Source organism: Neofelis nebulosa, chromosome 2, assembly GCF_028018385.1.
Source record: "Neofelis nebulosa isolate mNeoNeb1 chromosome 2, mNeoNeb1.pri, whole genome shotgun sequence".
Lineage (NCBI taxonomy): Eukaryota > Metazoa > Chordata > Mammalia > Carnivora > Felidae > Neofelis > Neofelis nebulosa.
In genome coordinates this window covers 220,135,699-220,379,491 of record NC_080783.1, presented here as the reverse complement: position 1 = coordinate 220,379,491, position 243,793 = coordinate 220,135,699, and the positions used below count along the sequence as shown (strand labels likewise).

Below are 243,793 nucleotides of genomic sequence, written 5' to 3'. Positions count from 1 at the left end.
GGCCCACCCCACAGGGACAGGGCAGAGCACACTCAGCCCCGGCTGTGGTTGCCAGAGAAGAGGGGCTCCCCCAACCCCCGCGGGGACAGGGCCCAAAGAGGGCGTCACCGGCCCTGGGGTCAACAGAAGGCAGCAGCGTCTGTCCCACCCCACCTCAGCAGGCCAGAGGGGATAGAAGCACTTTGCTGCCCACATTTCCACATTCACTTAACACTCTGAGATCTCTGTGTTTTTTTTCCAGGGAGCCAAGTACCAAAACTACGCCGGTATTGACACAGTCGGAAGTTAGCTAGAGAGGAGCTGGGGTCAAGGTGGCAGTAGGAGTGATTTTGTGGTTTCCAACCTCCGGGGCGGGGGGAGGGGGGCTAGCCACCCACGAGGAACAGGTGATGAACGTGCGCCCTGATTCCCAGCCTCACCTAGCCCTTAGTCTCACTACAATATATTGACATTGCCGTCTGGACCTCTCCCCGCCCCCACTCACGCCTCAGGGGGGAGGACGGGCCTTGATGGTTCCAGCCAGGACCTAGTAGGGCCCCAAACTCCCCCTCCCAACCGACAAGAAACCACCTCAGTGGGAGACCACCCTGGCTGTGAGCCATGAAAGACAGCCCTGCACCTGGTACGGTTGCCCCCCTGGGCCCGCCCCCTCCCCCATCCTGAGAGTGCACCGTCCGGAACAAACCGCTTTGTGCTCACTACCTTCCCTCTGGCTGTCTGTACTCGAGGCAGAGTCCTCACATATGTCTTTTGCCGAGAATGCAAGCACCGAGCCCTCCGGTTCCCAAGAGGCAGGCTCTCCCGCCAGTAACAGTACCCGTGGAATCTGGTGCCAGCTTGGCGATGCTGACATTCAAGGGCAGCAGCCGGTGGTGCCGAGGGCCCGCTGTGTGCAGGGCTGCAGCGCCCTCCCTGGAGGGAGGTCCTGGGAGACAGGAGGTTGGGCCATCCTTGAATTGTGAATCTCGTACAAACCGAGAGGGCATCCGAGTCTGCACGGCCCCCGGAGGGGCTCAGCTCGTGGGCAGAGCTGTGCCAGCCTAGGGGATGTCCCCAGAACTCTCCGAACCTGCTCTTGCACCTGTGGTGTGTGGCCAGCCCTGGGCTCTGGTGAAATTTGAAGAACTGTGAAACTGGCTGTAAACCCCAAGGTGCAACCATATGCAAAGGGCTGGTTCCACTGAACTTTCCTAACTAATAAGGCACACACACAGAGGAAAAAGCGAAGAACAAAACAGTAATCGAGTCATGGTGAATGGCGACGTCTCCTAGGGAGGGTGGTCTTAGACCCAGTGTGGCAGGATGGACCCAGTAGGGGTGAGGCAAGGCTTTCGGGGTTGGGGGAGTGGGGAAGTAAGAGGGTGGCCTGAGTAGAAGCAGCGAAGTCCCAAGTGACCAACTGGGGGAGGATTTGGAAGGGGCTGCAAACTGTCACGGATGCACAGCCCTTGGGTGCAAAGAGGGTGGTGAGGAAGTCCTGGGGCCCGTGGGGTCAAAGACCGAAGCTGGGGCCCCTGACAGGGAGGGCAGATGCCTAGGGTGGCACCAGCCCTGGGCAAAGAGGTCACCCACAGGAGGAACAGATGTGGCTCTAGTGTCCAGAGGACAAGAGCTGGGACCTGGAATGGATCTTTGACGCGTGGCTGTGGTAAGTGACCCGGCTGTGTGCCTCAGTGTCCTTTTCTATGAAACAGGGATCAGAGGAGGGCAGCTTCCTAGGCTCAGTGAGGACTCTAGGCTGGTCACAGCGCTGGGCGCACTGCCCGGCCGCTCCATCTCGGGCAGCGAGCTGTGCTCAGGACAGAAGCGGGGCCCGCAGCTCCTCCAGGAAGCCCACGCCACCTCGGCCTTTTTGGACAGGGCCTCTAGAGCCCGCGGCCCTTCCCGGCATCCGGGCGCGTCCTGGGACGGTGAGACGGGGACCGCGAGGGAGGGTTGGGGGGCGTCCCGGGGGGAGGGTCGGTGACCGCGGGGGGCGGGGAGGGACACGGGTCGGGTGTGGAGGGGTGGGGGGGGGAGACCTCTCGGGGCGCGGGGGACGCGTGCGGGGAGAGGGGCGGTGACGTGAGATGGTGATGGAGGAGGTGGGGCGCGTCCGATGGGGAGAAGGGGCGGTGACCCGGTGGGGAGGGGGGGCGGTGACCGCGGGTGTTGCGGGGGCGGGGGAGACGGGTCCGGGGGTGGAGACCGCGGAGGGGGACACGTCGGGGCGGGAGAGTACGGAGATCGCGGAGGGGGAACGGGCCAGGGGCGGTGACGGCGGGCGGGGGACGCGTCCGGGGGTGGTTGGCAGTGAGCAAGGGCCGGGGTCGCGTCCGGGGGACGGTGAGGTGAGACGGTGATCGAGGGGGTGGGGCGCGTCCGGCAGGGGGAGGGGCGGTGGCCGCGGGGGCGGAGACCAGGGACTACGGGCGCGTCCAGGTTGGGGCGGTGACGAGGGGCTGGTCGCCCCCTTTACTGGGATCGGGCACACTCAACTCCTGACGCACCCTCTGCGTCTCCCTGGCAACCAGCCGCGGCCCCGCCCCTCCCCTCGCGTCGCGCACAGAGGAAATGGGCGTGCGCTTCCGGCTTGGCGAGGGGCGGGAGCGATTGTGAACGGGCGGCGCGTTGGGCCAATCGCGGAAGACGGCTGGGGAAGAGCCAATCGCCAGGGCCGGCGGGCGCGGGTAGGGGGCGGAGCCTCGGGCGGGGCTGGCGAGGCCGAGCCAATCGCACCGGCCCTAGGGGCGGTAGCTGCGGCGACCGAGACGGCGGCCTCGTCAGGCCTGGGTCCGGGGTCGGGGTCTGGGGCGGCGGCGGGCGCGGCCATGCTGCAGCTGCGGGACTCGGTGGACTCGGCCGGCACGAGCCCCACGGCGCTGCTGGCGGCCGGCGAGGAGGTCGGGGCGGGCGGCGCGGGCGGGGGGCGGCCGGGGGCGGGCACTCCGCTGCGCCAGACGCTGTGGCCGCTCAGCATCCACGACCCCACGCGCCGCGCCCGCGTCAAGGAGTACTTCGTCTTCCGGGTGAGGCGGCCGTGGGGCCGGGGCGGCCAGGGAGGGGGGGTGCTGGGACGGGAGGGGAGCGGGGCGGAGAGTGACACCTCCCCCCCCCATCCCCCGCCCTCTGCCCGCGCAGCCCGGCACCATCGAGCAGGCGGTGGAGGAGATCGGCGTGGTGGTGCGGCCGGTGGAGGACGGCGACATCCAGGGCGTGTGGCTGCTGACCGAGTGAGCGGGGCGCGCGGGGCGCGGGGACCGGCCGGGTGGCCTGTGCGCGGGGCGGCGCCCGGTGACTCGTGTCGTCTGCGGGCAGGGTTGACCACTGGAACAACGAGAAGGAGCGGCTGGTGCTCATCACAGACCAGGCACTGCTCATCTGCAAGTACGACTTCATCAGCCTTCAGTGCCAGCAGGTGGTCAGGGTCGCCTTAAACGCGGTGGACACCATCTCCTGCGGAGAGTTCCAGTTTCCCCCCAAATCGCTCAACAAGTAAGACTGTGGGACACAGAGCCTGAGTACCAGGGCCTGTAGCAGGTCCGTCCCAAATCGGCCCCCTGGTTGTCCTGGGTCTGCCATTCTGCGCCAACATAAAAGCGTCTGCTTCAAATTGATAGTTTCTTAGAATAGAAGCAAGTGGGCAGCAGGTGCATTAAAAGGAATTCTGGCACAGAAGACAGCTATCAGGCTGGTAGTAAGATGAACTTGAGGTCTGTTGAAGCAGAGCTGACGTGGTGCTCTTAAGATGAGAGCCACATCCGGTGTGTGTCACCTCTGTCACATCAAGCTCTGCTCGGGTTAAATTTTAACAGAAAAAAAAAGCATCGCTTTTATTTACTGATGTTACTAAAGGTAGAAGATAGTTACTGACCTGCTTTCAGAAGGGCGGATCTTGAAATACGAGAAGCCTGGACTTTAATACAAGGTAGAGCTTTGCTGCCGGGATGTGATCGGGGCTGTACCCAAGTCAAGACCGCTAACCGGCCATGGGGCCTCCTGGACAAAGGGCCTGAGGCTACAGGCATGTTGTTCTCGTGGTTAGCCTGCCTGCAGCGCCTTCCCGTTGCTGTTGAACTGCACTAATAGCATAAAGGGTGTTGGGCCCAAACCAAAACAACGGCATCGGTTTGTAGTATTCAAAGTGCTCGGTGCAGGTGACTGGAGACCCCCGGCTCTGAGTGACACAGGTCCTGTCCGCGGTCCCAGAGCAGCCTCCTAACGTCAGACCCCGTACCTGCCAGGCTGCCAGGGAGCGCTGTGGCCTGCTGGGTGACGTGAAAGCTTCTTTCTTTGTAGGCGAGAAGGTTTTGGGATCCGCATTCAGTGGGACAAACAGAGCCGCCCTTCCTTCATAAACAGATGGAACCCCTGGTCCACCAACATGCCCTATGCCACGTTCATAGAGCACCCCATGGCTGGTGCGGATGAGAAGACAGCGTCTCTGTGCCAAGTAAGACTGTGAGGGCAGCGCTGTCCAGCCGTGATGGCGACACTCTAGGCCTGTGTGGCTGTTGAGCACCTGGACTGTTCTGTGTCCTAGTAAAACTGAGAAAACAAACTTTTAAGTTTTAGACATTTTAGCTAACTTACGTTTAAATAGCCCCATGTGGCTAGTGGCTCTTGGTCAGGGTAGCTGTATGACATAGCCCCTTGTGGCCATGGTCACCTTGGAGAAGGGCCCGGAAGGGCTCTGGGCAGTCTGTGCTGGGCCAGCAGGCTGCGTGCTCGCCAGCAGAGGAGGCCCTGGGGCCACCGGTGAGGGGAGTTGGGCCTCCCTCGCCAGTCGCGCACTTGGCCTGCTCACTAGTCTGGCGGGTGGTGGTGAGGATTGAGTAGGTCCCGGACAACACAAGTGCTCTGTGAGGCCTGTCGTCTGTCCCAGTGAGCACAGAGCTAGGATCTGACGTTTCCAGAGACGCGCATCGAGGAGCCGAGGGGAGGGGCTGCCAGGGTGTGGCTGGAAAGGCACGTCCTCCGAGGGCAGGGATGGGGCTGGCACAGGAAGGGGTGGTCCGTTCCACGTGTAGACCACTGACTGGCAACATGATTTCTGTCTTTACAGCTGGAAAGTTTCAAAGCTCTGCTAATCCAAGCTGTCAAGAAAGCCCAGAAAGAGAATCCTTTGCCAGGACAAGCCAGTGGCGTGCTGGTCTTGGATCGTCCCCTCCTCATCGAGACCTACGTGGGACTCATGTCCTTCATTAACAACGAGGCTAAACTGGGCTATTCCATGACCAGAGGCAAAATAGGCTTCTAGATGGTGCCCAGAGGTAGACCTGGGGACGCGGGGCCTCAGACCCGGGCCAGCTCCGCTGCACCAGCAGAGTCGGGGCTGTTAACCTCTAGGGATCTGAGTGTGATTAGAATAGTCGAACGCATTCCCTGCTATCCCTAGCTTTTGGAAGTCTGGTAATAGGAGTCACAGACAAAAAAGCAAGGTGAATCCAGCGGTCCCACTCGTGGCTGGTGTTCCGTCTTCTAGAACTTGTTTCCGTGTTTCTCCCAGTGTCTCCATTCGGCTTCTCGTGGTCCTGCCCAGCCCTCCAGCATGTGAATAAACATGTGCCCCCACCAGAGCCTCCCCCCTAGCACTCCACCCGTGTGGATGGTTCCATCCAGGGAGGGCCCCAAACCCCAGTGCCTGGAGTGGCAAATAAGTTTATACTTAGTGTCAAGTTTTGTATTTGGAAATCTAATCCATTTTTTTAAAGCTAAGTGCAAAACAAGCCAGCAGACTGGTGAAGTAAACAGGGGACAGTCTGCCTTGTCGGCTCCCAGATGGACCGTTGCTTTTGTGCAAATACGTCTTTGACCTGAAGTCACGCTTTTTCTGAAGTTATATCGTGTTCGTATTTGTGGCATCTTTCCCAGGCCCTAAAGCTTGCAGGAAATCATTTTTAGACAATTCATTAATTTGAGTCACCTTGGTAGGTAGTTCTTTGACAGCTCTACGTGCTTTACGTTTGTACGGTCACGTTCGTATGTAAGATGGGGACTGCTCAGTTTGCTTTCGGAGAAATGCCCTTTTGAAAAAGGAACCGCGGTATTAGATTGTCACGAAGCCCCTAACGCCCGGCTTGGTTACCGCAGTGCCCATGCAAATGCGAGGCTTTATTGGTGTTGCCCTGAACGTGCCTGGGGCTTGGCGGCCCGCCGAGCACGTCCGTGTGGGAACCGTGGCCCCCCCGCCCGTGGCCCCCACACATCGTCGGCTTGCTGGCTTGACTGGAAGCTTTGTTGTCAACCCCAAGCGCTGGTGCAGGGCGTCCTCCCCATTTACAGCTCTGGTGTAGCTCTGACCGCGTGGATGTGACCCAGATCATAGCCTGTCCACGTCGAGAGGCCGCTGCCTCCATCCTGCCTGGGTCCTGAGCCTTTGCTTTTGGTCTCACAGTAAAGACGTTTACAACCGAATGGACATCGTTCTTTCTTTGAGATCATTATTCAAAGTAGGGGCGACAACCAAGAAAAGTCACCTCTGAAGTGTGTACGTTAAAGCTTTGTAAACCTGCCACCTTGCTGTGCACGTTCAGGAGGATGCTAGGGAAGTATGGTCCCCTGAGTTCACTCACAGAAAAACCCAGAGTGATGTGCCAACTGTCTAGCTTTTAGGAAGACGAGTCCAGGTTTGGAGCCCTGCTTCAGTCATCACAAGCACCTGAATGTAGAGGTGGGGGGACTCTGTGCGGAGCCGGCCTTGACCCAACGGCCCTGGGGCCGGCAGCTTCTGTCCCCGTGCTCCAGCACGCACCCCATGTGAAAACCGAGCCCGCTCTCCAGAAGGTTCAGTGACCAGGAACGGGGGCGCCAGAGCAGAGCAGGATGTCTCTCTGAGGGGGAAGTTGCTGCTTGGGGTCAGTGACTTTATGTAAGACCGTGAACCCAAAACCTGAAACAAACCAGAAAACCTTCCTATGACTTAAACCTGTCACGAAAACAAGCATCAGCCGTCTCATGAGTTAGTAAATGTTTATTTTAAATAAAAATTAGTCTCATACCATACATATTTACAGGAATGCTATACAAAAATAAAAGCCGGTCATTTCATCTGGGCCACTGTTGGGGAACGCCCCCCGCCCCCCAGAAGCCCCGCACCTTCCCCGTAGCTGCCACGTGCCACAGTGTTCTCTCGTCTCGGCTGGGCCTGGGCACTCACAGGTCCTACGTGTGGTCACCTGGCCGTCCAAAGGCCGTGCCAACCCTGTCCTCGGTTTCCAGGAAACACAGGCAGAAGTGGTCCTTACTGAGGAGGGCCAGTGAGTCCCCGTTTAAATGCCAGCACAGAGAAAGCACCTGAAAGTCACCTGGAGAAAGGCAGCCGGAGGGTGAAAGGGTGAGGCCAGGGTCCCAGGGTGAGCGCGGCCCCACATCCCCAGAGCTCAGCTCGGGTGGGCGTCTCTGTGTCCCGTGAGAGCTCGGAGCGGTGGACCCCCACCCGGTGTGTGATGCCGGGGACCGGCCCGAGGTCTCTCCCTGGATGTGCCGAGAGGGACCGACCGTACACCCGAGGCGGTCGCCCACACGAGCCCCGGTGCCCAGGTCGCCTGGGAGGGGCTCATCTGTTAGGGTTCTGCCTACAGCCGGTCACAAGCGCCACTGCGCTCACCTTCCCCAGGCACCTGCACGGACACGCAGCCCGCTGGCGCCCACAGGTACACCTTGCCGCCTCCCGTGCAGATGGCCAGCCGGGGCTGCTGCGGGTCCCACTGGAAGGAGCGCACGGGGCACAGCTGCTCCAGCACCGCGAAGAGCCTCAGCTTCTGAATGTCCCAGATCCAGACGGCGTTCGGGACACTGTCTGAGGAGGGAAGACGCGGACACCCTGCTTCAGTGTCCCCGCCTGCGATGCACGCTGGGGGGCGGGCCCCAAGCCCCGTGGACGTGGCCGCTCCGGTGTCTACGAGCCGGACGGTCCCCCCGCCCAGGCTTAGAGCCCACAAGGGCGGGTTTGGCGGTTCTCACAGCCCTCAAAACACGTGAGCTCCCTTCCCGCACGAAACGGGCCGTGGCTGTGGTGGCGCCCGGACCCTGCTCTTCGCCCGACAGCAAGCAGCAGGCGGAGGCGCCGAGACACCGCGCCTCCGGAAGCTTCCGTGGGCACAGCCTCCCGGCAGGAGGACGCAACATGCCGGAAGCCCGTCACCGGGGTTTCCGCTCACCCGGTCTTCATGCCTGGGCACCGGAGGAAACGGGGAGGGGCACGGCCCGCGAGCGCGGCCACTGACCGCTTCTCGTCGCCAGGAAGTAGCTGTCCGGGCTGAAGGCCAGCGCTCCGATGCCGATTTTCGGGTTCGCTCTGTCGGCAACAGGCTTCAGGGTCTGTAAGGAGACTGGCACGGAGGCGATCTCATCTAGAACACGGAAAGGGAGGGGACAGGAGCCGCTGGCCTCGTCCACTCAGTTCAGACAGAAGGAAAAGAGGACTTCACGTTAACCCACGGAGGAAGATTCTATGGAAACAGAGGCTTAAGGGGACCCGGCCATGGCGCTGGAGCCCCCGTGGGGGGTCTGTGTAGCGGAGAGGCCACGTGTGAGCGGGCAGGGGCGTGGCAACTCTGTGCCTTCCCCTCAGTTTTGCCATACACCTAAAATGCTCTAAAAAAGTCTTAAAAAAAACAAAAAGCCATTATAAAACTCATGGCAAAAGGTGGTAAGGTGACGATGGAAAGCCAGGTGAGCGGGTGTGCTGGCTGTGTCCCCCCCCCACCCCCCAACCCCCATCCGCTTACTGAGCGGGGCTGGGCCGCGGACACCACACGACCTGGGGGCTGCTCCCCCACCTCCTGTACCTTGTTAGCCCACCGTACCGATGCCGGGACTGAGGCACAGGCCACCTGCCCAGGACCCGCGGCCAGTTCCGCAGCCCCACCCCCTCTGGCTCCTCCAAGGGCATCTTACTGGTCCTTAAAGAACCACCTGCAGGGCGGTGCCTGCCACACTGGGACCACCAGCCCTCCCGACGCGACGGAAATCTCCCCCCCCCCCCCCGGCAGGCGAGTCTAGTGACCCGCAGGTGGGAGGACGCAAGCCGGGAGGTGTCTCGGTCAAAGGAGGGAGCAATCCCGCCCCCCCCCCCCCCCAGCTGCTCACACTTGGTCTCCGCAGGGGAGGCCACGCCGGCCGCTGCTCTGGGCGGGGGGAAGGCCAGGCGGCCCGGCGCCAGCCGCGGAGTCTTCTCGGCTTCCTTGTACACGACCTGGAAGACACGACAGTCCTGCCACCACCACCGCCCACACATGACACGCAGGAGCAGAGGCGGTGACGCACCGGGTAGTGGTGACGCTGGACCTGGACGCGAGGCGCTGCCGTTCCTGGTGACGGACACAGAGACGCCGGGCCACCGGCGCCCACTCCCCCGCGGGGGCGCCCGGCATGGGTCCCACTCCAAGCCCCACCCCGAGCCCGCCCCTCGGAGGAGTGGCCTGTGCTGGCTGCGGGTTCGTACGCGCCCAACCGACCGCTGGCCAGTGAGGACACAAGCATCTCAGTGGTGCCAAGTGACAGACACAGGTCCTGGGAACGAGGGGACATCTGTGTCCCGAAACCTGATGGGCCCATGAGGCCGAGGCGGTGAGGCAGCCCGGCTGCCCCCTGGCCTCAGAACAAGCTTGGGCTGCAGGCCGGGAGGGCCGAGCAAACCCTTCACGGCCCGTGTGGTTGGCCTGCTCGGCCTCGGCCTCCCACGACCATGGATGGCTTCACCCGCCTGCACCTCCAGCCAGGTCCCACCTCGGGACCTCCGCCCCAGCCTCGCCGCCCCAGCCTCGCCTCCCAGCTGTCCCCTCCCCCTCCCCTCCCCTCCCCTTCCACACGGCTACCTGCAGCCCTACTCCTGGTGGCCTCCCTCATATTTCCCACATGTGGGACAGCTCCCCAAGGTTGGTGTCTGTCTGTCCCCTGCTAAAAAGGACACACATGATCACCTCAGGCCCTCTGTACTTCATGTTCTTGCTGCCAGAACTGCTCCTCCCTCCAATGCCGTATCACTTCTTCCTGGCCCCTGACCCCGTGACCATCCCTGCCTGCCCCAGGGACACCTGCCCCCCACTTCTCAGGTCTGCTTCTCCAGCCCCAAACGCCCGGTGCTTGTGGGTGAGGGACCCTGGGTACTCTGCCGAGGGCAGGAACAGACCTGAGAGTGACCCGTCTGGGGAGTGGGGAGGGCAGGGCAAGGACACCACTTCGGATCCTTTGGGAATTGGTTGAGTCGAACATTTGAAATGTTACCGTAACAGAAGTTTCTGGTGATGTGAGTGGCGACATCACCATGAATAATGCAAAGTGAAAAAAGACTTTTTCTACCTCCCTTCTCCACATGTGGCTCAAATAGAAAGCTGCATTCCAGGGAGGGAGGAAAATGGCGGCGAAGGACGACGCTGGGCTCAGCGCGGCCTGCTGATCGCTTAGATTCCACCCACATCTGCCTGATTTACCCCGCTAACCACGAGAAGACTAGCGGAACGGACTCTCTGGAGCCGAGCGCAGACGAGAGGCCCACGGAAGAGGGTAGGAAGGGCGGAGAGGCGGTGCGCGCTCCACGGACCGGCGGGAGGGAGCTGGGGTGGTGGAGGGGCAGCCAGCCCGCCCGGCAAGGCAGAGCCCCCGAGTCTGGCTGGCAAAAGCGGAGGGGCCGGACGGAGTGTGTTCTGTCGGCCAGTGAGACTTAACATCCGGAAGGTTATAAGCTAACAGCTCTGCTCGGAGAACGGGAGGGCCGGAGGACAACGGGAGGGCCGGAGGACAACGGAGGGAGAGTTGTTGAGCCCCGGACGACAGAGCGCAGCTTGGCGGGGAGCAAAGGCACTGGGAAGCGCCTTCTCCCTCGCCCATCCCCCAGCCCAAATCCGAAAGGGAGCCGGTTCCCATCATGGAACTTGCTTGCACCACGCAAACACCCAACGCTGTGCTTCTGCGGATCCATCCCTCCGACGGGTCGGCCTCCCTCCCGGTGCCGCAGGGCTCCTCCTGAAGCGGATCACCGAAGGAAAAGCGAGCTGAGCCTGCTCCTCCCACCCCTGTGCACCTTGCCGATCCAGCCCGGCTAATAATACGCCAGATCCCATCAAAGCAGCACCACCAGCCGGGCAGTGTGCACACAGCCCAGACAGGGGCCACACCACTCCACAGTGAGACCTGCCCCTGGGAGAGGGGAAGATAAGGTACACACCAGTCTGACTGTGGCCCCAGAGGTGGGCTGGGGACAGACAGCGGCTCTGACCGCGGCCCCGCCCACCAACGCAAGTTACTCCAGACAGCACGGGGGAAGTGCCCTGCGGTTCCGCGCCACCCCAGGGACCATCCAAAATGACGAAACGGAGGAATTCTCCCCAAAAGAAACTCCAGGAAATAGCAACAGCTAACGAACTGATCAAAAACGATTTAAGCAATACAGCAGAAAATGAATTTAAAATAATAGTCATAAAATTAATCGCTGGGCTTGAAAACAGTATAGAGGACAGCAGAGAATCTATTGCTACAGAGATCAAGGGACTAAGGACCAGTCAGGAGGAGCTAAAAATGCTATAAATGAGCTGCAAAATAAAATGGAGGCGACCACAGCTCGGATTGAAGAGGCAGAGGAGAGAACAGGTGAATTGGAAGATAAAATCATGGAAAAAGAGGAAGCTGAGAAAAAGAGAGAGAAAAAAAATCCAGGAGTATGAGGGGAGACTTAGAGAACTAAGTGACACAATTAAATGTAATAACATATGCATAATTGGGATTCCAGAGGAGGAAGAGAGAGGGAAAGGTGCTGAAGACGTACTTGAAGAAATCATAGCTGAGAACTTCCCTGATCTGGGGAAGGAAAAAGGCATTGAAATCCAAGAGGCACAGAGAACTCCCTTCAGATGTCACTTGAATCGATCTTCTGCACGACATATCATAGTGAAACTGGCAAAATACAAGGATAAAGAGAGAATTCTGAAGGCAGCTAGGGACAAACGGGCCCTAACATACAAGCTAGACACATAAGGGTAGTAGCACACCGATCTACTGAAACTTGGCAGGCCAGACAGGAAGGGCAGGGAATCTTCAAGGTGATGAACAGGAAAAATATGCAGCCAAGAAGCCTTTACCCAGCAAGTCTGTCATTCAGAATAGAAGGAGAGATAAAGGTTTTCCCAAACAAACAAAAACTGAAGGAATTCATCATCACTAAACGAGCCCTACAGGAGATCCTAAGGGGGACTCTGTGAATGAAATGTTGCAAGGACCACAAAGGACCAGAGACACCACTACAAGCATGAAATCTATAGATAACATAATAACTCTAAACCCATATCTTTCAATAATAACACTGAATGTAAATGGACTAAATGCGCCAATCAAAAGACATAGGGTATCAGAATGGATAAAAAAAACAAGACCCATCTATTTGCTGTCTACAAGAGACTCATTTTAGACCTGAGGACACCTTCAGATTGAAAGTGAGGGGATGGAGAACTATCTATCATGCTACCGGAAGTCAAAAGAAAGCTGGAGTAGCCATACTTATATCAGACAAACTAGACTTCAAATTAAAGGCTGTAACAAGAGATGAAGAAGGGCATTATATAATCATTATAGGGTCTATCCATCAGGAAGAGCTAACAATTATAAATGTCTATGCACCGAATACGGGAGCCCCCAAATATATAAAACAATTAATCAAAAACATAAGCAACCTTATTGATAAGAATGTGGTAATTGCAGGGGACTTTAATACTCCATTTACAACACTGGACAGATCATCTAGACACAGGATCAATAAAAAAACAAGGGCCCTGAATGATACACTGGATCAGATGGAATTGATAGATATATTTAGAACTCTGCATCCCAAAGCAACAGAATATACTTTCTTCTCGAGTGCACATGGAACCTTCTCCAAGATAGATCACATACTGGGTCACAAAACAGCCTTTCATAAGTATACAAGAATTGAGATCATACCATACATGCTTTCAGACCACAATGCTCTGAAGCTTGAAATCAACAACACGAAAACGTCTGGAAGACCTCCAAAAGCATGGAGGTTAAAGAACACCCTACTAAAGAATGAATGGGTCAAGCAGGCAATTAGAGAAGAAATTAAAAAATATATGGAAACAAATGAAAATGAAAATACAACAATCCAAACGCTTTGGGATGCAGCAAAGGCAGTCCTGAGAGGAAAATACATTGCAATCCAGGCCTATCTCAAGAAACAAGAAAAATCCCAAATACAAAATCTAACAGCACACCTAAAGGAGATAGAAGCAGAACAGCAAAGACACCCCAAATCCAGCAGAAGAAGGGAAATAATAAAGATCAGAGCAGAAATAAACAACATAGAATCTAAAAAAACTATAGAGCAGATCAATGAAACCAAGAGTTGTTTTTTTGAAAAAATAAACAAAATTGATAAACCTCTAGCCAGGCTTCTCAAAAAGAAAAGGGAGATGACTCAAATACACAAAATCATGAATGAAAATGGAATTATTACAACCAATCCCTCAGAAATACAAGGAATTATCAGGGAATACTATGAAAAATTACATGCCAACAAACTGGACAACCTGGAAGAAATGGACAAATTCCTAAACACGCACACACTTCCAAAACTCAAACAGGAAGAAATAGAAAGCTTGAACAGACCCATAACCAGCGAAGAAATTGAATCAGTTATCCAAAATCTCCCAACAAATAACAGTCCAGGACCAGATGGCTTCCCAATGGCTTCCCAAGGGAATTCTACCAGACATTTAAAGCAGAGATAATACCTATCCTTCTCAAGCTATTCCAAAAAATAGAAAGGGAAGGAAAACTTCCAGACTCATTCTATGAAGCCAGCATTACTTTGATTCCTAAACCAGACAGAGACCCAGTAAAAAAAGAGAACTACAGGCCAATATCCCTGATGAATATGGATGCAAAATTCTCAATAAGATACCAGCAAATCGAATTCAAAAGCATATAAAAAGAATTATTCACCATGATCAAGTGGGATTCGTTCCTGGGCTGCAGGGCTGGTTCAACATTCGCAAATCAATCAATGTGATACATCACATTAATAAAAGAAAAGATAAGAACCATATGATCCTGTCAATCGATGCAGAAAAAGCATCTGACAAAATTCAGCATCCTTTCTTAATAAAAACCTTGAGAAAGTCGGGATAGAAGGAACATACCTTAAACAGCATAAAAGCCATTTATGAAAAGCCCACAGCTAACATCATCCTCAACAGGGAAAAACTGAGAGCTTTTTCCCTGAGATCAGGAACACGACAGGGATGTCCACTCTCACCGCTGTTGTTTAACATAGTGTGGGAAGTTCTAGCATCAGCAACCAGACAACAAAAGGAAATCAAAGGCATCAAAATTGGCAAAGATGAAGTCAAGCTTTCACTCTTTGCAGATGACATGATATTATACATGGAAAACCTGACAGACTCCACCAAAAGTCTGCTACAACTGATACATGAATTCAGCAAAGTCGCAGGATACAAAATCAATGTACAGAAATCAGTTGCATTCTTCTACGCTAATAATGAGGCAACAGAGAGACAAATAAAGAAACTGATCCCATTCACAAGTGTACCAAGAAGCATAAAATACCTAGGAATAAACCTAACCAAAGATGTAAAAGATCTGTATGCTGAAAATTACAGAAACCTTATGAGGGAAATTGAAGAAGTTACAAAGAAATGGAAAAACATTCCGTGCTCATGGATTGAAAGAATAAATATTGTTAAAATGTCAATACTACCCAAAGCCATCTACACATTCAATGCAATCCCAATCAAAATTGCACCAGCATTCTTCTTGAAGCTAGAACAAGCAATCCTAAAATTTGTATGGAACCACAAAAGACCCCGAATAGCCAAAGTAATACTGAAGAAGAAAATCAAAGCAGGAGGCATCACAATCCCAGACTTTAGCCTCTACTACAAAGCTGTAATCATCAGGACAGCATGGTATTGGCACAAAAACAGACACATAGGGGCGCCTGGGTGGCTCAGTTGGTTGGGCGTCCGACTTCGGCTCAGGTCATGATCTCGCGGTGCGTGAGTTCGAGCCCCGCATCGGGTTCTGGGCTGACAGCTCAGAGCCTGGAGCCTGTTTCGGATTCTGTGTCTCCCTCTCTCTCTGACCCTCCCCTGCTCATGCTCTGTCTCTCTCTGTCTCAAAAATAAATAAATGTTAAAAAACAAAAAACAAAAACAGACACATAGACCAATGGAATAGAACAGAAACCCCAGAACTAGACCCACAAAAATACGGCCAACTAATCTTTGACAAAGCAGGAAAGAATATCCAATGGAAAAAAGACAGTCTCTTTAGCAAATGGTGCTGGGAGAACTGGACAGCAACATGCAGAAGGTTGAAACTAGACCACTTTCTTACACCATTCACAAAAACAAACTCAAAATGGATGAAGGACCTGAATGTGAGACAGGAAACCATCAAAACCCTGGAGGAGAAAGCAGGAAAAAAACTCTCTGACCTCAGCCTCAGAAATTTCTTATTTAACACATCCCCAAAGGCAAGGGAATTAAAAGCAAAAATGAACTATTGGGACCTCATCAAGATAAAAAGCTTCTGCACTACAAAGGAAACAATCAACAAAACTAAAAGGCAGCCGATGGAATGGGAAAAGATATTTGCAAATGACATATCGGACGAAGGGTTAGTATCCAAAATCTATAAAGAACTCACCAAACTCCACACCCGAAAAACAAATAATCCAGTGAATAAATGGGCAGAAGACATGAATAGACACTTTTCCAAAGAAGACATCCAGATGGCCAACAGGCACATGAAAAGATGCTCAACGTCGCTCCTCATCAGGGAAGTAAAAATCAAAACCACACTGAGATACCACCTCACGCTGGTCAGAGTGGCTAAAATGAACAAATCAGGAGACTCTAGATGCTGGAGAGGATGTGGAGAAACGGGAACCCTCTTCCACTTTTTGTGGGAATGCAAACTGGTGCAGCCGCTCTGGAAAACAGTGTGGAGGTTCCTCAAATAATTAAAAATAGATCTACCCTATGACCCAGCAATAGCACTGCTAGGAATTTACCCAAGGGATACAGGAGTGCTGATGCAGAGGGGCACGTGTGCCCCAATGTTTATAGCAGCACTTTCACCAATAGCCAACTTATGGAAAGAGCCTAAATGTCCATCAACTGATAAATGGATAAAGAAGTTATGGTTTATATACACAATGGAATACTACGTGGCAATGAGAAAGAATGAAATCTGGCCCTTTGTAGCAACGTGGATGGAACTGGAGAGTGTGATGCTAAGTGAAATAAGCCATAGAAAGACAGATACCATATGGTTTCACTCTTATGTGGATCCTGAGAAACTTAACAGAAGACCAGGGGGGGAGGAGAAGGGGGAAAAATGGTTAGAGAGGGAGGGAGCCAAAACATAAGAGACTCCTAAAAGCTGAGAACAAACTGAGGGTTTATGGGGGGTGGGAGGGAGGGGAAAGTGGGTGATGGGCACTGAGGAGGGCACCTGTTGGGATGAGCACTGGGTGTTGTATGGAAAGCAAGTTGACAATAAATTTCATAAAGAAAGAAAGAGAGAGAGAGAGAGAGAGAGAAAGAGAGAAAGACAGAAAGAAAGAAAGAAACAAACAAACAAACATGCATTCCAGACTTACTATTTTGGGATTGCTAATGGTGGCTGGGTGCCCGAACTCTGTGATCATTTTCCAAGTCACGTGATTAAGGATGCGCACCTGAGGGGGGAGAGTGCGCGTGAGGGCCCCTGGCGGGCGCCGTGCCCGCAGCATCTCCATGTGTGCTACTCGGTCTCACCTTCCCGTCATAGCTTCCGATGGCCAGGAACTGACTGCTGGGGCTCCAGGCCACAGACTTGACGCCCAGGGACCACTCGTAGGCACAGTACGCGGACAAGAGCCGGCCGTCCAAGGAGTAGAGCAGGACCTTGTACTGCAGGAGACCGTGCAGATGTTGACACTCACCCTGACCGGAGCATGGCGGGGGGGGGGGGGGGGTGTGGGATTGGGACACAGCCAATGGCCAGCGGGAGGTCAGAAGGAAGACCAGTGGAGCAGTTCAGGACCTCCCGCACAGGGGACAGTGGGGACCTTGGCCGCAAACGTAAGGACTCGCTGGTCAAAGGGCTGGGCTTGGCCTCGGAGCCTGGTGAGCCGACCGAGCCTCCACATTCAGAAAGCGTCGGGTAAACACAGGTCAAAGCGCCCCAACACACAGGGTCTGCCTGGTCACCCTGCATACCTCCAGGCAGGTGTCCCACACTGCCAGCACACAGCCGTTTGGGGCCCACTCGATCCCTGCGAGGTCCTGGGTCTCTGTGTCAAAGTGCTTCCAAAGCAAGACAGAGAAACATTAAATTCGAAAGTGTTTTCTTGAACAAATACACATTTTATCACTGATGTTGGGAACACGTTTAGTATTTAATTTCCTTGTACAGAAGCGGACAATGTCTCCAGCCCTGTCCTTCTGTCGTTAAAATCCTGCCTGGGCACTCAGGAGGCCCCAGGCGGGCCCAGGTGGAGCCCACCGGGCAGGACAGTGCCCAGCACCACTGGCTGTGATGCAGCTCCCGCGGCCTGGCACCGCCCCCCACTCCCTCCCCCTTCCTGCCTGGCCCGGCCTCACTCCTGGAAGATCAGCTCCGGCGAGATCCCGCCAGGACACCCCGTGCCCGGGTCGATGGGGCCACCTCCGTGCTCTGGCAGGAGGGTCACTGCCAGTCCGAAGGCCTCTCCGCACCCACCCGGCCCGTGGAGCTGAGCCCGGCCAGGGGAGGAGGGCCCCGCGCCCCCGGCCGGGGCCCCTGGAGGCTGGCCCAGAGCAGACCCTCCCGGGGCAGCAGCCCCTGGGCGAACCGCACGGCCCTGACAAGAGGACAGCGGCTCACGCCAATGGCCTGTGGCCGCCCCGCTCACCGGCAGACCCCCCCCCCCCCCCGGGGCGTGCCCTCCGGTGACCCGCCCTCCACGAGACGGCGCTGCCGCGTCCCCTCCCAAAGGTGCCCAGGCCTCGGAGACGCCCCATGGCCGGCAGGGCACCCCCTACCCGCAGGAGCTGCCAGTCGCTGCAGACGAATACGCTCACGTGGTCCTGGCAGTCGCGCCGCTCCGCCAGCGCCATGTAGCGGCCGTCCCGGGTAAAGGAGACCCCTGGCGGGAGGAGAGGGACACCCCGCTGCAGCCCCAGGGAGCGGTGAGAAACCAGAGGCAGGGGTCACGGGGAGGGACGGGCGCCCGCAGCCAGACGGCGGGGCGGAGAGCGAGACCGCGGCCTTGGTGCTGCAGCCCAGGGACCAGGGACCCCCGACCCCCAACCCCCGACCGGCAAGGGATCTGACGGAAAACCGCAGGAACCGGGCCCCCGAAGAACCACAAAGTGTCACTGAAAATGCAGCTCCTGACGGATCGTCGTTTTTGGAGCACAAATCCTAGGGAGCTCAGCCAGCTTGTCAGCTTCTCATCACACCCAGTTTTACTTTTTTAAAAGAATATCTTATTTACTTTTGAGACCGAGAGGAAGCAACAGCTGGGGGGGGGGGGGCGGTGGCAGAGAGAGAGGGAGACGGGAACCGAAGCGGACTCCGCCCCGACAGCACAGAGCCCGACATGGGGCTTGAACCTGGGAGCGGAGAGATCGCGAGCTGAGCCCAAGGCGGACCCTCAGCCGGCCGACTGAGCCACACAGGCACCCCAACTTCCTACGTGTACTTTTGAATTACTCGGGAGAGGAAAAGATCGGAGTTTAGAAATAAGCTTTGGTTGAAAATGTGAAACCGTATTTTCCGTTCTGTGTTAGTCGCAAGGCCCCAGGCCACAGCTCACACTTCGTGAGCCACAAGAACACACAAGGCACTGCCGTCTGCACACATCGCGGCAACTTCACGATTCAGGGATGGGCACCCCACTCGCTCTCCGCGGTCCAACCGAGTCCCGCGGTGGCTGGCTGGGCGGGGCGGCTGCCCTCTCCCCGGCACAGAGACCACAGAGCTGGCCAACAGAAGTCTGGAGGCTTGAAGTGCAGAACTGGGGCGGGGGGGCGTGGGGAGAGGTCCTGGGACACACATCAACCGAAGGGACCTGATCCCCAGTCCTACGACAGGAAGGGAACCGCACGTAAAGCCTACTTCTCTGAGGTCCTTTAAACCACTGTGGTTCTATCTTGAAAGGGGAGCCCTTGTCCTCGGGAGACACACACGGAACTATTCACAGATGAAGCATCAGCAGGTCTGGGGCGTAGAGAAAGAAGCTGGCCACACACTGATAAGCCGCTGAGACTACTGTGCCCGTAAATTTTCTGTATTAAAAAAGTGTCCCTCTCCCCCCCACCCCGCCCCCGCCCCCGGGCCCTGAACAAAAACAACAAGGAAACGGCTTCCAAATCAGCTTCGGCCGACTCACCCTGCTGACAGGCTTTGGGGTATTTGATGTAAGACACGGACTTTGTGCACAAGGACCAGACAGTTATCCGCAGCTGTCGAGAAGAAGGGGAAAGAGAAACGGTGCAGGTTTAGCAGCCGGGAAGACGGCGGTTAAGTCACAGACAGGCATCAGTGACCCAGTAAGAGGTTTACTGCAGAATTAAGAACAGTAGCTGCTCCTGAGTGTCTCCCCCCGCCACCCCCCGTCTCCCGTCCTTTAATTTCATGCTCCTGGTGTTTGGTTTTCTTTTTGTAACAGTATTGCGTGAGCGACACAAAGTCGAATATCCGTGCATTTAGTTTAAAATTCCAAAGTAACTGCGGTTTTCCTCTCCTAACAAATGTGCAGACGCCGGCAGGCAAGCTGTCCAGGACGGTGGGTGTCCCGGGGACTGAGCGAGGTCAACCTGCTTGGTCCTCTGCCTCAGCAGACTCGTGAGCAGGAGGTGGGGGCAGAAGGGCCCGTACGGTGGCCTCTCTGCACGGCTGCTTCCCCACAGGGTTTCTGGGGGTGACCGCTCTGTCAGCCGGCCGTCCCCTCCTCTCCCGGCCCACGTGCCTGGCGGGGTGGTCACGGACACCCGTCCCCAGGAAAAGCCCACAGTATAGCTTTTAAGCGTTCAAACACCCGTCTACATTTACATCTAATATTGAGGTTCTATGACCCCCTAGATCTCATTAGAGTTTAAAAGGGAATAACCGGAATTTCTTAACCCCGATTCCTAGTTTTGTTTCTAAAAATGGTCTCCGTGCCCTTCCCGTTGGCTGACGTGGCAGTTCACTACTTGACGAGCGTCCAACAGCTGACTCTGAACAAGGACAACGCTGGAAAACACACTGACCTGGTTTCCAGATTTACTGTAAAGTACAATAATCAGAGAGTATGCTGTTCGCACAAAGCGAGGCTAATAGGTCAATGGAACAAGACAGAATCCGGAAACAGAGCTGCACACACACAGGCAACGGGTTTTCGACAGAAGTGCGAGTGGAAAAGATCTAAACTCAAAACAGGTCCTATGTCTACACTTAGGAGCCCAAACCAAAAACTTCTAGAAGAAAACAGAATAAAGTCTTTTCGGATCTTGGGTTGGGTGGGGATTTCTTTAGATGCACAAAACATAAAAAAAAAAAAAAAAAAAAAACCTGATCCGTTAGCCTCCATTAAAAGGAAACACTTCTGCTCTTTAAAAGAAGCTGCTAACTAACTGAGAGGGCAAGCTGTAGGAGAAAACACTTGCCAGGCGTGTGTCTAGGAAAGGACTCGCATCCAGAACATAGTAGAACAAACTTCACAGTTGAGTAACGTGACTAGCCACCCGGTAAAGAAACGAACAGACAAGTCCTACGATCACGGGCATGGGACAGAGGCCTAACGGCATTAGTCATGAGGACAATGCAAACTGGAACCACAGGCAGGGGCGTCTGGGAGGCTCAGGTGGCTGGGCGTCCGACTTCAGCTCAGGTCATGATCTCTGGGTTTGTGAGATCGAGCCCCATGTCGGACTGTGTGCCGACAGCTAGGAGCCTGCTTGGGATTCTCTCTCTCTCTCTCTCTCTCTCTCTCTCTCTCTCTCTCTCTCTCTCCCTCTCTCTCTCTCTCTCTGCCTCTTCCCCATTTGTGCTCTCTGTCTCTCTCTTTCTCAAAATAAATAAACTTAAAACAAAAACAAAAACAAAAAACCGGGGCGCCTGGGTGGCGCAGTCGGTTAAGCGTCCGACTTCAGCCAGGTCACGATCTCGCGGTCCGTGAGTTCGAGCCCCGCGTCAGGCTCTGGGCTGATGGCTCGGAGCCTGGAGCCTGTTTCCGATTCTGTGTGTCCCTCTCTCTCTGCCCCTCCCCCGTTCATGCTCTGTCTCTCTCTGTCCCAAAAATAAATAAAAAAACGTTGAAAAAAAAAAATTAAAAAAACAAAACAAAAAAAAAAAAAAAACAAAAAACCACAGGGAGACACCACAACACAAGACTGACTACAGTAGAAAACCACACTGATGCATGTCAAGGGTCGTGAGTGTGGACACCTGAGCTCTAACCCGGGGGGGGGGGCGGGGGGGGGGGCAGCCACGTTAGAGAGCAGTCGGCAGTTTCCTGAAGCTTTCGGCACGCGCCCCCCCGGCACCCCCTCCTAGGGATTTACCCGAGTCAAATGACGTGCGTCCCAGCAGCTCGTTCCGGACGGTGCCCAAGGGAAAGCGCCCACGGCCTGCCAGATGGTGGACGGAAAGCAGATGCCGCGTCCCCATGCCACGGAATGGCGCCCAGCCACGAGGGACCGCTGCTGACACCCTCAGTGACAGCACAGCGCTGGGTGACAGAGGCCAAACAGAGCCCCCCACGCCACGTGGCCCCACCGACAGAGAATGTGGACAGCAAGCAGGCAGTGGCTATCCGGGAGCAGCGGTGGGCGCAGACAGGGCTGTCCACGTTCTGGCTGAGCTGTGCGCCTCAAGGGGTGAATAGTGCTTGTCGGTGGTTTTAACTGGCTTTGTGGACACGTAAGAAAAAGGTTTTCAGCTTATTTTTTTTTTTTTTTTAATTTTTTTTTTTTTTTTTTTTTTAACGTTTATTTATTTTTGAGACAGAGAGAGACAGAGCATGAACGGGGGAGGGTCTGAGAGACAGGGAGACACAGAATCGGAAACAGGCTCCAGGCTCCGAGCCATCAGCCCAGAGCCTGACGCGGGGCTCGAACTCACGGACCGCGAGATCGTGACCTGGCTGAAGTCGGACGCTTAACCGACTGCGCCACCCAGGCGCCCCAGCTTATTTTTTTTTTTGAGGCAGCTACGGGCTGTTTACAACACAGACAGACACTGAAATTTAAGGACACGGGAAGGTGGAAAAGTAACAGGAGTGAAAAAGAAAAACCACGAGAGCCACAGGCTAGGCGAACAACTGACAAAACAGGTTTGTGAGGCAAAAAGATCCACGAGGGACAACGAACGATGAGTTACAATCAAGGTTCCACTGGCGTGAAGACATAACATCCTCAGTCCGAGCGCAGCTGGTAACAGCACCCCACAAGTACAGTAAACAAACCGACACCACAAGGGCAACGGGAGGGGGCAGCCCCACAGACACCGACACGCTACACACCCGGGGGCGTAAACAGTGCGGCCCAGCAAACCGGTGTGCCAACAGCGGAAGAGGAAGGAAAATCGGAAATTTTATGTAAACATAAAGAAATTCAGTTCTTGATAAACGTCGTTGGGAAAAAGATAGACGTGGATCCCTTCCTCACACCACACAGTCCACAGGAACCTGAAGCGCATATTAATCAAGTGTGCGAGAGTGTGCATGTGTGTAAAACAAGGTATGAAAGCACTCAACCTCACCAATAGTCAGGAAACGACAAGTGAAACCACAATGCACTTCCTCTGTAGCTCCACTGGCCTGGCACCTACCTACCTATCATCTATCTATCTATCTATCTATCTATCTATCTATCTATTCTTGAGAGAGACAGAGACAGAATGCGAGTGGGTTCGGGGCAGAGAGAGAGGGAGACACAGAATCCGAAGCAGGCTCCAGGCTCCGAGCTGTCAGCACAGAGCCCGGCGCAGGGCTCGAACTCACAGACCGTGAGATCACGACCCGAGCTGAGGTTGGACGCTCAACCGACAGAGCCACCCCCGTGACCCCGAAGTTGTTTTTTAAAATTAGATTCATGCTGGGGCACCTGGCTGGCTCAGTTGGGGAAGTATGTGACTCATGATCTCCGGGTTGTGAGTTCAAGCCCCATGTTGGATGTAGAGATTACTTAAATAAAAATAAAACTTTAAAAAATAATAATAGTAAATAAAATTAGACTCGTGTTGTCAGGAACTTGAATGAACTTAGAAGGAAATTAGAATTTCATTCATTTTTTTTTTTTTAATGTTTATTTAATTTTGGAAGAGACAGACTGCTAGCAGGGGAAGGGCAGAGAAAGAGTGGGGGGTGGGGAGGAGACTGAATCTGAAGCAGGCTCCAGGCTCTGAGCTGTCAGCACAAAGCCTGACTCAGGGCTCAAACTCACGAACTGTGAGGTTATGACCTGAGCCAAAGTCAGACGCTTAACAGACTGAGCTCCCCAGGCGCCCCAGGACTGGCAGTCAGTTTAAATCCTGATAAAAAGCTTTGGAAAGTCGAATGCCATCTACTATAAGCAGGCAGTCCCCCAGGCTACCCCCGACAGGGTGCCTCAATATAGGTCACGCACAATATACTCCCGGCACCGTGGCCCCTACCCCCTTGAACACCGGCAGCAGCAGAGGGCAGACGGGTGTACTGTGACTTCCCCTGCGAGGAACAGCAGAGTGAGCCACACCTTCCAGACGGACGAACACCGAGGGTGAAGAGAACCACCCCGGAGTACAGAGGACGAACTCGCATCAGCAAACGTGAAACAGATGCAAAGCAAGCAACAGTGTATACGCTCGTTGTGCATGCGCACACGTGTGCACGCACGCACACACGCACACACGCACGACCCAAAGGAAAGCAAGAACGGGTTAACACAGAACGCAGGGTCCGTCCCGCCTCTGTGGGGCATGCAGGCAGCCCTGCTCTGGGCCTCGGGGGTGGGTTGGGGCACACAGTGCTTTACCCTCGGGGACCCTGTGCAAAGGGCCTGTCACATTCGTGTACAGGAGGCAGGAAGGCCCTGGCACACGCCCATCTGGACACTGGATTCTGGCCCCAAGAATTCTAATCACGAAGACTGTCGGGTGAGGCCATATAAACAGTTCAGCACGTCTGAAAACTTCCAAGTTGCAAACGTCTTTAAAAGGCCAACGTGGGGGGCGCCTGGGTGGCGCCGTCGGTTAAGCGTCCGACTTCAGCCAGGTCACGATCTCGCGGTCCGTGAGTTCGAGCCCCGCGTCAGGCTCTGGGCTGATGGCTCGGAGCCTGGAGCCTGTTTCCGATTCTGTGTCTCCCTCTCTCTCTCTGCCCCTCCCCCGTTCATGCTCTGTCTCTCTCTGTCCCAAAAATAAATAAAAAACGTTGAAAAAAAAAAAAATTAAAAAAAAAAAAAAAAAAAAAGGCCAACGTGGGGGCGCCTGGGTGGCGCCGTTGGTTAAGCGTCCGACTTCAGCCAGGTCACGATCTCGCGGTCCGTGAGTTCGAGCCCCGCGTCAGGCTCTGGGCTGATGGCTCGGAGCCTGGAGCCTGTTTCCGATTCTGTGTCTCCCTCTCTCTCTCTGCCCCTCCCCCGTTCATGCTCTGTCTCTCTCTGTCCCAAAAATAAATAAAAAACGTTGAAAAAAAAAAAAATTTAAAAAAAAAAAAAAAAAAAAAGGCCAACGTGGGGGCGCCTGGGTGGCGCCGTCGGTTAAGTGTCCGACTTCAGCCAGGTCACGATCTCGCGGTCCGTGAGTTCGAGCCCCGCGTCAGGCTCTGGGCTGATGGCTCGGAGCCTGGAGCCTGTTTCCGATTCTGTGTCTCCCTCTCTCTCTGCCCCTCCCCCGTTCATGCTCTGTCTCTCTCTGTCCCAAAAATAAATTAAAAACGTTGAAAAAAAAAAAAAATTTAAAAGGCCAACGTGTGCAGCTCTGGGTCTCGGTCCACTCTCTGTCTGACTCCGGATTTCAGCTCAGGTCATGATCTCGCGTGAGATCGAGCCTCTCACTGGGCTCTGCACCGAGCATATGGAGCCTGCTCAAGATTCTCTCTCCCTCCCTCCGTCTCTCTCTGCCCCCCACCCCCACTCTCTCTCAAATTAAAAATGAATGAATGAATGAAAAGTCACCATGTGCACCGCAAGGAAACCAAGTGCCCTGTGTCCTGACAGCCTGTATGAGCAGACACCACATCAAAAGCGGGTCTGAAACCGAAACAGAAGGTACGTGAAGCCACACGGCCGTCTGAGGCAGCCGACTCAGCCGCCCCCTCATGGCTGGACAGAGACCTTCTCCCACATGATGCCAACTTGAAAAAGACCCGATGATGACATCCCACAGGGTCGCCCGGCACCCTCACGGCTGGGCACAGACACTCGCCCTCGCCACACGCACACACTGTCCCCTCTGCAGCCTGGGGCGGGGCTCCTGCAGGGCACTGGGCAGCCCAGGCCTGGGGGTTCGGGCCCACACAGCTGGGTCATGACGCCCCCTCAAAAGGCACATCGTTAACGGGATCTGCACATTTTTCTGTCTTTGAAAACAACACTGCTGACACCAAAGACCTTCTACCCCAACACCTTATATGTGCAAATTCCCTAACTTTGTTGGGGGGGGGGGGAGAGGGGAGGAGCCCCAGCGAGGCTCGGACAGGACGCAGCAGTGACTGCGGTCACAGGTCAGGCATCTTAAAGATGTAAAGTTGATCGTAGTGAATTCATCTTCTACCGCTGAAGTAAAGGAACTGTTTAATTCTTAAATCCTGTCATTTAAAACCCGCGTTACTTTTCCTTAAATTTGGGCAGAAAGATCATATAACAACCGTGTCGACCTAAGACACACATCTTTCTCCGTCTCTCCCTCTCTCCCCATATATGTATATCTGAAAGATACACATTGTTCTCCAAAATTCACCCGCCTGACCGCTACCCAGCAATTTCCGGAGAAAGGCGCGAGGAGTCACCCTCCTCTGCTCGACGACGTGTGCCCAGGGCCTTTGCACTTACGTGGAACTCGGTTGTGTTGAGGATGTGGCGGCCGTCCGGGCTCCAGCAGGAGGCCACCAGCCCGGCCGAGCCCTCGTCGATCCTGCAGTGCCACTCCGGCTGCTCCAGGGACCACACCTGGATTCGCAACGGACAGAAACGCAGACCCACAACATGAGCGCACGCGCGTCAAGCTGGAAAACAGCCGGTTCAACGGCACACGGTCAGGACACAGGGCGCGATTCCACATCCGCCACGAGGCAGGGCTGGAGCCGGACCGCGGCACAAAGCCACGCTCCCGGGGGACCTCACAGTGTTGGTTTTAAAGCCCTTCGCCAGCCCTCCAAGCTCCTTCGGGGAAACTTCAGATCTGCTAGAAACGCATCTTCGCACTTCCCCAAACCCGTGAGGCCCAAGCTTCTAGACAGCTGTCTGCGGACACTTCCTCTTACTGAATTCTACCTGATGACACGTTAAGGCTAGTTAAGTGTTTTCCTGTTTTCAAAGTACTTAAGGGGCGCCTGGGTGGCGCAGTCGGTTAAGCGTCCGACTTCAGCCAGGTCACGATCTCGCGGTCCGTGAGTTCGAGCCCCGCGTCGGGCTCTGGGCTGACGGCTCAGAGCCTGGAGCCTGCTTCCGATTCTGTGTCTCCCTCTCTCTCCGCCCCTCCCCTGTTCATGCTATGTCTCTCTCTGTCCCAAAAATAAATTTAAAAAGTTGAAAAAAAAAATTAAAAAAAAAAAAAACAAAAACAAAGTACTTAAGCTATTAGGGAACTGTTATAATTTTAAGAGGAAACCGGCTTGAGCTGCCTCGCCTTTCTTCTCAAACTACAAGGGCACAGAAGAGGCTCGCTCCTTCCCGGGGTCACCCTCAGGCAAGAGCCCCTGGCTCGGAGCCCCGTGGGCGGCGCACCTGAACCTGCCCCCGCTTGTACATGGCGCACAGGATGAAGAGGGAGTCCGCCGACCACTCGATGTGCTGGATCTGGTCCAGGCACGTGTACAGGTGAAGGATCTGGAGGGTGTGCACATCCCGGACCACTAAGCGGTACTGGACGCAAGAAGCCTAAAAACGGGGAAAAAAAGCCCTTGATGGTCTAACAGTCTCAGGGAAGGGAGCTCAGGAGTCGGTGCTCCCCTCCGTCCAGGAATTCTAGCTCCCTCTGTCCTTCCGGATGTATTTCCTGCCTGGACGGCCTCATGTTCACAGACTGTCACCCCCTCTAAGGATAAGGGTTCACGAGAAGACAAGGTTGAAATACACAGACTATGTGTTGACACTGCTCCAGGATAAGACATTCTGTTAAAACTCTCTACTAGGTCATTTTTTACTTTCTGACTCGCGTATTAAAAACTAAAGCAGGACACAGCGTGGGACCAGCTCTTCTGTGAACTAAGCCAGCACTCTGCTGCTTTAACCACCGGCAGACAAGGCACAGGGAGTGCGGACGGGGGCCTCAGGGTCCTTGGTGAGAAGGACCACGGAGACATAAGGACGAGGCAACAGAAAAATACGTATTTGTCCCTGCCCCCAGGCCCTGGCACAGGACTCCTCGAGTCCTTGAAACGTCCTGGGTGGTAGGAGCGTCTTTTGTTCTAACGAGGCAACTCTAGGTGGGCTCCTGGCCACCAGAAATACCAGCCATGATTAGAAGCTTGTAATGTTCAGTCCCACTCCCCCTTCTCCAGAGAGGGGAGGAGGGCTAGAAGCGGAGTTAATAATTCATCACGAGGAATCCTCTGTAAAATGCCAACAGGACAGTGTTCAGAGAGCTCCAGGCCGGTGAACACAGGCACACAGGGCAGGTGACGCACCCACCCCCACGGGGACAGCGGCTCCTGCACTCGGGACCCTCCTGGACCTTGTCTTCTGGATCTCTTCACCTGGCTGTTCACCTGGATCCTCTCTGGTCTCCTTTAGCACAAGTGTCTGGGTTCTGTGAGCCACTCTGGCAAATCAGCCGAACCCGAGGAGGGGGCCTGTGGGAGCCTCTGACTGGCGGCCCAGGCAGACGGAAGTTGTGGGGAGCTCGAGGACCCGCAGCTCTGGCTGGAATCTGAAGTGGGGGGCACAGGGGCGCGTGCGGGGGCACAGCTGGTGAAGCGCCCGCCTTCGGCTCACGTCACGATCTCACGCTTCAGGAGTTCCAGCCCCACATCGGGCTCACTGCTGTCAGCACGGAGCCCGCTGCAGATCCTGCCCCCCTCTCTGCCGCGCCCCTGCTCATGCTCTTTCTCTCTCTCTCTCAAACATGAAAAAAAAAAAAATAAATAAACAAGAAAATAAACATCAAAAAAAATGCAGTGGGTGGGCGGTCCACCTCGGGTCTCCAGGGGGACGGTGCCAGAATTGAGCTGTGTGGCACCTGCTGGTGTCCTGAGGGCTTGTGTGCTGTGACACACCCCCAGCTCCTGGCAAACGTGACGGGAAGTGTCAGCAGTGCGGCGAGCATAACAGCAGCCGCGGGACAGCAGAGGCGAAGAGCAGCAGCAGGCTGACGCTTTCCCGACACAGGAGGGGACGCAGGCAGGTTTCTCGTCCACTGCGGGGACTTATTCTGAGTACTGACCGTGAAGATGTTTAAGCGTTAATCCTGTTTTCTTGAAGAGGCAGTCTGTGTCCACGTTTGTTAATAATATCCATATCTAAGCAAATTATTTGGGTATACTTATCTGATTTTAGATTATATTATAGTTTAAAAATCAAGAACTGGTTTTTAAAAAAAATTTTTTTAATGTTTATTTATTTTTGAGAGAGGGAGAGAGGGAGAGCGAGCGAGCAGTGGAAGGGCAGAGAGAGAGAGGGAGATACAGAATCCGAAGCAGCTCCAGGCTCTGAGCTGTCAGCACAGAGCCCAATATTGGGCTCGAACTCATACACCCCGAGATCATGACCTGAGCCAAAGTCGGACGCTTAACTGACTGGGCCACCCAGGCACCCCAAGAACTGATTTTTAAATGTTAATTGCTTCGTTCTTATCAAGATCAAACTCAATTATTGGTTTGTGTTTTACAAACCTTTTCCTTTCCTTTTCCAAACCTTCCTTTTCCTTTTGAAAAAAACCTCGGGGCGCCTGGGGGGTTCCTTGTGATCTCGTGGTTTGTGAGGGAGTGTGAGTTCTGTGAGTTTTAGCCGTGGGCTCCATGACGCTGACGAGGAGCCTGCTTGGGATTCTCTCTCTCCCCCTCCCTCCCTCCCTCCCTCCCTCCCTCCCTCCCTCTCTCTCTCTCTCTCTCTCTCTGCCCCTCCCCCACTCGTACGCTCTCACTCTCAAAAATAAAGTTTAAAAAACACACCTCATGAGTTTTCCTTGTAAAAAGGAGAAGGGGAGGGTAACTTCAACTGAGAACATGTGTCACATTGTAGCTTTGTCATCAGTTACAATGAGCTCCTTAAGACAGGGAGTATGTGTCATGGCATGGAAAAACCATTATCAGATCTGTTGCAAGATATTAAAAATGGCAACACAGACCTACTTTCTTCAGGATTTAGGATAGAGCTTCGAAGAACAAGACTCCAGTAACACCATATTTCCACCAAGGCGGAGAAGCCAAAAAAAAAAAAAAAAAAAAAAAAGCACGAAAATGAAGCAAAGGAACATAGTCTTTCTCTTTATAATTCACTGGAATTTTCATAGACAATTTTTTTAAACAATGAATTTATGAGGAGCATTTCAAAAAATACGCCACGGTTTCTGGGGGTGAACTTTAAGCTGAAGACATTGTGTATCTCTTAGCAGAATGCTAATTTATGTATTTAGGATAATACCTCCACAAAGGAGTTCCAGTTTCAAAGAGCTGGACAAAGAACAGGAATGTTCAGGTTCAAACTGAAAAGTCATGAAGCGTCGGTGAGTTAACATACAGAACTAAACAGACACACTTTTTTTTTTTTTTTTTTAACAGACACACTTTCTATAAGGCTGATCTTTTCCTGAATGGACTTCCAGTGCCAATCATACCGCCAGGTCCCGAGGATACACACTGATGATGCTGGTGTGTTTCCTGCACAGACTGGCTCAGAGATTTCAGCAGCATTTGGTCGCCCCCCCCCCCCCCGCCCCTTCCGTGATGAACAGCTCTAATCCCAATCGTTGGAATAAACAGCAGTGCGGACGACTGGACTCATCCGGGCAGAGACTGCTGGTTATTTCAATCGCTTATTTGCCATATGGTGGGGGGCGGGGAGGGCTGGCAAAGACAAAGTCGCTGCACCAGGTTACAGCCAACAGAACTAGGTATGTCCCCCCATGTGTCAAAATAACAACAACGAGCTGATATCCTCTGTACCCTCAAATGTGTGACAACACTGCCATTACCTTCCTCTGACAGATGGAAACTGGGGTGTAGGGAGGCTGGCACCTGCCCATGCCCCATTCCCCCGGGGCCCCTGCTTGGGGCATCTGTCGAGTCCCCAGCCCCGGTGTCCGCCCGGGTCACGTGCCCTGGGTCCCCAGCCTCGGGTGTCAACCCGGGGCCCCTGCTTGAGGCCCGCACCCGCGGACCCCCAAGCTGCCCCCTCCTCCCGGGCCCCGCGGCCGCTCACCAGGTACTTGCCGTCCGGGGAGAACTTGCAGAGCAGGCCGGAGAGCTTGAACACCTCGGAGAAGTTCATGGCGGCCTCCGACCCCCGGCCCCGGGCGCTCCACTCCCGCCCGGCCTGCGGCAACCGCCAGCACCGCGACCGGAAGTGACGGAGGGCGGAAGCACCTCGCAGCCTATCAGGACCCCGGGTGACCGCGCAGCATTGTGGGGCTTGTAGTTCGCACGTTCCCGCGCCGCCGCGCTTCTTGCCACCAGGACGATCAGCCCCTCAGCGAGCGTTGACACCGAAAACGCGGGACGCGCGCTCAAGTTGAATTTCAGGCAAACAACGAATCATTTTTGTGGGAAAATGCTCTCAGATACTGTATGGGACAAACACCAAAAAAGTACCCGCTTATCTGAACTTCAAATGTAAACGGGCGTCCTGTGTGTCCGCTTACGTTTGAGTGTTTATACTTACACGTGAATACGCTTAGATGTAACTACGTTTACGGACACCTACGCGCTTCTATCTAAATACGTAATAGTGTATACACACACATTGTATGTTACACACGGTGAATAAGTACGTATTCGTTTTCTGGGTTTTTTTTCTTTTCTTTTTTCTTTCTTTTTGGCTGAATTGGGCAACCCTGCCTGCAGGGAGGCCCTCGCTTCCCCTCGGGCACTACGCAGATCTGGGGAGAATGCCTTTGGCGTTTGCACCCGCGCGGAGGAGAGGGAGAGCGCAGGGCGCGACCTGGGACCTGCCCACGCAGGACGGCGCGCGCCTATGTCAGCGCGGGTTTTGCGCACCTTGCTGGCTCCCCCGCGAGTGCCTTGTCCTCTCGCCCTCTGGGAACCCCTGGTCCTCTTCCCCCGAAGGAGGCTTGCCCCATGACCCGACCAGGCCCTGCCAGAGCCTCCGCAGTCTACCGGGGGGCCGGCGGACCCAGACACTCACTCTCGCCCCTCCCTTCTGAGAACCCAGACCCAGCCTGGGCCCTCCCCACACCTCTGTGCTCACAGCCCCCGGCCTGCAGCCTGCCGACGTCCCCCGCCACCCCGCTTTGGAACACACGGGCAGGGGATGCGTGCACGCGTCCAGCTAGGCGGTACCAGACTTTTCTGTGCCGGACCAGCTCCATCCGTCTTTGTGTCTCCAGCCCACGCGAATCTAAACCAGTGGGTGAGCAGTAAAGGTGGGTGGAAGTGAGCCAGGTCCGCCAGGTGAACGCGGACCCAGGCGGCCGGAGAACCCAGTTTGCACCAGCCCGGCTCGTACGCAGTTCCACAGGCGACACTGACACGAGGGTCACGCGGGCCTGGGGACGCCGGTTCGGAGGCCGATAACGGGTCCCGAGAGCACCGGAACGCAGTTCACGGCAGGTGCACGCCGCGAGAGCCTTTCCAAACGTGTCCTGCGGGTCGGGTTCTCTGGCCAAGGACCCGCCCAGAGTGGGTCCAGACCCGTGGAGCCGTGGGTGACACCGGTCCGAGGGAAGACTCGGCCCGAGGCCGGTGTCTGAGCGTAGAGAGCAATTCCGAGTGCACGATCCACGTGTCGCCGTGGACGCCCACGCGCACCTGCGCGAAGAAGGGAAACCAGCGCTGGGGGACGGCAGGCGGCGGCCAGGGGAGGGAGGGAGCAGGGTGCGCGCCGCGACCTGGGAGTGTTTGCGTCACCAGATCCTCCCCAGGGGCCAAGGGACACAACCTCCGCCCAGGATGAGTGTGGGCTGGGGCCAGACAGTCGTTCCCAGAGGGTCCCTGCGGATCCGTAATGCCGAGCGGAGCCGGGGAGCGGCCGTGACCTCGGCTCGGTGTCAGTATAGATGGCGCGCCCTCCTCAGAGTCTCACTGGAGCCCCACGGGCGCAAACGGCCCCACCCAATCCCCTCGCCCTGGGACCGCGCCCCTCACCCCTGCTCCCGGCAGCGAGGGCGGACACTCCGCGGACCAGGACGGCTCTTCCCCTGCTCCCGGGGGTCTGAGCGCCCCGCGCACGGAGGATCCCAGCGCCGGTGGGGGCGGGAGGGCCGCCCGGGGTGTCGGGAAAATGCGGCGTCTGGGGGGTGGGGTGGGGTGGGGCGGGGGGAGCAAGGCGTCGGGACGCGGAGCCTGCTTGGCTGCCCGCCCTCGCTCCCGCGCGCCCTCGCCCGCGGCCCCCAAGCTGGCCGAGGGTCGCGGTCCCCATCTCGCCTGCATCCGGCCCGGGGTAGGCGGCCCAGCGGGCTCCGCAGGGGCGACGCGCGCCAAAAGGCGGCGGGAAGGAGGCGGGGCAGAGCGCGCCCGGGACCCCGACTCGCACGCAGCCAGCTGGGGGGGCGGGGCGCCGGCGGCCACCTCGGCCTCGGCCCGGCCCCGCCGCCCGCGCTCCTCCCGCCGCGCTGAGCGGCCCGCGCTGCCTTCCCGCCCGGCCGGCGGCGCCAGGCGCTAACTTCCGCGGCCGCCCCTGCCCGCGGCGCCTCCCCTCCGCGCGCGCATATAACCCGCCCGGGCCGCCCGTGCCCGCCGTGCACCCACTGCCGGGCCGGCTCCGGCGTCGATGCCCCCGGGCTCCGACTGCACCAGGTAGGAAGCGCCGCGAGCCCGCGCGAGGGGGCCTGGGCGTGGCGCCGCGCGGCCTGCGGGGGCCGGAGCGCGGGGCTGGGGGGCACACGGGCTCAGAAGCTAGGGGTTGCGAGGAGGGGGCGAGCGTGCAGGAGCTGGGAGAGAGGATGACGTGGGGCACCCCTCCGGGGTCCGACCGGCCCCCGGGACGTCGCGCGGGTGGCAGGGAAGTGGCCGGAGTTCAGCCCGCGAGGAGATGGGGGGAGGGGGGGGGCCTGCCAGCAGTGGCTCTGGGGGGAGGAACAGCGTCGCTGGGATTCCCGGAGGGCCTACCTCCAGCTGACCCCTCTCCACCCCAGCGTCTGAGGGGAGGCTCCGAAGGTGACGGGGAAGAGGCCGGGGTCGGAGTGCAGGTGCCGATGGAAGTTGGTGAGCGTCCCTGTCGCTGACAAGCTCCTCCCCGCCGGTGCCCTCTCGCTCCGTCTGCACCCAAGAGGGCTGTAGAAATCCGGCCGCGTTACTCCCCACTTCCCCGAGGCTGAGACCCAGTGCTCCCCTGGACCCCCGCGCTGGGCGTGACCACCAAGCCACATCCATGGGGTCAGTCACTAAAGAGCCAGGGTTCCAGAGGGACATCTCCAGGTGGTTCCGAGCTGGCCAAGGGTGCCTGGTCTGTCTTCTGAGCCTGTTTCAGGAGGAGCAGAGTCAGGCCCCCGGCCCACCCTGGGGAAGCAGCTCCTCTGTCCTGGCTCCCTCACTCCCTACCCTCCTTCCCTCGCATCCACTGTCCTTTCAGCCTTTGGAGGGAGGGAGCTATCGTTACCTTCTTACTCAGCTTGCATTTTTGTCTGGTCCCTAACCGGATATGCAGAAAGTGTGCACATGGCTACATAAATAGACGGGTGACAGGTAGACCATTGTCAACCAGCAAGGGACCAGGGAGACAGTGCATGGTTAACTTCTGACCGGAGGTCAATCGGTCCCAACGATTGTTTATTAAATCACTGGACATTTGGGAACCGTTAGCACAATGGTTTGGTTCTGTTTGCTCTCCTTGGTGCTGTTTATTTGTATAGACTTCATAATCACCTTTGGAAGAAGACGAGTACAGAAATGTATCGCATTCCCGGGCTGGGGTCTCCTGTTAGGTCCAGCCACCCATCTTTTGATTTACCCATTAAAGATAAAAAGGCATTGCACTGAGAACAATTTGAGATTTGAGATTTTGCAACATGCGGATTCACGGATTGTGCGTGTGATTCGAAAAATAAGAGGCTGCGGGGCTGTGCCTGCTCAGCGGCCTGTCGGCCGGGGCTGCCGCAGGTGAGCTGGCCCGGCAGCTGGCACTTGGAGATTGTCCGCAGTGCTTATGCCCTACTCGCTGTCTTTCTAGTGAAGGCCATGGGGAACAGGGTCGTCTCTCCAATTTCTGAAGGGTAGCCCATGGGAAGGCCAGTCTGAGACAGAGATGAAGCAGGGGGATGTGGAAGTCAGAATGCTGGGGTTCGATGGGGCGCCTGGGTGGCGCAGTCGGTTAAGCGTCCGACTTCAGCCAGGTCACGATCTCGCGGTCCGTGAGTTCGAGCCCCGCGTCAGGCTCTGGGCTGATGGCTCGGAGCCTGGAGCCTGTTTCCGATTCTGTGTCTCCCTCTCTCTCTGCCCCTCCCCCGTTCATGCTCTGTCTCTCTCTGTCCCAAAAAAAAATAAATTAAAAAAAAAAAAAAAAAAAAAACGTTGAGAATGCTGGGGTTCGAATCCCCTCTCCCCAATTACAAGGCAATGCCTGCCTTTCACGAAGTGGCTCAAAAGTGATGGCGGATGGTTCCAGGTGCCGCTGCCCAGCTGGGAGAGCCAGGAGCTGGGGCGTGGGGGCAGCTCCGGGGTGGCCAGCAGGTGTCCCCTGGGAGGGAATGGAGTGGCTGGCATCCAGGCAGGAATCTGCCCAGGGCTTGGGCGGAGACTGATGGCCCCCAGTCAGGGGCACTGCCTCCAGGATGCCTCAGTTGGGGATTTATTTATAGAGTATGCCCCACCCACATCTGGGAGTGGATTTGTAACATTGAGCACATGCGAAGACACAGCTAGGGTGGAGGTGGAGAGCCTGAGGACATAGGGAGAGAGGCAGACCTTCACCCCCTGGGTTCTGATACCTGAAAGGGAACCAACTCATCTCATGGGTGGGAGGGTGGGTGGGGGCGACATGTTCATCCACGTGGGAGACAGTTTTGAGGGGAAGTTACCCTCTAGATACTTGTATGAAAGACGTCACTAACATGAAGTAAAATAAAATAAAATAAAATAAAATATAAAATAAAATAAAATATAAAATAAAATAACAATAAAATAAAACATAAAATGAAATATAAAGTATAAAATAAAAAATAAAATAAAATATAAAATATAATAAAAAATAAGATAAAATAAAACATAAAATAAAACATAAAATAAAATATAAAATATAAAATAAAACAGGGGCGCCTGGGTGGCTCAGTCGGTTAAGCGTCCGACTTCGGCTCAGGTCATGATCTCGCGGTTCGTGGGTTCGAGCCCCTCCTCGGGCTCTGTGCTGACAGCTCAGAGCCTGGAGCCTGTTTCGGATTCTGTGTCTCCCTCTCTCTCTGCCCCTCCCCCACTTGCACTCTGTCTCTGTCTCAAAAATAAATAAAAATTTAAAAAAATTTAAAAAATAAAAAAATAAAATAAAATAAAAATAAGATAAAATAAAATATAAAATAAAGCATAAAATAAAATATAAAATAAAATATAAAAACAAAATACAAAATAAAATATAAAATAAAACAAAATATAAAATAAAATATAAAATAAAATCAAACATAAAATAAAATATGAAATAAAATAGAATAAAATAAGGGGGAAAAAAGACGTCGCCCACACGGTGAACCTCCGGTTTGTTTGCCAGAAAGGCAGAAACATTTTCCAAGTGGGTTTCTTCCATCCGGCCCCCACGAAAGGGGAACGTATGCCTTTATTTCCCAGTTTGGGTATTTCTGTGGGAGTGGCGAGTCAATGTTTTTAAAATATGTCATGTTCCGATGTATTACCTTCATAGAGCAAGAAAGGGGAAAGGAGCACATGGCATCTCCCTCGCCACCCTAGGGGTCTTCTCTCCAGGTGGGACCGGCTTTCTTATGGACCGGTTCCCCCTCCCCCTCCCCGCCTACCCCTGCCGAGTGCGTCCAGGTCCTGCCCGGATTTCTTTCACAAACGCAGAGGACACATCAAAACACACAACCACGTCTCCTTGACAAGTTGCCTCTGAAGCAAGTTACGTGGGACACCTGGCAAGTCCTTTCCTTGTGCGTTAGGTAGAGGAAGGTGGATTCTGGTTTCTAGAAAAGTTCCCTCCGCTCACTGGGCTTCAGGTTAAAGACACGTCATAGCCAAGTGGGCTCCAAGAGAGAAGCACAAGTGGTTATAAACTTTCCATGTGTCCCCCCTGTCCGCCCAACCCCCCACCCCCCCCACCTCTGCCCACTCTGACCAGGATTCCTTAGCAGAGCAGACATTTGCTCATCAAAAGTGCTTTCTTTTCCGGGACACGCTGCCCTAAATCAGAGACCCAAAGAGAAAAAAAAAAAAAAAAAACAACTTCAGCCCAACAAGTTTTGGTTGAACACCTCTGATAATACCTAACATCGAGCGGTGGCTCAAGCTGGGACTGAGCTGAATGCTCGGTACATTCTTTCCCTGTAATCCTCACAGCCCGCAGAGTGGGTGCTCGCTTACAGAGGGGAGGTGGAGATGTCGGAGACTCGCGCACTTGCCCAAGGTTACAAACAGCAGGGTGCAGGAGTCGGGGCTCCAGGGCAGAGAGCTCAGCCGGGACTGGAGCCGCGGGGCTGCGACCTCAGGACACCGCCCCGACCCTGGTGCTGCGGGACCATCTAAACCGGAATGTAGGGATGCTGTGACCTGCGGTGGGGAAAGACGAAACCTTTCTTTGTATCATTTCTGCAGCATGAATTTCAGCATCCCGTCCGATTGTGGACGTGACAGCAAACCCCTATTTGAGTGGCGCCTGTGACTTTTTCTGTGAGAGGAATCACCGATGTTTTCACCGTGCATCACAGTGGCCGTAGAAATTAAAAAATTTCGTTTCTGCTTGTCACCAAGTTGAAATGAGGAGTTATGAGACCCGCGGTGGGACCTTGTCATTTCATGCGTACAGAAACACGTCCAGATTTAAGTCACAAATTTTCGTTTTCAGTACTTTGATAGCTGTGGTGGTTTTCTGGAGCACCGACCGTAACAGATTACAGAGACTGGGCGACTTAAACAACAGGAACTTACTCTCTCTGAGTCTGGGGGCCAGAAGTCTCAAATCAGGGTGTGGCTGTGACTGCTTGGCGGGGGAGGGGGGGGGGCAGAGCCAGAGCGGGCCGTCCTGATCGAGGGGAGTTCCCAGGGTGTTCACGTGTATGGGAGCTGTGGACCCGCCTGCCTCACCGTCTCCCTAGGGAGGCCCTCGCCTTTCCCTCCTGTGAGCTGCCCACGGGAACTCACCTGGGATCCCCGGAGGGCAGGATTCCCCAGGGAAGGCTGGTCCAGCCCCCTCCCGCCCTCACCAGGCAGGCACAGAACACCTGGGCACTGCCCGTCCGGCCGTTCCAGCAGCCACGGTGCGGGCCCGAGCGCGCAGGGCCAGGCTGGGAACCCGGTGCAGCCAGGGACATCTCTCCTTTGTGATCCTGCTCAGAGTGGCTGCATGCAGGAAGTTCCTGTCCCTGATGCCCGCCCAGCACCAGCTGGTGAATCGCTCCCTGTGGCCCTGGATGCCTGTGGGGAGGGGGCAGGGGCTGTAATTGCTCACCTGCTGCTCCAAGGTGCCAAGCCCTGGGGGAGGGGGCGGACATCTGGGGAAGCCTCTGGCTAATTGGGCAGGTGGCTTCTCCCTGGGGGGGGGGGGGGGTTGCACCGGTTCCTTTAAAATGGGCAGGGAGGATGTCCCCTCACCCCTCCTGTCCCGTTTCCTGGGATTTTAGAGGTGACTTCCTGGGTTCCGTTTCCTCCATTGGTCTGCACCACGGGAGCAAGGTGCAGAGGTGTCTCTTCTGAGGCTCACCTGGGCCGTGCACACTCTGGCGGGGCTGGGTGGGGACGGGCGGAGGTGGGGGGACGGGTCCTGGCGTGGGTCCTGCCCTCCCACCAAGCGATGCCGAGTAGAGGGGGCGTAAGGATTGTGGGCCACCTGCCACAGAGACAGGCGTCACTTTTGCAGAGGTGGCAGCCGTCACGAGGGAAAGCTCATAAGTGTGGGCGCACAGTTAAATAAACAGACCCGAACGGTGCTTCCCCAGACCGCGTGCTCTGGCATCTGCCCTATGCAAATGTGGGTCTGCGTTAGGGAGCGGAGTGAGGGCCGCTAGGCATTGGGGTGTAAACCGAGGCCCTCCGCGTTGAACCGCTGTGATCCGCACCTTCTCAACTGCCCGCTCCCTCTTCCTGGCCGTTTTCTGCTTCCCGCTGGCCCCGACCACCAGCAAAACCCTGTAATTAGGCATCTCTTGTCGGGTTTTTTTTTCTTTTGGAGGAAGGCAAGCCTCAACTTGCTTCTGGGTTCTTAATTTTTGATCAGGGATGCTCCTTGACTAATTATTTGGCAGTAATGAGGAAGGAGGCATCGAGTGGGGGACGTCTCCCTGAGCTTTCAGACCAAGCCGTAAATGTATGGATGAGGCATTTGGTAAACAGGACGCTAATTGGATTAATGCAAAACTAATGAATTCTAGTGAAAATAACAGAAAAGACGATTGTAAGATTGAGGTCAAGGTAATTCCAAGAACACTGTCCAAATCTCCCTCTGGTCCATTTGATCTTTGAAAATAGTTAGAATGAGACAAAGAGTCTACTCTCCACGGTGAAATGTGTAGGAGAGTAATTTCTGGACAGCATGTTTTAAAACAAGAAAGGCTCAAGGGGAGTGGCACGGGGGGAAGGGCTGGGAACCCTGGCCGGCTGCTTTTCCAGAGTTTCCGGGACTGTCTGGCCCCAGATCAGTGTGAGTGACCAGCAGAGCTTGAGTTACTGACTTTCTCCTTCTTCCAGTTACTGTAGTGAAAACCCCTCCGTTTGCTTTGTCTCTCCAACCCCCTTCTCTGGTGGCCAGGACAGCCCTGCCAAATCCAAGAGGCGGGGTGTGGACCAGTGCTTTGCCCTTTGTGGCCTTTCGAATTTCGTGCTATTCGAAGCCATTCCATTGACGAGAGTTCTTGATGGTAAAAGGTGACAAAATCATGGTGAGGGTGGCCCTACTTAGGAACCGGCTAGAAAGGGGCTCAAATTCACCCCAGATGTGCTACTTATTCATGTGATCTTGCAAAGCTTGGCTTTTGTAGGATGAGAGGAAGAAATGTCTTCCCAGAAACACTGTGGTCCCAGAGCGCCACCCACAGTCCCTCATCTGGGCCCCTCATCTGGGTGTCATACTGGGGGCCACTGGTGTTTCAGAATTCAGATTAAAAGAAGAATACTTTATTTTTTTTTCAACTTTTTTTTTTTTTTTTTTTTTTTTTGGGACAGAGAGAGACAGAGCATGAACGGGGGAGGGGCAGAGAGAGAGGGAGACACAGAATCGGAAACAGGCTCCAGGCTCCGAGCCATCAGCCCAGAGCCTGACGCGGGGCTCGAACTCACGGACCGCGAGATCGTGACCTGGCTGAAGTCGGACGCTCAACCGACGGCGCCACCCAGGCGCCCCAAAAGAAGAATACTTTAGAAGAGTAGCACAGTACCTGCATCTTGTATTAAAAAATTTTTTTGAATGTTAATTTATTTTTGAGAGAGAGAGAGACAGAGCGTGAGCAGGGGAGGGGCAGAGAGAGAGGGAAACACAGCATCCGAAGCAGCTCCAGACTCCGAGCTGTCAGCACAGAGCCCGACATGGGGCTCGAACTCACGGACCGTAAGATCATGACCTGAGCCGAAGTCAGACGCGTAACCGACTGAGCCCCCCCAGGCATCCCAATGTTTATTTATTTTTGAGAGAGAGACAGAGAGAGAGGGAGACACAGGATCTGAAGCAGCTCCAGGCTCCAAGCTGTGAGCACAGAGCCCAATGCGGGGCTCAAACCCACAGACCGTGAGATCATGACCTGAGCCGAAGTCAGACGCTCAACAGACTGAGCCACCCAGGCCCCCCCCCCCCCCGCCCATGAATCTTGTATTTTAGAAACACCACCAACGGGTCCGATGGAAACACCCCGCAGTCCAGCTCTCCCCCGTTCCTGCAGCAGAGTGCCAATGAACGTTTACACTGAGTGGGTTTAGAGTTTGCGTCTGCCCAGCGGAGTCTGCCCCAGACGGAGGGAAAGAACTCCCAGTTTTCTGAGCTCTCCGGATTCCCAAAAACGTACGGAAGTGAGGCTATGCTGTATTCCACTGAAGACTTAATTTGCGCATTCATTCATGGCTCGTGTGTGAGGGGGCGCCCACCCTCTCCCTGCAGGGTCTGAGCAGGCAGGTGGGGGCCACACCCAGGACCCACCGGACCTTGGCACCCTGCCGAGGGCCTGGGAGCGGGCTTTGTTAATGGGGGTGGGGGGTGTGGGGACAGGTCTTGATGGTGGGATGGGGTGGGGGGACAGCTGGGGGGCAAGAGAGCCCATCCCCACGGCTCCAGCAAGCCCCTTCCCTCGACATTTGGAAACCTGCACTCAGGAGGGCGGGTGGTCAGACACCTGATGCTCAGGAGACAGGAGCCCAGTGATGGCCTTGAACCGTGAAAAACAGAAACAGACACGGGAAGTACACGTGCCACCCGGGTGCGCCTGGAGGAGGCGGCTCGGTCACGTGACTTGTGCGGGGTTTATTTCCAGCCTCTAACGGCCCCACGTTGGAGAAGTCACACGACCTCCGCGCCTCCCTTTCCTGGGGTGTAAGATGGGGTTAGTAGTTTTTCTCGTGGGGCTGATGTGAGGGCCTGGGACTAGGGCCTGTAAGACACTCAACATGGTCCCCGTGCAGAGAAAGCTGGGTGTCAGGCTGGAGCAGAAGGCGTCCCGGCCTGTGCGCTGCCTTGCGGCCGCTGTTTCACTTTCGAGCACGTTTCCAGGGTCTCGTCCTTGTGAAGCAGGGGTGGCTGGTAAACGTGAGGGAGCAGGAGGCGCAGAGGAGAGGGAGGAAGGGCGGCTGAGCAAACAGCCACCAAGGTCCCCCCGCCCAACCGCAGAGAGGCGCGCCCTGTGTCTCCCCAGCAGAAGCGGGACCTTCCGCCTTGGGAATGAGTAAATGCCGACCCTGGGCCTTCTCCTGGAAGAGTGGGGGCCCCCCAGGCACCCATGTCCTAAGGCCCCAGACCTCTGGTCATGTTATTCACGCGGCCAAAGGGACAGTGACTCAGTCGGGGACCTGGAGGTGGTGATGACCCTGGAGCATCCAGCTAGGCCCATGGCATCACACAGGCCCCTGTAACATGGAGGCTGGAGGGTCAGGGACAGAGGGGGCCGTGGCCGTGGAAGCAGAGGCCGCAGGCATGGGCTCTGAATCTGCAGGAAGGGGCCTCGAGCCGAGGGACATGAGCACCCTGGCCACTGGAAGAGGCCGGAAGTAGGAGGAAGCAGCCCTGCCACCATCTTGATTTTAGGCCCACGAGACTCCCCACACTCCGGGCTCCGGGCCCCTGAGAGAGTGCGCGTGCGGCCACACAGACGGAGCCTCGGGTGGTGTCCTGCTCTCATCCTGCTCGAAAGACGCCCAGGCCCTGGGCCAAGGTTCACACCTGGACCTCGCGGATGAACATCGGGCCCCGGCCTAGGCAAGAGCGTCCCGGGAAGAGCTTTCCAAGAGGGTCTTGTGGTGGCAGGAAGTTGTGTAGGAATGCTTGTCCGGCTCCCCACTGGACACCCCAAGCTGGTGGCCATTCTCGCTGCCTCGACTGTGTCCAGAGGCCCGTCTGACACCATCACTCAGGGCCACCCACCCACCTTTGGTCTCAGACATGGACGTCGGGGGCTGTGGCAAGGTTCTGTGAGCCCTAAGTGTTCAGGGCTGTGTGTCCACCACCCAGCTCAGAAGGCAGGGCCCCAGCCTCCGAAGTCAGGCCGTCCTTCTCTCTACAGGGGATGGGCTGGGAAGGAGGGCGTGCCAGGAGGTCACCCCCACAGGAGCCCTGGTGATGAGATCTCAGGCCATGAGATCTCACGGGCCGGGGTTGGGGGGGACCCTCCCAGGGTCGCATGGCTTCAATGAGGGCCGCTTCCCAGACGTGCAGGTCACGGGACCTACCTGCTGTGGTCAACAGCCGGCCGTGGGCAGCCTGGCATTGCCCGCTGGCTGCTTTGCCTCTTTTCCAGCACCAGGGAACACCTCCCTCCTGCCACCGCCCACTGTCCCTGAGTGGCCACGATGCCTCACACCTGCAGGCGTGTGCACACGCACACAGGACTCCCGCAGCCCCATCCCATGCCTGATACACGGGCTGCACACGGACGCGGGCTATTCTGCAGAAATGTGTCCGTGTTCAGCAGGAGTCGGGGAGCCCACAGCTGCAGGCCGACGCTTCCCCAGGAACAGTCAGGGAGCAGAGCCCCTCGCCCTGGGTGGCCGGCCCCCCCCCACCCCGCCCTCCCAGGGACTGGCAGCGCCCCTCAGAAGTGTGTGCGTGCGTGTGTGCTGTGTCCCTGAAGGGCGAGGGCTTTGGCTCCCGGGTCGGCCTCATCTTCAGTTTCCATCCAGCCCAGAGACCTTACCCTGCAGGGTACCCTGCCCCCACGCTGAGGGTTTCTCCCCAGACTCCACGGGGCCGCGGGGTCTGCTCCAGGGGCTCCAGGAAACCACTGCAAACAACGTTCCCCCAACTTGTGTTACGTGAGACTGGATTGGTCTCCTGTTGCCGCTGTAACAAATTACCACAAATTTAGCGGCTTGGAGCCCCGTGGATTTGCTTTCCCACAGTTCCGGAGGTCAGAAGCCTGAAATCCATCTTTCTGGGCTAAAATCAAGGTGCAGGCGCAGGGTGCTCCTGGAGGTTCGAGGGGGAGAATGCATTGCTTGGCTTTTCCAGCTTCTAGAGGCACCTGCACTTCCTGCCTCGTGGTCCCTTCCTCCCTCTGCAAAGCCAGCAGGTCAGCACCTGTGCGCCCCCCTGACCTGCTGCCTCCCTCTAACCAGGACCCTGTGGTTATACTGGGTCCCCCCGCCCAGTACAAGATGCCTCCGCCCCTGGATATGTCCCTTAATCCTGTCTGCATGGTCCCTTCTCCCGTCAGGTGGCTTGAGGTTTCTGTGCTGCTGCCTGTGGTGGGGGAAGGAGGGGCAGTGAGTGGTGACACAGGTTAGGGTCCCAAATCTGGGCTTCCTCAGGGTCCTTCTGGCCAGTTGTTAAAAACATGTGCTTGGAGCGCTATCGACAATAGCCAGACTGTGGAAAGAGCCCAAATGTCCGTCGACTGATGAAGGGATAAAGAACATATGGTTTATGTGTACAGTGGAATATTACTCGCGACCAAAAAGAATGACTTCTTGCCATTTGCAACAACGTGGATGGACCTAGAGTATATAATGCTAAGTAAAATAAGTCATCCAGAGAAAGGCAGATACCATATGTTTTCACTCCTATGTGGAATTTAAGAAACAAAACATGATCATAGGAGAAGGGAAGGAAAAACAATATAAAAACAGATACAGAGGCAAACCATGAGACACTCCTAAATACAAAGAACAAACCGAGGGTTGCTGGCAGGGTGTTGTGGGGGGATGGGCTAGACGGGTGATGGGCATTAAGGAGGACACTTGCTGAGATGAGCACTGGGTGTCATATGTAAGTGGTGAGTCACTGAATTCTCCTGAAACCATTAATACCCTAGAGGTTAGCTAACCTGGATTTAAATTAAAAACAGATAAATAAATATACAACCCCCAAGATCTATGTGCTAAGAAAAAAGAAAGAAAGAAGAAACAAAAACCACATGCTTGGAAAATCAGAATCCGGTCTCGAGGCCGCGAATTACACTGAATTACCTGAATCTGCCGTGTGTGTGCGTGTACGTGTGCTCCCACACGTACTGGCAGCACAAAACAGTTGAATATCAACTTCCTGGTTGGACCTAACGTTGAAAAAGGTGGGTCCTTTTCCAATCACCCGCTGCTTAGAATCACCCACTGACACGTCGCGGGTGGAATGTCATGTGTGTGGAATTCGCTGTAGCTGGAGGGCAGCCTGCCGCGGAGGCCGGGGGTAGGTTCACGGGCTGGTTGCACTGTGCTCTCTGTTTCTGTGTGCGTGTGGAAATTTCTCTGATGAGGACTACAGGGGGACGTGCGGGTGTGGCTGACACAGCCCCACTCCGAGCCCGGCGTCCAGCTCTGCTTCCTGCGGCCAGGGGCCTGTCCCCAGGTCGCTGTGCGGAGGGCATGGTGCTGCCGGCCGGCCCCAGGGCTCCCAGCCACGCTCCGCCCCGGCGGCCCCAGGCTCCAGGCCGGCCACGCTGCTTCCTTGGTTCCAATGTCATTGCCTAGGCGACCGGGACGCTGCCTCCACCGCCTGCCTGCCCAGCCACGAGCTGCTTTGGGCCTCCCAGCCGCCGCCGCCTCCACACCGACCCCGACCCACCCTCGGGGCCCAGGCTCCGCCAAGGTAGGCTTGGGCTCAGCCTGGCTGCCTCTCTCAGGCCTGAGCGTGGGGTCCTGTCCTGGCCTCCCGGCCACACAGCAGCCACCTGCTGGGGGGGACAGAGCCCCCTCCCCGCTGCCTTCCACCTGGCACCCAGGAGTGGGGTGCCCTGGGGGCACAGAGGGCAGACAGGGAGGCCGTGTCCGTGGTTCCCCTGATGGGCAAGGAAGACCAGCCCCTTCTGGTGGCACTTTGCAGAGCCCTCTGCCCCTGGGGGGCCCTGAGTGACCCAAAGGGCCCCAGGTGGGGGGGGGGGGCAGAAGCAGCTTCCTTCCGGCTGCCTCCTCCCCTTGGCCTGCTGGGAACTCTCTCTCTCTCCACTTCCTGCCAAGGAGGCACGGCCTGCCCAGGCCAGGCATCACCCTCCTTAGCTTCTTGTGTGGCTCAGTCGTGGTCGATAGGTGTGGCCATCCCCGCTGCACAGGCCAGAAAACAGAGGCCCCACACGTGCAGGCTGAAGGCACTGAACCTGTAGCTGGTTGCAGTGTGTGAACCGGCGTGAACCGGCTTGGAAGGGGAGGCGGGACACATGTCCTCTCATCCCCCTGCCCCTCTGTCGGCACGGTCCGTTATGCCATGCGCTCCCAGCTCGTCTGGACCCCGCCAAGGCCTGCCTCACCGACCGCCTGCCTCTGGGCTCGCCGGGCCCACGTGTGCCTGCCAGGATGACCTTCTCCTCGAACGTCCCGCTGCGTCCCCGCTAGAGCTGGGCCCTGAATCTTGCTCCCCGTAGTCCACAGGCTCAGGGCCCTTTGTGTGGCCTCCAGAGGGCCCCGTCCCTTTTCCGGCCCACCCTGCTATTCCTGCTGTCCCTGACCTAAAGGCTGCCAGGGCCTGTCCTTGGCCGAGCTCCACCCTGTCAGTGCCCATTCTCCCCGGGCCCCCAAGTTCAGTGTCAGCTTGGGAGACCTGCAAATGACAACGGTCATCTGGGCCTTCGTGCACCCTTGTGCTGACGCTGGCCGTGATCCACACCCCTTCACGGCGCCCTTTACACTAGGGGGTAAAAGCTGGTTTATTTGTCTGTCCCCCAATAGAGGGGACCTCCTGGAGAGCAGGGCTGCCTGGTGGGGACGAGAGTGGGCTCGGACCCGGTCTGCGCTTCCCAGCTGTGTGGCCCAGGGCAGGTGACCTACCCTCTCTGTGCTTCTGTGAGAGCATCTGGAGAGTTAGGGGTGCAGCCTGCTTTCCTTGCTCCTGGGTGATTGAGGTCAATAAATACAGAACACCCAGGCTGGAGCTGGGACGGAGAAAGTACACAGTAGACACTGGGCATCGTCGTCAGAAAGATAACCCCCAGGCTGAGGGCGTAGGGGGCAGGGCGGAGCCCGTGGGGCAGAGACAGCTCTGTGGAACGCTGATGGATGTTTCTGGAGCGAGTGAGGGATGGCTGGCCGGCTTGGGGGAAGTCACGTGGGATGTGCGGGGGACCTCAGAGCAGGGAGGAACATACTGCGGGAGTCGGACTGAGTGTCGGCAAAGCAGCTGGTGTCAGTGACTTTGGTGGGGGGGAGCCCCAGGTAGTTAGTGCGTTTCCAGGCCCAGAGCAGGCGTCCAGAGCGCCGGAGGGTCTGCATGGGGGTTGGGGGACACACCTGAGGGGCATCTCCTTCTAGGAAAGTAGAGGTGTCTAGAGGAGGGTGGCCGGGAGGGATGATGGTTTGGGAACAACCATCCAGAGCACGGTTGAAGGAGCTCACGGGCTTGTCTGGGGAAGAGGAGATTCCAGAGGACAGAGCAGGCGCCTCCAATGATGCCACGCTGGCCTGTGGAAGTGTGACCCCTCGGGGTAGAAACAGGGCCTGGGAGGGGTGGGTTGGAGGAGACAGAGAGGTCAGGGGTGCCTGGCAGCCTCGTGGGTGAGAGGCAGTGTCTGGTCACTGGCACCGGGCTCCACGGCGACCCCCTCCTGGCGGTCCCCGAGGTGGAGGCTCTTCCAGAGAGCCAGGGACTGTGCCGGTCACCTGTGCAGACAGGGAGCAGCTGCCACCTCAGTGTGCCGAGCGAACGCTCCCGGGCTCTGGGGATGCAGCAGTGACCGAGCCCTGGGAGAGCTGACATCTAGAGGAGGAAGCAGGGGGCCCATCCAAGCCGCTGGGGCATTCCAAAGCTTCCTCCTGTGATGGGACACGGGTCTGTCTCAGCCTGCAGGCGCCTCGTTCCTGGAGAGACCAGGATGCGGGGCGGGGGTTCTGCTAACGAGTCGGGGACGGGCCAGTGACCGTTGCTACCCCTGGGCCAAGGCCTGGCTTGTGCCTCCACTGTCACCTGCTCTGAGCGACCCCTGGCCGACTGCAACTCGCAGCTGTTTCTCGAGCTCCCGGTGTGTCTGGATCACCCTGCAGGCTTCTTCCCACACACTGCAGGAAACAGCGGCTCAGAATGGGCAATACACCTGTCCAGGGTCACACAGCTGCCAAACAGCAGAGGTGGGCTGGCTAGGCGTGGACGGAGGGGGAGACGGAGCAGGGGTGTGGGGCAGTGCCGAGCTGCAGAGCAGGAAACGACGGGACAGGAGCCGTGTGCCTCCGTAGGGACCTGCAGGTGTTGGGGGGAAGGACTCCGGCAGATCTGCAGAGGGCAGGGGGGCCCTCGCCGCGGGTGGGGGCTTCGGGGTGGCGGGCAAAGAAAGGGCTGGGCAAGGGGCTTTCCAGGCAGGATGCTTGGTGTGCAGGTGGGGTTGCAGGCTGAGGAGGGTCGGGCCAGGTTGAGGGCAGAGGTCATGAGCAAGGTTGCTGGGGCTCTCATCCCCAACTAGCTGTGTGCCCTTGGACGGGTGCCCTCACCTCTCTGTGCGTGTTCCCACATTGATAGTAAAATGAGCCGCAGATCTGCTGGTCTCACAGCCCCCCCCCCCCCCCCCTCGGGGATGCCGTGCTGGTTCGCGAGGCTTGGGTGTTTCCGGTTTAGTTCCTGTTCCAGGAGCTGGTCTGCGACAGCCCTTTCCCACGGGGCTGCTGGGGCATCGCCGATCAGCCGAGCCCTTCTCCCAGCCGAGGCCTGAACTCAGCCCCAGGAAGCTTGTGTTACCATTGTTTCCTTCTAGAAGTGCACAAAGCCCACGTGGTCAGAGGGCCTGTCTTACGTGGGTGCAAAGCCAACCCTAGACTCAAAGCAAAACTCCTGGCCACCTGACTCACAGTTCTCCGGGCGGGCCCAGGTGCCAGGGGAAGGAGGCCGTGGGCCACGACGGAGGCCGGTGGCCGGGGTAAGAGGCTGGCAGATGAGAAGGGGCAGGGCCGGGCAGGGGGGGGCTCCTGGGGTGGCTCCAGAGTCTCCCCCCACCCCCTTCGAGTGGGCCCCAGCCCAGGAGGGAGAGAGGGCAGCTTAATCGGGTACCTCCAGCTGTTTTCATATTTCACAAGTGCACCCTGGCCCAGGGTGGGGAAGCTAAATTTGTCCCTCCTTCCCAGGGCTTGGTCTCCCCCCAGCGTGGGCAGAGGGGCGGCAGGGAGTGGTCTCCGGGGGACATGAGGCCCCTAGTCATGCCCCCCTCCCTGGGCCCCGCGGGACCCCGTCTCTCCGGGGTGAGGATCTGGCCGGCCCTGTCCTGACCCAGCCTATCCTACCCTGCGTGGCAAGGTCAGCCCAGCTCTCCTGTGGCCACGTGGCCCAGGCCACAGGCAGGGGAGGGGGGTGAAGGTGGCTGCTGCCACTGCCCCCGGCTCCCTGAGGAGGGAGGCACTCCAGCCGGGTCCTCCAGCCAGGCCACCCCCCACGAGGCCAGGGCCACCCCTGTTGCAGTGGGCGGCAGGAGCAACAGAGGCCTCTCGGCCCCAAGCGCCCTGAATGCCCCGAGCGTCCTGCTGGAATTCAGCGGGGCCGCCACCCAGGGAAGGGCGCCATTTCCCAGAGGGGTGGCCTGCCCGCTCCGTCCTCCCCTGACAGCTGCCTGAGCCCTCCACCCAGGTAGGGGGACTTCTGGGTGCCAGAACGTTCTCAGTGCCCTTGAATTGGGGCCACAGGGGTGACTAGAAGGGGTCCAGGCCAGGATGGCCCGGGTCCCCTCCTGCGATGGTCCGTCTGCTGCGTCAGTGTTTACTGGTGTGGGAAGGGGCCTCGTCACGGCCTTTGTGACAGAGAGGAGGAGACGAGTGTTTGTGAGTGGGGGTCAGGATGGAGCTCTTGGGCCTCGTTTCTTAGAACTGAAGGAAGTTGCCCCTCCTGGTGTGTGGGCACCCAGATGGCTGGGGGTGGGGGGTGCGGGCCCCGCGTCGGCCCTGTCTCGGGGCTCTATAGGCAGCTGGGACTGCCGTTCCCACGCGTGGGGTGCCTCTGTTTGCGGGGGCCTCGCAGGGGCCCCAGTTTTTCAGATGTGGCGTTGGAGCCCGGGGCAGGCAGCGGGGACAGGCAAGCAACCCTCCCTGGCTAGCAAGGCTGTCCTGTGGCCACACGGCCGAGGGGTGCTCCCCACCTGCCAGTGACGGGGCAGAATGAGGGGCATCCTGGCTGGGAGTCAGGAAGGACAGATGCTTCCTAAGGAGGCTGGGGTCTGGCCTGGCCTGGGAGGATACAGGTGGGGTGGGGGCCACGTGGGGACAGGATGGGGTCATAGATGGGCCACATGCAGATAGGGTGGGGACCATAGAGGGGATCCGTAGGGGACGGGGGGGGCCGTGGAGGAGACATGTGGGGATGGGGTGGGGGCCGTGGAGGGGACCCGTGGAGACGGGGTGGGGTCACAGAGGGGCCACATGGGGACGGGGTGGGGGCCGTGGAGGGGACATGTGGGGACAGAGTGAGGTATAGTGAGAGGACATGAGGGGACAAAGCACAGGGGCAAGGGGGCAGGGGACACAGGAACATGGCAGGGAGCAGGGGAGACATATGGGGACAGGGTGGGGGCAAGGAGGGGACATGTGGGGACAGGTAGGGACAGAGAGGGGACAGGGTAGAGGTCAGGGAGGGGACACAGGGGACAAGGCAGGGGGCATGGAAGGGACAGGTAGGGACAGAGAGGGGACAGGGTGCCAGGCAGGGAGGGGATGCGTGGGGACTGGGTGTGACAGGTGATGTGAATGCCCAGAGGCCCTGTCCAGGGCGTGGCCAGAAGCACCTAGAAGCAGTGGTGTGGCCGTGTCTCCCCTGCGCACTGACCTCCAGGCCTGTGGGTTCTCCGCTGGGAGGGGCTGCGTGTTCTGTACGGTGTTGGGGAGCACCCCTGCCCCCACTCCCAGAAGTGACTAAAAATGAGGGGCGCCTGGGTGGCGCAGTCGGTTAAGCGTCCGACTTCAGCCAGGTCACGATCTCGCGGTCCGGGAGTTCGAGCCCCGCGTCGGGCTCTGGGCTGATGGCTCAGAGCCTGGAGCCTGTTTCCGATTCTGTGTCTCCCTCTCTCTCTGCCCCTCCCCCGTTCATGCTCTGTCTCTCTCTGTCCCAAAAATAAAAAAAAATTAAAAAAAAAAAAAGTTGAAAAAAAAAAAAATGAAAATATCAGTAGATGCCAGGTCTCCCTGGTGAGAAAACCCGTGAGTCACATCGAGAGGCTGAAAGCGAGGAGGGTGGCGCCCCCGCTCGAGTGAGCTGGGGTCGAGGGCCCACCCTGCACGCCCTGCACCCAAAACCTGGATCCACCCGCGTGGCCCCTGGATCCTCGAGGGCGCGGGCATTTCCGTCCAGGGCGGCTGGCTCCGTGCGAGACGCTGCGTCGACACTTTACGACTCCGTTACTGCCCGAGAGCGTTTCTCACACCCCCCCGCACACATGTGGTTTTTAAGATGATTTGCAGCGTTTGCGAAAGCAATTTCCATTAGGTCCGAGAGCCACATTTCCGTGGTGAACGTGGTCCCAAATTTAAGGTGCGGGCCTTCGGGGGTCACCGGGGACCCTTTGCAGGGAGAGGTTTCAGAGTCGATTTCTTTCTCTCACCTCTGCTGTCCGTGGCCAAAATGCTGTCGTGGGGATAGGGAAGACCGTGCCCCTGCCCCTGTCCTGTGGAGAGAGGAGCGGGGCCCACGGGGTCCTGGGAAGACGCCCGGGGAGGGGCCTGCGTGTCTGCAGCCCCGATCCTCGCCCGACATCACCATATCCTCACACCCTGGCAGGCGCCCCGGCGCCGATAGAGACCGGTCTGCAGCTCCGTGGGCTCATGGTCCAGGGGGGGCCTGGGGTCAGGGCCACCAGCTCTGGGGAGTTTCCCAGGGAGACTGGAAATCGTGGAGCACCGTGGCTTCCTGGCTCCAGCCCCACGCGTCCGCTGAGCAGGGCAGGGCAGGCTTCCGGACCTTCCTTTTGCCGGTGAAACACCTGAGCAGAAGTCACCGGTGGCCGTCCTCGGGGCGGACACTGAAGGGCCTTCGGGACTGGGTGAGCGGGGCCTGGGGGATGCTCTCCCCGCGAGGGTCCGTCTCAGAGGCGTGGTGAACCCCGGGATGCAGGGTTCTGAGCCCCTCGGCGGGAGCCCCTTGGAAGAAGCTCAGTCTGTGCGTCTGTCTGCCATGGACACGCGGTGGGCGGAGTCCCACGACACGTGGTCCTTGGCGTCGGCCTCTCTCACTCAACACGACGTTCTCGTGGCTCGTGGCCGCTGCAGCGGGTGTCCACGCTTCCTTGTGCGGAGTAATACCCCGCTGTGTGGATGGACCGTGTCTATCCATTCATCTGTCCTGCACACTTGAGCCGCTGGCATCTTTTGGCTCCTGGGGTCCGTGCGGCCGTGAACGGGGGCCTGCAGGGTCTTCCTGACCGTTTGCTGGGTGCCGTCAGCCAAGTGGTTTCCATCTCTGGGCTTGGACGGTCCATCTGCAAAACGAACAGAGTGGGACCCACCAGAGTGGGTGAGTCGAGCCTCGCGTCGGCACATACTACCCACACCGAGAGGCCACTCCGGCTGGTCCCCGCTCCCCCGTGGGGAGTGGGTGAGGCGGGTTTCTGCCCAGCCTCGGCTGGGTGGCTGGCTCTGCAGCCAGGCAGCTGGCGCTGTTCTGCCTCCTACCAAACCCGCCCCATCCCAACCTCACCTCCGCTGGGCTTTGGACAGCTCAGCTCAGGGTGGGAGTGACCTCCCCAGGATAGGAGGCATGCAAGTCAGCACTCCCCAGCCTTGCTAAACCCCTTGTGGGGAGAGCGTGTGCCGGAGGCGTGCATGCCGTCGGGGGTGACTAACTTAATCTTGAACTCTGAGGGGACCACTCCGTCGTCCTTGTGCGTAGGGCTGTGCTGTATCACCTCAGCAGGTCACTGAATTTCTCTGAGCCCGTGGGAGAGTTGGTTTGGGGCCCGTGCTTTCTAAGCTGCCTGCCGCGGGCCATCCTGTTTGGCCGGCCTTCGCCCGGGGGCCTCCTTTCGCCAGGGCCCGGCCCCTGAGGTGGCCCCGCTGGCTCGTGCCACTGCTCCAGAGACCAGCAGCCCGGCACGTGGCGGCCCCGGGAGAGGGCCACAGACCTCCACCAGTGCCCGCCTACCTGGGGACATGGTGACAGATTGCGGGTGTGCCCTCCCTCCCCCAAAGGCTCTGGGCAGGTCTGGGCCTGCCCGCTTGGTCACTGCCAGGCAGACGGTGGCCAGGCTGATTCTCACGGCCCTCTGCCAAGGACCCGGAGGCAGGCCCGGGGAGGCACCACCTTGGCCCGGGTGGGGCAGCGGGCAGGGTGGGCTTTGGTGTCCCTGCCCCTCCCCGCAGGGGGACGGAGGACGGGGGCCCCAGCTGTGCTGGGCCTGGGCAAGGCCATGGCGGGGTGGGGGCTGGGTGTGGATGCTCTCAGGAGAGCAAGCTCTGGGGACAAAGGCCGGTGTGGCCGGGCATCTCCTGTGACAGGAGAGCACCATGCAGCGGTCCTGCCGCTGTGACAGCTTCACAGCCATGGCCTTGGGCTGCCTCGTGGGGTCCGAGGTGCTTTTGTGTCCAGGCGGTGGGGGGGGGGGGGGCGGGAGGACCCTGTCTCAGAGGCCGACGGCTGTGTCAACGTGCTGCAGCCTCGGGGCATAGCAGGACTCAAGCCCGGGGCTCTGCTCCAGCCTCTGGGCGTGCCCGGCACATGCCCTTCCCGAGAGGGGGTGGCCTGGGATCTGAGCCGTCCTTGTGTCCCGGGGCATCGGGATCCCCCAAACCCGGATTGAGCCCCGAAGGCCAAACCCGGAGACACAGCTCAGAGCAATGGTGACCACACCCGTTGGGGCCTTATTGCGGTCCAGGCACAGCCCACTGTATGCAGCACCTGTGTGTTCCCCAGCTCCCACGGGGCCCTGCGGCAGCCTCCCGAGAGGGTGCCGTGGTCACCCCCGCCCCGTAGGTGGCAGCTCTGAGAAGCCCCTGCCGTGCCAGGCACCGCCCGCCCCCCCCAACCTGGGTCTGGAGTCAGGCCCGCCCGTCTGCAAGGCCGGACCCGGGCCCGGAAAGCGGAGGACGGACGAAGCGGGGAGGGGGGGGGTGTGCGAAGGGGTGCCCTGCCTTCAGCGGCGTCTGCATCGGTGTCACGGGCCCTGCCCAGACCCCACGGATGCTGAAGGAGGGCGGGGGCCGGCCTTCCCAAGCACCCACTGTCCTTCTTCCCTCCTCGCAGAGCCAGCTGCCCTCCGGGCCGGGTGCGGGGAAGATGTCCCAGCCCACCGCCGCCGCCGATGAGGGGGCCACGTTCGAGCACCTGTGGAGATCCCTGTGAGTACCTCCTCCAGCCACCCAGGGCCGGACGCGGGCAGGGCGAGGCTCGGGGGGCTTTCTCCTGGGCGTGCGGCATCCAAAGTCTGGGCTCTTTCCTCCAGCCAGCACTCCTGGGCCAGGAGGGGTCCAGGGGACAGAGCTCACGTGTGGCCACGCACCCCGGGCACAGACACTAGCCCTGGCGAGGCCGGCAGAGGAGGGAGGGGGAGCAGAGGAGACAGGCGATGGGGTGAAGGGCTCCTGCGGGCAGGACAGGTGTAGGCCTAGCCCACGAGCTCAGGGCCTGGGTGCCCCGGGGCTGACGGCTCTGTTCCCCTCTTCCCAGGGAACCAGACAGCACCTACTTTGACCTTCCCCAGCCAAGCCAGGGAAATAACGTGGTGGTGAGCGGCTCAGGGGCCAGCATGGATGTCTTGCACTTGCAGGGCATGACCACGCCCGTCATGGTGAGTGGGGAGGCTGTCTGCGGGGGTCTCAGGACGGGGGCGGTAAGTGTGGACTGTTCTGTCTTGGGAGCTTGCAGAACCGGGACACTGGTGCTCAGGAGTACAGCTTCCTTGGTAGGCTTGTGAGGACATTTCAGTTTCAAAATAGAAAACGTATCAGCTCATGAGACTGTTAATCCACGGGCAGGAATGGATTCAGGCATGGCTGGATCCAGGAGTAGGAATGGCCGGATTTAGGTGTTGCAACAGCCTCTGCGTCTCCTGCCCTGCTCTCTCCATGATGGTGCCAGGCTCCAGCAGCACCTCCACCCCCTCTCTGCCACCGAGGCCCGGACACCCTGCTGCGGTGTCTCGGGTCCTACCGCTCTTGCGTTCCTCTTGGCAAGAAGGCAGGGCTGTGCTAACTGGGTGGTGGCCACGTCCCTGCTTCTTTCTCTGGCCACCCGCTGCAAGGCACTGGTGCGCCAGAAGGAGGTTGCAGAATGCAAGAAGGGGGTGTGAGGACCCCTGGCCCCCGGGGAGATCTAGTGACGCCTGCTGTCCCCACCACATGCCTGGTGGTTGCCAGCCCCCCCCAGGTTGCTACATACCCCCAGACGGCAGCGGCGCTGGTCCCTGGCCTCTCTGCGGCCAAGTGTCTGTCTCAGGGCACCAGCACCAGGCTGAGAAACTGGGCCCAGGAAGGAGGCGGTGCTGGGAGCTCTAGAGGCCAGGAGGGCCTGGCCCCCATGCCCTAAAGCCCCTGTCCAGAAGTTGGAGCCCCTCACCCCAACACACACCCGTCTGAGGCACCTTGAGCATCCGGCAGACAGCGAGGGCCGTGTGGGCTCCAGTGAGCATGTGAACGAGCCACAGCGAGGCTGGGGTGGGGACAGGGGGCAGGAGGGTCCCCTGTGTCCTCTGTCGTGTTCGTCGAAGCCACTGGGCTGGCCCACATGCGACTTGGGCCGTTGCAGCCGGGGGGTCGGGGAACGGCAGGCAGGGGGCCCCCGTGACATCCGTTCCCCTGAGGAATCTTTCACGCTGGATCTGAGAAAGCTGACTGTCCGGCCCGGCCTCCTGCTCGGGGATGCCATCACAGTGAAGGCAGCCCGCCTGCCTTCCACACCTGTTTGTTCCCATTTTACAGGCGGGGAAACCGAGGCAGGTGCTGGCAAAGGGTGGGCCTCGATGGGCTGGGGCAGAGTCATCCTGGACCAGGATGCAAAAGTGCAAGCTCTGTCCTGTCCCCCCAGAACCTTCCCTGTTCTACCAGCTGCTCCCCAGGGGCCAAGGGTCCTGACCCCTCGCCTCCCAGGACCCCCTCCTGGACCTCAGTGTCCTCCCCAGCATCTCAGTAGGGCTGCCGTCGGCTGGCTGCGTCTGGGGCACTCACCTGGGGGAGGCCCACAGGCATCTCCCCACCAGCCGGTGCTGCGGCTGGACCAGCCCTTCTTTGTTTGACAACAGCAGGACCCGTGTCATTGCTCTCAGGGCTGGAGGGTTCGAGGCAGGCCCGGGCCACGCAGGCAGGTGACAGGTAGAGAGAGAAAGAGACAGTGCAGACTGGAGATTCTGCCTTTATGGGGGTGCGGGTGCGGGCCTGGGTTTCATGGGCTCACTCTTTACTGGTGAATTTAAAATACAAAAGCAGATTTAAAGCTCAGGAAGGGGAAAGCAGGGTCACCCGATGGTCAGTTTCTAGATCACTCAGGGCTTTCTCAAAGGGGAGCTGCGTCGCAGGGGTGGCCTGGCCCTTCCTCGAGCTGGGCGGCTGGCCGCATGTTTATTCCAGGTGGCTGTCTGCTGAGTGGCCACCTCGAGATCAAAAGCAGAACGTCAGGCACTTCTGTCACAATAAAAAAAGCTGACTGCCGGCACTGGCTATGTCCACTGTGTGGAGGGGCAGGGGCTCTAGGGACAGAGGACCCTTGAAGAGTGTCCTAAGGGGTCTGTCTCCTGAGTTTGGGAAGCGGCCCAGCCTTGCCCTCGAGGGCAGAGGAGCCTGGAGACCCCAGCAGCATCAGGAGCGGGGGTAGGGGTGGGGTCTGCTCCCCAACGGGCAGAGGCAGCAGCTCTGGGTTCCTGAGGGGTGGGGTGTGCTCCCCCAGTCCCCCCGGGAGCATGCCAGGTGCTGAGCACGTCTGGGCTGGGAATGGAGGGCACATGCCTCCCACCAGCCGCGGGGGAGAGAGAGAGTGGCCTCCCAACCCTGCAAAGGGCAAGAGGCCTGAACCAGCCAGGGAGGGACACACCTCTTAGTAAAAGGCTGGGACTCCCTGACCACCTGGTCAGCCTCGGCCTCGTCCTGAGCCCTGCCTGGACCAGTGGGAACAGCGACTGGTCTGGGGCGGGCGCCATGCAGAGAGCTTGCCTTAGCCCCCCTTCACCCTCTCGTGGCCGACGCAGCCAGATGCACAGACGGAGGCAGCCCGGCAGCCAGGGCAGAGCCGGGTGCCTGGCCGCCTCGCCGAAGGGCCCCCCCCCCCCCGCTCCCCGCCCCGTGTGGCCGGGGCCCTGGAGCAGGTGCAGGAGGGAGCCCCCGGAGGACGCTCCACAGCGGCGGTGTTGAGTCCAGCCTGGGGACCGGGAGGGCGCGGCTCTCTCCCCACCCAGCCGCTCAGGGGGAGGCGGGGTAGCCCCAGCCTGGTGACCTTAGACAAGAGGCTTCCCAGGCCGGGCCTTGGAACCAGTGACCCCGGCTGGCCACCGCTGCAGTTGTGACTCAGCATGAGGCAGGTGTAAAGGCTCACGCTCACAGTGCCCCCCACCGCTCCTGGGCAGGCGGCCTCAGTCATGGGGCTGGTCCGGCAACAAGGCAGAGCCTAGATGGGTGCAGTCCTTGAGTGGGGGACATTGGTCCTCCAGGGTGGCGCTTTCCACCGTCCGGGGCCTTCTTCCCGCGGGACGGGCCGGTTCCTGAGCGGCATCCCCTCCACAGTCAGAAGAGAGGCCACTGCAGGCCCACAGGATGCCCTTACCCAGAGCTTCAGTGGCCAGTGCGGACAGGCAGAGTGGATGGGGGCCCGCCTGAAGAGCCACTGTGTCCCGGGTTCAAGTTCCCCATGACTCTGAGCCTCAGTGTCCCTGCCTGGACCCAGCAGGAGCTCCGCCCAGCTCTGCGGGAAGGACGGCTTCTTGTCCTTGGACCTCCCTCCCGCCACATGGGTCCGGCAGTCGAGAGGACAAGGCCCCAACAGGCGGGCCTTGGAGGAGTCCTGAGCACAGATTCTTGGAGGGGCAGTGAGCTCCCGAGGTCCCCACCACACCACATGCTGAGGTGACACAAAGGGAGGCCGCCATGGGCATGGGGAACTCTGGGACGCATCCCATCCCTATCCCTTTTCTGCCAGGGGACGCACACGGGGCCTCAGTTTCCTTGTCTGTACATCGAGCTGGGGCGGCAATGTCGAGGGTGGTGCGGGGCCTCAGGCGGCGTGTGACACAGCTAGGTGTGGGGTGGGGGCGGCAGGGGAAGGGCCCCGTGTCCAAGAGCGCTGTTCCCCCCCTCCCCCGGCCCAGGGAGGACCCGACGCCCCTTGCCCAGGGGTCCCTGCGGGGGGGAGCCCTTGCCCTGGGTGGTGGCCTCGGGTTCTGGCCACATCCGCCTGCCGCACATGGCTTGCTCCCTGCCACAAGGAGCTGTAAGCTAGGCCTCCCGCATCCTGCAAGGGGAGAACGGAGAAAAGCCTATTGGATCCCTGGCGTCCCAGGGGCTCAGGAGGGCGGTGGGCTGGCATGGTGAGGGGGGCGGCCTTGTGAGGTCTGTACTGGCCCTGGTCTAGGGGGGGCGCAGACAGGATGAAGTCCTTCATTGTGAGCACTCCGGGTGTCCCAGGCAGGCAGTGGGAATCCTGACTCCCGCTGGACAGTGCTGGGCCTGTGTGTCTCCTCTGAGTCTGTGTCCCTGGGGACAAAATGAAAGCCAGACTCTTGGGGGGGGGGGGAGGGGCAACTTCTCAGCTCCGATGATGCATGAAAGGGGGAGATGGCATGTGGCCAGCCTAGGCTGGAGGGCTCGCCTCCCTCCACCCCCTCCCAGCATCTCGCCCGGCAGAGTCCCCTCCCCCTGCACCCCTTCCCGCCTCTCCTGGCGCCTCTTCTCTGGTGACAGCTGTTGTGGGCAGGTGGGCCACAGGGGTAAGGTCTGTGGCTGGCAGGGGCGGCCGATCCATGCTGGGGCCCCACCCCCACCTGCTGCACAGCCAGGCAGATGCCCAGGGCTCGAGACCCCAGCAGTGACCCGGGGCAGGCCTTCCTGCCCAGGTGGGGAAGGGAGGGCACAGCCCAGCGTGTCCTCCCGGGAGGTGTTCCCAGGAAGCCGAGCTAGCCCACAGAAGGGGGCAGGTGCGCAGACGGAGGGGAAGAACGCCCCCTCCTCAAAGGGTCTGCAGCTCGAGGTCAGCTCCAGGACCCCCAGCCCGCCTGCCCTCTGTGGTGAGCCCCGAGCAGCCCTTCCTTCCACAGGCTGTGGTGGGGACTCCTCTGGGGTGCGTGGAGCTGAGTCCCAGCCAGCCGCCAGGTCAGGGAGCCAGCTCCGTGGCATCCTCTGTGGGGTAAGGAGAGCCATCCTCCCGTGGGTGCTCAGGAAGGAGTATGAGGAGTGTGGCCCTGAGCTGGCACGTCGCTGGTGCCCTTCCTGCGCCCGTGAGGGGGGGGAAGAAATATCCCACCCCCCTCTGCCGCCACGAGCCTGCGGAAGTGGTTGGTGGGGTGGAACCTCCAGTGAGTTAGAATCAGGACAGCAGGTGCCAAGGCCCAGTGGGGCTGCCCGGGAGGCCACCCGGAGGAAGCAACTGAGGACCAAGCGAGGAGGGGGCCCAGTTCTGAGGACAGAGTCCCCCAATGCCCTGTCCCTGCCCCCTGGGTGGCCAAGACTTAGGACACGTGTGCAGGAAGTGGGTGCTGCTCGGGAAAGACGCTGGAGTCAGGCACGTCTGCATATGGTGTCTTGCTCCTAGTCGCTCTAGGACCCCAGCCTGGCCCAGCTCACGGTGCAGGGGACAGTGCTGGTCCTCAGGCCCTGGGTGCCCAGAACCTCCTCTGTGCCGCCCCTGTGGCCTGGGTGGGGCACGGACCCTCTGCCTCTGCTTCCGTCAGGGGTCGAGAGAAGACGCCTTCCCGACCTGATGCCCTCCCTCTGGAGAGCATGCTGTCCAGGGCTTACGTGTGGCTGGCTTCCCCTGGGCCCAGCCTGTGTTCCCCGGCCATCCCAGTGGCCCGAGCGGCCCCACCCTCACCACACACTTGGTGGCCTAAAACAGCACTCGTGTGTTTCCTCATAGTGTCCGTGGCTCAGGAGTCCCGCGGGTCTCCCCTGGGTCCCCTGCTCAGGGTGTCAGCCAGGCGTGCAGTCTTGTCTGGCCCGGGGACCCCTTCCGCCCCCTGGCTGTTGGCAGAGTTCAGTCCCTGTGGCTGTCAGACTGGGGCCCCTGCCTCCTTGCTGGCTGTTCCGAGGGCCACTTTTCTCAGCTCCTGGGGGCTGCCTGCCATCTCCTGCCACGTGGTGCCTCCACAGCCTGGCGGTGTGCTCCTAAGGCCATTTCGAGGACGTCTCCCTGACCTCTTTGAAGGGCTCACCTGATTAGGCCTGGCCCACCTGTATACTCTCCCTTCTGATCAGCTCAGAGTTGACTGGGTTTGGAACCTAATCACAGGGGTTGTCATCACATCTACAGTGCCTCCCGAGGACAGGGGGCATTCAGGGCACAGACCTGGAGTGGGAATCTTGGGGCCACCTGAAGATTGAGTTCCCACACGTGGGTCCCCTGTGTGCCAACCTGTGCCCATTCCTGGGGTCTCTCACCTCAAATTCTTCTTTCCTCTCCTCTCCCCTTTGGGCTTTTACAAACCCAGCATGATTAAAAAGGCAGCTGACCTCCCCCAAGCCAGCTGCCCTGCATGGAGTCCCAGCTGGAGGTGTTGCCCTCAAGGGGGGGTCGCAGGGGACACCAGCTGTGAGAGGTTGGGGTTTGAACCCTCCTCTTCTTCCCCTACCTGGCTCTGTGTCCCTCCATTCCGTCCTCCTGCCCAGCCCACCAGGCGCCTTCACCTCCAGCCTCCCTCCCTGAAGAACGGGCCCCCCAAGGGCAGCGGGCTCCCCACCCCAGGCCTTCCCATCTTCCAGCCAGAGCTCCCAACCTGGGCCCCCTGCTTTCCTCCCTTGTCTCATTGTGAGCGCCGGGAGCTGACAGCCACGGGCCGCGGGAGTGAGTGAGTGAGTGAGTCCGGCCAGCCTGCAGAGCAGTGTCTCTGCTGCAGCCCCCAGGGCCCCCCCATGGGCTCTGCCTCCCCATCTGCCGGAGGAGCCTGGGGGCTGGGCTGGGCCTTGGGTGGAGTCTGCCTCTGCCCTGAGCCCCCCAGGAGGCTGGGAATGGCTGTGGACGCGACAAGAATGCGCTGGCAGACAAGGGTCTCGAGGATGTCTTTCCAGCACCTCAGTGGTCTTGGGGGGTGGGCGGGGCTTGGAAACTTGAGGGTGGCCTGTCCAATTTCACATGATTTATATGTAACTGTATAACTGATGTCCTGCCTGCTTCTAGGGAGGGCTCCGGCCTCTACCCCAAAGGCAACGTTGAGCCACAGATGGTTACATTGGGTTGGAGGTTCAGACTCCAGAAAGGGGGTAGTGGCGGCCCCCTCGGAGCCCCCGGCTAGGCGGGCCACCGTTATGCGGCGCCTGGAGGCCAGCACGCGATCCCCCTCCTGGGCCACATCCCTGTTTCCAGGGGCTCGGCACCGGTGGGGACAAGGCCAGCGTCAGCCCGGGCAGGGCTGGGGCATCGGGACTCTGGTCCTCCGGCTCGATCCGCTGCTTTGGACCGCGCCTAGGCTGCTCCCTCTCGTAGCAAGGCTCCCTGCGGGTACCGGGGGGAGCAGTCTCCTGGGGTGCCTCTCCTCTCTGTTCAGCCCTGCGGGGTGGCCCCGGTGGACCACACGCTCCCGAGGCAGGAGGATTTGCTCCGCCTAGGATGCCAGGGCTACAGCACCACGTCTTGGCTCTGGGGTGGCTTGGCCCCACCAATCTGGGTCTCAAGGGCCCGGGCTGGCCCCGTCGCGCTCAGGGGTGCAGGCCTGTGGCCCCCGAGCCTCCCGGGGGCAGTGTCCTTGGGGGAGCCGTCTGTGGCTTAATTGCGGAGCCGGCCGGTGGCCCGGCGTGCCGCCCCTCCCCGCGCGCCTCCATGGTGCGGTCCAGCACAGCAGTGGGCAAGCTGAGGCCTGCCTGGACTTTGATGAATAGGCATGAGGAATAAGGGGTGGGCCACCGGTTTTGTTGTTAGACGCAGCCGGTTGACAGAACTGGGAGATGAGGAGAAGGAAAATGCCCGCAGATAGCCCACATGTCCCGGGGCATCCTCCGCCCCCCTAGCCACGGCGTCCCTCCGCCTGGGCCCACCCCGCCGGGCGGCCACCACTCTCCGCCTCGCCCCCCGGCCACCCAGACCCATGCCTCGTCCCGCGGCACGCCAGCTCCCCGGCGTGTGCGGACCCCCGCGTGCCCACCATGCTGTATGTCAGTGACCCCGCGCAGCATTTTGCCACGGTAGGTGTGCCGCATCTCTCCGGAACCGTATCTCCATCCTCCTGGGGGAGCCTTGGTGGGGCTTTTGCCGTGATGGGGCTTAGGAAGTGCGTTCTCTCATCTGTGTCCTGCTCAGGCATCCGGTGCTGGCTGGGTGCCGCGATCCAGGGTAAGCTGAGGCAGGCAGGATGCACCGAGGGGCTGGGGCAGGTCCTGGGCAGAGAGGCAGATGCCTGCCCATCCTGGAGAAGTTTTGGGACCAGTGCCCACTGGCCGGACAGGACCAACAGCCAGGGAGAGGAGGGCGGGTCATGTCTGGTCGGGGCTAGGCGGTTGCCTTGAGTTGTGGGGCTTTCCGCTGCTTCCCAGCTTTGGGCTGGCGGCTCGGTCCTGCCCGCACCTGCTTTCAGGTCAACAGCATCCTCTCCTGGGAATCTGCTCGTTAGGCTGGCTTGGTGTGGTCTGAGATCGAGGTCAAGGACTTGTGGCAAACCGGCCTCAAGGTGTCCGTCTCATGGCAGGGTACCAGCCTGGCAGAGGGAGGGGAGGGGTGGCAGTGTTTGCTGGGCCCCTGCGGTCTGGGCCCTGGGGACCCGGGCTCATTTCCAGACTTGCCAGGTCCCCGGGGGCCAGGCAGGTACCAGGCTGCTAATTGAGCAGGTGGAGGCTGGGGCCGTCTTTCCTGCCAGGGATGCAGGTATAGTGGGGGCCGTTGGGACCTGTGGGAGACCCGGCGGCTGGCAGAGGCCAGGAGCCTGAGCCACAGAGACCTGGGGGTGCGGCAGCCTCTGGAGACGCGAAGGTTCTGGGCGGTGTGCGTGAGTGCACGGGTGTGCTTGTGTGCGAGAGAGCGTGTGTGTGCGTGTATTGTGTGCATTGTGAGTTTGGGATGAGCATGTGTGTGTGCCTGTGCACGTGTGTCCCCAGCAAGGTCGGGGGTGGGGGGAGTGACAGTGTGTGGCCCAGGAGGAGCTATCTGCCTGCCGCCGGGGCACCTGGTTGTCACGCGCACAACCCAAGGCAGAAGCCAGAAGCCCCCGGGGCCCCTGGAGGCCAGTGTCCCTGCGCAGCCAGCGGAGAAGCCTGGGCACGTGGGGACCTTTTCTCCCCAGTGAAGTGGCCCCCGCAGTGCAAATGTCGGGTGGGGCTGAGCGTGGCTGCTGCGTGGCACCTTCCCTGGGGCGCAGGGGTGAGGGGCGCAGGGTCCTCCTGTGGACGGTGGACGGAGCATCTACATTGCTGCTGCGGCCCACACCCTGCTCGGTTCTGTGTAGACGAGGACAAGTCTGTCCGCAAGGCTGGTGCGTTTGTGCCCCGGGGCAGGTGGAGTCGCCCTCCTCTTCCCCTGGGGAGGGTGAGGGGCTGGGTCACTGATTTGTAAATGTGTCTGTTTCCTGTTTCTGTCCCAGGAGACAGAAACTTCCTGCTGCTGCAAGCCTCAGGAAAGAGGAAGTGAGATTTGGCCCAAAGCACCTGAAACCCCAAAACCAATATACAGGGTTGTCCCGAGCTCACGTTGTCACGTCCCTTGTTGCTGGGAGCCCTTTGGGGCCGCAGGGTGCTGTGGCATGAGCAGCACGGGGTCTCCCGTGTGGCCCCGCCCTTGTCTGTGAGCAGGAAGCACCCTGATGCTCGGCTTCGGTCAGCCCTGCGCCCGGGTCTGCTCAGGGGCTGCTCGGGGTCTGGGGCATCCTTTCTCGCTGCTGGCTTGTACTCAGGGTTTGCCTCCGCACCGTCCCTCTCCATCGAAGGCTGAACGACCCCTTTCGTGGCTCCCACTTACTGGGGGCGTTGGGCCGACACCGGTGGGGGGGCTGCTTCTCCCACCGTGGCGGGCCACCTACCCCCAACCCAGGAGGGAGCTGAGGGCACGGACGGTCCCTTCTCACCTGAGACCACACTGGAGATCGTTCGGAGCAGACACCTGGGGCCGACTTTTCCATGTTGATCTCTGTGATCTCCCGTTCACTATCCTCTCGGGCTGTTTCACTATTTAGCAAAAACTTTAGAGCCTCAAGAGATAAGCAGGGTCAATATTAGACCCCGTGGCTCTTTTCAGGCCTGTCTGTTGACCAGGGCCCAGGACTGTCTGGGCTGCAGAGTTATCGTTTTCTTGTTGTTAAGCATACTTGAGAGACAGAGAGACAGAACGTGAGCAGGGGAGGGGCAGAGAGAGAGGGAGACAGAATCTGAAACGGGCTCCAGGCTCCGAGCTGTCAGCACAGAGCCCGACGGAGGCTTGAACCCACGAACTGTGAGATCATGACCTGAGCCGAAGTCGGACGCTCAACCGACTAGCCACCCAGGTGCCCCTGCAGGGTCATGTGGAGCTGGGTCATCAGCGTCTGGCCGGTTCCCGCTGTCCGCCGGTCTGGTGGGCACCGGCAGGTGTGTGTTGTGTGAACGCCCGTGCCCACGGTCCTGGCTCAGCACTTTCCACCCGCTGTCCAACAAGGATCCGGTCACTCTGTTCCTGCAGACAGTGCAGCCTCTGGGCGGGAAGGGCCCCAGGTAGGAAAAGCCAATCCGTGCATCAAGAACTATGTCCTAAGTGCCTCCTGTATCCCAGGCACACGGAGGGAGGGAGGGACGAGATCCCACAAGGCTTCTAGAAGGGGCCCTTGCTGCAGTGCTCAGAGGAGACCACAGGAGGGCAGGGCCGAGGCTGGGAGCCCGAAGCCGCTGGCGGATCCTGCGGAGGGATGGTACCTAGGGCCAGGCAGGAGCAGGGGAGGCGGTGAGCACCTGAGTCCTGGACGAGATTTGCTGGTGGGCTGGGGGGTGGGGACGGCGAGCACAACCCAGGTTGGACCCGGGAGGCTGGGTGAAGGGAGTCGCCCCGTTTATTCAGATGGGATACTGCAAGAGGGGGATTTGGGGTGAAAAGTGTGAACTCGGCTTTGCTTCGTGAGCCACTCATCAGCTGTGGGGGAGGGGGCGGCGGGCCAAGACACCCCCCCCCACCCCCCACAGCACAGCGCCTGCTGGAACACCTGGGGGCAGGTGTCGGGGAAAATGACAGTGAGGAGGGTCCTGGCATGGGAGGGGGCTGCACGGATGGAGAATGACCAGATCCGAGATAAGCAGAGACAGAGAGGGGCAGCCTGGGAGCCAGGAGGGGGGGCCATGGGGGACAGGAAGGGGTGGGGCCTCTGGGGACCTGGAACCGGCAGGAGGGGTTCCAGTGGCTGGGAGAGGACAGGGCTGGAGTGGCCAGGGGCCTGGGCTGCAGAATGGGGCAGCAGCCACAAGGTGTCCTTTCCGACCTGGTTCAGGGCCGCTGGGGTCCGGGCAGGCAGGGATTGACTGTTCCGGAAGGGGAATACAGGAGCCTGCCTCAGTGGAGGTGAGGGATGGCCCCATTCGCCAGGCTCGCTGAGCTGCCCCGCCGGTGGCCAGTCGGCCAGTCGGGTCTCTGCTGGTGGAAAATCCCTTCTTCCCTTGCTTGTGGCCAAAACACGGGAGCTGTTCTGCAACAGCCAACGTCCCGTTCATTCGGAGCCCCTGACGTGACCTCTGAGTGTGCCAGGCCCTTCACTAACCCACGACTGGTATCACGCCTTTGACTCGGGAGCCAGAGGGTCCCTGGGCTGAACTGCTCCCCCGCCTCCCATCAGCCCTTCCTCTGGCCGCAGGTGCTCTCCTCTTTGATCTCCAGCCTGGAAGTTTCCCTGCACCCTGCCCATCTTTCACTTCCGACAGGCTTCGCTAATCCTTCTCATGAGCAACCCCCCCCCCCCCCCCGCCGTGAACAACAGGCTGTGTGTTCAGCCTGTTGTGAAGTCCCGAGCCCCCTACACACTCAGCGGCTGGTTTACTGGCTGCCATGGCCGCACGTGAGCACCAGCTCCCGCAGGGCGTGGGCCGCCTCTGCGTGGTGCCGCCCTCCCCCAGCACCCGGGAGACCCTCACCCGCCAGGAAGCTTGTCAGGGCTCAGAGCCCGCAGGAGGGCCTGGGGTTGGCCTGTCTGTCCGCCCCGGAGCCGTGAACTGGGGAGGCGATGGCTGCTTCTCCATCCCCGGGTGCTGGCCGTCGAAGTGACCACCGCCCCTCCCCCCACCAGAGTCCCGCCTCCTTCACTGTGCTTGTTGCTGAGGAGACCAGGGGCCCGCTCGGTGAGGTGCTGTGCAGGCAGGGCCTGTTTAACGCCTGCGGATAGACAGACGGACAATGGAGACGTGGGCGAAGGAAGTCAGGGCAGACACCTGGGTCAGCGTCAGGCTCTGGGAAGGCTGACTGTCCCCCGTGGGGCTCAGGGGTGAGGGGTCCCCCACGAGCTGCACCCCACCTTTGCTCCAGGCCCCGGGCACCCTGGAAGGGGCTGTTTTCTGGGGGTCAGTAAAGTCTGTGCATCCGTGGGCCTCCGGCCTGTTCACCGGCGGCCCCGCAGACTCCGTCAGGGAGTCGCATGGGGACCCTGCGCGGCTCGGGCTCCAGGCCGCCGCCCAGGCTGTCTCAGCAGCGCTGTCTGCAGGCGGAGGCGAGCAGGGCCATCCTGCAGACACACGCCTCGGCAGCTGCAGGAACGGGCTTCTGGGGGCACGTTTCTCCAGCGCGAGGTGTGGAAAGTTCCACACGGCCCTGGCATAGGATTGGGCAAGGAGGGCGCGCGCATACTTCCAGGAGGGGAGGGCGCCTCCCCCAGCACGAGTACGGTCTTGTTGGCATTTCCACCCATTTACTCAGACTCCGGGAGATGCTGTGGGAAACACCGCGGGTGGAGGTCTTGCTCTGAGGGGGACGGGTTCTCTCCCCCTGAAGCCCGGACGGCATGCCAGCCACTCACCTCTGGGTGAGGCTGCACCCAAGCCCAGACATGCCTGCCAGAGAAGACCAGGGGGCTCGGAGTCTCATGCCCTATGAAACCTCTGGTATCAGTGTTCTGCGGAGAGCCGGGGGACGCTGGGGTCAGAGCAGAAGCCTGCTGGGGGTGGGAGGGAATCCCCCAAGGCAGAGCCCTCTGAGATCCGTGGGGTGCCTGCCTGCCCACCCCCGGAGCCCACAGCAGGGGCGAAGGGGCCGCAGAGCTGAGGCCCCGTCTCCCCAACTCCGCACACCCTGCCCCAACCGTGCGGGAGAGAATGATGCTCGCACCCCCGTGCCCCGGCTCAGGCGGTGCTGCGTCCCAGGAGTGGGGAGCGCCGAGCTGGCCTCACCCCAGGAGGTAACATCCAAGGGGGAGTCAGGGGAGCCTCCTGAGCGGAGGTCTGGGGAGGACATCCGGGCAGAGGGCCCGGTAAAGACCCTTGTATCCACCTCTCCAGTCAGATCCACTGTGGTCCCATGAGGAAGCCACGGCCGACACCGTTCACCCATTTTCCACAAAGACGGGGGCCATGCAGCCGGACGGTGACGTGGTTCCCACCCCGGGGTGCCAACCTGGGAAAGGATCCATTGCTGTGTCTTACTGTTGGGCTCAGCTCCAGCCCTAGCTCCTGGCTGGAGGGGCAGCCGGGCCAGGATGCTTCCTGGGGGAGGTGACTCTGAGGTTGGAGGCTGGAGGGCAGAACCTGGCCAACGGGATGGGGAAGGGGCCAGGGAAGCCAGGGCGGCTGTCTGCCAAAGGCCGACTATTCCTCCGGACTGTTCACCTGCGGCTGTGAAGGGAGACGTGTTTGCTGGGCCCTCGGGCAGCACGGGATGCACGCAGTGCCACAGGCGCGGGGAGCAGTGGACACGGCAGGCGGGGCGGGGCGTCGGGACCCAGCAAGGCATGCTGGGGAAGGCAGGAGGCAAGGAGGGAGGAGAGAGGAACCCGTGAAGCCTCAGGCCAGGTGCATCGCCGCCTTCCACGTCTGGGAAGGTCACGGGTGGACTTTGTGACGAGTTGCATTTGGACCTCTCGGCTTTCTTCGGAAGTGCTTGGGAAATGTCCTCACCCCCACGGTCAGGAGCCTCAGGGGGCAGATAGAGGACCCTGATAGGACCGGCTCTGCAGCCTCGCCTCCCCTTCTGGACACTCGGGGGTCCCCCGCGTGATACCCAGGAGGCCGGCCGGGGTCACAGAGCAGAGATACAGGCAGCTGACTTCACTTGCTGCTCTCGGTTCAGAGCAGCCTCGGCCCGAAATGCAGCGAGGGAAGTGGGCTTTAGTGTCCAGAAAGAACTTCCTGAGGGTCAAGGGTACACGATGCTGGACGAGCTTAGCCAGGTCAGCTGTGGAAGCTCTTTGCTGCAGGTTTTTCAAGAGGCATGAATAGACAGTCAGAGCTGAGCTTTGGATAGCATAGCTTGGAACAGCTCAGTCTTGTTGGCTGTGTTTTGTTTTTTACTAAATACAGCGCAATACTGAAATGTATTTCCTCTTCCTTATGATTGAAAAAAAAAAGCTTTTCAAGTTATCTATTTATTTTGACAGAGACAGAGACAGCGTGAGTGGGGAAGTTCCGGAGAGAGAGGGAGACAGAGAATCCCTATCAGGCTCTGTGCTGAACTCACTAGACCGTGAGATCCTGACCCGAGCTGAAATCAAGAGTCAGGTGCTTAACCGACTGAGCCACCCAGGCGCCCCTCCTTATGATTTTCTTAATAAAATTTTCTTTTCCCTGGCTTACTTCATAGTAAGGACATGGTATATGACCCATGTGGCTTATAAAATCTGTGTTACGTGACTTTATGGTATCGGTAAGGTTTCTGGTCAACAGTAGGTTAGTAGTAAAAAGTCAAACTTGCATTTTTGACTGCGTGGGGTATCGGTGCCCCTAAGCCCATGTTGGTCAAGTGTTTCGGGGTTAAGCTGTGTTTCGGGGTTAAAGCCAGAGGAAAATGGACACCCACGAGGTACGCACCCACAAGGGTGTGGGTCATGGTGTTTGTCACACTACCCAGAAAAGCGGGAGAAAAAGCCCCAGAACACAGAGGCAGGTGAAAAGATCCAGGGAAGCTCCTAAGAGGAGGTGAGCCTTGAAAGGCTTTTCAGGTGGCAAGGAGACAGACAGTGTTCCAGGAGGGGAACAGCAGGAGCAAAGGCCCTGTGGTACGGACAAGAGGTACAAAGGAGGCTGGGATGGGGGCTCCTTGGGGGACCCTTTATCAACGCCGCCCCCCCCCCCCCCCCCCCCCCGCCGCCAGAGGCCCAGGGGCTCTATCTTTTGAATCAGTGTTTGAGCCCAGTGTCTCCCGCTGCTCCTGCTTGGCCTGGTGCAGGGACGAGTCTGGAGGTCTCCTCTCTCCCTCAAGTCCCCTCTACTAGGTGAGTCAGCCTGGAACTGAGCCTCTGGGGACATAAGAAGAGTCGTCCGAAGTTTTACTGACAAGGTTTTCTGTTACGACTTTCACTAGAAAAATAAGGTTCACCCGGGGGATGCTGCGTGCGGCAGCTGCCCTTGGTCGCGGGCCGCGTGCTCACAGCCAGTCTGACTTTCCCTCCCGTCTTACTAGCCACGGGTGCCGGGAAGGCAGGGGAGGCCGAGGCAACCGGCACACAAACTTTAAGAGCAGTTTGCTTTCCATCTACATCCCCGAAACCCGCTTGAGATGGTTTACCGATTGTCAATAAACACATAAAATGAGAATCTTCTCCAGGTGCAAACCCGGCCGTGCGTTGTGGCCGCTCCCGGAGGCAGGACCTGCCTTTGACCCCAAAGAGCACCCAGGGCAAGAGCGGTGCTGTGGGCCCACGTGTGTGCTGAGTTCCAGGGTCCGTTTCCTTCAGCCCAGAGTTTTCTGAGCCTCCAGTCTGGGGCTGGGTGCGACGGGACGGTGGGATGTGGCCTCTCTGGGGCATGGGGCCCTCCCCGCTCACCCCCTCCCTGTGCCTGGCGCTCGGCCCTGAACTCTGAGTGGGGAGGGTCTGGGGGTGGCCCAGCTTGTTTCCCTGCAGCCCTTACCTTGTTGGGCCTTTGTGCGGAGGAGGTGGAGGGGAGAGGGGTGTGTCCAGCTCAGTCGGGTCCCTGGCTTTGGGGGGGCCTCCTGGGCAGGGGTCATTCCTCCTGATGTACAGTCACAGGTTATGGCCTTCCTGGACCCTCCTGATCCCCACAGCGGTCCTATGGATGGCTTCACCCCCACTTTGTAATAGAAAGCTGAGGCCGAGAGCTGTGGAGTCCCGGCTGGGTCACGTGGGGGGGTGGGGCCTCGGGCCCCAGGTCTGCGGACCTCGGAGCCCTGCTCTACCCTGCTGGACCTGAGGGGTCCCTCCTGTCCTTCTCCTCTTGCCCCAGGACACGGTCCTTGTGGGTGGCACTAATCCTGGACCTGGGCACATTAGAGAGTCCTGTTCTGGAGGGTGTTAGGTGGGCAGTGGGATGGCCAGGAGAGCCCTGCCTTCTGGGATCACCAGCCCAGGCACCACCACCTGACCACCTGTGGGGACCCCCGGCCCTGGGGGCTTGGGCGGCAAGGTCTAGCCTGTGGGGCAGGGGCTGGAGGGCTGGGCTGAGCTCAGGTTCCCGGGAGAGGAGGACCAGTGGGCAGGCCGGACCCTCTGCTGCCTGTGGGGGTGCCTGGGGCACTGGGGCCTGGCTCCCGGGGCCTCTGAACCCCCCCACCCAGCCCCCATTCTCCGCTACCCCTTGGGCAGGGGCAGGGGCTGAAACCTGAGACCCTGGCCGAAGTGAGTGTCCCCCCGTGTGAGGACAGTGCAGCCATCCCCAGCTTGATGCACCCCCCCTCCCGCCCCCAGCCCCGTGCTAAGCTCTGCTGCTGCTGCTCTGTGCTGTGACAGCCCCCCGCGGTCTGCAGAGCAGGGGAGGCCCCGAGGCTGGGGATGCAGGGCAGGGCGGGCTGGAAGCTGGGACACCTCCCACCCCAGGGCGGTTCCTTCTGTCCTCTCCCTACTGCTCCTGGGGCAGGACCCCCTTTCCCTGGGACTCCACTCGCTGTCCCTGCCAGAGACCAGCTCCTTTCCCAGAAGAGGGCCAGACACAGACACAGTTCAGGACCTCCACGCCGGGGGTGGGGCCTCCCATCGGGCAGCCTCCTCCCTCTGCTGGAGGCCGCAGCCTGAGGTCTAAGCCCCTTGCCCCTTCCCAGCGTGTGTTCTGGGCCCTGCGTGTGAGCACACTCGGGCATGTGGCCCCGAGGCCTATGTGTGCCCTTGCCTGTGTTTCTGGCCCCAGAGGTGCTGACCCTGGGAGCCAGCCTGGCCCCCTGCAGAGGCTGTGGGATGGATTCCCTGGTGCACTGGCCAGAACTGCCTGCACCCTGAAGGCACGTCCACCCTCTCTGCCCCTGCCCGCTGTCCCCTCCAAGTCGGCAGAGAGCACCAGAAAACATGTTTGTGGAGCAAATGGACAGAGACTGTTGGGGGGCCTGTCTGGCCCTGGTGGGAGGAGCCCCCAGGCCATCCGCCAGGGTCCAGTAGGGCTCACTGAGGATCTGGGGGGAGATGTACTCCCCCGGCCCCAGCCCCTCCCGGAGCCCGGGCCCGGTGCATCCTCCGCGGGACCTGGAGGGGAGGGGAAGCCGCCCGCCCGCCCGCAGCCCTGCTTGGGTCGGGCCCAGGAGCCCTGCACGCACATGTAGGCACATGCGGGCCGCCCCGGGCTGGGCATGTCCTAATCAGCCCGCTCTCTTGGGAGTTCTGCTTGAAAGCAAACAAACCAAAAAAGTCCTGGTTTTGCCCGAGGTTCCTCCCGCTGCCAGGGGCCTCCGGTCTGGACGAAGGGCACCCCAGGCTTCTCTGTGGCTGTGCTGGGCCCGGTTTGGACAGCGAGGTTGGGTGGGGCTGGTCCCCAGGGTGCAGTGCACCCCATCCGACTGGGAAGGAATGCAAAGGGAAGGAAGGAAGGACCTTTCGGGAGGCATGCAAAAGCCGCCCCACTTCCTAAGCAGCGGGGTTCCCTGTAGCAAAGCGGAAACGGCACAAAGCAAACGGGACAGAAACCTCTGCCCTCTGCCATTTCCTGGGGGTGTGGGCGCAGGTGTCCCTGGGGAAGCAGGACTCAGAGGAAGGGATGGCCCTGGCCATCAGTAGCAGGGATGGCCCTGGCCCCGCACAGGGGCCCGACGCTCTCCTAGGGAGGAGGGGCACTCCTCAGGAAGCTGGACCACAAAATGCCACGGAGTCAAGGGGGGGGGGAGGGTGCGCACAGGCCACTGGCTGGCTCGTGGGCAGACAGAGGGAGCCTGTCTGAGGCGCCCGCCCGGTGTGCAGAGCGCTCCCTTCCCGCTCACGAGGGCTCCCGCACGCGGGCCCTGCCCCTTGTGGCTGCTGGGTACATGATGCTATCAGCCTTGCTCTTTTGGTTCAGTGACTAATTCCCTGGCACCCGTCGCAGATCGGTAAAGAATGTGGACAAGTTAAAATCTGAACAACGTTGTTGTCGTCGTGGGGCTGTCTCTCATTTCTGGGAGGGGGGGGGCCGTGGGGGCCCTTTGCCCTGCTGGCCTGGGCCATCCCGTCGGGAGGGGGCGGGGAGGGGGACAGACCTGCACCCCGGGTTGTGCCGTGCTCCCCGAGGCTCCCACAGCCCTTCAGTCGCCCAGGGCGCAACTGGCACCCCAGTCGCCCAGGGCCATGGCTGGTCACCTGGGAGGGAAGAGAGAGGGCACGGAGCCTGGGGAGGAGGGTGCAGGCTGGGACCCCCGCCCTCCCCCCCGGACCCGGTGGGCTCTCAGCCTCCTTGAGTGGGAGGACCGGCTTCCCACCTGGCCTTCAATCCCGGGCATCGGTCCGGGGGAGGCCTCCTATTGCCTGGCACACCCACGCTCCGTCATTCATTCATTCATTCACTCACTCACTCACTCACTCGCCCGCTCGGCAGGCCTCTCGGGAAGCACTCTGTAATGAGAGCCCGTGGTACCCCGACAGGGGCCGGGCTGCTGATCGCAGCGGTTGTGATGCTGGGGAAGGTGGCAGCCTCCGGAATGCCGTGAGCCCCTGGCGGCCTGGGCTCTGGCCCGGCCCGGAGCAGATGGGTGTGAGCTGCACGTGTGATTTCCAGTAGCCACGTCGAAAAACAAACGGTGAAAAGAAACCCGTGGAAGTAACTTAACACTTTATCTCACTGATGGGAAACGGTGCCCGTTTCGGCGCGTGCTGAATGTGAAATCGTGGGGTGGATTCTGCCCTTTATGTTCTCGTGGCCAAGTGTGTGGAGTCGGGGCGCCCACGCCCACAGCAGCTGCCTCGGCTGTGAGGGCACGCCGGGGTCGCCGGCCCGGGCCCCACGTGGAGCGGGGAGGCTTGCTCTCCTCCCCGCACCCCCCCCCCGCCCCTGCCCCCCACCCCTGCTGGGCCAGGAGAGGGGAGGAGCCGGTCCCCAGTTGTTTTGTTTTAAACAGCTTGATTGACTTACATTTTACCTGACACACAATTCACCCATTTCAAGTGTGCAATTCAGTGGGTTTTCGTATATTCACAGCTGTGTGTACCCGCCCTGACGGTGAATTTTAGAACCTCTTCATCACCTCCAAAGGAAACCAGCTGCCCCTTAGCCTCTGCCCCCAGCCCCACCCAGGCCCTGGTGGCCAACTGCTCTGCCTCTGGCTGGACTCGGCCGGCCGTCAGCGGGGACCCCACGGCAGGCATACTCGTGTCTGTGGCTGGCTTTGTGCCCTCGCTGGTGGCACTCCCCGTAGGGCGTGTCTGACGCCGGAATGGTTGTGTCCCACTGCTCCCTCAGACGGACCCCACAGTTTGCTCATCTGGGTGCCGGGGCCTCCCAGGTTGACAGGTGAAGGCACAGAAGGCTGTGGGGAGCCAGAGCGGGGAAGGAGGCCTCTGCGGTTGCCCTGCAGGGGTCCCCTGTCCGCTGCCCCCCTGTCCCGCTGCCGGCCCTTCCCCAGGTTCACAGCGGGCCACGGCTCCAGAGGTCCAAACGGAAAAGGCCTGAGGCCCACCCGAGGGGTCCGTCCGATGGCAGTTTCAGCCGGGGGGGGGGGGCGGGGGGGGGCTCAGGTGGCTGTCCCCTGCGGGCTGGAGCATCCTGGGCTCCAGGAGCCACGAAGCCATGGCCACCTGTCACCTTCTTGTGCTCCATCAGCCCTTGTGGTAAGCTTCCTTCAGACTGGCAGTCTTCAGTAGAGGCTCCAAGGACCCTTGTCACCAGCAGGCCCGATGGGGGAACGTGTGCTTTCCAGATGGATGCTGAGCTGGAGGGGCTCTGGGTTATGCACACCTCTCTCCTGATGGAGGAGGCAGAGAGGGGCTGAACAGCCGGTCACCCTGGGGGATGCACCCCTGTGCTTTGCAATTTGGAGAAGGCAGGCTGGTGAGGCGGGGGCTGCAGGGCAAGCCCCCCACCCCACGCTTGCTGCTGGTCTGTCCCTGCCCCCCAGGGGGACCCCAGGCCCTCTGCCCGCAGTTCCCACCATCCCCACCCGTGTCCGGGGCTCTCGGGGCCACTGGCTCACCCCAGGCCGGTCACTCCCTCTACGTGCCTCAGTGTACCCGTCTGTGAAACGCGATAATGGCAGTGTCCACCTCGGGCTCCTAGAGAGGATTACAGTAAACCTCACCGCCATCCTGGCACAGAAAGCAGCTCACAGGTTTGCAGGTAGGAGCCCTTCTGGCCAATATCAGCTGCTCTTTGCTCTGTCAGCCCACCTGCCGCTCGAAGCCTCCAGATTGGGAAAGGCGTCTTCCTTGCCGGCCCTCCAGGAGGAGTCTGATCTGCCCTAGATTGGGCTGGTCCCCTTGCTGGGGCCTCCTCAAGCCCCAGGCAGGGGCTGGCCCATCTCGGGGTCCCGGGACCCCAAGGGGGTGAGCTGGGGGTGCACACACACAGTACAGCTTAGAGTCCCTGTTCCTCCTGTGTGGGGGTGGGGTGGGGAGGGGCTGGGCTCCCGGGTTAGGGTTAGGATGTGGACCAGTAGGAGGGGACTATGGGCCCCACACGCTGGGGCCACCCTCTGCCGGGCCCGCCTCTCCCACAGTTGGGCTCCCTGGGCCTGGGGTCTCCCCGCTTCTGGCTGGAACACAGGGTGGGAGGCGAGGGTGTCCGGCTGGATACCGCCCCCTGGAGAGTGCCGCTGAGTCTGCTGGCCTGTGAGAGGGTCCGGAGGGCCGGGAGCCACCCCCACCAGCAGCTCCCTCCAGGTGTGCTTGGTGGAGCCCCGGAAACCCTGGCACCGGGAGCCGATGGAGGGGGGAGGCGAGGTGAATATGTCAGTTTATCCCAACACAAGCAGTGACCTGTCGGGTGGGGGGGGGGGGGACGGGGAAATATTTGGGATGACTGAGCTGCTGGCCCTTTAAGTCTCCTGTAACAGGACACCTCTGGCCGCGCGTTTCCACTCTCCAGCCTGACTGTGTGTCCCCCTCCCTCCCCCTTCCCACGTTAGCCCCAGTTCAATCTGCTGAACAGCACCATGGACCAGATGAGCAGCCGAGCGGCCTCGGCCAGCCCCTACACCCCGGAGCACGCCGCCAGCGTGCCCACCCACTCGCCCTACGCACAGCCCAGCTCCACCTTCGACACCATGTCGCCCGCACCGGCCATCCCCTCCAACGCCGACTACCCCGGCCCCCACCACTTCGACGTTACCTTCCAGCAGTCGAGCACAGCCAAGTCGGCCACCTGGACGGTGAGTTGTGCGTCCGCTCCCAGGGGCGCCTGCGGGGTGCGGGCCGGGGAGGGGTGATCGCCCCGGGTGTCCGCGCGCGCGGGGTTCCCGGCCGCCTCCGGGAGGAGCGTCGGGCAGGAGGCGGGTCTGGGGCTGGGCAGTCTGGGCGTGCCCACCCCTCGGACAGACACGGCCAGAGCGGCCAGCCTCCGCGGGGCCCCAGAGGGGCAGACCATCCTCAGGGGGACCCGCCAGCATCCCCGCAGCCCGGTGGGGTTTGCGTCCTGTCCTGGGTGAGCAGGAGGCGCGTGGATCGCCCCCCCCCCCCGGGGTCTGCAGAGGCCACTTCCTGCAGGTGGTGCGGGGCGGCGGGGAGGTCCGGAGTCCGGCGGTTGGCGGGCTTGGGCTGTGCCCGCACAGTCTCTGGGTTGTTGTCTGTGAGCGTGGGTGTGAGACCGGGACGTCAGGGCTGGGTCGGCAGCTGTGCGGACTTGGGTCTCTGGCGCCGTGCTTGGGGGCATTCTGGCCCCTGGTGGGGACGTTGCCAGCTCGGATGGCATCCCGCACACCCACTGGTGCTTCGAGTTTACTCTAGAAACCACCCAGCAACGCGCGAGATAGAATCTGTTATCGTCCCATTTTACAGCCAAGGAAGGAGGCACCGGAGGGAAAACAGCTCACTCGGAGTTACGCCATTAGTAAGGGCCAGCTGGGAATCCCGTGGCCGGCTTCCCGGTCGTGGGGTCACTGGGGTTACGGTCCTAATCGCTGAACCGCGCTGCTGCGGCTGCGAGGGGAAGGGGCTGCCAGACATGCCCACGGGGGCAGGAACGCAGCAGAGACCGGGAGATCCCCAGGACGGACCACAGGCTTTCCTCTGAGGGTAGGGCACGCAGGGCATTGGCAGGTCACCTGCCACACACACCCCCCCCCCCACAGGACAAGGACAGTGAGCCTTGCCCAGTACCTACCCCGGACACATCTAGGGGGTCCTGGCCACGGGACAGCGTCACCTCCTGCAGGGGACAGCAGCTCCATGGTCTCCCCCAGTCCGTGGAAACAGGACCCTGGAACAGGGAAGTCTCCAGGCAGGGTGGCTGTGTCCCTTCAGGAGCACCAAGCGGGTGACCCGGGGGCTCTGCTGCTTTAAGGGGGGGGAGGGGTCCCACGATCCCCACCGCCCTGCTGGGCTGTTTCCCACACTTCTGCGGGTGGAGGTGGGGTGGAACCACAGGGAGCTGGTCAGGCTCTGCAGGGGCCAGTCTGGGTCTGGCTTCCAAGTTACAGCCCCCCCTGACGCCCCAGCTGCTGACCCATCTCTGGTCTGGGGCTCCCACCCTGTGGGCGCCCAGTTTTCCTCATTTGCGACTTTTTCCTGCAGTGTCCCTTGTCGCTGGTGGTAAGGCTTAAGGCTGTTGCCCACGCAGCACGGGCTGGCACAGTAGGAGCAGTGTGCCACCTTGGCGGCGGAGCTGGGGTTGGGGTGCCATAGGGCTGATCCTCCTGGGTGAGGCTCTGAGGCTGCAAGTGCTAGGGGGTTCTCTTACTGCCTGCGGGGTCCTGGTCCTCCCACCCCGATTTGAGGTTTGACTGGGTGACTGTAAGCCAGGTCAGGAGGCTCCTGAGGCATCCCCACACTGGCACACCTCTGGTGACAGGAGACTCACTACCACTCCTACTCCATGTTCCTACTGCTCCCCGAGCCCTTCCTCCGGCTTCTCAGGGGAGGGTCCCAGCCTCCTGCACCAATGCTGTCACCCAAGCCTGAGCTGCCGGACCCCTAGGAATTTTGGCAAGCACTGGAGGGGGGTCCCGGCTGTCTTCCTCTCCACTGTTTGAGGAGGCAGGAGGGGTCTCTGCAGTGTCCTGGGGGACTTGGAGTGCCTTGGATGGTCTGAGCTGGTCCTCAGGAAGGGACAGAAGCTGTGCCTCAGCTGGCTGTCCCCCCCCCCACCCCCCACCTGGGGCCTCTGTCCCCACCTCCCCTGGCAGGGGAGTGACATTAAGGGTGGAAAGCCCATGGCTGGGTCACAGTTGTCTGCTCCTAAGTGGCCCCATGGGGTGGCCTGCCCCGGCCAGCCACACCAGAGGGCAGGGGAGGGCTTACCTTTGCCCAGCGGCTCTGCCCACAAGCCCCGACCAACCCTGCCCCGCGTGCCCGAGCCCCGATCCCCACCTCCCTGTCTGGGCCCTCTGCTTTTGCGTGGCTGCTCTGAGAAGGAGGTGTTGTTGTTGGCGCACACGGTTCCCCCCCCCCACCCCCGCCAGACCTCGTCAGTGCAGGGGGTGGATGTGGGACAGACGTTGATAATGAGATTTTTGGCACCTTGGCTCTCTGGGAGAAGACCCCCCGTGGGCTCCTTTCCCTGCCCGGGATCACGGTGCAGGACGGGGACTGCCCGGCCGCCCGCCTGCTCGCAGCTCTGGGGGTCTGGCTGCGCGGGCGCTGCCCGGACTTGCTTCCCGGGCGCGCTGTCTGGGCTCCGCACCGCGCGGTGCGTGGCTCCCGCCGTGCCGGATGCCTGGTAACTGATAGATAATTCATATTTTTCTCAAGTACAATTCCAAATTGACTGTTGCCTTCACTCCTGTCCCCGCTCGGAAAAAACACCCTCACCAAGTCCCCAAGGGACCGCAGCTGTTAATGGGGTCTTTGGCCTGTGCCTGGCCGAGGCCCCCTGCGAGCACCCCCACATCTCACATCCATGCTCCTTGGGCACCGAGGGGAGCCCTCAGCTCACAGGCGTGCGTGCCACACGCGGATGCACATACGGAAACACCTTGCACACGCGTGAAGACGGGGACACGCAGACGTGCACAGGCATACACAAACACATGTGCACACGTGCGGCCTCTTCTGGTCCCGACCCAGGGTTCTGACACCCCCTCCCGCCCACAGGCCAGGACCGGCGGGTCAAGCATAACTGAGCAGACAAGGGATGTGTGTTCAGCCTCCAAGATTATAAACTGGGGGCCAGGGACGGGACGAGGTGGGAGAGTTTGGCTGGCAGGGTCCAGGTCTCAGGTCTGCTGCACTGCTCTGGGCCTGGGTCTGAGGGTGGGGTCGTGACAGGACAAATGAGCTGCCTCCTGGGACCACTTCTAACGGGGCCTGGAGCCCGGAGAGCGCCGCACAAACCGCTGCTGTTGAGCCGTCCTGGTGAGGGCCTGTCCCGTGTCGGCGCTCCTCGGGGCTCTGGGGGCGTCAAGGAGAGACCTACATCGAAAAGGTCAGGGCGGCGAGTGAGGGCTGGCACCCGGGGGCGCTGATGCTCTTTGGACCGGTGGACGGTGGAGCCCGGCCGGCGATGGCACTGATTGTGCCTTTGTCGCTGTCCCAAGCCCTCCCCAGCACCCTCCAGCCTGGCCTCTGGGCCCTGACGGCCACTCTCACCCCGCAGCCCCCCAGGGATTGGCGGTGACACGGACGGCTGGTCCCAGGAGCCTGGAGGAGCAGCCGATGAGAGGGGCATCTGGATGCCGTCCAGCCCAGCTCAGTCTCCCCCGGCTCCTAGGCTGGGCCTCGCCAGGGAAGAGGGCTGTCCTTGGGGTTTGGTAGGTTTGGGAGGGGGTTCCGAGGCCAGGCAAGAGGCTTGGGACAGTCGGAGCCCCGGCCCAGCTGGGTAGCGTGAGGCGTGATGGTGAGGGTGCACGTGGTGTGACGGCTCAGCTAGTCCCCGGGGGGGCCTGGACACAGCCCCCTGAATGACCTCCAGCCGCCCCACACACGAGCGTCAGTCTGTCCGTCTTGGGGACCAGCCAGCTCACGCAGCGTGAGCGCCACCCTCCTGGCCGAGGAGGCTCCTGTGGAAGGCAGGCAGGAGACACAGAGGTTCTCCACGGGGTTCCTGGCAGAATGTGGCTGAGTCAACACGAATGGATTCGGGAGAAAACTTTCCAGCCCCTCGGAGGTTTGCGAGCAGGAAAATAATAGCGGATGTGTCCCGACATGATCACAGTATCAATTGCGTTATCCTAAAAGTTTATGGAATGCATAAGTGGAATTAATACCTTTTACTGGCACCAGAAGCAGTTACACGTATTTAAGGCCGAGGGAAGAGCTCTCAGTGTCTGTGGTGGAGACAGAATGAGGAGCGAACAGGGGAAGTTGCAGCGATTGCCTGCATTGTGCAAAGCTCCTGGGGCGGGGACCCGCTTCCTGCAGGCTGGCCCTGGCTGGTGTCGGCGCCCTAGCCTGTGGCCTGAGCTGGGGATCGCTTCTCTCACCACCCTGTGCAGCCGCTGGGGCCCCTGGGCTTGGAGGTCGCAGAACTTGGCCTCGGAGGCCGAGTGGGGCCGGGGCTGGGGCCCGGGGAGTCGGGAGCGGGGCCTGGGAACAGCCCCTCCTCGCCTCTCCCTGGGCATCTCCCAGGCCCTGGCTGCCCAGCCAGCATCAGTAGCTGCCGTTATAGGGGGGACAGGGGACAGCTCCTCCTGGAACCGGGGCTGAGGAGGCCACGCGGTCCTGAGGCTCCCGCCCCTGTCCTGTGGACTCTGGGCAAGGGTCTCTGCTGAGCGACCAGTGAAGCTTTTCAGTGGTCAGTTGCAGGGGAAATCCGTGTCAGGATTTTGGAAGCCGGGCTCGAGTTCATGGACCCCAGGCCCCAGAAGTCCCCTGGCCACGCCTCCCCCCCCCCCCCCCGCCTTGCAGGGGTGATCCGTGTATTTGTCCAGGTGGCCCCAGGAAGAGGAGGGGGCAGAAACCCGAGGGCAGCAGAGCTGGGGTGAGGTGTGAGGCCCCCGGGCTGGACAGGGCCACAGGGCTGCTACGCTCGGGCTCGTTTTAGGGCAGGAGCACCGCCTCACACAAGTGACTAGCACTCCAAGCTACAGTAAAGTGGAAGCTCAGGGGTTGCTGGGGGATCCCGCGGTGGCCTAACGCCCAGGGTCCCCCTGGGATTACAGACCTGCCTCGTCCACCATGGCCGTGTGCCCCGGGGCGAGGCAACCCCTCCCCTCTCCTCCTCGTCCTCCTATGTGAGGAGCCAGCTGGCTCCTCCGGGGGCTTGGGGAGGATGAGACGAGGGGGAGCCACATGCTCACCACCTGGCACTAGGAGCCACTGCCCTCTGCAGGGCAGTCAGATGTTTAGGGTCCCAAACTCTCCTTTTCCCCCGGGGCTTCGCCGGGTATTTATCTTCAATTCCAGCCAACCATTGCCTTAAAAGCTGGAAAATGCCCATCCCCACGTGTCCGGGGCATCCCCGAGCTCACTGGAGAAGCTGTGGGCTCCTGTCCTGCTGGCAGAGGGTGCAGTTTCTTAAGAGTGAAAAAACCATGCTCACCACTGCCTGGCCAGAGGGCAGGTCTTTAACTGAGGTCCTGAACTGGAGACTGACCTGTAGTTTCCATGGCAGGAAGGTCAGAGGCAGGAGAGCCCGTGCCCAGGGCCCCCAGCTGGAGCTGACACAGGGCCATCGAGGCCATCCTGAATACCCGTCCCCACTGTGGCCATGGCCGGGCCAACCTCCCCGCTCCCAAGCCACTTGCAGCTGGGCCGGCCCCAGTCCCAGGCCATCTGGAAGTTTCTGGGCCCTGGGGGCAGGAGCTGGCCCACCTGTGCCTGCACTCACCAGACTGGCAGTCATGTCCAGAATGGGGTGCCTGCAGTCAGAGGATCCCAGGACCGTCCTCTGAGCAGAAGGTGCCTGCTGGCCCCCACACCCTGCCCAGGCGGGCTGACCCTATGAGCACTACATTGACAAGGCCAAGCAGCTCAGAAGGGGAAGGTGGGCGTTAAGGGTCATAGGGGATCTTTCCCCTGGCAGTTGAGGGGACCCTCTGTGGTGAGCAGAGCCGGGCTGGTGGCCAGCCTCCTCATTCTGTCCCCACACGGGTAGTTCTCTGGTCTGGCTCACAGCCATGCCTTGCTGCATTCTTACCAGAGTGTTTTCCCCATGGGGCCAGCCAGCGGGGTGTCTGCCTTCTCTGGGAGGCCAGGACAGACAGGCTTGGGCTCTCCAGCTGGCAAAGTCAGAAACCAAGTTCACAGGCAGAGGAACTATGTTTGACCCTGGCTGAGGCAGATCCTGGTGCTTCGGACGTGGCCACCATTTGTGCTCTTGGCCAGGAGGGTGGCTCCTGGTGGGAAGGCTGGGGCTCCCCGCAAGCCCAGCTGGGTCCCCAAAGACACGTCCTGCTTACCCTCTCCATCCTCAAGGCCCCCTCCTGAGGGTCCAGGGGAGGCCAGATGGCAGGGCCTGGGTATCTGAGGCCAAGGGCAAGTCCCCGCCCATTGGCCCCCTTGCCCTGACCCCAGGCCAGAGGAAGAAGCATGTTGTGCCTGACACCTGTGTCCTTGCTCTGTCCCCCTGCATGCTTCTTTGAGTGGCAGTCTTCCTGGACCCAGGGCTAGCCTGGTGGAGACAAAGGGGACTCAGGGGTCTCAGTGCTCCTACCCCTGATGTTAGCCCAGGACAGAAGCCACCAGAGACATCCTTCCCGGCTTGCAGCCATGTGTGGGAGGAGGGTGGAGTAGGCCCAAGTCCCTGTGGCCTGGGAGTGCCTGAGGGGGATGCTTGCCACTTCCCAAGGCATGGTCCTTCCAGGTCGTGAGGGTCCCAGGGGCTCCTGCTCCCTTGATTGGGAACAGGCTCTAGGATGTGGGGGGGCAGGCTCCTGAGGGGTGTCGCTGCCAGCCCCAGGCCCACCTCTCACAGGTAGGCAGTCTCTGGCCCACAGCCTCTGGGGATGCCCCTGGATAGTGGTCAGCGTCACTCGGCACCCGCAAAGGCCGCTTTTGCCTCCCGTTTATCCTTCTCTGGGCTCCCGGCGAGGGAGCCCCTGACCAGCCTGTGCAGGGTGTCAGCAGATGCGTGTGTGTCCTCCCCTAGCCAGGAGCTCTTGAGGATTCTCGGCAGGCTTCTTTATCAGGCACGGTTGCAGCCTACCGGCGTCCAGGAGCTCCCAGTTGCCTCCAGCCACCAGGCCTGTAGCCAAGGTGGGGCGTTGGCTGTGGGTTTCCTTGTGCAGGGACCCTCACCGCTTTCTGTCCGTGGGTGCTCTGAAATGGGCTGGGGTGATGGTTACAGACTGGCGCCCTCCCTGTTATCCTGCCCAGACCTCCCTGACATGTCAGAGCCCACTCCATGTCCCAGCAGCTCTCCGTGGAGTAGGGGAGGCCACCAGGAGGGGGTGTGGCAATGTGGCTTGTGTCACTCAGGGGCCCCTCCTTACCCAGGAGGGCTGTCAATGGGGGCTGTTGGCCTAGGCCCCCTGTGGGTCTTGGGGGTCACCCTATGAACCCACACAGCTTCTTGGTAAGTGTTCTTGTGGGAGTTTCTCTAGGGAGGAAGGGAGTCTGTGGCCTTGGGTAGGTCCTCAAAGGGGTCCATAACCTGAGAGAGGAGAGAAACGTGGCTCTGAACACACACGCACATGCACACACACACACACACACACACACACACAAACACGCGGCAAGCAGATAAAAGTGGGCTATAAAAAAAATCATTTAAAAAAATAAAAGCCCCCCCCTCAAGGCCCCGTCTTCCAGAATCTGTTGTAACAGATTCGCCCAAGCTGGTTAACGGTATTTGCGGTTTGCAAGATGCTACACGTCCCTGGAAAATGACAGACAACCTATTATCACCTCTCCACTCTCCTCCTGTCCAAACCTGCCCATGCCAGGCACCCAGCTGCTGGGGAGCGGGTGCGAGGAAATTAACAGCCACGGAACCTCGCCTGCCACCCGCCACCCTCTCGCCTGCCACCCCCGCGCCAGCCCTGCCAGGCCCCGGGCTCCCAGCCAGACAGGGCCCGTCGAGGACTCTAATGGGGGGAGGGTCCGGTGGGGGAGGGCAGGGATGGGCAGACACCAGCATTTGGGCAAACCGTTTCCTGCAAACACGAAGGGATACATGCATCTCGGGGCAGGCAAGTCTGGACGGCTCTGTGTCAACAGCCGAAGATAAATAAGATTTTATCAGCTCAGAATCTGTTGAAACACATCCATCTAGCGGTTCTAGGGAAGGAGAGGCAAGAGGGAGGGAGAGGAGGTGTCTTCACGTGACCTTCTCTGTGGACCAGGCAGGACCCAGGAGTCTTCCTCCCCACCTGCCCATGCCTGAGTCCCAGGAGCTGCTGGCTGGGGGATGGGGGCTCATGCCTTCTTAGACACAGGCTACCCCACCCTGCGTTTGGCCACCCCACGCCTCCCCCCCTCCAGGCCCACCTCCCGCCCCTGTAGCCCAGCAGCTGTGCCCCTGCAACATGCTACCAAGTGTAGGGAAGCCTCAAGGCATCCCTCCAGCCGGCCGTTCGCTGTTCTACCAGGACCGGGCTAGACATTTGTGGCTTCAATCCCCGCAGGGGTGGGGTGGCTGGTGTATGTGCCCACGGCCATATTATCAATCACCTTGGGGTGGCACTAGACTAGGGACACCCCTGTGGGGAGTGGGACCAGGCCCAAGGCTGGGGGTGGCCCTGCCAGGGACGCAGAGGGAGGAAGCGGGGGCCCTCTCTCCTCGCCCACCCTAGGCGGCTCCGTGCTCCCAGCCCAGCCTGGTCCGGCGCGGGTACCACGGACAGCTCCCCGCGACTCCTCCCCAGGGCGGGGCGTCCTCCGCGCGCCCCTCCGTCCCCGCCCTTCCTCCACCCGGCGCCGGCCACGTGTCCCTGCGTTTTCCTGGGACCTCCTGCGGCCCCCTGACACGGAGAGCACCCCAGGACGCCCCCATCCCCGCCTGCCGGCACGCGCCCCTGCGTTTCCCCCGGACCTCGGGGCCTCGGTCCGACGCCCAGACACGGACACCGAAGGGGCGCCCCCACCCCGCCGGCCACAGGGCCTGCAGAGGTGGGCTCACAAAGTCTCCGCCGGTCAGGGGCCTTGAAGCCCCGCCCCACTGTCAGGACAGGCCTGCGGGGCTGCACCTGGAGTCCTGCTCCCTCCCTGCTGGCTGATGAGCCAAGGCACCTGGCCCTTGGGGGACCAACAGACCCCATCTCAGGCCGTGGATGGATCACGAGGTCGGAGGACTGACTGATGGGAGCCGCTGGGTAGTCGCCCCAGAGAGGGGACTGGAGGGCCTGCTCGCAGAGGGGCGGGGAGCCATCCGGCCTGGAAGTGACACTGCACACTAGGCCATGGCCGGACGGCTCAAGGGTGTTAAGTGTGGTCAGCCAGCGGGCCGCCTGCCCAGCCTGGGAGAGGTCTGTCCAGTGGAGTATAGCATCCCGCTGACAAGCACCAGAACCCGGGGGCCATTCTCCTCTTGACGCTTTCAGGCGGGAGCCTCCAGTAAGTCCAGATTCTTCTGAAGGTTGAAGGGTCCTCTCAGCCCATTTTCTTTCGTGACTCTGGAGCCTGGCAAACGATAGGCACCCCACAAACACTGCTGCAGGGATGGCCCTCTGGACCCCGGTTGCCCCTATCATTGGTTCTGTTCGGGTCCCTGCAGGCCAGCCGGGGCTCTCAGTTCCCGGGGGGCCTCCTCCATCAGGAAAACCCCCTGGGTGACGGCTCTCCTGCTGAGCCTCTCCGAGGGACTCCAGGATGCTTGCCTGGAAGTTCCCTGCCTGAAACCACCTGCACACTTGTCTGAGAGCCGGGGACCTGTTCTGAAGCCTCACTGTGGGTCAAGAGAGCAGGGTGCCGAATGGGCACCCGGTGTCTGCTTTGGGCCAGGCAGGCTGCTGCTGTCCTGGGCAGGGGCACCCAGCTTATCCCCCAAACTGGTGCTTCGGGGAGTGAAGGGGCAGCATTTGTACTGATGAGGACATCGGAGGTCAGCAGTCACCCCCTGGGAAGCAGGACTGAGACCCACAACAAGCAGGCTGCCCCCACTCCCTGAGCCCTGTTTTCTGCTCTTCCCAGAAGGGCCTCAGCAACCCCCCCTCCCCAGGGCTGTGTGTGATCATTCTTTCCTGCACTGTAAGCAGGTCTGGGGACTCTGCTTCTCGCCAGAGGTGGGGGTCCCAGGTATGGGGTGGCAGGCTGCACCGGGCTCCAGGGAGCCTGGCGAGTGGGAAGGGGCGGTGAAGCCCACGGCATCCAGTTTCCTTCTGTCATGGGGGTGTGAGGGGCGGGTACTGAATTCAGCGCCAAGGGAAAGCTGAACAAGGTCCAACACCCCGAGAATGCCTTGAACTCCACCCCAGGGATGGGTGTTTCCAGGAGGGAGCCCCGGTCAGCTCATCAGGGGAGGGATGGCTCACACTGTGGGGCCAAAGGCTGTGAGGGCACCGGGGACCCCCTGCTCTGGGGCTCTGCGTAAGTTCCATCTCCCTATGTTTCCCACCTCTTGCTTTTTGTACACTTGGAGTAGCTGAGGGTCCATTGTGTGCCTTGGTGGCCAGAGGGGGGGCTCTGGAGGCCAGTGGGGGCCTTACCTTTGCAGTGTGAGGGTGTCGGGGCCCCCCAGCTTCCTTGGCAGAAGCGGGCTGTGACCTGCCCCTTCTCTGGCTCTGTCGTCCATGTGTCCGGCCTCAACTGCCCTGACCGTAGCATGGTGGGTACACTTCCCGCTGGGAACCGTGGGCCCCAGCCTGTGGTCGCCAGTCCCCTGTGGTACACCTGCCACAGTGGTGGCCGGACCCCAGCTGGGCGCCTGTCTGAAGCAGTGTCTCCTGGTACAGTACGGTTTCTCTGACCCCACCATGGTGGGGTGTGATGGGGCACTCTCCGGACTTTGTGTCTGGGGTGACTCCAGGTCACCGGGGATTTGTGGGGGGGCAGGGAGATTGTGGGGTGGGGCCAGGAACCTGAGACCAGGAACACTGTCCCTGGGGGAAGGAGGCATGAGGAGCCCCAGACGGGTCTGCCCAGAAGCCAGTCAGCTTGGAAGCTAGTGGCTACCCCCGTGGTCACCAGCAGGTCTCTTGTGAACTCATGCGAGGGTCCTTGGGTCGGCGACCTGGTCCCCCGGCCACTGCCCCCAGAGGCCCCTGCTAGGGTCAGGAAGGGCATCATCTGACCCTCCCTAGGACAGGGTCCCTGGGCTGCAGGTACTAGGGCTTTGAGGTCCCCGGTGGCCCATGCCACGCTGCAGAGCTCAACCCCTCGGACTCAATGTTTCACATTCTTCTTCACTCGATTGAGAAACATATCTGAAAAACACTATAAAACTTCCTATTTTTAAAGGGTAGGCTTCCTATTTTTAAAGGGTAGGCTTTGCAGGCGCTCTTGCTGGGCCCTGGGGGCCTACGGTTGACAGCGATGGGGGGGTGGGTGGGGAGGAGCCGGGCTCAGCAGGGCACCCCTGGCTCCCAGCCCCCACTCTCCATCAGCTTCCCCCTTCCCCGGCCTTTCCTGGCCTCACCCGTGAGATGGACATAATGGTGCTAACCTCTCCAGCCAGCGATGGCGGGATGAAAGCCATCTGCTCTCCCTGTGCCCAAAGCGGCTGGTGCTGCCGAGTGGGCGAGGGGATGCGGGGAGGGGCGAGACTCCTGGCTGGGGGTGGGGTGCAGCTGAGCGAGGGTGCCGAGCCGGGGCCTCAACCCTGCCCCCCGATCCCCACCAGTACTCCCCGCTGCTGAAGAAGCTTTACTGCCAAATCGCCAAGACGTGCCCCATCCAGATCAAGGTGTCCACCCCGCCGCCCCCGGGCACCGTCATCCGGGCCATGCCCGTCTACAAGAAGGCAGAGCATGTGACTGAGGTGGTGAAGCGCTGCCCCAACCATGAGCTCGGACGAGACTTCAATGAAGGTGAGGCCCCCGGCCCCGTGCCCAGCAGCCAGGGCACCCCGGGAGGGAGGGCTCGCCTCGGGCGTCCATGCTTGGAGACAGCAGGGGCTGACAGTGTGGACCCGGCACGTCCCCTCCCCAGCCCCTTTTCCTCCCAGCTGTACCTGGGGCCTGGGGTGCAGGTGCCCAGGGGACAGTGGTCAGCAGCGATGCTGGGCCAGGCACCCTGAGGGCATCGGGGCCGGCGGCCCGAGCCCCACCTGGGAGGCTGGTGGGGCTGGCCTTTGCGGTCCCCAGTCTGCTGCGGTGTGCCTGGCACAGGGGTGACCGGGCCCCAGCCGGGCAACCCCCTGAAGCGGTATCCCCTCCCGGCAGGACAGTCTGCTCCGGCCAGCCACCTCATCCGCGTGGAGGGCAACAATCTCTCACAGTACGTGGACGACCCTGTCACAGGCAGGCAGAGCGTCATGGTTCCCTACGAGCCCCCACAGGTAGGTGGGGGCCCCTGCAGTTAGCCACGAGGGTGAGGGTCCGGTCACGGAGCACTCATGTCACTTCAGATGGCCAACCCACTGTCCCCAGCGCCTCCGGGTTAAGTCATGCTGTGGAACTTCTTCACTTCCTGCCCCCACCCCAGCCCCTGGCACTCATTTCTGGTCACTTCTGTGCAGGTCTAGGTGGGACCCCCCCTCGGCCTCTCTGGCTACAGGAGAGAGGCCTGGAGATGAGGGTAGAGGCCAGAGGTGGCCGGTGGGCGGGGCGGAGAGCTGTGGGCGGGGCGGAGAGCTGTGGGCGGGGCTCTGCTGTGACCTGAAGGCAGCAGAAGGTTCTGGGGCTGCTGTGAGGGCCCAGCCAGAAAAGCTGGGGGTGGAGCCAGGTGGGGGGTGGGGGGGGCTGAGCAGTGACGGTGGGTTGGGGGCGGGCCCCAGTTGGGCCCGTGGGCCATGCTTCCACGGGTGAGGGGGCACAGCGAGCCCCACCTTTCCTCTACCTGGCTCTGACCCCTAGACTCCCCAGACTGTGATCAGTTCCCCGGACCCCCAGGCCCCAGCCCTGCACCTGGCCCCTTAAACCCCCAGCCCCCAGGAAGGGGTGTGACCACCCTGCACTCCCTCCCTCCCTCGCCCTAGTCACCTGCCAGGAAAGCAGGGCTCTCCTGCCCCCTGGTGGCTTCTGTGTGCCAGCAGTTTGGTGAAAGGCCAGGTTTGCCTAAGCCAGTGACTGAGTTTTATATCCTGACCCGGGGAGACCATGACACTTGCCCATTTTGTGGTCCTGGGATGCCCAGGAGTCAAGAGCCCTGGATTCCTTGTGCAGCTGTCCACAGACTCCCTGGGAAATGGACACATGTGCTGGAGATGGGGGTCCGCTCAGATGGCTCTGGTCCCTCTCTCTGCCAGAGCAGTGCCATTCACCTTTCTGCCCACGAGAGCCTGCAGCACGCAGAACACACCTTTGTGCCCACAGAGACCTGTGCACGTGCCCGCTCACACCCAGCCTCCAGGGCTTGACCTCCAATCTATGTTAGGAGACGTGGTTGGGGCAACCAGACCACAGGACTTTGGGCCTCCGAGAGCCAGCACAGAGCATGGCACTCAGTGTAGTGCATGACTGGGTGGGTAGATGAGAGGTATAAGTGGATGAGTGGTTGGAAGGAAGGAAGGAAGGATGGATGGGTGGATGGATAGAAAGATGGATGGATGGAAGGATGGATGAATGGATGGATGGAAGGAAATATGGGTGGATGGATGGATGGATGGAGGTGGGTCAGTGCGTGCAAGTGAATGGTTGGATGGATGGGCGTGTGGACAGAAGGTAGATGGATGGAGGTGGATGGATGGATAGATAGGTTTGACTGGATGAGTGGATGGAAGGAAGGAAGTATGGGTGGATGGATGGATGGATGGATGGACAGAAGGAAGGAAGGAAGGAAGGATGGATGGATGGGAGAAAGGAAGGAAGGATGCATGGAAAGAAGGAAGGAAGGAATGATGGATGGAGGTGGGTCAGTGTATGCAGGTGAATGGCTGGATGGATGGGTGGGTGCACAGAAGGTAAATGCATGGAGATAGAAGGATGGGTGGATGGATGGATAGATAGGGGTAACTGGATGCGTGCTTGGAAGGAAGGAAGGAAGGAAGGAAGGAAGGAAGAATAAAAGGATGGATGGATGGATGGATGATAGAAGGATGGATGGAAGGAAGGATGGGTGGATGGATGGATGGAAGGAAATATGGGTGGATGGATGGAAGGATGGATGGATGGAGGTGGGTCAGTGCATGCAAGTGAATGGTTGGTTGGATGGATGGGTGGGTGCACAGAAGGTGGATGGATGGGCGCATGGGTAGGTAGATGGGTGGATGCCAGAGGACCACAGTGCAGGGGCCTGCCTCTCCCCCAGGCCCACCTAGAGTCGGGGCCTGGCCCAGAAGCACCCGCCTCGGCGGGTGGGGCCTGCATGCTGATAGCACTGCTTCCTCCCCTCTCCCGTGTTAGGTGGGGACAGAATTTACCACCATCCTGTACAACTTCATGTGCAACAGCAGTTGTGTGGGGGGCATGAACCGGAGGCCCATCCTCATCATCATCACCCTGGAGACCCGGGAGTGAGTCTGCTGGGCTCGTGGGGTGGGGGAGGGGCGGTTTGGGGCGGTTTTGCTGGGGGCTCGGCAGGCAGAGGGGCGGGGTGAGGAACGGTGCTGGCGCTGGAGGTGAGTTTCAGAGGGAGGGCTCCCCCTGGCTGCGAGGGCTGCTGGAGCAGGGCCTGGGATTTGGGAGGACGCAGGGGACCTGGTGTCTCAGAGTGGCTGGGTGCTCCGCCTTGGTCCCCTGGCTCCTCAAGACCCCGCCGTGGGGGCCGAGGTGGGTGGCGCAGGCCCCCGAGGCTCACGGTTCTGGCCGTGCCCGCCCCGCCAGCGGACAGGTGCTGGGCCGCAGGTCCTTCGAGGGCCGCATCTGCGCCTGTCCCGGCCGAGACCGCAAGGCTGACGAGGACCACTACCGCGAGCAGCAGGCCCTGAGCGAGACTGCGGCCAAGAACGGGGCTGGCAGCAAGCGCGGTGAGTGGCCTGGGCTGGGGCGTGGGGGCCGTCTGGGACTTCAGGGCCGAACGTGCCTCGATGGGCGTGACCCACGAGGCTGCCGGGGCTCTGGCCCCATCCAGCGTGGGCCCCGCCTTGGGTTTGCCCCTCTTGAATGGGCTACTGGTCTCTGGGCCCATCCACGATGCACACTGGGTGTCAGGGGTCCTATGGCTTGATCTGCAAGTGGCCTGCCTCCCCTTGCAGCCTTCAAACAGAGCCCCCCGGCCGTCCCCGCCCTGGGCACCAACGTGAAGAAGAGGAGACACGGGGACGAGGATGTGTACTACATGCACGTGAGTGTCCTCCGTCTGTGACGCCCAGGCTGGGGTGGCCGGGGAGGACGCCACAGGCCACCAACTCGTCGCATTTTCAAGTTCTCCAAGAACGATCAAAGCACCACGTCTGTTGGGGGTGCAGAGCCCGGGGAGGGGAGGAATGGTGGGCGCTCACTGGGTCCCGGACCTGCTCCTGGGGAAGGGGGGAGAAGGGGTTCCGGGGAGCCCTGCGGAAGAAGGGGCGCCTCGCTGCACGAGCTCCTGTGCAGAGGGTCCCCCGGTGTGTGCTCAGGTGCGGGGCCGAGAGAACTTTGAGATCCTGATGAAGGTCAAGGAGAGCCTGGAGCTGATGGAACTGGTGCCACAGCAGCTGGTGGATGCCTACCGGCAGCAGCAGCAGCAGCTTCAGAGGCCGTGAGTGCGGCGCCCCGAGCCCCCTACGCCCCCAGGCACCGGGACCCCCACCCCCCGGCCCCGGGCCCCCTACCCCCCAGCTCCGGGACCTCCTACCACCCCAGCCCCGAGACCCCCCTAACCCCCAGCCCAGGGCCCCCCCTACCCCTCCAGCCCCGGGACCCCCTACCCACCAGCTCCGGGATCCCCCTAGCCCCCAGCCCCGAGACCCCCGCAACCCCCAGCCCAGGGCCCCCCCTACCCCTCCAGCCCCAGGACCCCCTACCCCCCAGCTCCGGGACCGCCCTAGCCCCCCAGCCCCGAGACCCCCCTAACCCCCAGCCCAGGGCCCCCCCTACCCCTCCAGCCCCAGGACCCCCTACCCCCCAGCTCCAGGACCCTCCTACCACCCCAGCCCCCCACCCCACCAGCCCCGGGCCCCCCACCCCTCCAGCCCCAGGACCCCCTACCCACCAGCCCCAGGCCCCCCACCCCTCCAGCCCCAGGACCCCCTACCGCCCAGCCCTGAGACCCCCCTAACCCCAAGCCCAGGGCTCCCCCTACCCCTCCAGCCCCGGGACCCCCTACCCCCCAGCTCCGGGACCCCCCTAGCCCCGAGCCCCGAGCCCCCTACGCCCCCAGGCACCGGGACCCCCTACCCCCCAGCTCCGGGACCCTCCTACCACCCCAGCCCTGAGACCCCCCCTAACCCCCAGCCCAGGGCCCCCCCTACCCCACCAGCCCCGGGCCCCCTACCCCCCCGAACTCCGGGACCCCCCTACCACCCCAGCCCCCCACCCCACCAGCCCCGGGCCCCCCACCCCTCAGCCCCAGGACCCCCTACCCCCCAGCTCCGGGACCCTCCTACCACCCCAGCCCCAAGACCCCCCCTAACCCCCCAGCCCAGGGCCCCCCCTACCCCACCAGCCCCGGGCCCCCTACCCCCCAGCTCCGGGACCCCCCTACCACCCCAGCCCCGAGACCCACCTAACCCCCCAGCCCAGGGCCCCCCCCTACCCCACCAGCCCCGGGCCCCCTACCACCCCAACTCCGGGACCCCCCTACCACCCCAGCCCCGAGACCCCCCCTAACCCCCCAGCCCAGGGCCCCCCCCTACCCCACCAGCCCCTGGCCCCCTACCACCCCCAGCCCCAGGCGCCCTGCCCCACTGAGTCCTCACTGGGTCCCAGACCTGCTCCTGGGGAAGGGGGAGGAAGGGGGAAGAACGGGTGCTGGGGAGCCCAGCCCCAGGCGCCCCACCCCACTGGGTCCTCACTGGGTCCCAGGACCCCCTACCCCCCAGCCCCAGCCCCCACCCCACCCCCCCTGCCGGCCAACACCTGGTGGGAAGTATGGGGCCACTTCCACCCGCCAGGACGGGTGCCCCCCTCCTCCTGAAGCCTCCCGTGCTCGTGCTCAGTGGCCATCTGGGCTATCCCTCCACCTCTCCCGCAGGGAGGCCTAAGTGGCCGCTGACAGGAAGGCGAGGAGGGCAGGTCAGAGCACGGCCGACCCGATGGCTGACTCTGGTGGCAGGAGCCGGCTCTCCCTCCCTCCCACCCCAGGCCGGGTCCCAGGGGACAGCCAGTGGCCGGGTGTGGCCCAGGTGTGGGTGGGAGTGCTGGGCGAGAAGGGAGGCCCCCAGCAGCCCGGGACATCATGTGGAGATGAGCACAGGGGGATGTGGCCGCCTGGGCCTCTCACCAAGAGCTGTTGCTGTCTAAGCAGGAGCCACCTGCAGCCGGCGTCCTACGGGCCCGTCCTCTCGCCCATGAACAAAGCGCACGGGGGTGTCAACAAACTGCCGTCCGTCAACCAGCTGGTGGGCCAGCCTCCCCCGCACAGCTCGGCGGCCGGGCCCAACCTGGGGCCCGTGGGTGAGTGGCCAGGGCCGTGGGGGCACAGAGCAGGCCGGGGAGGCACACGGCAGGGGGTCTAGCTCGAGACACTTCTGCACAGCTCAGGGCTCTCGAGGGCAGCCCCCCGCCAGCAGCCCCTGTCCACAGGCGGGGGGGCACAGCCACGGACAGCCCCCCGTGTCCATCACCCACCTCAGGGAGGTCCCGGTCATGCAGAGCGTTGCGGGGGGCGGCCCGGTCCAGCTGGCTCTGACTGTCCCACTTGCCCAGGCCCCGGGATCCTCAACAACCACAGCCACGCCCTGCCAGCCAACGGCGAGATGAACAGCGGCCACGGCGCCCAGTCCATGGTCTCGGGGTCCCACTGCACCCCACCCCCCTACCACGCCGACCCCAGCCTGGTCAGGTACGTGGGCTGCTGCCGGGCCCTGCCTCGAACCCACTGACCTCAGCCCCTCGTGGCCGCCGGCCAGCTTGGCCCCCAGCCCTGCGGGCAGTCCCTGCCTGCTGTCCTGTGTGTCCTCACATCCACTCTGCCACCACGAGGACAGACACAGGCGGAGGTGAGGTCAGGAGTGAGAGTCCAACAGGTGCCGGGGGAAGCACAGACACAGGGTTCCGTGGAGGCTGAGCCCCAGGGTGAGCACCTCGCCCGCGCCGGGCTCCCAGCCGGACAGAGCAGCCGCGGGCTTGGAAGTTACTGCCGCTTTATTTCCCATGTTGTCTCTGCAGTTTTTTAACAGGATTGGGGTGTCCAAACTGCATCGAGTATTTCACCTCCCAAGGCTTACAGAACATTTACCACCTGCAGAATCTGACCATAGAGGTAGGAGCCCCGCCCGTGGACCCAGAGGCCAGGGCCCTGTGCCAGGGCAGAGCGGTTCTCCGCTTTGTGGGCCACTCTTTCCTGCTCTTGCTGAGGGAGGGAGGCTCGGGGTGGGGGGTGGAATCTGGAAAACCCTTGCTCCCACGACTGAGCTCAACCAACTCCCTCTCGTCCGGCTTCCTATGGAGTCAGCTCTGGAGAGAGAGTCGTGGGTGAGCTGAGCTGCTCAGGCAGTGTCTGGACGGGACGCCCACCCGGGGCCCCTGGCAGCGGGCCACTCACTTGGACTTGGCTGTGAAGCTGCTCTCACGCACCCAGCGGCCCGGCTGCCTTTGATTTGGGGGACAGGCTATTTCCAACTCTCCAGAGTTGTGAAGGTCAAGGCCGGAAGGGTCTTGGAGCTGGCACGTCTCAGTGCCACTTACAGAGGGAGAAACTGAGGCCCAAAGAAGACAAGTCACATCTGCGCGTCCTGGGTTCAGATTGTGCCAGGCTACAAGCATCCTGGGCACCGTGACCAAACAGCCGTGGCTCACCTCTGGGTCGGAGGACAGTGCCAGCACTGAGCCCCTCCTAAACCACAGAAGACTGCACCTGCTCGCAGCCTAGGGCCACCTTGAGCTGTAATGTACCATTAGCCAAGGGACGCACAGGCCTCAAGAGCCCAGAGAGGCAGAGGCCGCAGGGGACACTCCAGCCCGGGAGCCCCCGCCCCCTCCCCCCCTCCCCGCCTGCCGTTCTGTTTCCACCCAGGGCCCCAAGCCAGAGGGGCGCAGTTTGCCCAGGGGCTGGGGCCACTTCACTTGTTCAGCCCTGACCATGTGCTGTGTCCACCGCTGCCCTCCTCCTACCCCATCCCCACTGACCCCTGCTGGCCCAGCTCAGTGCATGTTAACGCCCCCCCCCCCCCCCCCCCCCCCCCCCCCCCCGTTCCCGTGTGACCCGCCTGCCTGGCTGGTGCGGGGAGGCCCCAGGGGCTTGATGGTCGGCTCCGGTCCCCCAGGGCGTGCAGTGGAGGCGTCGCAGAGCCCAGGAATGACTTCACCCCTGCACGGGGGCGCGTGCGGCGCACGCCACTTCTTAGCTCCCAGGTCACCCGGTCACCCGTGGCCTGGCAAATGCGGCGCCAGAGGCTCCGTTGTCCCACCGCCAGGTCCTTCCGCCTCCGGGGCGGGGCGGGGCGGGGGCGGGGCCCTAACGGCGGCTCTTGCAGGACCTCGGGGCCCTGAAGATCCCGGACCAGTACCGGATGACCATCTGGAGGGGCCTGCAGGACCTGAAGCAGAGCCACGACTACGGCGCCCAGCAGCTGATCCGCTCCAGCAGCAACGCGTCCGCCATCGCCGTGGGCAGCTCCGGGGAGCTGCAGCGGCAGCGGGTCATGGAGGCCGTGCACTTCCGCGTGCGCCACACCATCACCATCCCCAACCGCGGGGGCCCGGGGCCCGACGAGTGGGCGGACTTCGGCTTCGACCTCCCAGACTGCAAGTCCCGGAAACAGTCCATCAAAGAGGAGTTCACGGAGAGCGAGATCAACTGAGGGGCCGGGAGGGCGCGGCGGGGTCCCCGGGCAGCCTCGCGTGGTCTCCTCTTCCTCGTTTTCACAAACTGCCTCTGGAAGCAGGACCAGCAGGCTGTGCCGGGGGAGGGGGAGAGGCGAGGTCCACCCGGCGGCTCCCGGACAGCGGCTGGCCTGTCTGGACGCGATCTGGGCGGGGGAGGGTCGGCCCCCGGAGCCAGCGCCTTCCCCACCCGCCCCGTCCGTGCGTCCTCCTCCGGGCTCTGCGGCTCCCAAGCGAGATGCTCCGGGGACACAAGGATCGCCTCCGCTGACGGACTGCCAAAAAGTATTTTTCGATGTCTTTTGTTTCCTGGCAACGAGCGGCCCCGTGATTGTGACCTAAAACACGTTTATTTTGGGGTCAGCGCTCCAGACCCTGTCTCTGCCGAGGCGGGGTCCCTCTGCTGGATTTGAGGGTCCGTCTACCCCTCACACTTCAAACCCACTGCTACCTTCCACTTCCCGCCCCAAAACGAGAACCGGAATTTCCCGGGATTTGGAGCCGACTGGGGAGGACGGCGTCTCTCCTTGGAGGCAAGGAAACTTCTGGTCAGTTGCCACCAGCCAACACCCGAGCCAACACCACCGGCCACGGCCAGAGCTCTCCAGTGAGCTTCTCCGCACAGACACGGACAGCATGTTCCTTAGACTACTGGAAATTGTCAATATTTGATAAAAAGATACCCTTTGTACTTGGTGGGTCAGCTTTTTTTTTTTTCTTTCATTCCTAACATTCCCTTCAGGGTTCAACCTGGCGGGCATTCCTGGCATCCCCGGGTCTGTCTAAACAAGCTGGACTAAGAAAGCAGAGGGCAAGCCAGGCAGGGGCCGGCGGCTGGACAGGGGCATGGAAGAACGGGGCAGGTCCGGCCACTGTTTGGCTGGGAGGCTCTCCACTTGGGACAGTTCCAGTCTGGTGGCTACTGTGGCTAGTTGGGGGTAGGGCTGTGGGTTGCCTTTCTCGGGGAGAGTCCCTCCAGCGGGGAGGGAGCAGTTGGCAGGAAGGTGCACCTGTTGGGGGCTTGGAGGGAGGCGGGGGCAGGAATGAGGCCGGTTTCATTTGTAAGGAACCTCCTGAGCCTTTGTGGCCAGAACCCAGACAGACCCAGCGCACTGCCCAGGGCAGGAGACAGGACAGGAGAGACGTGGGCGATGGGTAATGAGGCCAACACCCCCGGTGGGAGGGTGCCTGATGTGTGAGGCCTGAGACAAGCCTTGGGTGCGGCCACACGGCACTTCCCAAGCACAGCCCGGGGAAGCCTCCAGGCCAGGGGAGGGTGTAGACGCAGCCCTAATCATCCTTTGGGTCTGTTCTCGTTGCCATAAACCACCCAGAAGATGCCTCCCTCCCGGGGAAGGCAGGACGGACTCTCTTCAGGCTGCGTGTTCAGAGGTGTCCCCTGGGAGCGGGAGCACCGTCCCCCTCCCTGCTGAGCCCAGACTGCATTAACACTCCAGCTTCTTTCTTAGCTGTCCCCACTGGGAAGACGGCGGCCGGTGTTCCTTGTTTCACAGTGTTTCTCGGAGACTGGCCAGCAGGGGGAGGGAGCCCCACAGGCTCTGAGCCCATCCCGACTCCCTGAAGGAGCCCGGAGCCAGCTCCTTCCCAAGCTCGCTCTCCGGCCATCTCCAGACAGGACTTCATCTTGCAAAGTCATGCCTATACGTGTCTACGGTCTACACTTACGTGAAAGCGCGGTGTGTGCAGACAGGAGTGCCTGCGTCTAGGGTAACGCGGCCATCCTCCCCCTCCACCGCACACTCTCTGGGGAACCACCTTCCGGGGTGTCAGAGCACCCCCCCTCGGGCCCTAACCTCCGGCCAGGGCTCCGGGGCCACGGGACCAGCTCATTCCAACGGGCAGCAGGCTCTGCTCACCAGAAGAGGTGTCCGTGCCCACAGGGACCTGCAGTCCCCCCAGGGTACACCCCTACTGCACTCACAGGAGCCATGGACTCAGGACTACCGCGGGTGCGGGTGCGTGTGGCTGCCCTTGCCCCCCATCCCCCGTTTTCTCACACCCCCTCCCCCCTGAGGCTGGGGAAGGAAGTACACTGACCGTGCCATTTCACAGATGAGGAAACTGAGGCTAAGTCTGGGGTCTCAGGCATCACAGCTGGGCTGGAGTCTGGCACTTGCTCCAGTGGCCATATGCCTGAGCCCCCCCCCCCACCGTGTGCCCCCTTGTCCCACCTCAGGAGTTGGGGACCCGTCCCTCAACTCGCTGGGGTCCATGAACCTGGGTGCAGGCCCAGGCGTCCCATGGCTCTGTCTGCTCCTGGAGGCCAGAGTCCGGTAAGGGAATGCCACAGCCCAGCCCCCACCCCAACCTGTGTGCCCCAGAGAGGGTCAGCGCGGGGCAGGAGGGGCCCCAGCTGCACCGGTGCTCGCCAGACCCCACACATGGTCCTGGAGCCTTTCTCCCACTGTGCTGGGGGAGGGGCACCTCGGGAGAGCAAAGCCAAGAACTCACCGCATGGAGGAGAAGCGCTGTGTGCTTAGAGGAAAACGCAGATCGATCGATGGGAGTCACCATCCCTGGGTTCCAAACTCTGGTTCTACAAAACTCAAAGGTTCAGAGAAAATAAACCTTTAAGGTGTGAAGAGGTGGGAGGGACGCTCTCTCTCACAGGGGAGCATTCTGGAGAGTGGGGTGGACCTCTCTTCAACACCGACACCAGCCACTCTGGGGCGAGAAAGCGTGCCGCTCCCCCCTCCCCCCGCCCGCCCCAGGGCCCCAGTGTACGACCACCAGGGACAGGCCAGGGTGTCAGGTCGGTCGCAGACTGCCGCGTCTCTGTCTCCATAAGTTAAAGCACTTTAGTGCTTTAAGGCTAAAACAAAAACAAAAAAACAAAAACACCACCGTTTTTAATGTAATTAATCCTTTTCAAGCAGTATTAATGGATCTATTCCCATGATATTAACTTTTTTTGGTAATGTAATCTTGGGAAAACGTGTTATTTTTTTAGCTGTGTTTTGGTGGGAAGTTTTGTTTTTGTAACATAATAAAGCCAAGTTCCGAAGGCTGTCTCTGAATAACTCCGCTAAGACAACGGCACGCACGAGAGCAGCAGCTCCTGAAGCCCCCACGCCAGGCTTGAGCAGCGACCCCCACCCCGCCCCGTCCCCGGTTTCTCCCGTGTTTTCAGTGGGAGGAGCCCGCGGGCGCCCTCCTCCCCAGGGCTAGGTGCTCAGCGGTGTCCGAGGTCACACAAGAACGGCCTCAGGGCAAACACATGGCTCTGTCCTTGCAAAGCTGGTGAACCTCACAGGCCTGACTTGGGCCTCAGCCTGCCAACTGAGCCCTGGAAGAGCAGGCTCATCCGAGCTCCGTGGGGGCCGAGAGGGGGGTCTGGACTTCAGAAAGGTCACGCGGGGCCCGGGGAGGTCACAAATTCCCTCCCAGCAAGCAGCCCGGAGTCGAGCACATTCACGTTTCCCTGCAAAACTTAGGAAAAGACGGCAGAGAGCTCACATCTGTTCAACCGGGGCTGGGCCCATGCAGGCTTGTTTCCATGCTTCTAGTTCTCAGGTTTCTGCATTTCAGAACTCGAAGAGTCAGGGGCACTGCCCCAGCAGAATAGGGCTCTTGAATCTGTTCAACCTGGAGGGAGGTTCAAGTCTTTTTAGACCTCGGGCTGAAACGAAGCACAAGATAAAAGGGACAAAGGACAGATAGAGCCATGCCCACAGTCCTCTGGCACACACCGAGGCAGGGACACCACATGAAGGCAGGTCAGGAGAGGCCAGGTGGGGCCAGGAGAAATCAGGTGAGGCCAGGAGAGGTCAGATGGGACCTGGAGAGGGCAGGTGGGGCCAGGAAAGGCCAGGAGAGGTCAGATGGGACCTGGAGAGGCCAGGTGGGGCCAGGAGAAATCAGGTGAGGCCAGGAGAGGTCAGATGGGACCAGGAGAGGTCAGGTGGGGCCAGGAGAGGCCAGACGGGACCTGGAAAGGCCAGGTGGGGCCAGGAGAGGCCAGGTGGGGCCAGAAAAGGCCAGGAGAGGCCAGATGGGACCAGGAGAGGTCAGGTGGGGCCAGGAGAGGCCAGACGGGACCTGGAGAGGCCAGGTGGGGCCAGGAAAGGCCAGGAGAGGTCAGACAGGACCTGGAGAGGCCAGGTAGGGCCAGGAAAGGCCAGGAGAGGTCAGACAGGACCTGGAGAGGCCAGGTGGGGCCAGGAGAGGCCAGGTAGGGCCAAGAGAGGCCAGGAGAGATCAGACGGGACCAGGAGAGGCCAGGTGGGGCTAGGTGTGGCAGCCTGGGCCCCAGCTACACCTTTCTGGTCGGGCCCATTCATTTCCTTTGAGCAAAACCTGTTCATCCCTCTCCTCAGTTGTCATCTGTTCCAGGGCCCACTGTGGCGGGCTGAGCGGAACGTGCCCTCGTCCCATCACAGAGACAGGAATCCCAACACACCGACACCTCTGAACTGGAAGGGAAACAAGACTCAGGTTGTTTAAATAAAGGCAGCTTCTGAGGAGCCAACACAGCGCGACAGTTTCCGCACGAGGGCGTCTTTAATATCCTCGCTCAGAAACTTTTGAAAAGTAGGGTATGAGCGACGCGTCCAATTACTTTCAAACACATAAAACACCTCCAGTATGCCTGCGGTGTAATTTAAGAAGAGATCTGGGCTCCAAGCAGACCCGCCACTTTGCAAGGCTCTCTTGTTCCGGGAGCATCCACACCACCCCTATGTAGCTGCGGAAAAGAGAAGACAGGGCCTGTTTCGGAAGCGTGTTCCCCGCCCCTCGAGAGGAAAACGGTGTCCATTCGCACCCCCACCCCACCTCCAAAGGGAGCCTAGATTCGGGCAAGAATAGCAAACAGCAAAGTGGGCTTTCACATGGTGTCAGGATATTTCGTCCCATCTCCCAGGACAGTGCTGCACATTATCGTACGCAGACACACGTCTCCACGGGTTCTCCAAGACATCTGTCTGGTTTTTATTATTTTTATTTTTTTAAGTTTATTTATTTTGAGAGACAGGGAGCAGGGGAGGGGTGGAGAGAGAGAATCCCAAGCAGGCTCCGCACGGTCAGCGCAGAGCCCGAAGCACAGATCCCACGAACAGATCACGACCTGAGCCGAGATCAAGAGTCCGACGCTTAGCCGACTCAGCCCCCTAGGTGCCTCGACTGTTTGGTTTTTAAATACTGCTACCACTGCTCAAAACGCCCCAGTGAGACCTGCAGCCTGCCGCTTGCACGTGACATTTAGTTTCGAATATGCCCCACCAACCTCAGCTCTGCTTTCTAGAATCCACACTATCAACACCGGTCTACACCTCAGGCACAAGAGAATAACCAAAGAGAAAAAAGGGCTTTGGCAAAACGAACTGCAAAAACGCTGGCAGCGAGCACGCCCGGCTTCTGGCTCTAACTTCCCGCCGGGCTCTGAGGAAGCACGCAGCCCCGGGTCAAGCCAGAGGACCACACAACGCCACAAACACAACCCCGGTAAGATTTTCAGAGTAATGATGTGCTGAGCTCCCTCAGTGATCACTGAGCTGACGGTGCTGGGTCTGGGCTGGCAGGGGGCCCGAGGGAGGTCCCGGGGACATGGCGACATGCTGGGGGCTGCTCACATAGGTTGTTCAGTTTGCAAAAACGCGCTGAGCTCAGGCACCTGTGTACATGCCGTGTACCAATGTGTGTTCTCTATGTGTGTTATGCTTCAGTTACAAGGGTGCAAACTCTCCTAAGAAGGGAGCCACCAGGAAGACAGCACCATAGATCATCTAAAACTACAATCTGCCAGCTTGCCAAAAACCCATACATTTTAAATACTTACGCACATGCTTTAGGTGATGAAAACGAGACTAGCACGTACTATAGCATTCAGCCGAACCCTTTCAGAACGCTGTTTGTGCATTAACGAGTCAGGATCAAGCCTTCTTAACGCGTTATTAGGAATGGATTTCCCATTAGCAGTAGTTAGGGACTTGGGAGAGTCAGGTGGGCAGGAACTACAGGCGCACCAGCCAGCTCGGGGTCAGCAGGCACGGGGGCGGGGGGGGGGGGGGGGCCCTGCCCCCCTGTGGCTGGCTGTGCTGCACCTGACACCGGCCCGGCTGCTGCCGTGGTGGCAGCGGGTCGGGATGGCTGTCACTCCCAGTGTTAGGCTCAGCTGCTGGAGATACTGCTACCTGACAAGGGCTCTCGTCCCCCCCGACTGTGAGTTAGGGAGCAGGGCTCTGCGTTCAGAACACCTCAAATCCAACCACGGGGCCACTGTGGTCCGAGCCTGAACTACTGCAGCGTCCCAGCCCCCGCCCCGCGTCTCCCTGCCTCCTTCCGCCCCTGGGCCGCTACCGTGGGGTCTTCCGAAGGGTGCAAGGACCTGCTGGAACAATGCTTGCAAAGCTCCAGCCGGGTCGGTCAGCCTTCCATGCGCCGCCCCCAGGGGCTTCCCAAGGACCGAGCCACGGAGCACCACCCGAAGCCTCTGTGCCCACTGCTCTGACCTTGTTTCTGGCCCTTGCTACCAGCTCGCTGCACTCCTGCCAGCTCGGTGGCTTTGCTGTTCCTTGAACAAGCCACAGGGGGCCTACTTCAGGGCTTTAAGAGGACTTAGTTTCCCCTCTGTGCAGAGACCTGCACAGCCCGCTCACCCATTCCGGTGCCCGCCCCAGTGACCGGACCCTCTTCAGAAGCCTCCCCACTCTCCTCTTCCCCGCCCCGCGTGACTCGTCTTCGTGGAACCGAGTGGCGCTGCCGTTCCATTGTACTCGTGTTTGTCCACTGAATTCAGCAGCTCAGAAAGAGGACTCTGCTGCGCTGGGGGCCGTGTCTACAGCGCCCAGAGCGGTGCCAGCCCGGGCAGGTTGTAAGGGAACATCTGTATCCTGCCCTCGAGCCCCCGGCGCGCCCAACACTCCTTCGCGAAGGAGGAAGCCAGCGTGCTTGCAGCCATTCACCTCCGAAGGAGCGCTCGCGGCCACACCCCACCTCACGTCGGCCGGGCCAAGGCGGCCAGGGAACCCGGCCCCGAACGACCAGGCGTCGGGCCTCTGACGGAAGCGTTTGCTCGGCCTGCTTTGAGGGCACCGCCGGCCTCTTCACTTGGAGAGCAGGAAACACGGAAAGGGGGCCGGCAGGGCAGACGTGCCACGGCTGGTGGAGGAGCTCATGGCACGGGGAGGGGAGAAGATACCCAGAGCAGACGCCCCGCCCGAGCGGCCGACGGGACGACCCCCACGACACGAGGTCGGAGTGGGGTGCGCGGACCCCTCCCTCAGGACCGGGTCCCAGCGCTACCCCACCGCCAGCCAGAAGCGCGCCCTCCCGCGGGAAGACGGGGCCCGGGTCCCCGGGGGCGGGAGGGGGTCGAAAGCTGGGACTGCAAGGGCGCCCGCAGCCGGAGTGCTTCCGCTGGCGAACGCCCGTTGATTTAAGGCCTCTGGGAACCCCGCATCGACCCGGAACGGGAAGTGCGGGGAAGGTCAGCAGCAAGGTCTAGGCGTGAGGTGTGGCTCTGGACGCGGGGCGTGGCCGGAGCTGCTCTTGGCGGGGCGGGGCCCGGGCGGGGCGGGACAGAAGCACTCCTTGGAAGGACGAGATTCCGGACGCGAGGCGGGGGAGAGGGGCGGGGGTTAGGATGGTGGGGCGGGGCTGGGGGGGGGGCCGGAGCGCCTGGAAGGGCGTGGTTCTGGGCTCGGGGCGGGTTTTAGGGTGGTGGGGCGGGGCTGGGGCCGGAGCACCTCCTGGAAGGGCGCGGTTCTGGACTCAGGGCGGGCGGGGGCGGGGTTTAGGATGGTGGGGCGGGGCTAGGGCGGAGCACTGGGCTCGCGGCTGGGGGCCGGAGGGCGTCCTGGAGGGGCGTCGTTCTGGACTCAGGAGCGGGCTCTGGGCGAGGGCGTGGCATGACGGCCACTGTCTCCAGGTCCCCGAGGCCCTCACCTTCTGGCGGTGGCTCTGTGCCTATTTCCCTGCGGAGCCTCTTCCCCCACGAGATTTCCTTGATCAGCAGCAGGGCTTTTTCACATATTAATGTCTATCTTTGCAAAAATTGGCTTTCCAATTAAATTTTTTTTTAATAACCATAAATCATAGGCTTTTGGGGCACCTGAATTTTGCTCGGGTTTTGTTAACGGGGTCACTGAAACCCCCAGGGTGCGGGACTCAGGCACCTGCGCGAGCTGTGGGGTGTCTCACTAGCTGGGCAGGGTGCTCCTGGAAAATGTGGCTGCTGTGGGAGACCCCGCCAGCGTCCACTCGCTTCCAAGATACATTATCTGGTGTCTCCCAGTCGGTTAGCCAACTCCCTCCGATTTTCGAGAAAATCTAGTCCTTTTCTTGCAAGGTGACCGTACCAGAAAGGTGACTGGTTTACGTGTTGGAATCACTGCCCCAAGATAAGTGTTCTATTTAATACTGACTTCTCTAATGATTGTCACCTTGGGTTAAAGGTTATTAAATATGATAGGTTTGTTTTATAAGTTTCTATTTAGCTGCACAAGTAATCTGAAAGCATTTTGAGGTGGTGAATTTATTTTTTTAAATGAAAGTTTCTTGCAAAGATCATATCATGAATTTCCTTCAGCCCGCAAGAAAAGAAGTCATCCGACCTCCACTCCCACCCCACTAAAAGCTTGTATAACTGGGGTTTTGTCTCTGTGTCATTAAAGATGTCCTGAGGAGGGCTGGGAGACCATCAGCAGGGAGCCAGGCTTCTCTCTCTCTCTCTTGTCTTGCTTTCTGTGTTTTTTCTTAAAGATGCTATTTTTAAGTAATGTCCACACCCAACGCAGAGTTCAAACTTGCAACCCTGAGGTCAAGAGTCGCACATTCCACTATGGAGCCAGCCGGGCGCCCCCCTTCTTGGTCTTTCTTGGCCAAATGGTTTCATTCTCAAGGCCAACTCCTGTTGTGGAACTTTGGACATCCATCTTTGCTTGAAAGATGGGAGAGTGGAAGGTAACAAGATCACAACTCGAACCTCAGCAAGCCTCCACGTAAAGACCTCTCCAGAGACCCAGTGGCTTCTTTGGCACAGCTGCGGAATGCTGTTTTAACTAGCTTAACCCGTGCCAGGCGTAAAACCCAAGTTCTGTTTAAGGAGAGAACACCTGGGTGGCTTAGTCGGTTAAGTGTCCAACTTTGGCTCAGGTCATGATCTCGCAGTCTGTGAATTCGAGCCCCACTTCAGGCTCTGTGCTGACAGCTCGGAGCCCAGAACCTGCTTCGGATTCTGTGTCTCCCTCTCTTTCTGCCCCTCCCCTGCTCATGCTCTGTCTCTCAATAATAAATACACGTTAAAAAAAATTTCTTTAAATGAATAAGCGTTGAAAAAAAAAAAAAAATAAATAAATAAATAAATAAATAAATAGCAGGATACTGGATAAGCAGCTATCCAGTTGGGATGTGATCCCATTTCTAGATTTTGAACTCAGGATGCCTTCCTGGGTCATACCTGAGTAACAATAAAGGTGAAGACCGAGTGTCTCAGGATAAAGTGTAAGCTCCACAGGACCAGAGACCTCACAGCGCTGTCCCCAGCCCCTGAAACGAGCCCGACATTTTTCCTGGCTCTAAATATTTCCTGAATTGAAGTTTAAAATAAGCTGGAATGTCCTCTGCTTTTACTGCATTTTTCTTCAAAGTCCTTGAAGCCAGAAACGGTACTTCATTCAGCCAGACATTTTTCAGGCACCTGCTATGTACCAGGCACCTTCCCGAGGCCGGGGAATCAGGTCTGGAGAACTCCCTGAAGTCACTACTGCTCGACCGAAGGCAGTTCTAATGGGTGGTGAATTGTGTCTCCCCCAAATTCGCATGCTGAAATCCTGTGAACGTGACCTTCTTAAGAAACAGGGCCATTGCGGATGTATTTGGTTAAGACAAGGTATACTGGAATAGAGGGGCCCCCTCTTCCAAGATGGCCGGTGTGCTTATAAAAAGGGGAAATTTGGACACAAACACACAAGGACAACGCCACGCAAGGATGAAGCAGAGGTGGGGAAGGTGCTTCTACAGCCACGGATCCCCAGAGGCTAGCTAGGGAAGAGGCTGGGAACAGAGTCTCCCTCCCGGTCCTTAGAAGGAGCCAGGTCTGTTGACGCCTTGATCTTGGACCTCAGAGGTGCGGGAGAACAACCCCGTGCTGTGTGCGCCCAGCCTACGGTGCTGTCATGGCGGCCCCAGGAAACCGGTACAGTGAAAGTCACCCTTGGGGATTCTGGCTGCATCCCCAAAGCTCTTACACCTTCCACATAGGCACTCCCCAGCAAGAGGAGTCCAGGCCCCAAGAATCTGGCCTCCGCTGCTCTTTGAACAAGCCAAGGTCACTTCCCACGTCCAGCTGATGAGTTGGTCTCTGCTGGCAATGCTGTTCCTCCCGATTTCCCTGTGGTGGACTCCTCGGCGTCTGGGCCCCGGCGTCACGGGGAACAGCCCACCTTCTCCAACCCGCCCACAGCACCTGCCATTACCGGCTCCCTCGACCCCCGCGCATCTCCATCGGAGCCCTTACCGCGAGCCGAAATGCTCCTGTGCGTCTGCGCCTCGGTTTTTGTTGTTTCCTCTGCTGGAGCATAAGAAACGGGAGAGCCAGGATTGGGCTGCTCTCTTTCCATCCCAGTGCCCGGAATCGCGTCAGGCTCGCAGGAGATGCTCAAACCACGCAGGGAGCTGGGCGGCACAGCGTACTCAGATTGCCTCCAACAGGTGCCTTAGGACCTTAGGGCACGTGGGCTTGCATTCGGCCCGAGACCACCCCGAGAATTCTTCTGGGTCCTTCCCAACCCCTTCTCATCCTGTCGCCTCTCCATCTGCTAGAGGAGGGAGTGGTCAGGGATGGTTAGAGGAGAAGAAAAGGATTCTTCCACACCTTTTAATAAGCTTTTGTCCAAGTTTATTTATTGTTGAGAGAGAGAGACGGAGAGAGCGAGCGGGGGAGGGGTAGCACAGAGCCCGATGCAGGGCCAGAACTCACAAACCCTGAGATCGTGACCTGAGCCGAACCGATAGTCGGACGCCCAGGTGCCCCTCTTCCACACCTTTTAAAAAGTTATTTGTTAAATAAAATTGGGGCAAAATATAAATAGCACAAAATTGACCACTTCAAACGTACCGCTCCGTGGCAGGCATTAGGGCACAACATTCCCCCTGTGGTGCAGCTGTCATCACCGTCCATCCCCAGGACACTTTCCGTCTTGCAGACTGAGACTGAAACTCTCCGCCCTAAACGCTAACCGCCATTCCCCCTCCCACCTTCGGTCTCGAGGAGTCTGACTCCTCTGTGTGCGTGTGGCATCACACAGGGTTTGTCCTTTTGTGCCTGGCTTCTTTCACTAAGCATAATGTCCCCGGGGGCCATCTGTGCTGTGGCAGCCATCAGGATGTCCTGCCTTCTCAGGGCTGAGTGAGATTCCATTCTGTGGATCTCCTCTGTTGTGTTTCTCCATTCATCCACTGATGGGCATTTGGGTTGCTCCTGCCTTTTGGCAATTGTCACTAATGCTGCTGTGAACGTGGGTGGGCAGACATCTTCTCTACCTTTTTGTTTTTAATTTTTTATATTTATTTGTTTTTGAGAGACAGAGCACAAGCAGGGGAGGGGCAGAGAGAGAGGGAGACACAGAATCTGAAGCAGCTCCAGACTCCGAGCTGTCAGCACAGAGCCCGACACGGGGCTCAAACCCATGAACTGTGAGATCATGACCTGAGCCGAAGTTCGACGCCCAACCCACTGAGCCACCCATGTGCCCCTGTTTCCCCTTTTTATAAGGACCCCAGTCAGATGGCTCAGAACCCACCCTCATGACCTCTGTAAAGACCCTATTTCCAAATCAGGCCACATCCTGAGATTCTGGGGGTTAGGACCTCAACAGAACTTTTTGGGGGTAACGGTCGCTGTGTGTCCCCCCCCCCCCCCCTCCCCGTTGCAATGCAGTGCACCAGGTGGTGTGCTTGGGCGGGGCGGGCGGTGGGGGGAGGGGAGCGTGGCCACACTTCCAGGCCAAAGCACTGCTAACCAGGGGCCCTCTGGGCTCCCACCTCCTGCCTCCGACGCTGGTCAAGGGGGTGGAGCCTCGTCAGCCTGGGTCCCTGACCAACAGACAGAGACTCTGTCCTCGACCCAACTTTAACGGGGCCCCTCTGAGCCCTCTTCTCGCCCCCGAGGCCCCCATCCTGGCCTCCCCCATCCATGTTCGGCCAAGTCAGTTTTGGCAAGAGTCCTGCAAGGCCAGTTTTCAGAGTCCCCGGCCCCTTGTCATCCAACCACACCCCTCTTCTTTCCCTCCCTGTGCGTGAGCCCTCGGCCTGCCCCTGGAGAGGAGCCCCCAACTCTTGCTGCCCCGCTTAGCAAGGTCCATCCACGACCCCCTCAGGCTGCTCCCGGGCTGGGGGCCCCGCTCACCTGCCGCATTCAGAGTTGAGTTCAATCTCTCTCGCCTGCTCTACTCCTTGAATAAAGTCTTCCTTCCCGTCCTGACGAGGGTCGGAGGACTCTTTCTGCAACGTGGCCAGTGGTGCCCGGCGAGGCAGGCAGCAGGGTCCAGAAAAGCCGTGCTGTGCTCAGCCCCTGGGGCCCGGCTGGCCGCTGCCACGGCGTGCCACGGGCTGTCCCACGGACTCCGTGGTGCCCTTGGGGCCCAGGGCGGCGTCTGGCGCCTGGCAGACACTCAGTAAGTGAGAATAAGTGAAAAGCCCAAGTGTCAAAAAGACAGACAGAAAGGCAAAGTTAGAACTAATTTGCTTCTGAGCTCCTTGGCGCCCAAACTGCTGACGGTGAACATCAATGAAAGCAGAGGTCAGTGCCACATGTGATTCATTAGGCCCCTGTTTTGTCCTCCTTCTCAACCACCCAGCTGGGCCCGGTCCCTCTAGGACGGCAAACAGGTGGTGGGACTGATGATGAGGGTAGTTAACGATGATCACAGTTAACAACAGGTCATCTTTACTACGTGCCTCAGCTCCTTATCAACTTTTCCCTATTGAATCCTCACGCCGGCTCGGTGAGCTGGGGATTATCTTTACTCCCATTGCAGAGATGAGAAAATCGGCCCAGAGAGGAGACGTGGCTTCCCGGGGACGGTCATAGGAGAATGTGGGTTCCCGCCCAAACCAGACGGGGTTTCGTGTGTGAATGTGTGTGTGCGGGTCTGTGCGCGTGTGGGTGTGCGCCATGTACGTGAGTACGGGACCCGCGCCTGGACCGACGCCTGCAAGGAACACAGGGTGGCACTCGCGGTGTGACCTGGGGGTGCCTCGCACGCTCCTGGCTGCAGGCTGTGCGAACGGAGCCCCGCTCTCAGACAAGCGGTGCGGTGAGGGAGCAGGCTTGCACGGGGCGGGGATGAATTTAGAGGGAGTGAGTGTAAATTAAGAGTCTGTCGCAAAAATTCAGGGGAGAGGGGCGCCTGGGTGGCTCAGTCGGTGAAGCGTCCGACTTCGGCTCAGGTCATGATCTCACGGTTGGTGAGTTCGAGCCCCGTGTTGGGCTCTGCACTGACAGTGTGCAGCCTGCTTGGGATTCTCTCTCTCTCTCTCTCTCTCTCTCTGCCCCTCCCCACCTACCCTGCTGGTGCGCACGTGAGTGCTCTCAAAATAAACTTAAAAAAAAAATTATACAAGAAACGAAATGCTTCTTAAATTTCCATATCGGAGCCACGGCAGCGGGGTCCAACTTCAGGTAAGGCAGAGCACTGATGGCGGGGGGGGGGGGGGGTGGGGGTGGGGGGGGGGGGGGAAGGACAGAGACAAGAAGGGACCGGGCCGCCGGGGCCTCGGCAGCCTCTCCTGGGAACAGCTTCTGGGTCCCCTCGCGGGCAGGAAGTTAAGACGAATCACAGAAAATCAGGCCAGATGGCACGGCCTGTTTCTATGGAGACGTCAGTGATGCCACACACGCTCCCGGATCCCCCAGGACGCGGGGCTTCCGGAGCCGGTCCCGCCCGGGGCCTGAGCAGGCGTACCGTGAGCCCGGCTCCCGCAGAGGCCGACCGTCCACGGCGTCCTTCCGCTGCCCGACCGCGGTCTCTGCGCCGGCCCTGAGGATGCTGCGGGCCGGAGCCCTTCCCCCCAAGAAGCGCAGCCTGGAGCCCAACCCGCTGGAGGAGGGCGCGCTGCTCCTGCAGAGCGGGGCCAGCCGCGGCAAGTCGGCTCGGGCCCTCAGCCGCCTCTACGGGAAGACGGTACGGGGTCCCGGCGGGCGGACGGCCTGCTTCTGCCCCTCGACCGAAGGCCTCCAGATACGCTCCGGTGATGGCCCCAGAAGGGCAGATTCTGGGGGGTGCAGAGCCCGTGAGTGAGGAGGCACCGTCCGCCTTGAGCCTTCCTCAGAGGGGTCTCCAGGAGGAGCCAGCGGGGAGAGGAGAGGACGGGGGGGGGGGGGGGGGGGGGGGGGGGGAGGGGAAGCACAGAAGGAAGGTCCCTGGATGTACCTCAGGCTCCAGGAGACCAGAGAGCCAACCCAGGGTCCCCAAGGACTCCCCAGGCGGATGCCGCCAGTGTCTCCAGCCGGTGCACACGCTGTCCTGAAGCTCGCGGCGCTCGGGGAGAGGGGCAGGCGGCTTCCAGAGTCTCCTCTCTCAGTGTCTCCTCTCTCAGTGTCTCGTTGTCCCCTCTCCACCAGGACGGACGCAAGCAAGACGCCAGCGCCGAGGACACCAGCTTCACGGCCGAACTGGAGGAGCTGAGAAAGCTGTTCCTCGCGCGGCCTGACTGCCCTGGGTTCAGCACCAGGGCCACGTCCGTGTGTCCTTACGGTGAGAGCCACCGACCAGGGGGCTCCCGTGTGAAACCGCCTCCTTCCCCCATGGAGTCGGGCGGCATTCCCTGCTGGCACATGTCAGCCAGAGCGGCGGCCCGCGGTGGCTGCTGCTGCTGAAACTCGCTGTGTGGGCAGGAGCCCCAGGTGGAACCAGCAGCAGAGGCAGAGGTCGGAGGGATGGGAGGGGGAGGGGGAGGAGGAGGGAGGGGTGGGAGGGGGAGGAGGAGGGAGGGGTGGGAGGAGGAGGGGTGGGAGGAGGAGGGGTGGGAGGAGGGAAGGGTGGGAGGAGGAGGGGTGGGAGGAGGGAAGGGTGGGAGGAGGAGGGGTGGGAGGAGGGAAGGCTGGGAGGAGGAGGGGTGGGAGGAGGGGGTGGGAGGAGGGGGGTGTGGGAGGAGGGAAGGCTGGGAGGAGGAGGGGTGGGAGGAGGGGGTGGGAGGAGGAGGGGTGGGAGGAGGGAAGGCTGGGAGGAGGAGGGGTGGGAGGAGGGGGGTGGGAGGAGGGGGGTGTGGGAGGAAGAGGGGTGGGAGGAGGAGGGGTGGGAGGAGGGAGGGAAGGTAAAGCCTCCTTTCTTTTCCCTGGTCTCCTTCAGCCGACTCAATACGCTTGGGGGAGGGGGGAGAATGTTGAAAATTCTGGAAGCTGCCAAAAAGGGGTCATAAGGCCAAAGACAGGAACAAACCCCTGTGAGGAGCCCGACAGCCGCCTGGTGGTGCCAGGCCCCGTTCTGACCCGGGAGAACCGGGGGCTTTGAGAGGGCAGCCGGGCACTCCGTGGTCACCAAGGGGTACTGGCCAGGCCAGGCAGCACCCCATACCCCTCAGGTCCCAGCCTGCACTGGGCCCACGTGCCCGCACATGACATTGTACGAAGGGACAGGGCAATGGAGGCTTAGTGCCGTGGCCGGGAACAGGAGCTTGTTCGTGTCCGAGGTGGGGGCCCCTACCAGCACCCCTTTGTCAGGCCTGGGACCTCAGCGGCCTGTGCTCCCCATCCAGGACTTGTGGGCTGGGCTGGCCTGGATGGCTGGGGGACCACGATGCGTCCTGCATGCTGCTCGTGGCGCGAACCGTGACCGCTTGGGGGCAGCTGGGTCTGCCCTTCGGGACAGAGGGGCTTCTCAGATACCATGAAGCTGAGCCTTTTTTACAGGAGATGCGGGGTCCTTCCGGGGAGGGGTGCCTCCATTTGGAGTGACTCAGCTGCACCTGCTGCCCTGGGCCGGCACACCAACGCGGGCAGGAGGACGGAACCGTGTCTACGTTCAGTCCCAGGGTTCCCGCAGGTCCCCTGACACAGCACCTTTAATCCCACCTGAGGTTTACAAAGAAATGGAAGCGTGGCTCCTGCCCTGGAGGTCATGGAAGGTGTAGCCTTAGCGGCCATCAGCTGGCGTCTTGGACCCCCTGCAGGTTCAGCCATCTCAGCCGAGTTATCCGAGGAGTTGCGCGTGGCACTCGATTCCTGGAAGGCGACCCAGGACCCGTTCTCCAGCCAGCAGGTGGACGGTGAGGGCAGGGCCGGCTGCCACCGGGGTCCTCTCCTCATCATGCCAGACCCGAGGCCTCTGCCTGTACCTGCCCCCGGCCCCTGCTCTCCTCAGGCCTCCCTGATCCTGCCCCATGGGGACCACCTGCCTGGCTCTGTGTCTCTGACACAGGGTGCGTCCCTCCTTGAGTAGAACACACTGTTCCCACACACGAATATAACTTTCTGTCCTTTATCCAAAGACGATCTCTGCACGCAGAGGTCTCCTTTGTCTGAACGCCAGGAAACCCCTCACAAATGTCTGGGCCACCTGGTGCACCGAGGCATCAGCATGACCCCTGCTGTCCTGGCCCCCAGGCCCCGGGAATCTCGCAGGGCTGCTTTCACCATTTCCCTCCCTTTCTTCAACACACACTCGGGCAGGTGGGGAAGGATGGACAAGGGTGGTCACAAGTAGGGGCGTGGTGAGCCCGGCCGGGCAGTGAAGGGTTTCTGGGGGGGACACGATCATGGAAGGCCCCGGGGCCGCTCAGCATGGGACTAGTCTGACTGCCCCCCGCTTCTCGACAGGGCGCCTCCTTCCCTTTAGTAAGAGCGCCTGTGAGTTCAACTATTTGAGGACAAGCGAATCCCGGATGATAAGCCCAGTCCCCAGCAGCCCAGTCCTAGCGCACAGCCAGCTGAGAAAGCACGTGCCCTGGTACATCTCCGTCATCCACGAGAAGGTACGGCCGTGTGCAGAGCCCTGGGCACAGACCCTGAGCCGCATGCCCCAGCTCCGCATCCCGCTGGAGAGGAGGGCCGCGGCCACCCCAGGGGCTCTCGTCCCGGGATCCGGTCAGCTGTTCAGGCAGGTCCCCAGACGCGGCCGAAGCTGACCCCCAGCTCCCTCTTCCGGTTCCGTGAATCAGATGTTTCCAAACCCTGCAGCCCCCGTGCGCCTTCACCCCAGTGGGCGGCAGGTTAAGCTGGCGTGGGTCCCACCCCCTGGCATGCAGCTCGCCCCACGAGTCATGACCTCAACCATTCACATGCCTTTGACCCAATATTTCCACTTGGGAGGATGTATTCTTAAAGATTAACAACCAGCTCGGTGTGCAAAGATCTACCTACGAGTTGATTTGTTGGGATTTGATTCTCTGCATCCTTGTTTGTGACAGAGAACGGCCCGTAATTTACCTGTCTGGTAATTCTCTTGTTTGCTTTTGGTGTCAGAGTAAATCTGGCCTCGAAACAAACCACCAAGCGGTGCCCGGGTGTCTCAGTCGGTTAAGCGCCCGACTCTGGATCTCGGCTCAGAGCATGATCTCACGGTTCATGGGTTTGAACCCCGCATCCGGCTCCATGCTGACAATGCCGAGCCTGCTTGGGATTCTCTCTCTCTCTCAAAATAAATAATAAACTTAAGAAGTTTTTTTTTTAAAACCATCGAAAAGTTGGGAGGCATTTTCTCCCTTCCGTTCTCTATCCTCTGGAAGGGTCTACACGAGATTGGTGAAGAATTCATCACTGAGGACTCCTGCAGAGTCCTCAGAGAGAAGGTTCTACAAATAATGAAGTCACTTCCTTGAAAGATATTCAGAGTTCCTTCTCCCTCTTGTTTCAGTTTGGGGAAGTGATGTTTTTGTTTTTTGTTTTTTTTAGGAATGTGTCTGTTTCATGTAAATTTTCAAATTTATTGGCCTAGTCCTGTACAGGATGGTGTTTTATTACCCCTCTAATTTCTGCAGAGAGAAAGCATGCTTTTCCATTCCTGATGGTGCTAACTCCTGCCTTCTCTCTTTCTCTCCATCTGTCCTGCTAGGTGTTTATCAACGTTAATAGTCTTTTCTTAGAACCTGCTTCTGTAGTTGTCTTAAAGCTGGTGAAGCTTTCATGGCCGTCATGGAAATGAGCACACAAAATGTTGAGTAGCTGGTGGGCACACAAAACCCTGAGGGTGTGGGTCCATGGGTCTTCGTGTTACCTTTGATTCCCGAGAAACTCTGCCTGGACATTTTCTAATAGATTTCACAACTTTGAAAGTGTTGATATCCTGGGACCACTTTGGGGAAAGCCTGAGGCTCTAATTAGCTAGAGCCACACAGATCTGTGTAAAAGAATGTTCTTTGCAACATGGTGTTCTTATGCAAACAGCGGGAAGGGGTATTACCAGCTGGCGGATGTGAACGGGCCTGGGGAAGGGCTGCAGGCTTGGCTGCCTCCAGGAGCTCGGAAGGTGTCCTTAGGGCTGTTTTTTCCTCATCTCTGCCTGGTCTGAACTGGCCGAGGTGATGCTTCATCACTGGAGGGAGGCCAGAGAGCCACCTGCAGCCACAAGCCGCCAGTCGCACCGAACATCCCCTTTCCAGCCACCGCTGTCCAGTTTGGGACACATGCGTGGGTCTCAATCACTATGTCAGGGGAAAGAGGTGCGATTTTGGCAAAGTCATTTTAACGTAATTGTGTAAGCAGTTCCGCATTCTTTCAGATCCCCCCCCAGCCCCCCGCCCCCGCCATGCTGCTGGCTCCGCCCCTCCCCCCCGTCATGCTGCTGGCTCCGCCCCTCCCCCCCGCCATGCTGCTGGCTCCGCCCTCCTACTGGCTCCGCCCTCCCGCCATGCTGCTGGCTCCGCCCCCTCTCCCCTCACCCACCCTCCCAGATCTTCGTCCACCCTCTCCTCTGCCACAGCCTCAGCTCTTTTCTGAAGCCCTGAGGTGGATGGCTAGCCCGTTGGTTCCCTGCGGGCCCCAATCGGTGCGCGTGGGGCTCGGAATCCGTGCCCTCCGTGGCCTCGGCCTCACCCTACACATCTCCATATGTCTTGATGTTGATCATTGTTCCGTTTCAAACTTCTAACCTCCTTGGCGCATCTGCTTCTTTGACTCGTGGGCCCCGTGGAAGCCTGGCACTTAAATCCCAAACATCTGGAGGGCTTCCTAGCTGCCTCCTTTTCCTCCGGCACCTGTGCCTGGACCACCTCCCTCCGGCCTCAGCTCATATCTGCTGGTGGCAAGTCCTCCGGTTTCCGTTTGTCCCAAAACATCTGTATCGTGTCTCCGACTCTGAGGAACTGGGGGCACCGAGATTTTGAACACAGAAGGTGGAGGGGCAGAGGGCGGGGCTCTCTGACAAGGCCCCGGGGCGGGGGTGGGTGGCTGGGGCCAGGCCTGAAGGGCAGGTACCAGGAGCCCACCCCCCCAGGCAAGGATTTGGGACCTGCCCTTAGGCAGGGGTGGCTGGGATTTCAGGGTGCCTGAACGGCAGGCCTGCCCTTCCTGGGCTCAGAGCTGCCGGTCTGCAGGCGCCCCGAGAGGGTGGGCCCGGGAGGGGCTCGAGCGGCACATGGGGGCCACCTGCGCTTCTGTGCAGGATCACTGCCTGCGCACGCTGGGGGAGGAGGTGCAGCGCCTGTCCCAGCTGGAGGTCCTGCTTCGGAAGAAAGACGAGGAGGTCGCGGCCCTCCAGGAGGAGAGGGAGGCCTTGAAGAAGCAGCTGAAATTCCTCCTCCAAAGCAAAAGCCAAGAGATATTGGTATGTCAGGGCACGGGGTGAGCAGGGGGCCTGAGCCAGGAGCTCTGCCGCTAAGGGTCCAAAGCTCCGGGTAGCCCTCGGGCCTCCCCGCAAGTGCCCCGTCGTCCCGGAAGCCTGCCACGTCCTGGTGAGGCGGGGGCTCCACCTAGAAACAGACCCCTGTGCTTTGCTGCCCGCTTGCTTGGTCCCTGGGGCCGGCCGTGTGTCTGTCTGGACTCCGCTTCCTTCCCGGAAGATGAGGGCCGGATCCTCCGAGATCCTGAAGGATGGAAGGAGCCCTGAAGGTGGCGTCCGGGGCTGAGACATGGACCCGGTGGGTGTGGCGGCTCAGATGAGCCAGGTCTGTTCTGCCTGCAGGACGTTCAGTGTCCTTGCCTACAAAGCAGGGGCGGGGGGGGGGTGCTGCCCCTTCCCAGGTCTGGACAGAGGGCTGAACCAGGGCAGGTGCTGGTAGGGCTCGGGGAAGCAGTCGCCGGTCTTTTCTAAAACTTGATTTCTTTCATCCCTGAGGATACAGCCCAGCATTATGCTGGGGGCACACATGAGGCAGGGGCGGGGATCCCCGAGATGCCACCAGAGAAAGCTGGACCAGACACCGATGGCACGGTGCCAGCAGGCAGGGGCAGCAGGAATCTCCGGGGGCCTGGGGGCGTCAGCCTGCCTTCCCTGCTTCCCAGCACCCCTCCCCCGGGGGCGCTTAGAGAGCTGTGAGCCACAGGAAACATGGGCCTGCTCACGTGCAGGCCACCGCGCCTCTTCTCAGCAACACAGCACCCTTGGCAGGAGGACACTGGCTCCCCTCCCTCCCCTGCAACATGGAGAGGCTGCTGTCCCCTTCCAGAAGGACAGGTCTCACCCCCCCGGGGGAGCCGAGGCTCACGCAGGCGTCTTACAGGAGCAGCCCTCAGAGTCTGCACCAAAGCCCTTGGGGAAGCTGAGCATCCTGAGAATCTTCTTCGGAGACGAGGAGGAGTTGCAGCACAGAAGGCAGGTGCGGGCCTGTCGGGAAACGGGGGGGGGGGGGGGGGGGCGGGGCGAGGCCTGACCCCGGGCCACAGCTGCAGGGCACCCGGGCGGGGCCCAGGCCACGGTGTCCCACCCGTAGCTCTCACCTGCTGGCCTTTCCCCAGTCGTAGGCCCTCAGACACACCTGGGGGGAACAGGTGCAGGGTGGCGGGACTCCAGCCCCCCTGCCCCGGGGGGTGCCAGGGTCTCCGAGTGGACGAGGCTGACCCTGCCCCGGCTGGGGGGGCCGCGGCCCCACGCCCAGTGCACTCCTGCCCGGCGTGCCTTCCGTGTCCCAGCCGCAGGACGAGTGTTCCGCGACCCGCAGGGGCAAGGACCTGGAAGTGGGTGGCGGCCAAGAAGACGAGGCGGGAGAAGCAGAGGGCGGGACGGGCAGCGGGGAGGCTGCGCCCGAGGAGGGGGCTGACGTGGAGGTGGAGCAGCTGGAGGAGGAGGCGGGGCAGGGGGCCGAGGCTCAGTCTAAGAGAAGTTCGAGCTCCCTGGAAGAGGCCTTCGAGCGGGAGCTGGTGGCCCAGCTGGAGGAGTTCGAGCAGGTGATCTGGGAGCTCCAGGACGAGCTGCAGGTGACCAGGACCAGATACTCGCTCGCGACAGGTGCGGCCCCGGGGCCCGGGAGCCTGGGAGGGGGGTGGGGGGGGGGCGGGGCAAGGGACCGAGGCCCGCGGGGCGGGAGGCCGCCACCCTCAGCCCGGCTTCTCAGGCCCCTCCTCTCGCTCCCCTCCTCCACGGCGCTCACGCAGGAGCCATCACGTCCTTACAACGCCGAGTGGGTTTCCAGGAGTCCCGGCTGCGGCGGGTGCACACGGAGAACGAGGCCCTGCAGAGGGAGCTTCGGGAGCGGGAGGACCAGCTACGCGCCATGTCCAACAAGGTGGCCGTGCCCTTGTCACCCTGGCACTGGGAGCCGGGAGCCGGGGCGGCCCCGCACCGTCCACCCCGGGCCGCTCGGCTCCGGGCCACTTCCCAGGAACCCCGCCCCGCGTCCACCCGCCCCTAGCTGAGCACCGTGTTTTCTCGAAGTTTTTCACACTCACAGCGTAAAGAATCAAGGAGTCCCACAGGCTCGTCGCCCCAGTAGGTGTGTCCACCCTCCTCCCCCTCACGCGCCCCTCCCCCACGGCGACCGCTCTCAACTCTTCCTTAGGAATCGCTCTGCAGGTTCCCGGATGGCATGCTTCCAACGCCCATTCTGGAACTTTCTGCATCATCACATTATCTATTGCTTCCTCCTTCCTCCCCTGCCTGGGGTCCCCAACGCAGGGAGGTCCGCCTCCTGCCGGTGTCCCCCACCCAGGACCCCCAGGGGGGTGCGGGTGGGGGCACGTTGTCAGCAGCACACGCCTGCCTGGGGCTGAAACACGGGCTTCCGGAATGAGGGTTAAGGTCCATTCTCTCTTCTGACCTACTCCCGCGTCTTCATGGGAGCACATCCTGCAGCGATCTTTTGATAAAAAAATGAGTAGGTGGGGGCACCTGGGTGGCTCAGTCGGTTGAGCATCTGACTTCGGCTCAGGTCATGATCTCGAGGTTCAGGAGTTCGAGCCCCGCGTCGGGCTCTGTGCTGACAGCTCAGAGCCTGGAGCCTGCTTCCGATTCTGTGTCTTCTTCTCTCTCTGCCCCTCCCCGGCTTGAGCTCTGTCTCTGTCTCTCTCAAAAATAAATAAACATTAAAAAAAAAATTTTTTTTCATAAAAAATAAATTAAAAAAAAAAAAAGGCCACCTGGGGTGCCCAGGTGGCTCAGTCAGTTAAGCATAGGACTCTTGATTTTGGTTCAGGTCGTGATCTCATGGTCCGTGGGATCGAGCCCCAAGTCAGGCTCTGTGCTGACAGCTCAGAGGCTGGAGCCTGCTTCAGATTCTGTGCCCCACCCCCACTTGTGTTCTGTCTCCCTTTCAAAAATGAATAAGCATTAAAAAAAATTAAAAAAAAAAATGAGTAAGTGTAAACTGGGGGGACACCGTACTCTGTGAACGGCCTGCTTCTACTTGGTGGCAGAGTGTGGCCGGGACAGCGCCTTCCGTCAGTGTGTCCCCGCCTCTCGCTCGCCCGGGCCCAGGCCGGGTGGCCGCGGTGCCGTCCTGGTCCCCGACGCCCTGAAAGCTGGCAGACTTGTGCCATCGCGGCCCGTTCACCGTCTTGGGCTCTCCGGGACCAACCGGGAACGCGTGTCCTGTGGTTCTGGAAGCTCACGTTTATCTCGGTTTTTCGTTTCTTCCTCTTGTCTCTCGAACCTTCCGTCCTCCTGGCGTCCCTAGACCTGGTTCCCCCTCCTCTTCCCGTCTCCTGGTCTGTCTGCCGTGCTTTCCTCGTTCTCCGCACTTTCTCCACAGCCTCCTCCCTCCTGCCTTTGTCACACTGACGCCTCCCAGATCCGCCTTGTTCTCCGAACGTCCTTGTATCTTTTACCTCAAGATCGGTGGCCGGCCTGACCTCACGCAACACTCCTGGCTGCCGGCCTTAATTACTGCAACATCTCTCTCTCTCCTGCAGGTGTCCTGTGTCCCTCCGCCTCGGTCTCTGTCGTTCGCGAGAGAGCTTTGCTCCAGCGTCAGGGCCGAGCGGAGTGGCCACGCGGTGCTCATTTTGTGCTTCACGCACAAGGGCACACGGGCCCCCGTCAGCCCAGCATTCAAGGTCGTCTCGTTAGGGCTTTCCTCTTAATTTGCTCAGATTGCCCCAGAATCTGGCACCTGGGAGGGTTTCTTGCCTGTGATGTAAAGGCCCAGCTGCTGGTGTTCCCGGAGGCCCAGGGGGTGGGGGGGAGCCCACATCTGGAGCCTGGGGTCGCCACCCCCACACTGAGCCTGGCACCTCCCCCGCCGGAGCCCCTCTGCCAAACCCCGGCCCCCAGCCTCCCGCCAGGCGGACAAGGGGCAGGCTCCTCGCCGCTCAAGGTTGGGGACCGGTCTGCCACTCAGTTCCTGAAATGGTCACCACCGACCCCCACCCCACACGAGGCTCCACACCCAGAAGCAGCTGCACCTCCAACTCCTGAGACTGGGGGACTCCGGGAGGGATCTGGGCGCGTCAGCTGTCCCCGCCGCTGGCTCAGCATCCCTCCCCCTTGGCTCTGCCCAGCTCCCCGCGTGTTTGCAGGCCCCCCGTCCTTCTCCCTGCCCTTGGCAGGGGTCCTGCGGCTTCTGTGGCACCGAGGCTCGGGGAGACGGGTGGACACCGGTGTCCCGTCCGTCCTCCCGTTCCCTGAGCCAACCCCCCTTCTGCCTTCCAGTTCTCCAACCTCAGGGAAGACAAGAAACATGAAGAGATGATGGGCCTCATGGAGAAGGACAACTTTCTCCTCCGCCAGGTGACCGCCAGGCGTGGTTAAACGGTCAGTCAGATCTTGCTGTTTTTGCTGTAAGTCCTGACGCAGCGTGGGGGAGATGAGCCGCGAACCCCCTTCGCAGTCAGTCGGGGGCCCCCTCCGTCAGGCGGCACCCCCATCGGCAGTGGCTGGAACGCAGGTGCACACAGAGGCTCCTCGCCACTGCTGACTCCACATCTGGCTTGAACTCGGTGACGCCGGCCGTCTTGGGGGGACAAAGGGGCAGGGAACACGGTGACCCTACTCCCCCGTCCTCCCTCCCCCCCTCCGCCCCCCAGCAAGTGGCGGAGCTGCAGAGCAGACTCGCCAAGCAGGAACACGTCATCTCGGAGCTGGAGGCCAAGGTCAGCCAGCTGCAGGACCAGGTGAGCCAGAAGGAGGGCCAGCTGCAGAGACAGAAGTGGCTGCAGGAGGAGATGGGGAGCAGGAACGAGATGATCCAGCAGGCGGAGCTGCAGGCCCGCGTGGCCCTGGAGAGCGCACAGTCCCGGGTAGGCCCCGCGTGCAGAGCCAGGGTGCCCCGGACTGGGGAGCTCAGGGAGTGAGCAGGGGCTCCGGCTCTTCCCCCCTCGTATCCCGGCCCCCCCCCCCCCCGGCGCAGAGCTGCGCTCCAGAAATGGTGGTGGAGACAGCAGAGGTGTGAGGGGCCTTGCATACTTCGGCCCCGAGGCGGGGGCAGCCTCGCCCGCTTCGTGGATGGAGTCGCTGCCTTGACTTGTGCTGGGAGTGGGCACCAGGGCTTGGCCGCCCAGGAAGGGGGGCTCTGCGGTCAGGGGGTATGCTAGTAACGCCACCGTCTCCTTGCAAGTTACGGGGTGCTTGCCATGGGTCTGACACCGTTCTAAGCAGCTCGCTGAAGTCTTCTAACCTCGTGCACAAAGCTACAAGCAGGTATTCTCAGCGTCCTCACTGTGTACGTAAAGGCACCCGCAGCAGGGGAGGTTAAGTAACGCGTCTGAGCCCCCAGGGCCGCGCAGGGGTGGTGCTGGGATTTGAAGAGCAGGATCCCATATCGGAGCCCCTACATGGGACGGGACGTGAGCAGAGGCACAGAGGGAGGCCGAGGTGCCCTCTGCTATGAGGGACCCCCCCCCCAGGCGGAAAAGGAAACCAGTGGAAGAGCTGACTTGATTTAGAATCTGAAAAGCGGCAAAGGGAAAGGTCCTCTCTCTTTCCCACCCAGAGTGCCTGTGGCCACCCAGGTGCGCCCAACTCCCCGTGGGGGGCCAGCCTCCTGCTGGGCGGCTCTGAGGGCATCACCGAGCCCCCCCCCCCCCCCGCACCTGCTATCTTTCATCAAGTGGTGTCCCACCCAGCTGGAGCGTTAGCAGGGTGCTGGGTGCTGGGGTCTCAAGTCTGTCTAGTAGGGCCTGGAGCGCTGTGCTGAGAGGGTGAGCCTAGGCCTGGGGTTGGCAGGAAGGGGTGCCAGTGATGCCTGAGACAGCCCGGGCGTGGGGCACTGTGGCCGGACACCCCCAGCTGACGGCCACCTCCAGTAGAGAGGGCAAGACCCCCACACCAGTGCAGTGCCAGCACCGAGCTGGCATCGGTCCACACTGGAAAACATGGGAGCCCCCCCCCCCCCGCCCAAGGTCCCGGGGCTCCTAACACCCCCTCTGTCCCAGAGCCAAAGTGGACCCTCCTGCAGCCTCTTCAGGCTGGTTCCCCCTTGGCCCTCCTGCTCTGTCGGGGCTTCCGGACGCGGAGGCCGAGGAGCTGCTAGCGTGCCGCCGCCAGAACTCGGGGGGCCCCGTCTGAGGGCTTGTGGGGTACAGGTGGGCGGAGGCGGGCTGGGGCCCTGCACGTGCACAGCCAGGCCGATGGCAGCGAGACCAGACAGCCTGAGCCCCATCCTCGTCAACACCCGGTTCATGCCCTGTCAGCGGCTAGTTCCCGCCAGCAGCACGAGGCAAGGAGGGAGGGACCCCCAAGTGCCCCCTCTAATGCTAACAGGGAGGGGCTGACAGGCTCGCAGGGCGCCCTGGGGTTGGGAGGGGGCTGTGCCAGTTCCCTAGGGGAAGGGGGTAGCCCGGTGGGGGGTTGTTCAGAGCTCTGGTCCCCCCCCCCCTTTTAAAACCATTTCTTTTTCAATTAAAAAGGAAAAAAAAGCAGTAGAAAGTCTTAAAGCCTTGGTGTCGGGCCCCCTGGGCCTGGGTTTGGATGCGGCCCCTTGTAGCTCACGGGCAGACGGGCAGACCAGCCGGCCTCTCCGACCTCTTCCGGCTTCTGCGGCTGTGAAAAGCCAGGGCACGTCTACCTTCTGAAAAGCTTCAAGCCGGGGTGGTGACTCCCCCGCTCCTTCCCTTTGTTCACAGCTCGAAAGACTAAGAAACAACATCATCCAGGCCACCTTCAGCACCTCCGGGACCAAGTCCTGGGCCACTGAGATCTCTGACAATGACATTCTGGAGGCCTTGCAGGTACAGTTGGCGCCGGGCTGCCTCCTTGTCCCCGAGGCCGCGTCTCTGGGCGGGCGCCGACTAATTTGCAGCCAGAGGCGGAGGGGAGAAGCCAGCATGGATGCCACGGACCCCCATTCTGGTTCTGCGTCGCTGTTCACCGTCACCCGGGGATCACCCTTACTCTCTGCTCAGGCAGAGGGGGACCGGACCCCTCGAAAGGGTGGCGATGTTGTACAGCTGGCGAGGCTAGCCGCTCTCGGCCTTCGGTGACCCCCAGCAGCAAGTCCGCGGGGGATGCACAGGGGCAGGGGGCCGAGCTGCCGGAGTCCTGGAGGTTCCCCCGCAGCAGGGACCCTGGCCCACCCAGCCTCTTCAGGGATGCTTCTCAGCACCTCGGCGTGGCCTCAGCTGGGATAGTCACCTGTTCAGGCAGGACCCTGGCACAGACCCCTCCCTGGACTTGGCCCACGCTGTCATCTTGCTGACCCCAAACAGAGGCCTCACAGGGGCACGGTGGTGCAGGGAACATGGTGCAGACTTTGGGGCCGGCAGGGGTCAGTCACCACCCCTGTGGTCCTCGGCTGAGAAGCTGTGGCCGGGTCACTTGAGTTCAGAGCCACGGAGTTTCCCTCTGCACGAGGGCGAGAGCATGTCTGCCTCGGGGCGTGGTGGGGAGAGGGCCCTGGGAGCCGAGCCCCTGACCCGCACGTGCTCTGTGCGGCCCCGTGTGCTGCTCACAGGGGCTGCTTCGGTCCCCACGCCGCAAGCCTCCCCTGGCAGGGCGCTTGCCACAAGTGCCTGTCCCCTTCCAGCGCCCCGCGTTTCCCTGAGACCTGATTTCTTTCCTCTGCGCCGTGGGGGTGGGGCCGCGGCCAGTGGCGATCCCGCAGGGTGGCAAAGGTCTCAGGGGAGGGGGGCCCTGCATGAGGACCTGGGGTGAGGTCTCTGCAGCCTGGCTACCGTTGCTTGGGGAGAGGGAGAGGGAGGGGGCAGAGAAGAAAAGGGGGAGGAGAGGGAGAGAGAAGGAGGGGGAGGAGAGGGAGAGAGAGGGAGGGAAGGGTCCTCGGTACCACCCAGTAGTCAGGGAAGAATCCTTTCCCCTGCCAGTGTCGGACACAAAGGACACAAAACAGTGACCGGCGGTGAAGCAGGAGAGGTGAGGGAGGGGGCAGGACAGAAGGGCCTGGAGGGACAGGCTCCGTGGCCTCTGAGGTCTCTCGGTCGGGGGGCTGCTGGAGATTCGCAGGGGACCTAGTGCTGCTTCAGGGGAGAGCGACCGCGGCCCGTGGGGGGAGGGGCTCTCTTCCCCACTCCCAGTTCTGTGGGCTTCATCTCCCGGGGCCTGACCAGCAGCGGTGGGAGCGTTTTCTGCACAGAAGTTCGCAAATGCTGCAAGACCACAGCTTTTCCCCCTGGAGAGCCGGTGTCAGTGCTCGGAGCTCCGTGCAGGCCCTGCTGCCGGCTGCCCTTGGTGGGGGGGGGTGGTGGTGGAGCAGCGGCGCCCCCGCAGCCACGGCCTGTGCTCCTCCCCAGAGGATCATCTCTGAGCGAGCCGACTACTACAATCAGCTGAAACAGAAAGGCATCAGGATGCCTCCCCTGCACCAGTCGGAGGCCCCTTCCTCCCAGAGCAAGTCCAAGAAGCTGGCCTCCAAGTAGAGCCCGCCTGCCCACGCGCCCCCCGCCCCCCCAGACGTTGGGCCCCAGCTCGCGGGGCCATCGTGTGTGGCCCGGTCTTCTCGCTTTAGAATTAAACCCTGTCCTTGGCCATGGGCTCAGCTTCTCTTTCCCTCCGGGACTCGTGGGGGCTCGGGTTCCATCCGCAGCCCCCATCCGCATCCCTGGCTCCTTCCTGGGGAGACCCCCACACGGAGCAAGGGCCCCCTCCAGAGGCCCCGGGGTTTGAAGGCCTGAGCCTGGGTGCCTATCGGCTCCTTCAGTTGGGCCCACGGGGGGGGGGGGCACTTCCGAAATGGGGGCTTCCCTGGCTGGGGCGACCCCTTTGGAAGAGGGTGGATGGAGGCCGTTTTTCCTGCTGCTGTTCCTTTCCATCACTCTGCGGGAGGGACAGCTCCAGGCGGCCGGCCAGGCACCTCTGTCTGCGTCCTGCGCACCGCAGGCTTCGGGCACATAAACAGGCGCTGAATGAAGGAACCCATCAGGCGCGGCTCTGCTCTCCGCCCGCACCTGTGCGCGCAGCCAGACCCGCCTCGCCCAGGGCGCGAACCGGAGGGACGCAGCGGGGAGCTCCGCAGCGCCCCCCCACCCCACCCCTGCAGGCCGCCTCAACTCTCGGATCAGACCCAGGCGCGTCCGGAGGCTCCGGGCCCCGCTTCTGCGCCCGAGCCCGTCCCTGCGCGGTCTTGGTGGAGGAGCCCCGCTCTCACGCTTGGGACCCCCCAGGGCCCAGCGGCTCCTTCGGCCTCTCTCCCTAGCCGCCCCTCGCGCCTGACAGCTCCTCTCCCTCGCAGCGCCCCTTCCCAGCGTGCCCTCGCCCCTGCTACGCCCTCCCTCACACGCTTCTCTTTCCCGCGGTCCCCTCTCCCCTGCGGGCCCTCGCCCCCGCGGCACCTACTGCCTTCCTTCCCTGCAGCTTGCACGCCCTCCGGCGGCGCCCCCGGGAGCACCTGCGGCCTGGGCTCGGCTTCCCGGCTCGCTTCGCCCCTGGCCCCGCCCCTGACCCCGCCCCAGGCCCCGCTCCTCCCGGCCGGCTGCACGTCTGCGCTGCTCGGAGGCCCGGGGGCCGAGGGGCCCGTGGGACACGCGTCGGGGCGCAGCTTCCTGGTGCGGGCGGACCGCGGAGGTGGACCTGGCCGCGGCCCCCCTGGTCTGTGAGCGTCGCCCGGGAGAGCGGAATTGCGGGGTAGGAGGCGGGGGAGGGTCTGGGCCGGCCAAGCGACCCCCTCTCCCCGCCCCGCCCCGCCCTGGCCCAACCCGTGGAGGGACGGCCACGTGCCGGAAAGGGCCATCTGGTTCCTGCTGGCCGCCCCGGGACACCCCAGAGCTCCTCCTTTCCCTCCCCGGCTCCTCGCAGAGCCCGTCCTCTACACTTTATTTTCTGTGGGTTTCCCCCCCCCCCCCCTATTTTTCAGGTTGGAGGCATCGGCCGCACCTCGGACCTTGACCTGTGGCCTGGGAGGAGGTGAGATCTACTGGCCAGGCTCTGACCACCTGACCACCTTCCTGGGCGCCTGAGTCTGGGTTTCCTCGCCAGGACTCTCCCTTTGTAAGTTGTGGGCTCCTCGGGGGTGCTTTGGGAGCGAAGGGGTTTAAGGTATGGGGTGGTACCCGCGAGGGCCCCCAGCTTGGCTGGTGGCTCTGGGCAGCACAGCCCCAGGCTCTTGCTACAGGGCGGGACCTTCCAGTGGGGGGCTGGAGAGAGAGGCCCTCAGGAGCCCAGCTCTGGGCACTTCACTGGCTTCTAGGGGCTTTGTCCAGTCAGGGCAGCTTGAAAGCCACAGTCTCCATCAGTTGGGAATGCTTTCTGGTGCACACGATGGGAATTCCTTGTCCCAGACTTGAACAGGTGTGGGTTGAGTCTTCTCACACAAAGAAGCCCACAGGTGGGTAATGGGTGTGGATTTGGAGACCCCCACCCTGTCAGGGCTGGCGCTGCGTGGCTATCCGGTAGCAAAATGGCTGCTGCAGCTCCGGCCATCACTGCAGGGCGGCCAGAAAGAAGCTGCTGCTATTTCTCTCGTGAGAGCAAAAACCCTGCAGCTCCTGCTATGCCCAGCGGCCAAGGTATTAAGCTTGAATTAGCCCCCGGCTGTCATTTAGGGCAGCACCTTGCGGCCTGGAACCGGCTAAGGATTGTGCCCCCAGGTGGAAGGAGGTGGACGTTAGGTAGACAGCTAACAGAGTTGGCCCGGTAGCCCCTTTCCCAGACCCACCTGGGAAAGCGGAACTCACACTCAGTGCGCGCTTGGCCTCCCTTGGGCCTGAGAACGGCCACTGACCTGAGTGGCTGCCACCAAGCAGGTGACTCCCGCCTGAGAGGCAGGCCTTGAGGCTCCGAGATGGGCTCCCTCCCTTCCTCCCACTGGTCTGGGACCCGGGAGGCACGTCAGGAGTTTAAGAATTGCTGGGTTTCAGCAGTGTCTGGGTCGGCCTCTTGCCCCGTTCAGGGGCCCGCTGTGCCTTTAAGCCCCTCCCCAAGTGTCCCTGGGAGGGGGTCCCGGGAAGAGAGGCGCCTGGACGCCCCCCCACCCCCACAGGCCCCAGCTTCTCCCCCAGGCGGTGTCGGGGGAGGGGCTGCAAGTCGAGCAGGCCAGAGGACACAGGACAGGGCTGCCCGCCTGCCCCAGCCAGCCAGCCTGTACCAGCCGCCGCCCCGTCCCTGTCCTTCCCCGCCTCCGGGGAAGCTCTGGGGCCTGATCTGTCGGGAACGGGGAGGGGGGCAGCAGTTATCCGGCCAAGGACCCGCCGCGTCCAGTCTCCAGGGCCCAGCAGCTGTCCCGGAGGCCCCCGCGAGGGCCTGGCCTGGGTGGAGGCAGCCTCTCACATTCCTGAGGGTAGGGTTTGGCGGATTTGCAGCCTCCCTGGGTTGGATTCCCGCTTTGCCGGCTCCCATGTGACCCTGGCAAGTGGCCTGACCACTTGGTGTCGGTTCACCTGCTGAGCCAGGTGAGAAGGTTCCGGTAAAGGAGGAGCCCGCCCTTCCCCCCCTCCGCCCCCTCAGCCCGCCCCTCCCCCCTCAGCCTGCGCCCCGCCCCCTCAGCGCCCGCCCCCTCCGACCCCCGCCCCCTATTCTCAGCCCCTCCCTGCCCCTCTGGCCGTAGCCCGGGCAGCATGCAGACCCAGCAGAGTGGCGTCCAGTACAGCAGGTGGGATGACAGCAGCCGGGACGAAGTCCACGTGGCTGCCGTGTCCAGCACGGAGGAGGCCTCAAGCTGGGCGAGGTGAGGGCTGGGGGGAGGAGCCCCGCCCGCTGGGTCACGCCCTCCGCCTGCCGCGTGTCAGCAGAGTGCCAGGCCCTCCTCCTTTCGGGGCCCACTGCCCCCCCCTCCCTCCCCCGCCCAGCCCCCGCAGCCCACTCGGGCTCACGTGCTGGCCTTTCCCTCTCCAGGATCTCCCGGAAGCTGTGCTCAGGCAAGCTGGGCATCGCCCTGAAGGTGCTGGGCGGAGTGGCCCTCTTCTGGGCCGTCTTCATCCTGGGCTACGTCACCGGCTACTACGTACACAAGTGCAAATAAGGCTCCCCAGCATGCACGCATGTGCCCGGGGACGCGGGCCCGGGCGGACACCCCTGTACACCAGAATCCCCTTTGCATGCACAGACCCTCATGTACACGGATCCTCGTATACACCAGGTTTCCTCCACGTGCATAGACTCGCCGCCCTCCCCACAGACCCCACTGTGCAGCAAGCAGTCACTGGCCATCCAGGGGCACGCAGAGGAACAGGGACACAGGTCCTCGATGACATATACACATGCCTCGCACAGGCAGCCAGCCAGGGGCACACGTGGCCGGGAGACTCGGCCCAGTCTGACCTGGGTCCTCCCTGAGTGGGCGCTGTATGGGGCTGGGGGTGCCTGGGTGGGCCTCTGGGCCCTCTTGTTTTGTAAGTATGGCTCTGGGGGAGGCGGGGCTATGTATGTCCCTCTGCCCCGCCCCACTCCCCGGGCTGAGACCCCCTCCCGGAAGTCGATCCTGGGCAGGGTGGGGAGCGGGAGCCACCCTCAAGTGTTGTCTGCGGTGCGGTGGGCATAGTTGCTCCGGGGCTTGGAGCCAGCAGGAAGGCCGCTGCCCCCGCCATGCCCAGGGCGGATGGGAACCTGTGCACCGATGCAGTCATTAAAAGTCTGTTGCATGAAGGTTGGGTGAGGGCCTCTCCCACGGGGGGCCCCCCAGGCGCCTGCCCACGTGAGGCCAGCTGGAGGCCCTCGGACAACAGTGGGAGGCTTCTGGGAAGGGCCCTTCCTCCCACTTGGCTCTGGGACTCCGTGTGTGTCGGCTTCGCCCTCTGGTGGGAAGCGAGCCCCTGGGGGTCGGCCTGAGGGCTGGCAGGTGGCGGGATGTCTTCCTGCCTGCCCAACCAACCGTGGACAAGGCCTGGAGGCTCAGGCTGCTCCTGCCTGCCCAGCGGATTCCCGAGACCTGCCCTCCTGGGCCTGTGCTCACCCCCACCTACTTGCCACAAGCTCACATCTCTGGCCCCGCAGACCCTTTGTGGCAGAAACACAAAGTTAGGAGAGTGCTTCTTCCCCAAGGACTGAGGGCTGGAGATGAAGGACAGACACTCCTTGTGGGGCCTGAGGTTGAAGGCCTGAAGGCCACGTGGCAAGCCTGCGTGGCCGAGGCCGAGCTGGAGGGGAAGGGCAGAGACCGCCCCCCCCCCCCCCCGCCCAAAGACCGGCCTGCCCATCGGGCAGGGCTGCACCCAGGTGATCCCAGCCAGGCCCTGTCCACCAGGAAAGCGGAGCACCTGGTGGGGTCTGTCCTGGGCGGGGGTCTCCAAGCAGCGATGCTTCAGGAGCGATTGGCTGCGGGCTGGGGGCAAGGGGAGCTGGCTAGGGGACAGCGGCAGAGGGTCTGGTCCAGCCAGCCCCCCATCTCTGGGCCTCAGCACCTGTCTCCAAAAGACCCCACCTCCCAGCCCTGTTTGGGCTTCCACACTGCAGGCCCACGTCTGTCCAGCCCAGCTTTGGTACCCCAGCTGGAGCCACCACAGGGTGGGCACTGGGTGGGTGGGGCTCAGTTGGGCTGCATGGCCTCTGTGGACTCCAGGAGGTTGGCACTCTGCTCCTGAGGTGCAGGGGCTGGGCCTCCCCGAGGCTGGGTTTTGCCACTGCCGAGAGCCGGGCTGGGGTGCTGGACGGAAAGGAGGCCCACGGCTGTGGCCTCCCTAGCTCCCGAAATGCCTTGCAGGCTCTGGGGTCATGCTCCCTGGGCAGCCCGAGGGCAGGACGGAGTGGGTCTGCTGAAGGGCAGGTCAGATGGAACTGGCTGGGGACAAGGCTGGAGTACAGTGGGTGGGGGAGGGGCGGGGAGGGTAGGGTGGGGTAAGGAGGGGCAGTGAGCAGGTGCTGTCCAGGCACGTGGGTGCTGCTGGGATCAGGGGAGGGAGGTGCCCTCAGCCTGTGCAGCTCATCTAGCCCCGCCCAGTGAGCCCTGTGGGTCCACATACCTACTCCCAGGACTGGGGGACCCCACGGGGACAGATGACGGGCCGTTTGATGCGGCCTTCATGCCCTGTGTGCCCTGAGGCCCCTAAGCCTCCAGGTGAGAGTGGGGTGCACAGTCCATTCCCTACACAGCATCCCCTTCCCTGGGCTCCGCCAGCAGCCCGACCTCTGGTGCACACGACCCCTGCCCCCGCCCAGGTGTGGTCCCTGGGCCTGGCCAGAGCCGGATTGGCTGCAACAGAGGTGGTGGTTCCTCCCCATGGCCCCCTGGGGCCACATACCCTGGGGAGCCCCCTTCCGGCCCCAGGGGGTAGGGGAGGATGCTGGGAAAGGGATGTGGCGCCCCGCCATCTTGCCCCTGGGTGGGGGGGATCCACCCACCCACCCCCCCCCGCCCCCCCCGCCCCCCCCCCCACCCCCCGCTCCAGGCCTGGAGAGCCCAACAGCCTCTCTGGGCTGAGACTGTGATGATTCAGTGCCTCTTGGTCTTTGCTGGCAGGCGGGGATGGGGTGGGGTGGGGTGGGTCCAGGTCCTCAGTTTCCCTACAGACACTTCCCCGAGATACTGGCAGGAAAGGCTTCACTGGGGAGGAGCGGAGATGTTCTTATTAAATGTTTATTAGAGGGCCGCACTGGCAAAGAGAAAGAGTGTCCGGGTTTATGAGTGGGTCGGGCCAGCCAAGGGAAGACCATCCTGTTTCCGCGGTGAGTTGAATACATCCAGCACCTCACCCGGGGCTGAGCTGTGTCACGGGCGGTGGGGCTGACGTCTCTGTCCACGTCAGCGAGGTCACAGACCAGACAGGGCCTGGCCATGGAACCGAGTGCCAGGAGCCAAGAGAACCGCTTGGCCGTGGCCCAGCCACAGACCCCAAGCCGGCCACGGTGCCAGCAGTTGCTGTCCCGATCGCCCAAGGCTCATACGATGACAAGCCAGAGCCACCAACACAGACATTTGGCAGGTCTGGGGTTCACAAGACCAGGCAGAGCCACCCTGGTGCACCTGCTTCAGCCCAGCCCAGCCCAGCAGCCGCCGCCTTCAGGGGCCAACGGAAAGGCTTGCAGGTGACCAGAGCTGGGACAGGGTCTCAAGGCAGCTGGGTCCTGTCCTACAAAGCAGGTTGGCTGAGCTCTGAGAGAACCGTGTGGCTTTGTGAGTGTGCCCCACCCAGGGGGAGGCTCAAGCTTCACACGTGTCTGGTCCTGACGGCTAAGGGCCTGGGTTCAGCGTGGCCTCTTGCAAATGCTCCCCAAATCAGCAGAACACACGGCTCGTCTTTTGCGAGTCACAGAACACGAAACAGACGGGAGTCAGTAAATGACAAAAGCCAGGGAGGCAGTTTCTTGACATCCAGGCCGCCTACGAGGCAGAGGCCAGTAAAACCCACCTACTCTGTGGCTGGCTGGTGCCTGGCTGCAAGCACGTTCTGCCTCCAGGGAGGAGTGTGTGTGCTCACACACGTAAACACACGCACGCGTACACACACACACACACACACACACACACACTGGTGGTCTATGGGCCCAGACATTCAAAACTGGAAATCCCTAAAACACAAGATGCTGCACAACAGTTCACCCCTCACGCGGCCATGGCCACTGTCCGTCCTTGGGCCAGCTGACGGCAGAGGTGTCCCATGCGTCTGTGAAGCCTGTTCTGCACCGGAAACCTGCGTGCTGGCCCTGAGCTGCACGTTCCGACGTCTGCCCGTCCCTGTGGTGCGAGTGCACAAGCGAGCAAAGCCCCGATCCTCTTTCTGCCCTGCCAGGGCCGCGCGAGGGAACCGTGCGGCTCTACCCCTAAAGCATCCACGGTATTAAGAAAAATGCCTTTGCCAATTCCAAGATCACATAAAAATATTCTTCTCATAGAAAGATGATTTGTGGCCAGCTAGGGACATGGTGTCACTCCAGGCCTCTAAGCTGCACTACTGGTTCGGTGCGATTTTAAAAGCTGCTGTATCGCAGAAAAATAATTGTGTGGTTCTGTGAAACGCACATTGTTCAGCTTCCCAGTTTAGATCTGAATAGCGAAACCAATCCGTGTCTTTCTCCCCTGAATGACGTTAGTCGCTGTGTCTACGCGATTTTGGAACAAACATCCTGAACGGCTCACTCCAGTATTTGAGAAACTTCATACAAAGCGTTAGTACAATCAGTTTGGTGCCGAAAGGCAAAGTCACCTAAGCACGCGACAACACGGCATCATGTGACAGAATCGTCTGGAAAAGCAAGGGACGCGCGTCGTAAAAACCACCGAGGCGAAACTTAACAAACAACACAACAGCACCGCACACGCGCCCCGCCGCGGCCCGGGGCTCAGCGGATCACGGTCACGTGGGGAGCAGCGAGGCCCAGGTCCGTCTTGGAGGGGTACACCACCCTCAGGTGCCCTTCCTCATCCACTACCCGGACCTGCTCCACCACCAGGGAGGCGTTCCCAGCCGTGTCTGCACTTGCGTTCGCGCTGGGCTCCGGAAGCTGTCCAGAAAGTGCGTCGGCTTCAGTATCTGAAACGGATCCGTCCTCTTTATTTTCTAACGTATATTTGTTGATTTCTGCCATTTTCTGCAAAAGAAAAACATCTTTTCAGAGGTGATCAGGAAAGATACGCAGCAAAGGCAGCCATGCGAGGGGTGGCAGGAAGATGGGGGGGGGGGGTGCGACACATGTCATCTGTGCCTCGCGGCCAGAGCGCCGACGGGGCGAGGCGATGAGGCTGGCTCACCAGCACCAGGGCGTCCATGATCTCTTTACATATCTGTAGACTCGTGGCGCTTGTTACTTCCAAAAACAAATCTGAGGTGGTTTTCTTAATCTTAAAAGGAAACGAGAAGCGTTTCGGAAAAGAATAAAGTTGTTGAGAGTAAGACATCAGCAGCTGTTCCCAAAACAAGCCTCTAAGACAGCGTCCCCTTCCCGAAGACAGGCATGCGCCAGAACGCCGTGCACACGGGGGCTCTTGGTGCGCACTGGGTGTGACGGGGACGCCCAGCTCTGTGCAAGCGGCCCGGGCTCTCAGGCCTGCGCGTCCGTCCCGCGGGCCGTCCCGCGACCGTGCGACTGGCGCTGTGCCAAGTCTGCACGCGAAACAGCCCCAGACGCGCACGCGCAGACGGCGCCCTACCTTCGTCTTCTCGCTGTTGCTTATGGGCGGGAAGGAGATCACATCGCCATCTGCATCCACAAGGCAGGGGTAACTCTCTTTACCGTCCAGTAAGTGCAGGTACCTGCGAGGGAGGAAACAGAGCGGAGCCGACTCTACGAGAAAACGCGCCGAGAGGCGAACCGGGCAAATCAGCTCTTTACACAAAGTCGGTGCAACACCAGGGAGTGTGTCCTCAGCTCTGGACCAAGGACATCCTACAGCCCGCGCTCACACGGGAATGGTGGCCGGCAGGCTGGGTGCCCTCCGGGTCCCATGGCCACAGGTCGCCCCTCACCAACCTGTGCCCCGCGTCACATGGACGGAACGTAGGGGGTGACCGCAGTGCCCTCCGATGTCCCCGTGCGTCCAGCACGGACCCCGCTGTCCCTCCAGGCCACAGAGCCTGCACCTGAGAAAGACTGTTCTCCCCGAAGTGGCATCTGAGCCTGGGGCCCTCGAGAGGAGAGGCCTAGCGGCGCTGCTCTCACCCCAGGCAAGAGTCCCTAATAGCCTGGGGAACGAGGTCTGGGAGGTTTTCTCAACATCGGGGAGGAGAAGAGGAGAAGGATGCACGCCAGTCAGCCTGGGAGCGAGCGGGGGTGGGGACAGCGCCCCGAGGGGACGCCAGCTGACCTGTGCAGGCCTGAGACGTTCTGCCTCTTCTTCTGCTTCCTGTGCTCCTCGGCCTCCAGCTGTAGCTGCCGCACCAGGTCCCTGGCCTTGACTTCTCTGCGCCCCAAGGGGACGATCTGTGGGGCGGACACGGCTCCGTGAGCTCTGGCGGGGCCTCCTGTGCTCACCGGGCCGTTGGCATCAACGTCCCCTCTCGGCGCTCCCTCGGGGAGCCCTGTGACCACGGGGCCCCTCTCCGGCATGCGTGAGCGCCCCTCGGGGACCTCACCAGCACTCGGCCCCTCAAGGGGGAGCGCAGCCTCCAGCCCACCCACAAACGACGGCGTCTCCCAGGCCTGCGGCCCCTGGACGACCCGAGGGAGGGGGCAGACCTGGACCAGCCAGGCCCACGAAGCTCAGCTCCACACGAGGGGTTTTGCGGTTTGCTATAAACCACAAGTTTTGCTTAAAAGGGACCACACGAAGGAAACCACTTTCCGGCTGCTACCTTCCCCAAGGAGTCCACTTTTACAACGGGCCTCATGAACCCGCCGGGAGCAGCCTGAGATTCTCTCTCAGAACTGGCGTCACCGGAGCGCACCTGTCAGGGGGGCACGCGTACAGGGCCGCTGCAGCGGCAGGCAGGGAGGGGCGCAGGGCGTCACCTTGAGGTCCTGCGGCGGGCGGGTGTCGTACAGCAGGGGCCCGCGGACGGCTCTGAGGTCGTGGGTGGCGATGGTGGCGGCCGTTCTCTTCTCACAGAGCTCCTCATGGAGCTTGGTCTGCAACACACGGCCCGAGGCACCCAGAGCTCAGCGCCCTGCCCCCGATGCCCTGCCCGCCTGGCCTCCCCCCTCGGTCTCCCCAGCCAAAAATGTATTTTGTGGAAACTTCCCCGGATGATTATCTTATCTGTTTACTGGCAGAATTTCTTGTTTCTCTAACTCTGGAACAGAGTATTTGAGACTTCAAAGAACACTCCTTGAACTAGAATTTATGACTGAATAAACAGAAGTAGGACTTAAAAAGAAAACTACCCGCAGCACGGTTTCCTTCCAAAACACCCATCTCTGGGTTTTAAACTCCCGGCTGGGAGTGCCCTTTGCTTCCTCCCTGAACATGAGCTTCCAGAAAGCTGCCTCTGTCCCCACGGGCCACACTGGGGGGGTGGGGGGAGGGGGTGGTCTGCAAACTTCAAAGATGGGGTTTTTACTTTAAAAGCTGGCAGACTGCATACAAAAACAAATCAGGAAGTTCTTCCAGCTAAAACCTGAACAAAAACTAAACAGCTCACACGACAACAGGCTGGCCAGTGCTGACGATCTCCGTACTGTCTTCTAGGAAACCAACTGTGCAATTCATTACAGAAACCCCAAATCCCATCCCCAAGACGTCAGAAACTCGGGAAACGCTCATCTCCCATCGCAACAAAGCCTTCAGAAACGAGGCAGGCCGGGAAGGGTCTCTGTGGACGAGCTGACAGGCAGGCAGCCTCCTGGGGCCGAGGCCCAGGTCCGACCTGCCCTGGGGCGCACCCGGCGGGTGTCATCCTCACCCATGCCCGGAGCCAGGTCCCGCTGTGCACAGAGTGACACCGGGCCACCTCGGCACCCCCCCCCGCCCCCCCCCTCCACCGCGGGCCGCGCACACCCACCTGGGAGGTGAGGAGCCGTCTGAGCGCGTTCCCCGTCTGCAGGTCTAGGCCCCTCACGATGGCCCCCACGATGAACGGCCGGACGTCCCTGACCGTGGGGCTGACCCGCACCGTCAGCGGGGCGGGGCTCTCGGACACGTGCAGCACCCGGAGCAGCATCCGGCCGGCATCGCCCACCTCCTCGTCCTCCCCCTCGCCGCTCTCCCTCCTCCGCCGCTCCCGCCGCCTCCTGCGGGCCTCCTCCTTCTCCGGGCCGTGCGCCTTGCCCCCGCCCCGCCCGCCGCCCCGGCCCCCGGCGCGCAGGTACTCCAGGATGGACCTGGTCTGGCAGCTGCGGACCATCTTCTCCAGCCGCCGGTCCGTCAGCTTGTTCCCCCGGAAGTTGACCTCCTTGAGCTTGGGGCAGTCGGCCAGCTCTGCCGGGACCTCGCTGAGCTGGTTGTTGGAGAGGTCCAGCGTCTGCGAGGGACACAGAGGACCCGGTCACACTCAGCCCACCCAGCCACGGGGCCGTGCCGCCTCCTCCAGCACCCCCGCCCCCCCTGCGGTCTGTGCCCAGACTGACGCCCCGCTACAGCCACCAAGCAGCCCTGAGGGGGGACGGGGGGCTGGGGGGGGGGACGGTGGTTGCCAACGGTTGCCTGTCCTCCTCTTCCTGCTCCCCTGCAAGTTCCCTGTGACAACTGTCCCAACGGACAAGGTTAGAGGAGGAGCACAGGACACGGAGAACGTGTGGTCATGAACACTGTGTGCTTCAGAAGCACGCTCCCCACAAAATGGTGCTGAGATTTTTTAAATTAGACGAACTAAACAGACAGAACACGGCATCACCCTTCACGCAGGAACACGGTGCACGGCGCTCCAACTCTGCGTGGACAAAACGGCAGAGCGGCTCCGGCCCTGGCCTGCTCTCGGCCTGCGTGTGGACCCAGGGAGGGATGTCGCAGCCTAAAGAGGGGCACGGAAGCCTCGCACAAGAACCTACCGCCGCTCCTGCTGCCTGGGCTCTGACAAAACCGTGTGCGGGAATCAGCAGCACAGAGACGTGTTACCAACGGGCCGCCCTGAGGGGTCAGGCGGGGCAGGAGGAACACTAAGGAGCGAGGTCAGACCCCAGGACACCGAGGCAGCATCTTCTGGTCGTGGGGTCTCGGCTTCCCCTTCTGCAGACGGGTAGAGGACAGGCCCCCAGGAAGAGGCCAGCCGCTGTCCCCTCTGCTCTCCTCCCAGGCAGTGCGGGGCACCGTGCACAGAGCCCCTTTCTCGTTCTCCTCCTGGGCCAGTGGGAAGCTCTGGCCTGGCCTTGCTCGGCACGGCTAAGAGCAGACAGGGGGCATAGGGCCTCGGAAGAAACCCTCCTATCTGGTCAGCTGGAGTGAGCGCGGGGGAGGGCGGCTTGGGGAGAGCTCTGGGGCACAGGGGGCCTGTCTGGACTGCACCCAGGGTCAAAGCCACACCGGCAGGCAGCCATCTGCACGCAAACCTACGGCAAGAGTTCACGCTTGGTGGGCGAGACCGCTGACCAGTCCTGGTTCTGGCTGGGATGTTAATGGGCCTGGATAAAGCGGGTGACAGACTTCATCATGAACTGGAAAGGGGGCAGGGGCTCTGATGGTCCAGAAGATGCCTCCACTTTGGCTGGTACAGAGGGCTTCGGACAGAACTTCACAGACTCAGTTACCAACAGAGCTGTCCTGGCTCAGGCCATCCAACTGCCGAGAAGCCGGGGAGCCAGAGTGGAGGAGGGGGTCAGAGCTGGGGGAAGGGACGGTGTCGCAGAGGAGCCTCTAAGGGCTATGCTGGGGCCTTAGCAGGGCAGCAGGCTCCCATCTGGCACTCAGGATGGGGACGAGGAAAGGAGGCATGGCTTTTAGTCACCCTGGGGGCCCAGGGGGCCCGAGAGGCTGTAGGCAACGCAATTTCGTACAATTGTGTCCATTTTGTGCCTCACTGGGCCCTTCTCCCCGGCTTAGGTGGGAATGGGAGCGGGGGATGAATGGACTGTATCACGGCCTGTCCCGGTCTCTGCCACCCGGAGGCCTGTGAGTGGCAGCGAGGAGGTGGCATTCGGAGGTCAGCCCCCGCCCCCCTCCTGCCGCACATGCCAGCTTTGGAGTCGGCTGCACTGTCCAGGAGGCTTTGGCCGGCTCAAGGACTGCACCAGCCGGCTGGGTAGACGGGGCACGCGGGTAGCAGAGGAAGAGCCGGCAAAAGGAGGGGAGGCTGGGGGACGGGGCCTCACTGCCCGGCCACTTCAGCCACAGCCTCTCCACAGAGGACAAAGGTGTGGGGTTACTGGGGGGGCGGGGGAGCTCTGCCTTCAGAGGCAACAGTGACCGAAGAATGGACGTTTCAGGCCCTGTGCTGCGACCCTGTGCGAGTATGAAAAGGGAGGGGAGGAAGCAACAGATCAGGGAAGTCGTGCCAGGCTCTAGAGGTGGGGGCCTTGTAGAGATGCGGACACCTGCACGTGAGAGGACAAGCCGCCCCCACACCAAGCCTGCGCTCCGTTGGCGCTGGGCACCGCAGCAGCAGACTCCGTGAGGTCTCACGCCTAGAAAAGCAACACTAGCGGAAGACAGGACCTTCAGGAGACGCCGAGATGACAGGTAACGCCTGTACGCGGCTGAAATCACGCAGGACTGGGGAACAGAGCTCTTGCTTTCCGACGGAGGAAGTGGAGTCTGGACTGTGCGTGCCAATCCCCAAAAGGTACAAAACGCACAGAGGCTGAAGGGAGCGGCGTCCAGGAACCTGCCTCTGCCTGGAGCCGACCCACGAGGACACCCGCTTACTCCCTTCCTGCCGGTAACACAAGCATCTCCGACCTGGGTGAGGCCGCTGACTGCCTTCTGGGAACATCCCTTCTGCTGGGATGTGCTGCTGGGGTGGGGGGTCCTAGATCCCCAGCTGGGCGAATGGGCGAACTGAAAACAACATGTCAGCCAAGGGCGTGTTGGCCGAGGGGACCCGGATGTGACCCGGGCACCCAGTGAGCCTGTCACCTCTGCCCTGATGAAAAGATAGAGATGGACGAAGGGCTCCTTGGGGCTGGACAGGGGTTTCACGTGCAAAGTTTGGTTTCTCTGGAAAACCTGACCACAATGGGAGTCCCATCTGTGAGCCACGTGGATGGTCCCAGTGAGCACGGGCCCCGAAACAGGGGGAGGCCTGGCCGGTGTGGCCTTCCAGCCGGCTTCCAGCTGCCAGGCCCATTCCTCTGTCAGCCCTGAAGGCCAGCGCCCCAGCCTGAGTCAGTCGCCTACGACAAAGGCAAGGGTGACGCAATGGGCCATCATCCCTGGTGCACCACAGGTGACAGAACCCCAGAACAAGGACACATGCCACCAGGAGAAACCACCCCAGATTGTCTTAGGTCTCCCATGGGGAGCCAAGCTGGATGGCTAGACAGCAGGACGGCGACAGGGCGGGCTGGGTCCGGGCAGTTAAGTAGGTGGTGAGGTTATGGCACAGTGGATACACAGCGGTCTCTCGGGCTCCCTCGTCCCAGGTGGTGGGAGTGGGGAAGAGGGTCTGGGGCCCCCATCCGGGGCAGCTTCCTGGGGGAGGGTGCATGAGGCACGCATCTCCCTGCCTCAGGGGATGTGAGGGGACAAGCGGGGGCCCGTGGGATGCTACTCTGGTGGCCCCCGTGGAACCGAGCCTCTGGGCATTTACATCCTGTGTGGCATCTCCCCACGAATCTGGACTGGGCTCGCTCACTTAACCAGTGGGTGCAGTGGGAGCCAGGGTGCTGGTTCCAAGCCCCTTCTTCAAGGAGCCCTGTGGTCGGAGAACTGGGCCACCCTGCCGCGGGGGGAGAGGTGCCGAGACGACATGGGGCCAGAGGAGCCGGCACAGCATCGCAGCAGAGCCCAGCCCCGAGCACACGTGGTCTATGGCAAGCCCAGGATGGAAAATGGGCAGCACGTGACATGACTGGTGTTGTTTTCGGCCACTGGGTTTTGGCACGGTCCTCAGTCACGGTGACCGCAGCACCGCCGCCCCTGTTCACAGCACTGTGGCCGTCCCCAGTCTCTCACAGGTGCAGGAACCGGCAGCAATGCCAGGACACGCTGAGGGGACCCCCACCTCCGCCTGTGAGCTCAGTTCTCCACCCAGGCCGCCTTCCTGCAGCACCCACAAGGACGAGAACACGTTTGTACTCAGGACCCCAGTGCGCACACAGGGCAACGCGGCCTCGCACGGATCCGGTACCGCTCCTCACGGAGGCATCGTTTCAGAGACGCCCCCGAAGGACAGCTGAGTCCAAGAGGGATTCCAAGCGGCTCTGGCACGACCCTCCCCAAGACACAGGCGTCTTCGTGGGGAGGAGAGCCAATGGGGGCCTAGCAGCGGCCAGAGTGGAGGAGGCCACCTCTCCTCCTCAGCAGAGGAGACGCACCCTGACCTGAATGCAGGTGTCTGCACACGGTAAAGGCCACACGCGTCACCGGTGGGCACCACGGACGCGGTACAGAATGTCTGAAACGAAGCAGTCGTACACACTGGCAAGCGATTCCGGTGAAGTACAACACCCGATCCTGCCCTCGAGGGACCGCGCTCGGCTACATACCTGGCCCGTCAACCTTCTGGAAAACCAAGAGACCGAACAGACCCGAGTGAGCAGCGTTGTACATCACCCGTCACACCTCTGCCATAAAGGGACGCCTATAGCCGGGGGTGACCAACAGGTCCCAGGAGCACCCCCCATAGCCTCTTCTGGAAATGCCAGCAAGCACTCTGCTGAGAGGCCTCGTCCGTTTCTCTTAACTACACACACACACACACGTGCACACATATTCACGCACACTTGCAGACACATCTTTACACAGACATACACGTTTGTAAAATCGGGTGGCAACACCTTAAGAGTAACTTCGGCTGGAAATAGATCAGTTGCTAAGCTGTATGCACATTTTACTGCTTAAAAAATATCTGCATGGGGTGCCCGGCGGGGGGGGGGGGGCGGGGGGCAGGCTCAGCCAGTTAAATGCCTGACTCTTGATCTCAGCTCAGGCCACGACCTCACCGTTTGGGAGTTTGAGCCCCGAGACCTGCTTGGGATTCTTTCTCTCTCTGTGCCCCTCTCCTGTGTGTGCGTGCTCTCTCAAATAAACATTAAAAAAAAAAAAAAAAAAAAAGGTCCGCGTGAAAAGGATGAAAAGTAGGAGCAAAAAGAAACAAAGACCTGCCTTTTTCAGGACGAAAAGAAAAGGGAACACGGGGAAAGAGGGCTGCCCAGGAGCCTCAAGACTAGAGTTAGGGCAGGGCTCTGCAATGTCCATCCTCCCCTCTCCTGCACACGTCTCAGCCAAGCATTACGCTGGGGCCTGCAGACCTAACGGGAGTAAGTTAGCAGCCTCTGGACAACGGAGTCTAGAGAAAAGCCCAAATGATTTGCTGTGGACTCGGCAACCCCTTCCGGCCTTCGGTAAACCAGGAATAACAACTCTTACTTTAGAAGGTGGTCGTCGGGGTGAAGGGAACAGCATACAGGAAATCACACCGTGTGGCATTATGCGAAATCCCGGTAAATCACATCTCCGGGCCTTGCCTGGGTACCCCCCCGCCCAGAGTCACTGAATCATTTCACAAATGCGTGAAGACACAGAAATTTAGGCGTGGGGCCCTGCTGTTGAGCCAACCACGCGAGGATGGGGGGCCCGGTCACGGGAGGGAGGGCGGCTGGGACTGCGGCGTCCCCGGGACGGCTCGCCCGGGAGCAGCTCCCTCCCCACCGCTCCTCCAGGGCCCCGGCTCGCAGTCCCCGCTGACCTTGAGCGAGGCCAGGTGGGCGATGTCGGGGCTGAGCTCTCGGAGGCAGTTGTCGGCGGCCGCCAGTTCGCTGAGCAGGGGCAGCGCGCCGGGGCGGAAGAGCGCGGCGGGGAAGGAGTCCAGGCGGTTGCCGGTGAGGTTGAGGGTCTGCAGGCGCGGGGCGCAGCGCGCCAGGTCGGCGGGCAGCTCGCGCAGCCGGTTGCCGCTGAGGTTGAGGCTCTGCAGCTGCGGGAGGCCCGGCGGCTCGGCGGGGCCCAGGCCCTGGCCCGGCGGCAGCGCCTCCAGCGCGTTGCCAGACAGGTCGAGCACGCGCAGCGCGGGCAGCGGGCCGAGCTCGGGGCTCAGGCCGGGCCCCAGCGCGTTGCGCCGCAGCACGAGGCTGTGCAGCTGCGGGAGGCCCTGCGCCAGGCCCGGGCCCGGCTCGCGCAGGCTCCCGCAGCCGCTCACCTCCAGGTAGTGCAGCAGCGGCAGCGTGAAGAGCCTCGGCGGCAGCCGCCCGCCCGCCGCACGCACCCGCTGCTCCAGCCCGGGCCCCGTCAGCAGCAGCTCGCGCCGCCGCTCGCGCTCCGCCAGCTCCAGCTCGGGCCAGGCCTCGGGGACGGGGGCCGCCGCCGCCGCCGCCGCCATGGCGCCGCCGCTTCCGCTGCACCTCCCGGGGCACTTCCGGGGCACGGCGCGTCACTTCCGGCTCGGACCGGGAGGAGAGAACGAGCGGGGCGGGACTGGCCGCGCGGGGGGCGGGGCGAAGCGAGGAGGGGCGGGGCGGGCGCCTACCGGGGAAGAGTGGCGGAGAGGTGCCTCCTGGCGGCCGAGGGCCTTTGCCCGCGCTCCGGAGTCCGCACCTCGAAGAGTCACCGTAGCGGAGCGGAGCGTCCTGGGGAGGCGACCCGCCTCCCGGGTCCAGCCCCTCGCCTCGCGCTGCCCCGGGTCCGGTTCCTCGCCCTGATCGCCCTTGACCGCCCTTCGGGTCCAGCCCCGCGCCCCGATCTCCCCGTGGGTCCCGCCCCGCGCTCCGCGCGACCCCCTCCCCGGTCCGGCCCCACGCCCCGCTCGTCCCCCCGGGTCTGGCGCCGCGCCCTGATCGCCCTGACAGCCCCTCCACCCCAGGTCCGCCCTCGCACAGGGGTCTGGGATCGAATCTCCTGGTTTGCACCAGCACCCAGGGCAGCTGTGTCGTCCACAGATGAGTGGCTCTCGCATCGGAAGCGGGAGATTACCAATGACTGAGGCCTGGCCCCTGGTTAGAGAGAGATTCTGGCCTAATAAATGGTCTGGGCTGCGGGTCGGCCCGGGATGGCCCCCAGTTCCCAGGTGTTGAGTGGGTGGCAGGGTTGAGAAGGGCTCGGGGATGGGTCAGTTTTCCCTGGTCAGGCACCGCGCCAGCTGGGGCGTTGGAGGAGGGAAGGGGGAGTGCGAGCTCAGGGTAGCTGCCCCTCTGCTCATTAAAGCCCCATCCCAGGGGTTGGGGGTTTCCGTTGCTTCGTTTTGTTTTGGAATTTTTGAACTTTGTATTGAAGTGTGATCTACACCCAGAAAAGTGTGCACACTTTGAATTTTGCCCCAATTGAACACATCCGTGTAGCCATCATGCACAAGAAAAGGGTTATTGCGTCTCCTCAGCCCCCTGGGTGCCCCAAGGGGCGTGGCTTTCTTGGGCCCGGACACCACACATCAGCGCTTCCTGTGTGATGTGCAGGGTGTTCGCCGAGCCTGGCTGCTTTCCTTCCACACCATGCCTTTGGGATTCATCCACGTGACAGGCAGCTGTGGATGGTCTGCTGTCTAGCATTAGAAGTAAATTGTGAATATGCCGTATTTTTCTCCAGCGGGGTCCTCGGGCTAACTGGGAACCCACCCCCCCTCCCCGCAGCACGTCACCCAGAGAAAAGATGGTATTTTGCTTGGTTGCCTTTGCGATCAACTCCATCTGTGAAGGACAGGCATCAGTGGGGGCAGAACTCGGAGCCTGCATCTGGCCCCCCTTTCTGAGCTGGCTGCAGCTCAGAACCTGCAGGACCTCGTGCTCTGCGTCCTGCTGGAGCCACGCCACCCAAGCGCTGCAGAACTTTTGCCTTCCCCAGGGATTTTTGGGAATGAGACCACCAGCTCATGCTATTTATATTGCCCTCCTGACCTGCTATGAGAACATTAATGGTTTTATAGTAGCCAACACTGGAAACAAACCAGATGTCCATCAACAGGAGAATGGATCAATACTGGGTGAGACATCTCCTAAAATGGGTGAGCGCGTCGGGAGTGAGTATTCGGCTACGCCCGGCAGCATGGTGATTCTCAAGGTCACGCAGAAGGATATGTAGTGTGATTCCATTTGCATGGCTTAAAAACATGTCAAGCTCAAGATGATATTATTTAGGGATACGTTCCTATGTGGTAAGTCTACGTAGGCAGCCAAGTGTTGAGACGTTTCCTGAGAAGCAAGGCCGAGTTCACTACCTTGTAAAGCAAGGGGGCCTCCGGTCCCCCGAGCACTGCCAACAGGTCTCCAACGGATTATGCAGGTGGTTAGCAAGTGACTTGTTTCTCTGGAGCCCCGCTAATGCCTCCGAGCCAACCTTGTGACGCTCTGTGGGCCAGCTTTTATTTATTTATTTATTTATTTATTTATTTATTTATTTATTATGACTATTTTTTTAAATGTCTTTTGTTTTTAAATTTTTGAGACAGAGCATGAGCAGGGGGAGGGGCAGAGAGAGAGGGAGACACAGAATGTGAAGCAGGCTCCAGGCTCTGAGCTGTCAGCACAGAGCCCGATGCGGGGCTCAAACCACGAACCATGAGATCATGACCTGAGCTGAAGTCGGACGCTTCACCGACTGAGCCACCCCGGCGCCCCTGTGTGGGCCAGCTTTTAAAGAGGGAAGGGACGGGCGACAGAGTGAAACTGCTTGCCCGCGGTGTAGGTGGAGCGCATCCGCTGTGGACCGGGGGCGAGGGAGCCAACGACCCAGTGTGCACTCGGGGCTGGTGTGCCTGCCTCCCGGTCATGTGGCAAGAACTAGGAGGAGGCACCTAAGTGTGAATCTGTAATGGAAGCTTCCATCGGTGTTGAGGGAAAATTCTTTAGAATCACAGTCAGGGCTGGAAGGAACTCAGCCTTGAATCCTCTCAAGCCGCCGCCACAACGGGAACGTCTCTGCTTCGTCCCCTCTGCAGTTCCTGCCCTGGCTGAGCTCTGCCACCTCTGTTCCCACAAGGCTTTGTGTAGGTGGCACCTGCCCTGCCCCAGGGGAAGAATCAGGGCTGGTCACGGAAGTCTCTTTGCCAACAGTTATTCTGAGGATAGACTGACTTCAACCTGGTCCGTAAGCAAAATGGATTTCTGCTGTGGGCTCCTGGGGAGCTTTTCTTTCCTGAGAAGACAGAGGCAGGTGAGGAGAAAGCCCGTTCTCTCTTAACCACCTTTGTTTTGGCTTAGCACGCTGGAAGTAGGATGTCATGCTTGGTGCTGTAGTAGCCATCTTGTGACCATGAGGAAAGACAGCACCAAATCAATGAGATCTGGAAGGAGCCCGGACCATTTCCAGTGGTTTGCTGTTGTTTAGGTATTTTAAAGATTCTGAAAATTTAAACTATGCACTGAGTCAGCATTGCTAATCTAACAAAGTGACCTGCACTTGCTCAGAAAGTGTTCTTGTATACCTGCCTAATCCTCAAGAGAAGAAAGACAGTACCAACCAAGAAGGCACAAGCTTCTGTTGTGGGATGATTTGGAAAGGGACGGAATAACTCAGCAGCGGCATTTCTGAGGGTTCCTGGGACACACTGGAGGTGCTTCCTGTGGAAAAAACTGCTTCTCATTATCATTAGAGACAGTGTCGTTCCACACACAGAGTCTTCTCTGAATACTACGTCCCCACCAGCGTGGAATGAAAAGGAGCACTTTTTAATATTTTTATAAATTTTATCCTCTATTTTATTTGCTTATTGAATGGTTACTTACACTTAATACTTCCCTCTATGAATTTATAGTTCACGTCATATTTTGTAACATGTTTATAAATTATTAAAAATTTTTTTTAACGTTTATTTATTTTTGAGACAGAGAGAGACAGAGCATGAACGGGGGAGGGTCAGAGAGAGAGGGAGACATAGAATCCAAAGCAGGCTCCAGGCTCTGAGCCGTCAGCACAGAGTCCGACGTGGGGCTCGAACTCACGGACCGTGAAATCATGACCTGAGCCGAAGTCGGCCGCTTAACCGACTGAGCCACCCAGGTGCCCCTATAAATTATTTCAAATGCATTGGATATTAAGTTGCCCTGATATTTTTGTCATATGAATTGTGAACAATTTTTAGTAAAAATACTGTTTTCATGTAAATACTGAAGTGCCTGCCAGTATTGTTATTTTTTTCTGGTATCGCCATCAGTAATCTTTGTTAAACTTTTTCTGAATATCCTCCGGGTTGTGAGGGCCTTTTTGAAACGTGATATAGACATTAGTCACGTGGTGTCCTTACACGTATGGTGGGCGGAGTAATGGCCCCCAACAAAGTCCACGTCCTAACCCCGGAAGCGGGGAGCGTGTTAGGTTTTATGGCACAGGGGAATTGAAGCTGCGAATGGAACTAAGGTGGATAGTCGGTGACCTTGAGGTGCTGGCCTTGGACGTGGGGGGAGGGGCCCTGGGTTCGGGAAAGGGGGTGCCTCTAGAGGCCGGGTTCTGCTCGGAGCGCCCACAAAGGGGTGCACCCCGCTGAGCCCCCGTCTTAGTCCAGTGAGACCCCGTCAGACTCGTGAGCTGCGGAACCGTGAGGGGGCGAGTGTGTGCCATCGGTAACTCTGCTCACGATGACCGGTCCCAGCAGCAGCAGAACACTTGGGTGCCATGTTCTGGAATTACCTACCTGTTTTCACTCACACAGAAAGCCTGGCTGGAGGCCTGCTGGTCCCTTTCCTGATGACAGTAGGAATTCCGCGTCTTTTGGGTACTGATCCTTTGTCATCTGCGTGTGTTTTCCATCTCTGTAAGGTGTCTCCATGCGCCTTTCTCGTGCACGGACGTTCATGATTATACTGGATTCCAAAGACGGGTTGTTTAGTTGTGTTTGTGTCGTTTCACAAATCTCTACCTCGTTCAGGAGCAGAAAATACAAAACATCAGCTCCAGGTAGGTGACAGGTGTTGGTGTTAAAAAGCAAACTTTTAAACTTTCAATAGGAAGAAGGTAAGTGATTATTTTTTCTGTTCCTGGCCCTGTTCCATCCCAGCCCCGCCCAGGCTGAGACTTGGAGCCAGGCCCGGACATCTGCAGGCTCGCCCTCTGGCCTCCCCCAGCCACCAGGGACTGTGCAACCCCCCCCCCCCCCCATTCCAGGATCCCGGAATTTGGTAAACAGCACTCCCAAGGTGCTCCCTACCCCATGGGGAGAGAGAGATCTCCATCCAGAACCCTGGCATTGGTTCCCACAATGTCCCCCACCTTCAGGCAGGACACTGGTCCCAGGACACTGAGAGGTACCAGGACCTCTCCTGGGGAGTCCTGGGGGGGTCCTCAACCTGCAGGACCACAGCACACAAAAGGGCTTTGCTTAGGGATGACCTCCTCCTGTGCACAAGGAAATCCAACCAATGGGGAGTCTGACCTCAGCCCTCCCCACTCTCCAGGCCCCTCCCCTGGAATCCCAGCACAGTGACTCAGGTGGGCAGGTCTGGGGTCTGGGAAGCTCGGTGGGGTTTTGAGGCCTTCTGGGCAGGGGGTGGTCCATGCCTGGGTCTCCCCGTTCCCCAGCCCCTTGCTGCTACAGCCTAATGAGGGACGAAGGGCTGGGGGGACCCCTCAGCTTAAGTGCGGGCTCCCTCCCCAAACTTGCAGACTCACTGCCCAGGCTGGGCCTCTTCAGCACCTTCTATTTGGCTCCAGGCCACAGAGGGGAAACCGAGGCAGGGATCAGCTGCTGTCCACGGGCCTCCCTGGTCTGACCCATCGCGACCCAGGTGCACATTTGGGCTCACTGCCTTCCAGGAAGCCGGTGTCCCTGTGTACCATTGAGGATATCCTCAGCTGCGTCGTGCGGGCCTGGAAAGGTCCCGGGAGACCCCGGGAGGACACGCTCTGCAGAAGCGGCACAGAAGGTCACTGACCCACTGACCACTTTCTCTGGTGGCCTGCATTTCAGAGCCAGGGGGCTCAGCCCGGGCCTCATCCGGGATGAGGTGGGTGGAGGCCCCAAAGCCCCGAGGGGCAAGAGCCAGGAAGGCTGCTGCACACACACCAAACCGCTCAGCGGGCCTAGGTTTTAAGAGCAAACACGCAATGGCACAGATGAACATCTAATTCGAACAGCACACGGACGGGTTCTTTCCGTCTCGCGCATCTCTGCAGGTGTGAATGCAGGGCACGCCCCTCGTCTGCCCTTGGCTTCTTTGGAAAGCGTGCTCTTTGGTCCTGCACTCGTGCAGTGCACACACCTAGCACCTGTACGTTCTAACTTCAGAACTGAAGCAATTATACAATTACCAAAACTAATAAAAGCTTGAAAACACTCCAGAAATCAACAGAGGAAATACTGCCGCTTCACTTATTTGAAAGCAAAATAGCCTCGCTGGCCGGCAAAAGTTCCTCTGTCAAAAGGGAAGAGCCCGTGCAGAGACCGTAAGTGCAGCCCTCCCCCCACCAACATTCCGACTTTATCCCACAAGATAAAGCAGGTCAGTGATTCTCTCCAATTTACACGCACTTAAAATTCTTTAGCTTCTTCAGCGGGAAACTCCTTTCGACACACCCTACGTGGGGCCAGGCTTGGGCCCCCCCACGCTCCAACCTGCCCCAGCCACGCCCGGTGTGGGCCAGAGTGCATGCAACTGGTTCACCTTTTAATTACAATCTTGAAATAAAAGTGACAGGCTGTTTTGTGACCTTTTTATTGTGTTAACATCCTCAGAGTGACCTGACCCCTAGGCCCTGAAATAACAACAAAAATATATTGGTTAGATACTATAATTCTGGTGCCTGAAATAAAGACAAATAGAAAACTATATTAAAACATTAAAAAGTTAAAAATTTTCATTAAAGGTATTTACATGTGTATTCTGATGCCAAATTTATAGACACATTTGTTTTAAATTAAAATATTTTGAAATATGAAAATAAGAGAAATAAATATCCACAACATATTCATAGTGAAAATTATTAATTCTTGTTCCAAATTTACATTTTTATTTATAAATGGCCAAGGGATCCTACACTTCCTTCAGAATTGCCTGTCCTTTATTTTCAGTTCCTTAATAGCCTCTAACTCTGTAGAGCTCTTTGTAGCCGCTAGGCAGGGCTCACTTTGACAGAAACGCCCGCTCCTTCTGTAACCAGCAAGGCTAACCGGTCTTGAACGCATCCAACTGTGTCAATCACTAAAGTGAAATATTTTTACAAATCTTTTTAAAGTTACGATATATGGAAAATACTACATACATGTTTTTTGCAAGTGTTGATTAGAGGGAAGAGAATGGCTCCTCGATTAGCGTTTCTCATCACTGCTCGTGTTACGGAGCGGCTCGCCTGTAGGAGGAGGGACCAGGTCGTGGCCGCGGTCTGTGAAGCCAGGAGGGGTCGCGTCACAGTTCCCTCGGCGTCTGTGTTCTGCTCTGTCTGACGAAGGTTTACGTTCTTTCTCCCCACTACTTACTTCTTAATTGAGTTATTTTTTGCAAAGGTAGTTCTCTTAGTCCTATTCTTGCTGTATTTTGAGTCAACCATATGAGAAAGTGTTAGTTCACCCAGAACGGAGAGTGGTTAGTGCAAACTCCCGGTCACTAACACACTCAAGGGACGCGCTGCTCCAACGGCTATGAGGGGTTTTCTGAAACGTGTTTTCTTTCACGTGGCGGGGAAGTAAACAGGTGTATATGCTGATGACGCGGTACAAATCCCACCCATTTCTCAGCGGCACCCCGAAGGCCTGCTGTCTACTTGCCTACCACGCGGGAGAACGGAAGCATGCTGGGCCGCGGGCGGGGTGGGAAGGGCCGGCCTCCCTGGGTCTCTGGGGGCCCAGCAGGCAGCGGGAGCGCAGGCCGGCACAAGGGAGATGGGACGCTTCCCAGCAGGTTTCAGACACACCCTGGCTTTGCCCCGCGGCCACCTGGACACGAAGCCCGGGAACCGCTTCTGTGGGACACGAGGGCTGGCCTCTTCATTTTAAGCCATGTTGGGGTTTGAAGTGTCATGGGGCGTGTTTGAGACAAATGAACTTAGGGCTCCGACTCGTAGATCTGTGAGAGGCAGGACAGGCCCAAAGCAGACACCCGAGCCTGCTGGTCCGCGCTGAAGGCTCGTTCGCGCGTTAACCAAGTGCGGCTGCTCCCCTCGCCTGCTCAAGGCTTTGAGAGAGGGCTGTTCTGACCGACACGTGTTCAGGGCGCAGGACAATCGGTGGAGAGGCGGGTCCTAACTCTGTTCTAGAACCACAGGTGTGGTTCTAGAAGGAAGGAGCTGGAAGCACCGGGAGGAGAGCCCTGATGGAGCCACAGGGCGGCAGGCTCGGCTCCCAGGGGCTGCAGCTTGGGGTCGGGCGGGACCCAGCACTCCGCATGGTGGCAGGGGTGGGGGTCGGGGGGGGGGAGGGGCCCTAGCGGGGCAGGTGCTGCAGGGGGACCCATGCGTGGCGACCGCAGGTTCGTCTTTCCCTCTCGTGACAGCGGGAGGTGCGGGGTCTGCACACAGTGGGGAGGTGCGCTGGGCGGGGGCCGGCGCCCGCCAAGATCCGCGCCCGCCGTCTCTCTCCCGGCTGGTTCGCGCGGCCCAGTGAGCCAAAGCCCTGCGGAAATTCGGCCACGTGAGAGAGACCGACGTGCACGAGGTTTACAGCGAAGCCTTTATGGAAACCACTCCAAGCGCCTGAGGAGAGGGCGCTCTGCTCGAGGACACCCGTAACCTGCTCACCCGACCCGGACAGGGAGGTCGGTCCCCTTCAAACGGAATGGCTGCTCTTCTGGCGACGGCGGCCTCGGAGGCCAGAAGCCTGGTGGCTTCAAACCGCGGTGAGCTTGGTCTTGCGTCAGCCCCTCACAGGGAGCGGCAGGTGAGGACAGCAGGGCCACGAGCGGAGGGACGGCGGGGGCGGAGCACAGGGTCGCCACGTCCAAAGGCGGATCTTAGGAGAGATGGTTCGCAATCAAGAAACTCGCTCGGTCCCTCGTGGGGACGAAGGGGACAGAATGTGGGTCACGTCACCGCTTTGTGTACGTTCTGCCGGAGCTTTTGTTCAGTCCCTTTGGGGTAGGGATCTTGCTTCCGACCTTGGATGCGGAGGTCCCTGATTTGGTCGTGGCTGGGCCTTTACCTGCTGGACACACAACACACGACACACAGGCCCCGTGTCAGCAGGGAGGCCAACACACCAACAGAGCGCCAAGCCACAGTGAGGGCATGGCGGCCAGGTGTCGTCAGGCCCTGGGGAGAAGCAGAGCGCCAGCGGGGTCTGCAGGGGGCAGCACAGCGGCCACCCGGTCCACAGGCAGCCCTGCTGAGCGGGGCCCGTGTGGGAGCTGGCTGCCGGGCTGAGGAGCAGGGCTCGTGCGTCCCCAACGGGCTCAGAGGAGACGCCTGGCCCGTGGGAGGGAAGAAAGAGAACTTGCTCATTTGCCCGGGTGTCGGCTGTGGAGACTCAGCTCCAGAAACGAAGAAAACGAGCAGCCACGAGTCGCCCCGGGCAGGCGCCCCCTCCAGGTGCCCATATTCCCTCCGTCATGAGAGAGGTGGCCGGGTGCGGGGGGGGGGGGGGGGTATCAGCCACACTCAGCCCTCGCCGGGTATCTGGCAGGTGGAGCCCAGAGCCCACATCCCGTCACACTCGTTTTTACTACTCTCTCGCTTATTGACGCCCCTGAAGTAAGAACGTCCGTCCAACGGTTCTTCTTTCGTCAGGAAGAATTTTCTCACGGAAAACGTCCTGCTTTCCTGTCGGCGTTCTCAACCTAACACAAAGTAGCCGCAATTACAGTTTACGAGGCCGGGAGCGGAGAGATCTGTGAGTCTGCCAGCCGTCTGTTTCCGAGCGCTCTGCTTCGGCGATGCAGAGAGCCGGGAGCAGGGGTGTGCGCCCGAAGGACGCGGCGGGAGCCCTGAGGCAAGAGTGTGGTGCTGACGACAAGAGGTCTGGGCACACGTCAGCCTACTCGCTAAGGGAGGGAAGCACGTCTGTGTGACCCCAGAGGTGCGGGGGCCCCGCCACGCGGCACCCACGTGCAGCAAGGCCCCAGACCTCACCTGGCGGCAGAGCCTTGCGCAGCACGTGCGTCTTGCGCAGGTTCATCGTGCAGCCGGCGGGGCCCATGAGGTGAGCCTTCCACGCCTGGAACAAAAGAGGAGGCACACGCCGCGTCAACCAGGCGACCGAGAGGGAGCAGACGAGCCGAGCTCCTGTCAGAGCTGAGACCAGAGGCGGCCGCAGCTCCCGACACGGCCGCATCTCACATCCTGGCGCGGCACGCGGAGCCCCTCGGTCCTCGTCACCTCCGAGCACGGCGCGCTCGGACTGTTGTCACATAAGCACGTGCACGTGTGTGGACTTGGGGAGTACACGGGGCAGGGTGACCTCCAGGAGCGGGGAGTGGCCCCTGGCTGCCAGCCGGCAGAAAACAGGGACCCCGGTCCTGTAGTGACAGAAGAATTCTGCCAGCACTGGGGGAGCTCGGGAGACCCCCTCCCCCCCCCCCCCCCCCCCCAAGCCGGGCCCATGGATGAGAACGCGGCCCAGTCTACGTGTCACTGCGGCCTGGTGACTCCTGGAGCAGAGGACCCGTTCAGGTGTGCCCACGACTCCTGCCCCACAGAAACTGACATCACAGAAGGATGTTTGAGCCGCCAAGCGTGTGGTGACTGGCTGCAGGCATGGACCACCGAACCGAGAGCAAGCAGAGAAGTCCGAGAGGCCTGCTGACGGCCTTGGAGCGGCGAGCTGTCGGACGCCGGGGGACACAACTGCCAGGAGGAGAGGGGCTGAGGTCTGCATCGCACGGAGCAGGAGAGGACAGCAGCCACACACAGGGACCGGGTGTCCCGTGACAGCTAGTGTCACGGTAGAAATCAGACCCCGGACACAAAGCCTGAGTGTCACACGCGAACGGAGAGAAGGCGTGTGCACGTGAGGACTAAAAGGGAAAACCACTAAAAACGGCCCTGTTAGGAAGGAGGGGTGGTGGGCAGGGGCAGGCACTGCAGCTGCTCTCTGTTCTTCTGTGCATATGTCCCATTTTACAGACTTCAGAACTAGTCGAGTGCTTTATATAATTACAGGACTTAATTTTACCCGCCCCCTCCCCCGAAAACCAAATACACAATAAAGCAAGTGACCGTAAACGCACTGTGGCCGTGAAACAGCTCGTGGACCCCCCACCGCCAGGGGACACGGAACGGACGTGAACAGGGACTCGTGGCCCCGAGTTTGGGCACTGCCGCCAGGCACGTGCTGCGTGTGGGGTCACGCAGTGCGCGTGCACGACGGGCGGCAGGCGGGTCTGGCATCTCCGGGGCTCTGAGAACCCAACCCTTGGGCTGGGGAAAGGGGACACCGGGAGACACAGGATGCGTCGGAAATGTTCGGCTGAACTCACGAGGTGGTCATGTCAGCATTTTCACCCGGCTCCGTCCACCGGGAAGGCCAGCGACAGTGACCAACTCGGTGGCTGTGAAAACAGGAGACACCGATGCTGTTCTAAAATATCCATTTCCACCGGAGGGAGCCCAGGTCCGGGGCCGGCCTGGGCAGGGTCAGCATGGAGCGGGCAGAGTGTGACAACAGCCAGGGGGTGCCGAGAACACCGGGGTCCGAACAACAAGGCCAGGAGCCCGTCTGAGAGGCCGCGCTGGCCACAGACCAGGCGACTCAGGCCTCAGAGAGGCTGCAGGACACCGGTTGAGTCTGCGTGTTTACGACACTAAGGGACACGCTGGTGAGCGGCTTGCTCCTGTGCAGCCCGTGGACCATGCAGGAGGCACACACGTTCTCGCCCGGGGGCGACTGCAGGGCAGAGGGAGGAACGCTTCTCTCGGAAGCGGCGGCCCAGCTGACGACTGAAGGGTGGCAGGCTGGGCTGTGTGGACCTGACGGTCCCTGACGGTCGTGGGATGTGCCCGGTCACGGAAGGGCGGGCCACTGGCTAAGAAGCGGCTGCGGGCAAGTCTGAGGTTTAAACGGACCCGGCCTACAGAGCCAACTGCGATTCACAGGAACTGGGCGGGAACGACCTCTTAACGGTGCCGGGAGGGAGGCCATCCGCAAACTCAGCCCATGGGAAACCCAGCCCACGGGAAACCCTGCCAGGCAGACCGCTTCTCACCAAACTCTAAAACAGAGCACACGGAGGAGGCTACTTAGAAACACATCCAGCAGTCTCCGCGTGCGGCCTCCGCGGGGGCCGGGACACTGACCCCGAGGGGAGGCTGGGGGACGCTCTCGAGAGCGCCTCCACGAGCACTGTTTCCGGAGCCCCACGGCAGAGCATTTCCAGAGGAAGCGACGTGCCGTCTGGCTGCACCTCAGCGTGGCCTGGGCGGGGAGCCGCAGCTGGGTGCAGAGGAGGCAGGGGTGGCTGTGAGCCCACGGCCACGCGAGCCGGCGACGGGGCGTGAGGGGTGCCTGCGGGCCCCTCTGCTCTGCCGCACACTGTGTTGTGTATCTGACGTTTTCTGAGAGAGGGACGACGGGCCCGGGACGACAGCATGGGCACAGGGCCGTCTGCTACGTGCTCTCGGAGGTCGAGGGCGAGCTACAGAGCACGGCTGGGTCTGAGCCGTCTCGTGGGCACATCCCAGACGGCTGGGGCAGGGAGAGCCCGCGGCGGGACCCGTGGGGAACTGCAGGTGTAGCGGCTAAGGGGGCTGGAGCGGAAGCGATGGAGCCAGAGGCAGGTCCCCAGAACCGCCCTGCCTGGCACGTGGAGGACATCGCCACTGTCGTGTCAGCTGAACCACCGACACGAGCCTCAGACCTGCTCTGGTCAGAGCAGGGGGCCCAGGGAGGAGGGGGGCGGGAACCGGAAGCCAGAGTCGCCGGCGCCGGGGAAGGGAGGAGAGCTTGCAGTCGTCTGCGAGGTAGAACCCCCCCACTGCACCGGGCTGGATGGCAGTAATGAGAAGAGACCCGCACGTCTGGCCCAGACGCCACTCAGGGCCCCGGCGCACAGAGGGGTGCCGCGCCTAGACAGAGGCGAAAGCCCCTCGCGCTCGCCCACCCAGAGCTGAGGCCCCCGCAGAGGGTCCAGGAGCTACGGGAGGGAGAACTCACGGGAGACGGCAGGTGACAGAGTGTCAGGCGGCCCTGAAGCAGGACCGGGGTGCTCCCCGAACACTCACGGTCCCCCACCCGCGGCCCAGCCCCGACAGCCTCGTCGGGGTCCTCGCCGGGTCAGCCCCGGGTAGGGTCACGCTCGAGTTAGGTCCTCACCTCCTCCCCCGGTGAGAAGTTCTCGTGGCACAGAGGACAGCGGTTTGCCAGCTTCTCCGGTTTGGCGGCTGAAACGGCATCAGCAGGACAAGGCTCAGCTTCTCCCGAGACCTGAGCCAGGAGCTATAGACACGGGGTGGGCCAGCCCTCCACGCGGGGCCTCCCCAGGCAGGGCCCGGGGGCACAGCGGGCACCGAGGGGTCTGGGCGGGGGGCGAGCAGGCACTCACGATTACAGTCCTTTGCTTTTATGTGTCTGGGCAGCTCTTCCTTCAGAACAGCCTCGTTGCAGCGGTAACACTTTCCAAACCCGTCTTTCTTGTCGCATTCTGTCAGCAGGTGCTCCGTCAGGCTGGAGATCTCGACCACCTGCATCCAGAAATGCAGAAGGAAGCAGGGTGCTGAGCGCACGGGGCGCGCGCGGCCCCACCTTGCACTTGTTCCCCAGGGCCGGAACACGCACAGCTCTTCTCTCACTTGGGCCTGACCCCGCCGGCCCCAGGGGGCTTCCTCGGGCGCTCGCTATACTCTGCTGAAGACCCCGTGCCCCCCGTGTGTCCCTCCTCGTGTTATGGTGGTAGCGCACAGAGGACGCTGCCGAGGGGGGGAACGGAGGAGCCATGGCTAACCCCCGCAGCACACGCAGGAAGCCGCGGAACAGCTTAGCCGTGTGGCCTCTGGGTTCAAATCCCGCCTCCCTGTTGCTTGTAAGAATGTGCAGAGACGGGGTCACAAAAAGACCGTTAGGAGAGTCTCTCACCACCCAGGCACGTTCAGCAGGAGTGACCACTATGCATGGACTCATACACCTGCTGGGAATCCAGCCACCAACACAGGCTGGGAGTTGGGGGGAGGCTAGAAGTCTGCACTGCCAGGCTGTGGGGGGTGGGGGGGGCCTCTGTCTACTTGAGAGCTGCTGTGTAGCCTGCAAGAGCACCAAGGTAGAGGCCAGAAGTTCATTCTCCTCCTTTATTAAAAGGAAGGCCTTACTGCATCAGAGAAGACCTGCAAATCCGGGGGTGGGAGTTTTCTTAAACAAGATACACAACGCGTAAACCACGGGCAACACGAACAAGGTGGACAGCGTTTAAACTTAAAAGACACGCCGGGGTGACAAACAGGCCAGACCCCAAGCAGGAGAGGGCAACTATGGCACCTGGGGCTGGCCAAGGACTCCGGTCCGTGCACCTGAAGCGTGACTACGGATCAGTAAAGCGGGACCGGCAACGCGATTCAAAACGTGAGCAAGAGACTGGAAGCTATTTTACACAAGAGGGCACTCGGGTGGCCGAGAGACGGATGGACAGGGGCCGCACCTCACTGTGGGCAGGAACCACGGAGCTGGCGAGGATGTGGCACGGCCCCCCCACGCCCTTAAGACCCCTCCGGAGCACGGCCTGAGTCAGCCCCGCAGCCCAGCGCAGGCTCGCCCAGCCACTCCGCCCCCGGGGGTGCACCCAAAGAGGCGCGTTCGCAGGCGCCCTGGGAGCGGATACAAGAATGTCTGTGGCAGCGTTACTCGTGATAGGCTCTAACCGGACGCAACCTGAGTTCCAAAAACAGTAGGATGGAGGGATGAATCGTGCACTGCTCAAACAACGGAACACTATAAAGCTGGAAGACCAACCTGACATAAAGTAGGTACATTTTGTAGGGTTCTATCACGTAAACCCGAAACGCAAGCAACACTAACTTGGGGTGTCAGAAATCAGGACGGTGGGGTGACTCAGGGCGGGGGGAGGTGGTGCACTTTGAGGGGCCTGGGTGCCGGGGACACGGGTGTGTTATTTTGTGGGGGCCCCGCGGGCTCTCACACTCATGGCTTTGCGGACGGGCACCTCCTGTCACGTGCTTCGCAGATGCCGCGTTCTCTGCAGACGGAGGGGCTGCGGCGACCCTGCACTGACGGGGTCATTCGCCACCACTGTCCCAGCGGCATTTGCGCACTTAGCGTCCGTATCACATTTCAGTCATTCTTGCAACACGTCAAACGTTTTCACTGTCGTACGTGTGACGGTGACCTGTGATCGGCGAATAGGACTTTGCCGGAAGCCCAAATGCCGGCCAGCGTTTTTTAGTACGTGTGTGACGCACGCACGTCCTTTTTTAGGTGCGGCTCATACACTGGACAGACCACAGGCCACAGCACACGTAGCTTCCCCGCGCCCCGGGAAGCCACGAAGGTCACGTGACTCGCTTTCTTGCGCCCCGTGTGTTCCCGGGGTGGTCCGGAACGGAACCCCGCCGCTGAGGTGCGCCTGCACGTTTACGTACGTGGGACACGGCTCGCTTAAAATAGCGGAAAGCGTAAGAAAACGGGTGACAGCCATCCAGCCACCTTCCCCGCGACTTCTCCCCGGGGAGCGCTACACGCGGGGCGGGTCCCGCGGGCGGCCGGGCGCCTGACCTGCCTGCAGCAGGCACATCTTGTCAGCATGAGGCAGCGCTTCCAGTAGTGGAGGTCCAGGCCCTCCTCCGTGAAGGACTCACTCCTCTCCCCACAGAAGATACATAAACTGAAACGAGACAGCAGCGAGAGATGAGGCGCGGAGGGGCCTGGACGCACGCGCGCCCTCGCCTTCCCTGGGCGGCCCACTTGTTTGACACAGTCGGCTTCGGGTCCCACAAGTTCTAACCCACCGGCACAATCAGGCAGAAACGCTAACTCGCGTCGGAAAAAAAGGCAAAGACGTTCTACTGAAATTCCTTGCACATGCGCTGTGGCAGTGGCACAGGGGACGTGCTTCGCTGTTGTCACATCTGGTACCTTTAACAGCCCTCTGACGATCGGCCGCCAAGCAGTGTGGGGTAAAGTGTGGGGAAACCGGACACACCCAGAGTTAAGCCCGTCAGCGTGGAGGGCAATTTTCCAACTTGTACAAATGAGCGATGCGAGCCTATCAGCCCACAGGCTCGCAGTGCGCTGGGGCGAAAATATCTACTGAGTCGCGTTTTATGTGGCCGGTCCCTTCCATCTCTATACACCAGGCTGAGGATGACCCCACGCACTTATCTAAGTAGTGAGCGGCTGGGACTTCCGGGGCAGGACGTGCGGCTGCCTTCCCTCCTTCCGTGTCTGAAATGAGAAAGAAAAATGGGAAAAAAAAAAAAAAAAGGTTATTTTTTAAAATGACCTTTTGTAGGAATTATTTTCAAAGTTTTAGTAACCAGTTTGGTGTGAAATACACTTAAAAGCACGTGAGTTAACAAAGGTCGTACAATGTCCCGCCCTCCAGTATTTGCTGAATGGCCGAGGGGACCGAGCACCTACCCTGACTGTCTGCCTCCAGCACGGGGCCTGCCATCGTCTCCTAAGACAAGAGCAGAAAGGTCAGGGACAAATGGCTGCACAGTCTGTCCAGGGTGTTTTGACCCTGAAAGCAAATTCTTCTGTTTTCAGACTCTCTTTTTTGTTTTTGTTTTTAACATTTACTTATTTTTGAGAGACAGAGCATGAGCAGGGGAGGGGCAGAGAGAGGGAGACACAGAATCGGAAGCAGGCTCCAGGCTCAGAGCTGTCAGCACAGAGCCCGACGTGGGGCCTGAACCCACAAACCGCGAGATCATGCCCTGAGCCAAAGTCAGATGCTCAACTGACTGAGCCCGCAAGGCGGCCCTATTTTTAGACTTTCTACCAACAAGTAACACAACTCTGTGAGCTCCCAACGCCCAAATACGTGCCTTCCCCTCTCAAGTCCCTGCCTCAGGCTCCTGTCCCTGCTGCCGCTCCCCTGCCCTCCGCTGGCTCTCCAGCAGCTCACCTTGGTGCTGTGAGCTCTGGGCAGCACGTGACCGTTGCCCTGCCCTGTGGATGCCCAGGGTGCCCCTCAAATGCCATTTCCTCAGCCGTCTCCCCTTTCCTAGCTGCTCATGCGAGGGGTGCCCCCCCCGGCCCCCCAGCTCGCCGCCCCCCTGTGTGGATGAGCAAGTGTTCAGCCTTCTCTCCCTGGGGGTCCCAGGCCCCGGCTTCTCCTGACCAGGCCTAGCAGCTGCCCCGCCCACCCTGCTGTGGACGAGGCTCCAGTGCCCCAGGTGCAAACTGGGGCACAAACCGGGAGATCTGGGTTTCTCCCTCTCCCCCCACACAACCTCCATGAGCCCACCGGCGAATCCTAGGCTGCACTTCACGCACGCACAGGCCACCCTCCTAGCTTCTGCCCGCACGGTCCTCTCTCCAGGCTGGGGGCACTACTCAGGAGTCCTCCTGCGTGGAGGCTGGTGGCCCTGTGAAGGCCTTGGAGAGCAGATTTACTCTTGCTTGAAACCCTCAGACAGCTTCCTGAGTCACTCAGCTGTCCACTCAGCTCGTTATCTTCGGTGCCCTGTGGGCCAGCCACCCGGCTCCGGCCGCCCCTGAGGGACCCTGGTGCTCAGGCTCGGGCTCTGGCCTCCTGTCGCCAGGCGTTTCCCAAGACAAGCTCCACGAGAGGCCCCCCGGAGCAAGGCGCCAGGCGGCAGTCCCTCCTCCGAAGCCGCTCCTCTGCTCTCCTCTGCGGTCCCCCACTCTCTCTCACAAGCTCCCTGAGTATCTGGATTGCTGTCGGATGCCGTCGAGAGAGGACAGGGTCCCTGGGGATGGGGAGTTTTGTCTGTTCTGCTCTCTGGCACACACCGTCCCCAGCCCACTGGCGGACCCAAGGGATGAAGGTCAGTCAGAGCAGCACTGTTCGTGGCAGGGACGCTGCTGGGCACCACGCCCTGGAACCTTCTCTCCCGCACAGCTGACACTTCACGCTCCTCTGTGGCTACTGCCCACCCCCTCTCTCCCTTTCTTTCTTTTAGAGAGACGTTCTTTCTACTCAAGGAACCGAATTACGAAATCAGTGGCATGCAGCCGGTGTTTATATCCCCCAAGCACCTCCTGACCCCCCGCGGACGATGTCCCCCCAAGGCGGAGGACCCGGGGCTCCCTGAGGTGGAACGTCTACCTGAACCCCCCCTTTTTAGTGCACGGGAATCACACCTTCACATTCAGCCATATTTTCCTCCTTTGCCCCTGAAGGAGGCCGGGAGCTCTGGAGAGGAAATGTCCTTGTACCAGGACCGTTTAGCCCAGAAGTTTCCTCTCTAGGAAACCTCCCCCCAGGCGGCTGTTTTTAGACTTCAGCGGCTACCAGCCGCTCGTGCCACCGCCTGGGAGGTGGAGAGTGGGGACCCAGAATCTAACGCAGAGCAGCTAGTGGGAGGTCCCTTTATTCACCCCCTGACTAGTTTTAGAAGCACTCGCAGCAGAGAACACACACAGCCACCTGCCTGAGGCCACAGAAAGTCACGCGAGCCTGCCACGCGTCTGTCTGGGGGGCCGACACTCGGCGACCGGGGAAGGATGTGCTGACCTTGCCAGGCTGGACTCCGGCCTGAATTTCGGAGAGCACTGCCAACTGCCCTTGTAAAGCTTTAATTTCTTCTTTCTTTCGTTTTTCCGCTTCTTCTGTAGCCGCTTTTTTCTGTGCCTGATATGAAAATTATTTTTTCGTTAGAACAGCTTTTTAGGATGGTCTTCGAAATTGGGAGGGAATTACGGCATATCAATTACATCTCTTATATGTTAGAACGGTCGCTGACAATGTAACGAGGGTTCAAAGTAAATTCGCCAGATCAGCCTGAGAACGTTTACTGGCAGATAAAATCGCCAATGTTCTCTCAGCTGTCGTTGCTCCAAAACTGCGGGTCTCACAGGCAGCAAGAGCAAGGGCCTGCACCTGAGCTCCGAGTGCTGGTTTCCTCTACGTGGAGCTCCTCTGTCACTCTAGTTGGGGACCAAATAACCCCTTCGGTACAGGATCAGATCACAGTTTCACACAAACTAACGTACCTTTGTGTCAGCATCTGTTGGTCTGCCGTCTATTTTAGCAAATCCGTCAAAAATTGTTTTATAGAGAACGTTCTTGCGCGTGGTGTTGTCGTCTGGAGGGAGGTACTCTAGAATAAAAGCCCGGTGCTGTTTATACATGTCCAAAATAATTCTAACCGCTGTCTCTCGAACCTCATACACTCTGTGCTCCAGGGCACTCACTGAAAACTAAAAATAAAGTTGGGAGGGGTTCTTGTGGTTACTGATTCTTACAATAACAGTATTTTTTCCAGCATAAAAGAAATAAAGGCACATGACGAGAATTCGAAAAACAGACCGCCACCCACACAATTCCATTATGACAGAGAGTTTCTCACCGTGTGTGTCTCACACACGTGATTGAACTCTGGTCGTATACATAACTTTGTTTTGCTCTTTTCCACTGAACACACTAACAAGCATTTGTTTAGGTTACAACCTTCCATAAACTTCACATTAAACATTACAAAATATTCCAATCACGGAGGAGAGCAAAGGTGATAAGCTTTACACGTCCACCATCCACATCACCAAACTGTAATTCTGCCGTGTCTGTGTGGGACCTCTGTCTTTCAGAAGCAAGGCACCGCGGTGATGGCATGAGTCCCCCGTGGAAGCCTCCTGGGCCCGCTGTCCTCCCGTGCTCCTTGGAGGCGTGGCTCTCCCGAAGCAGGGCTGCAAGCTCCTTCCCGTCCGCTAGTCCACTAGCATCAGTGTGCGTGTACCATGGTGTGTTTAATGTTTTAAACAGCATCCTGCGCTTATCTGTCTGGAGCTTTCTTTCCCTGCTCGACACTCCTCTGTCAAGGACGCCCATCTGTTTGGGCCGCAGGCGCTGTCATGGGGACCTGTGGTGACACGTTCACCCCATTGCAGGCTGGTGTTGCCGCGACAGTGGACCGACACCTCCCCGTGGTGGTCTGGGCACCAGGCTGCTCACTTCCCACGGCGTCAGCCTGGCCACGGGCTCTTTGGTTTTACCCCAGAGGCTGCCTGCCCCCCACCGCCCCCTGGAGCAGCTCACCCCCAGGTCTCCTCCCTTCCCCACTCTCTTGTACTCCCTCCCTGACAGCTCCCCAACCCCGCTGGGGCTCCGGTCCATTCCTGCACCCACTACTGTCTCCTCCTGTCTGTCACCTCCCTCCAGCCGTCCCTGCCCTGGGCGTCCAGCCTGGACAGTGCGGTCCATCGCTAGGTCACTTCCAGCGTTCATGCACACCCTTAGAGTCTGGGACCCCGTCTTCTCCTGCGTAGTCGTGGGCAGACTTGAGGCACGTGCTGACTGGCCACCCCAGGTGTCACGGGGACCCCAGTGCGCAGGGCACCGACTGTGGCATTTCCAGTCACTTCACCTTCTCAGACGTCCAGGGGGCGTTTCATATTCCTTCTTGTCTCTTGAACCTCTGCCATCGGGTCTGGCTTCCGTGAAGCCCATGTGTTCCCTGCTCCACACGCAGCCAGCCCACTGAGTCTTTACCAGAGCCACTCGGGACTTTGCTCCTGAGGTAACTGACCCCTCCTTCCCACTTCTGTTCATTTCTTTCTTCTTTTCCTTCCATCAGGGTCACTCCTTCCAGCATTCAGATGGACCTGAATGTGGCTACGGGCTCGACAGGCCAGCCTCCTTCTTCAGTGCACACAGCCGTGGCACCCTTCCCGGGTCCTATGTGTGTGGGCCACTGTGGTCACAGGAAGTGTGCCGGGAGCAGCCTGGCCCATAAGGACATCCTCACCACCCTCTAGTCGCTTCCTTCATTCAGTGACCTCCCAGGTCGTGCGTGAAAGCTGGTGGTGGCGACCCAGGAGGAAGCGGCGGCCCCGAGGGTCTGCGTGGGCCAGAGCGCCGTCTCTCCTCCAGAACCAGGACTGCAGGGGAGAGCTGCGGGCACTGTCCCCGCCGGCTTCCAGAACCGATGCTGACGTTGGCACCGTGGAGCGGGGCGCCCGTAACAGGAATTTAAGTGTGTGGGGCAGGCTCCAGACTCTGTGCTGGGGAGCACGGAGTGAACGTGGGGGCGAGAAACATGGAGGTCCCCGTGGCCGCAGGGCTGCTGCCGCCAGAAGTGGTGGAGGCGGCTGGGTACTGTGTATGGGGGCTACCACCGGCTGCCCTGGCATTTGTAGAAGAAGAGACAGGAGCTCAGGAGCGACCACTGATGGCCAACAGACTGCAAGTCGAAGCTCCTACGGGAGCCAGACACGCGGAGTCCACAGAGGAGGGAGAGACGGCACTGAAATCACGCCGTAGACCCTGCCCTCCCGCACCGACAGGAGCGAGTACGGGGCGGCTGCGGGGGCTGCACTGGGCACCGTGTGTCTGCGTCCGGCCAACACGCTGGTGGCGTGCACGGAGCTTCCGTGCGGACCATGTGGCACCAGGGACGAGGGGGCCTCTGCTGTGGCCGTTTCTCTCCAGCGGCTTCTTAGTTGCACTAGGTTGTCCAGGCACACAAACTCCCTGCACTTCTGTAAACCTGACGTTCTTGCGGACTCGGCATCCGCCTCTCTGTGACCTGTCCACCGCGCCCAAGATCTGTACAGACCAGTTACCGACTCGGGGCACAGCCAACAGCAGGGAGACTTTTGGTGCACTCGTTTGTGACATGAAACAGTGACTGTCTTTCTGAGGTCATGCATTCGTTCGTTCGTTCAACAAGCAGTGACCGGACACCCACCGCACCCCAGGCCCACCTCCCGTGCGGAGGCCATGGCAGCACACACACAGGTGCACTTACCTTCATCACGTTATCAACGGTGAAACCCGTGTTCCCGGTGCCCAGGTCTCTCAGGAGCCGGGCCAGGAGGTCCATCTGACTCATTGCCAGATGAGCCGAAGAGTTGGCTTTTAACGGCTGTACCAAGTAAGGTGGGATAATCTGGAGAGACCTAACTTCCTTAAACAAGGCCATTTCCTATAAAAACCAACAGAACTTGTTAATTTTTACTGGAAAACGCTAGAGGCCACTTAGTATAATTTAGCATGATCCTCCAAATATGCCCATGTCTCTATTCGAGGTGTACTGATTAAAAATAAAACCCTAAAGGAGCCTGTGCGGCTCAGTCGGTTGAGGGTCCGACTCTCGATTTCGGCTGAGGTCGTGATCCCAGGGTCACGGGGATTGAGCCCCGTGTCCGGCTCTGCGCTGAGCGTGGAGGCTGTTTAAGATTCCCTCCCAGCCCCTCTGCCCCTCTGCTCCTCTCCCCACTCACACTTGCTCCTTCTCAAAACAAAAACAAAAAACCCTAAAGCATGAGAAATAAAACCATGATCACCCAAAGATAAATGAAAGATTTCCACAAAATGTGATCGAAAACTTAAGATTTCTCTTCTCAGGATTTCCCAACTTTAAGAAAAAGGTTTTCTAATTTCTAAAATTCTCAAAGAAATGAGTGCTGTGCTACTATTTAGGAAACGTCAACTGAGAGCACAGCAGTCACAGACGGCTGGCGGACGGGGGCCTTGGGCGGCTCACAGGACAGCACGTAAGTCCACCAGCAACAGACACGTCTTCCTGTAATTAACGTGCTTATCACTCAGCAACCAGACACAGAAAGAAAACGATAAGACACTAAAGCATATGGGCTGCAATACAGAAAAAAATCCATTAACAGTCAGCAGGCCACACCACCTCAAACAGCCTCTGGCTTTTCCAGAAGTTCCCTTTAGTCCGGGCCCCTGAGGGACTCTGCCCACGATCATAGGTGCGTGGGCGGCCAACCCCGCCCACAGCTCGTTCACGGCCGGCCCTTCGACCTGCTGCTGGACGAGGGCACCGCACCGCGGCACCTCCAAACTACTCGGAAAGCAGAGGTCTTAAAAATGACTTCATGGAGGAAAGACACGCTCTCATTTTCAACACCCCTTCTGAAAACCGCCATCTCCCCCAAACCGAGTCACAAGCAAGAGGGGGTGTCTTGTAGGACTTTGGCGTCACTTTTGCCGTATTAGCATAACTCCCCCCTCCTTTTTCATACTCAACAAACTCAAGTTTGTTACAGAAAATGAGATTCGTGGTTCTTCACACTAAAAACGATCCCTCTGAGAATGTTGTGCAGGACCTTCGGGGCTCATAGACTTGCTGAAGCCCCAGCATGGACCTCGGGGCAAGAGCTCCCTCGGGATTTCCCACGATGCCTGGCCTGGAGGAGGCTCGTGTGCGGCAAGAACACAACTACTTAGATTGAGGTCATTACACATTTCTCTCTTTGCCCCCAATTTCCTATTCTGGTTCAGCTTTCCATCTAGTTTCACTAGAAGTTACCAGCGCGTGTCGACGCAGACAAATACCAGACGAGCCAAACTATACTTCACCGAAGTTTACATCTAAGGCAAAACTCAGCTTTCAGAGCACAAGAGACGCAGGGCAGGGCGTCACGAAGGAGAACGGGTGACGCTCTTCGGGGAGACAGAACCTCGCAAGGCCCAACGGCTGCAGTGACACGCTTCTTTGCCGTTTCAAGCTTCACGGCGGCATCCGTACCTGGATAAAATTGGAAGCTATGACTCGGAGGCGAGCAGAGGAGTCTCCGGTCCTGGTGAGCAGAACGGGAACGGTTCTCTCCACACAGTGGGCCGTTTCGAGCTTGCTCAGCTTGTGTTTGGGAATATATTGTGTAATTATCATTTTCAGCAGTTTCAAAGAAGCCTGAAAGACCTAAGGAGAAAGTGGTAAAAGCCGAGGCACTCCTCTGACATTTACTGTGAACGAGAAACACAAGCATTGTGTGGAACATCACGTGCTGCGGGGAGGGCCGCAGAGGGCGAGCTGAAAGCCACTTCCTGAACACAGCGCCTCGAGCTGGGAAGACACGTGCCGGCGCCTCACGTGTCAGGAGGCACCCGCTTCGCCCTGGACGCCAAGCGCCTGACCTTCCTGCCGGGCCGGGGAAATGTGGACAGCGGTGCCGCCGGGCGAGCTCACGGTCACGGCCCCTGTGGGGTCGGGGGATTCGCTAACGGCCCCGGGCTCCTGGGGCTCGTGAAACATAAAAACGTCAACCGAGTGCCTGCGGGTCGCGGGGAGCCCGGCCTCAGCGGACGCTGCTTTAAAGAGCGCGGCAAAGCTGGTGCCGTTCGAGAGCAGAACGCGTGGCTCCACCTCTGCGTGGCAGAGACAGGCTCCGATGCCCTTCGCTGAGCACGCTTCCTGCCACAGAACCTTGATTCCCAGCGACACCCGTGGCCCCTCCCGGGCTACCCCGAGCCCCGGGGGCACCTCACCCGTAGAGCCGGGGCCACTGAGGGGCGGAGGGGACTCACTGGGGTCACGAGGTCTCTGACGGCTCTCCTCACGAGGAAGATGGACGCTCGCAGAACGTTCTTCAGCTCCTCCTTGGGGGCTCCAGCGGGCATCTGCATCAGCTGTTTGCACAGTGCGAGCAGCGCGTCTTCCCGGTACGACCACGTCTTGGAGTAGGCTCCAGCGACCTACCACAGACCAGAGGCTGCCTTACTCCGTGCAGGCGTTTCAGTGATGTCACGCCGCCCCCCCAGGACCCTGCGACCCCAGCCTCTGTTTGTTCTGGATGGAGAAAAATCTCTCGTGAGAACAGAATTAATATGTACACTTCAACAATAATTTCTCTAACGCAGAACACCGAAGGCCCTGCTAAAGTACGGAAAGTGTCAGAAGTTCCGCCAGGAGAAATACTGTGAAGCTGGCGCCCCGGGGCCAGGGGACCAGGGAGAGGCCCACTGGGCTCATTTCAAGAGGAGACTGCCGTCCTCTGTTTTGTTTTGCCATCATCTCCCCCCCCCCCCCCCCCCCCCACCCGGCCTGAGTTAGCAGGTTCTGGGAGGGGCAGGTTTTCAACACGGGCTCTGGCAACACTAGACAGTATCTTCAACACTCGTTCATAAAATCTTAAGTTCTGGCTTATGCGTCTGCTGTTTTATATAATTAATAATTATCAGAAGGCTTCAAGCGAACAAGGACAACAGGAAGCCAAGGACATCTCAGACACAGAGCCGTGGGCGCTTTCCCGCCCTCGTCCCTCCCCGTGACCCGCGCCCACCCGCGGGGCCCGCTCGCTACCAGGGCTTCTCCGAGCACGTCCACGGCAGGGCTGGCCTCTCTCAATGCCTTCTCCGTCAAGGGCTCCGGCTCCCCAGTGGCAGCTCCTCTGGGAGCCTCACTGCCATCCCAGTCACTCTTCTCTGGTTCCAGGGCCGCCGCAGGCTGCTTCCGGGCAGCAGGAAGGGGCCGCTCATCGTAGGGCACGGCCTGGAGCTACAGGAGAGGAAGGGCGGCTACAGAGCTCCGGCGGGGCTCCCCCACTGCCAACACCATGTCTACACTGCAGGCTTACTGCTCTGCACTTACCTGGTCTGAACAACGGTATTTCGCTAAATATCAGTTTCATCAGATTAGGACAACTGATGCGACGGCAGGATTTGATAGGAAAACTTAGACAGGGTCTCTATTCCTTTCCAAGTTCACTACAGACCTAACAACAAGGTGGCCCGAACTCCGCGTCAGTTGCTATTTACGGCTGGTAATTACAGTTCACAGGACATGAACTGACTAGGGTACAAGTCATTGTGTTTTCTTGACAAGACTTCTGTTTTTTTTCCATACTTTACGACTTAGAAATAACGATCAGGCCTCATTATTTTAAACGTGCTTGTCATCTGGCGGCCCAGCCGAGGACCTCAGGGTAGCCTTCTGCTCTTCCTGCTGCTCCAGGCGGGCGCTCAGCCCCACAGGTGTTCGTCGGGCCCCTGGCCCAACCAGTGGGCGACACGGACTCCCTGCCTCCTGGGGCTTCATCCCCACGTGGAGACAGACACGCAACTCGACAAGTAAGTATGTAGCAGACTTCCGGAAAATTAAGTGAGAGCAGAAACTGCTGAGTCATTTCCCGAGGCAGGTGTCACCGTGACGCTTCACTCACACTTAATACCCACTGAGACATAAACGGGGGGTACACCGTGTGCGAGAATGAGTTTCTCATCTTCTAAAATCTACTCTGCTGTAAAACATGTTGATGTGGTAACAAAGGGGATGTTAGAGTATCATGTGCCGAGGTATTAAACATGACTTAAAGCAATGAAGTCACAGACAAGATGTTCCTGGGGAGGCAGCCACACCAGTGCCGTCCTCGCTGGCTTTCCTGGGCCTCAGGCCGCAGCAGACACTCCCCGTGCCCGCCTGGCGCCCTGCCTCCCCGCCCAGAGGCCACCGGTCACACCGGCCTGGCGCACGGATGGGAGCTCTGGCGAGGCCCTCCTCTGGTCCCTGTCACCACTTCTGGGCCGGCACGTGATGCATCCGTTCAGGTGCGCACGGTCCCCTCGGACGGGACGCCGTGTGCACCTGAAGCCACGTGGCAGGTCCAGCCCCAGGGCGCCTCGGACCCACAGGAAGCAGAGTTGAGACAGGAAGGCAGCGGGCGTCGAGGACACTGCCGAGCTGCTGAATCAAACCAAGCCCGAACCTGCGCGGTCCCTCAAGTCCCTCGTTACTGAAGCCAGCAGGCCCCCAGTTTAGCCGGGTTTTCTGTTACCCACAACACAGAAGATTCTGGAAGCACGGTACCTTGCATGTGTACGTGACGAGCACACGACTCGTCCTGAGGGTCTACCGAAGGCAGCTTACGTTAGGCTGCACAAACACTGTCTCATTTATTCCTGGAAGCAATCCTTCCAGCTGCTGCTTGCGCCTGTTTACAGGTGAAGCACAGGCTCCAGAGGCCAGCATGTCCCGGGCCGCCTGCGGTGGGAGGCCCGGCCGGTCCAAGTTCACACAGGGCCTCCCCAGGAGGGGTGATTACCTGCCGGCTGCTCAGGCTTCGGCACTTATGTCCCTGTCCTGGAACGCAGGACGGGCGGGGGCTGTGCAGGCATGTGCCCTGATCCCCGCGCTGGGAGAGCCCAGGCACCAATGGGTCCTCACTGCGTGTCTCTGATCGCGCTGCACCCAACGTGAAACTGAGTTACCTACGTGGGTCCTGAGGTGAGGGTCCGCGGAGGGCGGGGCCTGGTCCGCTGTGGCGGGCTGAGGAGGGCCCAGGGGACGTGCTGGAGGCTTTTCCTGAAGGAAGGGCTCTGCACGCAGGCTTTCTGGGGCTCTGTCCTCTCGCTGTCGAGACAGCGCTGGCTGCTGGTGGTGAGGACTGCCAGAGTGTGCCAGGGGCTGCAGGGGCAGGTCAGGAGGCCTTTGCACCTGGGGAGAAACGGGACCCTTCATTCCCGGGGCTGCTGCCATGCCATTCCGGGGGGGGGGGGGAGGGCGCGACAGCTGAGGCAGGCCAAGGGGCCCCCAGTCCTGTCGCCCCATCTGACCCATCTCTCGACGGCTGTGTGCGCTACGGAAGTGGCGGCACGCCAGAGCGCCAGCGTGACCGCGAGCATACTGCCTGGGTCACTGCAGGGCGGAAGCGTGCGTGCACACCTGCTAGCAGAGACGAGGTACGTGGGCAGAGCGCGCCTGGCGAGACCCGAACCCGGCACGGCCGTGCGCTCCGCCCTATGGCTGCGAAAGCGGGTGCCTCTGTGTCATCGTGACATCGGTTAGCTCGCGCTGGGCACGGAGGGAAGTGCACCGGACAATCTCCTTTGAGGTACGCCTCGTACATAGGGTAAGGAAACCGAGGCACAGGGTGGCCGAGGACTGGCCCTGAGATCACACTGCCAGCAACGGGGCCGGATCTGAGCCCGGATCTGAGCCCAGTAGTGCCGCGGCAGAGTGCACGCTCTCACACGGACTCCGTTGTGCAGCTCTGGGCCTGTTTCCTAGCCTGTGATGTGGGATGGACACCACTGCCCGTGTGGGCTCTAAAGGTCCGAGGCACGGCATCTCCCAGGAGATTGTCTTAACGAGCCGGGGCTGTCGGGACTGTTCACGCTTGACGCTCCCGAGGCCACGAGGCACACGTGAGGAGGGCTGGCAAACGAGGAAACCGGGCTGGGGAGATGCGGCGAGATACGGGCCCCGGCCCGTTCCCCTCCTCCTCTCCCGTGAGTCTCACCGCTCGTGTCCAGCAGCACCTCCCACGGAGGCCGAGGGAGCTGAAGTCACCTATCTTTTCTTTGGATCTTTTAGTTAAGAAAGTTTTTTAAAGTTTTATTTTAGAAAAAGAGCACACGTGAGCGCACGCACGAGCAGGGGAGAGAGGCAGAGGGAGCGAGAGAACCCTGAGCAGGCTGACGCAGGGCTCGATCCCACGACCAGGAGATCGTGACCTGGGCTGAAATCGGGTCGGGTGCCCCACCGACTGAGTCCCCGCAGGTGCCCCTGAGGTCACCCATCTGAAGCGTGACCTGAGCGCCATAGGGCCGCGCGTGTCTCGCGAATGCACGCTGCGGGCGAGCGGCCCCTCGGGGCGGCCCGCGCACCTACCAGCTCGGCGTCCACGAGGCTGTGCAGCCGCAGCTGCTCGTATACTTGGCCGCGGAACCGTTCCATCTGCTGCTGCTTCTCCTTGGCGCGGTCGTAGTCCTCCTTCTCCACCGCACAGCGCTTCTCCACCTCGTACCGCCCGAGGCGCTCGCCCACCTGAAGCACACAGGGTCACTCTGCCTCATGTGGGCCCGCGCGCCTTGGGCACACGCACGGCTCGCCCCACGAGGCTCAGGTGACGGCATCACTCGCGGGGGTTGGGGGGGACTGGGCTGGGGCCACGGAGCGGCAGCCACGCAGGCCCACGAGGGGTGCTGCATGGGCACACGCACGGCTTGCCCCACGAGGCTCAGGTGACAGCATCACTCACGGGGGGGGGGCGGGGGGGGGACTGGGCTGGGGCCACGGAGCGGCAGCCACGCAAGCCCACGAGGGGTGCTGCATGTCCCTGCCCCAGCGTCTAAGACCCTGCGCGAGTCACAGGGACCATAAACCTCTTGGGTTCCCTGGCACTTCAGGACAGCGACGCGGCCGCAGAGGACGAGGTCTGAAGAGGCGGGGCCTGTGCCTTCACTTACGCTTAACCTAGGGGCTGGACCGTCCCTAACTTCGTTTTGCTTATGTCTTTGGACCCACGCTAAACGTCCACGGGCCTTTGTTGTGCCACGCGTCGGGGTCACGGGCAGCCTTCTCACAGAACTGAGGGGGGGCCGCTCGCTCCAGAAGCAGTACCTTTTGCAAATCAGCAATAGCTTGTTTCAGCTTCTTGGCATAGTCGTAGCGTTCCTTTTGGACGGCTTCACGTTTTCTTTCGTCTAATTTACGTATAATCTGGGCAACTTCTGGATCTTGGTACATATCGAAAGCTAAGTCATCTAGTGGAGAAATGTAGTCAGATTTCCTAAAGGAACGAAACGGGTATTTCAGAGTGGACAGGGCAGTGGTTGAGGGAGCCCCGAGGGTCCAGTGCCGAAGACAGGGTCGCAGACACGGCACCCCCACCACTTCTGCTCCTGGAGCCTTCTTGCCTGAGAAAGCAGAGGCTCAGAAAAACTGTGACGGGCTTCAGTCACTCAGCTCTCAGTGCAAGCGGGTCTTTCTGACTCCACAGCTTGTGCTCTTGGCCATTAGTTAAACTATACTTGGGGCGTCTGAGCCTTTGCTGCATTCTTCAACAGATAGTTCTTTTTTTTAAATTTTATTTCTTTTTTAACGTTTTATTTACTCTTCAGTAGATACTTTGAGTGCAGACCCCGTGCCCAGCTCTGTTCTGGGCACCGGGGACAGGACAGTGTACGTCAATCATCTGAAGAACAGGGAAAACCCGGACTAAAACGAACACGTTTCTATGCACCATTCTTAAGGCGTCTGACTTGTGGGGCCAGGAGTCCAGGCGCCCAGCACGCCTGACACCAGCACCAGCCTCTGACGGGCGCTATGGATGGAGAAGCACTTTGCCTGGCCTTCTCCTCACAGCGTCCGTCTGTGGGACATCCCCACTCCTGGGGAGACCGGAAAAATCCTTCCAGGAATAAATGACCTTTTTGGTTATCTGAACACCCCATTTCTGATTACCTGTCACCCCACTCTTTCTTTCAAATTCCACAGCGGGCTGGCAGCCTTCTCCTGGGTCTAACATTTAAAACAGTAATGCCAACGTAACTGCTCAACAAAAATGCTAACTGAGGACATGTTTCAGAGTCTCCGTCTGCTGTATGAGCTACACAAAGTAAGCCAGTTGTTAGCTTTGGCTTAGAAACTTTTATATACAGGGGGCGCCTGGGTGGCTCAGTCATTTAAGCTTCTGACTTCGGCTGAGGTCATGATCTTATGGTTCATGGGTTCAAAGCCCTGCGTTGGGCTCTGTGTTGACAGCTCGGAGCCTGGAGCCTGCTTCGGATTCTGTGTCCCCCACCCCCTCTCCCCCCCCCCCCCCCCAGCTCACACTCTCTCTCTCCTTTAAAAGTAAATAAACATTAAAAAAAATATTTATATATAGGTAGATTTTGATGAAAATGTTACTCATCATAAAAGCCTGGTTGTCTCATATCATTGTTCACAGCCCTCCAGCCCTTCCCCACCCCTGGAATTCAGCACTCCACCAGACTTGGTGGTGGGGTCAGCTTCAGCAGCTTAGAACAACATCAATTAATCTCGATGATGGGAAGGGAGAGAGAACAGCTAGGGGCATCTGGGGGGCTCAGTCGGTTAAGCGTCCAACTTCGGCTCAGGTCATGGTCTCACGGTTCAGGGATTTGAGCCCTGTGTTGGGTGAACTTGAGCCCCCCTTTGGGCTCTGCACGGTGTGGAGCCTCTGTGGGATTCTCCCTCTCTCTCTCTCTCTGCCCCTTGCTCACTCTTGCCCTCCCTCTCAAAGAGAAACAAAGGTCAGTGATGACCAGGCAGTAACATGCTTTGGTGCTGGTACAAGATTAACCATTTCCGCCTAAACGTATTCTATACCCTTCAGTCAAAGTTGCTTTGCCCCAAAGTCCTAGAGATGAAAGCAAAGACTCCATCTCACTATGAAAATGCCACAAAGAGAAGAGTGGCACCTGTCCTCTGGCCCCTTGGTCACAATTCCAGGGCGCTGGGCAGTTTCAGGAGCGCGGGTCTCCCCACGGTCCACGAGTACCCCCTGGCGGTGACCCGGGCACCTTTATGTCTGGTGCCGCCGCACGACACAGCACACAGGCTTTCTACCGACCTCTCTGTGCCTTCAGCAAAGCCCTGCGGATGAGTCAGGATGGGCACGCTGTGCACCACCGCTCCAGCGGGCTAACTTGATAAAGAACTAACGTAAACAGAGTCCAAATAACCTAAAGAACTTCTGTGGGAGCTACTAAGACCAGCCAGAGGGTCTGGCGGTCCCTGTTCTACCCCTGGGGCTTCACTGAGGGCAGAGCCGAGGAGCTGTCCGGGGGGTGGTGCTGACGGACGTGGAGGGATCACTGCGTCAGTCCTCACCCGGAAAGGTAAGGAGGGCACTGCCGTCACCCTGTGGGGCGCAGGGAGCGTCTGTGGGAGGCAGAGCGGCCTGTGGAGGTGAGAGGTCACTTTCCTCATTATTTTTATTTTTTTTTTTTCCAACGTTTTTTATTTTATTTTTGGGACAGAGAGAGACAGAGCATGAACGGGGGAGGGGCAGAGAGAGAGGGAGACACAGAATGGGAAACAGGCTCCAGGCTCTGAGCCATCAGCCCGGAGCCTGACGCGGGGCTCGAACTCACGGACCGCGAGATCGTGACCTGGCTGAAGTCGGACGCTTAACCGACTGCGCCACCCAGGCGCCCCTCCTCATTATTTTTATACACACGTAGGGACAGTGTCCCTACTCACATCCTTACACCCATGCCGTAACTGCCAGGCGGCGGGCCCAGGGACGCTCCGCAGGAAGCAAGGCAGTCCAGACTGCTGACACAGAGTAATTCATTCCTAAGCCGGGCTCCTCTGCTTGCATAAAACATGGACAGATTCTTTCTGTGGCTCAGGAGGCACTTGTGTGCCAAGTACACACACCAGTGGACAGTGAGCCTCGCTCCCAGGGGAGCCTCCCTTGGGCCTGCAGCCCAGCCGTCACGGGGTGCGTGTGAGCGGGGAGTGTTTAAAGCAGACATAAGATGAAGGCTCTAGGAACTGACAATTCGGGTCAACTAATTCCTTTAATTCTTACCCACAAAGTTGCCTGTGCCAATAAAACATCAAAGCACAGTTGACAGATCTTTTACCTGCATGCATTTTAGGAACTTTCCAGTAATACCTGAACACACGAGAAACGAAGATGTCTCTGAAGGGCAGTAAGTGAAGACGTGCTAAAGAAAACAGTGACCCTAATCTTTAAGTGTATTTAAGTCAATCCCATCAGTGGCTTATCTAGCTCAGAATTGAACTGAGAGGCTCTCGAGCCCAGAATCCTCTGGAGGTGACTCACACTTTGGTGATTCTGAGGAGCGTCACAGGAGTTGATGGCCTTGGGAGGAGGGACTCTTACCCAGTACAAGTTCCTTCCAGAGCTGGGTCCTCGGTGTTGTGCCCCAGATAATGATCAATCAGCTTCTCTCTAGAGGTCTTTGGGAGCAAAACATTCTGCTTAGCGTCTCAGAGGAAAACAGGAACAACACAAAGCCTTAACTAAGAGGTGACGTGATAGGAAGGTGTCAGCAGGCTTTAAGGACCCTAGTCTTTTGGAAGGACAGTTCAAATTCTTGAGTGAAAGAAACTTTAATACACTATAGCTGCTAAAGATTATCTGCTAGTTATTCAACAGACAATTTTATAAACATTTTCAAGAGGACACTTTATGTGACAAAAGTGATCAATCCCCTCTTGCTAGAAATACGTTTTCTTCTCTAGGAATGAAACTTCCCAAACTTACAATATTGCTTTCATCACCAAAATCTGCAGGGTCTCCAATGATATTTACTGCAACCAGAGCAACCTAAGGGAGAGTTGACCAACAGAAATTAAGTATCAAATTTGTGACTTACTCCCTTTAAGACAAGCTGCCCACTCATACTGTCATCAAGGAGGATGATGTACATCAAAGCACATTCATTGTAAAATGCCAAGTGTATTGAGTTGCTAGTGTATAGAATTACCACGAATACTTTCTACGAATTACATAAGTTGGTATTCTAATACCAAATCGAGTGGCTATTTTAACGTCGAAAGTATATTAAAACAATAAAGGCTAAAAGACCTCCACAGGTTTTTTTTTTTTAATTAAAAAAATTATTTTTAATGTTTATTTATTTTTGAAGGGGAGAGAGAGACAAAGTGCGAGTGGGGGAACGGCAGAGAGACAGGGAGACACAGACTCTGAAGCAGACTCCAGGCTCTGAGCTGTCAGCACAGAGCCTGACATGGGGCTCGAACCCACGGACCGTGAGATCATGACCTGAGCCAAAGTTGGACGCGTAACCGACTGAGCCCCCCAGGCGCCCCAAAACCTCTACAGGTTTAACACAGCCTCTTGTTGAAGTGCTTCCTCACAGTCAAGTGTGGGGGCCCATCCACACGATCTTGGTAAACTAGACAACGAACTCAAATTCTACATTGACGTAGCTCAGTCTGTCTGGATCAGTGATTCCCTGAAGGGGGAGGAGTCCCCTTCCCACATCCTCCCTTTCTTGAGGATCACTACTGGAATGAAGTGAGGGGAACTGCAGGTTCACACACACAAGATGGGGAGGAGAAAGTATCAGTCTTCTAGTTTATGGTCAAGCATGGCTGCAATGGACCAAGTAATGTCTCAGAGCTCGCTTCCAAGTCACTGGCTGAATATAAAACTTTGATGTGGTGGAACGTTTCCATTCCTCTTGGAGGGGGCAGGGAGTGTTGAAAGTATCTGTGCTAATTAAGAGTCTGCTGTGGACACTGTTGATTTCCACTACATTAATCATGCCCAAAACAAAACAAAACTGAAAAAGAGAAAAGAAAAAGAAAGATGGGAAGGGAGGGAGGAAGATGAGAGTTATTTGCTTGGAGCTTGACTACATGCAACATTTCATCACATCCCCAATTTCTCCCAAGGGGTTGATTTATCTTGCAAAATTTAGTGGGTTTATCTAGAAGAGCGTCCTCTAACAGAAACGGTGCAAATCACACAGGTAATTTTAAATTTCCTTTTTTTTTTTTTTTTTTTGAGTTTATTTATTTTGAGAGACAGAGAGAGGGAGTGTGTGCGTGCACACAAGGGAGGGGCAGAGAGAGAGGTGAGAGGGAAATCCCAAGCAGGCTCTTCACTGTCAGTGTGGAACCCCACTCGGGACTCGATCACACAAACTGCGAGATCATGACCTGAGCCAAAACCAAGAGTCAGATGCTTAACCGACTGAGCCACCCAGATGCCCCAAGTTTTCTAACGGACACAGTAAAAAACTGTGAAAAGAATGACATCGGTTTTAAACTGAACATGGCCACAATATTATCACTTCACTGTGGAAATGACTCTCTTCCTCACGTGAAGCCTCTGAACTCCAGTGTCCAGTTAACCCGCGCAGCCCCTCGCGCTTGGGTGCCCAGGCCCCCAGCGTGCAACGTCCGTGTGCGGCAGTGGCTCCTGATGGGACAGCGTGGCTCGGAACGGCCTACCGCCCTTCCGCAAAAGTTACCATCTTGGAGAAAGACTTGAAATGTCTTTGCCAAGGGGTGCGGGCCCACGCAATGCCACCAGGAGGCGGGGGGCGGTCAAGGGGAGGGCCCGCGTCTCACCTGATTATATATGTTGTACTTGTTGAGGTGGTTTTCGTGAAAGGTCAGCTTGAGAAACTGTCCCACCGCGTCCACGTAGACGGACTTCAGCTCCCGGGCTCTGCAGCCCGTCTTCTCGTTGTCACAGAGAGAGACATAGCTGAAAGAGAGCACACGCCAGAGTCATGTTGACAGGGACCGTCCTGCGCAGAAGTGGCCGCTGCTGCCACTGAACTCCACAGGGTTAAATACAAGTTAAGTCTAGAGTGGAAAGACCTAGGGAAAAAGCTCAGAAGTTGCACTCTAACCAGGCTTCTTAAAACAAGTTCTAGATCTGAGGCAGAGACGAGCTCCGTGGATGAAAACGACAGCCCTGCTTACAGAGCATATTCTACGTGGGGCGGCTGCTCAGACACCATGTCCCCCAGCACCAAAGACAAGTCTGTGACACAGGACCAACCGCAGAGGGCGATCCGTTGCTTTGCGCTGCATTGAGACAGGGAGTCGGGTTGACAGTTCCCACCAGACCTTTCCAGGTCACGCTCACCCGAGCCTTCGAAAGCGCTCTGCCTGGTAGGGCACGAAGTACTCGGGCAGGCTCTCGCTGACGTAGAACTCCACTTTGCTGGGGATCATGTACTGGTGGGCGAGCAGCTGCAGCTTTCTTATTCGACACCTCTCCACCATCTGAAGAACGATCTCTTGCGGAAACCGGCAAAATCTGAAAGCAAACCATTGTTTTTTCCACACGGTCACGGCCGCGGTTTCCAGCCATGTGCGTGGCGCTCCCCACCCACCGCGTGGCGGTCTGGGTGCTGATGTGAGGGCCCCACGCGGCACGGCTGCCCCCTCCAGCCTCCAGCTTCGCAAGGAGGGGCTGAGGCTCTAGTTCACACCCGACCTGCGTGAGTCAGACTTTTCACGGCGGAAAACCGTCCAAAATGAAACCTGAGGTTTACCACGAGATCAATACTTCCGTCTTAAGAGGCTGTTCTAGTGGGCAAGCGGGGCCGAAGGGCTTTCCCCAGGAACCCAGATGCATCAGGAAAACCACGTGCTTGGCGAATCCCGAGCGAAGGGTGCCGGGCAAGAATCAACACTGAGCGGGTGCCACACGTGCCTGGTGGTCCGCAGAAGCCTGCGACTGGCCACTGCGGAGCTTCTAATTTTGCTTAGTACGTGACACAGCGCGTTAAGAACCTACACTGGAGGTCAGAGAACCGCAGCGTCAGCACAGCCCTCACGCTGCATGATCTGATCACGATGAACAACAGAGCACAGCGTTTGGGCAGTAGACGCCGCGTCCGCTGAGCTGGCATGCCCCGGCTCACAATGGTGGGGCATCCAGGGCCCCGGGAAGGGGACGCACCCAAGGAGGGGACAGGTGGAAGGGGCTCGGCGGCCTGCAGGGTGTGCTCACTCCTGCCCCCTGGTCGTGCTCCCTGGCCCTCCTCTGCCACCTCTCCAGGCGCCTCCCTCTCCACTGAGAAGACAAGAACCTCAGATGGGGCTGCTCACTCCCCGAATGGGGTGGTGTCCCTGCCGGTGCCCCCCCACCCCCAGCCTCCTAAACAGTGCTAGAGCCAGCCTGCCCCCGAAACTTCCAGCAACACACAGACGCACTCTTAAGACCCCCCCCCCCCCCCATCCTAAGAAACCCCTCCTGTGACCGCACCGGGGCCTGGCTGCCAATGTCACGCAGGAGCTGTCTGTGGCCACCAGCTCAGCTCTTCACGCACCCTCCCCAGTCCCTCCAGGGCATATGCTGCCACAGCCAACTCTGGCCAAGGCCATGTGCAGTGGACTTCCCAGTCCTGCTCTGTTCAGTCCGCAGCTCCTGGCCTCCTCCTACCTTAGGGCGCCCTCCCCTGGGCTGGGTTCCAGGCTCCTTCCTCTCCCCACACTCACCATAGGGTGCCTATCTGACCACGGCTTTAGAAACCTCCTGCGTCAAGCAGCCCCAACTAAACGTTGCCTGGGTCCAAGCCTACGATCTAGCTGTGACCTGACATTTCCACGCAGACACCCATAGATGTTATTAGATGTGACAGACAAAAACTCCTGACCCCTGCCACCTTCCCCCATCCCGTGCAGCCAGTCTCCTGGTCCCCTGCTTTGCCAGCTGGGGCCCTCCTCCCCATCCGCTGTGGCCTCCCTCCCTCCCCACTGCTGCATAACGAGTGCCTGCTTCCCAGCAGCACACAGAAAAGAGGAAGGGAAGAGTGCACAAAGGAACACCAGGCTGAATGCAGGAGAATCTGCTCAGCCTCTAAGTCCAGCTCTAGCTCCAAGGGACGTGCAGGGGTGACGGGGCGGGTGAGCACAGATCTGATGGACTTTTGCCCCGGAGGCACAGTCACCAGAAATCTGCCAGCACTAAGGTTTTGAGGTTTCAAAGATGAAAAGCTCGTAAGAGAGATGGCTCTGGGGCAGAAGGCAGCTAGTGAACACCAGGAACCAGGAACCAAGCAGAAGGCAGCTAGTAAACACCGGGAACCAGGAACCCAGCAGCTTGTGACTTGAACACTCCTCAGTCGCTCACGGTGGTCAAGTGTGGCTTTAGACGTTTAAGATAGTTACTATTTTCAAATGCTAAGCACATATGTCATACTCGGTGGTGAGGTCATTCTGGGCACAAGGACACTCTGAAAATCCTATAGTATATTTAAAAAAAAAAAACCTCCAAAATTATTTAAAGAAAAATAAGACACCAGACAAAATCAGAAGTTCTAGGCTTTTTAAAATCCTTCAAAAACCGGGCCCGTGACTCAGTTGCTCAAATGCAGCTTATAGAGTTTGTGCACGCATCAAAGCTGTCGTTGAGGGACACTGAAGAGGCCACAACGGGACGGTGGGAAGCGTGAGAGGCGTGGCCACTGGGGAGGGGTGGGGCGCACTGGGGAGCTGGCCCCACAGGCAGGAAGCCTGTCAGGCACTTGCGTGATGGGACTCCTATGGTTTCATGTTTGGGGAAGACTGACGACCTCTAAGGAAAGGCTTAGTTTCAGAAAAATACCAACTCGTATAATGTTACTCAAGCAACAGACAGTTTAAAAGGTGTACAAATATTCGAGATGATCAATTCAAAGAGACGTTCTTGGTTAAAGTTTGGGGCTAACAAAACCTTACCCACAGGAGCTCGGCTGTGAAAGCAGGGACCTGCAGACACCCAAGCCAGCACGGGGAACAGTGAGGATGCGAGGCCCGGCGGACAGTCAGGGGAGACAGTTAAACAACCATGGCCGGTGAGTTTCCGCCCTCTCCCCGTATTTGTACATTTCTGAAGCCAATGTCACTTAATGCTTTGAGGGAAAAAGATCCAACAAACTTTCTTTAAAAACATAGAAAGAGGGAAAACGCCCACTGCATCACTGCACAGACGGCACCGCGGCACGAAGACAGCAGTGTGGTTCTGAGGCCTGAGTTGCAATAGAGCAGAAACTTAGCAGGAAGGGAGCCCGCCCTCGCCCCCCCACTCCTGCCCGGCCCACCTCACCTCGGTGACCTCCACCCACTGACGGTAGGTGCGTGGATCATTAGTTCCCGGGCACTGAAGCCATCTTCGTGTCCAGAGGAGCTGACAACAACGAAGCCAATCTTGTGGGGCATCCTGGGCGCTGGGCTGGTTGTAAGGGCAGGAAAGACTTCCTTAAGAGAAAGGAATTGGTAACGTTTTAGACCACGGAAAGGGTTAGTTCGTGCCTTGCTAACAGACAACATAATTCACAACATATTCAGAATTTCCCCATCACTTTGAAAGAATCTAGTTTTTTGTTAAGCGTTTTTCACAGGAGCCTCTAATTCTACTTAAGGTATCATTTACCTTGACTTTTCCCAAACACATGTCCTAAAAACATGATCACGTTGTGGGTTGAACTGTGTCCCTCCAAAGATAGGTTGAGGTCCTAACTCCCAGTGCCTGTGAATATGACCTTTTTCGGAAATAGGGTCTTTGCAGATGTAATGAGGTTGGGATGAGGGCGTCCTGGAGCAGGGCGGGCCCGATACAGCAGCACCAAGGGTCCATTTAGGAGACACAGACACACACACAGCCAAGGAAAGGGCCAAGCGCCCGGGGCGATATGTCTACAAGCCAACCACCCGACCCGGCAAGTACTGCTGTCACCACCAGAAGCTGGGACCGGCAGAGGCAGTCCTCCCCTTCAGAAAGAGTGTGGCCCTGCCAGCAGCTGGATTTCGAGCCTCTAGCCTCCAAAGTTTTGTTGTCCTAAGCCATCCAGTTTGTGGCACTTTGTTATGGTAAAAACACAGTTTTGCTAAGATACAAATACCAAGTTTTTGTTTTTTGTTAAATCTGAGTTAAGAAAGCAATGTAACCAGCGTGTTAACAAATTACACAAAAGTAAGAGGAAAGGGGCAGTTTGGTCAGCAGCGTGGTAACGGCTGACGGCAAGCACACACCCGCAGAAGGGAGGGCAGGACTCCAGGGAGGCGGGTCGGATGCAGAAGTGGCACCCGGGGCCTGCTGGAGTGACTGACTCGCAGCAGACACTTAGCCATTGGTCGAACGAATGTTTTATGCCATTTTTTAGTGAACCGTTCACAGCTGAATATCATTTTGAGGGTGGATGTTGCGCCGTCTGGTTTTGCCATCCTGTCCCTGTGTGAAGACGGCACCTGACTGCAGTTTCCCCGGCACGCTCCACGTCCCTCCCCGGCAGCTAGTTCAGGGATGGGAACAGGAGAGCAGGACCCACACTGGACCGGCAAGGCTCTCCCCAAGGACTCTGCCGGGGCTACTGGGAGAGAGAAGTATTCTTCCTGCTGGGGCTATGGCCGCAGAATATTTCCCAGGGGCCTACTGGAAGCCTCCTGTGGGGAGGTCCTGCCAGAGAGCGGGGCTGACACGGGGCAACAGCCACCTTGGGAACCCTGAGGTTCAGCCACATTTAAAGCCCAAACTACTCATAAGCTTCGGGTTATTTTCGAGTCGTTGAGCCAATCAAATTCCTCTTCAGTAAGCCAATCTGAACTACCTTTAAGTATCTGCAACCAGAAGAATCCTCACTAACATAGATAATAAAGAATTCTCCAGAAAGTTCTCTGGGATAAGACATACTGTCAATTGAAATTCTGAATGGGACGTGACATATAAACATATCCCACGTGAAATTTTGCTTATTTTTTTTTTTTAAACGTTTTATTTATTTTTGAGACAGAGAGACAGAGCATGAATGGGGCAGGGGCAGAGAGAGAGGGAGACACAGAATTGGAAGCAGGCTCCAGGCTCCGAGCCATCAGCCCAGAGCCCGACGCGGGGCTCAAACTCACGGACCGCGAGATTGTGACCTGAGCTGAAGTCGGAGGCTTCACCGACCGAGCCACCCAGGCGCCCCAAGATTTTGCTTATTTTAATGTGCTTGGTGCATAATCTAGATCTTTCTTTTACTTTCATTCTGAACCTGAAAAGGCCCGCATGCATAAATTACTGGCTGGTACTTGCTAACATTTCTTGGGCTGTGGGAACAAAGGCATTCCAAATAGAAAAATAAACCATCATTAGGGAGCCTAGTTATTTCTGGTGCAAGCTCACTGCAGGATGTCACAGTGCCGGAGGAAAGCTGAAGCTCTGAAGCTCGCCCAGAAGGTAATGAAAGGCAGGGATTATATTTGGGGTGTGCCTGGAGGGGTGTGGGTGGAGCCCCACCTCTGGCCTCACCAGGGCAGGGATTCGTCCTCTGCAGGGGCTCTCGGCCTGCACTCACTCCCCACGCCCTGCCCCGTCCATCCTGCGGATGGCTGACGAGGACTGAATCTCCTCTTCTCCACCCCACTGTTTTCTAGAGGACGACTGTGGCCTGTGGCCGAGTCTCCCTGTCTGGAGCACTCCTCCCTCCCCCAACTCTCCTGTGCTTCTCCTCACGCCCAGCTGGGCTCATCAGTATCTGTGTCTTCATTCAGAGCTCCAGATGTGCTCCCTATCCCAGGTTGAAGGGTCATCTGTGTCCTGACCCAGTCTGCTGTTTGAACCCCCACTTCTTATCATGAATTCTGAAGTCCAGCCGAACTGAAAGTTCTATGTCTCTGCTCTGAATTCCTCAAATCCCTCAATCATCTTTTAAAAAAAAACTTTTTATGTCTCTGAGAGACAGAGAGACAAGAGACCGTGTGTGTGCACGTGCGAATGGGGTGGGACAGAGAGAGAGAGAGACGGACAGAGAGAGAGAGGCAGGGAGACAGAGGCTCCGAAGCAGGCTTTGCACTGCACAAGCTGCTCGAGCCATGAGATCATGACCTGAACCGAAGTCAGACGCTCAACCGCCTGAGCCACCCAGGCGCCCCTAAATCCCTCAATCACCTTCAAGGGCAGGGCCCACGACTTCCTGTTCCACCTTGGAACTGTAGGTATCTACGAGGTACCTTCAGCTGAACGTGATCATGTGGACACTACCTTTGAAGCACTTGCTGTGTGCCAGGGACTGTCCTCAGCCCTAGACACACACTTCCACCTTCGTCACACTGACATAGGTTTGTGGTCACGCCAACCTCAGGGATAAGGAAGCCGAGACACGGACAGGCTGTTGCTCAAAGTTACACAGGTAGTAAGCTGTGTGGGCAGAATCTGTGTTTAGCCGCTCGGGTTCCGGAGTCTCTGACCTTGAGCAGTCCTCTCTGCTAAGGTGCTAAGACTTAAATGTGAGACTTCCAGAGTCCTAACGAAGGAGGTGTCCATACACTACACTGTCTCAGTAAGCCCCAGACAGAGTGCGGGCCTTCAGGACCCAGGTAGGAGGAACGCCTGGCCACTGTGAGGACAACACTACACCACTGTTTGGAAACGATTCCTTTCTGTCCCCCTTCTTCCACGGCCCTTCCACCCTGCACCCTGTGGGACCCTTTGTGGGAACCTTCAAGGGCTGCGTGATACCTGGGGTGTTACTACAGGACGCTACTATCAGCCTCTGTGGACCTCACCACTGACATTTTGGGGAAAATCAAAGCCCCCCGAAATACTCAGCTCCCGGCAAGTAGGACCGTGGCAGCAGCAGCAAGGGCTCTCACCTCGGCCTTGCGGCACACACTAGCGGCTGCGTGGACGAAGGCAGCTCAGCGGGAGCCTCACCAAGTCTATCAAAACGCAACTTTCCGAGATGTTCTCAGGATCGTTGACCTCCATGAATCAAAGCGAAACAATTCAGCAACTTCCGAACGTTTGGCTACAAGATTAGGAGACAAACCTTGTTTCCATTGTTCTTTTGCGGAAACCTAACTGTTAGGCGGGTGAAGAACGGTTGGCCAGGTAATCTTAAAGGCCGCAAGTGCCGCCGAGCGCACGTCCGAAACCGAAGATGGGTGGGGAGGTGGGGGTGGGGAGCCGCACCGAACCCGCACGGCGGCACGACCGCATTCCTCACTCACTCGGGTCCCCGTCAGCCGTGCGGCCCGAACACGGAGGTCGCGACGTGCAGAGAGTACCCGACGCTAAATGCGACGCCGACGGGAGGCAACCGCAGGCCGGACCCTGGGCTGCGGCGGGCGGAGCGCGGGCAGCGCCCACCCGGGCCCGGGCACCCCGCGCCGTACGCGCTCCCGGGCCCGGCCCCCTGCCCCTCCCCCCAAGCCCCTCGGCCTCCGCCCTCCGGCACCCGGCCGCGCCCACACCGCCAGGCCCCGCGCGGTGTCGTCGGGACTCCCGGTACCTGTCAGAACGGAAGGCCCGCCCGGACCTCGGCGCCCTCACGGCTCCCAGGGCCCTCCGCCGCCCCTCGGCAGCGGCTTCCGGAGCTCAGGCGGCGCCTCCTCCACCGCCCCGGGCCGGCCCGCACCCCCGAGCCGCAGCGGCGGTGGCCGCCGAGGAGCAGCCCCGGCCGCCTGCGCCCAGCGCCAGGGCCGCGGCCGCCGCTCTCATGACAACCAGACGGGCCGGGCTGGGCCGCGCCTGCGCACAAAACGGGGTCTCCCCGCCTCCACTTCTCCGGGCCTTCTGGGTAATGGAGTCTCGGGGAGGACGGCGCCTGCGCCCAGGCGGGGCTGCCGCTCCACTTCCCCAGGCCTTCTGGGTAATGAAGTCCCCGAAGGACGGCGTCTGCGCGCAAGGCGGGGCTGCACCTCTGCTTCCCCGGGCCTTCTGGGTAATGGAGTTTCCGGGGGGACAGCGCGCGGCCCGGGTCTCGGTCGCAGAGCCCACCGAGCTCCGCATCCCCGCCGCTCAGCTGATCTCTGGGTCCTGGGCGAACAACAGCCTGAGTGGCCGGCCAGGCAGGTGCCGCCGGCGGGGCCGGAGGTCCTGAGGATGTTTACGGTGTTCCGGAAGCCCAAGACGTTCAAGCTGCGGGCTCTGCACAGGACGAAGAAGTTTGGGGTGGCGGGGAGGAGCTACCAGGAGGTGCTGCGGAAGGGGTGCTTCCACTTCCAGGTGCCCGGGGCCGGGGTTCGGGTGCCTTCACTTGCGGGTGCCCGGGGCCGGGGTTCGGGTGCCTTCACTTGCGGGTGCCCGGGGCCGGGGTTCGGGTGCCTTCACTTGCGGGTGCCCCGGGCCGGGGTCCATGGGACCTGGCGCCTCCTCAAACTTCTTCCTGTAGTCACTCAGCCCTTCAGCGGGAGTTTCTGGAGGGTTCTGGCGCAACACCTCCCTCTTCTGACCGTGAAGATTACGGCAGCTCTGGCCTGAGATTCTGGGACTCCCTGTTCCAGTGCATATCTGCTAACTTGCTGTGTGCTCCAGGGCACAGTCAGTGGGCCTCTCTGGGCCTCAGTTTCCCCTTCCGTGAAGTGAAGGAGTTGTGTTCACAGGCCAGCACTGTTGTCGCAGGGATTGCAGCCCTCATTCTCACTGGAGTCTCACTGTATTTGTTGTCTTGACCTGGACCTGGAACAGCGCGGGTTGTGGGTGTGTGTGCGTGTGGGGGTGGGAGCGTCAGGAGTTAGGGTTAGGGTGAGGGTTAGGGTGAGGGACAGTGTTAGGAAACCAGCGGACCGTGTGCCGTTCACACTTCGTCAGCCAGAGGCAATGAGTCATGTTCAGGAAGATGTTCGCTTCAATCATCGCCCAGGAAAACAGAGTGTGCTGAGCGGCGTGTACTGATACCAGTCGGGTGATGTGTCCTCATTGGTGGGGGTGTGTTTATGGGCTTAGTGGAAGCAGTCAGGCATCGTTTTCTGAAACGGGCTTGGATTTTAAGTGCCTTTAAGGAGCCCGTTTTGAAAGGATCTGTGTGGCGAATCCTGTGGAGTCGACACCGCTATGTATATATTTTTACGTGACTTGTCATATTTTTGAACGACGTGTAACCCCGGGCACGATTCTTTGAAACATATTTTTTTTCTGATTGTGAGGACCGCAGGTGGAAGGGCCTCAGGTTAATGCTCCCAGGCGGCCGGCCCGAGACCCGAGACGTTAGCTTCCTGCCCTACCCTCCCTCTCCACAGCTCCCCATCACCGGTTCCCGCCTGTGCCTCTACGAAGACGGCACTGAGCTCACTGGAGACTACTTCTCGAGTGTTCCTGACAACTCGGAACTCGTGCTTCTCACCTCAGGCCAGACCTGGCAAGGCTGTAAGTGGTGGGGACGTGGGAGAGTGGCGGGGAAGCCGGCCCGGCTTTGGAGGTGCTGAGGGCCTGCTGTGGGGGCCAGCCAGGGAAACGGAGAATCTTCTCGCTCTGAGCTCCCCAGGGGGGAGCCCCGAGTCGGGAGCCCGGTTGTCCAGTTGGGTGTTTTAGGTGTCTTTTCTAGGTTATGTGAATTTTATGTTCGTTCTGGGTGTCCTAGTAACTCCAGAAGGCAGAAGGGAGGGATCTAGGGGTTGGGGCCTGCACAGGTTTGTGGGTAAGGCAGAGCCAGAGAGAGACGCCATCCTGTGTCGTCGGGCCGTGCGAAGGGAGCGGTGGTGGCTCAGGTTGTGCTCTGTCTGCTCTGTTGGTGTTTGCTGATGTGCTGTCACGTTGGGGGCCCATCAGAGCCATCGCTTCCAGGCGTGATTCTTTAGGGGCATCCGGATTTAAGAACCAGCTCGATGACAAGTTGCACATTGGAGCTGTAGGCCAGGGGCAGAGCGAGTGTGCGTTCCTGGCTCTTGCGCAAAGTGGCTTAAGTTTCAGAAGATGCTTCTGGTGCTCCAGGAAGTGGGAGCCCTGAAGACAGAGATATCTGCCTCTTCGGCCGAAGGGACAGAAAGGGGCCCTAGAGTGGTGTACGTGTGGCTTTGCCCTGCGGTTGGGACTCCGCTGTTAGCAGTCACATCTAGTGTCTGCCCCAAGGTGGCAAGCGCTCTCTTTGGGGCCTTGTCCTTCTAGAGGGGCAGCCAGAAAGCAGAGTCACTGTGATGCCTCCTGGGATGGCCCCTTGCAGGAGGTGGGGACTGGGCAGGACAGGGCTGAGAGCCTGCCTGGCTTTTCCTTTTCTTTCCCATTTCGTGGTAGCGAAATGAACAGACTAAGAAACACGGACTTGTTCAAGTGTGTGAATCATGAGGGATTGGGATCGCATCTCAATATTTTTTTTTAAGTTTATTTATTTATTTTGAGAGAGAGAGAGAAAGAGCACAAGTAGGGGATGCAGAGAGCAGGGAAGTGTGAGAATCCCAAGCAAGTTCCACACTGCCAGTGCAGAGCCCGACGTGAGGCTCGAACCCATGAACTGTGAGATCATGACCTGAGCCGTAATCAAGAGTTGGCCATTTAACCGACTGAGCCCCCCAGGGCGCCCCACATTGTTGTTGTTGTTTTTAAAGAAACGGGCTGTTTTCCAGAGTGGGAACACCTGTCCCACGGCCTCCGCAGCCTCCCCCACTTCTGGCTTCGCCACTCTTCTATTTTAGCCATTCTGCTGGGCGTGCAAGGTGTCTCCGTGTGGACAGCTTTGTGTTCCTGCTGGTAGTGCGGTTGACCATCTTTCCCTGGGCTAGCGGGCTGTCCACCCGTCCTCGCCCAGAAGGCGTGTCTTTGTCCGTTTGTATCTTGTCCATTTTCTAATTGGAGTTTTAACTGTTGAGTTTCGGGTTTTTCTCAGGATACGTACTGGATGTGAGTCTTGGTAGACGCGTGGCTTCTAGGGACTTCCTCCTGCTCCGTAGCTTGTCTTTACGTCCCCAGAACAGGCTCTTTCACAGAACAAGTTTTCCATTTTGATGAAGCCCACATTGCCCGTGCTTTCCTTTTGTGCTCATGCTCTGCACGTGAAGACTGGAAACTTCTCACCAAGCCCTGGGCCCGGAAGCGTTTCCCTCCTGCCTTTCTCATCAGTGGATATGATTATGTGACTCTTTTTCTTTAGCCCATGAAGGGTGGGTTTACACTGGTTGATTTTCGAGCACTGAACAGCCTCTCGTCCCCGGAACGACCCGCTGGGCCGTGGGAGCATCGTTGTTTCTGTGGGTTGCCGTTTCTGTTGGCCAAGGTGTCACGAAGGGTCACGGTAGACCGTGGTTCCACTGGGTTCTAAGCGCTGGCTGGGCTGCAGTCAGGTGGGTGTGGGAGGCTCCAGGAGGGAGGTCCAGAAGGAGGCCCAGAGACGTGGGAGGTTTCGTTTGGGGAAGAGAAGGGCAGCGACCCACCGGCTGTCGTGCCTCCACATCCGGCCCCTCCCCACGCTGAGGGGTGGGCAGCCAGGCCCAGGGGAAGGGCTAGCTGGCATCCGGGCAAGCCCGGGGCCCCGGACGCCCCTGAGGTCTGGCAGGTCCAGAAGCGTGGTGATGCTGGGCGTGCGGAGACCCCTTCCTCACCGCAGCGCTCAAAGGACCGCCGGCTTTTCTGTCTGTGACTCTTCTGGTGGCAGATGTGAGTGACATCCATCACTTCCTCCACGCGTTCCACAAGCCGCAGGCGGGGCTCATCCAGGCTGCCCGGCAGCTGCTCTCTGGGGAGCAGGCCCCGCTGCGGCAGAAGCTGCTGGCCGACCTCCTGCACACTGTCAGCGAGAACACTGAGGCCGAGACCAGGGCCGAGGATCCGCCGTGGTTTGAAGGTACTCTGGGGCCCGGAGCAGGGGTGGGTCTTGCTGGGAGCTGGCCACGCAGGGGACACCAGGTCCCACCGCAGTCCCTGGGCGGGGGGCCTGCCTGGCTTCTGTGTGCTAGAGGCCCCGGGACTGGCCTCCTTACTCGAGTACTCTGTCAGCTGTGGGAAAGCGTACGTGACGTAACGTGTTCCGTCTGAATCATTCTAAGCGTACGGTCTAGGGTCGAGCACGTTCTCTGTGGCGTGCAGCCACCACCAGCATCCGTCTCCAGAACCTTCTCACGTTCCTCAACGGCAGCCGTCCTTATGTCCCCTCCCAGCCCCCACCCTCCACCCGGTCTGGATCTGACTCCCCTCGGGGCCTCCCCCGGGGGATCACACAGGACTCGGCCTCCTGAGCCTGGCCTGCTCCACGAGACACAGTGCCCTCGGGTGCACGCGTGCTGCAGGATCTCCCTCCTTCAGGCTGGATCTCGTTCTGTGGTGTGGCCGGACCGCGTTTTGCTTGTCTGTCACCCGGCCGTGGACACTTGGGCACGTCCACCTCGGGGCGCGGCCTTCAGGCCCGCCGGAGCCGCCCTTGGACTGCAGGAGAGGGGGTTCGGGTGCCTGGAGCTGAAGCCCCTCTGTGGTGTCTAGATGCCCACGATGCAGGTGGGCCAGAGAACCCTCTCCAGGCAGAGGGCAGGAGCCCGCGGGCGGGACACGATCAGCACGTTTCTCAGATGAGGCGGGTGGTGCTCACAGCCTGCCCAGCCTGGGAGAGGATGGCCGTGGACTCCAGGGGGGTCTCGTCTTCTCTTGCTCCTGGCAGGTCTGGAGTCTCGATTCAAGAATAAGTCTGGCTACCTGAGGTACAGCTGTGAGAGCCGGATCCGGAGCTACCTGAGAGAGGTGGGTGTGCGGTGGCGGGCACGGGGGCGAGGCGAGGCGTGGAGACGGTGCCTGGAGCTACGCGCCTCTGCAGGCGGACGGCCCTGCCGGGGCCCAGCTCGCGGTGTCCCTGGGGTGCAGCTAGCGGCCGGTCCCCGCACTCCGCACGGTGCTGGCGTCTGCCCCGAGCTGGCGCCCCGTGGGGTTGTTGGGGCCCCACCTGGGGCCTTGGCCCCCTTTCTTTTTGCGCTGGAGTCTCAGTGTGGGTTTTGAATAGAACCGACCTGTGAACGTCATCACCCGTCAGGTGGTTGGATTTTGACGTGAACTTGTCTTCATCCAGCACTGGCTGTGACAGACGCCCACGTGGGTGGGTCCTGGCCTCTTTCCCCACGAGGACACTTCTGTCTCCAGGCTGTGGCCCTGGGTGGGGGGCCTGACCTCCGAGAACTGGGAAGGGCCGAGCTGCATCTGCTTTTGGGGTGCTCCGAGCCGTCGTGGGTGTGAGCTCTGACTCCACGGGCCCAGGAAGGAGATGACATCCTTCGCCCCCCTGGGAGATCCGAGAAGCGAACACAGATGGAGATTTAAAGCTTCGGTGCTCCCACTGGACGTGGCTGTCCGTCCCCAGAGAAATCTGTGCCCGATGTGGCCTCTGTCCTGCTGCCCCCTCAGCGAAGAAGCAGAGCCCATGGGCAGATTGGCGGCATGGAGGGCAGAGCTGGAGCGGTATCCCGTCCTGCTCAGAGGAAAATTTGGTCCCGTGGCACTCGCCTTTTGCCGTGAGGGTGGGGGTCTGTGCAGCTGCCTTCCGACCTCATATGATGGGACAGAGGTGGGGTGCGTTCCCCGGGCGCTGACTTCTGTAAGGATGAAACATGTAAGAGGTCAGCTCCTCAGAGTGGACGGGAGTCCAGGCCAAGATCCCGTGACCCCTGCGCCGGGCCCTCCGTGCAGGGGTGAGGCTGGGTGCTCCCTGCAGAGGCGTGTTGGGGGCGGGGGCTGCCCCTGTGCTCGTGTGCTTGGAAGGCAGTCCCAAGGCCGTCTTGCCCCCTGACTTTGCAGAGGTTCTTCCTGCCCCGCCCCCTCCCCCTCTCCCTTCACGCCTGCCCGCGTTTCTTGGACCGTAGATCGCAGGGTCTATGGTGCAGGACGATGCACGGCCTGTGCTCCACTGAGAAGGAAAGCTCAGGACCGCGGTGTGGAGGCCCCTGTGGTCCGGCCCGGCTCCCCCACCTTTTCTGTCCTCCCACCTCCGCTCCACCCTGGCCACCCTTGCCTGCCCCTGCTGCTGCCGAGAGCGTGCTTCCTGCCCTGGCCGCCCCGGCCTGTCTCTCAGGCTGTGACCCCCTCGGCACCACACAGACCCTGCCGGGCCCTCTGTGCCCTGTTAATGTGTCTGCTGTCCTGTTGCTCGCACTCGACCAGGAGCCCCGTGGGGAGGAGGGGGGTCTTTCTCTGCTTCCCCTGGGTGCTCAGCGTTTGGCTGCATTGTTGTGAGCCTCCCTCCAGCTTGAGTGGGCAGCGTGGGTGGCGGGCGGGTGACGTTCCTCACCTGCCCGCCTCCTCTCGGGTTTCTTCCCACGTGGCAGCGGCGAGCGCCAGGGAGATGGGGCCAGGACTCCCGGAGCTTGAGTCTGTTATGTGGCCGACCCTGACCCCGGCTGCACGTCACGGGCCCAGAGAAGCTGGCCAGGCTTGGCCGGCCAGGGACCGTGTGAACTCAGCGCACTGGGACCCCAGGCGGCAGGGTCCCCGAGGGCCGTGGCACTGAGTGGACTCGGAGTCCCCCGACCGCGCCAGCCTTCAGCGATGTCCCTTGGCGTCTTCAAGGTGAGCGCTTCTGCCTCCACGGTGGGCGTGGAGGCTCAGGAGGAGTACGTCCGGATTGTTGGCCTCATGTGCCGGAAGCTCAGGGCGGAGCAGTACCACAGCAGCTACTTCGACAGAGGAGCCCAGGCGGACAGCCGGCTCTGCACACCCGAAGGCTGGTTCTCCTGCCAGGTGAGCGGGGGGCCGGGGCCGGGGCGGCCCTCCGGGCATCAGCTCAGCTCGTGGTTCTCTGGCTTCAGTGGCCCTGGAACCCCCAGACGGTGCCGGGAAAGACCCCCCGCCTCCCGGCCCCCAGCTGCTCCTCACAGGTCTCCTGCCCGCTTCCCGGGCGGTGCTGCTGCCGCGGGCCAGGGCCCTCCTTCGAGAAACACCAGTGGCAGGGAGTACGCGGGGCACTGGGGACGGAGGGCACCACTTGGCCCCCTTGGGAGAAGGGTGGTGGGCAGAGGAGAGGACGGTTTCGGAGCTTCTGAAACGTGGTGTGTCCCCGGGCAGCCATCTAGGTGACGGCTCAGATTTCAGGACTGGTGGCCAGATGTGACCCCTCGGGTGTTAGTGTGGCCTGACTCCACTCCCTGGCGGGGTGTGGTGGCAGCAGCTGGGAGCAGTGACCTGGGCCTCCTCCCGGACACTCGGATAAATGACAGAGATACCGCTTCCCAACAAGTGCTACCACCTCTGGGGACCAGGGTCACAGTCTGGAGGCTTGGGGCCGGCGACCTTTGCAAGGACGGCAGGGGCTGTTCCACTGCCCACGCTTCCTTCCCGGCCTCCTGGACCCCATGCATTTCCAGTAAAATGCCCTGTCCCCACTGGTGGCTTTTCTAGTGCCACTGAGGGTACGGAGCAGGCCCTGGAGGCGGGTGTGGGACCCAGCAGGTGCTCGGTTGGGAATCCGGCATTCCTAACAAGTGTCTTACTGGGGGTAACGAGGGAAAGGGGGCACCGTTCCAAAGACAGGGTTCCTGATCGCCCCAAGCAGCACACCGTCTACCAGGACTAAGTCCCCTACCGGGGGCTCGTCAGTCAGCTCCTCCCGCTTGCCTGAGACCCAAGGTAAGGCCCTTTGAGGACCCGAGCTTGCTCTCTGTTGCCTAGGGTCCCTTTGACGTGGACAGCTGTGCATCCAAACACTCCATCAACCCCTACGGTAACAGGGAGAGCCGGATCCTCTTTAGTACGTGGAACCTGGACCACATGTGAGTACGGGTTCCGCAGAGGTCAGGAGTGCTTGTTGTTGAGAACTGAGCTCACAGACCCACGGGGCACCTGCGGGGGCCTGTCCCTGCCGTGGCGTCCGTGGCCTGCCTGCCGGCTGCCTCGTGTTTCATGTGCCGAGCTTGTGGGTTGTGGACCCAAAGGTGTCCTGGGTGTGCGTGCGGATGGGTGCAGGTGCCCACTCCTAACCTGCCTGATTAGGTGCCCTCCACGGTGGGGGCCTCCGACAGGAGCTGGTCCAGGTCCTTGTCCATGTGCGTGCGACCTGGTACGTGGCCCCTCGGTCACGTCCGGCTCCACCTGTGGGGCCCAGTGGGTGGCTCTCACCGCATCGCACTCTGGGGGTGTCCTGCCCCAACCAAGCAGGAGGTGCTCAGAGCGGGGGCTCTGGGTGGTTACTGTGTGCGGGGCATTTCCTGCTTTCACCGGGGTGCGTGGAGGCCGGCAGCAGTGTTCTTCCACGTGGACAAGCTCTTTCTAAAAAAGGCGCACAAGTAAAATTGTGTTATCTTCACAGACTCTTTTCTGGAACGTAATGATGTCCTTGTCTCTGCTTTGTGAAGACAGAGGTTTTCCAGTGCCCTTCAAGTGGCTCTATCACTTTGGGGACAGGTGGCTTTGCACATATGTAGCACATCACAGGGACAGCTGAGGCTCACTTTCCACCCCTCCTGGATGCACCCCTGTCCTCGCCGGGGAACCGCTCTGCTGCCATTTGCGAGCGTCCCTGTGATGCCTGTTTACACAGGCCTTTACCCTGTAGGTGTGATTTGAAATGGACGTAAGTGGTGGCCCACGTGGTGACTCTACGCCGGGCTTTTCCGTCCCATGTCGCGCTCACGGGGATGCGTCTGTGGGTTTCGTGCACTCGTTTCACCAGGTGCAGAGTGCCTCGCTCTTTCAAGAGAGTATCATGTGAATATCCGTTTCCATCCCGGTAGGCGCTTCTGGCCGCCCACCTTCCGCTATGACAGAGCCTCCTGGGCTGAGCGTGCACGCGGGACCGACCTGCGTGGCCATGTGGGTGTGGCCCGTGGACTGGCAGCGCCCTCAGCGTGTGGGGACTGGTCAGGAATGCAGATTCTCGGGCTCCGCACACCATTACCCGGGTGCTGGGGATTGGGGTGCACGTTCAGGTGAGGAGGCTGTCCTGGTGCCCGAGCTGAGGAGCTGCGCTCCCCTCTCGGCAGGGTGCTGGGTCTCACCCCTTCGGTGTGCACCGAGCACCCAGAGACGATTGCCGGGTTCTCCAGGTCATCTGTCGGCTACTCTCCGCGCCCCGCTGGGGCGTGGGGACATCGATCTGGGGGCGGTCCCAGCACTCAAGGGGCGGAGCAGGCCAGCCTGGAGCAGAGTGCAGACGAAGCAGCAGAGGCCGGAGCAGGGTCGTCTGACACCCTGGTTTCAGATGCATTTTCTCTGTCTCAATACAGTACTTCTGTGTTCTGGCAAATCGGCCGGCTTCTCCGCACGCGTCTGACTTCCGGTTTTCTGTGCTATTTCAGGCTCGTTTCTCCCAGGAGGGTCCTGTGGGCACTAAATGTTCTTTGGTCTTGGAAAATGTCCCTCTGGCCTCTACTCCTGCGTGGTCATTTAGCGATACTGAGTTCTGGGCGGTGGGTGTCCCACCTTCAGAACTTTGAAGACGTGCTGACACTCTCCCGGCGTCTGCCCCGGGAGAATTCTGCCCACAGCCTGTTCTCTGCCTTTTCTACAGACATTTCAGATTTTCCCTTTCTCTTTGAACATGGCGTGTGTGTGGGTTTAGATCCTTAAATTCTGACCGGGGCTTGTCTTTGTTCTGAAGACAAGTTTCTCTTTCGTTTTGGAAAACACCTAAGTATTTTTTAGTGACCCCTTCTCAGCTTCTCTCTGTCCGGCTTCTCTGGAGCTCCCGCTGGCCGCACGTTGGACCTTCTCGTCCTGTCTCCCTTGTGCTGTGGGGGTGGTGTCGGGGAGCCCTCCGAGGCCTCTCAGCGGTCTGTTTCAGAGTGCTCTAGCCCACGTCCTCCGCGGGGGTCCTCGCCCTTTGCGGTGTGCTCCTTGTGACATCTGTGCTTCTGGATTCAGAGTCCACCCTCAGTGGGGACTGTGTTTTCTGTGCACTGGCTTGTCGTGTCCCCACAGGGTGGTTTTGCATTTGTTTCTGCCGGACACTCACGGAAAGCCAGGGCTTCCCGTGGCTCTGAAACAGCGGAGTATTAATTTCTGGCTTGGGTCCCGTCCCCTGTGGCAGGTGCAGTCGGACTGTGGGTCTGTGTGAACGGTGAGCCGAGGGTCCTGGGTTTCCTGGTGACTGTGGAAATGGTCATGCTGTTGGTGCGCCCGAATCACGCGTCCTGGGGCCTCTACCTTGTGTGTCGTCCTCACCCCTCCCGCTGCTGACTGAGGCTCGGCCATGTGGCTCCAGCACACAGGACGCCAGCGGACGCCTGATACGTGCTTGCGCGCTGGGGCTCCTTCTCTTTGAGTGCTGGCGTCAGTGGGGAGGGCCCTGGCCTGGCCTCCTTGAGGGTGAAAGGCGCCATGGCGAGCAAGGCCGCCCCCAGCCAGCCCTCCAGCATCGCGCAGCCACAGGAGCGGTCGGGGTCAACGGGCGCCCCCCTGTTCTGGGGCTGGGCAGGCAGCAGTAGGTAGAGGGTAGGGTGGCTTCTCCTCCCTCCCGGAGCCCCGGGCGCCCCTGCCGCTTCCATGGCTGGACTGGGGTCTCGGTCCCACCTCCCTGGCCCTCCCCTTGGGCCTCTGTCGGGACCAGAGCCCCAGTGGGCTGCAGGAGGGTGGCTCGCCCCTGCGGATCAAGTGTGGACTTGGGTTCCTGGCAGTGGGGAGCCCTCACCTGCTCAGCTTTGTACCTCTTTTCCCTTTTCTTCACTGTTTCTCCCGTGTTGTAGGGACAGGTGGGCCCAGCATGCTGCAGTGGCCCTCCCGGCCTTGTTTCTATTCCTCGTGTTTACAAGCTCAGTTCGCAAGCTTTACCTGTCCGTACGCGGGCTTTGAATGGTGTGGAAGCAGAACAGGTTTACACAGAGCAGTATCGCGATTGTCTCCAGTGGACACACACACAAGCACAAGGTCGCGGTTGGGAAGACAGACGTCAGGAGGCCCTTATGACTCTCCCCAGGGAGGACAGGGGCTCAGCTTTACTTCTGCGGTTCAGCTGGGGAGGTGCTCCTGTGTCACCACGGAGACGGGTGTCGGTGGGGACGGGTGGCATAGGGCTCCACCCCCTTTCCCTGTGTACTTCCCAGTACTTACAAACACGCGCCGCCAGCCCTCCTCCGTGAGACATTCGAGCTGCTGGCCCTGGGGCCGCGTGCCGTGAGGACCGTCCCCCCAGTGCTGCCCCTGCTGACAGCCGCGGCCAGAGGGGGGGTCACTGCCCCACTGCTCCTCGGGCGTGTTTCCAAGTGCGGCTCCTTTGGAAACCTGAACCTCTGGCCACTTGTCCTCCTGTACGCCCCCGAACGTCAGCTCACATTTGGGCCACAACGACCGGGTGAAGCCCTCCAACGTATCCCCGTGCTGCCATAGCAGGCTACTTGGTAGGGGCCGTGGGACGCCGGCAGCACCCGTGACCCTGTGTCGCCTTGCCCTGCAGAATAGAAAAGAGGCGCACTGTCATCCCCACGCTGGAGGCCGCCGTTGCGGAGCGGGCCGGCAGGGAGGTGTCCTGGGAGTACTTCTACAGCCTGCTTTTCACTGCACACAACCTGAAGCTGGTCCACATCGCCTGCCATAAGAAAACCAGCCACGGGCTCAGCTGTGACGCACGCAGGATCTACAGACCCCAGACGAAGCCGAAGAGACGGCAGCCGGCCCGCAAGTGCCAGTGATGGGCCACGCGTGGCGCCTCCTCCCCCGGCGGGCACGTCCTCCCATTGGGCGCTGGTACTGCACTTTTGCCGCTGCAGTGGTTCCTGGAGGGCTTCACAGAGCCCTCCTACAAGTTCTGACCTCGCTACACTTCCGAATCTGTGTTCGCACCTCCGACGGCCCGAGTGCCAGCGGACAGGCTAGCCGTGCCCTGGGGCGCGCGGTTGGCTCAGGAGCCCTTCCGGCCCTGCTGGGCGGCCCCCGCAGAGACGCAGCGTCAGGCCCGACGTGGCCGCACTGGTCCGAGGCACGGGCATTCTGTGTCAGCTCTCTGCTGGGTCTCTGCTCCCGGGCGGATGTGAGGCTGTATCTGCTGGACTTTTCCGGATGCTCCAAAGAGTGGCGACCCATTCAGGGTGAAATGTTCGTAAAGAACGCGCAGGGACACGCGCTGCTGTATGGTTTATGATGGCAGAAAGCGGGAAACCCTCCGAATGCCTGTCCACAGGTGAGTCCTGCTTGTGGTATCGTGCTGAACCGCGGGAAACCGCTGGCTTTGTGGCTCAGAAGCTGTCAGAGGCCATTAATTTCTGGGTTCGTCTTCCACGTGGACATAAGGCACAGCCACGTGGCAGCTCTGTGTGTTTCATACGGAAAAGGGAAGCTGTCGAGTGCACAAAGCATCCAGTGGCTTGACCATGCAGAGGACAATCTGTTGGTTTTATAAAAGCCCGTGAGTGTATGTCACACGCACGTGTTAGCGTGTACAAGACGGTCAGGAAACACACCGTCAGGACGGCAGTAGTCCTGGGGGACAGGGTGGGTGGGTGGGTGGGGGGTACTGGATTTTAAAGAGCCAATTTTCTAAATCATGTATTTTATAATACTTGAAGTTTTTGAAATGATCACTTATTTCATGATCCTTTAAACATTCATTTTTTAAAGTCACACAGATTTTAATATTTGAATTTTTACATTTATTGTATAATCATAAAAAGCAATAAAGATTTTTCAGAAAAAGACTTATCAAAAAAGTTTGCACTCACTGGGAATGATGAAAATGAGGATAAAAATAGGGGTTAGTGATTTTTTTTTTTTAAAGGTTTTAATTTATTTCTGAGAGAATGAGCAAGCAAGCGTGAGCAGGGGAGAGGCAGAGAGAGAGTGAAAGACACACAGAGAATCCCAGGCAGGCTCTGTGCTGTCAGCACAGAGCCCGATTGAAGGCCTGCACTCACGAGCTGTGAGATGGTGACCTGAGCCAAAATCATTATTCCATTTTCGGAAATTGAGATCTCAGAGCGAGTCGATCCTGTGTGGAACCGTACGAGTGCCACCTCAACACGTGGTGTTTACCTGGCTGGACGGGGAAGCCCAGACCATGGGGGAGTCGGGGCCCGTGGGAAGCGTGCCCTGCTGTCCTGGTGGACCCTCCTTCTTCAGCCCAGCAGCAGTGCGACCTCTTTGCAAATGGGGTCATGGGCTGTCCGTTTTCAACAAAAGAAGGGAGTTAAAACGTAGCGGCTGGGAGTGTTGAGTCTGGTGATCTGTGGGTGCAGGAATGCTGGGTGGTCCGGGCAGGAGGTCCCTTGTACCAGCAGGCCTGTCAACTTGCTGTGGGCCGGCTCTTTGGTCAGCAAGGCTGCAGAGGGAGGACCTCCAGACCCAGGGCCTGCAGGAGGGAGGGAGGCGGCCGGCAGTCAGGCTCTGATGGCAGCTGAGGGGCAGAGGGAGCTGGCTGGAGAGCGAGGGCAGGGAGGCCCAGGGAGGGAGTCGGCGTGCAGAGCCGGGGGGGAGGGACGAGGTGAAGGGTCCGCAGTGGAGGCCCTTGGACCAGTGTGAGCAAGGCACAAGGGCTCTGGTGAGGCGAGGCCTGGAAAGGGGGCATTTCAACCCCAAACACTCTAGGAAGCCCTTGAAGCAATTTAGGAAGGGGCCCCGAGTGCCCATTGCCAGGACAGGCCGGTCTCCAGCCTGCCTGAGGCTCCAGGAACACCCTGCCCTGGGGGTGTCTGTCACCAGCCAGTGACCTGGGCTGGGCTGGGGTCCAAGTCCGAGGTCCTCGGGTGGGCATTCCAAGCTCGTGTGACCCCAACAAGACCCTGGGCGGCCCCAAGGTCTGGGTGAGCTTCCCGGGTCGGCAGCCCTCATGCACTGCCCCACATCTGGCTGGAGAGGGAAGCCAGGTCTCCGCCACCAGCTCGAGGCCTCTGCACTTTGCCCCAAGTGTCCTTCCCGTGATAAACGGGGACTGGGAGTATATCCTTTCCTGAGTCCTAGCTAGCTAGTCCTAGTCCTAGCTAGATCCCCTAGTTGTGGGGATCGTCCAGCCTGAGGCCCGTGGGAGGTCCCTGTGCAGCGGGCGTTTAAGACAGCGTGGAACGCCTCTGCTGCTCAGCCAACCACTTGGGCAGCACTTTGCGAAGACCAGTAAGTAGAGATGGTTCCTAAAAATTCACAGTCACAGGGCCTGCTAGGTCACAAGTAATTCTAACGTGTATTTCGCCATGCCTTCTGAAACTTTATTTTGTCCCCAGGGCTTAGTCTGCATTCCTTTTGTACTGCTAAGGTCATCCCCAACGGGCCTCAGCCCAACGCTTGGTCCCGCAGCACGTGAGCACAGCACGGTTTCCCCAGCTCCATGCTGTCTGTGCCGTCCCTGCAGGGGACACCTGCTTGCTTCCCGCAGCACCCCTCACCTGGGAGTAACCGTCTCTGGCCCGCTCGCCACCCCAGGAGGCCACGCGGTGGGAGCAGGGGTGGGGCCCCCAGGCGCACGCTCGGTTTCGTTCTGCATTTTGGTGGGAACGTGATAGCAAGGCTCTTCTGCAGGTCAGGCCGATGCTTCTCCCAGAGGCCGGCACGTAGGACAGAGACTCCTGGCATCTGACGCAGTGGTTCACCACTACCTCAGGTGCTGTGATCACTAGTTAATTCCGCGGTAACCCCAACTAGTTAGTTGTTTTCCCTGGCTGCCGTCAAAATGCCTTTATAAGCAACAATTTCAAGTTATTAAGTAGTTTGTTGATCAATAAGCCACAAAATTATCCAGAGTCGGTGGTCACAGCTGCTAACGGTCACATTGGGCAGTGTCTCGGGTGGGTGTTGGAGGGGCTCGAAAAGCTTATAGGGCAACTCAGCGACCTACCTGCCCCGAATGATCTTTCACGTGAGATCCTTCCGTGCCTCACAGGACATTGTAATACGGTTAAATGTAGCTGCTGTCAGGACTGAGCTCCTGCTACTGGGGCGCCCCGCCCCCGCTTATCTATCGGCAGGGGGTTCCTTCCAAGACCCCCAGTGGATGCCTGAAGCAGAGGTGGTCCCGAACCGGCTACGTGCCAAGTTCTCTCCTGTACGCGCACCTGTGATAAAGTTGAACCTCGCATCGGGCACAGGAAGGAACCAACAGTAAAGCAGAGCGGTCACGACAATGTGCCGTCCCGCACTCATGACAAATGCCTGTGTGCTGGGATGAAGGAGGTCGATGATGCGGGCAGGTGACACGGAGTTGGGCTACTTCCAACCTTCTGACCTTGCGTCACAGGGGGGACATTTGCTTCCGACCCCGCGGACGAGGGGGACGACTGCAGCTGAAGAACAGCCTGTGATGCTCCTCAAGAAAATCCCAGTCTTCCTGAATCGCAGGCAGCCTCCCTCGATCAGTCGTGGGGATCCCTCGTGGGTGTTCCTCACCTGCCCACCCGCTCTGTAACTGCACTGCACGGGGCGAGGACTGTGCTGAGCGCCGCTGTCTCAGGAACCCCTCAGTCTACACGGAGGGGCCCTCTCCCTTCAAGGGCACAGCCTCAGCTCTCAACTCTCGGGCCTCACCTCTGCCCACAACCCAGGGAGCAGGTACGAAGGCTGACCCAGCCTTAACAAATACAGGCGGGAAAGGATTCTTTTTCCCCACTTGACTCTCAAATATTGTAGACAAGCATGGAGTTTTAGGAACACGAGACTCTTTAAAAATACTTCCAAAATATATTTTATTTCTTAGTCGTATGTGTTTTGCAAAATTCCCAAGGTCAACATTAGCTTCATGTACAGAAATAGAAGGAGAGTTCTTTAAGAACTGGCACTGACTCAATCATGAGAATGATCAAATTTTGATAATGGAAAATAAACGCATGTGTTATCAAAACTAAAGAGCTTAAGTGAGCAGTTTTCTTTGGAAAGATCTCCCAGCCCCCTCAGGGGACTCAAGCCCTCGTCCGCCTACACGGATATCAGAAACCGCACGATCTCGGAGAACGTTCTGGGTCACACGTGTCCATGCTGCAGGTATCTGGCGTTCTGCACTGGGGCGTTCGTGGGTCAGCTTCAACGTGTGGTGAAGGACACGTTTTCTTGGGAGGTAAGGTCGTGTGAATCCCAGAACTCGCTCAACCGTCAGACTACCACTGACTGTCAAGTTCGTGTTTTGTTCTCTACACTTCTGCACCATCATCATCATCTTCGTCGTCTTTGGCTCTGAAATGCATCTTCCTGAATTCTCGTCTGCTCATTGAAGGACAAGACGCCGCCGCCGGGGGAAGGTCCTTGGGGGAAGGAAACACTCCCTCAGCCACCGCCGGCCCACCGCACCTGCCGGCTCTTGGGCGAGGACTCGTCCCCACCCCCCCCCCCCCCCCCCCGGCTGATGTGGGGGACGCAAGGGTTAAACGGAAGAGGACGCCCCGCAAGTGTGGGCAGTCGCTCCCCACCCGCGACCAAGCGGGGAGGCCCGGAGTCACCTGCCAGGCCCCCCCCCCGCCCCCACCCGAGGGCCGAGCGGGAAGGAGGCCTCCCAGAAGCAGCTGTGCCCTGGCAACCATCTCCCGCCGAGGATGGGGAAGGGGCGCGCCCACTTAGTGACGGTCTGTCTGCTCGTGGGGATCGGAGCCTGTCCCCGAGGCAGTGCCACGTGCAGGGGGTGCAGAGAGCCGGCCAAGCGCGCGCCCCGCGCGGGGGCAGCCACGGAGGCGCCAGTCTTACCTGCATGAGCTCCACGTTCCCGAAGAACCGGCCCACCGGCATCGGCTGGTTGCTGTCCTCGTCCAGAAAGACGCTGTCATCCGTCTGCAGTGCCGCCCCGCCCCGTGCGGTGCGGCTGCCGTGGGGGTCCTCTCCCGTGAGGGGCCCGTGTGCCGGCGGGGACGGGCCGTCTTCAGTCTCTGCGGGGCGAGTGTCGCCCACGGCGGTGCCATGCCCGAGGGGGCCGCCCGTGGCCGCCGGCTCTGTCGGGGCACCAGCTCCCCTTCCTGGAGGCGCCGCGGGGTCTTCGGCAAACCCCAGAGGGTCCCTGTCACGGGGGCGCTCGGGTGGTATCTTGGGCAGAGCAGCACTATCGCTCTTGGGGACTCGTTTCTGTAATTCTGATTTCACAAGATGACCTTTGTCATACTTGAACTTCTTGGAAGTTCGCCTGTCGGCGGCTTTGTGTGATGAGGAAGTCTGTGGAGAGAAAAGCGTGTGAGAGAACCGGACACGTGTAGGATTGTGAGGCGGACGGCGAGTCAGGAGGCCTCTGTCCCGGGGGCGAGCCCTCCTCCCACCTTAAGCAAGAGACGTCGTTGCCACAACTTGCACGATGGGGTCACGTCACTGTCTCCCTCGGAGGGACACGATGCAAACTGGCGGTTGGGGAAGAATCTAGACACACGCCCACCGGGGCCTTCTACTTCCTGAGGCACCTTCGGAAGCACAAACCACCGTATCGTAGTTACAGCGCGGGACTCCGGGTCGCACACATCTCTGCTCGGACGGAAGCCGTTCTGTGACCCCGAGCAGGTGCACAGCCAGGATTTACTAAATGGACTGCAGTCTTTAAAGCCGCGTAGGCCACTGAAACTCTACGCTAGTTGTTGGTGTAAAACCCAAGTCCCAACCAGACCCCGGAGCGCGGCCCGAGGCAGGCCGAGCTTACAGCAACTTCGTGGGCTAGGATCGCTCGGCACAGACAGAGGCAAACCTCTCTCCCGAAGCGGTCAGGGCTAAAGAAGCGTGGCGCCATGGCAGCCGACACCACGCAAAAGGAATGACCAGCAACGGTGCACGGTGAGTCGGAGTCTGAGACACCCCTGCCCGTGGACGGGCGAACACTCCAAAAGCACGGCCCTGGGCTGGAGAGCGCACCTTCCTCTGAAAGCAGCTACACGGTTCTCTCCTCTGGGACCGAAGCACCACGACACTGTTCTAACACGACCCGTCTCAGGGCGAACATTTCGCATACAAATGGCCACACCGGTCGAGACCCGGCAGCTCTGTGTTCCCGAGACTCACCTGACATACCGTCCTGGCAGACGTGGCGATGCTGGCTTCCCGAGCAGAGGCCAACCTGGCTGAGCGACGGCGGGCTCTCAGGCGCACCGAAGACCGCACTTCACCTGTGAGCTAGACCAGGACCCAAGGCGTCAGAAAACGCTCTTGTGAGACGCGAGCCCGGACACAGCGACTTCCTAACCGAAGAAAACCCTGCTGAGTCCTTCCCACCCCCCTCTTCACCTTTCTGGAAAGTCCTCTGTGGCCTTGTGCAAATTCAAACTAAACTGTCTTGGATTGAAGATGCAGACCTACTCTTTCCAACGGCCTCAGAAGCTTGGGGACAGTCTGTCCCCGTCACCTTATACCTCCATTTGTAGGCTAACACATACTAAGCCAGCTGCAAACGTTTAGAAGCAGCCTTCTCGGAAGGTTCTTGAACTTTTACATGGTATCTGAGTTCCTGATAAAAGGTAATATGAAAAACCAAAAAGGCATCCCGCCCCCATCGCTCCCTCCCTCAAATTACAGGTGGAAACAGTCCCAGTTCTACTGGTTTAAAGCAGTTGACTTCGGACTAATCCTAACACGGTCTGCCGCCAGTTTACTCCGAATGCAAGAGTCTTCGAGTGCAAGAAAAGAATTAATGAAAAAGTAAACCTTAGAACCCACGGTACGTCTGGCAAAATGGAAAAGTTAGCATTGGCTCACCCCTGTTCGCTAAACTACAGATTTATCTGAATTCCACGCTTTTTCTCTTTTTAAATAAATATTTATTTTTGAGAGCGGTGTGCACGCACGGAGAGGCAGAGGGAAGACAGAAAATCCCAAGCAGACTCTGAGCCATCAGCACAGAACCCGATGTGGGGCTTGAACTCACAAACCGTGAGGTCGTGACCTGAGCTGAAATCAAGAGTTGTTCGCTTAACTGACTGAGCCACGCAGGCATCCCTCACCCATTTTTCCACGAATTCCTTATTCTGTTCTGGAATGGACACCAAGTGCACGTGGTGAGCAAGGGTGGGCCGGCATGCAGGTGGAAGGGCAGGGACTGGGAGCCGAGGGGCCGGGGGAAGGAAGAGGAAACCAATCAAAAAGGAGACCGCGAGTTTAGAAATCTGCAGTGGCGTCCCACCCATCCCCGTCTGCAGCCCTGGAGGTCTCCAGAGGCCCCTGGAGGTGGCGGCTCCCCCAGGCCGTGAGATACTGGGTCGTCCCATACGGCATTCAGGATGGAAGGAAAAGGAAAGGCCGTGGCCTGTGCGCACAGCGGGGACACGGCGCTCCAGGCCAGGTGAAGGGCCTGCCGGGCGGGTGCAGCAGGGTCTGGGCTCACAGCCACTTGTGGGGGAGTCTGCAGCGGTTCCAGCACGCCCCTCCTCCCTGCCCTGCCCTGAAGTCCTCCTACCTCCCAGGAGGGAACGGCCGCCTTGGTCCCAGGCCACCAACTGTCCTCTCTTCCCCTACGAGTCCCGCTCCCGCCGCTCCCCGTTGTGACTGTGCTCGGTGCTGGCTGAGAGACACGACTGGCCTGGAGGGTGGCTGAGTGCCGATGCAGCCAGCACGTGCTGTGCTTGGGGCCTGAACAGCCTCCTCTCTAAGAGGATGGCGGCTCCGGCGAGGGGCCTGTGTGAGGCTACACAGGGATGCGTGGCTCAAAGTCCTCCTCACCCTGCTTCATCACGCACGGCTCTCCCCGACATGAGCTCCAGGAGCCGCCCGCTCCCCAGGACGGAACCGGGGAGCAGCAGTCCTGGCTCCGTGCCGCCGAAGCGCTCAGGCCCTTCTGCGCAGCCGCGTGCTTCCCGATGCCTTCCAGCTTCACCTCTGAGGCGGGGGCTCCAGGCTCCCCAGGCGGGCTCCTTAACCTTCACTTCCGGGCCCCCTGCAGAGGCTCTCTTGGCGGGTACAGGCCAACGCTCAGGAGCTGCCGTCACATCCGGCATGGCATCGCGCTGGCTTCGGGTTCGTCGCGGGTGGAGCCACCCCCCAGGCGCCAGCTCCCACACGGGATCCGGCAGTTTCTTCTGCCTTGGACAGCTGCTTGGCCTCCCGTCGTCGGTCTTCTGCCTTCCAAGTGAGTGGTTAAAAACTGGGATGTCACAGGCAACAATGTGGTTTCCCAAAAGGGCAGGACAAGACTGACTTCCAACGGGTCAGCACAAGGAACCCCGCTGACCCCCACAGAACTGGCAAGGAGTATGAAAACCATTTAAGACTTCTGGAAATGGTCCTATGGCATGCAAAGGGTAAAAGAATGTTATTCAAGACCACCCACAAAATTCAGTGGTGTATGGACTCCAGACTGCCACCAGACCGCCGCCACCAGGACGCTGGGCTCCCAGGCGCGAGGCGGGTCCCACCACCCTTGCCCCCCTGCTGGGAGGAGGTGGGTCCAGGCCAGAAGAGGCAAGCCTTCCTCCAAGAGCTCAGGGGCAGAGGTGTCACATCAGTGAAGGCACTGACGCAGACATTTTGCCTGGGGAGGGACAGACTTAAAACAGAGTTCCCAATCAGAATTCTTAATCTCTTCCCTACGGAATTGACTTCTTTTGCAAGGAGTGTGGATAAAGTTCATGCGTAAAGGGGCTCTCCAGAACACTAGAGGTTGTGGAGAAAGGCAGTTAGAAAGAGACCTCAAGATAAACTTTAGGTCAGGTAGTCTGCAGGTGACAACCAGGGAATAATGCAGCTGGAAGAGCCCTCCCGGGGTCAGCACAAACATCCAACACTGACCCCAGAAACTAGGCCTTCAAAGAAGCCACAGCTAGACTGGATTATCGGCTGACTTCTTTTGCAAGGAGTGTGGATAAAGTTCATGCGTAAAGGGGCTCTCCAGAACACTAGAGGTTGTGGAGAAAGGCAGTTAGAAAGAGACCTCAAGATAAACTTTAGGTCAGGTAGTCTGCAGGTGACAACCAGGGAATAATGCAGCTGGAAGAGCCCTCCCGGGGTCAGCACAAACATCCAACACTGACCCCAGAAACTAGGCCTTCAAAGAAGCCACAGCTAGACTGGATTATCGGCAGAGCAATTTATGCCCCAGGCTATTGCTGAAAACAATTGAGCAATCAACAGGCATTTACTGGGAGCTTAACCGCTAGGTGTGGTCAGGGCAGGAGACGATGAGAGCCACCCCAGGGAGAATGCGGGCTGCCCGGCAGGCAGGGCAGGCAGGGCAGGCAGGGGCACGTCCCAGCTGCCCAGGTGAGAGGGGAAAAGACTCCCATAGAAGAAATCTACCCAGTCACCAAATAAAAAGCCTATAAACAATAGTCTGTGGGGGTGGGGGTGGGAGACAGGTACCCAGAACTGCTGCACTATCTACTATGTCCAGGTTCAACAAGAAATGATGGCGCGTGCAAGGAAAGAGGAAAGCAGATGTCTACAGCGGAACAAGAGCTGGCAATGTTCCAAGAACCTGTGATGGTGCCTGGGGTGGAGTTTATCAGAAAAAGCCTTCAAAGTGGCCATGATGAACATGTCCAAAGGCTAAAAGGAACCACAGTTAAGGAATAAAAAATTTGACAATGTTGCATCCAATACAGAATGATGACGATAAAAAGAAATTATGAAAAGGAACCAAAAGGAAATTCTGTAGTAAAAAAGTACAAGAACTGAAATAAACACTTCACTGGAGGGAACTGGCAGAAGAAATAATAAGCAAACCCAAGGTCATGCAAGTCAAACGAGAGAGAAAAAAGAATGAAAAATGAAGAGTCTTCAAGAAACATGGGACTCAATCAAGGGCACCAACATATGTGTAATGGGAGTGCCAGGAAGGGGAGGGAAGGAGAGAAAAGATACACAGAGAAATAATGGTTGAAACTTCCCAGTTATTGAAAAAAAACAAAAACAAAAACAAAACCAACCACCTTCACACACAGGAATGTCCAGGAACTAAACTCCCAATAAGAGAAATGGAAAGAGCTGTGTAAACAGACGGCGCCACTTAAATGCTGAAAGCCTAAGACCAGAGAACTCTTGAAAGTGGCAGAGGAAACACCAGGGGAGCCCGATAAACAAACACACCGCTAACTGAACAGGGGCAATGGATATAGTCAAACATAGTCAAAGTTCTTGGAGAAGAAATGTGCCAACCAAGAACCCTGTATCTAGCAAAGCTATCAAAGCAAAAGAGACACTTCCGGATAAGCGGAGAGAATGTTGCCCGTGTTTCTTGCCAGAGGTACTGGGGGGAGCTCTGCAGGCTGACAGCAAGTGGCCCCGGACGGGAATTCAAGTTCACAGAAAGAGGGCGCCCTTTTTGTCGATGCTTACCGACAGCGTACATGCACAGGTGCCTCCTTTCTTGGTGATTTTAAGCGGTTGTAGAAATAACATTATACAACGTAGACAGGAATGTGCTTTGGGGTGCCTGGGTGGCTCAGTCGGTTAAGCGTCCGACTTCAGCACAGGTCGTGATCTCACACTCCGTGAGTTCCAGCCCCGTGTTGGGCTCTGTGCTGACAGCTCGGAGCCCCGGAGCCTGTTTCAGATTCTGTGTCTCCCTCTCTCTCTGCCCCTCCCCCGCTCACGCTCTGTCTTTCTCTGTCTCAAAAAGAAATAAAAACATTTAAAAAAAAGGGAATATGACTTATTTGCCAGTTACAGCACAAAGGACGGGGGTGGGGGCAGGACTGTTGGGGCAACGAGAGGACCACACACGGAGAAACGATCAGAACAGGTCGTTGGGTTTCTAACACTAATAGATATAACAGGTATCCCGACATACCAAGAAAGTGGGTGAAGGGAATAAAGGTACATTTTTATGTCTCACGACAAATCTGGAGCAACCGGGTGCAGAAAGGGCGCCAGCGCCCACCTGTCTGAAAACAGACCCACGAGGCGACTCCGCCCCCGAAAATATCCATAGGCCCCAACTGGCCAATGGGCTACTTACAACCGGCACAGGTCCCGAAAAGGGAGAATCCCACTGGTGGCCACACCTCCGCATCTTCCCGCAGCCCCGCCCACTGCCTCCCAGCAGCCCCTCCTGCACTGCGCCCTTCCAGCTCCTGGGTTCCCCTTCCAGCTCCTGGGTTCGGCCTCAGGTGAATTTTCACGCCCCGGGCCACTGGCTTCCACGCCACTGCCGCCCCACATGTGGGGGCCCCTGACCGATCAGTCACCCCATTTACACACCACAAAGCCGATTCCACTAAGTTACAATGCATACGGTGAAACCTAGAGCAACTGCTAGAAAGAAAACACAAATGCCCACCAGAAAACATTTTCATCCATCTACACAAGGAACAACGATAACAGACGTGCATAAAGAAAACAAAACTAAAATGGCATGCGTGCATCCAACCAGACCAGTAACTTTAAATGTGGGCCAAACGATTCCATCAAAAGAGAGGCCAGGCTGGTAAGACAGCCCCCCCACACCCCCCGCCCGGAAAAGGGCCCGCTCCTTGGGCACCGGGTGCTCTGTGTCCCGGTCCGTCGCCAGGTACGGAGTGCCAGGAACCAGTGCCGGGTCAGTCCTCTCCCCCTCTGCAGTGGCCTCCTCCCACCCCACTCTGCACCTGAGGTGACTGGGGCCAGGCTGAGCTCACATGCTGAAGAACAGAGGGCTTGGGTGGCGGCAGCAGTACTCAGGGGTCCAGACCAGTTCTGGACAGGGAGGCCCCCTTTCCTGGGATGTGGTCTGGCAGCCCCCTACCCTGAAGAGCGACCCAGTACCCCTTACCCCTCTCTCCAACTCGGGCAGTAATCTGGGAGCCCCCTACCCAGAACCTTGACCCAGGACCCGCCCCGCCCCCCCTTCCCCCCCTTCCCCCCCCCCCCCCCCACGGCCGTAATCTGGCAGCCTGCTACCCAGAAGGCTGACCCAGGACCTGCCCCCCCACTCAGGGCCGTAATCTGGGAGCCCCCCTACCCAGAAGCATGCCCCAGGACCCACGCCCGCCTACGGGGCCGTAATGTGGGAGCCCCTACCTACAAGCGTGACCCAGGACTCCCCCCGCCGCAGGGCTGTAATGTGGGAGTCCCCTCCCCCACTACCCAAAAGCGTGACCCCCAAACCCGCCCCCCACCCAGGGTCGTGATCTGGAAACCCTCCCGGACGTGGTCTCAGACCTCAGACCCGAGGGCGAGGGCAGGGAGTCCCGAGCAGAGGCAGCCCCCGGCCCAGGGCATACCGCGGCCTCCTCAACTCCCCAGACAATGGGTAGCGGGAGCCCCAGCCTCATCGGCACGGCTCCCGCCCGGCCTCGGCGCCTCACCTTCCGGCTCCTCATGAGTGTGAGCGGCGCGCTGCCGCCCCCAGCACTGCCCGAACCCCCGCGTCCCGGCCTAACGCTTCTCAGAGGAGCAGCGACCCGGCGGCCCTCGGCCCGCGCCCGGCGTCTGACGGCACCAGAAGTTTGGCCAATCACAGCCCGGCATCCTCCGGCATGTGACCCAACAAAGTCGGCGCTGGGCGTAATGGGCGGGGCGGAGGCCATATTTGTGAGGGGCACCCTCGTGGCGGCCCCATTTAAGCGGGGCGGCGGCCATGTTTATGAGGCCCCCCCCCCCCCCCGCCCCCCGGACGCCCGGCCACGTGTCTGGGGGGATGGCGGGAAGTGGTTGTTCACAAGGGGGCGGTCTCTTTCTTTTTTTTTTTTTTTTAAATTTTTTTTTTTTTTCAACGTTTTTTATTTATTTTGGGGACAGAGAGAGACAGAGCATGAACGGGGGAGGGGCAGAGAGAGAGGGAGACACAGAATCGGAAACAGGCTCCAGGCTCTGAGCCATCAGCCCAGAGCCCGACGCGGGGCTCGAACTCACGGACCGTGAGATCGTGACCTGGCTGAAGTCGGACGCTTAACCGACTGCGCCACCCAGGCGCCCCGGGGGGCGGTCTCTTTCATCCTCGCCCCGGAGGTGGGCTCCTGCCCTGGCGTGTGAATGCCCGGCAGCGCTAGGGTGCTCCCGGCCTGGGGGCTGGCGAAGCCCCGGATCTCGGAGGTGGGCCGGCGAGGCCCTGCGTGGTTCTGCCCTTAAGCTGCCCGCAGGGACCCCGGCGCCCCCAGCCTCGAGCCTCGAGCCTCTCCCCGGCGCCGGTGGAGCGCAGCTGGCCCTACTGACGGCCGTACCTCCCGGGGTTCAGCCCTTTCAGTCCCGCTTCTCTGCAGCCCTGGCCTCACGGTGACGGTCCCAAAGGCGCTGCCCTCTCCCCTCTCCGGCGTCCTGGCTTTTGGCAGCTCAGGGACTGTGCATTAAAGCCAGTGTCTGCCTTTGAGAGTTTTAAAGTTAGATGAAATCCAGCCTTGCCTTTAAACACTCCAGGCCCCCAGCTCTGGGCTCGAGGACCTGTGCCTCGAAGAGGCCTCGGTGGGCCCCCCGGGGGCCGAGGGACGCCCAGCTCTGTCCTCCGGCCCATCAACCCCCCCACCCCCTTTGGGGGCTGAGGGATGCCCAGCCCTGTCCTCTAACCCTGCTTGCTGGTGCCCCTCCGGAACTGGCCTCCCGGAGTCGTGGTACAAAGGCGGAAGCAGCCTTACGTGTGCTTTGCGAGTCAATGACAGTGGTGTTTACTTTATTATCATGTGTTTACAGGTGAGAATATTTAAACCAGGCAGTTTTGTCAGAAGGATTAGATCTTCCAGTTAAACTGTACAGGTTGAAAAGTGACCTGTGTTGTGCTTCGGCCTCAGGTACCGCTCGAGGGTCCCGTGTGCATTGTTCCGTAGCAGAGGGTGATTCATATTCTCCTCCAGAAACACTAATGTGCTCTGCTCCTGCGGAATGACTCCCTCAAAGCCCGGAAATACACTCGATGCCTCTTTTTAGTGCATAAAAAGTGAGGGTACTTAAGGATCCTGCCAGCTCTCCCCTCCTTTCAGACTACCCTCTCCTTGCAGAGGCATCTTCGGGTAATTAGGCAGAGCCCCTTCGATTAGGCCTCATGTGGGGTCTGCTTTGGGCCGTGAGTGAAAGCACACGCAGTGTTGGTGTGCACACAGGCACGCTCGCATGCTCACACGTGCTTGTCCACCCGGCTGCCTGTGTCCCGTGGTCTCCGTGGAAGGGAGAAGACAAGTGTGGACTGGCAGGAAAAATCCATTTGAAAAGGAAACTAATATAACCACTGCCAGCTGTTGAAGAAACACCCAAGGCCGAACCGTGTTAAACACCTGTCTCATTTTCACTGAAATTGGTTTCCTGATAAACTAGGTTCAGTGGTTTTATTCTGGGGTCCCTCAGAGCTCCGGTTCTCATAAACTAGGAGCTGACTGTCACCAGCTAGCGTTTGCCTCGAAGGGGATCGTGGTGTCCGCTGATGTCGGGACCCCTGCTTGAACGCGCCCGACTCGGTGCGGCCTGAGCCCTTGGTGCCTCTGAGCACAGCCTCCCGGAGGGGGATGCTTCATCTCTGTTCACAAATATGCCCTCCGCCCCCTCCCCTGCGTTTGTGTGAATGGTGTTTCCAGCCCCCCAGCTGCTCCGGCCTGACACCCAGGGCCACCCGGGATAGGTGACACTCCCTCAGCCCCTGCTTCCAATCAGCGACCATTCCTGCACAGCCACATGGCTGGACCCCCTTCTCCTCCTGCCCACTCTGCCCACGGCAGTGGGGTGGTCACTTCCCAGTGGTGGCCTGACCCCCACTGAAGCTCTTTGTTCCTTCCCCCCTGCTTCTGGGATCAAGAGCTGGTCCTTTTTTTTTAAATAAGTTTTTTTTTAATGTTATTTATTTATTTATTTATTTTTTATTTTTTAATAAGTTTTTTTTTTTAAGTTTATTTATTTGTTTAGAGAGAGAGAGAGAAAGAACAGGGAGGGGTAGAGAGAGAATTCCAAGCAGGCTCTGTGCTGCCAGCACAGAGCCTGACGCGGGACTCCAACTCACAAACTGTGGAATCATGACCTGAGCCGAAATCAAGAGTCGGCAGCTTACCCGATGGAGCCACCCACGTACCCCAAGAGCCGGTCTTAATATGACCTGTAAGGCCCAGCACATAGTAGGTGCTTAGTGAATGTTTGTTGGATGAACGTGTAGCAGGTGAGGCGCCTGCTGCCCTCTCCCCTTACCCTCCCCTGCTCACGCTGCTCCCCTCCTGGCGCTCAGGGTGCAGCAGATCCCCTCCCCTTCCCGGCCTGGGCTCTGCCTTCTTCCTGGAAAACCTGCTCTCCCGGCCCCCCACCTATCTTTCCGGGCTAATCCCATACTTCAGACCTCAAATCAGCTTAAACTGCATGTCTGCAGGGGGAGGGGGACATTACCAGCTGTCCTCCTGCCGCCCACAACCTGAGTTTCCTAATTATGGCTTTATTTAGCATTCTACTTTTCCTTCAGGACGGGGGCTCTTTTCTCTCCCAGAGCATGGCACACTCACTCACTCACTCAGTCACTTAGTATATGTGTGCTGAGCCCCTCATGTATGCTGAGCCCCTCATGTGTGCTGAGCCCCTCGTGTGCTGAACCCCTGATGTGTGCTGAGCCCCTCACGTGTGCTGAGCCCCTCACGTGTGCTGAGTCCCTCATGTGTGCTGAGCCCCTCACGTGTGCTGAGCCCCTCAAGTGTGCTGAGCCCCTCACGTGTGCTGAGCCCCTCACGTGTGCTGAGTCCCTCATGTGTGCTGAGCCCCTCATGTGTGCTGAGCCCCTCGTGTGCTGAGTCCCTCACGTGTGCTGAGCCCCTCACGTGTGCTGAGCCCCTCACGTGTGCTGAGCCCCTCATGTGTGCTGAACCCCTGATGTGTGCTGAGCACCTCATGTGTGCTGAGCCCCTCACGTGTGCTGAGTCCCTCACGTGTGCTGAGTCCCTCATGTGTGCTGAGCCCCTCATGTGTGCTGAGCCCCTCGTGTGCTGAGCCCCTCACGTGTGCTGAGCCCCTCACGTGTGCTGAGCCCCTCACGTGTGCTGAGTCCCTCATGTGTGCTGAACCCCTCAAGTGCTGAGCCCCTCACGTATGCTGAGCCCCTCACGTGTGCTGAGCCCCTCAAGTGTGCTGAGCCCCTCACGTGTGCTGAGCCCCTCACGTGTGCTGAGTCCCTCATGTGTGCTGAGCCCCTCATGTGTGCTGAGCCCCTCATGTGTGCTGAACCCCTGATGTGTGCTGAGCCCCTCATGTGTGCTGAGTCCCTCATGTGTGCTGAGCCCCTCATTTGTGCTGAACCCTTCATGTGTGCTGAGCCCCTCACATATGCTGAGCCCCTCATGTGTGCTGAACCCCTGATGTGTGCTGAGCCCCTCATGTATGCTGAGTCCCTCATGTGTGCTGAGCCCCTCATGTGTGCTGAACCCCTGATGTGTGCTGAGCCCCTCATGTATGCTGAATCCCTCATGTGTGCTGAGCCCCTCATGCGTGCTGAACCCTTCATGTGTGCTGAGCCCCTCATGTGTGCTGAACCCCTCATATGTGCTGAACCCCTCGTGTGTGCTGAGCCCCTCGTGTGTGCTAAGCCCCTCATGTGTGCTGAGCTCCTCTATGACTGAGCCAGGCCCAGGGTTACAATGGTGGCCTGCTCCAGTGAATCACCAGGTCTGCCTTTTAGTCCAGCAGGGATGGGGGTGGGCGTTGGTGGAATAACCATACAAGGAATTGTAAATCTGCAGTGGTGATAAGAGCCACGGGGGAGAAGCCACATCGGGGGACAGCATGTGGGGGTGGAGGTGCCAGCTCTGCTCAGGGAGTCAGGCTTCTTGTGGGAAGTGACAGTGACAGTTATTCAGGGTCACCTCTTTCGCTCCGGGACTGAGCCCCTTTTAGGCCCGGTGGGAGGAAGCAGGCAGGAGCCCACACCTGGGCCATGGCCGCCCCTCCTGGTGGGGCGGGAGGCCTCGAGCTGGTGGGGGATCCCTTCTTGGATCCTCTGGCTCCTGGCGTCGGGATGCCGTGAATCCTGCAGGGCACAGAGACAGACCGGAACCCAGGCTCATGCCTCCGCACGGTTCTGCACGTGCGATTCAGTTCCCTCTTCCAGCTGAACTGTCCCCTGCCTTCCTGCGTGGACGTACAGTGAGGGCCGCCCTCACAGCGGCAGGCGTGTGATGTTGCTGGGGTCCTGGCTTGTGGCCGGCCCCCCACGGGGACCGTAAGCTCCCTGAAGGCAAGGACCGTGTTGTGCTCACCACCGCGGCCTCAGAACCCAGCTCGGTGGCCGGGACATGCTAGGTGCTCAGCAAATATTTGTTGAATGGATGGATGGTGGGGATAATGCACACAAAGAAATCGAGGATTGAATATTCCAAGGAAACTTTGTATTCTCGCCCATCACGCAAACTCACTCCTCAAACACTGGTATGTCCACAGCTCAGTATTTGCCTTTCACAAACACTGGCAGGCCTGGTGAGAAAGTCGAAGAGAATTTTCAATTGATTAAGTCAGCGGATTTGTTCGCTGAGGTCATCCTGGCCTGGAGCGCGTCTCCTTACCGCCAGCACACGGTGGCCTGTATGACGAGGGATTGTCTCTTATATGCTGACCCTTTACATTTAGAAGACACATGTAATAGTTTTTTAAAAAGTGAGGGAAAGCCATAAGCAAAAAAGCTCACAGAAGAACGTGAGGCAGAAACCCGTGGCTGGTGGGAATGCAAAATGGCACAGCCACTTTGGAAGACAGTTTGGTGGTTTCTTACAGAACCAGACATGCTCGTCCCATACGATCCAGCAGTCACATTCGTTCGTATTCACCCAAAGGAGGTGAAACTTATGGGGGCGCCTGGGTGGCTCAGTCGCTCGAATGTCTGGCTCTTGATTCCGGCTCAGGCCGTGATCTCACGGTTTGTGGGGTGGAGCCCCGTGGGTGGGCTCTGTGCTGATAGTGTGGAACCTTCTTAGGATTCTCTCTCTCCCTCTGCCCCTCCCCTGCTCTTGCATGTGTGCATGTACGTGCTCTCTCTCTCTCTCTCTCAAAATAAATAAACTAAAAAAAAAAAAAGAAGTTGAAGCTATGTCCGCACAAAAACCTGCACAAGGATGTTGATAGCAGCCTTATTCGTAACTGCTAAAACTTGGAAGAAACCAAGAAGTCCTTTTGAGAAGGCGAGTGGATAAATAAAATGGTCCATCCACAAATGGAATATTATTCAGCGCTGCAAAGAAATGAGCCATCAAGCCATGGAGGAACCTTTAAAAATTTTTTTAAATGTTTTATTTATTTTCGAGAGAGAGAGAGAGACAGAGACAGAGTATGAGTAGGGGAGGGGCAGAAAGAGAAAGAGTGAGACACAGAATCCGAAGCAGGCTCCAGGCTCTGAGCTGTCAGCACAGAGCCCGACACGGGGCTCGAACTCACAGACCGTGAGATCACGACCTGAGCTGAAGTCGGACGCTTAACAGGCTGAGCCACCCAGGTGCCCCAAGCCATGAAGGAACCTTAAACACATCACGCTAAGAGAGAGAAGCCAAGCAGAAAAAAAATACATGCTTCCAACTACGTGACCTTCTAGAGAAAGCAAAACTAGATGTAGCAACCAGGTCAGTTGCCTGGGGATGGGGGTGGGGCAGGTGGATGAGCTGAGGACAAGGGAATCTCAGGGCAGTGAGGCGGGTCTGGGTGAGCAGTCTCTATTTTTGTCCAAACCCATAGAATGTACAACAGCAGGAGCGAACCCCAGTATAAACTGTGGGCTCTCGGGGACGATGATATGTCCACACTTGTTCAGCAACGATAGAAAGTGTCCCACTCTGGGCGGGGGGGATGTTGATAGTGGGGAGGCTATGGGTGTGGGGGTCAGGGCAAGTCTCTGTATCTTTTCAATTTTGCTGTGCACCTGAAGTGCTCTGAAAACCAGTCTATTTAGAAAAGGGGTGTGATACATTCCAGCATTGATTGAAAAAAAAAGGGAAAGGAAAAGCTCGCAGCCTGGTTTTCACTGTATGTCTAAAAATCAGTCTATTTAGAAAAGGGGTGTGACACATTTCAGCACTGATTGAAAAAAAAAGGGAAAGGAAAAGCTCGCAGCCTGGTTTTCACTGTATGTCTAAAAATCAGTCTATTTAGAAAAGGGGTGTGACACATTTCAGCATTGATTGAAAAAAAAAGGGAAAGGAAAAGCTCGCAGCCTGGTTTTCACTGTATGTCTAAAAATCAGTCTATTTAGAAAAGGGGTGTGACACATTTCAGCATTGATTGAAAAAAAAAGGGAAAGGAAAAGCTCGCAGCCTGGTTTTCACTGTACGTGGCTAGGCAATCACAGCCCTACGGTAGGCAGCCGTGTGCTGTTGAAAAGATCTTAATTCCTCACCTGGGTTAAGAAATACCACACAGGGGCGCCTGGGTGGCTCAGTCGGTTGGGCGGCTGACTTTGGCTCGGGTCATGATCTCGCGGTCCGTGAGTTTGAGCCCTGCGTCGGGCTCTGTGCTGACAGCTCAGAGCCTGGAGCCTGTTTCAGATTCTGTGTCTCCCTCTCTCTCTGACCCTCCCCCGTTCATGCTCTGTCTCTCTCTGTCTCAAAAATGAATAAACGTTAAAAAAAATTAAAAAAAAATACCACACAGATTCGCCAAGGCCCTACTAGGCGTGAGGCGTCTTCCGGACGTGGTCGGAGAAGGGTGTGCGGGCTCGTGGCTGCAGAGAGCAGGGGGGAGGGCAGGCAGAGCTCCTGCTGCGGCCGCCAGGAAGTGCCACGATGTTCCAGAGGGCGCCAGCGTCAGGCAGGAAGTGGTCTCTTGTATAGGTAGGTTGGGCGAGAAGAGGTTTCTGGAAGAGGCAGTGCTGCTGAGCGTGTAGGGCACATGTGCACATGCCTGAGAGGGGCTGGCGGGGTGGGGGGGATGCCCGATGTTGCCCCTTCACAAAGCTTCCCCGGTAGCTACACACTGATGAGATTTTTTTGTGGCCCACTTTGCAGGCTAGTCAAACAGTTTGTGGCATTAAAATGTTTGGGAACAATGGGCCGTGTTGGGCTTCAAATCCCCTACACCCTGTTGGGAACAGTGTGCCAGTGTGGGTGGTTACACCTGCTCATGCTTCAGTAAGTTCATGATCAATGGAAGGTCATTATCCAGGGCCGGATCCTCTGGCTCGGGGCTCATGGGACAAGGGGGTGGGGAGGGGGCGGTGTTCTCCATGCTCACAGCCGTGACCCCGAGGACACGCTACTACCAGGGGTCCTGACTCAGGATTTCTCGGTACTGGTTTTCCCCATCCCCTTGGCTTCCGATGTCACCTTCTGTCTTTTCTGTAATCAAGTGTGTGTCCCCCAAATCCAACAATGCTTCTGTTTTCATTGATAGTCACGCAAAGTCATTTTGGGAAGTATCGGGATGTGAACGTGCATGAAGGAACATCCTTACGATGCCTCCACTCCCCACCAGAGCTGCACCAGTGGAAATTGGCCAGGATCTCCCCGAACCCGTTTCCCGACACCCTGCGCACATAGTAACTGTTACCGTTATGCGTTAATTTTGTTCAGCAAACACTGATGGAGTTCCGTGTGCTTCGGCGTTGGTAGAAATATCGCAGGCACCACCGAACCGCCGGGGCCCTGACCACGGGAAGATGTGGTTCCCGCTAAGGAGGGTGGGGCATGCGACCAGAGAGACCGAGGGAAGCGGCTGCAAGTGAGCAGAGAGCTGTAGGGACTACCCCGTCTCCCTTTGCCCCGACAACGCAGAGAACATTAAACACACCCACTGGGGGCGGCGGGGAGGGGGCACCGCAGCCACAGTGTCCTCTGAGCAAAGAGCCTGGGATTTGCAGAGCCCGGAAGAGACTACATTTCCAGCTAGATGAGGACAATGCCGTTTCATGAGAAGCCTTGAGCAGGCAGGAAGAAAACCACAGGATGGAAAAGCCCAATTTTGAGAGCTCCCTCGCCCTCCAGCCAGCGGAGCTGTGCAGGTAGAAATCAGCTTAGGATCCTGTGAAACGGCCGGGCGAGGTTGGGGCTGGGGAGTCCGACGTGTCAATTAGGCGCTCTCACAAGGTCTGTTTCTGCCTCCCGCACACAAACGCTTCCGTGTCCCACGGCCCTTTCGGCTCCTTCGGCTAAGCGTCAGCGAGTGACACGTTAGGGGCAGCCGCCAGAGAGATGAAATTTGACCACAAATGTGGTGATCGTTAGCGGGTGGCTGTTTTCCCTTCTGCGGCCGCGCGGGAGTCACTCGTGGCGGGACGGTCTGTGTTCCGGGCACCCCAAGCATCGGCAGGGCCTGGCCACCACCGATGCTGGGGGACGGCCACCAGCAGAAGGCACAGCGGTGGCCCTGCCAGTTCTCACTGGTGTCCCATACTTGGTAGCACCAGGAACAACTAACCCCAGGTCTCAGTCCGTTTCTGGCTGTGGCCTTGAAGAGCAAAACGTTATCAGATTCCAAGTCAGATGGGTGTCCACGGGGCTACAGATATGCTCCCAGGTGCCCGCATCCTCCTGGGTTGTCAGTACAGGTGATGGAGGCCCTCGAGAGCGGTGGGAAGGGCAGGTAGGGAAGGGCCAGCTCCCGGAGGCACAAGTGCCCCCCCCCCCACCCCGGAGGACGTGACAACACACAAGGCCCTTCCTTCCAGTGGCCTTTCGAGCGCAAGAAAGACACGCTGTTAATATGCACAGTTTGGGCTGGAGAGATTTTGCATGAGCAGCATTTGTTCAGAAACAAGGCAAGGTCAGGAAGAACCCTCTAGGTCCCCATGTCACGTGGGTGGTGGCCAGCTCGGGGGACAAAGAAAGGTATCCGATGGGGAAGTGGTTAAATCACAAAATGGTACTGGATGTTACGACCAAGCCCTGGTCCTCAGGGACACCGGCAGCGCCCCCGTGCCCCCACGGCCCCGTGTCCGTCAGCGGGGGGTCTCTCTCCCGTGTGCCACGGGCACCGGGAACAGCGTGGCACCTGGTCGGCCCGCCCTCGCTCTGGCTCCTCTGCACGAGGGAACCCCTGCCATCCCCGAAGGGCATCTGTCTACTCCTGTCCCCGCGGCTGCGTCCCCGTCTGGCTGCTTGCTAAGAATCCAGAGCAGATTCAGGTCAGTGCATCTGAGGCAGCTACGTGCAGGATAAATGATATTGTACGTAAATTGAAGTGGCTTAGCCAGGCGGCCCCATTCACAGCAGCTAACAGGTGTGAGCTAATGTCACGGACGTAACCTTGCTTCTCAGGTGGTGCCTTTGCCAAGGCTGGCTTGCTCCCCGGTCCTCTCCCGGCTGCTGCGTGGAACGGTTCCAGCTTGCCTTCCTCCAGTCGCCTTTTCGAAGTCTGGGCACAAAGTGGCAGGCGGGGCCTGCTTTGTTATCTGGTCTCCACACACGGCTCTTGGTTCGTGGGGTGTTGGCTCACGCACAAGGAGCAGCGAACAAGGTTTGTGCCTCGTCGAGGGTTTTATGACTGAACCATCTGGAATTCCTGGACATTTTCAAACTAACACAGTTGGCATGAATTTAGAGGTGAAAAGGTGGGGGTGATGTCTTCCCCTGGATTTTGTCAGTCCCAGGATATAGAACTTCGGTATTCTAGAAGACGCATCCGCACCAGATCAGGAGTTGGGGGATTGTGGGAACGATATTCATTCTCTCTCTCTTTGTCTCTTGCTCTGTCTGTCTGTCTGTCTCTCTCTCACACACACAGCATGAGCTTAGGCCAACTTCAAAGTGGAAGGATGCCGTCCACACAAGACCTCGGGCGAGCTAATTCTCTAGAAGGACTCACGTAGCTCACCGAGGGCTGTTACCCTCATGGTTATGGTCTCTTACAGGGAAAGGATACGGGTGGAGATCAGCCAAAGGAAGAGACACATTAGCAGGGTCCTGGAAAGTGCTCAAGGCGGTTTCCGTTGTCCCCTGCCCCTGGAGTCAGGACACGTTCTCTCGGCCATGGAGTGTGACGACACACATGGAGGACTGCCATCAGGGAATTCTCCGGAGCCTCGCTGCCCCACACGCTCCTTAGATGGGCTGCCTTTCAGAGGTATGACTGATGATTGACCAACTGCTTATCGATTGGTTGGTCGCCCACATTGTTGATCTCAGTCTCCAGGGGGACTGATCCCTGTGACCCCAAGTCCTACTCTAAATCACAGGGTCTGTGTTTCTGGCAGGGCTGGCCCTACCCTACGACTACCACTCTGGGTCCCCTTGTTGGATTACCCAGGGTGACCCACGGCTCCCAGGAAGGCAGACCCTCCGGTCAGGCAGGACATTTTAGACATGACTGCCCAGAAGTGGGGGACAAAGGCCAGATTAAACTCTTTGCCCCGCCGCCGCCAGCATGGAAAAGCGGATATAAAGTGTCCTGGTGGGTCTGTAACTCCCTCATCCTCTTTCCTAGGCTGGGTGGAAATTTCTTATCTCTTTTCTCCTGATTGCTGCTGAATTCCCTGGAACTAATGCCCATTGTATGTACCTGATTACAAAGGGAGCGGTTTTACAGAACATTCTTCCTCTCAGGAAAATGAGAGTTACCTGCCTTTTTCTCGGTAGGAGGGAAATGTTCTTTTGAGTAATTTTTTAATTTACTAAAAATTTTTGATCCCATTGTCATGGGGATGCAATCTTCCAGAGGAGAGGCACACAGACAACGATGTTTTAATATTTGCACGGCTCTGAGGTGAGGCCAGCGAGAGCCCAGGGGCCGTCCGCACAGCCTTGCCTCTCCCAGGGCCACGGGGACCGAGCGAGCCTCCTGTCCCCAGCCCGACCCCGAGAGACACTGACCACTTGTGTGCACCAGAGGCCAGCCTTCCCTGCCAGTCAGAAATTAATTACCTGTGTCTCCAAAGAGATGGTGCTGTCCACTTACGACCTGGAGTTGTTTTTTTTAAATGTTTATTTATTTTTGAGCGAGAGGGAGTGAGAGAGCCAAAGTGTGAGCTGGGGAGGGGCAGAGAAAGAGGGAGACACAGAATCCGAAGCAGCTCCAGGCTCCGAGCTGTCAGCACAGAGCCCGACACGAGGCCCGAACTCACGAGCTACGAGATCATGACCTGAGCTGGAGTCGGACGCTTAACCTACTGAGCCACCCAGGCGCCCCTTAAGTTTATTTGTTTATTAGCAAAGGTTTTTAAAACTTTGCAGCCAGGACAGTCAGCATCCGTGTGCCTGAGTCTCTGAGACAGCAGAGCGGCTACTGAGGTCTGGCGGTCCAGGCCCGCATGCCCACGGACCTCTTAATCCTGCCGGCCTGGGCAGCCTTTACGCTGAGGACGCTTTGAACTATGAGGTCACTGGTTCAGCACCGTGCCTGTTGGCTGGCACTGGAGGTGCTGTGCGGTCTTCCGGGGACGGCAGGGCAAGCAGGTGCACAGGCATTGGGAGATGTGTGGTGGCCCAGCTTTGCAGACTCGGCCACCCCAGCTCCTGACCGGCACGAGGCTCTCACCTTCGTAGAGAATGGGGTGTCTGCCCGCCAAGGGGGCTGACACAGAGGTGGGCCTGCTGGGACAGAAGCCGGGCCCTTAGCAGGTCCCTGGTCACTGTTGACTGAGTAACCAAGTCAGGCGACATGGGGGCCGTTCTAGCGTCTGAGCCCCTGCGCCGATGGGGTGGGCACAGGGACGCCTACATGTCCCGAGGGCGCCTCTGTTTGTGCCTGGCACTGTTCTAAGCCAGCCTCTTCCGGGCGTTACGTCATGTGATTTTCGAAGCACCCGGAGGTGGTTCACTCATTGCACCCATTTAGACCTGGGGGGACTGAGGCATCGTGGGGTGCAGGGCAGAGGCCCCCTGTCCCCCCCGGAGGGGAATGCGGGGTGCTGAGCCGGGGCTGGAGAGCCGTCCTGGGCGCCCTCACTCTGCGGAGTCTGGCGTCTGGGTCCTGGCAGCAGGGGGCAGGATGAGACAGGGAACTGCAGCCGTGGCCGCGGCTCCTGCTCCGGGAGGCTCCGGAGGAGGGCGGCAGGTGCGGGGCAGGGAAGGTGGTTCCTTCCCTAACGACGTGCAGAATCTGTGGATGGGCCGGGGTCGGGGGCAGCTACCTCTATAGAGACGGTGCCTCAGGGTTCCCCACACCCTGGGGGGCACCGGGCGTGAAACCATAATCACGTATTAAACACGGGAAGTGGCAGCCGCTCAGTGCTGGCTCGTCACAGAGGAACCCACCTGCCCGCCGCCTGCGGGGACCCCTGCGCAGCGCCCGCCCGCTGGTCTGGAGGCAACGCTGATCAGGTCCGCAGGGACGCCCGTGCGTTCTGTGCTGGGGGTCCTGGTGGGGGGTGGAGCTCTGCTCACCCTGCCCTCTTCCACCCTCTGCTGTCCCGAGCCCAGTCCCTCCGCGGAGCTCTCCCCAGCGCGGCCAGGAGGGCCAAGCTGGGCCCCCCACGCCCAAAGGCCTCTGCCATGGGACCAGGAGGCACAGCCAGGACTTGGGACGCAGGCCCAGGTTGCAGACTTTCCTTCTCTGCCCGAGCCCCACTCCGTGGCTTCTTCTAGAAGACATGTCTTCCTTTGTGGGGCCTCTGATGAGTCCTGATGGAGGGAGGGTCGTGCTGGTCCAGATTCCTCAGTCGCGAGGGGGGACGCCGAGGCCCCGATGGAGCCTTGGGGGCGCTGGCTGGGGGGCTCCTGGGGGTGAGCGTGTCCCTGTGGGCAGGACCGCGTTCTCCGTGTCTCTGCTTGTCACTCCAGCTACTCCCTCCTCTCCCCCCAGCTTTCTTTCCCATGCTGTGTGTTCAAACCTCGTTCCTTCCTCAGCTTCTCTCCTGGGGCGCACACCCGAGCCCCCAGCCCAGCAGGAGGAGGGACCCCCCCAGCCCGTGGGTCCCAGAGGCTTTAGGGCCGTGAGTCTCGTGCTTCCAGAGAGGCCGGCCTTGATGTAACGTGGACAGTCCCCACGGACACTCTGCCTGGGGTGTGCCCTTTATCACGAACTCGGCCCGGGGCCAGAGACGGGGCTGGAACTGAGCACCCAGACCACCCAGCAGGCACAGCAGGTGGCATCGAGCACCACGGCATCTCTTTGCAGGGAACGAGAGACCCATCACAGACACAGGGCTCCTCCAGAACAGAGCCTTCTGGGTGCGGTCCTGAGCTGCCTTGTGACCTGGAGCTTGCAGGACAGCCTGGGTGTCTGGCAGTGAGTGGAGACAGAATGAAGCCAGGACGTGGAGGTCAGGGCCGCCCGCCTGCTGAAGTCAACACACGGCGGCGACTCCCTCGAGCTACTGGACCCATCACCGCGCAGGCTGCGCCTGGGGGACTGGAGCGGGGGCTTTGAGGGGCACCCTAGCCTGGCCTGGGTCCCGGCAGCACCTGGATGCCAGCTCACGTCACAAGGGGATGCAGAGTCCTCACTGGAGAGTGCGTGGTCCGTGCTGGGAGGGCCGGGCGCCGGTCTCACTGCTTTTCCTGGGTCACCACCCGTGATTTTTCCACGGCTGTCTGTGCTCGCTGGCCCCTGGGCCGAAGGGGGGCCCCAGGCAGAGAGGGGTTTTGTGCAGCCCTCCAGCTGTGACCCCTGTTTTAACCGCAGCTCCCTGGCCCTGCCCTAGACCCCAGTAAACGGGTCTCTCTACGGCACGCTCTCCTGACTGCCATCAGACTGGGCCTCTTGTGACCGGGTTGGGATCTTCTCTGTGGAGACGGGCCGGGGCCGGGGGGCCGAGGAGCACAAGTTTGGCACAAGCTTCTTTCTACCCAGACCGAATTCCCGCCTCTAGACCCCAAGGCCCAGGCGAGCCGCACCTTTAAGAAACACGGCCGTTTGGTGCCCGGGTGTAGCCCACCCCTCACGTCTCTGCCCTCTGGACAAGGCCCAGGAAGTCACCCCCCTTGCCATCGATCCTGTGTTGACACCTGTCCCCAGGGACGCCCAGGCAGCCTGTGTCCCACTCTTGCTATTTCGGCTTCTAAAAGCCCAAGGAGCGCCTGACATGGACCCGGGGAAGGTAACAGTACAGGTGTGTGGGTGTTGAAGATGGTGGACAGAAGCCAGGAGGCACTGTCTGTGGCCTCAACCAGACAGGCTTAGGTTAGAATATGGTTAAAAATTTTTTAAAAATGTTTATTCATTTATTGAGAGAGAGAGACTGAGCGCCAGCAGAGGAGGGACAAAGAGAGAGGGAGACACAGAATCCAAAGCGAGCTCCAGGCTCCGAGCCGTCAGCACAGAGCCCGACGCGGGGCTCGAACTCACGGACCACGAGATCGTGACCTGAGCCGAAGCCAGTCCCTTAACCGACTGAGCCACCCAAGGGCCCCTAGAATACAGTTTTAAAGTACTGATTATCCGTTTATCTAACACACATTCATGGAGCATCTGTTTTGCGCCTGACAACGGTGCAGACAATGTTGGGGACGCTGCTGTAGACTCGAGTGGCCCCACCCGCCTGCCCCGTGAAGGTGAGGGTCCGGGGGTGGGGGATGGAAATCAGTGTCCAGATGCCGCTAAGCAGATGGCACGGTGTGCGGGGCCTCGTGAGGACGCTGGGGACAGACCAGGGCAGGTAGGGGTCGGGAGTGCGGGGAGGCAGTGAGTGTTGACGTCAGTACAAAGAGCTGGTGCATCGGAAGCCGGTAGCCTGGGTCCGGGTGTGAGGTGGGAAGGGCCCCGCCACAGAGGCCCGAGGACAGGGAGACCGTGTCTCCCACGGGCTCGTGAGCTGTCGGCCTCTGACGCCGAGGGGCAGCCTGCCTGCTGGGGAATAAGGGAGACACGAGGGCAGCCGACCCCGCCACCCTGCCCATCCCACCGCCGGACATACGGCTGGATTCCCGACTGCAGCAAAGGACTGGCAAAGACAGATGCCCGGGCGCACCTTGTCTGAAGACAAAACATGGCCGTTTATCTCATGTGTCGACTTGGCTGGGCCACAGTGTCTGGGTACGGGGCCGTCCATTATTTTGGATGTTTCTATGAGGGTGTTTCTGGATGAGACTGACATTTAAATCAGTGGGATTTGAGCGAAAAGCAGATTGCCCTCCGTGATGTGGTGGGCCTCATCCAATCAGCTGAAGGCCCCGACTGGTGTCCCCCAGGCAAGAGGGAATTCTGTGGCAGGCGGACTTGGGACTTGAACTGCGACATCAGCTTTTCCTGGGTCCCCAGCCGGCCTGTCCATCCTTGCAGCTTCCATAATTGCGTGAGCCAATTCCTTGAACCAAATCTCTCTCTCTCTCCACATGTGCACACATCGTTTTGTGTCTGTTCGTCTGGAGAGCCCAGACTCACACATCGAGACGGGACACAACTGGAGTTTCCTAAGACAGAAGAAATGGAGGTTGAGAAGCAGCAGCCAGCAAGGGCTGAAGAGCGTCCCTCTAGACCTGGGTGAGCTCTGCACGGTCACAGCGGGTCTGATGGAGTAAAGGCCATGTCACCTCGACCTCGCCATCCCCAGGAAAGCCTCTCCTTTACTGCATAACATGCACCACCAGTGCCCCTCCCCTGCCCTCCCAGCCCCCTCCCAGCTGGTTCTGGCCGTCACCCCCGCCCCCTCGTCATCCCAGCTTCCCCCCTCATGGCTTGACCGGTCCGGTGCTTCTCGGCCTCCCCTGACTCACGGGTACCTCCAGGAAGGGAAAAGAAGGGAGAATCTGTCTGCTGTCATTCTGAAGAGTCCCTTGGTGCTCTGGCCACGCTGGACTGTCTGCTGCATTCCTCTCCAGTCCACCACGGGGGAGGTGCAGCCCCCCAAGTCCCACAGAGGCCCCCCCCACCCCATTCCTGAGGATCAGACCCCTTCATGTCCACCATCCCCGCCAGAGGGCTAGGTGGTCTCTTGTCCACTCGCCAGGCCCTTCCCGCCGAGGCCGGAAGCCGCCTCTGGGCGGGGGGGTTTGGCCAGCGTGAGATCTGCAGGGTGCGGTGCAGCAGAGGCCGTGTTCTCAGGCGGCCCTGGTGGCCAGAGGTGGTGGCACCAGACACAGCGGCTTTCTCAGCTGGCCCTCTGTAGAACCGTGCGTGGCCCCTCTTGGGGCCGACACCCGGGGCCTCGGCTCCCGGGACTCAGTTTCCCCCACCACCTGCTGCTGTTTCTGGCTGGAGGGGCTTGTGGTTTTCTCCCCACGCCCCCAGACCTTCACTCCCCCAGCCGCGCCCCCACATTCTCAGAAGCCATAATTCCCATAAGAAACTCCCTTTTCCTGAAACATGGGCAGGATGCCTGCCTTCCTGACTGGCCAAGGCCGGCTCGCACAGTAAGCTCTCGGCAGAGGTGCGGCCTCCTCACGGGGCAGGGCAGGGACGCTGCACGAAGCAGGTCAGCTGGTCTCTCCTCAACCTGTCCCATGTCACAGCGGGCTCCGGGCATAGTCTCTGTGTCCCCGTGAGGCCTGGGCGTCCGGGTGGGCGGTCACTGCCTGTTCCTGACGTTCCTCCCCCGGGCGCGACCCTTCACGGAAGGCTCGGCACCTCTTGCCCTGTGCTCTCTCTCTCTCTCTCTCTCCCCTCCCTCCACCAGGAGTGAACCTGCTGGGTGGTCCACCTTTCCCAGTGGGAGGCAGACAAAATGGGACACGTCATGGGCCGAAGGGACTGGGTCTCTCTCCTTCCTTCTTGTCTGCGAAGACCGATGGGGCAGCCAGCCGGGTGGGTGTGCCCCGGGGCTGCACCCCTTCGTGACAGCAGTGAGATTTGGCTTCTCCCAGCCCTGACTCATTTGTCTGATCTGAGTGAAGAGCATGTGAACTTGACTTTGCTCCTTAACCCCTTCGTGCCCGAGTTCCCCTCTGAAAGCGGGGGCAGTATGGGTGACGACTCTGGGTGTTTCAGGCGGCACAGAGAAGCCGCCCAGATGGGCGCCAGCCCAGGAAGTGACCATGTCATGTGGCTGCAAAGCCCAGGCTTGGCCACAGACCCTGGCTCTGCTCGCCTCCACGCGTCATCTGCTCCTGGGGCGACCGGGCCAGGTGGGAGGGGGCCCGGGAGAGTGGGGCTGCCAGCATTTTGAAGGGGGCCCCTCCTGAGGCTTGCCTCGTGAAGGGCACACAGGAAAATGTCGGATTGCATCGCAGCCTTGGCCGGGGAATAGGAGTGGGTACTTAACCTCGTTTTTAGGAATAAGCACATGTGGAATTAGCTCACGGGGCGGGGTGGGGGGGGGGCGGAATGAAAACCGGCCCCCGGCCTCACTGCGCTGACATTCATACAGCAGATTTCCTACGAAACCCTTGAACTAATTCCAGGTAGAATTCTCATCCAAAAACACCCACTGCAAACAGCTGGGATGCGGGAGCGATGTCAGAGTGTGACCGCACGGCTGAGACCCAGAGCCCTCCCGGACGCCGTGAGTAGGGCGGGGGACTTATTTCCAGGATCCCCATCCCGGGGACTCGCCGAAGAGGGGGCAGAGGGCTGTTGGGACACAGAAGCATGGTGCTACGTGATCCCGATCCTTCCGGCAAGACGCCCCTGGCTGCCTGCCTCCCGCCTCTGGACCCCCGTCAGGCGTTATCTGTGGCTCTGCTGCTCACGTGGGCGCCTTCTCGGTTGGGAGGAAGGCTTTGTGTGCTGGGAAGGCCAGCGTGGAGGCCAGCCCCTCCTGCCATTTAATCTTAGCCCGCGGACGTCAGCTGCTTTCGCAGGGACGGTCTTTTTCCTTTTCCGAGTAGGGCACGGCAGGCATCTCTGTCGCGACACCCCCCTTCTCAGTGGATGGCTCTGCTCTTTGCTGCTAGGGAAGTGATCCTCTGGGAGGGGGCAGGGGTGGGGGCGGGGGGCCGGGCTTATTCGGACACCCCCATAGTCTCTTTGCCACTTTTCCTGGTGATCAAGCCACGTGTGTTGTCACGGCTGGGACACCAGGAAGCAGGGCCTAAGTGACCTCCGGGGACCGTGCACCTGCTCCAATTCCAGGGAGGTTTTCATCAGCCGGTGGGACTGTTGGAGGAAGATCCAAGCGCGAGCTGCCATCCTTCGCCCATTGGGAGCCCGGGAGAAAGAGACAGAGACTGTCCAGTCCCAGGGGCACTTTTGACCACTCGGGAACGGCTCCCCCGTCTCCTCCCTCCCCTGGGATTGCTCTGGAATCTTCCCAGCCTGCTGCCTGAGGCCGCTGTGGTTCCCAGGCCCTCACCCCATGAATGCAGGTGGGCTGGGCGAACTCCGTGATCCGAGGGTGACAGGAGCCTGTGAGCCACACCCGTCGGCCCCCTTCCCCGGGGGGCGTCAGCCGGCTGGCATTTTTTCCTGCCCAGGTTGGCAGGTTTGGGGGTGACAGTGGGCAGTGATGCGTCAGGGGCCTTGGGGATGGCGGCCAGCCCTGGCCTCTGCTTTAGGGAGAGAGTCACCCGGATTGGGGCAGATCCGCCCGGATCAGGGGTTCAGGACACAAAAGCGAGGCCTCTGGAAGACATGGGTGGGGCTGGGGCCCCAGGGAACTTTCGGGGCTGACGGAGAAGACTACTGCTCTCCCCCTGGGGTGGTGGCTCTGTGGGTGCATGTCACTGCCCGGCTCCAAAACGAGCACTCACGCTGTGCTTTCGCTCTCGCGTGTGGATGACACGGCAGCTAAAAACGTGCCACAGGCACCAGCCAGCGGGTCTTTCTTCCCCCTTCGCGGGCAGACGGGGGTTGTGATAACTGAGGCGCTGCGTCAGGCTCTTAGCAAGCACACCCAGGACACGGTGACTGTCAATACAGGCTAGCTGTCGTATGTCACCATCCCTCCCACGAAGCGAAACGCATTCTTTCTGCAGCGGAAACGGAGAACGCCTCTTGGTTTCATATCCACCCTTCCGGAAGGCCTCACGCGTCCCAGGACCCGGACTCAGGGTCTCCTCCCCCGTCCCACGTAGCTCATGCCGGGACAGTGCAGTTAGACGTGCTGTTACGTAGGCAGATTTTCACCTGCCCGCCACCTACCCGCCCCAGGTGGTCAGTTTCACGACTGCAGGGACCAGGTCTGTTTTCCTCGTCGCCAAACGCTTGGTACCCAGCGTAGTGCCAGGCCCAGGGGACTCTTTAGAAACACTTGTAGCATGATTCAAGGCTAATGATGGTGATTTTAATGATTATTATAGTAGTTAACTTTCAAAACCTTTTCATTGTAAAATAAAGCACGGGTACAGAAAAACGGTGAGACAAATGTTAGCTTGATGGGTTGTTAAAGCAAACAGCCTCGATGCCCCCACCCACGTCGAGAAATGGAACCTGGTTTAGTCTCACTCATTATTTTTATTTATTTATTTATTTAAAATGTTTCGTTTTGGGGCGCCTGGGTGGCTCAGTCGGTTGAGCGTCCGACTTCGGCTCAGGTCACGATCTCGAGGTCTGTGAGTTCAAGCCCCGTGTCGGGCTCTGTGCTGACAGCTCAGAGCCTGGAGCCTGTTTCAGATTCTGTGTCTCCCTCCCTCTCTGCCCCTCCCCCGCTCATGCTCTGTCTCTCTCTGTCTCAAAAATAAATAACACATTAAAAAAAAAAAGGTTTCGTTTTGAGAGGGAGAGGGGGGTGGCGTGCGTGAGGGCACACGCGGGAGAGGAGCGGAGAGAGAGGGAGGCGGAGAATCCCAGGCAGTTTCTGCACCGTCAGCGTGGCGCCCGACGAGGGGCTCGAACCCACGAAGCGCGAGATCGCGACCTGAGCCGAAATCAGAAGTCGGACGCTCAACTGACTGAGCCCCCCAGGTGCCCCAGAGCTGATCTGTCCTTAAGTCTCTTTTAACACACAGGTCCACATGTATCCCTTTCTTTCCCTCACACCTTGTCTGTGAGAGGCCTGGGCCATTGGACCCACACTCTGGGTTTGCTGACCACATCGTCACCGTGTGGTTTGTCACATCCCCCCATCCTCGGGAACTGCTGGCGAGAGGCAGCTGAAGCCAGCGGCCCCGTCGGACGCCGGTGTGGTCCCCTTGGCGAGGCGCTGAGTTCTCCCACCCAGGGGCATGTAGTGCCTGGTTTCACTCTGGTTCGATTTGGCAGCTGCACTGGGCAGGATTGCGTCCCAAACACACGCTCAGGTCCAAACCCTGGTACCTGGGAATGTGACCTTATTTGCAGATGTCGTCATGTTACGAGGCCAAACTGGGTTAGGGTGGACTCTCGTCCAGTGACCACTGTCCTTATGACAAGAGGGAGATTGGGATATAGATCTCACCGCCCCCAGTGATGTGTTAGGGTTGGGGCCCGATCCCTGGACATCACACAGTGTGGGTTAAGGGGCCGGCTTGACTGGGGTGAGGGTGAGAAAAGACGACTCCTCAGGCTGGGCAGTGAGAGGGGTGCCAGATCTGGTGTGTGTCCCAGGGCCCCAGGGGATGAACGGCACCTCCCCGGACACCCAGCTTTTTATAGGGCACGTGAAGGAAATTGGCCGTGCCTGGACACGCCAGCTGCCCAGCACTGAGGCTCTGTGGCCACGAGGTTTCAGCCCCTTGGCCTGTGTGGGGAGCTGCCCCTGGGAACAGCCTGTTGGCCGTGAGAAGGGGGAGCCCCGTCCCAGCCCCCCTGTGGTCCAGACAGGTCGGTGTCACTGGGGACCTTGCATCACATGTTTCCTTGGTGATGGATGGATGGGTATGAGAGGCACTGGCGGAGTCAGATTAAGAACAAGCTTGAGGTCAGTGGGGACACCCTGACATCGGCCTGCGGAGCCACCGACTGGCTGCCCAAGTGAGCTCTGGGTGAGGTTTGCCCTCCTGAGGGTTTTGCTGGAAAGATGGACCTTGGCAGTCGTTTGAGGAGCTGGTTCGGGCCCTGCTGCCCAGTCGAGAGCGCCACGTCTGCAGCCTTCCTCCTCCTTCCTCAGGACCCCACTTGCCTGTCCTCTGGCACGGGCCCTTAACTTGCCTGCGCCCACCCCTTCCAGGGTGGCCCCTTGGGCAGCAGCAGTGCCCCATCACTGTGGGCGGGGACGGTGACGGTGACAGTAGCTCTCCCGGCTGCCAGCCACGGAGAGAAGGACATGGAGCGGGAGGATGAAATCCCTGCCGTGGGAGCAACAGGCTCCTCTCTTCAGACAGGGCTCTTGGCCAATGGACAGCGTCCTCTGCCTTGCTCTGAGGTTCCCTGTCCCCTAGGCAAAGCCTGGGTGGCAGCCGCCGGGTCTGCCCGCAGAGGCTCTCCCGGTCCTGGAAATCTGTGGTTCCAAGTCAAGCTCGTTCCTGTGTTCTGCAGCCTGGCTCTGACCTTTGCCACTGGCCGTGATCTTGGCTGGCCCTCAGGCCTCTGTCGCTCCAGGCACCCCGGCCAGAACCAGCCGGTCACCTGCAAGTCTCTGTACCTCCTGGCCCCTCAGGGAATCAGCTTCCTCAATAACCCTTGGACCCGCTTCCTCCTCTGCAGCCCCCGCCCTGGGTGGGCCTTAGCACCTCTCGTGGATTCTAGAGTCACAGTGAGCTGCGGACACGTCTGTCTCCAAGCAGATGGCAAACACCGTTCCTAGCTGGGCCCATCTGGCCCAGTGGATACTCAGTCACCCTCTCCTCCAGGAAGCCCCCCCTGCCCCTGGGAGGCGGGATCCTCCCCTGTGTCCCCGCCTGAAGGAGTTCACTGCAGTCCAGCAATATCCTTCCACCCAGTCCTCGGGCTTCCGGAGGGCAGGGGCCCTGTCTGCTCCCCCCCCCAGGGCTCAGAACATGGGATGCATGAATCGAAATGTTCGGGAGCTCCCTTCTCTCTCTGAGGCGGTGCTGGGCTTGGGAGGGAGGCAGAGGCCGCCAAGGTCATGGTCCCAGACAGTGAGGCACAGAGTTCCTTGTGGGACTTTGCTGGCCCAAATCCTCCCTCCACCCAGAGCCGCGTTGCTACCTGCAGCCGCAATTACTCCTACCTGAGCTGTGGAGGCTCTTTCTTTCACCTTTCCCGGAGGCTCTGTCTCGAGACACAGCAGCACTGACGTGGGGACACTTCCCACTTCTCGTGGGGCTTCCAGCGTGCTGGTGCCACCGTCCACGCTGTCCTCAGACTGCTCTGCGAGGGGGCGGAGCTGCGGATACACGATCCCAGCTGCCCCGAGATTTAGGATTATGTCCGAGAGGACTGAGGCACCTGACCCAGGCCCCGGGGCCGGGAAGGGGTGGGAGGTGGGTTTGAAGCCGGGCATCTGGAGAACGGGGGTGGCCAGGATGAGAAGAGAGAAAGTCCTTGCATCAATCTCCTAGTGCTGTTGTAACCAGTGACCCCACAGTTAACGCCTTAGAGCCACACACGTTAGTTCTTTGGCCGTCTGGGCGTCGGGAGTCTAAAATGGGTCCTCCTGGCTGTGCTCCTTCTGGAGGCTCTATGGGAGAATCTGTTCCTTTGCTTTCTCTTGCTTCTAGAGGTGCTCACATTCCTTGGCTTGTGGACCCTTCCTCTGCCTGCAAAACAGCTCTCTGTGACACCCCCATACCTCCCTCTTATGGGGACCTTGCGATGACACTGGGTCTGCCCACATAATCCGGGATAATCCCCACCTCAAGGTCCTTAACTTCCTCACATCTGCAAAGTCCCCTTGGCCACGCAAGGTGACGCATTTATGGGTCCCGGGGCTGGTAGGGGGGCACCTTTGGGGGCCATCGTTCAGCCAACCACAGCCCTTGTGGGCTCTGCCTAAGCAGTCACCAGTGTGTCTGGTGCTCAGAGAAGAGGGGGAGCAAGGAGGAGACTCCTGAGCAAACATGGGACTTGCTTAGATCAGAGGCCAACTTTCCCCGGCCTCGGGCAAGGCTCCCGCGAGCAAACGTGGTCCATTATTCAGCATCTTTGTGGAGGGAGACTAAAATTGCATCGGGCTCTGGGAACTCCTGCCCCCCCAGCACCTGACAGTGACAGAAGGGGCTGCTGTACAGAAGGTTCATTAAAAATGAAAGCACGATGCTGATTTCCAGCACACTTGACTTACTTAAGCTGGTCTAAGTGGATAAATATTTCATGCCACAGTTTATTAAGTTCGCACCGATGGAACTTCTCTGAACGCTTCCCAGCGGTCTCGGCAGGGAAGCGGGGGACCCCCACTCCAGGCCTCGCCGACATGCCACGAGCAAGTGGCCCTGTGGGTTCTCGGGGTCACACTTGGGCCCAGCTGTGAGTCACCAGGGTCCTCGGGCCACCCTCTGATGCGGCTCCCAGCACAGTGGGTGATGATCAGAACCAGAGAGAGTCCGTAAGCGGCGAGAACAAGCAGGGAGCGACTGCCCAGTGCTTGTGTTTTTCTTGGCAAGGGAAACTGGGACCCGGACAATTTGGGAAGTGAGCTTCCTGCCCTCCCACTCTTGCAGATGTGCGGAGGCTGGCGGTGCCCCGAGGCCGCTGGCACTGTGCTGGCGGCCGGGGAGCCCACGTGAGCACTGTCTGTCACGTGTCTGCGGGTGCTGGCTGTGGGGTCACCTGGACACGGGATGGGATGCCTGTCACTGGCTCTCTGTGCTCCTTCCCAGCTTGACATTCCCCTGCTCCCCGGAAGCTCCAAGTACAAAGAGCCATCTCTGTCCTCAGAAACTGTCCCACAAAGCACTGGTCTTCCCCCACAATGGAGCAGAAAATAGACACGCGGGCAGTTTGAGGGGGCCCAGCTGTGGCCTGGTGGGGGCTGTGGGTGTCACACGCTCCACGGTGTGATGTGAAGAGTCCTCTGCGTGAGCTCACGCACAGGGAAGGCGTTAACCCAGAGGGCTGGTGACAGGTGCACGGTGCCCCAGCCCCACGTGCTGAAGCCCTAATGGGCGTATCTCAGAATGTGACCCTATTTAGAGGGAGGGTCTTTAAAGAGGTTATTAAGGTAAAATGAGGCTCTGATCCAATAGGGCTGGCGGTGTCCTTGAGGGGAAATCTGGACATTCAGCAAGAATGTCGTGTGAACATGAAGACAGCTACAAGCAGGTTCCCCTGAGGCTCAGAAGGAGCCACCGGCCGACCATGCCTTGATCTCCAACTTCAGCCTCCAGCGCTGGGGGGAAGAAATGTGAGTGGTTAAAGTTCCGCTCCCTGCCCCCCACTCTGGTGCTTCATTACTATTGCCCCAGAAACGAAAAAACAGCCATATTCTGTTCCTTTAGGGAGGAGAAGTCGTTGTTGGTGGCAGTGACTGGGGGGGGGGGGGCAGCCCGTTTGTGGTTGAGCGGCACATTTTGGGTGGAGAAGCCAAGTCTGGGGGAGTTTCTAACGTGGGCTCATTCAGCACTCAGCGGGGCACCGTCTTTTCCCCACCTGACCGACACAGGGAGGTGGAGACTCACCTGAGATCACACTGGCAAGTGGCAGAGCTGGGCTTTGACCATATGACGTCCAGCTCCAGGGCCTGCGTTCCTGCAGGGAGAATGGAGAATGTCGAGGACGTTTCTTGCGTCAGGAGGCAGAGGGGACTTGGCAGCCAAGGGGTCACATGGTTCCCAGGCTCTGTGGCCCCTGACTCACCTGGAGCATGGTCTGAATGGTACTTGGGCAACACGGTGCCCACACCCTTCTTCCTGCCCTGAGGCAAGGCCCCTGGGGGCGTCCACCCACACAGACCCCAATTCCTTCCCTGCACGACCCAGATGCCCAGTGACTGCCTCGGGCTGAGACCCCTGCCCTTTTCCAGGTTGTTCCCTCCTGTCTGAGGCCCTTCTAGCCATCGGAGTCTGTCCGCACCATTGTCGTACAGGTGGCGTCTGGAGGAGCCCATCCCGGACCAAACGCCCACCCCGGCCCCTTAGTTCAGTCACAAACTGGAAACACATCTGCACCAATAGTTCAGTCTGCACAGCCCAGCAGGGGGAACAGCAAACGGGCCTCTGGAAGCCCTCCCTGTGCGGGGCGTCAGACCGCGCTGTGGAGCTGTGGGAGGCTGAGAACGGAGACACCGAGACCCGTCCTGCTTTCCGACTTAGCCGTACTGGAGAAGAGGGTGGGAACCCGTCAGCGGTGTCAGGAGAGCGAGAAAGCCGAGAGCCCCGCGGGTTGGGTAACATGCGTGGGGGAAATTCCATGGGGATTGCTAGCAGACCAAGCAGTGCGGTCACTGGGCACTACGTGGTCCTCCCAGTAGTAGATGAAGGCTGGGTGTGGGGAGGGGGCTGACACCAGAGGTCTGAGCTGTTTTCCATGTTTGCACTCTCCACCTGATTGGGGGGGGGGAGGAGGAGTCCCCAACCCTGACACAGGACTGTGTGTGGGCTGAAAGCATTAGAAGTGTGTGTGTGTGTGTGTGTGTGTGTGTGTGTGCACGTGCTGCTTTCCCCTCCTGGCAGGAGGAGAGTCACAAAGGGGAGTCACAGCAGGTCCCAGAGCTGGTGGAGGGCTCCCAAAGACGAAGGCCATTGAGCCACAAGCAGGTACCATGCATCTGGAGCTGGAAGGTCAATGTGTCCCTTACACTGGCATGGAGACACTTCCTCTGCATCTCTCAGATCCCTTCGTCCCCTCTACTCTGACCTCAGCTGCTTTAAAGGTTAGGGGTGGAGTCGAGGTCTCTCTGTCTCCAAGAAGGAACCGGAGGTCCTGTGCTCTCCTCCAAATATGCTGGGGGTCTTCAGGGAAGAGAGGGGCTCAAACTGTTCATAGCTCTGTTGGATGCGAGCAGCCAAGTCACCATCCCGCACGGTCCCATGGGGGAAAGGGACACTGGTACAGGTGAGGCTGAAGGTACCGAGGACGTAGGGTGAAGCCATGGTGGCATGTGAAGGGCAGAGAGCCCAGGGTGCCCCCTGGAGGCTGGGAGGAGCTGGGGAGGGGAGATGGACCCTGGGTCGAGGAGCCAAGGTGGGGAACACCTCTGGTGGCTCCAGCTTTCTCTCCATCCCTCCCCCCCGCCCAACTAGAAGGCCATGTGATCTCCTGGAAGCTGCTGCCATGACTCTCCACATGCTGAATTTAACTGTTGGAGTTTGAGAGAAAATGTTAGGAAAGGAAAAGAAGGCCACGTCACTTTAGGACCGGCCTCTTTTGTGGATTCAAGAATGGAGTTTCTCTGGGTTTGTCCTGTTTGTGGTTCACTGAGATTCTTCAACCTGGAGGTTTATGTCTGTCACCAAATTTGGGAGGCTCCTCAGCCACTATTTCTTTAGTATTGTTTGCATGCTATGTTCTTTCTTGCCTCTTTCTGGGACTCCGATGATGTGAATATTGGACCTTTTGCTTTTTAATTGTCCCATAAGTCGCTGACCCTGCATTTACTTTTCCAACAGTTATTCTCTGCATTGTTAAGAATTGATCATCTCGGGGCGCCTGGGTGGCGCAGTCGGTTAAGCGTCCGACTTCAGCCAGGTCACGATCTCGTGGTCCGTGAGTTCGAGCCCCGCGTCAGGCTCTGGGCTGATGGCTCGGAGCCTGGAGCCTGTTTCCAATTCTGTGTCTCCCTCTCTCTCTGTCCCTCCCCCGTTCATGCTCTGTCTCTCTCTGTCCCAAAAATAAATAAAAACGTGGAAAAAAAATTAAAAAACAAAAAAGAATTGATCATCTCTATGGATCTACCTTGAACTTCACGGACTCTTTCATTTATTGTAGCCGATCTACTATGGCCCTATCCAGTGAGTTTTAAAATTTCACTGATTGTGTTGTTCAATTCTGAAGTTTCCATTTGGTTTTTCTTTGTGTCGTCTACTTTGCTAAGTGAGACTTTCTATTTTTCCTTTTGTTTCAAGAGTGTTCATGTTTGCTTTTTGGAGAATTTTCCTGACGGCTGCTTTAAAATCTTTGTCAGATAATTGCAACATCTGTGTCATCTTGGCATCGGTGATGGTTGTTGATGTTCTCCATGTGAGTTGAGATTTTCCTGGTTCATCATATGCCATGTAATTTTGGATTGTATCCTGGACATTGTGAGTGTTATGAGACTCTGTGTTCTGGTTATATACTTTGAGGAATGGTGGTGTTTTTGCTTTAGCAAGCAATAAGCTAGGTTGGGTTCCAGCCACAGGATCCAACACATCTTGTGTGGGTTGTGGTTTCAATGTCAGTACAGTTTTCAAAGCCTTTGGAACACCCTTCATATCTTTCCCACGTGTGCTCTGCTGAGGGGCCAGTCTTTGAGCCAGAAGTGGTTCAGTTCTTGAAGTCTTTGATATACCACCTACAATCAGATTCGTGCCATGTGTGGCTTGGGAGGAGAGACCAGGAGTTCATAGCGACTTTATGGGGCTGCTTTCCAGAGCTGTTCCCTCTCTGCACTCTTCCCTGTAATCTCTGGATCGATTTGGTCCTTTGGCCAGGAACCTAGGGCTCTAGAGACCCTGCTCTGACATGCACTTCTGTGGCTCTACCCTTTTCTGGTGCCAGTGATGGAGAAAGACAGAGGAAAAAGAGCAGCGGGGCTTCCCCTACCCTTGTGGTCACAGATCCACTAACTGGAAAGGAAGATTCCTCTGCCTCAAAGTTTTAGCTCCTAATGGTTTCTGTTGTGGTTCCTGTCAACACTGTCATAGGACCACGTGGGATCTGGGGTGTGAGAAAGTAGAGAGAAGAGAAAAGATGTGGGGTGCCCACATTTTTTCTGAGCATTAGGAGGCTCCATTCTTTCTCCTTTAAGTCCTTTTTTAACATTTATTTCATTTATTTATTTTTGAGAGACAGATCGAGGCAGAGCACAGGTCAGGGAAGGGCAGAGAGAGGCGGGGACACAGAATCCAAGGCAGGCTCCAGGCTCTGAGGTGTCAGCACAGAACCTGACGTGGGGCTTGAACTCACGGATTGCGAGATCATGAGCTGAACTGAAGTCAGATGCTCACCCGACTGAGCCACCCAGGCGCCCCCATTCTTTCAGAATTGGAAGACTTCCCTTAAGTTTTCTCCGTGCCAATGCCCAAGGGTTGTGAGCTGCACTGTGTGCAGACCAAGGGACACTGGAGGAAAAAGCTGGTGAATTCACTACTGATTTAGTGGTACTTAAAAAATATCTGGTTTTCTTTCTCAATCTGCCTGCCACTATTTACTTTTCAAAACTCTCAAATAACTCGTGCATATATGTGTCCAGGTGTTATAGTTGAGTTTAGCAGGAGAGACCAGATGGGGCGTGTTTACTCTATCTTATCTGAAGTTGGAATCCTTGCCTTTATTTTTAAAAGATAATTTCACCATATAAGGCTTCCAGTTATGGAATGAATAAGTCACGGGGATGGCAGGTACAGCAGAGGGAATACAGTCAATGGTATTTTAATAGTGTTGTATGGTGACAGATGATGGCTGCACTTGTGAGTGTAGATAATGTATAGATTCGTTCGATCACTATGTTTTGCACCTGAAACTAATGTAACGTATTGTGTCAACTATACCCAAATAAAACTTCTACTTCTTAAAAAAAGATAACTCACTGTATAAAATTCCACGTTGACAGTTAAAAAAAAAATTCAGTGATTTAAAGATATTGATCCACTGTCTTCTTGCTTACATTGTTTGCAATAAGAAATCGGCTGTCATTCTGATTTTTGTTTCTCTTTACGTAACATATCTTTTTCCTCTGGCTATTTTGCAGATTTCTCTTTATCATTGAGGTTAAGCAAATGGTGTGCACTTATGTTTCCTGTGCTGGAAGTTCGCTGAGCTTCTTGAATCTGTGGGTTTGTAGTTTTTGTCAAATTTGGAATATTTTAAGCCATTATTTCTTTAACTAGGTTTTATGTTCCTCTTCAACTTTGGTGATTCCAGTTACACTCTATCAGACTGTGTGAAGTTATTCTTCAGCTCACTAATTCTCTGGCATTTTTTCAAAATTATTTTTTCTCTTTGTGTTTTGTTTAGGATACTTTCTTTTTTTTTTAAAAAAAATTCTTTTTACATTTATTTATTTTTGAGAGACAGAGCATGAGCAGAGGAGGGGCAGAGGGAGAGGGAGGCACAAAATCTGAAGCAGCCTCCAGGTTCCAAGCTGTCAGCACAGAGCCTGACGCAGGGCTCGAATCCATGAACCTTGAGATTGTGACCTGAGCCGAAGTCAGACGCCCAACTGACTGAGCCACCCAGGCGCCCCAGTTTAGGATACTTTCTATTGCCATGTCTTTAAGTTCATTGGCTGTTCCCCTTTAATGTCTAATCTGCTGCTAATTTCATTCGGTGTATTTTTCATTTCAGATATTGTGATTTTCATGTCTAGAGATTTGATTTGGGCCTTTTAAATATTTTCCATGTTTCTAACTTTTTGAATATATGTGATTGTGGTAATTTTTTCTTTTTTCTTGTTTTTAGAAAGACTGTTTCTTAGAGCAGTTTTAGGTTCACAACAAAAATGAGGGGAAGGTACAGAGATTTCCCATATACTTTGTGCCTCCACACGTGCATAGCCTCTCCCATTATCAACATCAGAGTTATATATGTGTGTGTGTGTATATATATATATATATATATATATATATATATAACCAAGGAGGAAGCTACGTCAGCATATCATTATCACCCAAAGTCCACAGTTTACAGTAAGGTTCATTCTTGGTGGTGTACATTCTACAGGTTTAGGAAGGTGTATAATGACATGTACTCCACTGTTGTAATCTCATACAGAGTATTTTCATTCCCCTAAGAATCCCCTGTGTTCTGTCTATTCATCCCTCCCTCCTCTACCCCTGTAAACTGCTGATATTTTTATGGTCTTCACAGTTTTATCCTTTCCAAATGTCATACAGTTGGAATCATGCATAGGTGGTCTTTTCAGATTGGCATCTTTCACTTAGCAATCACATTTAAAACAGCGATCCACATCTTTTCATGGTTTGATAGCTCATTTCTTTTTTAGCTCTGAGTAATATTTGATTGTCTGGATGCACCATAGTTCATCATCCATTCACCTACTGAAGGGCATCTTGGCTGCTTCCAAGGTTTGGCAATTATGAATAAAGCTGCTGTAAACATCTCTGTGCAGGTTTTTGTGTGGACATAACTTCTCAATCCATTTGGATTAATACCAAAGAGCATGCTTGCTGGCTCATACGGTAAGAATGTGTCCAGTTTTGCAAGAAACCACCAAACTGTCTTCCAAAGAGGCTGCATCATGTTGCATTCTGACCAGTAATGAATGAGAATTCTTATTACTCCACATTTGGTATTGTTAGTATTCTAGATTTTGGCCATTTGAATAGGTGTGCAGTGGTGTCTTATTGTTGTTTTAATTTGCATTTTTCCTGATGACATATGATGTGGGGCATCTTTTCATATTATTTGCCATGTGTATATCTTCTTTGGTAAAGTATCTGTTCAGGTCTTTTGCCCATTTTAAATTGGATAGTTTGTTTTTTTACTGTTGAGTTTTAAGAGTTCTTTGTATATTTTGGTTAGCATTCCTTTATCAGCTGTGTCTTTTGCAAATATTTTCTCCTGGTCTGAGCTTGTCTTCTCATTATCTTGACATTGGTTTTCACAGAGCAGAAGTTTTTAATTTTAATGAAGTTCAGCTTAAAAAAACAATTTTCATGTATATTTTTGAGAGAGAGAGAGAGAGAGAGAGGGAGAGAGAGAGAGAGAGAGAGAGAGAGAGAGAGAGAGAGAGATTGGGGAGGGGCAGAGAGAGAGGGAGACAGAGGATCTGAAGTGGGCTCTGCACTGACAGCAGAAAGCCCGATTCAGGGCTCGAACTCACAAACCGTGAGACCATGACCTGAGCCTAAGTCAGATGCTTAACCAACTGAGCCACCCAGGCATCCCTGGAGTTCAGCTTTTTAATTAGTTCTTTCATGGATTGTGTCTTTGGTGTTGTCTCTACAAGGGCATCGCCAAATCTAAGGCCAACTAGGTTTTCTCCTATGTTATCTGCTAAAGGTTGTATAGTTTTGCATTTACATTTATATCTATGATCCATTTTAAGTTAATTTTTGTGAAGGGTGTAAGTCCTGTATCTAAATTAACTTTTTAAAAATAAAGTCTATTTTTTTTAATGTTTATTTTTGAGACAGAGAGAGAGACAGAGAGTGAGTGAGTGCACAGCAGGGGGAGGGCAGCGAGAGAGAGAGAGAGAGGGAGACACAGAACCCGAAGCAGGCTCCATGTTCCACACTGTCAGCACAGAACCCAGCATGGGGCTCAAACTCATGAACTGAGAGATCATGACCTGAGCTAAAGTCTGATGTTCAACCAACTGAACCACCCAGGCGCCCTATAAATTTACTTTTTTTCAAAAAGTTTATTTATTTTGAAAGACAGAGAGAGAGAGCAAGAATGCTCGAGAATGTGTGAGTGGGGGAAGGGGCAGAGAAAGAGGAGAGGGAATCCCAAGCAGGCTTCATACTGTTAGTGCAGAGCCTAACGTGAGGCTTGATCTCATGAACCGCGAGATCCTGACCTGAGCTGAAATCAAGAGTCGGATGCCTACCTGACGAAGTCACCCAGGTGCCCCTAAGTTTACTTTTTGCGTGTGGATGTATGATTGTTCCAGTTTGTCAAAGAGAACTTTGCCTCATTGTCCTGCCTTTGCTCCTGGTTAAAGACAAGCTGACTGTATTTACAGGGATCTACTTCTGGACTCTATTCTGTTCCCTTGACCTATGTGTCTATTCTTTCATCAATACACATTGTCTTGATCACCGTAGATTACGTAATAAGTCTTGAAGACAGGTAGTGTCGGTCCTCCATCTTTGTTCTTTTCCTTCAATATTGTATTGGCTGTGGTAACTTTATTTATTTATTCGGGAGCAAGGACCTTTGAAATTTGCTAGCTTTCTTTTTAGGCCCATGGTAGTTTTTTTTTTTTTTTTTAAATTGAAGTATAGTTGACATACAATGTTATATTAGTTTTAGGTGTATAACAGTGTGATTCAACAATTCTATGCATTATTCAATTCTCACCCCAATAAGTGTAACTACCATCTGTTACCATACAGTGCTATTAACACAATATTATTGACAATATTCCCTACGCTGTACTTTTTAATCCCCATGACTTATCTATTTATTTATTATTATTTTTCCTTTTAGGCATGCAAGTTTATTTTTCTTTTCTTTTTTTTTAATTTTTAAATTTTATTTAAGTCCAAGTTAGTTAACTTATAGTGTAATAATGATTTCAAGAGTAGAATTTAGTGATTCATCACTAACATATAACATCCAGTGCTCATCCCAACAAGTGCCCTCCTTAATGCCCAGCACCCAGACTTATTTATTTTATAACTGAAAGGTTATGCTCCTCAATCCCCTTCACCAAATTTGACCATTCTCCCCATGTAATAACTTTTTAAATGTTCTTGTGTGCTAATTCTAACGTCTATGTCAGCTCTGATTTAATTGATTTTTCCTCTTATCACAAATCATATTTTCATACTTGTTTGCATGTCAAGAAATTTTTGATTGGATGCCAGACATTATTCAAATTTTACATCGCTGGTTACTGGATATATTTTATAGACCTGAAATATTCCTGAGCTTTGTTCTGGGGTACAGATAAGTTACTTGAGAACATTCTGATCCCTTCAAGTCTTGTTTTTAAGATTTGTTGGGTGGGGCCAGCAAATCAGCAGCAATTACCCCAGACCAGACCAGCATCTGGTTTTGGGATAATGAATCCCCATGACTGAGGCAAGACCCTTCTTGTACTCTACCCAATGCCCTGTGAATTATGGGACTTCCTATGCTGGTGGTGGGAACAGTACTTTTAAGCCTTGTGTGAGCACTGGGCACTGTTCCTGCTAATCCTTTTTGGGACCTTCTTTCCCCAGCTGTGGGTAGTTTCCTCACCCACGTGCACTGATCACTCATCTTCTGAATACTTGAAGGAGGTCTTCTGCAGATCTCCAGAGTTGTCTCTGAAGCGCTCTCCTCTCCAGTGTTCTGTCCTGTGAACTCTGGATGCCTTGGTCTCCGCTGTCTTCTCCACTCAGTGTTCCCTGTGCCAGTGCTGCAGAAACTCACCCAATGCAGCAAGCAAGGGAGATCTTCAGTCTCACTTTGTTTATTTCCTCTGTTTCAGGAATTACTTGATTTTGTTGCCTGATGTCCATGGACTGAAACCTGTTGTTTCATACATTTTTCCTTTGTTGTTTTTGGTTATTTTATTGTTATCTGGTTCTTTTAGTTAAGAATGTAAATCTAATCCCTGTTATCTTCACCTATAGACCATTAATTGGAGTGAAAGTATCTAGAAAATAATACACTTATTGAGCAGCGACTGTATACCAGCAGCAGTGCTAAGAACTTTATTTCTCTAATCCATAGACTCTTCATATTAATTCACTAAAGTAGGCACTGTCATTGTCCCATTTCCCACAGGAGATGATTGAGCCTAACGAGGTCACTCAGCTAGCGAGTGGTGAGGTCAATCCCAGGCTGTGGGGCTCTCAGCCACCCCAGTGTCCTGCCTCATTAGAGGACAGGCTTTAGGCTTCAACAGGGAGCTCCAGGAGGATCTTCTCGTGGACATTTCCAGAATGGTGGGGAATGAATCTCAATTAAATTTGAAAGAGCTTTGTGTGGGTCTCTGAAACTGAAGTGACCTTACTCACAAAGCTTAGAACAAAATTCTGGTGCTCAACCTTAATTTGGCCACTGCTTTTTTCTCCTTCATCCCCCTGTGTGCTCCTTTACAACTCCCACCTTGCCGAGGCTTGGACATTTGAGGGACCATGGAGGTCTGGCCACAGTTGAGACCCTCTAAGTTTATACATAGGGAACATTTTTCAGTAGTCAGATGGACCATCCGAGGTACTATAAGGAAGTAACCCAACCATGGCTCACAGGTCTGCTTCCCCTAGGAACTTCCCTAACTCTATTCCCTTGCCTGCCCCCCCCCCCCCACCTGTCCTTCACTGGGAGAGACTCTCCCTCATTGTCTTATGCTCACCTGGGTGGTGCATATCTCTTAATTGTCTCCCCTCCTCTACGGTGAGCATGTGGGACAGAGGACTTTTTCTTACTTTTGTTCTTATACCTTGTACTAAGAAGAGAGTACCCAGCTGTACTGGGTGCTCAGTGAAGACGGTATGAATGAATGAATGAATTAATGACTCTCCTACTTGTGCAAATGAGGACACTTTGGATCTCAAGTAATGGAAGAGCCAACTCAGGATGGTTTAACCATAAAGAGATGCACCATCTCATGGAAACATGTTCTGAAGTGAGGTCAACTGCAGGCACAGTGCCATCAGGGCTTTAGCTTCACTGTTCTATGACTCCCTTGACTCTGCCTCTCCTTGTCCTCAGGCAGCCTCCCTCATCACTTTAAGATGTGTGCAGCCAGTTGCCAATTGGACAACACCTAGAGGGAGAAAGATAGATGGAGGGCAAATCCTTCTCATCCCTCTGATTGGCCAGCCTAGATAATATATTCCCTCCTGGACCTATTATAGTCACGAGGGGAATTCCATGTGCTGATTGGCTGACATAATCACTGGTGAGGAAGATGGCATACTGTGATTGGGTGGGTAATCAGGATGCAACCAGAACAACAGAAGGTATTGGCCTCCCAAGTCCATGGGCGGTGCAAAGGAGAGGTAGACACCAGACCAAACATGGGGTCTTGTGGGGAAGGAGGGAGTGGGGGAAGGTGACCTTTGCCCCGGCCACACACTGAAGGATGAAGGGAAGTCTTCTACATTCTAGGTTGCCCTCTTTTCTCGCCTAAATAAGCAGGGCATATGCGACAGCCTGCATATCTTGGGTGTACGTCTGGCACCACAGAGGCCCTCCCAATTTCCCTTTGGGAAGGGATTACAATCACTGCATCTTAGAGATGAGGGAATGAAGGCAGGGGGAAATTAAGAAACTCAACCAGGGGCACCTAGGTGGTTCAGTCGGTGAAGCGTCCGACTTCAGCCCAGGTCATGATCTCATAGTTCCTGAGTTCAAGCCCCAGGTCAGGCTCTGTGCTGACAGCTCGGAGCCTGGAGCCTGCTTCGGATTCTGTGTCTCCCTCTCTCTCTGCCCCTCCCTAGCTCACGCTCTCAGTGTCAAAAATAAATAAACTTTAAAAAAAATTAAAAAAAAAAGAAACTCAACCAAAGTCGCACAGCTGGTCAGCAACACAGAGGTCTTTTAAGGATGGGTATCTCTGTGGTTTCCAGGACACTGCCCCCACCCCTTTACCATGTACTTCCCATTGCTTCCCATCTTTAGAAAAAATTTTTAATGTTTTTTATTTATTTTGGAAAGAGAGGAGAGAGAGAGGTAGTCGGGGAGGGGCAGAGAGAGAGGGAGACACAGAATCTGAAGGAGGCTCCAAGTTGTCAGCACAGAGCCCAACGTGGGGCTCAAACTCGTGAACCATGAGATTATGACCTGAGCTGAAGTCGGATGCTTAACCCACTGAGCACTCAGGCGCCTCCTCCCCCCTCCCCCAGTGCCTCCCATCTTGGCCCATCCTTCCCACACAGGGCTGAGATTCCTCAGTGGGCAGAAAGCACAGGCTGTTCAGGGACCCTCGGCCACGTCCAAGGGTTCTTAAAAGGCAGGTGTCCCTGACAGCCTGGAAACCAGGAACTCCCACCCCCCTGGTTGGGGTGGGAAGGGCAGAGGCAGCATATGGAGTCTCCTCTATCCCCATTCCCTCCCCAGACCTCCAATTCAATCCCTCTGGACTTGCACAGGGCCAGATGATCAAGAGATCCTTAGAAGGACATTGTGTGTAACCATAAAGAGTCCATGAATGAGAAAGACAAAATAGTAAGAAGGCATTAAAGCTGAGGCTAGGTGAACCCCCAGGGCAGCAAGTGCGGGAGTGTGCTGCACCCCTGGATGCTGCAGCTGAGTCAGGACCACCCCTCCCTGCCCACGGGGACAGTAACATCAACAGTGACAGCTCTCATTGGTGGCCTGCTCATTGGAGACGCTGGGCTATGCACATCTACATAGTCGTCCGCTCGACAGGCATTTGTTGGGCACGAGTGACAGTGTGCTGGCCATGCTGCCCCCATCACCTCGTCAAAACCTCCCCACTGTCCTGGAGAGTGGGGGCACTGATGGCCTGGAGAGGGGGAGGGTTTGACCAGCCTTCCTGGAGGCTTTATAGCCAAGCGTGCACCCTGGAGCCCTCTTCCCGGGTTCGATAACTGGGATTCTCAAGCCCCTGGCACCTGCACCCCACCCCACTCAGGAACTGCCCAGGACGCGGGGCTGTAAATCTCTTTTATGGCCCAGAAGCCAGGTGGTTCTCTCCCTCCGAGTCTCTCTTCTCATCGCTGTTTGCGGGCAAAAAGCCCCTCTCCCCACTTCCTGCCCCCAAATACAGGACTTCCCTTCCCTCCCGGATCCCACAGGAGCAGCTGCTTCTGCTGCCTGTGCCTCTCAAATTCATCACCCCGCGGACGCCTGGAAAAATGCAAATAAAAGTAATATTATGATATTTTTTGTAAATAAGCAATGTAGCAACTCAAATCTGGTTTGGGCTGTCAGCCGAATCCACCAGAGAGAAATTGGTGTTGAAATATTTGCGTATGTTCTCACGGAACATTTATTGTGGAATGCTGGGCTCCAATAAAGCCTTTATATAAATTATTCATTATGGAATTCAGATGAAACGCCAAAAACCCTCCCACCAAGGGGCTGCCTTTTTTTTTCATTAAAAAAAAATTTTTTTTGTTACCTCTAAAGAGCCGGTGTTGGTTAACGTCTGATGCCACTGGCCAGGCAGGGGGTATAATTATCGCGGAGAAACGGATTGGTCTGGCACCACATTTCTGACCTTATGTTGGCCTCTTCAAGCGAGCTTGGCTTTTCTTAAAGGATTTTCTCTGCGGGTCGAGCACCTGCTAATGTCGTCTCCCGCCCGCCAGGGAGCTGTGGTTTCTTGAGGGCAATTCCTGTCCTTGGTCAGGAAAACTGGTTTACAGCAGCCAGCACGGTCCTGTGAGGTTCTGGGAGGGGGCCGGGGCAGGTGTAGGGAGATCCAGGCTCAGACGTTGTTATCGTGTGCCCCTAAATCCATGCGCTGAGGTGCTAACCCCCAGTACCTACTTGGATCAAATGGGATCATCATGATGGGCCCTCATCCAATATGACCTGTGTCCTCATAAAAGGGAAATTGGGACACGAGGCATGCAGTCAGGGAGAACACTGTGTGAACAGGAAGGCGTCCTTCCGGGAGCCTCAGGAGGAATCAGCCAGCCGACACCTTGATCTTGGACTTCCAGCCTCCCCAGTTGTGACAAAGTGCATTTCTGCTGGGTAAGCCGCCCGGTCTGTGGCGTTTTCTCACGGCCGCCCCAGCAAACTAACACAGAGATGAAGCGACTCTTTGAGGTTCAAAGACAGTGGGGCAAGATTTGAACCTACGGCCTCGGCGTCCAGACTGCCGGTGTCTTCAGGTTGGAGGAAGCAGGAGGACACTTTGAAAAATGGACCTCCCGTGGAGCCCAAGGATCAGGAAGACAGAGGCTGAAATGGGGAGCTCCACCAAGGC

At 58.9% G+C, this 243,793-nt stretch overlaps 10 protein-coding genes and 2 long non-coding RNA genes across 34 annotated transcripts; 5 read left to right on the top strand and 7 right to left on the bottom strand.

Annotated features, from left to right (window-relative positions):
• The first annotated feature begins 2,718 nt into the window (after positions 1-2,718).
• Positions 2,719-6,396, top strand: TPRG1L (tumor protein p63 regulated 1 like). Its single transcript, XM_058719360.1, has 5 exons — positions 2,719-3,008; positions 3,121-3,212; positions 3,298-3,474; positions 4,279-4,432; positions 5,045-6,396. Exons 1-5 carry the CDS (start codon positions 2,811-2,813, stop codon positions 5,237-5,239), a joined length of 816 nt encoding a protein of 271 aa, XP_058575343.1. The 5' UTR covers positions 2,719-2,810; the 3' UTR covers positions 5,240-6,396.
• A 541-nt stretch (positions 6,397-6,937) lies between these two features.
• Positions 6,938-30,701, bottom strand: WRAP73 (WD repeat containing, antisense to TP73). Of its 3 annotated transcripts, XM_058719357.1 has the most exons (12): positions 30,528-30,691; positions 26,895-27,047; positions 26,001-26,117; positions 19,376-19,448; positions 18,024-18,127; positions 17,220-17,306; positions 16,776-16,910; positions 16,619-16,696; positions 9,073-9,178; positions 8,208-8,333; positions 7,589-7,780; positions 6,938-7,286 (listed from the first exon to the last, which is right to left on the bottom strand). In XM_058719357.1, exons 1-12 carry the CDS (start codon positions 30,594-30,596, stop codon positions 7,144-7,146), a joined length of 1,383 nt encoding a protein of 460 aa, XP_058575340.1. In that variant the 5' UTR covers positions 30,597-30,691; the 3' UTR covers positions 6,938-7,143. The 3 variants fall into 3 exon arrangements, with proteins under 3 accessions (XP_058575340.1, XP_058575341.1, XP_058575342.1); XM_058719359.1 differs by lacking the exon at positions 6,938-7,286 and having other exon boundaries at positions 7,645-7,780; positions 8,142-8,333; positions 30,528-30,700; XM_058719358.1 differs by lacking the exons at positions 26,001-26,117; positions 26,895-27,047 and having other exon boundaries at positions 30,528-30,701.
• Positions 30,702-31,437: 736 nt separating this feature from the next.
• Positions 31,438-38,580, bottom strand: LOC131491349 (uncharacterized). Its single transcript, XM_058694162.1, has 5 exons — positions 38,497-38,580; positions 38,142-38,267; positions 37,890-37,912; positions 33,392-33,541; positions 31,438-32,092 (listed from the first exon to the last, which is right to left on the bottom strand). Exons 1-5 carry the CDS (start codon positions 38,578-38,580, stop codon positions 31,438-31,440), a joined length of 1,038 nt encoding a protein of 345 aa, XP_058550145.1.
• Positions 32,921-95,001, top strand: TP73 (tumor protein p73). 6 transcript variants are annotated; one of them, XM_058719351.1, is made up of 14 exons: positions 32,921-33,079; positions 53,190-53,284; positions 53,613-53,733; positions 74,463-74,705; positions 86,147-86,333; positions 86,688-86,803; positions 88,809-88,918; positions 89,229-89,371; positions 89,600-89,688; positions 89,963-90,084; positions 91,792-91,940; positions 92,193-92,328; positions 92,655-92,748; positions 93,962-95,001. In XM_058719351.1, exons 2-14 carry the CDS (start codon positions 53,223-53,225, stop codon positions 94,286-94,288), a joined length of 1,899 nt encoding a protein of 632 aa, XP_058575334.1. In that variant the 5' UTR covers positions 32,921-33,079; positions 53,190-53,222; the 3' UTR covers positions 94,289-95,001. The 6 variants fall into 6 exon arrangements, with proteins under 6 accessions (XP_058575334.1, XP_058575335.1, XP_058575333.1 ...); XM_058719352.1 differs by lacking the exon at positions 32,921-33,079 and adding an exon at positions 33,362-33,487; XM_058719350.1 differs by lacking the exon at positions 32,921-33,079 and adding an exon at positions 44,500-44,651.
• Positions 72,415-74,772, bottom strand: LOC131505598 (uncharacterized). 2 transcript variants are annotated; one of them, XR_009258480.1, is made up of 3 exons: positions 74,666-74,772; positions 72,711-74,313; positions 72,415-72,587 (listed from the first exon to the last, which is right to left on the bottom strand). It is a non-coding gene; the product is annotated as an uncharacterized LOC131505598 (long non-coding RNA). The 2 variants fall into 2 exon arrangements; XR_009258479.1 differs by having other exon boundaries at positions 72,415-73,611; positions 73,726-74,313.
• Positions 78,684-81,663, bottom strand: LOC131505599 (uncharacterized). The gene is made up of 2 exons (XR_009258481.1): positions 80,567-81,663; positions 78,684-78,755 (listed from the first exon to the last, which is right to left on the bottom strand). It is a non-coding gene; the product is annotated as an uncharacterized LOC131505599 (long non-coding RNA).
• A 13,066-nt stretch (positions 95,002-108,067) lies between the features above and the next one.
• CCDC27 (coiled-coil domain containing 27) lies at positions 108,068-122,554 on the top strand. Its single transcript, XM_058719346.1, is given in 13 exon segments — positions 108,068-108,168; positions 108,171-108,454; positions 108,895-109,027; positions 110,442-110,537; positions 111,088-111,242; positions 113,870-114,031; positions 114,927-115,022; positions 115,336-115,651; positions 115,798-115,928; positions 118,289-118,366; positions 118,663-118,875; positions 120,700-120,804; positions 122,320-122,554. Coding segments are annotated over 13 exon segments (1,938 nt in total). The 5' UTR covers positions 108,068-108,125; the 3' UTR covers positions 122,446-122,554.
• Positions 122,555-122,666: 112 nt separating this feature from the next.
• SMIM1 (small integral membrane protein 1 (Vel blood group)) lies at positions 122,667-126,604 on the top strand. 3 transcript variants are annotated; one of them, XM_058719349.1, is made up of 4 exons: positions 123,484-123,649; positions 123,879-124,012; positions 125,568-125,687; positions 125,855-126,604. In XM_058719349.1, the coding sequence occupies exons 3-4, from the start codon at positions 125,578-125,580 to the stop codon at positions 125,979-125,981; spliced, it is 237 nt and encodes a 78-aa protein (XP_058575332.1). In that variant the 5' UTR covers positions 123,484-123,649; positions 123,879-124,012; positions 125,568-125,577; the 3' UTR covers positions 125,982-126,604. The 3 variants fall into 3 exon arrangements, with proteins under 3 accessions (XP_058575330.1, XP_058575331.1, XP_058575332.1); XM_058719347.1 differs by lacking the exons at positions 125,568-125,687; positions 125,855-126,604 and adding an exon at positions 124,303-124,349 and having other exon boundaries at positions 122,667-123,617; XM_058719348.1 differs by lacking the exons at positions 125,568-125,687; positions 125,855-126,604 and adding an exon at positions 124,212-124,323 and having other exon boundaries at positions 122,667-123,617.
• A 1,911-nt stretch (positions 126,605-128,515) lies between these two features.
• On the bottom strand, positions 128,516-139,767 carry LRRC47 (leucine rich repeat containing 47). The gene is made up of 7 exons (XM_058719345.1): positions 139,108-139,767; positions 133,330-133,788; positions 132,341-132,457; positions 131,697-131,812; positions 131,043-131,145; positions 130,644-130,733; positions 128,516-130,483 (listed from the first exon to the last, which is right to left on the bottom strand). Exons 1-7 carry the CDS (start codon positions 139,732-139,734, stop codon positions 130,235-130,237), a joined length of 1,761 nt encoding a protein of 586 aa, XP_058575328.1. The 5' UTR covers positions 139,735-139,767; the 3' UTR covers positions 128,516-130,234.
• Positions 139,768-145,974: 6,207 nt separating this feature from the next.
• CEP104 (centrosomal protein 104) lies at positions 145,975-181,677 on the bottom strand. 5 transcript variants are annotated; one of them, XM_058719339.1, is made up of 23 exons: positions 181,538-181,677; positions 180,900-181,054; positions 177,373-177,498; positions 174,424-174,597; positions 173,898-174,036; positions 172,060-172,122; positions 171,676-171,752; positions 168,417-168,585; positions 167,685-167,840; positions 166,287-166,508; positions 164,379-164,573; positions 163,604-163,771; positions 162,825-162,998; positions 161,079-161,255; positions 158,326-158,532; positions 157,847-157,963; positions 155,782-155,821; positions 155,520-155,586; positions 154,918-155,026; positions 152,741-152,879; positions 152,512-152,579; positions 149,334-149,418; positions 145,975-148,410 (listed from the first exon to the last, which is right to left on the bottom strand). In XM_058719339.1, the coding sequence occupies exons 3-23, from the start codon at positions 177,483-177,485 to the stop codon at positions 148,295-148,297; spliced, it is 2,775 nt and encodes a 924-aa protein (XP_058575322.1). In that variant the 5' UTR covers positions 177,486-177,498; positions 180,900-181,054; positions 181,538-181,677; the 3' UTR covers positions 145,975-148,294. The 5 variants fall into 5 exon arrangements, with proteins under 5 accessions (XP_058575322.1, XP_058575321.1, XP_058575320.1 ...); XM_058719338.1 differs by having other exon boundaries at positions 177,373-177,524; positions 180,901-181,054; XM_058719337.1 differs by lacking the exons at positions 180,900-181,054; positions 181,538-181,677 and having other exon boundaries at positions 145,975-148,407; positions 177,373-177,787.
• Positions 181,678-181,879: 202 nt separating this feature from the next.
• Positions 181,880-194,625, top strand: DFFB (DNA fragmentation factor subunit beta). 6 transcript variants are annotated; one of them, XR_009258477.1, is made up of 9 exons: positions 182,773-183,083; positions 183,174-183,393; positions 185,564-185,800; positions 186,608-186,687; positions 188,500-188,670; positions 189,598-189,698; positions 190,235-190,480; positions 190,659-192,717; positions 193,316-193,427. XR_009258477.1 is itself a non-coding variant. In XM_058719341.1 (7 exons), the coding sequence occupies exons 1-7, from the start codon at positions 182,131-182,133 to the stop codon at positions 193,548-193,550; spliced, it is 1,074 nt and encodes a 357-aa protein (XP_058575324.1). In that variant the 5' UTR covers positions 181,880-182,130; the 3' UTR covers positions 193,551-194,625. The 6 variants fall into 6 exon arrangements, 3 of the variants coding, with proteins under 3 accessions (XP_058575324.1, XP_058575327.1, XP_058575325.1); XR_009258478.1 differs by having other exon boundaries at positions 190,235-190,853; positions 190,971-192,717; XR_009258476.1 differs by having other exon boundaries at positions 190,235-192,717.
• A 2,880-nt stretch (positions 194,626-197,505) lies between these two features.
• C2H1orf174 (chromosome 2 C1orf174 homolog) lies at positions 197,506-206,139 on the bottom strand. 4 transcript variants are annotated; one of them, XM_058719332.1, is made up of 5 exons: positions 206,007-206,139; positions 199,798-199,908; positions 199,071-199,208; positions 198,511-198,969; positions 197,506-198,074 (listed from the first exon to the last, which is right to left on the bottom strand). In XM_058719332.1, the coding sequence occupies exons 1-5, from the start codon at positions 206,019-206,021 to the stop codon at positions 197,964-197,966; spliced, it is 834 nt and encodes a 277-aa protein (XP_058575315.1). In that variant the 5' UTR covers positions 206,022-206,139; the 3' UTR covers positions 197,506-197,963. The 4 variants fall into 4 exon arrangements, with proteins under 4 accessions (XP_058575315.1, XP_058575314.1, XP_058575318.1 ...); XM_058719331.1 differs by lacking the exon at positions 206,007-206,139 and adding an exon at positions 204,058-204,249; XM_058719335.1 differs by lacking the exon at positions 199,071-199,208.
• Between the last annotated feature and the right edge of the window lie 37,654 nt (positions 206,140-243,793).

Excerpts from the sequence above, each read along its gene's own strand:
- TPRG1L (XM_058719360.1), top strand. The coding sequence starts at position 2,811 with ATGCTGCAGCTGCGGGACTCGGTGGACTCGGCCGGCACGAGCCCCACG. Across the intron at positions 3,213-3,297 it reads GGCGTGTGGCTGCTGACCGA|GGTTGACCACTGGAACAACG; the intron begins GTGAGCGGGGCG and ends GTCTGCGGGCAG. Across the intron at positions 3,475-4,278 it reads CCCCCCAAATCGCTCAACAA|GCGAGAAGGTTTTGGGATCC; the intron begins GTAAGACTGTGG and ends CTTTCTTTGTAG.
- WRAP73 (XM_058719357.1), bottom strand. The coding sequence starts at position 30,596 with ATGAACTTCTCCGAGGTGTTCAAGCTCTCCGGCCTGCTCTGCAAGTTC. Across the intron at positions 27,048-30,527 it reads CCCCGGACGGCAAGTACCTG|GCTTCTTGCGTCCAGTACCG; the intron begins GTGAGCGGCCGC and ends CCCCGTTTTTAG. Across the intron at positions 7,287-7,588 it reads CGTGCAGGTGCCTGGGGAAG|GTGACTTTCAGGTGCTTTCT; the intron begins GTGAGCGCAGTG and ends GCCTTTCTCCAG.
- LOC131491349 (XM_058694162.1), bottom strand. The coding sequence starts at position 38,580 with ATGCCTAATTACAGGGTTTTGCTGGTGGTCGGGGCCAGCGGGAAGCAG. Across the intron at positions 38,268-38,496 it reads GGGAGCGGGCAGTTGAGAAG|GTGGCCCACAATCCTTACGC; the intron begins GTGCGGATCACA and ends TCTCTGTGGCAG. Across the intron at positions 37,913-38,141 it reads CCAGAGTGTGCACGGCCCAG|GGCTTGGCACCTTGGAGCAG; the intron begins GTGAGCCTCAGA and ends CCCCTCCCCCAG.
- TP73 (XM_058719350.1), top strand. The coding sequence starts at position 44,520 with ATGTCATTGCCTAGGCGACCGGGACGCTGCCTCCACCGCCTGCCTGCC. Across the intron at positions 53,734-74,462 it reads GCATGACCACGCCCGTCATG|CCCCAGTTCAATCTGCTGAA; the intron begins GTGAGTGGGGAG and ends TTCCCACGTTAG. Across the intron at positions 90,085-91,791 it reads CAGCAGCAGCTTCAGAGGCC|GAGCCACCTGCAGCCGGCGT; the intron begins GTGAGTGCGGCG and ends CTGTCTAAGCAG.
- SMIM1 (XM_058719347.1), top strand. The coding sequence starts at position 122,932 with ATGAAGGAACCCATCAGGCGCGGCTCTGCTCTCCGCCCGCACCTGTGC. Across the intron at positions 123,618-123,878 it reads GGCCGCGGCCCCCCTGGTCT|GTTGGAGGCATCGGCCGCAC; the intron begins GTGAGCGTCGCC and ends CCTATTTTTCAG.
- LRRC47 (XM_058719345.1), bottom strand. The coding sequence starts at position 139,734 with ATGGCGGCGGCGGCGGCGGCGGCCCCCGTCCCCGAGGCCTGGCCCGAG. Across the intron at positions 130,734-131,042 it reads GCAACAGCGAGAAGACGAAG|ATTAAGAAAACCACCTCAGA; the intron begins GTAGGGCGCCGT and ends TTTCCTTTTAAG. Across the intron at positions 130,484-130,643 it reads TCATGGACGCCCTGGTGCTG|AAAATGGCAGAAATCAACAA; the intron begins GTGAGCCAGCCT and ends TTTCTTTTGCAG.
- CEP104 (XM_058719336.1), bottom strand. The coding sequence starts at position 177,596 with ATGTTGTCTGTTAGCAAGGCACGAACTAACCCTTTCCGTGGTCTAAAA. Across the intron at positions 166,509-167,684 it reads GCCTCGTGGACGCCGAGCTG|GTGCAAAGGCCTCCTGACCT; the intron begins GTAGGTGCGCGG and ends GTTTCTCCCCAG. Across the intron at positions 152,880-154,917 it reads GATGTGCCTGCTGCAGGCAG|GTGGTCGAGATCTCCAGCCT; the intron begins GTCAGGCGCCCG and ends TTCTGGATGCAG.
- DFFB (XM_058719341.1), top strand. The coding sequence starts at position 182,131 with ATGTTTACGGTGTTCCGGAAGCCCAAGACGTTCAAGCTGCGGGCTCTG. Across the intron at positions 185,801-186,607 it reads GGATCCGCCGTGGTTTGAAG|GTCTGGAGTCTCGATTCAAG; the intron begins GTACTCTGGGGC and ends TGCTCCTGGCAG. Across the intron at positions 188,671-189,597 it reads AAGGCTGGTTCTCCTGCCAG|GGTCCCTTTGACGTGGACAG; the intron begins GTGAGCGGGGGG and ends TCTGTTGCCTAG.
- C2H1orf174 (XM_058719331.1), bottom strand. The coding sequence starts at position 204,120 with ATGTTATTTCTACAACCGCTTAAAATCACCAAGAAAGGAGGCACCTGT. Across the intron at positions 198,970-199,070 it reads AACGACGTCTCTTGCTTAAG|ACTTCCTCATCACACAAAGC; the intron begins GTGGGAGGAGGG and ends TTCTCTCCACAG. Across the intron at positions 198,075-198,510 it reads GGAACGTGGAGCTCATGCAG|GACCTTCCCCCGGCGGCGGC; the intron begins GTAAGACTGGCG and ends CCTTCCCCCAAG.